We start from the raw sequence: 251,896 nt of genomic DNA, 5'->3' as shown, positions 1-251,896 counted from the left end.
TGTTGAAACTGTTACTGACCTTTGGCTAATCAACCCAATTAGTTGTGAAATGCTCCTCCAGCCTTTGTTTTTGCCCATCCCTACTTTTCTAAGATGTGTTGCTGATGAGCTGAGCTTATTTTTTCATGAAATTTTGAAATGTTACTGTTTTAACACCTGATATGTTGTTTATATTCTGATGGGAATAAAAGATGGGTTATTTTAATTTTACTGAGCAACTGAGGCTGTATGTTTAAAGGATGTGGCATATTTTAATAATGGTGCAGACAGTGACTTGTTTCAAAAACATACAAAAATGTTTTTGACCTGATTTTAAACACTTTCAAACATGCACAAAGATGGTCATGAATCCAAGTTAAGAATGCCTTAAAGCTCATTCCGACCTTGTGGGGGCATGGAAGAAAAAGGCAGATTCAAGCTGCTCAGTCCGGATGTTTGTAACCACGACAAGAATTTCCTCTCATGATTTAGTATAATAACAAAAGGAATAAGTCCACAAACAAGATTGTGGCTCATAAATAAACGCATGCTCCTATCCATCCTATGCCCCACCTTCATGAACGTTAATGTACTAATGCATATTTCTAAAAGATCAAACTCTGTCAAGGTTTGTTTTATTTTCGTCATCATCATTTTCGATAAACTGGAGAGTTTTTCAGCAACAAATCTCACTTTACTGCAAATATATACCAAAGACTGGCCTCGATTTCCATTTTAAATCATTATGAACCGGTTCTGTTTAAGTTTTGATAGGATGCAATCAGCTGATTCCCGCATTATAAAGAATTGCAATGCCGCCCTCTAGTGTTAATTCTTGGGCATTGCACCTGTACTTCAGTCTTTCAATGCCTTGACTTTACAGTAACCTTGACTTTACAGTGAAGGTTTCATTCAATTGTATCGTTCTTATAATCAACTGACAGCACACATAAATGAATGAGGTAACAGTTAAGAGTTTTATTGCATTCATTAACAATAATTAATCAGTTAATGTGTCCAATAAATTGATTATTTTGCAGGGAAATCAAAAGAGGCTGCATAATGCATCAGGGCTTTTATTTTTTTGTCACTTTATCCATGGATTAATCATCATAATAAAATACATTACGAATTCTTGGCTGTACAGCATAGTTTGATGGTGTCAGTCAGTGCTATCCTCTGCGTGGCCTTTTTATATAATACACCAGAAAAATATACATTTGTCATGTCTGATCCACAAAAAGGCCTTTATAACTTTATAACTGATAATAGGTGCAATAATCAGCCAATGAAATCAGCTAAGTGTCACTAAATTAGATGTAAATGACATAAAATAAGTTTAAGAAACCTGATTTGTGGTATGATCTGATATAACATCCTATAGCAGTGGTTCTTAACCTGGGGGTCAGGACACTGTTGGGGGTCACGAAACACTAAGAAAGGGTCACCAGATGCCTTAAAAAAATGGAGGATACTTTAAAATAATTTTTTCTCATCCATATTCGTTACTATTATTTGCCACTTTTCATCAGTTTTTAAATTAGGACCCATTTTTGCATCTTTACTCCATTTTTGCCAAACTTCAACCCATTTTCATACCCTTTTACCAACTTTTTTTTTTTTTGCCAATTTTAACACATTTTGTCACTCTAAACCCACTTTTATCAATTTTTAACCCTTTACACTACTTTTTACTGCCTGTTTGGCCACTTCTAAACCAATTCTTGCCACTTTCCATATATTGTTGCCTCTGCTGACCCATTATTGTCACTATCAACCCCTTTTATCACATTTTACTCCTATTTCAATATTTGATATGCCCATTTTGACCAGTTCAACCAATTTCTGCCAATCCATCCTCCCCAGTTAACCCGTTTTTGCCAGTTTAAAGCATGCTTTCCAACTTTTAAATCCCATTTCACTAATTTTTGCCACTTTTTAATCCCCTTCTACAATTTTTTTGTGCCTGTTTTTGTCCCATTTTTGCCTCTTTTTGCTCTTTTTGCTACTGTTATCAAATTTATGCCACTTCTAACCCATTTCTGCTACTTCTAAAATCCCATCTAACCACCTTTCCCACCATCTTTTTTAGACATTTTTTTTAAAAACTATTTTAATTCTGTTTTTAAGAAAAGGGATTCACATTTCTAAGATGACTATATACTATGGCACAACTGACTTAAAAAAATATATCTGTTGCTATGTTAAGAGTGGTTATTATTCAGGTTAAATACTAAATATGGATATGGATATCTAGCTTTCCAGACCTCCATGGCCCCCAGTTTGACTGGGTCCAAGAAAGGCCTCCCATTTATCCCCCCTTAAGGGCAGCACTGTCTCCATATGACTGTTCTTGATTGTGCATGGCTGTGTTCAACCACCTTCAGGTACAGTGGGGGTCCAAGGTCTCTGGCACCTTTATTATGGAGGTCACAGGCTGAAAAGGTTGAGAACCCCTACCCTGTAGTGTGCATATTGTTGATTTGTATAAGTTACATTTTGTCTAAAGATATGTCAAAGCAGCAGTTTCACATCCTTTAGTCTATCACCCACTGAGATATCACTGCAGAGACAGGGGACCTATTGTCCCTGTAACCTGTCGACCCAGATAGACTGAGTCAAATCTAACTTGGCCACACACAACTGTCAGCATTAATGCATTAATTTGTGATTAAGATTTATGATTAGTGTGAAGTTTTTTAATCTCATGCTCTGTTGTCCTTTTAAGCACAGTTTGGTTAAGCCACTATAGTGTCTCCCTGCAGCTACAGTGATGTAAAATACTCTGCTTTCCACATTATTAAGCAAATGACATTTTTCTCTTATTTTCCTAAATATTAATGCAAATAACAGTCAGAGTATTTTTCAAATCATCAGCTGTTAGAGCATAATTCAAATGTTTTAGAACAGACTTCATAATGATAACCATTTTTTTTTTAAATAAAAACCTCAAAATGCACTGTTCCACATTACTAAGCAGGCCACAGGTTTCAAGCAATATGGGAAAGAAAAAGGATCTCTCTGCTGCTGAAAAGTGTCAAATGGTGTAATGCCTTTGCAAGGAATGAAAACATTAGATATTTCAGAAAAAATTAATCATGACTATCATACTGTGATAGATTAAGAGAACAGCTGCTAAAATGCCATTACAAAGCAGCAAACAGGTATTTGAAGCTGCAGGTGCCTCTGGAGTCCCACCAACCTCAAGGTGTAGGATCCTCCAGAGGCTTGCAGTCGTGCATAAACCTACTATTCAGTAGGTTTGTGTCGTTTATTAATGGTTGCAGTGCGCCCAGATATACATGAAGACTCATTTTCAAACCGTCTTGTTTACTGATGAGTGCTGTGCAACCCTGGATGAATGGAGCAGTTGATAGTTGGTGGATGGCCACCATGTCCCAACAAGGCTGGGACGTCAGCATGGAGGGGGTGGAGTCATGTTTTGGGCCGGATCATGAGGAGAGAGCTGGTAGGCCCCTTTAGGGTCCCTGAAGGTGTGAAAATGACCTCGACAAAGTATATAGATGGGACAAAAAGAAGAGCAGTTCCTTCCATAGCAAAATAATCTTCATGCATGACAATGCACCATCTCCTGCTGCAAAGAATACCTCTGTGTCATTGGCTGCTATGGGCATGAAAGGAGAGAAACTCATGGTGTGGCACCCATCCTCCCTTGACCTCAACCCTGTTGAGAACCTTTGGAGCATCCTCAAGCTAAAGATCTATGAGGGTGGGAGGCAGTTCACATCAAAACTGCAGCTCTGGGGGCATATTCTGATGTCTTGCAGAGAAATTCAAGCAGAAACTCTCCAAAAACTCACAAGTTCAATGGATGCAAGAATAGTGAAGGTGATATCAAAGAAGGGCTCCTATGTTAACATGGAACTTGTCCTGTTAAGATGTTTTTGATTGAAATAGCTTTAATTTCAGTAAATATGACCTCCTAATGCTGCAAATTCAACAAATGAACATTTTCAGTTCTTTGCAACCTATAAAATGTTCTGAAACTCTGTTTTGCATAATAATGTGGAACAATGCATTTTGAAGTTTTTATTAAAAAAAATAATGGTTGTCATTATAAAGTTTGTTCATAAACATTTGAATTATGCTCTAACAGCTGATGACTTGAAAAATACTCTGACTGTCATTTGCATTAATATTTAAGAAAATAAGAGAAAAAATGTCATTTGCTTAATAATGTAGAAAGTGGTGTAAGTCCATCACTGCACTGTAATGTCTCATTTCCCTTTAAAAATCACAGGCAGTTCAGTGTGCAAGTTAAAATTTATCTGCAACTCCAAACATGAACTTTTCTACGACCTCCTTATTTCCTTTATAATCATCAACTAGCTTCCTTTTCCATGGTTAGGTTCTTGTAATAATCTCTGATCTACCGAGGGTTCCTTGTTTTCTTTAAAAATAAAAGCAAACAGGAAGTCAGTTACACGTGGTCTAACTTAGTTTAATTTTTAAATTCAAAGTGGAATTTCAAAATAAAACAAAAAGGAGAGAGAAACAGAGATTCTGAGATTAATCACAAATGAATGTTTTAGTCATGGTAAAAATACCCTCTTATTTCTCTTATTTATGCTATCATTTGTCATATATCACAGGAATTATATTGTCTTATAATGCTGCTCTCAAGATTTAGAAATGTGTTGAATTTATAACTTAGACTTCATTTCAAGATCTGCTTTTTGAATCATTTTTATTTATTAAATTCCTGTTTTATTGTTGACTTTTGTATTAAGATTCTATTCTTGCCTCCTTGTGTGACTTTTAAAGACCTTCTTTGTTTGGTCTGGTTGTTGATGTTTATTGCATAATTCCCTAAAATTAAACTTTTTGAATCTTGAATCATTTTTTATTATTTTTGTTGTTTTTGAAAATTATTTATGTATATATTTTATTTTTATTGTATTTATTTATTTTATTTTATTTAATCTTTTATTTAATTTTTAATTTTATTTTTTCTAAATGTTATAATTATTTTATAAAACTTTGTTTTTATTTAAATTCATTTTTAAAATAATTTTTATTATTTAAAATATTTTTTTCTTTCTTGTTATTATCATTTTAGTTATAATTATTATTAATACTATTATTATTGTTGATATTATTATAATTATTGATATTATTATCATTATTATTGTTATCATTGTTATAGATTTTTTTTATCTGTAGGAGTAGTGAAAGTAAGATCATGCTGTGATTTTTGAAAATAATTATATCTTTCTTGTTTTGTCTTCTCAAACAGAAACATCAGTCTGAGAAACATTCCTGTCACCTTCATCAGCTGTGCACATGAGCAGGAGGCACTGTTAAGCTTAAACATGAGAGATTCACTGCAGTAGTAGCCGTATGTGTCCATGGAAAAAAAAAAAAAGTTTACTGCAGAAACCTTCGTTATAACAAGCCTGAGCTGCCTGAGATAGCAAAGCATTTTTGTGTTTATATGTGCATTGAAATTTTGCTGCCTCACTCAGAAATAAATCACAAGATTTAATGACTGTGAGAGTCGCTGCTATGAAAATGATGCTGCGGTGTAAACTCACAGGCTGTCAGAAAGTTTCAAAGTGGACAGTCACACATTCAACTCCTCTTGGTGCAAGATTAACTCTTTGTTTCAGGATATAAACACAAATAAAACATGCAATGCTTGAAAAAACTGCTGATGTTTGCATAAACATACAGTATCTTGATCATTACCTCCAGGAGGTAATTTTTTTTTATTTAGATATTTGTATCTTAATAATCAGAATGCTGTCTTCGATTTAACATATTCTCTCCAATTCATATTTGAATAGAAATATAAAATTTATTAAAATCTTTGTGGTAAATTCTTCAAATCCTTTGAGCAGCAACATCTGCCACTCAGCTCTCTTTAAAATCAGAACTTTATCCTGTGTCCTGTCATATTTAGGCCACGTTGTTACTGTCGGTGGAAGAAGTGAGCTCACCTGGGTCAGCCGTCTCATTGGCACGTGCAGGTGGTGTTCAGTGTCACAGACACATCCACTGCAACTCTAGAGCTGAAACCGGCCTCACAATCACTGTTTTCTACTACGTCAGCATGTTTGGAGACGCACACATCCAGATCTTAGACCTATAGCTGATTAAACTGGTGCTGTTACTTGATTTAAAAATGAATCAAGTTAATCACATCACTACGCTGTGATTAATCATGATTAATCACAGTGTTTTTAAATAGTCTTAGTATATTTTCATGTTTTTAGATTTTTAAAGGTTGTTATGGTCAAGTGTTTTATTTTTATTCTTTTATTCTATGTACAGCACCTTAAAGTGCTGATCTGAGTCCTTACTGATACCACTATCAATACTTTCTATAGTTTGGTGGAAAGACAAAATAAGGGCAAATATTTAAACTACAAGTGGTCTTAGCTGAGTAGTGCTGAGTTAAAAAGCTATGATTCAGTCTGTCACATTTATTGTATATCCCTCAAATATAAACACATATTCACACTGTATTTATTGAAGTTTTACCTTTAAAAATTACATTTTCCCATTTTTATGTGACATTTAAACAAATCATAACATAGAATACGGTCGTCTAATTTACTGAGGTTACCTGAATGCATCATATTTTCCGTCTTCAGCTCTAAAGTTCGCTAATTGACTTCAATTTTGCTGATTCCACCACAGATTTCTACACTGGATTAATATTGTTAACAAACAGGACTGTCTCAAAGTTTTGGAGCACTTTCCAGCATTTATCTGAGCAGCTGAAGAAGAAAACTGTCCTGAAGCAGCTGAACAGAGTGGTATGACCATGGCTTGATCCCATTTCTTGTTAGCGCCTTTGCTTACATTAGCAAAGATGTGATTTGCCTGAAGGTGGAACTTAAGACTCGTTGTGCTTCGGTGTAAAGACAGTTCATCACTGCAGCATGTACCCACAGTTTTGGTTTTATCTTCATTAACATTCTCCAGCTTTTTAACAAGAAAATTGTCATTAAGCAGACCTGGGTCTGTCTCCTCACTCATCACTGCTGGCTGTCTGACCCTCTCACCTCTTCACCCCCAGGCATGTAAACATCTGCGCTGGAGGACTACGGGAGCAAGTTGTGGTCAAACTCATTCATATGATTAAATGAATTATTTTTTTAACGCAGTAAGGTTTCAAGATTAATCACGAGTGTTAACGTGTTAATGTTAACAGCCCTACTTATTTCAAATACTTCTTAAATCCAAATCTAACAGTTATTGACTCTTTTAAAACTGCTGATGTCTGTATTCTGTTTAGAGTCTGTCTATTATAAGCTCCATTTCTATTCATCTCTGCTGTAAAGTTGCATTGACATCCACTGTGTAGCAGCGTCCAATCAGAGCGTGATATCCAATAAGGGGGCATGTCTTTCAGTAAAAAAAGATTTCCAGGAATCCTGCTCTCATGTGTCTTTGCTCATCAGTATTCAAATCTTAGTCCTTAGTCTTCAGACAGGCTAAGGGTTTTTTGGGACGGTCTTTAAGATGGCGGATCAGAAAGTACTTCCTGTTCGACAGAAGACCAAGGACTGATGAACTAAGCGACTTGGGATGCAGCTATTGGTCAGCAACAATACTCCAGTAGGCTGTGGTGTTTAAATGATGCTCAGTTGGTACTAAGGGGCCCGAGAAAATATCCCCCACATCTTTACACCATCACCACCAGCCCGAACCTTTCGTACAAGGTAGGATGGATCCATGCTTTCAGGTTGTTTCAAATTCTGACCCTACCATCTGAATGTTGCAACTGAAATTGAGACTCATCAGACCAGGGAACGTTTTCCAATCTTATTGGTTTGAAGGTTCAACGTGTTGCATTCAGAGATGGTATTCTGCTCATTCTCCTCTAACCTCTGACATCAACAAGGCATTTTTGTCCACACAACTGCTGCTCACTGGATTTTTTTCCATTTTCAGACCATTCTCTTTAAACCCTAGAGATGATTGTGTGTGAAAATCCCAGTAGATCAGAAGTTTCTGAAATACTCTGACCAGGCATGACAGGCTGACAGGCCATGAAAAAAAACTGTGTCTCATAGTATTAGTATTCTGTGGAAAAGTCCAGTTTTCAAAGGTTTCCTGAGCCTTCATTCTCTCACCCTGGCTCAGTACAAACAACCACAGTCATGGGGAAGACTGCTGACTTGACAGCTGCCCAGAAGACAATCCCTGACACCTTAACAAGGAGGGTAAGCCACAGAAGGTCGTTGCTGAAAGGGCAGGCTCTCACAGTGCTGTAATAAAGTACAATATATTGCCAAAAGTATTCACTCACCCATCCAAACAATTGCAATCAGGTGTTACAATCACTTCCATGTCCACAGGTGTATAAAATCAAGATCCTAGGCATGCAGACTGTTTCTACAAACATTTGTAAAAGAATGGGTCGCTCTCCGGAGCTCAGTGAATTCCAGCGTGGTACTGTGATAGGATGTCACCTGTGCAACAAGTCCAGTCATGAAATTTCCTCACTCCTAGTGCGCAGAGGTCGCCAACTTTCTTCAGAGTCAATTGCTACAGACCTCCAAACTTCATGTGGCCTTCAGATTAGGTCAAGAACAGTGCATAGAGAGCTTCATGGAATGAGTTTCTATGGCCGAGCAGCTGCATCCAAGCCATACATCACCAAGTGCAATGCAAAGCGTGGGATGCAGTAGTGTAAAGCACGCCACCACTGGACTCTAGAGCAGTGGAAACGCGTTCTCTGAAGTGACCAATCGCGCTTCTCCATCTGGCAATCTGATGGATGAGTCTGGGTTTGGTGGTTGCCAGGAGAACGGTACTTGTCTGACTGCATTGTGCCAAGTGTAAAGTTTGGTGGAGGGGGGATTATGGTGCGGGCTTGTTTTTCAGGAGCTGGGCTTGGCCCCTTAGTTCCAGCCGAAGGAACTCTGAATGCTTCAGCATACCAAGAGATTTTGGACAATTCCATGCTCCCAACTTTGTGGGAACAGTTTGGGGATGGCTCCTTCCTGTTCCAACATGACTGTGCACCAGTGCACAAAGCAAGGTCCATAAAGACATGGATGAGAGAGTTTGCTGTGGATGAACCGGACTGGCCTGCACAGAGTCCTGACCTCAACCTGACAGAACACCTTTGGGATGAATCAGAGCAGAGACTGAGAGCCAGGCCTTCTCGTCCAACATCAGTGTGTGACCTCACAAATGTGCCTCTGGAAGAATGGTCAAAAATTCCCATAAACACACTCCTAAACCTTGTGGAAAGCCTTCCCAGGAGAGTTGAAGCTGTTATAGCTGCAAAGGGTGGACCGACGTCATATTAAACCCTATGGATTAAGAATGGGATGTCACTTAAGTTCATATGCGAGTCAAGGCAGGTGAGCGAATACTTTTGGCAATATAGTGTTTAGTCATTAAAAATTCCCTGAGAAGGAAAGTGTAGTAAAAGGTGCACAAGCAACATGGATGAGCTCAACCTTCAAACGATTGTCAAACAAAGCAGAATCAAGGACTTAGAGGAACTTCATAAGGAGTGGACTGAGGCTGGAATCAGTGGATCAAGAGCCACCACACACAGATACCTCCAGGAAATGGGCTACAAGTGTGGTGTTCCTGTGTTTAGGAACAACAAAGTGATAAAGTATTTATGATAAGGATATCTCCTATAAGATGTATTTTCCAAAATAGATTTGGCTTCATGATTTTGTTCCTTCAGCCCCACCGTTCTCTGCAACAAGTGCAAAGTGTCTGTGACAGCTGCTAAACAATTCCCCCCTCCCTCTTCAATTTGAGCCGAGTTTTAATTAAATAACCAGGAAGTGGATTTAGAAGGAGTCACTGAGGAGCTCTTCAACAATGAACGTGACTTGAAACTGAAACCTCAGGTTTAGGTTTGCAGAACACACCAGTCATTTCCTGCTCTGACGATCTGCTCCCATTTATCCTGCACAGTGACAGATCAGATACCATCAGTGGTGAATATTTTACAGCAGGCTTATTTGTAAGACCCACGGTCAGGTCAGGTGAAGGAAATGAATCACACAGAAGAGAGCAGGGACAATGAATGACCTTCAGTAAACAGTTGGAAAAATACTTAATTAGCTTTTTTTTTCAAAGACTTAAAAAAAATCAAATCTCATTCCTACAACCATGATTCAAAAAAATTCCAACAATGAATACCCAGGACTGTTGAGCAGCTAGAATCCTACATCAGACAAGAATGGGACAACACTCTTCTCCCAAAACTCCAGCAACTGGTTTCCTCACTTAGCAGACATTTTCAGACTGTTGTTGAAAGAAGAATGGATGGTACATGATGGTAAACATGGCCCTGCAGAGTGAGCAAGGAGAGGAAAATATGCAAGGAAAGGCCTTGCATATTTCACAAGACAATGCTAAACCACATGCTGCATTCATCACAACAGCATGGCTTCACAATAAAAGAGTCTGGGTGCTGAACTGGTCTGTATGTAGTCCAGACATTTTACAGAAAACATTTGGTGCATCATAAAACAAAAATCTTCAAAGACAACCAAGGAATGTTGAGCTGCTAGAATCCTACATCAGACAGGAATGAGACAACATTCCTCTCCCAAAACTCCAGCAACTGGTCTTCCTACTTCCCATATGTTTACAGACTAGTTTACAGACTACTGCAAAGTCAAGATGTTGTGATCAATGTGGTATGTAGTTCAGCATTGTCTTTCTGAAGGACACAAGGCCTTCCCTGAGAGAGATGTCATTTGGATGAGAGACCATGTTGCACTAAATCCTCAACATACTATTCAGCATACAGTGCCGTGAAAAAAGCCATTTCCAAGGCTTTGGGACTCCAGTGAACCATGGTCAGAGCCATTATCCACAAATGGAGAAAACTGGGAACAGTGGTGAACCTTCCCAGGAGTGGTCGGCCAACCAAAATGACTCCAAGAGTGCAACTACGACTCATCCAGGAGGTCACAAAAGAACCCAGAACCACATCCAAAGAACTGCAGGCCTCAGTTAAGGTCAGAGTTCATGACTCAACCATGAGAAAGACACTGGGCAAAAATGCATCATGGGAGAGTTCCAAGGCCAAAACCACTGCTGACAAATAGAACACAAAGTCTCATCTCACATTTGCCAAGAAACATCTTGATGATCCCCAAGACTTTACGAGAAATATTCTGTGGACTCACGAGACAAAAGTTGAACTTTCTGGAAGGTGTGGGGCCCGTTACATCTGGAGTAAAAATAACACAGCATTTGATAAAAAGAACATCGTGCCACCAGTCAAACATGGTGGTGTCAGTGTGATGGTCTGGGGCTGCTTTGCTGCTTCAGGACCTGGACCACTTGCTGTGATTGATGGAACAAAGAATTCTACTGTCTACCAGAAAATCCTGAAGGCCAACGTCCAGCCATCAGTTCATGACCTCAAGCTCTAGTGCTTTTGGGTTATGCAGCAGGACAACAACCCGAAACATACCAGCAAGGGCTCAAAAAAACTGAATTATGGTTTTGGAGTGACCAAGTCAAAGTCTGGACTTGAATCTAATTTAGATGTTGTGATGTGACCTTAAACAGGCCAAAATTCCTCCACAGCAATGAGGAAGACTCATCACAAACGCTCGATTTCAATTATTGCTGCCAAGGGTGGAACAACCAGTTATTAGGTTCAGGGGGCAATTACTTTTTCACAAAGGGCCAGAGAGGTTTGGACCCCCCCCCCCAAAAAAAAATTGAATAATCATTCAGACACTGCATTTTGTATTTATTTGGGCTGTCTTTGTGAAATATAGAAAGTGGTTTGATGATCCAAAATATTTAAGTGTGATAATTATGCAAAAACTCAGGAATCATAAAGGGGGCAAATACTTTTTTACAGCACTGTAGATAGAGCCGTTCCAGATGTTATGGCACTAATGCAGCCCCACACCATCAGAGATGCAGGCTTTTAACTGTGGACAGATAACAAGCTGGATGGTCCCTCTCCTCTTTAGTCTGCAGGGTAAGGTGTCTGTGGTTTCCAAAAAGAAATTCAAGTTTTGATTCATCTGACCACAGAACAGTTTTTCATTTTGCCTCAGTCCATTTTACATGAGCTTTGGGCCAAAGAAGATGGCAGCATTTCTGAATTGTGTTCACTCTTTCTTTGAATGGTACAGGTTTAACTTACGTTTGTGGATGGTATGGCAAACTGTGTTGACAGAAAGTTATCTCAAGAAGTGTTCCTGACCCCATGCATTGATTTCCAGTATAGCAGTGTTACTCAACCCCGCTCAACCAAAGAGCCTAACTGTTGAAAAACACCTTTGCAGGAGCCACAATCAAACTGGTGAACAGTGGTGAAAAAATGTGTTAAAGTGGCAATAAAAATAAGTTAAAGCTGGTAAAAAAAAAAAAAAGGTCAAAAAGTGGCAAAAATGTGGCTAAAATGGGTGACTGGAGTAAAATAGGCATGAAATGGCAAAAACTGAGTGAAAAGTAACAAAAATGGAGTGAAAAGTGGCAGAAATTCAAATTCAAAAAACTTTATTTGTCCCCAGGGGGCAATTAAAGGCACATAGAGCAGCAAGTGAACAATAACACCGAAATTCTGTCAATAATTGCACATAGACACTAAGGCTAGTATTTAAAATGCTAAAATACTAATCCAGGAAAAGTAACACTACTACCAAAAAACAATAAAATAAAAAGGAATACATAAAAAAACTCTAACTGCTGTAATATTAAAACACTAAAAATTTCTGAGTACTGGGGACCAGCATCATGGGTGCAAATTGGCATGAGGTAAAGTGCATTACAGATTAGCAAGTGCAAGTAAGCATGAAGTAAGTATATAAAAAGAGGTGCAAATGGCATTCAGACATATGTAAAAAAGGCAGTGAGGAGTGCATTATGGATTTTTTGAGTTGAGGAGCAGCACAGCTTTGGGCACAAAGGTGGCCTTGTCTCCTCTGAGCTCTGCAGGCGGGGCAGCGAAGCCAGCAGCCTGATGGGAGCCTCTCAAACTTTGGGAACAGAGTGTCTGAGGGGTCTTGAACACTGTGGCCTGCTAGCCTGCGTGTGAGATGTTCATAGACAGTCAACAGAGATCTGAGGGGTGTCCCAATTATTTTAGAGCAGACAGTCACATGGGTCATGGGTGAGATGTGACAAAAAATGTGTTACAGGTGGCAGAAATGATCATAAAGCCGCAAATAAAGTGGCAAAAAAATGAGTGAAAAGTGTTTAAAATGGGCAAAAAGCAGCAATGGTGGGAAAAATTAGCAAAAATGGAAAAAAAGTGGCATTTAATGGCAAGAGGCAGCTTAAATGGGAAAGGGGGGGGCAAACTGCAAAAAGCACTTAAAAAGGGGTGACTGGTGGCTAAAAGCAGCAAGAAATGATTAAAAGTAGCAAAAATTGCAAATAAGACAATGGAAAATGACAAAAAAAAAATAAAGGCTGACAATTACAGCCTACTGTAGAAGTGTGGGAAACAAACACATTAATGCTACTTGCAATGGATAATGTCTAAGGTCAAAGTTTCTTTTTTAAAGGCTTCCTGAGGGAATAATATTTTAAATTAAGACATAAAAGACCCATAATTCATAATAAAAGAGCCACATGTGGCTCCTGAGCCACACGTTGAGTACCACTGCAGTATAGGGCCTGTTTTTAATGCAGTGCCACCTCAGGGCCCAAATATCACAAGCATCAAATATTGACCTTTGACTTGTCCCTTACACTCAGAGATTTCTCCAGATTCTCTAACTCTTTTGATGATATTACATACTCTAGATGTTGGGATATTTAAGTCTTAACAATTTTACATTGAGGAGCATTTTTCTGGGATTGTTCCACAATTTTTAGATGCAGTTTTTGGAGACTTGGGAACCTTTGCCCATCTTTGCCTCCCTAAAATGCTCCTTCTATACCCAGTCATGTCACTGACCTGTTGCTAGTTAACCTAATCAGTTACAAAATGCTCCTCCAGCTGTTTGCACTTACTTTTCCAGCCTTTTGTTGCCCCTTTCGTATGTTTTTTGAGATGTTCATGAAAAGGTCAAATGTCCCATTTACAAGATGTGATAAGTTGTAAATTATCTATTGTGAATAAAATCATTAAAATATAGAATTATCAGGAGACTTCATTTAAAAATTGCATCTGGTTGAACAAGAGAGGATCCTGGGAGATCATCAGCTCCAGTCAGTGGTGATATGCCTGTGTGTGCTTTGTGTTGTTTGATTTATGACTCTTCATCAGCTGTGAAAGAGTTTGGTTCCCTTCAGGTTACCAGCAAACGTGTAAAGTTACAGGTCGAGTGACTGCTGTGGGTGTGGAGTGGAGTGGGCTGGATCTTGATGGACAGGCTGTATAAAAGAAGTGAGGCTTTTTTTTTTCTTGTGCGTCAAAGATGGAGGTGTTTGCCTGACAGAGGATGCAACATGCTGAAGCTGGAGTCATGAAAAGTTTTCACACAGTTGTCCACAAAAAGGCGGACGGGTCGGATTTAAACAGGAGCAGAAAGTTTGGAAGGTGGGGATTGAATTTTACTGACAGAAAAAGTCGAGCTGTGGAGTTCAGCATCCAGCAGATTGAAAGACCAGTTATTGACATCAGAAAGAGATCATTTGTTTATCTTCAGGCTGCTGCAAAGTTAGTAGACACTGTGCACGTCTTTAGCAGGTCGAAATTTGTCACAGGACTCTCCAAAGCAAGACAGACGGCAATCTTCCCTCTTCCACCCATCAGGGCATCAAGGAGCATCTGTAGAAAAGGCACAGATGCTGCAGCAGCAAACAGAAGGAAGGTAGAAGAAAGGAAAGGAAATCCTTTGTTTCATGTGTTGGCAGAACAATGTGGGAAAGTTAATCAGAAGTCTAACAAACTGGATAAAATCAGTGTTACAGGAAACAAAGGAGCCATCAAAGATTCAGGGACTCGCAGCAGACGGATTCAACAGACCTCTGACAGTCAGCCAGCCACAATACCGTCTCCAACACCAGTGGAACCTACAGCACCACAAAAGAATGACGCCAGCGATCCCGGTGCCAAGGACGGGTGTACGATGAAGGCTAAACTTGATGCCAGTGTCTGCAAAGAGACCCAACAAAGACGTTTCTGCTCCGATGACTCAGCCATTGAAACAGAATCTGAGCTCTCTGTAGACAAAGGTCGTCTGCTGGAGGACGGTGATGATGATGATGAAGATGAGGAGTACTACACGGAGCAGAGGATCACAGAGTGGATCCTTAAAGTCAACTCAAGCCTCTTCTCAGCGGAAAAAGACGAGCCGGGACGTTCAAAACCTGCAGAGGAGCAGGACGTGGCCACCATAAAGATCATCTACAGTGGAGACTGAGCTGATGGAAGAAAAGTGTCGTCACCATTGCATCATATTTCTGCAAACTACAAAAGATGATTTTAAAAATTCAAAAAACATTGGAGACTACAGAAATGGGGACAGTTTCAACAAGTTTTTTTTTACATTATAATCCTCCTAAAGCACACACGAGAAACTGCACACCTGCTGACTGTAGAAACAATTTCCAAGCGGCGATTCCAGACACCCAAGAAGAAGGTTAAGTTTTCTCCACGTGTTTGAGCCATAAAACCATGTAATAACAGGTTAGTGCAATATCAAATATTTGCATCTGTTTCATAGTGCAGCTGAGTTAATGCTCTGAAACGTATTGTATTTCATATATTAGACTATTTGCACCAGTTTCCTGTTGAATAGACCTACTAATTTATTTTCAGTCTGCTAATGATTGTACTATTTCCCATAAAATGAACAAATGTAATGAATCAATCCTCACACTGTGTAAGTCAGTTGTCCTTACTTAAGGGTTCTTGTTGCATTGCTCCTTGGGAGGTTTTTGTCTTGCTCTGTTGAACTCAGGAAGTAAAAGCATGTTGTTGACTGAATAAGAATGAATGTTGTGCTTCTTTATCATATGTTGCTGCCATCTATGGGAATTCCCATGTAGACCAATCAGCCACTCGATCTAACAGATACTGTTTCAAATATCCATGTGTTAATTTTCATCCATCCATCCATTTTCTATACCGCTTATCCCGTTGGGGGTCGTGGGGGAGCTGGCGCCTATCTCAGCTGTCATTTGGCGAGAGGCGGGGTACACCCTGGACTGGTCGCCAGTCAACCACAGGGCTGACATATAGAGACAGACAACCAGGCACGCTCAAATTCACACCTACGGCCAATTTTAGAGTCACCACTTAGCCTAATGAGCATGTTTTTGGTGGTGGGAGGAAGCCGGTGTACCCAGAGAGAACCCACGCATGCACATGGAGAACATGCAAACTCCGCACAGAAAGGCCCGGACCAAACCAGGGACTTTCTTGCTGTGAGGCAACAGCACTAACCCCTGTGCCACTGTGAAGCCTATGTTAATTTCCTTTAATCACATTTTTTTTTACTACCATTTTGTTTCTGTTCAGAACTGGTGAACTCAATACTGGATATGATTGCTCAGCCACCCCTCCAGTGCCCATGATGTTTGAGTGAATAATGCAAAAGTGTTTTTTTGGGTACATTTATGGTAGACAAACATGATGAAGTGCCCTTGAGGTGGACACAAATTGACAGTGTCCTCTTTGATACCCTGTAAGTGGACACATTTGAAAGAGTCCCTACTTTAGCACACTGTTTACAGAAGAAATTTGACAAAGTCTGCTCTTTGGTGTCCTATAGGTAGTCAGATTTGACAAAGCCCTCTTTGAGGCCATGTTAGTGGATAAATGTGAAAAGTACCCTCATCAGTGCACCACTTTGGTGCCCTCTAAGCAAAATTTGAAAAAGAGCGCTCTTTGGTTAACTGTGGACAAATTTGACAAAAGCCCTTTCTGTACCGGGACAGTACCAACACATCCAATACCTACTGTACCGAATTACAGGACAGATTTCAGTGCTTAATTTTGGTACCTCTCTACCCCACCACTCCCAAGGAAGGTACGAAATATGTCATGTAAGGAGTTACTCCTGTTACCTTTTTTTTTTGTAATCTATTGGTGTCTTATTTACAAATCATTTAGGGTACAGAGACAGCTTTTATTCAGCCACTGACATCTTAAACACTTTATTTCACTCAAAAGTTTAGACTCGCACACATTGATGCACTGGCACTTTTTTTAAAGGAAAAAACCCGAATGATACCCAACCCTACATATAAGTGGACGCATCTGGTAAATTGCTGACTTTGGTGCCTTCTTTGTGAACAAAATTTGACTAATTGTAGGACATAGTGCCCTATAAATGTACAGAATTTGTAAAAGTACCCTCTAAAGCACACACCCAATAGTGGAGAAAAAGTGCATTAGGGCCATAGGTTCCTTGGTATAAAGTTAATTATCACTGACTTCTTCCCTTGTGTATCTTTGTGGAATAAATGGCTGAATTTTTCATAATTTCTTATCTATTTCATTACAGCAGTGGGATTGGGTTAGTTGGGGTTTCTTAGTATTTCACTATAAACTCAACTCCTGGCTTCTGCATTCAATAGTTGGAATTTTAATCATTTAAAGTGCCTACACAGGAAAATCTGGGGAGTAACTTTTCCAGGGTTAAAAATATTTTACTCAAAAGTCATATTTGATATTTTTTGGAGTGTATTTTGTTACCAGCCACAACCAGAGTTTGATTAAAAACACAGAAGAAATTTGGCTGGAGTAAAACTTAACTTGAAAGCACCTTGTGCTGAACCTTCAGATGCCAGAGTATACTACAGCTACCAGTGAGGTAACCCAGCTCTTCTTCAGCCTTTCAACCTAGTGATTTTTGCTTGTGTTTTTGTTAGTGAATTGTTGTTTTTTTTTTTGCCTTGTCTAACACCTTTTGTCATCCTTCATCTCTGCCAGTCTTCCAATTCAGATGCCATCACTTATAAGTAGTCATAGCTGCAGCTCGTTCGATGTCCAAGTTGCAGCCTTTCCTTGGAAATCAAGATCTCCTCCCCTTGTGTTGAACCTTCAGAGTACTATACTACAGCTTCCAGTCAAGTAACCTGACTCCTCTTAAACCTCTGAATCTGGAGATTTTTCAGTCAGTTACTGCCTTGTCTAACAGCTTTTTTGCAGTCCCTCTCTCTGCCAGTGCTTCTGACAACCACCAGCCAGTACACTCACCATCATTTGCACTATTGTTGTTGTGAAATAAACAAACTTTACAACCTTACAAACTCATCTCATGCTTTGCTCTTGGGTCCTTGTTATATGTTCGTCCATGGGCGTAGCACAGGGGGGAAAAGGGTACTGATTACCCGGGCCCACGGTAGGAAGGCGCCCTTGAGAAGCCTGCAATGAAAATTGTGTTTTTATTTATTTTCTTAGTAATTAGTGTCATTATTGAATCAAATTGACTAAATTAATCGGTCAACAGACTGAAATTTATATCAAATAAAATAAATACAATACTGGGGATCCCCTGCTCCTCCCTTATAAATGTTGAGCGCTGCAAAATAATGCAAGTAAATTTAATTTAAACATAGTGAAATTATTGCTCATAAATGGGGAAATTATGATTCAAAAATACATTGAAATGCAGAGACATTTGTGAAAATGTGGCAGCATTTGTTGCTTGGCTAGCTGGTTAAGGGGTGTAATATTCTTTCTGGGGGCCCAAAATCCCTAGCTATGCCCCTGTGTCCATCACAATTGTTTCTGTAATAGAACAGAAAGTTTACTACATATATTTAGGCAAAAAAACATTATCAAGCATGTTGTACCTCTATTTATAGATGGAATGGCAGCATTGTTACCTCCGCCAAGGAGGTTATGTGGTCGGGTGGGTTTTTTCGTTTGTTAGTTTGTTAGCAACATAACTCAAAAACTTGTGGATGGATTTTGATGAAATTTTCAGGAAATGTCAGAAATGGTATGAGGAAGAACTGATTAGATTTTGGGAGTGATCCGGATCACCATCTGGATTCAGGAATTTTTTTAAGGATTCTGTACTATTGGGAGATAGGGCTAATGGCGGAGCTCTGCGCTGTTACCACTTTACACCAGGAGATGGCGGACATAAGTAACTTCAATCCCCGCAGCATTTTGGGTGTGTTACTATTCAAAGTTTTGGAGTTTATAGAGTTTGAAGGACGCACGCCCGGTCGAGGAGACGAGTTGGAGCGTAACAGAGAGAAAGACAGTGAAATGTAGTGACAATACTCACAATGCTGGGAGGAATAGAGGAATATTCACTCCCTGCCATGACTTCCAGTCGTCCGGTGAGACTGTCAATGGGTCTGTTGGCACCAGCAGGCAACACTTCTACCTCGACAGTCCACCAGTAGTGAAGCCAGTGCTTAGCCTCACTGTGTTTCCACCCCACCGGGGCAGGAGTAATTGGTGAATGCCGTGGTGGGGGGCACTTGGGGGTGGATCCAGGAATCTTTAAAAGGATTCTTCACTATCGAGAGATAGGGCTAATGATGGTGGTCTGCAGTCTCTGAGTGCTTTTCTAGTTATCTATTTAAAGTACATTTAGCTTTATATAAAGAGGGATTTCAATCTATTTAGACTGAGATACAGCTCTACATAGCAAAAAGAAATTCTTCTATAATGAGTAGGAAACATTTCTATAAGGAATGAAAAACAGCCCTATGCAGTATGAGAAATAGCTCTGAAAGGGTTAAAAACACTGTACTGAGTAAAAAACAGCTCAGTAATAAGTAAACTATGTTCCATATAACTCTGCATCGATTGTTTTATACTGTTTATTTTGGAGTATGTAATCATAATTTAGGGTCAAGAAATAGTTGTTGTGGTAAAATTGATTCTGAAGACATAGCTCTGCAAGCAGAGTGAATTTTACCCCAAACAGACTGACACCAAATTACAGTTTTCTTCAACTTAAGTAAAATTTACTATGTAGTGCTGAGAAGCCTTCTCTGATTTCAGTCTAACAAAAATGTATGAGCTTAAAGTATGTACGCAAATCCTCGTAATCCAAATTGAATTAATATTTGAGTTTTAAAAGGTTTCAAACATTATTTTTCTCTACATATCACGGTCATTCCTCCCCCCTTCATCTGAAAATGCGATCAACATGCATTTCTTTTGACTTGACTTATTCCAAATCTTTACTTACTTGGAGGGCATTTACACCAAAGGACACGCACTCCCTCACATAGACACAGTACCGTCCTCCAGAGGTGCAGCACTATCACTCTGTTTCTATGTATGTGCCGGCTCGGTGCAGACAGAGGTTGTAAACATGGCGGCGGACGGGATGGTGCTCACCAACCACGACCATCAGACTCGAGTGGGGATCCTGACGGGTAAGGATACCGTTTGATAAAATAATGAAAAAAAAACCCTCTCTGTCGGCCACCTCTGTTGCATTTGCCGTCGGTTGGTCGCGCACGTCGCTGTCACGATACGAGCCGTCTTCGCTGCCGAGCTAAGCTAGCCACCAGTTAGCTTTGATGCTAAGCTAACCGGCGGTTCCATTGGCTGTCATTGCTCTAACGTTAGCTGCCTGACAGGTCGATCAGATGTGGGAAATGCTTTAAAACAACAATATTTGCAATCATTTTTATATTTATGTGTAACGTTTGTATTCATGTGTGGAAACTGGCTGTCATATTTTATGCTTTACTTGATTTAAATCGACAGTGTAACGAGATATTTTAATCAGCATAAAGTGCACAAAGATAAAAGCCAGTATCCGGTTAAACGTTTCAAAATAAGACAAGGCATACTGGGATAGTATGGGCTTCTTGACTTAAACACTTTAGATTGTCGCCTTTATTGTGAAAGCAATAACAGTCTTTTTCCGTTTGAGCTGCGCTTGTTCATGGTAACTTCATCTTACATTTTCTAGCAAAGTAGCGTTACCGAGCCTACATCAGCTGCATTATTCATGTCCCTTTGCAGATCAGATATGTTGGCTGCTTCTGAGGATGCTTTCCATTAACATTTCTTCCATGGATGCTATAGCAGTCCTTTGATTTGCACGAAATGTTTACACACATTGCAGATATATACAATTATAAATAATAAATCGTGCGTTTTGTAGCCAATTAAAGCTGGTTACATGGCAAAGCGCAGCGTCAAAGCGAAATTAATTCTGTACTGCAGGTTGGTTTTAGCAGCCTCCCTCATTAGCTTGGTTTAAATTCGGCTGTTGATCGTGCAGAAAGTGACTGGAACCAGTATACAGTCGTGTGACAGTCACCAGTAGCCCTGCTGCCTCCTTGTCAAGGCAGAGGAAGACGTGAGAATAATGCTAAGAGGATGCGAACCAGCTGCTGGCTGAGAAGTCTGTCGTGGTTTTGATGAGCTAGCACCTCAGCTAACAGCAGCTACCCTCTGTGATCATCCAGCTGACAACCACAACCTCCTGTCAGGTTTTATTACACGTTCATATCCCATTATATGCAGTGTGGTGCGTGGGAATGTGTGATTTATCCTGTGCTACACCACATTTTGGGAGGGGAGGACATTTTAACTGGAGAGCTAGGTCGTGTGTGGGGTCATGTGTGGGGTTTTGGAAACTGAATTAATATGTTCAAAAATATTTTGATTTTAATTGTTGAAGATGCAACTAAACAAATCTATGCTGGCGCTAATCTGATTTACAGTTCGGCCTTGAGCATCAAAGTTGCAACTAGGAATAGACCAATCCAGATTCATGCTCATGAGACCGAAGAAGACCGTTAGTGTTTTGTTGTAGCTGCTGGTTTAATAACTGATCAGTCTACTTAGCTTTGTAGTGTACTGTGACCTCCAACAGATGGCAGCGTAACCTGATAAAAGGAGCTCAGAAGTAATCCCTAGGCTTGCCACACACTAAGGCTGTGTCCGAAACCACTCACTCATTCCCTACTCCCTATCCACTCTATAGTGAGCTGCATATAGTGGACTATATAGTGGACTCAACTGTAAAACACAAAAATGATTTTGGACACTACTCCGGCCGCAGGAAATGATGTCATTGTCGTCTCACAATTAAAACGTTTAGCAGCAATGGCTCGTAGATTTCGATGACAATGGCTGAGGATCGAAATTAACAGTAGAATTTCACTGAAAACTCATACTAAATAGGATGTATTTTCCCCCCGAAATAAAAATACTAATAGATAAAAAGCTTGTGTCTTTAGTGGCAAAATAGTGTACAATTTTGTGTGTAATATAACTTAATTTTGCATAAAGATTGATGGTCTCATGTCTTGTAATCCTCAGAGTTACTCCGTTTTAAACCCTTAACATTTTATTACAGATTTGGTTAAAACCAACAAACAAAAAAGTGATAAAGTTTTTATATGTGTTCCTGTGCTCCTCTCAGTCGTCCGTCATGTTTGAGAGCAGCAACCGCTATGCATGGTGGTAAATATTGCTGGGCTAGTGAGCATCAGTTGTTCACTACTTTTCAAAATGCATTGTGGGATAGAATGAGTGCATATAGTGAATAACAATGCTCACTCAGAATTTGGACACCACCACAAAAGGGCGTATTCACTATAAAGTGCACTTTAAAGTGAATAGGGAGTTATTTCGGACACGGCCTAAGCAATTTTCAAATCTTAAATGATTCTAAAAACATGGGTGCCCACAGACATAAGGAAAAATTCAATTATTTTTTTCCTTGATACTCCTCAGTGTGCACATATTAGCTGACTCAGCCAGAGTATGAGACTGGTTGCGAAATATGAATGACAGTGAAGGAGATCAACTGACCCTTGTCCTGTTGCTGTGCAGCTGCAGCAAGACCATCATGTGTGACCGGGTTTAAAGGTTCAAGCAGCAACATACAGCCAACATATCTGTCCTACGAACTGGAAGTATTAAACCATATATTGACCTTAAATATTGGCAAAATATACAACTTAACCATCAGGTATAGATGCCGCTCTTAAAGATGCCCACCGTGAGCTCTAAACATAAAACAACAACCCAGCTGTCTACTTCCTGGCTCTCCTCTCAGCTTCTCTTGACTCAGCCTCTTTATGCTAGTAACATGTGGTGTTCTTTTCAATTAAAAAAAATGTGTAGTCATCATTATTGATAAAGGGTGTAACAGCTCACAGAGCTCAGGGTTCAGTTCGTACCCATAGACTGTAAAAAGAATCTGACAAACCCTGTGTGACATCAGTCGCCTGCTTGCAATAGGCGGACTCAAACAGCTCTTGAAGCCAGTCCGTGGAGGCTTCCATATTGAAATCGCGCTCTCAACTGGACTTTGGATCAACCCAACAGCCCGCCCACTAAGCACGACTTCCTGTCAGTTATCTAGCTAATATTCTGGTTGTGAGAAAGGTAGCTTCTGCCTGTCGAGCATACAAAAAAAAATTCACCCCCCTTACAATGAGAGGGCATGAAGACATTAGCTAATGAGACACATTTGGTTTTTTGTACCAGGCTGTAAACCAGTTTATTTCAGCTTTTTAACATGTGTTGTATACTTCCGGTGCTCCTGCAGCCAGCCTCAAGTGGACACTTGCGGTATTGCAATTTTTGCACTTCTGCATTGGCTTCATTTTTCAGGACCAAAGGTAGCTGCTTGTTCCTACCAAGATTTTGTGGTCACGGTTTGGTATGGGTTCAGTTCATCAATAAAGAAGAAAAGTCCCAGATTTGAAATTCTGCATGTCCCTCACTTATTATTTTTTTCTTTTATTTACATCAGGGCAGCTTATACTTAAAAAAAGATGTTTGAAATATGCATATATCAGTCAATCAATCAATCAGTCAGTACTATTCTTAGTGTTATTAAGAACCATCAGTGATAGTTGATAGAGCCTGTGAGATATTAAACGTAAGACAAAAAAGAGGAAAACAAGAAAATAAGCAAAATATAAAACAAACAGCCTAATATCATGACTTGAAAAATTAGAAATAAATACAAACATAAACAAAAATAATATGTGAATCGAAATATTTGTTTTTTAGAGCAATGTATCATATTTATGATTTAGAAAGAATGCTGTAACACTGCTTTCCATCAAAAGTCAGTGGAAAATCCTGACTCCTCTACATCAGTGAAGGACCATAGACTAGCTCGTGTATTCACAGGATAGGACATTAGAACAGAGTCAGAGCAGCGGGTTTCAAAACACGTTTGTTTTCGGTGTTTGTTTTACTTCTACTGGTCTGTGCGTAGTCTTTAAAATGTTTCAGCAGTGGTATTATCTTCGACAATCTCTGCTTTCACATCTGTCTTGCTGCTCTGCGTCTCTAGAAGCGGGAGCAGGGAGCCCACTTTCCTTCTTCGTGTGTTTTGCCGGCTACTTCCTCTTCTTCTTTGGTGGTTTAACAGCAGTTAGCAAACACTTAGCAGCATTGCTGCCACCAAGTTTGGTGGGTAAATACTGTCACATTTCTTTCTTTTCTTTTTCTTAATGGACATATTCGTCGTGTGACAACATGCAGTGAGCTGGGAACCCCGAACTGTGGTGGTCTGGGACAAATACAAAAACTGTTACACCCCTAGTATTGATATTGGTTAAAATCCAATATGGTGTGTCCTTACTATCTGTATGTACCAAAACAGAAGCCTTAGGCCACTAGAACTGTGTAATTTCTTGTTCAGTTATAAATAACCACTGTCAAAGGTGCTGATGTTTTTGTCTAGTTGGTATAGCCTTATACGAGTGCAAAAAGCAGAGAATAATCGTAGTTTTGGAGTGTGTGTTTCTCAACCTAAAACATACAAATATTAATACGCAGCATAAAATCATAGATAAACCTTATGTTTTTTGACACTACTCCTTTATAAATAATTTAATATTTTCCAAAAAGTAAAAGTTTTTCCCCTTTTTTCGTGAAAATAAAGGTACTTTTACAAAGTGTGGCACAACTGTACACTTAAAGGCCTCTGCACGCATTTTTTGTACCTTTCAGTACTTGATACAAAAAATCATTGCAGCCTTTAATGCGATTATGTAATTGCACAGCTTGACGTAACTATTGCAATCTTCTATGAAATAGATGTGTATTTTTCTGAGGTTCAGCAATTTTTGATACTATCAGCTATAAAAATATTAAGGATTGTATCGTTTGGAAACGTGATATTGAACATTTTGAAAACTTATTTGAAGCTTGCTTCAACATATTTGAAGCATTAGGGGTTAAATATTCTATATTGCTAAAAGTATTCACTTACCTGCCTTGACTCGCATATGAATTTAAGTGACATCCCATTCTTAATCCACAGGGTTTAATATGACGTCGGTCCACCCTTTGCAGCTATAACAGCTTCAACTCTTCTGGGAAGGCTTTCCACAAGGTTTAGGAGTGTGTTTATGGGAATTTTTGACCATTCTTCCAGAGGCACATTTGTGAGGTCACACACTGATGTTGGACGAGAAGGCCTGGCTCTCAGTCTCCGCTCTAATTCATCCCAAAGGTGTTCTGTCAGGTTGAGGTCAGGACTCTGTGCAGGCCAGTCAAGTTCATCCACAGCAAACTTTCTCATCCATGTCTTTATGGACCTTGCTTTGTGCACTGGTGCACAGTCATGTTGGAACAGGAAGGGGCCATCCCCAAACTGTTCCCACAACGTTGGGAGCATGGAATTGTCTAAAATCTTGGGCTGCTGAAGCATTCAATTCCTCTGCCTGGAACTAAGGGGCCAAGCCCAGCTCCTGAAAAACAAGCCCACACCATAATCCTCCCTCCACCAAACTTTACACTTGGCACAATGCAGTCAGACAAGTACCGTTCTCCTGGCAACCACCAAACCCAGACTCATCCATCAGATTGCCAGATGGAGAAGTGTGATTGGTCACTCCAGAGAACGTGTCTCCACTGCTCTAGATTCCAGTGGCAGTTCCAGTGGTTTACACCACTACATCTATGCTGACAGGGTGCGATTTGCAGGCTTGTAGGTTGCGATTTCACTCCTTCTGATTATACGTTTTCATCCAGGGATGGGGGCACGTTTTATTCCCATCTCTGAATATATCTTACTCTTTAACAGTGGTGATATAATCTCAGGATTCGCTATGCGACTTAGCTAAACCTTCATGACACATGACCAATACTCAAGATTTATGTGCTCATGCTGCAACCTGAGTTCTCACACTGGCGAGTGAAATCAGGATGGACATGCACAGCGCCCAGGTTACAACCTCTCTCTGGGCCTAATAATATCAAAAGTTTAGTCCTAAGCATACAGCTGTTATTGCCCAGTACAAAATATCATTGTGTTCATTTTCTGCTCTCTGTTAAAGACCCATATATCAATCATCAGAAGACTGTTCTTTAACTTCTATGTAGGACAATTATCTCATTTTTAGTGATAAGCTTGATTTAATGTTTGTTATTTATCATGGAAAGAGAGAGAGAGTCAAAAAAAGAAAAGAGCGACATGGGTCACTGCCAGTCTGAGCTTAGAAACAGTTTGATTTTTGCTTTAAGACGATGTAAAGAAATCAGTTCATACAGGGACATTCAGCACTAACTCGTGTTTTTTCCCAGTTTTGGTATTGTCGAAAAGTAACATGAATCCAGTAGTAAAACTGCACGCGACTCTCTGCATGTACAGTATTAGTGACTGTGGAAGAGATCGATGAGGCCTCAAAACGGCACATCATCACCTCTAGACGTGCCCTAAAACGGGTAGCTCGGATGTGGTGGCTTGGCCCATAGCAGCAGGGTCAATGTAATGGAAAAGCCCCAAATATTGGCGTACTCAGAGTCTTGCATCACAAGAAATGACAATAGTTTTAACAAAACTCACCTCTGTAACATTAGGCACTTCCAGTGAGTTTAGACTGGCAGCACTCCTTTGTCTGTTCAATAAAAGTGCATATGACATATTTACTAAATAGAAAAGTGTTCAGTTTTCATTCATAGATTTCTCATAGTGAAGCACACACGTGTGCAAACAGGGACAATAAAGCATGAGACTGATGTGATTGGCAGAAGCATTGATTAAGGAACATTATATAATTGCTGTTAATGCGGACAGTGCCATTATACATGTATATATTCAAGAATGACATTTGCTTATGTGCTGCTGTTGTTGTGTCTTTGCTCAGGAAGCTAAAAAACAAAACTTTCTATACCAGATGGAGACTTCTAAGCATTACTTACTGTACATGCTGTGTTACTCAGTAACTGTGTAAATTTATGGATCAATAGTCTTTACAAAATGCCAAATGAAAGTGAATTTTATCCATTTTAAAGTGTATATTGATTTCAAGCTTTATATGTTTTGTTTTCACCTGATTACAAGAAATTGTGGCTTAAAAGTACACATAAACTTTTACCTAAAGACCAGAGTGAACAGCCAGAATGATCTCTAAATGTTTGTGCCCTTGAACTTGGCGTACTGTGGTTTAAAGATAAGCTGTGCTTTTATTTTCATATTTAAGGAAACAAAGAAATCAGCTAAACTTTCTAAATTGCCTTTTAACACTGGCTTTAAGGAAAATCTGACATATTTGTAGCAATAGGCAGCCAAATAATGACAAGATACCACTCATTTTCATCCATTTAATCAAATCTCTGCGTATTTTAGCATTAAGGCTGAACAGACGTGTAGTTTCATGTTATCTCTACTGACATGAGTGGTTTCATTCTCATCCAATTCAGGGCAAGAGAGAAAAAAAGGATTATTCAGAAAGTGCCAAACTACTCCTTTAAACTTCGAGGCAGGGAAACATTCAAGCAGAGTCTGAGTTGTAACTGATTAAAGAAAGGTTAAACACACTCGGCAGGCTTTTATAATCACTGTCAGCGCATCCTTTTAGAAGTGGATCAAGACAGTCTCAATGTCTTTACTACAGCTATTCATATTTTTAAACTTAAACCATGAATGAGCAGAGATATTGCTGCTTTTCACAATAAAGTAATGCTTTTAAAACCTGATCCCTTATTGTAAAGGGTTTGAGGTCAAAACCAATAAAAAGTACAGAAAATGGAATTGCTCCAGTATATTGCCAGCAGCTGAAGTGGCTGAAAGGCTGAATGTTATATTTTGAGGAGGGTTGTAATAGGGATGCATGCAGTTAATCAGTAAAATGGTTTAAATCGCTGATCAAATTAGCCAGCACCGGACTAATTACCTATCATTTTTTGTAAACACAGGCTTGAAATCCTGGTCTGTAATGCTCTTTTAAAGGGGACATATTTTACTCTTTTAAGACAAGTTTATGTTGGTATCAGAGGTCCCCAAAACATGCCTATGAAGTCTGTTGCTTAAAAAAAAAAACTCTAGAATTGGATTTTTGCATGTCTAAAAACCCCTCTGTTTCAGCCCTGCTCAGTACGAGCTGTTTCTGTGTCTGTAGTTTTAAATGTTACTGAGCTGTCTGACCTCGCCCATCTCAGGAAATGGATGTGGCTTCACGGCTGTAGGAGGGCGGAACTTTCTTCCAAACTGTGAGGGCCAACCGAACCTCAGGGCGGGGCTAACTCCCCACATGACATCAGGGGGGAAAATCTGAGAACGGGTTGTTTTAGCACACATTTTCAGAAAGGTGGAGAAGGGGAGTGTGTTTGTCTGGTATTTGAGGGGATTGTGAACAGGCCAGGGGCACATATTTTTGTGAGAAAAGCCTTAAAATTTTTTTTTTTTTTTTTTTTTTTTTTTTTTTGCTTATGTCCCCTTTAAACTGTAATTAGCCTCCAACCACTTGAGGGCACAGTAGCTTCAGTTAATGGCTCTCTGGCACTTTACCAGATGTAAACATGAGAAGCTCAGCTGTGGCTTAGCAGTTAGTGTGTAGCAGGACGGCCGAAGTACGGCAGTTTTCTAAAGTAGTAAATGGAAATAAAGTGGTGTGTAGGCTGTCGAGGGTTGAGCTCACTTTTGTCATTTTCGAAAGGAAAACAATTCACTGCTGTTCTTTTTTCCTCTTTTAACGAAGAAATGTTGTCAAGTTCTGATAAAACTGGTGCTCTAGCAGCATCCACGCTAATGTCTTCTGCCATAATTGCACCGGCCTCTTGTTGCTGCTTGCTTATGTCACAACTCCACCGCGCCCAAAAGTACCGCCTCTTGTCAATGATTGGTCCTGTCACTTTCTAACTGGGCCCTACCTGCGAGATGAATTTGCCAGTAAGAAACATGGGAATTGGCAAATCCATCTGCTTTGCAAGGTTACAAACTGCAGGTATGAAGTAGCAACAGGAGAGCGTTTAAAGTGTCCCACTAGTTTTTGGCCAAATGAAACCACATACAAGTTGCAGCACACTGCAAAAGCAACAGCCAGCTTGAGGTGTTGCGCCAGGCATCTAAAACTTTCCAGACCATCGTCTTTCATTACTTTTGTCATATTTTAGCTAACCTTGCAAAGCAGATGGATACACCTGTTTCCTTGTTTCTCACTGGCAAATCCATCTCACAAAGCTCCCAGCTGAACCGTTTGGGCACGGTTAGAAAGTGACAGGACCAATCAGCGATGAGGGGCAGTAATTTCAGGCACAGCAGAGTCATGACGCAAACAATTGGCACAATTGGCGGAAGAGCTTAGCGTGGATGCTGCTTAAGCGCCAGTTTTATCAGAAGACATTTCTTTGTTAAAAGAGAAACAAAAAACAGTATTGAGTTGTTTTCTTTTCAAAAACGACAAAAGTCGAGTACTTACATGTCTTTAGTCGCCATGTTTTGAGTTATTCCTTGGCCTGTAGAGATGTGACGCACAGAACATTCATCCAATCACACTGAGTTTTTTTCAAAGCCTCTGCCTTTTTCCAAACATAACAGCATGCACTTTAGATCTGTTTCCCACATTTGCAACACATTGGCTACTGTCATTGTCAGGTTACAGATAACCATTAACAGGGAGAACCGTTGGCCGATGTTAGACTGATGCAGTGGTACATCATTAGTTAGGAGCATTATCACCATCTGGATTAGGGTGTGGATACCTTATAAAGGCTGTGTCTGTTTGCCTTTTTCCGTCATTCAGTTGTATTCTACATAAACAGCAGAAACTCTGAGACATTTTGATGGCAGTTCATTTATTTACAACTACTGTTACTAGTATTATTATTACACAGAATTTTAAATTGTGGTTTTATGAGGCAAGGTCTCGAATTCTCCCCACCCGAGGGTAGCGATCAACCATTATCCGGCAGAGCACCATGGCCTCAGACCTTGAGGTGCTTACGCTCATCCCAGTCGCTTTGCACTCAGCTCATTGTCTGATGGATGTCTTCAGCTGTAAAAGCTAACAGAACCACATCATTTGCAAAAACCCTCCTCTCCCTGAAGATCACAAACAGACTCGGGGACAAGGGGGACCCTGGGAGGGCAGGAACATGTCTGACTTTGAGCTGACGATGCAGACACAGCTCTTACTTTGGTTGCAGGGACCTGATGGTTCATAGTACTGGCCCTGGTACCAAATACCCCCACAACCCCCCCCCCCCATTACCCTTCTCAGGGACCTAGTCATAAGCCTACTCCAAATCTGAAAAACACATGTAGACTGAGTTAGCAAACTCCAACTTCCTAGTTTGCTTTCCTAAGTTTTCTTCTTGGTGTGTAATGACTTCATTGTCATATTGATTACTATCTAAGCTGTTTTTTTCCTCTCTCTCCTCAGTCAGTGACAGCTGCTACAGGAACTTGGCAGAGGACAGGAGTGGAGTCAACCTCAAGGACCTGGTCCATGACCCCTCACTGTGAGTCTACGCACATCTACAGTTTTCAGGGGAGGGAGAAAATACCAGCTTGGCAGTGTATCATCCTGACTTGTGTGATACAGTTAATAAAGCACTGATGCTAAATATCAACATTTTAATGAAAGAATATACAGCTTTCTTGATGGTTTTCCTTGTCGGTTGGATTCTGTGTCCCAACTTGGTCTCTTTGTGGTGGCATCAAGGCCTATGTTAATGAAAGGGCTGATTAATATTGGTTAATATCGGTACCAGTTTTAAGTAGTTCATGAGACCATAAGTAATATTTGGAACTGATCATGTGTCATTGCTCTGTTACGATTGGTTATCGCACATGTGATGCCGAGCTAATCAGACAGGAAATTAGGTAAGACTAGGGAGAGTGAAAACAAAGCCAGAGGGTGCACCCCTAATTTAAAATATGTTGGGGCATAATATAAAAACATACAAACATATGCAAATCTCATAAACCCATATTTTTTTCATGGTACAACATAAACTACATATCAGATGTTGAAACGGAGACATCGTTCTATTTCATGAAAAATAAAAGCTCATATTTGATTTGATGGAAAAACGCTGGTTTGCCTTGTATGCACCACAGATGTGATTTAGATGGTCTAATTCTTTGGAACAGTTCTACAGGAAGCCTTACTTCTCACTTCCTGTTTGTTTGTTGCCTCCTGCAGCCTGGGAGGAGTCATCTCAGCCTACAAGATCGTTCCAGATGAGATCGATGAAATCAAGGTACGTGGCTTTCATTTGAGATCACTTGCTGTCAATATGATACAGTTGCCAATAAATAGTTAAGTAGCAGGATTTTCAACTACACAATAATTATTGAAGAAAAAAATAGAGAATAAATTTATTGTGACTAATAACTGGGGTTTCAGTATTTATAGAAATAATCAGAATATCATGCTTGTCAAAGTCGGGTAGTCCTACGTTAGGGCAGAGCTCAGTTATTATAGTTCACTTAAACTAAGTTGTGAAAATTGTTTTAGTTAACTGAAATTAAAATAAAGATCAGGCTTTTACAAAAAATAAAAACTATCTAAAACTGTATGGCTGGCTCACAAAATTAAAAATTTAAAAAACTTAGAAACAAAACACCTCAATTTTGATATTTCATGCAAGAATATTGAATTATCTGTTATTTGTCCCAGGTATGGTGATTCCCTGATTTGGATTTTGCACTTAAGTGCATATATAAGTGAACACATGTTTGTATCCTTTCTATAAGTTACATATCTCCAATACATTATCTACTTAAACCTCTAACATTAAGTAAATGTGGTGGACCAACTCAACCAGTTCCGTAGCGACTCAAGCCTTTTGAGTCTGACTGAGTCCAGCTGGGCATACACTACCATTTTCAGCTTTTAGACACAAATTTTGAGTTACACTTTTAAGTAAGGCCGGCTTTCAGCATGACTATGGATGCAGTGTACAGAGGGACATGACTGCTGACGACTAGATAAAATTCTGACATGGATGATTGTGTCCTGGTCGTTCTGGTCGTATAACTGAACATACTCCCACAATGTTTGCAGAACTGCAAGCAGATTCTTTAACTTTAGGGAGTTTTTTACTTCGTAAACCTTCAGACAGCATCATAACTAGGCAACTACGCAAATTAGATAAAATCACAATATGGCCTGCTGCAATTTACAAATCTCACAAGTTGCAATATTTATTTGACTTAAAATGTGTCAAAATAGAAGTTAAATAAATCCTTTTCTTTGCAGCTGCAGAGATGTTTTGCACATTATGCAAACATTCAAGTGTCAAATTTGTTATAAGGGTTTACAAAAATGCTCTTTTTCTTGTTTTATGTATGTTTTTCTTGATCAAAACGAGTGACATAAAAAATGATTATGCCCGTCAATAAAGCAAATGACATCAAATTTGCAATATGAAATAAAAAATATTAGTTAATTCTATCTAAAATTGATGAAGCTTAGCGTTTGTCCATGAAAGTCATACCCCCAGCTGCGATCAGCTGGTGGACGGCTTCACCTCCCCCACCCCAGCCACCTCCTTTATAGCTTAAAGCTAGTTGCACCTTCATATTCAGATTCATGCTAGGGCTGGGCAATTAATCGAAAATAAGATTAAATCGCAATATGGCCTGCTGCAGTTTTCAGTTGCAATATTTTTTCAACCTCAAATTTGAGTCAAAATACCAGTTTAAAACTTTTTTAGACTCATTTTTTTAGAATAGTCTACAAAAAAATACTAGTTTATTTATTTTTGTACATTTTTCTGATTTAATATGAGAATGACAGAAATTATCATTCCCTTCAATACAATAATTCATATCCAATTTGCAATAAGAGTGAAAATCATTACAGTATGACTTTTTCAAAATTGTTCAGCCCTAGTTTTGTCTAATATAGTGTTTGTTTATAATATAGAATGATTTATTGCTTGTGCTTGTTGAAAAATACATAAGATGAGGAATAATTGCATATCAAATCGCAATCACAACATTTGGGATAAAATTGCAATAAGGTTATTTTTGCAAATCGTCCAGCCCCAATTCATGCTACTATGGATCAGTTGCTTCTGAAATAATTTCATTGTTTTCAATACACATTTTAATAAATGCATATATCAATATAGGGGTTTCTATCTCTGCACTCCCTGAAAAGTCAAATCCAGCTGACTAACCCAGGGAGCATCTTTTGAGCAGAGCCTTCTCTGCTCAGTGAAACCACAGATCCATTCTGCAATAAAAAGGTAAATATATTATGAGAGTGTTCCTGACTCGATGTAGGTTATAATATCAAATGAATGAGGAACCTAATAATAATAGCATATTAAATCGCAATATTGGGGGGAAATATCGCAATTAGATATTTTTGCAAATCGTTCAGCCCTAATCACAGCAGCAGCAAAAATGTCTTTTTGATGTACCTTCCCTGACTATAATAAAGTAAATAAATTAGCAGGAAATCAGCCTACCTGCAGACCTCCAGCTGACACAGAATATTTGTTATTTAGCTGCTAGTTGTGTTTGCAGGCGATGCTGTTTGTACCTATTTAAAACATAAAAATGAGACAGTATATATATGACTTCAACCTCTGTGTGTGAGACTTTTCAAAGTCACAGGCTTGTCACAGTCTGTCCTGAATTCCCTCAAACAGTGTGAGCACTGAGGTCACAACCATCAGACTGTGCTATGTGAGCACATAAGTGCACGATGGTCATGTGTTCCGTGTGAGCCAACATATCATCACGGCTTGCAGTCCAGCTTAAATTGGCCTGATTTTATTAGTCAAGACTTTAAACAGTGGTAATTTTATTTCATAATATGGATCAAAATATCAGATTTAAATAAATCAAATGAGTTGTGAAGAGTAGCCTATTTTAATATATATTTTAAAATGTTATGATCCTTACTTTTTCTGTCCCTTTTGGGCCATATGTAAATTAACAGACCAGCAGTCAAAACTAAAATAATGTTGATGAAAACACTGAAGTTAAAAGAAAATAGTATGTTTAAGTGTTAGTTGGTGTGAGCCAGCAGCTCCAACATGCAGACTGCAGTGAAGCACAAGAAAAAACATGCAATTGCCTGATAAAAACTTTTTTAGCTTTTTTTATATACAAACTTCAACCTGAAATGTGATAGCTCTCTGAAATCTACTCTGCAAATGGAAAATCTGCCCAGATTTGGTACTTGAAGGGGGCATTAATTCTGAACCCTGATTTTTACCTTTACGAAAATGTCCAAATTCACTGTATTGACCATCATACTGGATAGTAATATTTCAGTTTAGAAAGTCCCATATCAGCCATGCTCTATTCACAAAGCTAACTAGTGGAAACCATCACTTTAGCCTCCAGCTAATGTGTTTGTTTGTGTGTTTGTTTGTGTGCAGGATACTCTGTTGGAGTGGTGTGATGATCTGGAGCTGAATCTCATTCTCACAACTGGAGGAACTGGCTTTGCACCACGAGATGTTACGCCTGAGGTACAAACTAGTTAAAGTGAATGAGTTAAAAAGGAAGCACCTTAAAACACATATGACATAACTAACTGAGGCTGGTGTTCCTGTGGTAGGCCACCCGAGAGGTGATCGAGCGGGAGGCTCCAGGTATGGCTTTGGCCATGCTGATGGGATCACTCAACGTTACACCTCTGGGCATGCTGTCCAGGTGAGGATTAAACATTTTCACAACTCTGATCACAGTCAGTCACACATGCTGTCTACAGCAGGTGGTGCAGCGCTACAATAATCTCTTAATCAGGTTTGTTCTAACCAGATTAACGACAGAGGTATCCTCTCCTGCTCTAATCTCCTTTATCCTGCTTATTCATCTCCAGGCCAGTGTGCGGGATCCGTGGAAAAACTCTGATCATCAACCTGCCTGGGAGCAAGAAGGGTTCTCAGGTAACTTTTATGACTTTGCTCTCTGTTGAATTGTATTTATTGTCATTTATGACTTTATGTCTTTATTTTATGTTTACATTTGTGTGCTAACATCACTTTAACTGTTGGTTTAATTGCTAAAGTGTTTTAAAGTGTTGTGTGGTGTTGTTTCTCCAGGAGTGTTTCCAGTTCATCCTGCCTGCTCTGCCTCATGCCATCGACCTGCTCCGTGAGGCCACAGTTAGGGTTAAATCCACGCACGCCGCCCTGGAGCAACTGCCCTCTCCTTCCTCTCTCATTGGTAACACTCACGGCAACGCGCACTCCAACACGCACACCATGGAGCGCGGCACCCAGTGCGAGGAAGAGGAGGAGGAGGAGGAGGACCGGAGGAGAGGCCGCCACGGGCACAACCACCACCATCACCAGCATGGCTCCTCCCACATCACCGCAGCCGCTATCGCTGCCAAGGTAACCAGAAGGGACCAGGGCTGCTTCTGGAAACTTGATAGATAAAAGTTTAATGATCCGTGTGACCCCTGTAGCCTCACACATCAATAGGATTTTTCTTTTTCACCTTTTTGATCAGTCAGTAACAGCAGCTGATGGTAAATTACACTAGGAACACATGTACCATCTCTATCAACAGATGTATTTTAAAAAATAAAGCAAAATGTCCTTATCAGCTCAGAAGGTCCAAACATGCTTTAAGCCCAGATTGGTGGAGGGCTGCGAGGATGGTTGTCCTTCTGGAACTTTGTCCCATCTCCACACAGGATCTCTGCAGCTCAGTCAGAGTGGCTATCAGGTTTTTTTGGTCATTATTCTAACTAAGGCCCATCTCCCCCTGATTGCTCAGTTTGGCTGAAGGACCAGCTCTTGGAAGAGTCCTGGTTGTGCCAAACTTCTTCCATTGGAGGATTATGGAGGCCACTGGGAATTTTCCAGTGCCTCGCAACAATCCTGTCCCTGAGCTCTGAAGGCAGTTCCTTTGACCTCATGGTTTTTGCTCTGATATGCATTGTCAGCTTTGAGGCCTTCTGTAGAGAGGTGTGTACCTTTCCAAATCATGTCCAATCAATTTAGTTTTCAACAGGTGGACTCAATCAAGGTGTAGAAACATCCCAGCAATGATTTGGACAAACGGGAGGCAACTAAGCCACATTTAAGTGTTTTGCAAAGGGTCTCAATACTTATAACAGTGTGGTATTTCTATTTTTATTTTTCATAAATTTGCAAAAATATCTAAGATGATGTATTCATTTTGTCATGATGGGGTTCTGAGTGTAGATTGATGAAAATAAAAATGTTTTTTTTCAACTGTAGGATCAGGCTGAATATAACAAAATTGAAAAAGTGAAGGGGGTCTGAATACTTTCTGAATACACTGTATGCCCATATCTTTAAAACAAACATGAGATAGGAGGTTGTATTTATAAAACAGAGAGTCATGATTTTGGGAAATAATGTCGTTTGTGATCCAAAAAGTTTAAATTTCAGATAGAAAATTGTATATTTATAAGATCACAAAGTCATAGTGACTTACTTACTACTGAGATTTAAAAAATGTATATATATTTTGAAACAGAAACAATTCAAGCCATTTAGAGAGGGTAGCACTCAAATTCTACATACTCTGCATTGTTCCGTTCCTTCCATAGTTTTTACTCTGAATGACTGTGTTTACATGGATGTGAGTATCCCGGTTATGAGTCATATCCCGGTTTTTATTATATTCAGGATACTGTGTTTACATGCGCACAGAGAAACCTGGTTATTCAAATCCAACATACATGAGAAAAACTAGTGGTTAGCTAGGTTTCTGATCACTGACTCATATCTGTGCAGGAATCTGTGATGTTATTTTACAACACAAAGTTTGCAATTTGAAAAAAATTAGATCACTGTCCATTATTTTTGTGTTTAACACTATTAAATTCCAACATCACGTTGCAGAAATGGTATCCTGCTCGTTCCAACAGTGGGAGAAAACAAAATTTACCTCGTTCATATTAAGAATGTGTGCTGACAGGTAATAAAGCAAGTGCAGAAAAGAGACTGAGAGGATGGCAAGCAAATGAATAAGCTTAATGTAACTTGATATTTCAAATTATTATGACTATAAGGTGATTAGAATTATTATTACTAAACACTTTGAAAGTTTGGCAGAGATGCCAAGAAAGAGTGAAGCATCTTGCCGTCGACTTACTTCACTAAATAACTGTCCTGGAAACAACTTCAAAATAAAAGCATGTGTAACAGGGGCAGCTCAAAGTAGGCCTTGAAAAAGATTACACTTTTACCTTGAAAATTACACTTGAAAAGTCATTGCTTCTAAATTTCAGGTCTGTGAGGCATTGACGGACCATGCGGGATGCTGACCGAGTGCCGTGTTTCCATCTTCAGCTCACAGAGCTCTTATTCCCAGTAACTCGTGGCGTGAGCAGTCATTCTCTGTCTCCACAGTAAACTACACTCATTCATGGCAGAAAAATTGAACTGCTTTGTCCATGTTTTACCTAAATATGAGTGCATTTTGACACAAAACTGCCTCAGTTCACAGACTGATCCGCTGCAGACACAGCCACTCAGCTGTCACTCTCTCTGGGCAGTGAATCAGCTGTTCCTCTGCCACACAGACACAGTATTTCTAAGTATCTAAAGTTAAATGAGGTTAAATCAAAGTTGCGCCTGCACAGGTCGTCTATACAGCTTTCAGAGAACGGGATACGGTGTACACATGGCACAGTATCCAGTTTTCTTCTGGAGTTCTCCAGATAGCAACACCGGGTTTCTCAAAACCGGGATACTGTTATATCCCGGTTTTACATGTACAAAGAGAAACCGGGATACTCAAGTCCATGTAAACACAGCCATTGACTGTTTGTGTCCTTGCCCACTTAAACGATTGAAGACAAGAGATCACAGCATCACAGAGAACTGTGAGTGCACACAGTAATTATAAGTTGTATTAGTTATAACAACAGAATCCATCCTTAGTGTTGTATTTAAATGGCGGTGGATTTGCTGTCCAACTCTTTATTTTTCCCTGATTTTTTTGCTCCTGCCATGGGTGAGTACATAAGAGAGTTGAAAGGTTTATGTTTCCTTGAAAAAATGTGTGGTTTAGTCCGATTTGAATGTATTTTGAAGCTGACCAGATCCTCTGTGCATTCTTGTTCCTGTTTGAGTCAGTCTGCTCATGCGGAAAGTGACCTGCACTGAAAATAGACTTAGCTTGTATCTCAAGTGGAGCAGAGGGGAGTGGCACTGCTTGCACGCATTGGAGGCGGATATTTGTGCGTTCTGTTGAAACCAAAATTTTGATGAGAAAGGGAACGTTTTGAACATGAGGTGCACAATGTGCAGATGGAGTATGTGGAATTTGAGGGTTGTCTGATGGACCCAAATTTAAGATTGAAAGGGTTTTTTCTACTTTCAATTTTTTTAATCTTGTCTTTTAAGTAAAACATTACCTGTTGTGTTTTATCATTCATTGTCCATTATGAAGCTCTCCATTTCATGTCATTCACCTGTTTGTCACTGTGAAATGTGTCTCTGTGTGTTTGTGTGCACCTGCATGCCTGAACATATGTCATCAGACGAGCCATGCTGTGGTCATGGCTAAGGGCGGTCCCTACCTGCCTGGAGACACACCTGCCCCTCCCACTCATTTCACATGCTCCTGTACCCATGAACCACAGGTGAGACACTCCACACAGCCTCCCCTCCTCTCACTAGTCACTTTATCCCTGTCATCCTTCTGTAAACATGGATGGTAGTTTTCTTAATTTGCTCTGCTCTGAAACTTTGTATTAGCGAGCTTGAAAAGACTTTTTAAGGTTGAACACAAACTGGAACTTTATTTTTACATGTACACAACCATCTTATTTGCTTCAAGTCTGGGAGGAAACTTACAACAGTAGCATGCAAACAGTAAAATAATTTTCAGACTATCTTTCTCTGTCGTTTCATGCGTGAATAGTTGGCAAGCTTTATCTTGTATTTGGCTACATGAATGAGAGGTTGGTGGGTTTGAATGTAGAGAAGCAGGCTAGCCAAAACCAACAGAGCCTCATTCACCAATATCTTCCTAAGATTTTTCTCAGATTTGTTCTTAAGAAAGTTTCTTAGAGAAACGTCCATGACATTCATGAGACGTTCTTAAACTGCTGAATTACTGGCACCTGTATTCTTAAGTTGATGAATGCAAGGTGCTCGTAAACTGGAAGCACTTGCTCGTTTCTCCTAATTAGTATAGGGAAACACCCCTTATATGCCCATATAAGGGCATGAGACAGCAGGACAGTGTGCAAACACAGAAAGCATATGGGATTGAGAGGAGAAAGAAGCATTTATCAGTAACAAATAAATTGAAATGAACTGTAAAACAATTACAGTACTCTGAAATACTTTAGTAGTTCTAAAGTGGATTCAGTGTTCAAATGTTTTATTGTTTGTTTTTTATTGTTTTAAATAAATGTCTAATGATAAAACTCCTCACGTGCTAAATTCAGATTCACATTCTAACATTATGCAGTCAAGATCAAACACTGCATGTTAAAAATGTTAAATCGATAAAAAAAAATACAGTTAAACAGAATTAAGAAATGTTTTTATAGTGTCATTCTTAATCTTGCTTATGTGAGTGCTGATATGTGCCAAATTAAAAATTTTATTCTGTCATATCAACACTAAAACATGGGCTCCAATGCTCTGTTCGTAGATTTTATTCTTAAAGAAAAACAAATCGGAGACAAGAAAACTGTTGAATATCAGAATCTTCGCAAAACGTGCACAAAGGCTGACTCAGAATTCATGCAGATTTTGGCCTGACTCTAACGTTGGAGCTCATCCTCAAATGTCGGGCTGGATTATGTACGTTGAGGATGACTCATGGTCTTATAGTGTGACGTAATTAATAGCGCATCCACAACCAAGACCCAAGTCCATTTTTTGAGTTTTGTGTAAAATTATGTCGATTTTGGCTTCTTTTCTTCTGCTTTTTTGTGCTGTTCCAATGAACATAAAGGAAATAAACATGTGTATACCAAAATCATTTGTAATTGCAACAATTTGGGAGAAATGGTGTATTTTCTGAAAAACATTCCAGTGGTGCCAATACTTCGTCCATGACTGTAGCCATGATTCACTGTCTTCAACCCACTGACTGGTGAACTCGCACACAGTAGCCTGAGCCGGCATTAAGAAGGTCTTAAGAACAAATTTCCTCTTTAAAACTGTTGGTGAATGAGGCCCAGTGTCTTTTGGTCTGCATGAAATGACAATACATCATCAACATGAAACATCTTTTCTAAACGGATCATCTAAGAAGCAATGTTGATCATGTAAAATCTTTAAGAGGTTTAAATCATAGTAAGGGTCATGGATACAATAACGATCACTAGTTGTAATGATATTTTTATATTTATCTAAAGTGGCTGGGGAAGAGTCAGAGTATATAGCCTAGGCTGACTATTGCCATGCAAATGAGCTGTGTGGTCACCCGACAGCCATTAGCAGAGTCATTTCCTCTGGGGGTGTGGCTAAGAGGGCATTTCCTGGGTTGTTAGGATCACATGTTCTTCGGAAGTTTTTGGTCTATTTTTCTCAGTTTTTGTTCCTTTCTTCTACTTCAGAACAACTTCTTTTGGTACAGGCCCCCTGCATCAACAATGAGATGTGCAGCCCAGGTCCGCTGGTCACGTTTCTTGAATTAAGAAGTCTTATAACAAGTTTGCTCACGCTCCCAAGTGGTTTATCTGTTTAACATTACATAATATCACTGTTTTCTTTAAATGTATGTTTTTGAAATAAAGAAGGAGAAAAGCTGTTAAAAAGTGGCACTGCCAGCCTGCTGTACTCTGCAAAAACAGTGACCTAGTGCTCAGGAGCACAAGTGAGGGAGAGGGAGTAGGGAACAGTTACACACAAGTGGAGGGAAATAAAGCCCATACTTCAACTGATGACCTGCAACTCAGTTTACAGACGCATGTTCTCCAAGAAGTTCAAACTTGAGTATCTTTTATTTTTTGTATTATTTTACCAGTGAAGATTAATCTGTAATGACAGATTTTTCTTATTGGGTAGGATAAAAAGTTATTTTTACAAATGCATGACAGACAAATGCAGCAGTCGAGAGCATCAGTTATCGATAATGGTAGCAAATAAAATTTGCTCGCCATTCATGTGTGACTAGATTGCTAGCTCAAGCAAGTCATTGTATCCTGTCAGAATAAACTGAATTGGCTTATTGGCCTGCAACATGCAGCAATAGCGATTGTTTTTCTTCTCTACGTTTCTTGTAGAGAATTTATTTAGAGATATACGATGTTAAAAGATTTTCGAGAGCTATAACACAATATATAACTTTAACTCTAATTCTCTGTTTAGCATTAAGTGTGTGTGTATTTGTCTGTGTGTGCGTGTGTGTGTGTGTAGATCCCGGACTCTATCATTTCCCGAGGCGTTCAGGTGCTTCCTCGAGATTCGGCCTCTTTAAGCTCCACCCCCTCCGAGTCACCGCGGGCAACACAGGCGACTTCCCGCCTTTCCACCGCCTCATGCCCGACACCCAAGGTACACACAAGCTTTCACACATTCACACACACTCTACTGAAGTAGAAGCTACTGTCATCTAGGAAAACCATTAAAAATCAAAATTCCGCTTTTGCATGAAGTCTGTTTTTTTGTTTGCTTTGCCAGATTTAGAGGGATTAAAAGAATGAATATAAAAACTACCAGTCAAGGCAGTTCCTGCATGTTTTGAGTTTTTCTCCTTTTCTGGATTTCACAGTGTTTTTGTCGCTCTGATTTCACATTTCAGTTTGAAACAGCTTGACAGGGTTTCCAGTTAGAGCTGCGTTGTTGAGAAGTTTCATTTTCAATAATTCTGAGATTTATTAGGTCCCAGCGTTTCAACGGGATCTCTCACTTGAGAGGAAAACATGGTAGCCATTTAAGAAGTCCTGATTTAACTTCCCAGGACTCCACTGTCGGCCTCTCACTCACACGTTTCATCCCGATTTCTCTTTAGCCAAAAGTCTCGGGACATGTGTGGTGTTGGGAATTGAATGGGAGCGAATGAGACTTTGAGAATAATCTTCAGTTGTGGTACATACATGTAAAAGGAGTCATAAAGAAACAAAACAAATTGCAAAAGCTCAAATAATGCAGGAATTGTTCACTTTAAATAATTTCTGGCCTTTTACTTTCCTTGTTGAAAAGAAAGATAGTAATCTTTTCTGTCATAAAACAGTTATCTTTTTTGACAAGTTCTGTTTTATACTTTTTAATGACTTTTAAAGGAGATTTCTGGTATTTTCAGCCCTGAGCCTGGAGATCTCAATGACATGGTTTGCTTCAACAAGCAGCAGTGTAACAGGTCATTATAGCTATGACTTAAATCTTGAGGGCAAATGGGCCAGATGAAAATATGTAAAAGTATCTGATAACCTTATAGAAATGATCCCCAATGAGAAGGACCGTTTTAAAGCCAAAAACAGCTGTCACATCTCTCTCCTTAGAGTTTTCTCTAAATAGACAATAGGTGGGTTTCCATTACACTTGGAAATGCGCAAAATCTAAATAGCGCAATAAAAAACTGGAATTTCAAAAAAAAAACATTAAAATATCACTAAAAAGTTTTAACGCTTTCATGAGGAGGTTTTTCAGGCGTTTTGATATAGAAATATATCACAAAAGTGTAATGGAAACATTGTTTCTGCATTTACAAGTCACGGGACGTGACGTACGGTGTCACATGACAAGCCACTCTGATACAACATTGTGCAGTACGTGTGGGCAGAAGAAGAGACGGGACTTTTCTTAACATCTTACTTATACCTTTATGCATGGCTTTTGCCATACATACGGGCTTTACCTCTGAACTATCATCTGTTGCCTTCGTCTTTTGTCCAAAATGATCAAGACAACCACCATAGATGTAACCAAAACCGTACCAACACGCAACAGGTTTTTAGCGTCAAGCTTCCCTGCAGCAGATTCACGCGAGATGAAATTTTAGGAGAATTGCAAGACCTATGCCCAAAACTCCCTTCAATGGAAATGCATTCAAAGTGCAATTGTACTTAATGGAAATGTAAGAAATATCGCTTTTATTTTGTGAAAAACTGTAATGGAAACCCAACTATTGTTAATAAAAGCAGTTGTTTTAGTTTGCAGAAGATAGGAGTTGCTGGTCTACTGCTGCATTTTTCGATGAGTGTCTCTGTCCACAGTTGCTGATTTTTGTACTGACATTGCCACAGAGCACTTCTCACCACTGTTTATTAAAGCAGAAGTTAACTTCTGCCTTCCTCAGTAGACATTTCTGTTTTCAGTTAGTGCTGTACAGTTTATCTAATCATATTCACAATTGGGATGTCAGGCTGTGCAGAAACATAATTGCATAAAAGGCTGCAGTAGAGAAATACAGACTTCATAGCTATCATTATTCTCAGCACTTTCCTTGATAACCGAGCAAGAAGACTCATAATATAATTTATATATTATATCATAATCCCAGTTGCAAATTGCCATATTGTCCAGTATACGCGTACATTATTACTAAATTCTGCTCTGTATGTTTAATACTGTAAGATCCAGTGTATAACCTGCACTTTTACTACTTATTTTTTAATTTAGAAAGCTGGCAGCACCTTATATACTAGGGCAGCTTTTATACTAATATTCTGTAAAGTGCTAAGACACTTGATGTCATTATCTCAAGTGCATCTGCCACCATCACACGCTGTATTGGACCTGACATGATTGAAAATTCACCACATTAGTTGTACATAACGACACAGACAAGATCAGCAGGAGTTGGCACAACTTTTTAACTGCTTTTCTTCATTAGGTCATAATTCTGCATTTGAAGAAAATGGGAAGCATACCTTTGGTGCTAGCATCACTGTTGAGTGCTGGTTTGACTGGAAGGACTCCTCAGTTAGGACAGACGGGGGAGAGCAGAGCAACTCGCAGACTGAGTCGCATAACAATCGCCACAGGCCAAGAGCTCAACTACCATACTGTAGCTAGTAGATGAGCAAACAAGGGATGCAAGATATTATCAGCATCTGTATCTAGAGGTATTAGCGTGACACTAATTAATAAGAAAAAAATAAATTAAAACGCATTTCATTGCAGACTTTTCAAGGGCCCCTCTCTACTGTGGGCCTGGGTAATAAGCAACTTTTTCCCCCCTGTGCTACGCCCATGGTTGGGATTATTATGGTTGATCTTGACAGCCCTTATTTGTGCCAATATCCAATATGATTTTAGTTGATGCTGATATCAGTAATGATTTGCAAGAGTAGTTCAGAACCAAAACTTCAGTCCTGAAAACAATCAATTCTGGATTGAGATCATTAGAAAGTTTTTCACCTCTTTCCTGGCTTGGTTAAATTTGGGCGGGGCCAATATGTGAGCTCATGATGTCATGAGCCCACAGTATAGAATAACCCCGCCCCTCTAACACTACAATATAATATCATAGAGCAGTTCATCTCAGTACAGTCTGTTGATAACTGATGTCACTGCCTTTATTGAAAGTTAACAGTTAGTTAAATGCTGTTTTTTTGTTCATAGTGAGGTAAATTTGCCAAATTTATCAGCCACAGTGGTCTATGGATCATTTAAAGCATCATAACAAAGATCTGAGCCAGAGAACTGACTGTCTCTTCTCGGGCAGCTGCACTCTGACCATAAAGTCAACATTCAGATTGTAACATTTTTAAATCTGAGAGGATCGTATTTTCCTGAGTGGGCGTGGCTTCAGCTCATTCAACAGACATGCACACACCAGCCTGGAGCAGATTTTACTGGCTCATTTTTCATGATTTGGAAGCTTAATTTTATAAAATTAGGGTTGTTTTATCCAACTGAAATTTGACCTGGAGGTCACACAGTGACCTGTCATACAACAAACCTTAATACTTAATTTCACTTTACGCAGAGCTAGTTCAACAGGCCAGTTGCCTTTACAGTACAATACAATACAATAACTGTATTGAAGTGATTATTATTTAACTTTAAGTAAACTTCAAACCTGTGTCAAACTCGATTGAAAAAGTTATGTACAAGCAGTGAGGGCTTGCAAGTTTCATTTTGTGAGCTTATGCTCCCTTTTACTAAAGGGTTTTCCATAAAACACAGATCAGGGATTAAAACAAAAAGTAGAGAGTTTGATTTAATAAGAATACTACTAGAATTTGCCTTATGTTCATTTTTGCCTGCTGACATCTCTTTTGTAATTAGTAAACAGAATATAAACCACAAGCTGCTTCTTGTTTTTATTTTCTAATCTATTTTTGTGTAATCAGAGTAAGACACAGAGCTGCTGCTGAGCTGGTTTTCAGTGTCACAGCTAGAACTCATGTTAATGATGTTAAGATAAGATAATATATTGATAGATCAGCATGAAAGTCTGTAATCTGCTGTCCTGTTATAAATGAGCTGCATTTGAATCATTCTTCCACCACATTTACATCAAACAAGTAAATATAGAAAATGTGTGTGTCTCTCTGCAGGTTCAGTCACGATGTGGCAGTAATGAGAACATCCTGAGAGCCAGTAAGTTGAACTTCACTTCTGATTAACATACCTACATTAACTTGTACCACGGTTGAAAATGTACAGTCTCTACATTATCGTTACCAGAGATGCCCCAGTTACAGCGACCATTTTAGGATATCCACAGGTCTCATAGTCCGGTGTCAGGTCTTAGATGGAAAAGTATCAGATCTAAGACTTAAGTCGAAAGATTTCAGGGAAAAAGACTTCAGGTCTCAGAAATAAATGTGTCCCAACTTCAGAAGAAAAAGGTCTCAGGGAAAATGGCATCAGACTTCCGATAAAAAGGTCTCAGTAATAAAGTTATCAGACCTCAGATGAAGAGGTCTCATGAAGAAAGGTGCCAGACTGGATACTAAGGTGTTTGGGAAAAAAGGTGTGGGACTTCAGATGAAATGCTCTCAGGAAAAAAAAGCAACAGTTCTCAGCTGATTGGTAAAATATTTGGTAAAATATTGTTTTAAAGCTTGAAAACTATACTTAACACCAAATAACATGACTTGCAATGGATTGTGGGATAAATATGTACACAGTCTTGTAGCTTTGTCTTTTTCACGACCGTTTCAAATTATGTTTTTGCACCAAATTAGATGTTCTAAGGTCATGAGGATTCAGGTGGCTGGTTAACTTTGCTAATGCATCAAAAGTGTTGTAATAAGGATTTTGTGAAATGATTATGGGGGATTTGAATGGGGAACTTTACTTTTGAAACCAGAGCATAAGACAAAGCAGGTGGGCACTGTTGAGCTCTGTTTGCAGATTGTTTGCCAATGAACCGATGTTTGTCAACACTGATACTGGTGTTGGATGGATGCTTCAGTGCATCCCTAATTCTGTCTCTTCCTGTGTGTACAGGCCACAGTGCCGTGGACATCAGGAAAGTGGCTCGTCGTCATCGTATGTCTCCGTTCCCTTTGACATCTATGGACAAAGCCTTCATCACTGTTCTAGAGATGACGCCTATTCTGGGAATCGAAGTCATTAACTACAGAGGTGAGGCTTCAGGAGGCTTCTGTTACTTTCCTGCAGAAGTGTGTATTCACTTGTTTTGTGCTATTTTGAAGACATGAAGAAGGGGATGTGTTTGACTTAAATGATGCAAGAAACATAAAAAATAGAACCAAAAGTAAAATATTTATCATCTTTAAACTCACCAAAGAGAAGATTTTAGTAACAAAATCAGGGCTTTTCCTACATTTACAAGATAAACTAATTTAGGAGCAGAATGATATCAAACAGAATACTATGATTCATAAGTATAAAGTTAAAAGGCTTCTTGGATATTTTTAATGCTTTGTATTAATCCAAAACATGACTCAACACTCTGGCAGTTATGTTTCCATATTAATTATTGTTATGCAGTAATCACTATACTGTTGTTATTCTTGTTTTTGGTCTAAATCGACCTGCTTTGCCTCATTTCTCCAGACGGTTTGGGTCGAGTTCTTGCTCAGGACATCTATGCCAAAGACAACCTTCCTCCGTTCCCTGCCTCTGTTAAAGATGGCTACGCTGTACGAGGTGAGACCACACTTATTAACTGTTTGTTTGCCAAATCGTTTTATCAAAACTCCATGGGCTTCACCATTTCTGAACACATCATTGGCCATGTCACAATTCAAGTGCCGGTTTAGTACTGTTGGTAGAGCAGACAGCCATACGCAGAGGCTACAGTCTTCAATGCACTGGTTGCAGGATTGAATCCTGATCCTGATCCTGGTACTGTTCTACTATGTGTTCCACTGTGTATCGTTATCTCCTGGTCAGCTGTTTGGGTGTGAAGGCAACAGCAAAGAGCAATGCATACTGAAATCTATGAAGGTTAATGCCACTGCAATTGCCAAGTATCTTATACAACCTAAATTACAAAATACTGAAATATCCCTTTATGGGGGCCAACGACATCCATATCCATTTTCCTGTCATGGGAAGGTTCAAATGGGGCTTTTCCATTGCATTGACTGGCTTGGCTCTACTTGCTTTGGCACGGCAGGGGATCTGCTTTTCCACCATGACCAAGCTACCTGTTTGAAGGCGTGTCTAGAGCTGATGACACTGTTTTAAGCCCTAATTAATCTCAGTTACTAATACTGCACCTACTGAGGATCACATGTCATTTCACCACTGGATAAACATTTCTTTATTACAAGACAGAAACTGACTAACAAAGAAGGAAAGACAGGAGTTAGAGCTTAATGTTCCTGTCTGATCTGATTGTCTTAAAGCAAACATTAAAACTGTTTCTAAACTCAGACTGAGAGTTGCATACACTGACTCTCTCTTTCTTTCCATGATCAATAAACAAACAGTAATTCATGCTTATTAATAAAACGAGAATTTTCCTCCATAGAGTTAAAGACCAGTATTCTGATGATTGATTTATGGGTCTTTAAGATAGCAGGAAATGAATACAATCATATTTTTGGATTGGGCAATAAGATCTGTTTGCTTTCTTTGTGCCAACTGATAAATTAACACTCAGCATTATTTTAAAGCAAGTCCAAACTTGTTTGTCCATAAGGAAGGAAAAGGATTTAACTTTTGATATTAATAAGCTCAGATAAAGTTGCAATTTTGGTGCTGCACCTGGTCCGTTCTGATTTCATATGCCACTGTGTAACCAATTGACTGCGGCATGGGCATACACCTCTAGTTTTGGTTGTGTGTCATGAACGCTTCACTTGCACGGTGAATGCTATGATTACACAACCACTGTTAAAGAGTAGGATGCAGTCATTCTGAGCAGAGATAGGGATAAAACATACCCTCCCAGGCTGAAAATGTATCAGAGGGGGGGATAGCAGAAGCAAATCGTACCCTGAAAAATGCTTTAACATCATTGCTGCGCTTGGAGACAGAACGGATGCATTTAGGCCCTGCTCCAGAGCAGGATACTCAAGGCATGGAGTGGCATAGTCCAGGGTGGTCAACCTGGTGATGGAAGAGAAAATCAGCATGGCTGGATCGGTGTGGCCTAAAGTCATAGTGGGGAAAGATTAAGAAATTCAACCCAGACATCTTTCTATCCCTCCTGGGTGATTCCAAAGCTTTCCCTGGTTAGATGGGATGTACAATCCTTCCAGGGTATTCTGGGTCTTTCCAGAGGTCTCATCCCAGTTGGGCATGCCCCAAAGACCTCCACAGGGAGGTGGCCACTTCCAACTGAGAGGACACCTCCAGGCTTAATTAGGCACAATCAAGCAGAATCATCTAAGTCTATTACCATATTACTGCATTAGTATTTTTTTTATAAAATACATGTAATTTTATGTCAATAGCAGTGAAATAATTTCCTACCCCCCATAGGGCTGATTGAAATGTTCTGGCTTTACATTTCTAGGGCTGTCATGTTGTCCATCACAGGGTTTGAAGCTAACTTGTTGTGTTGTGATTGGTGGAAAACACACACAGAAAACAAGTCCTTTGTTTATGTTTGACTTTTGACACACAAAACTGCAGATTGAATCAGATTCAGATTCAGACGACCTTATTAATCCCCGAAGGGCAATTCATATCATGACTGAACTGAAGAGTATTTGTTTATCATGCATCACATTTACCAATAACAGCTGTCAGGTGGATTTTTGTAAAGAGGAGCAAATGTTGAGTCATTCTTGATTACACCATCAGGAATATTAATCATCTTTGGGACTGATTTAATAGCTGTTGAAATTTAGACAAAAGATACACTAAAACAGTGTATCTCAATGGGTGGCTCTTGAGCCACATGTGGCTCTTTTGTGATGATTTGTGGCTCTTTAGTGTCTTAATTTGAAATATTATTCCCTCAGAAAACCTTAAAAAGGGTAAACTTTGACCTCAGTAGGCTTTAATTTAAAACTTAATTTTCAACATTTCTTTTTTGTCAGTGTATTTTCATTGCCCTTATTTACATTTTTTGCTACTTTTAATCAATATCTGCCACTATAATTTCATTTCTTGCTTCTTTTTGCCCACCTTTTTATGTGAATTTTTTTTCATTTTTTCCATTTTCTGCCACTTTCCAACCATTTAAGCAGTCCTTTGCCATTAAATGCCACTTTTTGCTGCTTTTTGACCATTTTAGTTACTTTTCACTGATTTTATTGCTACGTTTTTGCTGGTTTCTGACAATTTTTGCCACCTGTAACTCACTTATATTGTCACTTCTCACACATTTTGCCACTTTATACCCAGTTTTTTCCCTTTTTGATCATTTTTTGCCACCTTTAACTTATTTTTATTGCCACTTCAACCCTTTTTTGCCACTCTTCCCCGCCTAGATTGTGGCTCTTGCAAAGGTAATTTCCAACAATTTGGCTCTTTGGTTGAGCAGGGTTCAGTAACACTGCTCTAAAACCACATGATCTTCTTTTATCCTTTGCACATTTTCTGTATTTAATCATTTTGGGGGCCAGATGGGAAGCTGTGGGGGGTCTGATATGGCCCCCAGACCACTCATTGATGATCACTGCTGTGATCACCACCTGCAGGTATAGGGGTCAGGTTCAGGGTTCAGCGCGTACCAGATGGCAGGCAAAGGTGGAAGCCTTGGCACGCTGATCCTCGGTGGGCCAGGTTACCAATTTGGGAATTTTCCTTTACGTTAATTTTTATTAAGCTTGTACTACATTAATTTTAAGAGGTACTTTTTATGCAGGGTTGTGCTTTAAATTTTTCTCTTGATTCAACTTGAATCTTAAAAATCAACATTTCTCATTTTCATACTAAACCTGATTAACCTCATTATCATTGACCTGTAGCTGCTGACGGCCCAGGAGATCGCTTCATCATGGGAGAATCACAGGCTGGACAACAGGTCAGCTCTAATACACTAACACTAGTGTAATGTTAGAGGCTAGATTAACAAGACCTTAATGCACTCATCTTAGTTCAGCTACAGGACCAGCATCGCCATCCATACTATTAGTACTTTGACTAATACACACTAGTTGATACACATTGAGCCTTTTCCTTCACTAGTGTAATCATTTATTTGAAAACAGCTTGTGTTACGTGTTACTTTAGGTGTTAATACTCCAAAAATACACTGCCCCAGAAGCACCCGGGAGCACTCACACTGAATGACGTGTTTTTGTGTGTAGCCCACCCATACAGTGATGCCGGGTCAGGTGATGAGGGTGACGACCGGGGCCCCAATTCCCTGTGGAGCCGACGCTGTGGTCCAAGTAGAAGACACAGAGCTCCTGAGGGAGTCTGAAGATGTAAGCGCACTATGAAGGATGCCACATTGAACTCTGAAATGCTTAAATCTCTTTTTAAAGAACAAGAGCATTAACAACAGTCTGGCTTGTTTGAAGGGCACAGAGGAGCTGGAGGTGAGGATTATGGTCCAAGCTCGACCCGGACAGGACATTAGGTAAAAAAACAACTACATATGTATGCCTTATTGAGCCTCATTGTAACTGTAGCAGATTTGGAGTGTTTACACTGGTTATAACATGTTTGAAGAGTTTAGTTTTGTTTGTGTGTCATCACAGGCCTATAGGTCACGACATCAGGCGAGGGGAGTGTGTGCTAGCTAAAGGAACACACATGGGCCCCTCGGAGATCGGCCTGTTGGCTACAGTGGGAGTGACCGAGGTCAGCGTGCACAAGTTCCCTGTGGTGGCTGTCATGTCCACTGGAAACGAGGTAGATATGAATAAACACAATTAAATGCTGTTTATTTGATTTACAGTAAGTATAAGCTAGGTGTGGGTATTTCCTAAGCCTTTGAAAGCTCTCTGTCGAAGCTACACTGGGGCTGGAAAGGACTAGAAGGAAGGGTAGTTTGAAGAAAAGCAAGAAGAGGAGACAAGAGAAACAGCAAAACACCAAATGAAAGCCAAATTTATGGCAGTTGGGACCATAAACTTAACTCCCATTTTGTAGAAAATTGCTTTAACTTTACTGATGATGGCAGCATCATGTGAAAAAAATAAGAGGAATGGTTGTGATTGATAGAAAACAGAAAAGTGAAGTATTAGCAGTAGCAGCTAGGATGGTAATGGACTTGGATATTATCTTTTCTTGAATACTTTTAGCTATTGTTGTCTCTGCTGCTTTGACCATCACACCTTTTCTTCTGCACCATCTCTACCAGTCATGCATTGCTTGAATTTTTGAGGACATGCACAGCCATTGCGTCAAACTGACACAAACCGACTCGTACTAAACAGCCAACATATCCCCAGCCTAGGGACACTAAATCTGTGCAACTGACAGAGAAAGAGACCATCTACTTTTAAAAAGAAACACCTGGAAAGGGTTAAAAGCACTATCCTGCACATTAGGGCTGTTTTTTGCTCATTAAAATCAGGCATTTTTCATATAATTGGGTCAAAAGGTCTCAATTTCCTGCAAATTAGTCTGCCTTGCAAAAAGCATCCAATTTAAAATGACTAAATTTGACGGCTACAAAAAGAGATGAGACATTTAAAAAATCTCAGAAGTTTCACCTTAATTTTCTTTTAAATGCTGTTGAATTGATTCCCTCCTATGGCACAAAAGAAAGCTTGTATATCAAAACATAGACCTTAGATCAGGGGTCATCAACTACATTTGCACCAGGGCCAGCTTTTTCCTAAACACACACTTTGAGGGCAGAACTTTCAAATAACCAAAGAAGTTTCTTAAAAGGTCAAATGGTCAAAATGAACATATTTTTGTTTTTTTATCGTATTTATCTTCTTCCAAATTTACGCAATTTTAAGGCTCTAACAGTAAGATCAGTGCTAAAATGCCATATATTGATAAGGGAAAAATCCAAGTAGGATTATTGCTCACCTAAAATGCCTGAAGCTGAAGGTTCCCAAAGAAAATAGCATTATTTTAAATCAAAAATGGACAGATAAATATGTGTTTTACATGCATTATGTTTGCTGATCATGGCTGACGGAGGATTTCTGATAAATGGATGAGATTTAAAGTCACTTTTGATTAAATTGTTCAACCTCAATTGTTTTTGAGATTCGTTTTAATAGCTCTAGGAAGTTTATAACTAATGTGGCCTCCGGGCCGCCATTTGGTGATCACTGCCTTAAAATATCAGTGCTATTCTTTAACCTTATCAGTAAATTGAGTAATTGTCTGGCAATAAAAGGTCGCCATATATACCAACCAAACAAAGCTAATATGAAATAAAGACTTGCCTCTAAAACAAGCCTGATTCAAAGAAAGTCCTGTTACCTTTGCAGTTTAGGTTGATTAAAGGCCTTCATTAATATTTAAGGAAACACACTTTTATTTTGAAGTTTTGCTTTTCTATTTGAAACACTAAGAAATCCTCTGTGTTTTTTCCTATGGCTGTAGTTGCTGAATCCAGAGGATGACCTCCACCCGGGGAAAATCAGAGACTCCAACCGTTCCACTCTGCTGTCCACCATCCAGGAACACGGATATCCCACTATCAACCTGGGCATAGTGGGAGACAAGTAAGAGCACTGAAGCTTTATACAAAACACTGTCCTTAGATATCTTTTGGAGCTGGGCAATTAATCACAAATTAGATTAAATCACAATAAGGCCTGCTGCAATTTTCAAATCACAGGAGTTGCAATATTTGTTTAACTTGAAATGTGTCAAATACCAGTTTAATAAATCAATTTTTTGCTGCTGCAGAGATTTTATGCACATTATGCAAATATTCAAGCACCAATTTTTTATAAGCATTTACAAAAATCCTCCTTCTTGTGTTTTATGTATGTTTTTCTTAATCAAGCTGAGTGACATCAAAGTGATAATGGCCTTAAACAAAGAAAATGACATCACATTTGCAATAAGAGCAAAAATAGTTATAGTTATTAGTTATATTAGTTATAGTTATTCTATCTAAAACTGATATAGCCTAGCGTTACTTCAGGAAAGTCATCTGCTATCAGCTGGTAGACAGTCTCACCTCCCCCACCCCAGCTACCTCCTTTATAGCTTAAAGCTTGTTGCACCCCCATATTTAGATTTCATCCTACTATGGATTAATTGCTTCGGATATAATTTCATTGTTTTCAATACACTTGGTCTTGTTTATGGAATTATTTATTGCTTGAATTTGTCGAAAAATACATCGGAAATCGTTCAGCCCTAATATCTTTTCTTTGTAGATTTAGTCAGACCTTGAATAATCCAGGGCATTTTACTTGTGCAAATGAGACTTTAAAAGACGGTTTGATTCTCAAAGTACATGCAAAGGACGAAATGCCTCCCAAACTACTACCAAGAGCAAAGAAAAGAACATCCTTTTGCTGTCTCCATTATTTAACTCTTTTTTTTTCATACATCTGCAGTAGAATCAGCATCTATCCACGCACACAAACATCATTTAAAAAAAAATCTCTAATTCATGGATACTAGCGCTAGCAGCAATGTGTATTCAGTGCAATGTTATTTCAGTGTTGGTGGATACTGAAGCTTGTATTTTGTCCTGTTTAACCCTCAAACTTTTAATTGATGATGAGAAAAAATTCCACCTTTGTTGGACCTAAAAAACAAATCGCTAGGAAATTAATCCATTCATGTTTCTTCAACAAAAGCATGATTATTACAATCAGGGGTTACATTTTTTCAGGGCATCTGCAGCCTGCTCCATTGTACCTAAAAGAGTTTGCAGAAGGTGAGCTGGCTGCCTTTATTGACTCAAAAGCTTCACCCATGCTGGAAGCTCAAAGACAGGGGGAGTTTTCAGCCCCAGAGCCGAGATCTGGCACTAAAAAAGTCTATCTCATCTCCATCAGAGTATGCCCAAATTACCGCTGAACCTGGCCAAGCCTGTCACTGGTTTTAAACCAGAGCCAGTCTGGCCAACCTGGCCCTATCTGACTGGACTCCAGGCTGTGGGCCAAGTCGGGCTGGTCTCAAACTCAGGCAGTGAATCGAACTTCTAACCTGGACAGATGACCACATCAGTAGTGAAAGAGATCAGCTGCAGAACGACAAATTAGGCTTATGCTTGCCTGAGATAACTACTTTAAATAATATCAAATAACAGGACTTATTTTTAAAGAGCTCTTCAACCTTTTAATGCCACATTTAATTAAGAATTAGCAGAGGCAAAGGAAAAATTCAGTTTATTGTAGCAGAGTCCAACATATCCAAGCTTTGAAGTCTCTACCTTTGAACAGCTGGGTCCTCCACTTGTTATGATGATTTGTGTCTTTAAACGTTAACCTTCCTGTCTGATAAGCACCCTTGTCTTACAACTGCACATCATAATAAAATAATTTCCATAAAAACTAAAAATATTTATAGAAAGTCGGGTCTAATTACTTTGATGACACTGACAGGATTATTTCCTCTGACTTGTCAAAGCTCCTCCAAAGCCACAGACTCAGTGATGAGCTGTTGTAGTGAATTGTTGTGTAATTCTTGTGTTTGCAGCCCTGATGACCTGCTGTCTGCTCTCCATGAGGGAATCAGCCGTGCTGATGTCATCATCACCTCAGGGGGTGTGTCCATGGGAGAGAAGGTAACCTCCCGCCTTCTTATTACATCAATTGATCTTTATCAAAATAAATCAGTTGTATTTGTTTGTTTTTTATTTTTGTATAGCTTTCTCATTTTCTTTTTTTTGTTCTCTATCAAAATAAATCAGTTGTATTTGTTTGTTTTTCATTTTTGTATAGCTTTCTCATTTTCTTTTTTTTTGTTCTCTATCTGCCTCTGTGTGTTTACTAGGACTACCTGAAGCAGGTGCTGGATATCGATCTTCATGCTCAGATTCACTTTGGGCGAGTCTTCATGAAGCCAGGGTGGGAAAAGTTTTGCTTCTTGTGCCCATTTTACTCAGACTGCTCCCTCAAACCTTGTTTTATACTGGGGGTTGTATCTGTGGAAGCGACAGAAGCGACAGGCAAGCGTTTGGTAGTGTTAGCTGCGTGTTAGCAACATCTCCCTGCTGACGCTCCCTGTCTATCTTCATAAGTTTTACCTCAATAAATCTTTCTACAGGTGACTTGATTGATTGTATAACTGGGTCAGAATTTAGTAAAAGCATTCTGAGCAAACATGGTGAGTTTCCGATATAAGTGCTATACTTGGCTTTTACTTTGAAAGTCAAAAAATGGAGATGTGGCCATACTGTGTTGGATTTGCTTGTGACGTATTCTACCAATGTGGGCACACAAATCTACAACAAAATAAATATGACATTCTATTTATAATTTTACCATTTTTGACTAAGAGAATGGGCTTACGAAAAATTAGGTGAGAATATTTTGTGTCAAACTTCCCCTCTCCTCCCCTCTATTCTCCTTTTAACTTTATGGTGAAAGTGTCTTTATATCTGTATCTAAAATTGATTAAATTATCTGTTGACTTACATTTGGTGCATGAAGTTCACATTTGGAAAACACTAAACAACTGTACTGTCTGTTTAATATTAGAAACATAAAAAAAATCACTGTTTAGTTGAATTTTCTCTGACTCCTAAGTTATAAGTTACAGACATTTATCCCTCTGCCTCTGTTTCTTACTGCCTCAGTGAACTTATTTAAAGTTTCAGAGTTCCTCTCTTCCTTTATATGCATTTATTATCGATATACAACAAATTTCTAAATCTACAAACATTTAAAAGGTTTTAATAACATTTAAATTATGTGCGTATTTGCAGAGGTTTTATCATTTAAGTCTCCCTCAACAAACAAATAACATAGAGGGAGTATTTATCAATCCATTATTCTGAAAAATTTACCCTAGAAGCCGTCAGTCTACTTTGCCAACACGTCAATGCACATGTTTTTGAATGAATGAATGAATAAATTAGCTTTTATTGTCATTATAAACAAGTACAATGGAATTCTGTCTCTAACAGTATAATGAAATGAAAAATAACCTTTGTGCTTTTTGTCCCTCAGTCTTCCTACTACCTTCGCCACTGTCGACATTGACGGATCACGGAAACTCATCTTTGCCCTGCCAGGTACAATGCTCACGTCTGAGCTAACTGTCCGTGTGAGTTGTTGAAGCGTCAGTGTGTGAATCCTTGGACTCTCTCTGACAGCCCGCTGCTCAGCCCTAAGGGTTTCATTTAGAGATTATTCATCTGAGGCCGTGTCAGATTTGATGTGTGTAACCTCCATCTGTGGCACCAGAATAGCACGCACACTTCACAGGTAAACAGTGCAAGGTAGCTAGCACACCACAGGATGCAGTTTGTTTTTGCTTTTAAAGATGTCCATGTGCATAGCTTCATGTGTGATTAGAAGGGATCCCTGCAGAGAAAGGTATTCTCTTTAACTTTAAAATATGTCAATTTGATCAAGAAACAGACATTTTTACTTCTCTCTAAAGACAAAAACAGTCACAAAATCACTTCCAGTCAACACATTGGATAGTTCAGAAGCATGCATTGTATTAATGATCCTGTTATCATCAGGAATTTTGTTGTTTTCTCTAGGTAACCCCGTATCTGCAGTGGTGACGTGTAACCTGTTTGTTATTCCTGCTCTGAGAAAAATGCAAGGCATACTGGACCCGAGACCAACAATCATTAAAGCTAGGGTAAAAGAAAACAAAAAACACACAAGATGACATCTAAGAACTTTTAAAGTGCTATTTATATTTGGGGAAACAGCTGGCCTTGCTTCATCCTAAGGTCATTAAAGTATGGAGTAGTAATTCTGAATAACAATGTTAGATTCTAGACAATCTAAAATCCTGTATCAGTGTTTTATTGTCACTGTTGTGTTTTTCAGCTTTCCTGTGATGTGAAGCTGGATCCAAGGCCAGAGTACCATCGCTGTATTCTCACCTGGCATCACCAGGAGCCACTGCCCTGGGCACAAAGCACAGGTGAGGACACGTACACATTTACTGCACACAAAGATGATTTTGATGCAAGAATCCAGGAGTGTGATGGCTATCAGGATTAGGACTGTCAGTGTTAAAGCATTAATCATGAAAATTTTTTTTTTTATCACATTAATCATGGGTACTTTGTGCACCATAGTTTTTTCTGCTGTAGTGGGGCAGCAGCTGATTGCTACTCAACATAACCCATCGCAAAGCCCAAGGACTCACTGATCCAAGTATGACCCCCTGCGATGGAGAAAAATATCCCAATTTTGGCAAATTTGCTCAAAATAACATACTGTATTTCCTGTTGGACACACACCTTCCAAAATGTTCAGCCTTTGTCTTGTCAGTCCACAGAATATTTTCCTAAAAATCTTGGGGATCATCAGGATTTTCAAATTACAGGCAAGTCTTGGAGCTCTCCCATGGACGCCTTTTCTGCCCAGTCTCTTTGTTATTGTTGAATCATGAACGCCGGTCTTAAGTGAGTCAAGTGAGGCTGGCATGATTTAGATGTTTTCCTGGGTTCTTTTGTGACCTCCTGGATGAGTCATCGATGCACTCTTTGAGTCATTTTGGTAGGGTGGGCACTCCTGGGAAGGTTCACCACTGTTCCCAGTTTTTCCATTTGTGGGTAATGGCTCTCACCATGGTTCGCTGGAGTCCCAAAGCCTTGGAAATGACTTTGTAACCCTTTCCAGACTGATAGATGACGGTGACTTTGTTGATTCAGCAGGTCTGACAGTAATCAGGCCTGGATGTGAAGAGTGAAATTGAGCTTAGCTTTCCAAAAAATGCAGATAGTCCCTGTATAACATGTTGTCTGACCTTGGCTTAAACCAGCTCAGTGAATGGATAGCCTCTAATATGTAGGCTGTGTCAGGTCCAAGCACTCAACGTGGGTGATGAGTAACCAGCAATGGCATGTGGATGTTTACGAGCAAGGAGGTCTGAAGACTGGCTGTGGCTGGCAGACCAATTAGACATAATTTAACTGCAGAGTAATGCAAGTCACACAAGTGTCACACATTTAAACAGCATTTTAGATAGTTGTTGATTTTATTTTTAAAGAATATGATGAACTCTGGAACATAAAAAGCATCCAGCAGCCAGTGTCATTTTAACTAGCCTAAGAGTGTGGCATAATACTTAAAAAAAGGTTAAAGGAGACATATTTTAAGACACCTTTATATTTGTCTCAGAGGTCCTCAAAGCATGCCTGTGAAGTTTGTTTCTGAAAAAAACCTCCAGTATTGGATTTTTGCATGTCTGAAAACCCCTCTGCTTCAGCCCTGCTCAGAACGAGCCGTTTCTGTCTGTAGCTTTAAATCTTACTGAGCTGTTTGTCTCCGCCCCTGACTCCACCCCTCTCAGGAATTGGATGTGGCACTCCTGATCCTCATCTTAGCTGGCAGCTTGGAGGAAGGTCAGGAGAGGAGGGCGGAACTTTCTTCCTAGACGGGAGGGCCAACCTAACCTGGGGGCGGTACTAACTTCCCACATGACATCATGAGGGGAGAATCTGAGAACAGCTTGTTTTAGCACACATTTTCTGAAAAGTAGAGAAAAAGAGGGAGGGAGGGAATGGATTTTTCTTGTACTTGAGGGAATTGCGGACAGGCCATGGGCACAACTTTTTTGTTACAAAAGACTGAAAAGTGATTTTTGCATAATATGTCCCCTTTGAGCACTGCAGGCTGACACGTCTCTAATCCTCTTGTCTCTGTTTGTGCAGGTAACCAGGTCTCCAGCAGGTTAATGTCGATGCGTAGCGCCAACGGTCTGCTGATGTTGCCTCCTAAAACGGAGCAGTATGTGGAGCTGCACAAAGGAGAGGTCGTGGACGTCATGGTCATCGGACGGCTATGATGCAGGTACGTTACTCTCCTGTCTCCTCACTGGATGCCTGAATGTGTTAGAGAAAGTTTAACGACAACACAACGGAATCATTTTCTCCACAGACTTCAACGTCACTCGCTACCGATTACCATGGCAGTGCCAGGACTTCCTGTCTGGACAGGAAACGGGCGGGGGCAGGAAGTGATGCATGTCTACCTGGTCGCCATTAGCTGTGATGTCATATGCAACAGCCAATCGGAGCCAGCGAAGGCTGAGTCCTCATTGGTCTGCTCTGAGGAGATCACTGTATTTCAATGGAGAAAAAAATGTGAAAAAATATATGAAATATGAGATTTATTCTGTAATATTATTATTATTATCCTGATGATAATGATTATTAATATTCTTAATTAATATTCTATTTATTATTATTATCATGGTTCTGATTGAATATTATCATCTTAGTAGTTATCATGCCCTCTTCTCCCAGTTCATTTGCTTTGTGCGTTTGACATTTTTCCCTGGTAGATATAGAGATATAGAAACTTTCTCCTCCGTCCTCCACTCCGCCTCGCCTTTTTTCCTTCTCTGCCCCTTCTTTCTCTCTTCTTCTTCTACTTCTACTCTTTCTTCTTCTTCTTCTTCTTTTCGATATAGAAACTCCTTGATTACCTCTCCTTGCACTACCACTACATCTGCTCCTCAAACACTGACCCTTACATCAGTATTGACAGATATGTATGAACTAAAGACTTTTAAAGATATCTTTTGATCAAAGCTGCTGATATAGTTTGTGCCAGTGCAGAAAATATTACCCTTTTTGGGGGAAAAAAGGAGAAAATACAAAGACAAGTTTTTTTTTTTTTTTTAAGATATTACACTTTTTAACCATCCTAAGACACTAAAACTCATCTATGAAAGCCATGAAGCTCTTAACGGTGGGTCAGTGGCCATACTGGAATGATTCCTCTGATCCTTACATCAAATATTATTGCTTCTATAAAAAAACATAGTCATTTTATATCACAGATGGGACGCTGATAGATTAATACAACAGTAACCCTGCATTCAAGTGCTGTTTATTCATAATTTAAAGGCATAAAACACAAACATGTCATACTGAGTTAGTCTTTTATAAAAGTGCCAAGTCAAAAGTTTAACTACTATAAAAGGATAAAGCTTGTGATATTTTCCTTTCTTTTTATACAGATCCCACTGAATGACTTGAAACCACAGTTTTTACTCCTACACTTTAGTTTCTGAACCGATCCTGGACACAGTATAAAACTTTTTACTAAGGCTTGCTGTTTTAAGGCTGATATGTAGCTTAATATTTATAATTTAAAAGAAGGATTCAAGAGAATATAGACAAAGCTATATGTTTATCAATCTTCAAATGTTACTGTCTCAAAAAATAAATACCTGTGTGTACAACTGCTAACCTTGCAAAGCTGTGAATTGCCCAGATTCCATGTCTGTCTTCAGGTAAACCTGTCTCCCAAGCAAACCGAAATGTTTGCGCCTGTGCTAAGGAACGAACAAGTCTGCATCATTTGAGAAAATGAGGTAGCAACTATAGGCCGGGTTTAGTATTACTCCAAGCTGGTGAACAATGGCAGCTAGTGAAGCAGATAGCTGAAATACAACTATAGCAGCTGTTTTATCAGAACTGGATGATGTTGATTAATAAAAAGAAGTGCAACTGTAAGCTTTTCTTGTAGGAAAAGATGTTTATTGCCCTTTTCCTTACCAGCTTCAGTAAGAGTTTAATTTACCAACTGGTTCCACTGATAGGGGTAAACAGTAACAGCTGCCTGTTGAGTTCATGTTATGTAGTTTACTTTCATGGCTGCTCATGATTACTGCATCATACTGCATGTTTTTCACTCTGAAATGCCTGTCATAAAATTGACCAACAGAATATGCGTCTAATCACCCTTTATGATATGTTTTTTAAGTTTTGGCTCTTCCCAGATATGGGACCTCCATGGGACCCAGCCAAACTGGGGGCCTATGGAGGTGAGCAAAACCATGGTCCATTGTGAAGTTAAGCTGTGAAAACCATATTTTATATTTGACCTGAGTAATAATCACTCTTATCCAAGAAACAAATATCTTTATTGATTCATTTGTGTAGTCAATAGCCTTCTTTAAATGAATTAAAACATAATTAAAATGGGTTAAAATGGCTGAAATTGGTTAATAATGACAAAAAAATGGTGGAAAAGGTGGTGAAATTAGATTCCTAAAGAATATATTTGGGTTAAAGTGGCAAAAACGGGCACAAAAAGTGGTAAGAAGGGATTAAAAAGTGGCTGAAGTGGCTTTTAAGTGCAAAAAATGGTGGAAATTATGTGGAATGGGATGAAAATTTGATGTAAACTCACAAAAATGGGTCAAGTGTGGTTAAAATGGACAAAAAAGGTTGTAAAAAGTGATTGATAGAGGCAATAATGGGTCAACAGAGGCAACAATAGGCAGAAAGTGGCAGGAATTGTGTTACAATTGGCAAAAACAGGCAGAAAAAAGTGATGGAAAGGGTTTAAAATGTACAAAAATGGGTTTTAGGTGGCATAAATGTTCTAAAATTGGCAAAATTGGTGTTAAAAGATTATGAGAAAGGGTTGACATTTGGTAAAATTGGTGTAAAGTGGCAACAGTGTCCAGAGCAGAACCACTGCTCTATGGCGCATTGCTCTGATGGATGTGAAATATATCCCTTGCCCCGGATATGTGAAACAGACTATCTGACATGTCAGGTCGCATAATTACAGTGTTCCTTCAAAATGGGTCATACTTCAAATAAATCAGTGGATCACTACTGGTCTAGCCCCAGGACCCACCACTACCTCCTTTATGACAAATCACTACCCCAAATATCCAGAAATGTTCATCTGCATACAGCCATAAATCGAAACATTTTCATTTTGGACCTTAGATGAAAAAACAAGAGACAGGACAAAGCAAACTTTTAAAAAGATATCATTTCAGAGGATATGCATAAATATATTTTTATTTACCTCTGTTTTCTGTCATAATGTCTACATTTTTCTTGTTTTCTGAGATATTAACACATTATCATAGAAAAACAGAGAAAGTTAAAATTATCAAGTCAAAAAATTAACAGGAAACCCAGTTTAGAATTTTTGAGTGCAGAAAGTTGTAAACTTAACGTGAAAAAACATCTGATTTTCCAGTGGAAAAAAGTGGAAAAAATTAACAAGCAACAGAACTTAAAATTTTCGAGTCTGCAAAAAGCCTATTGCTTAGAAGAAATTCATACAAGATGAGGCTGTTTGTCTTGACTGCAGATGAGAACCTGATCAAATTAAACATTTTTCTGGGACTGAGCAATAAGGAAATACTTGTAGCCAAGAATCATCACATTATTATTAGCCTCCGGGATTCACAGAGACATCGTTGTGAAGTGGGGCTATCCAGAAATAAACGACTGATAGCATCAGGGAGACGACCCAACCAGTTCTCTGAGTTTCGTTTATCATAAATTTATGACTTTATTTCATAAAAGTAAGACTTAAAAACAAGAAACTTTTAAGTTTTAAAGATAAAGTTCAACTTTAACATCAAAATTTGAGAATTAACTGTTAAACTCAGATGTTTACTTTTTTTTTTCTTGCAGTATAACCACTTTCAAACTTACAAATTTTTAAGTGTTTCTTCTCCTTAAATTTGCAAATTTAAAAGTAAAGAAATAGATTAGTTTTTGCCTGGTAAATTGACAACATTTTTTAACTTTAAGATTTAGAGGGGTTTTTTCCTCATAAATTGAAAACTTTTAAACTTGAAAATCTGAGTTTTTTCCCCTGTTATTTAGCAATGTTTAAACTAAAAAATGTGTTTGGTTTTAGATTAGTTTAAGGTCTATTAAACTCCAAAGGTTTGAGTTTTTGTCTCCTACAAAGATGGATTTTTTTCCCCCCATTTTCACAGTGGCCGTGTTAGGCCTTTGTACAATATACAAGGTTATTACAATAGATATTATTTGGGAAACACAATGAATGCAAATAGATAGAATCCCTTGGTTTGTGTCATTTGATGGGATTTGTTGTTAAAAAGAAAATCACTGAATATTATCAGCCTTATACTTTTATTAGCCAAAGATTAAAGACTCTCCAAGATGGCCAATCCCATGTTTTTTTTAAATATATATATTTTTTTCAAATCATGAATGAACGAGCTGTGAAAAATCTTCCAACTCAACATCACTTGAAGGCAGGGTGTTGTGTTCAGGTGCTCGTAAACTACACAACTGGTGTGTTCCTACCAAGACGGTGTAAAGGTGCTTGTTAAAAAAAAATCTAAATCATTTGACTGCTTCTCTCTCAATGTGCTGTTTGTAGTCAGAGCTACACTGAGAAATGTAGACACCTTAGGCTGAGTTTACTGTTAGCATTAACAAGCTTATAGGCTGATTAGTTTCCTGCTGATTAAACACCAAAATTAAATTGTTTACCGATTAACAAGGACCATTTAATGCATCAAATGCAACCTGTGATTACCAAGCATTCACCAATGCACCACACCTTAACTCCTCATGCTCCTCTGATTCTTCCTGTCAGTACGATCAGTGCCAACAAACCCCAAAAGTCTAATGCTGCATTCAGGTCAAATTAGAAAATCCAGTTCCTTTTTGAAGTTATTGTTATGTAAAGACGCCAAGTTGACATAATAGTTTTTTCATAGCTGTAGACTGCTCCTGATCATCCTCGATTACCCTCAGAGTTGACTTCTTGTGTCTCCTACCTTTTCTTTGTGATTTGAATGCAGCACTAGTCAGAACTTCTGAGCTTTGACCCCTCTCCTAATGGCTGATACAGTCTTCCTCCACACCTTCCCTCACCTCTCTCCCCCCCACTTACCCCCCCCCCCCCCCCCCTTCTCCTCTATTGCATGCCCATAAAAGGGGGCGTGTCATTCTCTTTGGGCAGGTTTCACTTCCAGGCATTAGACCAGAGGTGCAGCACCTGGGCTTAATGAGACACTTATAAACAGACGTTTAAACGATTATCTTTGTGAAGCGAGAGCGTTGAGAGTCCAGTTGTTCAAAAGTAATCCATCAGGATCAGAACTAACAGACTGGATAACAAAGAATTATTGTGTTTAGCTAAATTCATGTAATCCAATTTAAAAAACTGTGTAACAATCTCCAGTTTTTCTTGTTTAATACTCTGAGTAAGGTTGGGATTACAGTGATTATCATTTTTCCAGCAGAGAACCGGATTCAACAACATTGTTTAAATAAATTCTACAATATCAACGTTGTAAATTTATAATAACACAGTTTATATATGTATTTTGGAAGTAGGTTGTATGAGTTACTTGTAAATCGTAAGTTTGTAAGCTACAGGAGATACTGGTCAATGTGGTGCCTGTAAGGAGGGACCAGCCAGCACCAAATTTAGGTTATTCAGTTAAGCGCACAGGGTGGTTAGTATCACATAATTGGCCTAATTTTAAGAAAATCAAGCCTTAAAACATGATATATGGGTAAATGTGTGCAGTATGGAGTAAATTCTCAGCACTATACTGTGGCCATACTCAAGTACCTCATACAACCCCACTTTAATAATGCTGAACTACTCCTCTACACCACTGCCAGTGTGGATTTGGTAGTCTGTGTTGGGATTGGCTGATGCCATCCAGTTTCCCCTTGAAAAAAAAGAACAAGTGGATCATCTATCTAGATCATTTTTATCTTGATAAACTTTAAAGCTCTGGCTTTATGTACCAAAACAGTCTTCTTATTTATTCCACTGGCTCAGAGGTTTGAAACTTCCCAGTTACCTCAGATGCACCATAAATCAATCTGTCAGTGACTTGTGCTGCGTTCAAGTCACGTAGGAGAAATGGAAAGTTTTGTAGAAGATTAAACACCGAAGACCAATTTGTATTGAAAAATACCTTTACTTTGTTTTTGAAGCTCCTGTGTTCATTATATGACATGAACACAGCATCGGAACACGTCCTGGCACCTGCCCAAGGAGAACCAATCAAACCCAGATCGATCCATTTGAGTAAGAAGAAGCAGGTTGTTGTTAAACTGCCTTTGTACTGAGTGATTCGTAACACTGGACTGAACTCAGTGTCACACTGCACACACTATAAACTATGACCAGCACTTGTAATGAAGCAATGACACAGCATTCTACTACTACTGTATAAATATAATGAAGAGGATGTTTTTTTCTGTAATGATATTATTGAAACTGAAGATGAATTAATAAAAATAATCCTGATTATTCTGTACCTGCTGTTTGCGCATGTCATTTTAGTAGTATCAAAGCTCTGATAGCATGTGTAACAACACCAATTAAAGTATTTCAGAATCATTTAATTCCTATGAAAAATTCAAGGTAAGTAGGCACAACTTTCTTTAGTTTAAAATGCCTAAAAACTCACCGTATAAAAGTGATTGGGAAATAACTGGAGGGTAAGCTTTGCCTTTAATTTGGAACTGATGAGACTCAACTGAATCTATTTCCCAATCTACATATGTGTTAGGACAGTGGTAGCTCAGAGGCCACAATATGAAACATGAAGAAAACATGATCCAATACATGCCACATACATAATAAAGTAATAAACAAAATATTTCTATCATCTTTGATTACTAAAAGATTTCATGTTCTTTGCAATAAAATTTGAAATATATTTTGCTTTAATTTTGGTCTTTATATTGTGTTCTGGGTTCTTTTCTGACCTCCTGGATGAGTTGTTAAAGCTCTCTTTAAATCATGTTGGTAGGCTGGCCACTCCTGGAAAGGTTCACCACTGTTCCAAGTTTTCCCCATTGGTGGATAATGGCTCTTGCTGTGGTTCACTGGAGTCCCAAAGCTTTATAAATGGCTTTGTAAGATTCAACTGTTGTTGAATTTCTTCAGAGGGCGGCATAATGTGTTGCTTTCTTTTAGCCTACTTCACTTTTTCAGTCAGGCTTATTGAAGTTAATTTTTGATTCAGCAGGTCTGGCAGTAATTGGGCTTGGGTGTGGCTAGTGAAATTAAGTCAGCTTTCCAAAAAGTGTTGTTAATCACAGTTAATTCATAATTTGGGGAGGGACTTGTTCCCAGATGGCCAGGTGGCTTTTCCCCCCTAAACAGATAAAATCAACATTTAAAACCTTAATTTGCATTTACTTTGGTTATCTTTGTCTAAAAGCTCTGTTTGGTAATTTGAATGGCACATCAGAGAAGATTGTTGTTTAAAATTTGCCATAAAATGAAAAAGATTTCATACAAAATCTCCATTCCCCATTTTACCTGGACATTGTGTTTTAGCTCCAAAGTGAGCATCCTAATACCCTAGCACTGAAAATTTAAATATCTTATTTCCCCCCTAATTTTTTAACATGTTACTTAACAAGAAGCCTGTGTACATTTAATTACATATCCTTAAATCTTTTGTACGACATCAAGTAGACCACAGGACCCTTTTACCTAAATTTACCATGTATTAACAGATTTTTCAATCATTACTCAATCATAAAGTGTAGCGTTCGCTGACCACATTCCATAGACGTAGCAGCAATTCTGATTGGTTCGAGCGAGATTCCTGTCATCGCCTCAACCAATCAGCTTCTTTGTTTCATCCAGCCGTTGGCATGTTGTCCCCGCCCCCTGTGTGGGGCTGAGATGACAGTCTGAGAGGAGGAGAGGGAACTCTGCCCTGCTGCGACGAGCAACAAGTCTGTCTGAGTCAAACTGTGAATTAGGATAGTACTAAACGAACGAGTATTGTTTCACTTTAAAGAAACACCTCAGGACGAGTTCCCGGTTGGATTTATCAGCCGAGGGGGTACGGGAACGCCTCAGAATCGGAGTGAGTACTTCACTGTTTCGGTCTGAAGCGGCTTTGTTATCAACAGGTGCCGCAGGAAGGAGCAGACTAGCTAGTTAGCTGCTAAAATTCGCCTGATAACGCTGGGTAATTGACCAATAGTTGTTAAATAAAATACTTTTGGTTTTAGTGTGGGTTTAGTTCGAAGGTTGAAGCCAGCTTCATTAACTCTTATTGTACTGAAAGCCAAGCTAATTAGAGCCTAGCTACTCAAGGGGTACTTTGATAGTATAGCGGGCTAACCAAAACAGCTAATGCTACTCACTTTGCGCTAGCTGTCACTCCACGCTGTCAAAAGAAAGAAATAAACCCATCCATGTCTTTATAAACCCACATGCTAGTGTTATATATGGTATTTGACAGTCACAACAGAGTCGTGTGTTTAGTTTTGATGAATCAGCTTTTCATTACTTGGCAGTTTCATCTTGTAGTATTGGGTTACTCAGTAGTGAGACCATTTCATTAATATTGGTCTTTGCTCTGTATAATGACTGATAAATCAAAATTGCTAATTCATTGCTGACAAGTAAAGAGGTTGTACTGACCAAGGTGAAAATATAAAGTTGTTTTGTTGTTTTTAGAAGTAACCTTAGACTGTCTATGAACTTATATCCGGATATTCTGATCAATTAAAAACGCAGTTGGAAGGATTTTGGACCCTCATACTGAATGAATTCTAACAGGCTGATTATTTAAAGTGCTGCAAAAGAACAAAACATTTACCAGCTGTGTTTTTACAGTTTAGTAGCCTTTCATGCTACCACTACTAGAGAATGGTATGTCTGTTTTCTGCTGTGTAAACGTAAGATAACCATGCAACTGGGTGTAGTTTCAATGTCAAGAGTGTGACTTATCACTGTTTTCTATGCTCGTATTATCTGAAGATATTATTAACTTTTAACGTGAATAAATTTGAATCAGTAGCTGTTAATGTTTACCAGCAATATGCCACAGTATCACACTACTCAGTTCTTCAGGAAGGACACACCCTCTTTGTATTTTAAGTGTTAAACCAGTTTCATATCATCCTGCGAAATGACACTTTGAAACTTTTCTTGTGTTAAAACAACAGTCTGTGTAGGAGAGGTATACATCCATTAAAGGTTGCAGGAAAAATCTAACATTACTTGTTTTTTTTTTGTTTGTTGTTTGTTTGTTTGTTGTTGTTGTCAGAAGCACAATATTTAATTTTAGCTGATATCCTGATATTACCAAAATCATTTAGCTGATACAAATATGTACACCATTTTTTAAAATTGTAAAAATTATATCTTTCCCATAATAGAAGTGACCTGTTATTGAAGTTGATTCTCCTGATTAAACTAGGGATGCACGATATTATTGGTTTGGTATCGTATCGGCAGATATTAGCTAAAAAACGGCAGATATCTAAATTTCTGTCGATATTTAGCACGTGTATTTCAGGGTACATTGACTGTAAACTTTGTCTATGTGGAGATTTAGGCTGAACCAACAGATCTATGTCCGTTGAGGTCTTTTTCTTTATTTAATCCTCATTCTTTAAGCTTTGAAGTGTTTTTCAACGACTGAAGTTTGTTCCCTTGGCTGTCCTCAAACCTTAAAGCAGTGGTTCTCAACTGGTGGGTCTGGACCCAAAAGTGGATCATGGGGCTATTTTCAGTGGGTCATGAACTGGTTTCAGGAAAAAAAAGGTAAAGTATCTCTGATACTGAAGCCCTATATACTTTTTTTGCAGGAAAAATGGTAAATTCTAATGTTTTCCTGATATCTTCACTTATTTCTGTTATCTTGGATGAAAATATTTTCAGGAAAGTTAGTTTTCATATGATAATTTGTAAATGTCTTGTCACCTTTAAAAAAAACCAACCAAAATGGGTTATAATGTTGAAATGAATTGTTTGCATGCAAGTCCTCCTAAAGTGTTAGCCAGTCTCTTTGTTAAGCCTTTTGTTGTGTTCCTTCCAAGGTCCAAATTTCAGCATTTTTTGTTGAATTCATTAAATAAAAATTAGAAATTTGGGTCTCTACTTCACATTACAGTCAGTGGTGGGTCCTCTGGCTTGACCAGTTGAGAATCATTGCCTTAAAGTGTGTCCAAAAGGACAGAAATGTCTTGTCTAAAAAGCATTTTTAAATATCAGTAATGATATCGGTATTGGCTAAAATGAATCTGTAAATATCAGATATCGGCAAAAATCCAATATTGTGCATCCCTAAATTAAACAGCAAGTTTGCATGGTGGTTCCCTGAGACAACAATTCTAGTGCTTGAAATAACACAATAAGAGCACATTCTTCTCAAGTGCAAATAATAGGGATGCACGATATTGGATTTTTGCTGATATCCACAAAATAATTTTGGCTACCAGTATTGATACTGACACTGAAATGTAGTTCTGACCTAAAACTTCAGTCCTAGAGCACATAATTCAAAGTTTAAGAATGAACAAATTAGGGCAGGGCAATAAATCAAAAATTTGATTAAATCGCAATATGGCCTGCTGCAATTTTCAAATCACAGAAGTTGCAATATTTCTTTAACCTGGAATCTATGTCAAAATAACAGTTTAAAACTTTTTTCTTGCAGCAGAGATGTTATGTATTACATAATTATGCAATCATTCAAGAGCCTCTTCCTAGAATAGTCTAAAAATAATCCTACTTTCTTCATTTTTATAATTTTGTCTTATTAAATATGAGAATGACAATACAACAATTCATCTCCAGTTTACAATACAAGTCAAAATCATTACAATGATGTATTTTTTCAAAATTGTTGAGGCCTTATTTAGTCTAATATTAGGTTCATTGTGATATAGAACGAGTTATTGCTTGTTTGTTAGAAAATACATAAGATGAGGAACTTAAGGAATAATCGCATTTCAAATTGCAATTGCAATACTGGGTAGAAAAATTGCAATAAGATTTTTTCCCAAATTGTTCAGCTTTAGAACAAATTAACAAATGTCAGTCCTTAAAATACACTTTAAACTTTAAGGAAGCTGTAGTAGAGACCTAAATCCAGACCTTAGAGCACACTTAAAGGAATGAGGATGAAAAAACACTTCAGCAGAGGTAGGTCAATTGATTCTGTTTAAGCCTGTAAAAACATGTATATTAGGGCTGGGAGAAAAAATCGATACAGCATAGTATCGCGATATTGTGTCTGGTGATATATATCGTATCGTCTCTTGAACCAAGTATCTATTTTTTTTTTCAAATTAATTGCTAATATGAACTGAAGTTTATGGTAATAGAAAAATAAAATCAATTGTTTGGACGATTGTTTGTTGCCATATCGGTAGAGGTGACGGTCATAGAGCAGGATTAAAGTTAGTACAAAAAAACATGGCAGAACCAGGGGAAGGACATTAGGAATGCAAGCAGGTCACGAATGAGATGGACATGACACATGAGATTTGCCAGAAATGCTACTGGAAATAAAATACTGCAGAAATACGACAAACATGAGAACAAGACTAATGCTTAATAAGCTAAACAGTTGAAAAAAGCTTATAGATCGCAATATATGGTATTGCAATACTCACTGTATAGCAAAATGTTTAAAATCGCAATAATATCGAATTGTGACCCAAGTATCATGATAATATATTATGATGCCACTGGTGATTCCCACCCCTAGTATATATGCTGACCTGCAGATATCCACAGCTGATATTTCAGCTGTAAACATACTAATGTACAAATACGGAGAGTTTAATTTTTAGTTAATTTCTGTTGATACTGATAATGCTGATAAAGTTGTGCAGCCCTAGTTTTTTTTGTTTTTTTGTTTTTTTGTTTTTTTGCAAATCAGAGCAGAGGCAATAGTTTGCCTGCAGGTTTTTATAACAAAAAACAATATTTAACCCAATATTAGATGTTGAGCGTCTCTATTTTTGTTGCCTAGTTATCCAATGACCATTGATATTGTTTGAAATTTCACTAGTGTAATATCAAAGTTAAAAATTCTGGGATCATTACAGTCTTTTTATTCCTAGATGTGTAGAACAAAGTTGAATTTTCTGAATTTCTCAAATTTCTGGTCATGTCTTACAAAACACAGACATTAAGCCAAGGATGTCCTAATAATTATCACATGGCTGACATATTAAGTTACTTTTGCATGTCAGGAATAACGATGAGAAATTTAAATTTTTTTACCTGCTTTGGACCCTTAAGATTTTATCTCATAGATTTTTGTGTGTGCTACCCTTCATGCGTTTTCCTGTAAGTAACTGAGTGTTTAAGGCCTTTGCTTTGTTTATAAGATACTGGCTTGTCATGGGAATATAAATTTGGCAGATATATTTTAATAAGCACAGCAGCTTAACATTGTTGCAGTTGATCTAAATTTGTTGGGCATTTAAAATGAATTCCAGATAGTGTGTGTGTACAGTACAGACACAGATGGAGAAAACGAAAGACTGACTGAATGATCCAACTCATGCTCTTGAAAGACACCAACACTGAAGTCATCTAATGTCAGTGACTGATTGTTGTATCTTTGCAATGTCATGCTGTGTGCCTGCAGCATGAAGATAACACTTTAGCACCTTTGATGTGTGGTGTCTTTTTGGCAAGCTTGCATTCTCGTCCCCTTAAACAAACACGGTTGGAGTTCCCTTGGGCAAAAAACTAAGAGGAATTTCTCAAAAGAATCTTTGGCATCTCATTGTTGCTGACTGACAGTCCTGGCCTGTTTGATGAAGGCAAAGGGAAATGGAGAAGAGAAGCTATCACATGTCATAATGCTGTGGTCAGCGGAGCTATTACCTGCAGATGGGATGGAAATATAAATAGAAGAGTCTTCATAAGAGGGTTTATGATACCTTTTTTCCATTAAAAAAGTGATTTCAAAACTAGAATAAGTAATAGCTGAGACGGATCACCTGTTTTAATGTGATTTAACAAGGAAAAGCAGTATTTGTCATGCAAGGAGTAACTTCTGGTTTTGAAAAATGACTCAGAGAAGTCAAAAAAGACTACAGTGCCCTGATTTTCCTCTCGAGGCTGCCTCCAAAACCTGAAGAATTCCCTTTAGTCCCAGGAAGAAATAAGCATGAATACTGGTGGTTTTAGTGTCATTACCAGGGCTGTGTTATTAATCTTAATTTCATCATCACCTCTTTATAAGCATTCCCAATAAAGACATCACAAAAGGGCTGCCTGTCTGATTTTGGTATAGGCATTATGAACATTTCCAATACACCAGCAGTGTTTATCAGCCTTATGTACAGATAAGTGTATGGAGTTTTGGGCAGAATCAACTTACCTGCAACAGCTGAAGTATTTTTCTTTATTTATCTTAATTTCTCAAACTTTAAAGTGACTTGAAAGGATTGAAGTTTGTTTCATTGTTCATCCTAAACTTTAAATTGTGTGTTCTAAGGACTGAGGTTAAAGGTCTGAATTATATTTATGTCAGTATTGATATTGGTATCGGCTAGGAATGGGCAGTAACACTGTATACTGTGTACACGTGCACATTCATACAAAACATTTAAAGGCAAACTGTTAAACATGCACCACTGGCTGTACTGTGATGCACAACAACATGAGTTTAAAAGCTGGCCGCAGCTGGGGGTACTAACTAATGGCAAGCTTCATCAGTATTAGACAGAATAAGCTAGTTATATCTGCTCACATTGCAAATTTGATACCCATTTCTTAATGGGTATCACTCATTTTGACTAAAACAAAACATACATAAAACACAGAAAGGAGGATTCTTGTATACCATTTTTAAAAAATTGACACTTAAATTGTTGCATAATGTGAATAATCACTGCTATTTTGACACATTTCAACTTAAAGAAATATTGCAACTTCTATGATTTGTAAATTGCAGCAGGCCATATTGCGATTTAATCTAATTTGTGATTAATTGACCAGCCCTACCGTTAAGTAACTTTCCAAGCTAGTATCTGCTGACACCTTTATCAGTATTGTGTGTCCCTAGTGCATCCTTAGTGTCTTGATGAGCTTGTCTCATCCGTGAAATAAAGATCATCATACATCTACGATACGTTTTCTGACTGTAACCTGAGTGAAAGTTGAGTCCCTGTGAGCCAGAGTAACATAACGTAGCTGCAAGCACAGGGGTGGATTCAGACCTTTTACTGGGGTACCCAAACTTAAGCAAGGGTTGCACCAAGCTTCTGTGTGCACACAAATGGTCTTCATGTATTTATCCTTACTGTTCCCTCTAACAGTATCTACTTTTAAAATAAAAACCCTTGGGGCATCAAGGGTTAGCTGAATGTTGGCTTCATTCAGCTCACTGCCAGCAAAGGCTTGTCAATACTGGGACTAAGACTTGTGCATCAGAATGAAATAGTTTCAGACAATCAGTCGCAATACCCAGCCCTAGTCATACAGAGTACTGCACCTCTGTTTCTCTTCCTTTAAAATTACAGCACCAGTTATGGGGTACAGATGGTGAAGTGGTTGGGTTGTGCCCCTGGTGGAAACTGACTTTTCAAGTTAGCAGCGCTGGTTTGAACCCAACCTATGGCCTCTTTCCCAAGTCTCTCCTCCTGATTTCCTATGCTATCCACTGTCTTATCTTCTTCAAATAAAGCCAAAAGCCTCCCAAAAATAAATCTTTAAAGCACTTGCTGTTATAGTTACTAAGGGAGACTGAGTTAAGTATGAATGCCGTGTGGATAGCGACTCATCTGTTGTTTTGCGATGTTAAGTGATATCAGATGCTGGTGAGCTGTGACAGCACAAGCTGTCTGACAAATCAAGATTCAGAGTTATGTTTGCATGATGTCAGCATGACTTTGAAGACTTGTAGTCTTCTGGAAAGTATTTAAGGTCTGCAGGTGTGAGAGATTAAATGCTGTAGCTGATGCAGGGGTTTGGTTTTGCACCAAGCCAAATGAATCTGAATGTCTGTACTGTACATCGACTAGCAGAACTCTGAGTCAGGTGCAGCCATGTGGTTTATAGTATAAGACAGTGTGTAAATAGCCCAGTACTCTCACACTAAACTGACCTTTAGATTGGCTCTGCTGCCAGGTAAGAGGTCGCATCGCTATGGTGACGGGGTCACAGCTGACTTTTAAGAACACATACTGTGCTAGTGAGGCAGAGAGGTGAGGACGGGCAGATCGGGCGACCGGCCAGAAAAATACAGAAGTCCTCTGTTCTCAGGAATGCTCTCTCTCTCTCTCTCTCCCTCTCTCTCTCTCTCTCTCTCTCTCTCCCTGATAGAGACTCAAAGCTGGACTGTTGACAATCATTTTGTGCCACCAAATTAGGATCAGACTAATACCAAGGCTAAAATTATCGCCTGGTGGTGATTGTAATCCACCACAGGTAAAATTCAGGTTTACTCCTGACTGTGCCACATCAGTGAGCTTAAATCTAGTGTTTTCTGTTTGACTGATGGCCTGAAACCACTCAGAAAATGCTCAGTGAAACTGCTTCAGCCTACAGAAACAATGGGCATGAGGTCACGTCTTCTTGAGCAGCTATTGTTAAAGCTTACCCATATGTATGAGGCTGTTTCACCTTAAAAACAGATGCGTGATCTTAGATGGGTGTTATTTTAAACAGACTGAGCATACATACCTTGATGTCTCTGAGGGGTGTGGTACACAGATGATAATTCTATTGATATTTCCTTTTATTATAACACCATGACTTCAGAGCTGATAACGGTCCCATTGAATGTCATAGTTTTTGTACACTGTGGAAACTTTGTCGGAATCTATGAATTCAATTCATCTTTTGAAACATTGAGTAGAAGACCAGCTTATGTCTGTATTTCTCCCTTCCTCTCTCCTTCATTTTGGCTCTTTAACTCTGTGTCTGGTACAGGGTAGTACAGCCCTTTTTAAGTGTGTGTGCCCATGTGTGTATTTCAGTGTGTTCTGTTTAAGTCGAGATAAGAGGCGGCTCTGCTTCTGCTCTGTGACATTCAAAACATACACTCACCGCTTGAATTTTGCTGTCACAAAATTCTGGTTTGTTTAAAGGACTGCAAAAACACTACACATTCTTTTCAGTTACAACATTTTACTAAATCACTTAGTAAAATGACTTAACCACTTGACAGCAGGAGAAAATGAAACTATTAATTAATCGTTGCTACCGCCGAACTTTGCCAAGAAATAGAATTATGTAAAGCACCTGCTGTTGAGGATGGATATATTAGGTTGTTTTTCTTGCCCAAAGGAAGTTTGAGCTTTCATTGTTACACAACATGATGAAACAAATTCCACACTAAGATAATCCTGTACAGTAAACATTCACACTTCATGCACACTTCATTCCTGATTTACGTCATGTTTCGCTTCTCACAGCTGACAACTGCAGGAGGAAATGGAAATAATGGGCTATCAAGACAGCAATCACCACACCCCTGTTAAACCTTTATCTACCTTCATAAGAACTTTATTTAAACAAAATTTGGATGTGAATCTGCTTCAGTCTGTGTTTTTACCTGTTTATATCACTGCATTTGATTTTAAATGGAGGGGACTTCTGGGAGTAATCAGTGTCATATCCTTAACTGCTGAACATTATGGAAAGACAGAAAATGTCATATTTTCCTCAATTTATACTGCATTTTTTGTTTTAAAAATTGTAATCAAATCAAGTAAATACAAACTTGTTGCTTGTTTTTATGTTACTTAAATGTTATCAACCGTATCCAATGACCTTCAACAATTATGTTTACATGATCAGCCCTCTGAGTGTAATCAGATCAAATTAAACAAAAGTGTGCTGTGTTGTGACTCCTTTGACTCTCCCACACTGCGGCGTACATATACAGCTGTAATGTAAACAATCAGCTGCAGACTTGAAGACTAAACATTAAGGGTGTTATCGGTTCGGTACGTACCTCAGTTTTTTGAAAACTGAAAACATTTGGTTTTGACATCAAAAGATCAATATGAGAGAAGAGATCAACATTTCAGCTTTTATTTCCAGGTGTTAACATCTGGATGGGATAAACAACTTAGGAGATATCTTTATTTGTAACAGTGAGCAAAAGTATTGGAACAGACAGACTTAAATTAGATTAAAGTGAATAAGACTTAATATTTAGTTGCAAATCCTTTTCTTGCAGTAACTGCATCAAGTCTGTGATTCACTGACATCACCAAACTTTAGCATTCTTCTTTTATGACGCTTTTCCAGGCTTTCACAGCAGCCTCTTTCAGTTGTTGTTTGTTTTTGGGGGATACTCCTATCAGTCTCCTCTTTAGCAGATAAAATGCTCTATAGGGTTTAGGTCTTGAGATTGACTCGGCCAGTCTAAAACCTCCAGCCTCTTGCCCCTGATGAACCCCTTTGTACTTTTGGCGGTGTGTTTTTGGGCATTATATTTCTGCATGATGAAGGATCTACCAATCAGTTTGGTTGCACCTTTGTTTAAATTGGCAGATAAAATGTTTATGTAGACTTCTAAGTTCATTTCTGCTTCCATCATGTGTTCCATCATCAATGAAGATTAATGAGCCGTCCCAGAAGAAGCCATGCAAGCCCAAGCCATGACATTACCTCCACTGTGTTTCACAGATGAGCTTGTTCCTTTCTTTCTCCAAATGTTAGTCTTCCCACCACTTTAGTAAAGGTTCATCATTGTCTCATCAGTCCATAAAACTTTGTCCCAGAAAGTTTGAGGCTTGTCTCTGTACATTTTTGGCAAATTCCAGCCTGACCTTCCTGTTATTCTTGCTAATGAGTGGTTAGCATCTTCTGGTGTGTCCTCTGTACTTTTGTTCATGTAGTCTTCTGTGAACAGTAGATGGTGATACCTTCACTCGTGCCCTCTGGAGGTTGTTGCTGATGTCACTAACAGTTGTTTTAGGGTCTTTCTCTACAGCTCTCACAATGTTTCTGTTGTCAACTGATGCTGTTTTTCTGGGTCTCTCCACTCACATCTATTACCAAGTACACTAGTGGTTTCTTTCTTCCTCAGGTCTTTCCTAATGGTTGTTCTGGCTATGGCCATATGTTTCTGCAGTGGCACTAATTGATTTTACACCTTCTCTCAGCTTCACAATCACTCTTTTTTACCCATAGACAGCGCTCTGGTTTTCATGTTGGTTCCACCTCTAACTATAAATACAGTCTGCAAAGGCAAAACCCAAATCTGAAACTGAGTGTAGGCGTTCAGCACTATTTATTGTGTGAATAATCAGTGTAATAGGACACACCTGGGCAACAAAACACACATCTCAGCCACACGTACCAATATTTTTGCTCACATGAAAAATGGGTGGGTTCAAACAAATAGTGATGTCTTCAAAGTGGTGTGTCAGATCCAGATGCAAACAACTGGAAATGAAGGCTGAAATGTTGATTTCTTGTGTCATATTCATATTTTGATGTCCAACCAAAATGTTTTCAGTCTACAGCAAAAATAAAGTAATTGGGCCCACTGTTCTGATACATTTGGAGGGAAATGTAGATGATAGCCAACAGGCTGGAGATTGCTCTGTTTATTAAGTTTACACCAGGATTCTGCTCCTTTTTTAATTGATGATAACATACAACCAAGTCCTAGTCAAAGTCCAGTTGTACTGTAATTTACTGCCAAATTTAGCCCCAAACTTTAATTTTGTCATCAGTTTTCCAAAACTATCATATCACCGTAAACCAAATATGAAACAGAAATTTGCATTTGGAGGTTGAAGTTATTTATGCAGAAAATTAATGTAAAAGAAACAGAAAAACTAACCAGGAGGTAAACACACTCAGATGAACAGCTCTTTGATTTTGGAGGAGTAAAGCTGCATCACTGCAGATTTTTCCCTTCATTCAAAGAGCTTTTTGTTTCCATAGCTTTTCCTGGAACTGTTGCCTCAACAAGACACACATGAGTTCTCACACATTGATACATGCACAGCGGGGGGTAAGCTTTAGCAGCAGATGGTGTTTAAGTGTGTGTGTGAGGGGGAGTTTGGGTCATAGCTTATCATCTGTGTGTGTTTCTTCTTCAGATAAAATCTTATTTAGCCAAGTACCTGGTCTAAAGGATCCAGTTGGAAACAGCTGCAGACAGAAAACAGGCTTTTCCAGCCAAACAGGGTGCGAAAAAACAAATCAGCATTTTCCCCACAACCACTGATCTGATAGCTCTCAGTCGTGTTGTGTTAGATATGTGTCTGTCCTGCAGAATCAGAGTTCTTTACAAGCATAATGGAGAAAAAAGTAAACCATACATGGTAATTCCACAGGTGGTGGTAATCCTGGTAACTGTGTGCCAACTGTTATTACACAACAAAGAAGTAAGCACAGCAAAAGACACTGACAAAATTACAGATGGCATAGTTAGACTATTAGACCTGCTGGCTTGTTATCTCCCTCCATAACTTCTTGCTGTTTTTACAAAGCCTTCTGTATGTGAGAGCAGAGAGGGTCAAAACATGAACAAATCTACTATATTTTAAAGGCTATATGAGGATATAAAAGACTATATGGTAGGCTTGTTCTGGTTCTGATACCAGTATCGGAAATACATCCGAAGCAAAGGACCCACTGCAGCAGAAAAGAATGGTCTGTGTGACAGTTTTTCTCTGAATGTGATCGTTAAAATGCCTTCCAGACCAGTGCTGTCGTACACGACAAGAAGTGACACAATTTATCAGAAGTAAAATAAACCATAAATCATTGCCTCTTACTTGTTTTTCCTCTTGAAGCTAGCCATTGTGCTTTCCCATTGATGCTACTGATGCCTTTGAATCCTTTGTAACAGCATTTTCAGCGAGCCTGGAGCTCGTGTGACTTTTGGGGACTTTGATTATTAGATCCACACCAGTAAATACAACATTGAACGTCCTTTTTATCCACTTAATTGAATTACGATTGTTTACTACTGCTCAAATGCTAACGCATTGCTAACTGCCATATTGTGTAGTCTTTGTGAGGATCTGTCAGCCAGTTGCAGGCTGTTCTATAATCACGTCATGCTGCCCGGATAGAGCAAAATATGTAGTGAGATAGAGAGAGCCTGTGATGCAGCCCCCTGTATTATTGTTATTTTAATATTTAGGAGTAAAACTCAATAATCAGCAGGAAAACAACAGTGGGATGACAGAGACGCTGTACATCATGATTCTATTTGCTGAGTCAAATATTGGTCTAAAATAATTTGCTAGTCTGCACAGTCAGTCCAGAAAGTTCACACTGGTATCAGATTAGTACTCTGTATTGGCCGATACCCAATACCTTGGTATCAGAATTTTATCGGGAAGGAAAAAATGGTATCAGAACATCCATAGTACATGGCCGTGGCTTTAGTTGTGTTTTAAAAGTGCTAGGGCCTCATCTCAATTTTCAGTCATGTTAGGTTTGTTCAGTGTGTGACACACACTTGCAGTAATTATGTCTCAGCACTTTATCTGGTATACTAGTTGCACCAGTAAATAATCCACAGTCAACTTTTTAGATTGAGAAATAGGCATAACAGTGCAGCGAACACACTAGACTTTGTGGTGATTGTGGCTGAATCTTTTACCTAAAGAAGTTGTTTTCTTTTCCTAGACCATATACTGTTGACTTCTTTTATAGATATTTCTCTGAAACATTTACATCAACAAACTGCTTTTTTTCACTCGCCACCATTAAATATTTAAATTGACATACATAAGTCAACAGTGTAACAGTACCGCAGACCTTCAAATGAGTTGAAAAACCCTAATATGTGTGGAAAAGATCACAGACATTTTGCTCACTTTTTGACTGATATTGCATCCTGCTGGCTCAGGTCTGTTGTTCTACACAAAGGTCACAAATAATGATGTTTTTTGATGATTTTTTTTTTTCTTGGTGTGGGGTGTTTTTGTGGTATCAGATGTGGGCATTGACTGTAAAACTTGCTGGCACTATTATTGAAATTTTTTGATACATTGAGAGCTAATTGTGATGGTTTTGGCATTCAAACAACTCTACTACAAATAGAAGTTGCAGTTTTACGACCAATCTGTGTATCCTGCTGATATATAAGTATTTTTGTTTATTGAATAAGTTTAACCACCACACAGCATTTATATGTCCATGCTTCTTGCTGAGTGGTATTAAGTTTGTTTATATCTCATTTTAGGAGCTAGTACTCCTTCAGGATGGTTTCCGGTTGGTTGTTTTCCTTGCTTTAGGCCTCTGAATGAGCTTCTTCCCTTGTTGTTATGTCTCTCTCTTTCTCTCATAGAGTGTGTAAGCAACCTGATGTTTGTTGTTGTAGGAGGGAGGTTAACCCTCCAGACGAGCTGCTTAAATCCTCCTGCACTTAACTCAGACACTGACTCCTCAGTTGAAGGGTCTTTATCTCTGTTTTATGGCTTGTCTGGCTGTTAGAAACTCAATCACATACTAGTTTCTCTCTATTCACCTGCTGATCTTCCCAGGTTTTGCATGTTATTTTTGATCATCTGGCTGTGATAAAATTTCCCCAGAGAAGACTGGAAAATGTGCTGTGGCATAACATAATCACAAACATACATTCTGGGTCAGTTTCAATGTCTCAATCCAAGCATTAAATGTAGATTGTGTTTTAGAATTCATGCACAAGATTGAAAAGGTTTGATCTTTCCCTTATGTTGCCTTGTAAATGATAAAGGTAGTTAGAAGAAAAGCATGTTTACCATATGAGAAATTAATGCCTCTGAACCAAATCAAATTTTATGAAAAGACAGAACGGATAACAGCTGTTTTAGTAAAAGCAATAATACTGTATGTCCAGCAAGAGTTTCCAGTAGATTTCTCAGAGATTATGCTGCTCTCCTGGTGGGAAACATTTCTCTGTTGGACCTGAGGCATCTAAAGAACAATTTGACGAAAAAAAAAAACAAAACAAAAAAACAGGGATCTGGTTAAGGTTGTTCTTTATTGCAGACAATATGAACATAAAGTAGAGGATGGTACTGTCAAACAGCAGGGATATAACATTTTATCAAACTCAACTTTGACACATGTATATTTTTCTTTTCTTTTTTAAGACACTTTGAATCTTTCAGACTTGGTCAACTTCTTAAAGACTTGTAGAGAAAATATCAAATGCCAGAGAGGTTGTCTAATAAAATCCTAGTGACACTTTACACTGTTAGTACAAGAAGTAGAAGAAAATATATTTTGCCATGTTTTCAAATCTAAAAATATGCAAATAATGTGCCAAAAACAAGCTTTAGCTTAAGAGTATAATATGCAGAACTTTTATCACTGAAAAATGTAAGTAAAGGAATTACTATTCCTGTGTTAGATGTATTTAAGTTTAGTTTCTATTAGGGCTGGGCAGCTAATTGAAAATTAGATTAAATTGCAATATGGCCTGCCACAATTTTCAAATCGCAGAAGGTGCAGTATTGCTTTGACCGGATATTTGTGTCAAAATAGCAGTTTAAAACTTTTTTTATCAGCAGAGATGCATGACATATCATGCAATCATTTAAGTGCCAATGCTTTTAGAAAAGTCTATAAAAAAATCCTACCTTCAGTTTTGTTCTGTTTTCTTATTAAATATGAGAATGAGAAAAACTCCCTCAGTGCAGCAATTATATCCAATTTGTAATACAAGTCCAAATCATCAGAATTAGATATTTTTAAAGAATTTTTCAGCCCTTGTTCAGGAATAAAAGAGAGTTAAGGAATAACTGCATATCAAATTGCAATCACATTATTAGAAAAATATTGCAATTAGATTATTTTCCAAAATAGTTTTGCCCTAGTTTCTACATTACCTGAAATATTTCTTACAGTTTTTAAGGCTAGAGAAATCCTTGGTTTTTCTAATTGTAACTGGATGTGTCTTGTCATGATGGCATATGACTGCCATGGAAACACTGGATGTTAAGTGAAAGACTGCCACATAAGACCTAATAACCCTTACTGGAGTCTGCTGTTTTGTTGCTGTATCTCATTCATGTTTTGTGTTGCTTTCTTGTAATTGACCCCAATTATTCTTTCCATTTGTTGTGAGCACAGTTGGCCATGCTCATCCCCCTAACACAGCTGTTGAGGGTCTCTTAGGCATTTCCAGGTTGAGTAGAGACCAAGCCCTCTGCTCAGCTCCGCCCAGCTTTTCTGTTTACTTGCTTTGAATTGAGGACTCAGTTTATCTATGGACAATTTGAAGTTGGCTTTCATTGGAAGATGGGGGTGGGGCTTCAGTTCCCTGTAGTTTTCCACACCAGCCTTTGTTATTGTGTTAGTTAAAACTCCCCTGACAGCAGAATTTACATACTTGGGTTGTTTCACATGAGCAACCTGGACCTGGATTTAAATACAATTGACCCCAAAGTCTATATCTTTTTGGTAAAAAGGAACTCAAGTGTACTATACTTGGACTCTGTGCCTGAGTCTACTGAAAGAGGTGGTCTTTGCCATGATTCATATGAACACAGGCATGTAAAGTGGTCTAACGTAGGGGTGAGTATCAAAGTCTGGTACCATTATGGTACAAATGCCAGCACATCCAATAAATGCTGGACCAAATTGCAATGCAGATATTGATACCCCTTCAATAACCCGCCACCCCAAATGAAAGACAAGAAAGTCATTGTGGAATTTGTGTGATTTATGTGTTAAGTGACACTGGTTTTCTTTTCTTATCCTATATTCATCTGGCCTCTTATCTCTGTGAATCATTTACTATACTAAGACGCTCTCAACACACTGTTTTCCTCTCAGAAGTATTGATTCAGGCACTGTATAAAAAGTTTTGACATAGCGCCAGTATCAGAAAAAAAAAACAAATGATACCCATCCCTATTGTGGAGGCAATCCAGAGCGTCTCCTATCTTTTCAAGAACTGTCAGCATTAAGGTTGCATGCTGTTATTGGCAGATATAAGATGAAAAAGTAAACCACTAGTAGTGGCTGATATTATCCAGATATATCCGTCTTTTTACAACCAAAATATCAGATGTAAATATCTGCTGAAAGTATCAGCCTATGTATGAATAAGTTAGTGGATTCTTTCGCAGGACTAAATGACCCATGTCTGCTGAAGTCTTTCCTTTTTTCATCCTCATTCCTTAAAGTTTTATGGTTGTTTTAAGGACTGGAGTTTGTCTCCTTGTTCTTTCATAAACTTCAAAGTTACACTGAAAGAGCATAATAAAATCAACTATAACTTGTAACAACAGGATTAGATCTACCTCTGTCGCACTCACCTCCCCTGACCACTTTGTGGCTGATCTCACCTGTTTCAGTCTTAGCAGAGTGTTTTCGAGGCTTTCTCTCGGCAACAACATAAAAGTTTGCAAACTTTGTGCAGATTGTGCAAATTGATGGTTATTGCACTTCAGTTGGTTTAGAAAAGCACGAAGCATTTCTGCATAGGTCTGTTAGAATTCTTAAATATCAAGTTTCATTTTCACTATCAGCCATGAATCTTCTCTCTGTCCAGGTAAGGGAAGGGTTGAGCAAACATAAAGCTGCAAAGTTAGAACAGGTGAAAAGTGGATTCTTGTGCTTTAGCTGATCATCAATACATTTTAGCCTATCTCTTCACAAGATCACAGACCATTTTATTGCACACTCTGGAACCATTAAATGTTTTAATGGATGTTTTCAGAAAAAATACAAAATCTCACCCCAAACAGAAGAGAAACAGTGGCATATTGTACCTTAAAGAAAGACTTTCTGTGTGGTTACACAGATGACACGTCTGTGTTGTTCTATAGGAAGTAAGGTCAAATACTCTGAGATGTGAATGTGTGTTTTATCACTCTCGCAGATATATAGACACCCACACACTCATACGCTCACACACTCCCTTCCCCCATCAGAGGAATTTTGTTCCCAGGGCCGCCTGGCATTCCTCACTGCTGCATCATGGGACCTCTGCTGTGTGTGTCTGTTTGTGTGTGTGTGTGTTCAGTGTGTGTGTTCAGTCCTGCTGGTAGTAGATAACATATCAAACACTGGGCTGTTGTTGTTGTGACACCAAAAGATAAGGCATCCGTCTCTCACCTGTTTATTTTTACCTTCTCTCTCTCCCTTTGTATTCATTTCTACCTCACTCGCCCTCTCTTGTCCCTCCCTCTGTTTTCTCATCCATGTATTTTCCCTCCCACCACCTCTCTACGTATATGTGCGCGTTAGGGGGACCACCCGGCTGCTGACAAAGCCGTTGTCATGGTTATGTATGCTGAGTGGGGGGCTGCGATGACGTTTTTGTCTCTGAACTACTAAAAACAGACATAGAGGAGACATTACTAAGATTTTAGAGAAAGTTTTAAAAATTATTAATTTTATGAAGTAGTCAGTCACCTGAAAAAGTGCTAATATGTCATAACCCACTGCTTATGGTTATTATCAGCCTGTAAACCAGTTACTAATTTAGCGCTCTAACTAGGTCACACTGGGAGTGAACAGGATAACAGCAAAGTCAGTCAACCTGTAAGCTTATAAACAAACAAGTGAACCATTTTGGACATGTGGTGCATTTTGTATAATCTCTTATCTTTGTTTAAATTCTGTGTAGTTTGGGGAGGCTGACATTTTCTGCATGTTTACATTCATGTCAAACAGCCAGTGTTTGTACAGTTTTGATCTAGAGCTGTCACGATTAGGGATGTATGATTTGATGGTTAAATGGTTAAATTCAGACGCTTTAGTCCTCAGCACCTAATTAATGCTTAAGTTCAAGCCCACACTTAAAACACTTCATCTAATCTGTTAGCTGTTCTTAATGAGTTCTGCCTTGCAGTCACGGTGCTCTATAACCTCATGTAAACAATGTCAAACTGATAGCATTCATAGCATCTTGCAGACAAAGAACAGTTTAGCACTATTTTAATCTAGAAAATGGGAATAAAATTGTCCAGACGCTTTGTCAGGTTATTCTTCATACAACCAAAGCAATGGGTGATGACATGCAGCACAAGGATAGGGAGGTCTATGGTACAGAGAAGCCTTTTTTCACCTGCTGTCTGTAATATTTTTATTCAATTGAGCATGCTACAGCATGCCACTATTAGAGTGCAAAAATAGTATTGATGGTGTCCATCATTTTGATTCTGTTGCAGAAACTCACCACTTTTTGATGATCTGGATGGACTATTATTGGTTTATATTCATAGCAGAGGGAGGGAGGGGGAGATCATCGATGTACTGAGGCTGTTAATGAATGAGTGAACAGTGCACTGCATGGTCTGTCGGTGAGCTTGTCTCAACAGAAAAGATCATTTATAAATGATCAGACCATGCAGGGACTTTAAGCTCTACCGTTGTCTTTCTATATTTGTCTTTCTGATTTATCAGTCTCAGTATGAAATGTTTTAAAGAAATGAAAGCAGCAGGACTTTAGTCAACCAAAGAAAGTCTTGTTTGACTGAAATTACACCCACACAAAAACCAGTGGCTTAATCCGTAACAGGCTCCTCATTGCACCCTGTGGTAGTCTGGATGACCTTAAAAATCAACATAACAAGCTTTTTGAGGCACTATTGATTATTTTTATCCTCTTTCTGTTGTACTAAAATAACAGCTGACTCAGAGACAATCTGTGCACTAGGGCGGGGCAATGAATCGCAAATAAGATTTAATAGCAATATGGCCTAAGAATCACAGAAGTTACAGTATTTCTTTAACGTGAAATGTGTCAAAATAGCAGTTTAATACATTATTTTTTTACGCAGCAGCAGAGTTTTTATGCACATTATGCAAACATGCAAGTGTCAATTTTTAGAATAATGGCTTAAAATATCCTCCTTTTTGTGTTTCATGTATGTATGTTTTGTTTTAGTCAAAATGAGTGACATAAAAATGCTCATCCCCCTTCAATAAAGCAACTGGTATCAAATTTGCAATATGAGCAAAAATAACTAGCTCATTCTATTTTAACAGTGGGCAAGCCAGCTTCACCTCCTCCACCCCAGCCACCTCCATTATAGATTAAAGCTTGTTGCACCCTCACATTCAGATTCATGCTACTATGATTAATTGCTTCTGAAATTTATTAATTGTTTACAATACACATCGTCATTTATGTATGCATCCATATTGGGGTTTTTAGCCATGTGGAAAGTCAAAGCATGCTGCTTGACTAACCCAGGGAGCTTCTTTAGAGCAGAGCCTTCTCTGCCAAGTAAAACTGCAAAGCCATTTTGCTGTAATATAGTTAAATGTGTGATGAGTGTTCCTGACAGAATGTAGATTATAATATAGAAGGATTTATTGCTTGAATATGTTAAAAATTGCACAAGTTGAGGAACCTAATAATAATTGCATTTGTATTAAATAGCATATATATTGGGAAAAATCACAATTAGATTATTTTTGCTAATTGTTCGGCCTTAGCGTGCACCTGCCTTTAATCATATAATTTCTGTGTACTGAGGTGAAGAAGGAGAAGTCAGCTGGTTGTGACTTAATGACAAAGAGACATCATCTTTTCTTTCTTTGCTCTCTGTCTGCCTGTAACAGACACCAACGCTGACGTGAACATTTTAATCTAATGATAAACGGGTAATATTACACCCCGTATTTACTAACCGATGAATCAAACAGGTCACAGGAGTTGGGGCTCTGACGGAGGACAGAGCAGAGACACTCAGCAGTGCCACTTCAGTAGCCTACAAAAAGCCTGCATCTTCGTGTCGAGTTTAAGACCTGTTGTTTTCAAGTTATTCACAGCCTAACCACTATGAAACAATTCGAAAAGAACATGTTCTACATCACTTTGTGTGTCTCTCTGCCTTCATTGCTCTTCTCTCTCTCCTGCTGCATCTGTCAGTCAGCTGCACACTTCAATGTTTCATTCTAGCATGCGTGTGCGAACAGGAATCTTGGTCAGATGGTTGGTCAAAAGGTGTCAGCCCTAGAAAGAAGGCAGTGATGCTCTAAGCAGAGCAGTGTAAAAGTTGTCTGACTTTTACCTGGGTGAAAGTTTAGTCAATTTCCTTCTCTGCTATTGTTGTTGATGTTGCCTTCTCTGTCCCATCAACAGAACTCTCTGTCCTGTTGCTGGCTGTTAATCTAACTCATCTAATGCGTCTTCATTAGTTCAGGAGGAGGGCAGAATCTAAACATTTTGTTTGGGGGCCCAGGCTCTGATTTGTGCAAGGAAAAAATGAAGTTTGTGTGCACACAGGCAGAAGATCATTATGTATTGTTATTATAGTATTTCATTTAAATGTACTTCAAAAACAAAAAGAAGTAGTAACAAACAAGTAGTCCAAAATTTTATGTGAAATTAGCACACTCTAGTTGGATGAATGCATGTAGGAGACTAAAAACAAAAAGGTCATTCAAAAATTCTGTTAAGAGTCAAGGGTTGAGTTTATAGGAAAGCAATTTATCAGGCAGCATGCAGTGTTTATTTGCTATCAGTCTGTAACTGACACTAATGCTAACGTGAACATTTTAATAAGATGGTAAGGGGCTTAATACAACGTATTTGCAACCCAGTGAATTAAACAAACTGCAAGACAGAGGGCAGAGCAGAGACACTGAGCATTGCCACTTCATTAAAAACATCCTGCATCTTTGTGTCAAGTTGGAGATGGTTTGTTTCTATGTGATTTAGACTGTAACTGATGTGAAATAGTCCGAAAATAAAATTCACTTTGTGTGCCTCTCTCTACCTGGACTCTGTCTGCAACACTCCACTGTCCGACCAAGATGATCTTGGTCAGATTAAGGTTTATTGACCAACCAGTCAACCAACTGAAAACGTCATCCCTTTTAATGAATTATGTGAATCTGTTCGTAGTGTCTTTTTAGATATATATTTATGCCATTATTTAGAGAGGGGCACAGCGGATAGAGTCAGAATCAGGGATGAGAGAGTAGAGGGGAGACATGCAGGAAAGTGGGCACAGGTCAGCATGCCTTTAACACAATAGTGTTTTTAATTCTAAGATTTATTCTATTGTTCACTGTGAAGTTTAGAGCTACCTTTACCATAATAAAGGTATTTTTAATGTTTGTTTTTTTTACTGTTTTTGCACTGGAACCATTTTAAAGTATCAAAGTGGCAGTGGTATTGTAATAATCCCAAACAATACCCAACCCTACTCTTGGAGTACTCTAATTATTTGTAGTTGTAGTAACATAACACATTGGTTTTACTGGTCTGATTCGAGTAATCTATCATTTAGTTACTTTTTCATAAAGATAATACATTTCTGGAAAAAAAAAACACTTTGTCAGCTGTGACTGTACCTGGATAGTGTAGCTTATATGTGTGGGAAGCACTGCTTTCCTGTCTTTCTGCCATCTTTTTTTATTTTTATCAATCCTCACTGAGATGAAAAACTGTTATTATGTCATTAATGGGATTGAAGATCGCTGTAATATTGCTTTACAGTCCCTTAGCATTATAATGTAGAAGACTCATCTGTCAGTTTTGTTTTGTTGGAAGACAGCATAATATCGTTTAGAGCATCCAAACATTGTACAGTTTTGATGTAAAGTGGAAATAGTCCCATCAACCCCATAAATAACCAATGTGTAGACATTAGCACAATAATGACACTCAGTGCAGCACATAAGTAATAAACAGTAAACAATAACAGTCTTACTTTATTTCTGCTCTCTCCAAAGGTGAAGGTATCATGGCCGCCCAGTTTACTGAGCTTCCCTCATAAACCTACCTGAGATAACAAAATACACCCCTCAACATCCCAGGAATCCTCATAATCACACACTCTATAGACTTCTAGTGTGTGTGTGTGTGTGAGGGATGACAACCTCCCATCTGAACGGCCATGTTGCTGGGGAGGGAGGAGGAGGAGGAGGCGGCGGCGGCGGAGGAGATGAAGATCTGAGAGGAGGACAACAGCACAGGGAAATGGCCGTCGATTGTCCGGGAGAGCTTGGGAGTCGAACGCTACCGGTCCGAAGGTCCGCACAGTTGGAGCGGATACGGCAACATCAGGTAAGAACCCAAGAATATTTACATATTTTGATTAAAGTTAGAGATGCAGCAAATATACATGAACAGCTTAATTATTCAGTCAAAGAAACCTATTGTATTAAAGTTAGCGTACAACACAAATAAAAACAGACAAATAGAGATAAAACAAAGACCAGAGTGCTTTGTTACACAAATGGACAGTGTCAGCAGTCTGTCTTTGCACTAATAGATGTTATGAACCGTAATAAAACTGAAATCAAATAAAATCGATGCTTGTACTTCACTAAAGTTCAGTTGTCTTACATTGTTTTGCACATGTACCTTATAAACTTATATGTTTCGTCCAGGATTCTTTCTATAGTTATTACATTTAAAAGATATTATGCACTATTAGAGATAGCAGTCGTCAAATTTCTCATAGTGAAACTTTGACAAACTTTGACAATTGTACTGTGATGCTTATCAGTGAGGGCACTGCAACAAAATGTAGAAATGACCAAGGCACTATTTCACACATGCACTCCCAAAAATTTTCCCAAAATATTAAGACTGTATGTCCCTGAAATATTGACTTTACAGTTAAGTTCCCATGACTTGTATAAAAAGGTTGTCCCTGTTGGATGGGGGGAAGGGGCAATACGTGGCAGAAAAAAAAGAACCACATGTTGACAACATATCACAGATGGTGGACGAAGCTTCAGAGCCCTGAGATGTGATTGAACATTATAAGTGTATAAAGGGAAGAGCAAACACAGAGTCTGCAGCAGCTGTATTAAGTGCACAAAGATTAAACCAGTTGCAAGGTATGAATCTCTTCGCCCCCAGTGTTCACACATTGAGTCATCCTTACTTGTGCAGAAATAGCATGCATGCTTACGTGAAAAAAGCTACTAAAAGCTGTTACTGTCCTCTGTGGTGTTCTAAAACAGTCTCAATGCATCTAGAAGCTTCAGTCTGAACTGGGCATAAGATGTCATGATTTTTGATCCCATGCATAGGTCAAGCTCCAAAACACTGTATCCTACAGTTCCCATAATGCAACAAACACCATGGCTTTATTATATGCTGCAGTCCAATCTAAAAAGTTGGCTGTGGCTTATATACCAGGGCAACATGTATACATGTATTTACCTCACAATAAACCAAAAAATAACACCATTTAACTGACTGTTAACTTTCAATAAAGGTAGTGTCATCAGCTAACAACAGACTGTACTGAGATGAATTGCTCTGTGATTTTATATTGTAGTGTTAGAGGGGCGGGGTCATTCCCTTCTGTGGGCTCATGACATCATGAGCCCAGACATTTGCCGCACCCAAATTAAACCCAGCCAGGTTAGAGGTGAAAAAATGTTTAATGGTCTGAATCCAGAATTCAGTCACATGTAGATTTCAGTGTTTTCACATGTTTACAGCAACCATATTCCAACATATCTAGTGTGTTAAGACACAAATTTTGGATTTCACTTTACAGGGTCTTTAATCAATTGTAAATTCATCCCCATGTACTGTGTTTTACGGATAGCTCTACTCAGAACTTGCTGGAATACATAATAACAAACCCCTCCAGTGGGGGTCGGCACCACTTTTAACCACTTCCCCCCTCATTTTGTAATAAACTTGCATTTACAAAAATGGGGAATATATTGTAAAGTAAATAAACCTTCTGTAGTGCTGGTTTGGCTGAGAACACTCCTCGGTAAGGACAAGTAACAGCAGCCTGAGAGTTCAGCTACCATATTATAGCTAGTAGATGTGCAAACTCTGCACACAAGAAAACCAATAGTACTAAAAGATGAAAAAAGCATCACAGAAACTGTGGACTTTGCCAAATAAATTAGGGATGCACGCTACTGGATTTGTACTGATATCCGATATAATTATAGGGTCTGAATCAAGCTGAGCTCAGAGACAAGAGGGGAAGTAGAGAGTCTGGTGGTTGTTTTATGTTCTGGGCTTCATTCATAATGTTCAGGGTACACAGTGGGCCTCCATGTGTGTGGCATGCTAGGCAGTCACATACCTGATGGTGCAGTTGTGCATTTTCTGATTTTTAAGAGAGATGTATGATGTATACTGCCCGTATGTGCAGCTGATATATCAGCTGTAGATATCAGTCTCTTCTTACTCTTTTTAAACTATTATTATTTGAATTATTTTAAGTGTTCTTTGTCTCAAGAGATGGAATTTGCAAAGAAAAAAGCCACATATTATAAAAATGCATTTGTAAAGGAAGCTTGATTGAGAAAAACTTTTTGGCACTTACAAATTTGAGTCCATTCTTGTGCAAGTTATCTGTGTATTTTATAACATATGGTGTGCTTATGTGCCTGTCTGTGTTTCAGGAGGATCTTCGTCGTCGTAGGGAGGAGGAGGGTCGGCAGCTGGACCTGAACGCCTCGCTCCGGCTCAGGAAGCTCTCCCAGAATCCTCACATCGGCATCGACAACCCCACATTCCTCCAAGACACACCGCAGCAAGCACTCAGCAGCCAGCACACACACGCACTGCTCGGTAAAAGACAAACCCACATTCACAAACGTGTAGATTAGATTGTAACTGCTGATTATTGGTGTAGAGAAGCTCTCAGGAGAAAAGTGATGATAAAGAGGTAGCTGTGAGAGGGATGTTGGAGTTGAAAGATGATCTGAAGTAGAGAGAAAGGAGAAAAAGCAGCAGCCAGAGTGAAATGTCTGCAAGGAGGAATGCAAGTAAGACGTGTCGGCCATCAGGGAGGGAATTCCTCAGAGAGGGAGAGAAGGACACAAGAGGCTCTTCAGGGCGACTTAATTAAAACTTAGTGAGGGGTGGTCACAAACACAAACAGAAACACACAAAGTAGAACAAAAGGCTTGACGAGGAAATGAGACTGAGTCATTGCACACGAATTAAAGGCATATGCAGCTGGAATTCAAACTGCCATCTTTGTTTTTCACATTCTTTTGGTTTTAAATGACAAATAGGTCTAAAAATGCTTCAGTTAGCTGATGTCAATGTGTACAATGACTGCTATGAATTTTATTGGACTAGTGCTGTGCAGGTACAATGTTTCTGAAAGAGCCAAGAGACGTTTAGAATTACCTTTTTTGCTCTACTTGCTGACTAATCTCCCAAAGACTGTGCTAAGGTACATGAGTTGTGTCTGAGTGGAGTCCACTTGAAGACAACCTCTTTAGCTGGACTAGAGCACAATGTATGAGTCTGGTGCACCAGTATTCAAATTGACCAACTTTGGGGTCAGTTGTACTCAGATCCAGCCCAGCCTTAGTCTGTCAGTGGCAAAAACAAGGATACCTAATGTGACATATTTCCTCTTTGAACCAATGAAGCCTTGTAATTTGAAGCTTTCTGTACCTCACTGACAATAGGTACCAAATATGTAAATAGGGCCCAAGTTTGCTTTAAATATGTAATAGTAAAATACAAACCCCAGTTCTGAAAAAGACTGTAAATGTAAATATTCACAGAAAACAGCAATTTGCAAATAATTTTCAACCCACATTTAACTGAATACAGCACAAAGATGAGGTATTCAATATTCAGACTTATTAATTTTGTTGTTTTGGGTAAATATACACAAATTCTGATGTTGAGGCCTGTAACACATTCCAGAAAAGTTAGAACAGGAGCATAGCTTTTCTTCTAACAACTCGCATCTGAGGACTGAAGACTCTAAGTGTTGAAGTATTGAGAGTGGAATTCTTACATGTTGATATCTCAAGAAAATAGTGATTTTATTGTTGGATTTTAAGCTTTACATTTTTAGTGGACAACAGGTCTAGGCCCTGCCCTCCTTACTTGTGAAACCATGCTGTTGTAAACAAAAATGTGTCTTAGCATTGTCTTGCTGAAATAAGGAGGGACATCCTTGAAAAAGTCTTTTGGATGGAACCTATATGTACCTCTCAGTGTTAATGGTGCCCTTACAGATGTGCAAGTGACCCATGCCATGGGCACCAATAAACCCCACATCATCAATGATGTCGGCTTTTGAACTTTGCATTAATAATAATCTGGAAGGTCCTTTTCCTCTGAAGCTTGGAGGACTTGACAGCCTCTATTCCCAAAAACAGTTGGACTCATCAGACTACAGCACACTTTTCTACTTTAGGTCAGTACATCTCAGAAGGCCTGGAGAAGTGGGCAGGGCTTCTGGAGGTGGTCAATATTTGGCTTTGGCTTTTAGTAGTGGAGTCTTATCTAGGGCTGAACGATTTGGGAAAATAATCTATCGGTGATTGTTTTTCCGCAGATATTGCAATTATGGTTTAATATGCAATTATTTTTTAAGCTTTTCAACAAACAAGCAATATATAATTATGTGTTATAACATACACAATATCTGGTAGACTAAGCCAAGGCTGAAAAATTTTGAAAAATATCTGTGATCATTTTGACTTCTTCAATTCAATATGAATTGTTATATTGAAAGGAATAATAGTTTGATATCCGTCTCATTTTTAATTAGAAAAAAATATACAAAAAAGAAGGAAAGTTTGCAAATTATTGTACAAAAATTGAAACTTGAATGTTTGAATGATATGTAGAGCCAGGACCTGACATTCACACCTGCCAACCTGCCGTATGTGGGGGGATTTCAGCCGTGGCAGCTACCACAGTTATTCCAACCACTTTGGCAGGTTAAATATATCAGTCACAACCTATGCTTCACTCTACCTGTGCACTGCACCAGTGGTTGTGAATTACCTTATCGGCTATGTGTCAGATTTGCAAATAATTTCCCAATATAACTGCAAAGTGGCTAATCCAGGGCACAGATGCAAGGGCTTTCATCACATATCTGTGAGTCAGTTGTGTTTTTTTTTAATTGGACAAGGGAAAATGTTTGAAATTTGGAAGTAGAGTGTTCATTTACATTTCAAAAGACTGTAAATCTGCTAAACTTTAGCGTGCCATAGCCAGCCTTAGTAATATAACGTGTTATTTTACAACAATATAATTGTGGCTAGGGAAAGTTAGTGTGGCTAGTAACTCTGGAAAACATCTAACTACAGCTAGCCAGCTAATCGGGCTCCGTGTAGAGCTCTGCATCAGAAAAGGTATTGTACAGGTATTATTAAACAGGTTTCAGGTAAATTAAATATTGCACCCTCTGCAATTTTAAAATTGTACCAGGACATATTGCGACTAAATCTAGATTTTGATTAATTGCCCAGCCCTAGTCTTAACTTATATTTGTAGATGCAGAGATGCACTGTGTTAATGGAAAGTTGTTTTCTATACTGTAATATCCATCACTGAATAACGACAATTTTTAAATCAGCACTTCCTGAGGGGGTCAAAGGTTACAGCCATTAAGTGTTGAGTTTTTGCTTCTAAATTCCTTTTAAATTTAGATTGTTATATATTTCCAAGAAACAGCAAAGTTTATCGGTTTCAGCATTAAATATCTTTTGTTTGTGTTGTGTTGTGTTCAGTTGAAAATAGTTCAAGAAGGATGTGCACATTACTGTGTTCTTCTTGTATTCACGTTATACACAATGTCCCACCTTTTTTGAAATTTGGGTTTGTACATTAAATAAGATTACTATTGAATTGACATTGTCATGTGTATTTTCTTGCAGAGTTGGAGGAGTTGCTGCTGTCACTGAAGCAGGTCCGTGGCTGCTTATCCGACCAGCAGAGTCAGAATGACATTGAGCTTGTTCTTGCACTATTAAACAAGGTAATATAAAAGGAATTAGATAGTATAAAGTCCCTACATCAACATGTAGTTGTGGTATTTTTAAAGACTCTCTGGCTCATAAAGTAGAAGGGATTTACAAACCTGGAGGCGTGTGTCTGAGCAGATGAAAAAGTAAAATATTTCTGAAATTGAATCAGCTGATGGGCAGTCTTTTGTGTTAGTGTTAGATATTCTTATAGATATTTTTTTCCCAAAGCTTACAAATAAATCAGGATTTCTCCTGGAATGATATTCCCTTTGTCTGGTGACAGAAAGCCCCCAAAACAAGAACCTTTTTAAAAAATCAGAACTGTTATCTGCATTTCAGTGGAGGTAGCTTTGATTTCTTACCCCCTTCCCTCTTTTATAAAGCAGGAACTTACATAAGGGACTAGTCAGAAACACATTAATAATTGAAGTTTCTGCTTTAGGACCATTTTTCTGATAGTTTTTAGGACATTTTTGGAATATATTGTTCCACAAATGTTCCTGTCTTTTGCATAAGTTGTACTTCAGACTTTGAGAGGGAATTGATAACTCTACAAATGCACCACCAGTTGAGAACCACGGATCTCAAGCGTGAAGAGCAAGCCCCCTCCTTGCTACCTCTCACAGCCAACCATGCCAACTCACAGACAATTTCTACCTTACCTACCCTACCACCATCACAGCCCAAACAGCATCATCACCTTCATCAGACCCTGGCTCTGTACATGTGATGATGCTGGCCTCACAACCTCTATTATGCTTTTTGTCGTCTCTCAGTATTAAAGTAAAGGGGGAAATATTTTTGTGTAGTCACCCTGATAAATGTCCCTGGATTGTTTCTGCTCCCTGTATATGGCTGCTGTCATGAACATGTATTTAGATTATTTTGTCAAGTACAAAAACAACATCCAAGCATTGTGGTGTATGAATTACTGTTGGTATCCAGGTAGCATTTATGAGCTCAGATATAATCTCTTTATATTATGTTTGTCCAAATGTCTCACAGCAGTAACAACTTAATTTTCTGTTGTGAAGATCTAAAACATGGTTTGAATGATCATGACAAGCATGTGGCAGAGAAACTAATGTTTAAGAAGCTTATATTGATCAGAAAAATAATGTGTGCACAGACATGTGACTGTAGCCATACAGCAAGGCAGCTCCAAACTGATCCAGGATCACTTTTATTGCAACACAATGCAGCATCATTCAGTAAACCACAGCTTTGTCCGATCATAGGTATGTTTGTGATAGAATGTTGTTTTTATGAAGTCATCTTAGGCAGCAAATCCCACCAAGCATCATGGATCTTTTAATAAATTAATTAACTCTTTTTTGCTTGTATTTTTTCTACTCTTAAGCACTTTCACTGTCTTATAAGATGAGGATAGTTCAGTTCGCCTAAGAAAGAAGAAGAAATTATGTTATTTTGGTTTTATTAGTCAGCACAGTCAGCTATACTGAATTAAAAACAGTTGTTTGGAGACTTTTATTTAAGAAACATTGAACATTTAAATAACATACAGCTGTCCTTCATATTAGAAGCCAAATTTGTTTTTAGCAACAAATATTTGACTGTCAGTTTCTGTTGTTTCCTGTTAGAATAGATAATAACAGATGTAACTTGAAGATTCAGCTCCAGTTCAATCATCAGTGAGGTGCCAACATGGTTTCTTTTCTGCAGGGTTGGTTAGTTATCAATGGTCATCATAACCGCCACTTTCTTTTGTTCTTTTCAAGGGAGCTGCAAATATTCAAAACAAAAAAAGGTTTTCTTAAAAAACTCAGTCAACAAATTAAAAACAAATTAAAAGTTCTTATAAAAGAGAAACAAAACCCTTTGATCCCATTATTCAAAGCTGTTTATTTGCAAGTGTTTGCATGTTCTAAATGTGTCAGCAACATTTGAATGCTATCTTACAGACCATATTGGTGTCTTTTTGCTTTTCAGTCTGATTTCCAGTCAGCGCTGAAGATCCATAATGCAGTGGCCAGCAGCATGCACCGACCGTCTCCTCCGTACCCACACACACAGCAGGCACTTCAGCTGGCCATGGAGGTAGTGTTTGACTTTTATTCAAACTCTTTTTATAATTTTGGGTTTGTTTTTGTGCTCTTGAGATACATCCATTCCTCTAGACCAGGGGTTTACAAACTTTACCATACAAAGGGTCCCCCCTGTAGCAGAGATCATCAGCTCCATTTTTATAAAGGCCAGCTTTTTCTTGACCAATGCTGTAGGGGCATTGAAATAAACTGAAATAGAATCAATATTTTTGTCTAATTAACATATTCTTGTAAAAATATTACTTCCTTCCAAAATTATTAAGCATTTAACAGTGAGATCAGTCCCTATTACCTATACAGCAGCCAGTTACAAGGGGGCAATTTAGATATTTTAGCGACACATTTCTGGAGCCATTTGGATTTCTATCACCGAGTTTATTGCTGATATGCTGTGTCGTGATTGGCCAAAAACATATGAAGGACACAGATAATCTGTGAAGTTTCTTAGAGGGGGAAATTGAACTCTGAAAGAGCCTTATGTGGAAAATTAATGCAAAAAACTGCAACTTTAATCAAGAAAACAATGGTAAGTGTTTACCATGCTAAAATACAGAAATACTAGTGTGCTTCTTGTCTGATGAGCTGCTAGGTTGACAGTTTATATGAACTGTAAGAAAAAAGTTTAACAAAAGCATGCCATGTTTTTGCACGCTTAAATTTTCTGGATTTGATAATCCTCTGGGGGCTGGATGGAGAGCTGTGGGAGGCCTGATGTGGCACACAGGCCTCCAGGGGATTATCACTGCACTATGGCATTGGCCTCTGGAAGAGACTCTCTTCTCCCCCCAAAAAATTCTCTAAAACTCCTCTTATATTACAATCAAATCACGGTTTTTGGGCCATGATTTTCAGACCTGCTCAGAACGAGCCGTTTTTGTGTCTGTAGCTTTAAATGTTACTGAGCTGTCTGACTCCACCCCTGACCACACCCCTCTCAGGAAATGGATGTGGCACTCCTGACGTTACAGTGTTACTCAGCAGACTTTTTCTTTCTTTTTTTTTTTTTTTTTAAGATTTTCAAGATTTTTGGGCCTTTTCGTGCCTTTATTGGATAGAGCAGGACAGTGCATAGACTCAGAAACAGTGGAGAGACATGCAGCAAAGGGCCGCAGGCTGGATTTGAACCTGGGCTGCCCGTGTACATGGTGTGTGCCTTAACCACTTGACTACCGGCGACCTGGCAGCAGACTTTTAACCTTAAAAGTTAAGGACCATGCCCAAAGGTCTGAACTGTTCTTGGATTATGCACTCACTGGGATTTGAACCGTCAATCTCCCAGACCAAAGTTAGCAGGGTCACCTACTGAGCTATCCAGCATCTCAGCTGGCAGCTGAGAAGAAGATCAGGAGAGAAGGGCAGAGCTTTCATCCAAGCGGGGAGGGCCAACCAAACCTGGGGGCGGTGCTAACTCCCCACATGAGGTCATGAGGAGAAAATCTGAGAACGGCTTGTTTCAGCACACAAAAATGCTCATGTAGTTGCAGCTTATTTCCTCTGCAGTTGAATAAACTCTGACAATTGAGACAGAGGTGGCTGGTATAGAGACATGCTTTTGTTCGAGGAGGAAACGGTGTTGAATAGCTTGTGTAGGGGCAATCCCAGTAGTGTCTGTTTGGACGCGAATACAGTGGTGCCAGCTGAGCTCTGTTGGAAGAAGGTGCAAGTTTCCAATCTCATCCCCATAAATGACTGATGCAAGGTTTGGGTGGCCAACTTAAGCTTTGAAGCAACGCACTTGATGTGCTAGCTCAGCTTCTTCCCTTGTAACTGATCATATATCAGTATTAGATAGCTGTATGTATTATAAATTACACAATTTTTGAGTAAAATGTGTCCCCAAATATTAAGTGATTAGGTATCAACAGCTGATCAGCAGCAGGAGGGTAGTTGATCCTGAATTAATAAAATGCAAATAAAATCAACATGATCATCAATATGGCCTGTCATGGAAGAAACCTACAGATTTTTATCACTTTACAGGGACTTTAAACTGCATTTTTTATTCACTGGGGTTATATTTGTCTAATATTAAAATTAGTTTGATGATCTGAAATATTTAAGTGTGACAAATATGGAAAAAGAAGAAATCAGAATTTGGGCAAATGCTTTCTCCCAGCACTCTTATGCAGCCTCAGCTGAGGTCAGCGGGTGTCATAATGAGGTTGGAGACAGAGCAGCTCTGTTTCATGTCATTAACGATAAAGAACGGCAATAAACTTTCACCATTATTGGGTTAAGGAGGCATTTGTTGTTGTTTTTTATTTCAACAGCGGATATAATTCTACCTCTGTAGAGTGCAATGATAAAATGTTGACCCCGACCCGTTCAGTTGAAGCCGACATCCAAGAATCCTGGACAATCAGAGCTTTAATCATTTGTCTGGCTTTGTGTTGTTGGCAAGCTGTCAGATCTATTCATGGCTCATTTTAGAGGAATCTCATTAAAGAGAGGCACATCATTTCTGCTCTCTGTTGGCCTCTCCACCCCCTGCCCTGCATTTGGCTTCAGAGAGTGAAACACTCGGGTTCATATCCAATTCAACAAATGTTTTCTTTGTTGTCCTAATGAGGTGGGGAAAGCTGATTGAAATATCAACATAACAAAGAAGAAGACTATTTTTATGGATATAAACTAATTCACCATTGATACCATGTTTCTGTATTTTCAATTTCTCTTTTATTGGCTAAGATTTAATGAAGCATAGTCAAGTTTAAAGGAGTCAGATATTCATGCATTTCCACACTGTTTCCATGAGTGTTCAGGTTGATGTAAGGATCTTCTGAAATGTCAATGGAGGATTTAAATGGGGGAATTGATATATATATAATTGATATCTATAGTGATAAATGTCATAATGATGTTGATGATGCTCATGTTGCCATGGTTACAGGTCAGAAACCTCATCCAGCCGGCTCAGAACAAAGAGGGACTCGAACTTCAAAGCCTGCTGTCAGACACACACATCCAGGTAGAAAAACACACACACGTTAAAGTGTTGGAGCAAATAAACAAAGAACTCCTGTGGTGACTGGTGTGTGTGTGTTTTTTTAGTCCTTGCTCCTGGCTCATGACAGCATAGCAGAGAGGGAGATGCAGCCTGAGCCACTGCCCGCCCAAGGAGAGACTCTGACCCAGTGGGGAGGAGAGACTGTCAAGATCGTTCGCATAGAGAAGGCCCAGGACATACCACTGGTAACACACATTCACACAACATCACACACTTCCACACACTCTCAGGTGCTCCAGTTTCCTCCAGCAGTCAGGTTCGATTACATTAAAACTTTAAACACTCAGATATTTGGAGATTTTGAGTAGATGAAGTTCACACAGAGAAGACTCTTTAAAATATTATGTAGTTTGTTTTAATATCTCTTTACTAACTGGATACGTGTTCAGATCATAGGCAAATTAATTTTTTTCTCCAGTGATGATTAGAAATGTGAAGAACACAAATGTCAGTGTTGGTATGTAGCTTAGTTTTGGCATCACTATTTCAGAACAGCAGGAAAACACAAACTTAAAAAATTCAACTGTTGTGCAAAAAGCCAAATGCACTGAAGGATTGTTCATATGCTCTCCCTGTATGAGTGAGTTGTTTAAAATGCACAATTGCACAAATGCACAATTTACAACAAAGTTGTAAATTATGTGCTCACACTTTTAGAGCTGTTCTTTGTTTTCTGGGTATTTAAATTCTCTCCCATCTTGGCTGCTGAGGGAGGCATTGGTTGGCTTCCTGGTTCGATAAGAAGGAGATGTGACATTATTTATATGTCTGATAACAGGGTCACTATTCCTTTTGGAATGTCATCCTTTTGAGTAAAGCCAGATTTCTCCATGGGCTGCAGAGCTTCAAACTGTTTTTGCAATTTTTGTAATAGAGGGTATGCTCTGACGACACTTAAAGCGTGACTGCTCAGTCGGGCTGAGTGGCAAAAGGGAATGAAACACTGCTGGCTGCTTAATGGGAAGCGGTTGAAAACGGAGGAAAAGAGACTAGTATCCACTTAAATTGGGGATATTTGGACTCAATGGAGATTCATAACATTTCCTAAAGATATGGTGGACTGTGGACAAATACATGGCTCATAAATATACAACCGTTTCTGCTTGTGAGCATTGGTTAGGGGTGGCTGAATAGTAGGTTTATGCATGCCTGCAAGCCTCTGGAGGATCCTACACCTTGAGGTTGGTAGGACTCCAGTGACACCAGCAGCTTCAAATACCTGTTTGCTGCTTTGTAATGGCATTTTAGCAGCTGCTCTCTTAATCTCATGAATTTGTCTGGCAGAAACCTTCCTCATTATGTCTTAATCTGCACGAGCCCGTCTGTGATCTGAATCAGCCACAAATTTCTTCACAGTATGATGACCATGCTTAAGTTTTCGTGAAATATCTAACATTTTCATACCTTTTCCAAGGCATTGCACTATTTGAGGCTTTTCAGCAGTAAATATATCCTTTTTCTTTCGATATTGGTGAAACCTGTGGCCTGCCTAATAATGTGGAACGCCCTTCTTAAGTAGTTTTCCTTTAATTGGGCTCACCTCGCAAATTAATGATCACAGGTGGAGATTGATTTCCATGATCCAAAGAGCCCTGAGACACAATAGCATCCATGAGTTTGATTGAAAAACAAAAAAATTGAATGTTTATGGCACTAAAATCAAATTTGCATAATAATTTGGAATGCGATGTATTTTTAATACTCACAATAGCAGAAAAATTGCCCTGAAGTTGGAGAATCAACTCCTGGCTCTGATCTTATGTGCCTGATGTTATTGTTTATTTTACACAATAAAATATAATTATACTTGGAGTTCATCTGAATGGTAGTAAGCTGCTTGCAGACTGTGATCAGGCCTTGTGTCCCCCTTTACACTGCAGGACAAAAGATGTACGACTGAGCTGAAATAAACTGCTGGTGTCTTAATGTTAATTGAAAGCAAATAAAGCAGTCCTTAATAACGTTAAAAAATTTATGGCTTTTCAAGTTTATGCCTTTCTTTGCCTTTCTGTGTGTGTCCTGCAGGGGGCGACTGTTCGTAATGAGATGGACAGTGTGGTGATAAGTCGCATCGTTAGAGGAGGAGCAGCAGAGCGGAGTGGACTTTTATCAGAAGGAGATGAAATATTGGAGATCAATGGGATTGAAATCAGAGGGAAAGATGTCAACCAGGTCTTTGACATTCTTGTAAGTAAATCCACTGACAAATTGGGGTTTTCATGACACCAGGATTTTAGACATCATACTAGTATGAACGGGAATAATGTCCATGCCTATTTTTAGATCACAGAAACACAGAAAGCCATTTAACTCCCAGAAATTTGCAGACAAAATCCTGCAAAGTTACAAGGAAGTGACTTGAACAGCATAACAATTTTAGAAAAATGTTAGTATTTCATCAGTAGTGTTTTAGTTCTATTACAGTTTTTGTGCACCTTAAAGCCATTCTTATATTTAAAATGAGCCAAACCATTTCATATCTACTTGGTATCTTCTTTCACTGATTTTTGTTTGGATTTACTATTTATTTATTGCATTCTTCTTAGTCACTTCCAGTCTGATAATGAGTGTCTTTCTCTCTTTTTGTATTTTTGTAAATATGTTTTTTGTGTCTGTCTGTGTTCGTGTGCTTAGGCGGACATGCACGGCCTCCTGACCTTTGTGCTTATTCCCAGCACCCAGACCAAACCTCCACCTGTGAAAGAGAACGTGGTGAGTTCTGAGATGTAAACATTTTGCAATTTAAAGTACGTGAATAGTCTGAAAATGTATTTGCATGTTTATTTACTCGTGTTTTACTCTTTCTTTCCCCCTTTAGGTTCATGTAAAGGCACATTTTGACTATGACCCATCAGATGACCCCTACGTGCCATGTAGAGAGCTTGGTTTATCTTTCCAGAAAGGAGATATCCTTCACATCATTAGCCAGTCAGACCCCAACTGGTGGCAGGCGTATAGAGACGGAGACGAGGACAACCAGCCGCTTGCTGGACTTGTACCAGGTACCTCTTAGGCTCAGTCCCATCTTAAGTTTTACCCCTACCTCTCAATTTCAAGTGCCCTCTTGTCTCTTGAAACAGTTACAAGGGATAGTGGTGAAAATCTTCCCCTTATGTAAACAGATTTGACAACAGTGTCAGATATTTCTAATACCAGCGATTATTTACAATACTTGTTTTAAATCAAAATGACCACAGTGAATTTAAACATTAAATTATGATATCAGACTTGACGATATTTTTAAATCTTGCAGGTGATTTGCAAGGCATTCTGGGTGTTTCCCCATAACACTGACTCACCCTATTACTAGACGTGAACGTGCGAAAATTTAGAGTTAGAGCAAAATGGTAGGGGCAAGGGGTGAATTGGGATTGAATAGGGAATAGGGACTTTTACTAATATCATACTATATGGTGTATATTTACAAATTAATAGCAGCCAATGCTGGTGTCAGTACTGATGTATAAATGTAGAGGAAAACTTAAACTTGAGTTCTGACAACACACTTCAAAGTTTAAGGCATGAGAATGAACAAAAGAAAAAGACTTCAGCTAACAGAGGCTCTAAAACTACTCAAACTTATGGCTGAGATTTACAGCAAATATGGACCAATATTTACACACGATTGATTAGTTCTAAAAAAAAAAAAAACAGCAGAGATTTTTTTATCTGACAGTACCGATCTCATGCTGATAGTCATGCATCCCATTTTTTTATTATATGTGTCTGTTAGTGGTGTTTTGTACAAGTATTTGTTGACTGTTGAGTAAATATATTTGTTTTATGTTTTTTTTTACAGGGAAAAGTTTCCAGCAGCAAAGAGAAGCCATGAAACAAACGATAGAAGAAGACAAGGAGCCTGAAAAGTCTGGTAAGTTCCTCTGCTGTCCTTAGTATAACTTCAGGTTGCGCTGGACATTTTGTTTCTGTCATTCCATTTTACAATCCATCGTTATAATTTTCTTTTCAACATCTGTAATAAAATATAATTTAATGTGACTTTATTAGTAGTGTTCAATTAATCAAGCACCCTTTCCCAACTAATATTTAAAGAACAATCTTTAAAGTTATGCATTTTAAATGGCACTGAGAGAAAGATGAACACAGCAGCACAACATTTACTCCTTGTCATTTTTTACGCAGTGAGAGTTGAGCATGATCCCTGTCTTCAAGCAAGCAACTATGAATTACACCATTTAAGATATCACTTGCAGTTTGAAGAATATTTTTAATGTCAGGATGTTGTAGTTTCACAACCATAGCCTATAGCAAGTTGTTAAAAGGTAGCACTGTGGAGCCCATGTGCATTTTTGTCTGCTCCACAGGATTACTTATCATTACCGCACACTGAATTATAATAATGAAACAAGAAAGGACAACATTATGTGACAATCACATCCACCTCCACCAGCACAGGCTCCATCTGCAAACATGCATGCAACAATGTTGGACTGATTTAACTCCTATATTAATGGTAATATAACAGATTTATTAAGGTTAATCATAATTTTTTAACTCCTATGTTAATAATAGTTCTAAAAAACAAATGAAATGAACTTTATTTATGTTAAGCATTATGAATTAAGCCAGACTTCTGATCTAAAGTTTACTGTATGATCTCATAAATACTTTAGAGTGCTCACCAGCTGCTCTCATCATCATGTTTACTCTGCAGGAGGCTGCCATTCTTTATCTGATTAGGTGAATAGTATATAAACAGAATGCTATTTCCTATAAATCGCTGTGTAACTGCTCAGCCTTGTGTGCTGATGATTCTTTTCAGTGGTCGCACACATGTTCGGAAAATTTATCATGAGAAAAAGTATTTCTTCTATCTAAAATTAGAGCTACTGTTTATGAGACCATGTCTTCAGTTTGTGCTACATACTCATCACTTAACAATCTGCACCCCACCTGTATCTCTCTGTGACGTACTAAAACACCTCCAGCAGCGTCTCAGTGCTGTCAGCACGGAGACCGACACGCTTTTACTTATCTATGGTGTCGAAGTCTGTGATAGAGATTTTTTAATGGATTAAATAACCTCCTTTATAGTCCATGTGTGCAAAATGGTAACGGTTCTGCGTGCGCTGAAACGCAGGTTCATCCTCATCATTCCAGTCCCTCAAAATGACAGACAGCCTTCAAAATTCTCCATCATCTCTCTAAATAATCTGTCAATAACGGAGAATATTCAATTAACAGGACCTCTGCTCATGACTGAGAATAGCTATTGTTAGTTTTATTTAAACATAAAATGTATGTCACTCATATTAAAAATAATTACTCTTTGGGTGGTGTTATAACATTATTACGAACAATTTATCAGTTGGTAGTTTGCCGGATCAGTTGCTGTAGATTGTAAACTATCAGACGATAACAATAAAAAAGGCTGCTCCAGGCTCATGAACTGCAAGCTCATGCCATTTTTCTGTCTTTATTGAACGTCAGTTGTTCTTCATGGTGTGATATAAAAATTAATAAAAAACAGATGATTCTGTATCAGCTGAGGACACAGCTATTTTTTAATATTTTTTTATTAGTTTTAAAATCAACTGATCAATAATTAGACTAACCATTGCAGCACTTTCTGGTTTATTTAATAATTGAATGAATGTCCAGTAGGACTAAAGTGATGTTTTAATAGGGCAGGCAGTTTATTTTGTGTTTTATTTTCACATAAGATGACTTTCAGAACATTTTAAACCATCAAAAGTCCAAATTTACAAGCTTTTCTTCCATGAAATAAATCATTTGATTTATTCTTTGTGCTTTATTTCTTATAAGGTTGAGTGTGCCATTGGATGTATATTACTAAGTAGTAAATGGACATAAAGTTTTTACAGTGATGGATTAAGCCCAGTGATAGTTGTTTGGGAGACGGAGCTGCTTGTATTAGTGGCATAAATCTGTCACACATCTCTTTTATACTTTTGGAGTTATTGTTTAAGTAATGCTGTATGTCCATCTAGTTTACATGCTCATTTTAGGTGCAGTATTAGTATGTTTTGGTCATGGAAGACAAGCCGTCATTTTGTGTGTCTGCATCAATGTATATTCACATGTGAGAAAAATGTGTTTTTCTATTTGACATAGATTTGTTCATTGTGTTTAAACTGGTCTGTTTATTTACAGGGAAGCTGTGGTGTGCAAAGAAGAACAAGAGGAAGAGGAAGAAACTGCTCTATAATGCTCACAGAAATGATGGTATGATCCCTTAGACTTTCTGTTCAAACTAAAAAAAAAACTTCAGTATGCAAATAAATAAATCATGCTTTATCATCTTTATAGTTTTTATTTTAGTGTCATTCACATTTTTATTTGCTGAAGCCTTTTAACTAAATTCACTTTTGCATAAGCAACAATAATAATCATTTGGAGAGTTTCAAAGTAGGAGAGACATCTAATATTCCTACAATTTTAAAGCTTTAAAATTAACACAGAATAATGCTTAGTGTGTAATGAAAAATAAATAACAATCATCATTTAATTTGAAGTCTGATTGAAAAATGTATTTGTAGAAGACAAGACTAAGTGGTTTTGAACTGAATTTATGTTTTATCTTGTTTAATTGATCTTCCAAATGTCTGTTGGTTGTAATATTTTGTTTCTGTAAATTCCAACTTTTCATTTCCTCATCTCTTCCAGTCCTCTTTTCCTCGCAGTTTCCTCTACACCAGTGGTTCCCAACCTTTTCCAACTCAGGGCCCACTTTTAAGTCTCAAAAGTTTTCGCGGCCCACCTCCAACCCCATAAATATGGAGGCCATATAATGCGTTCTCAGAACACTTTTTTTATTGAAGATTGAACATAAAGGACTGAACTGAATAAAGGAAAAACATGTTGGAAGCTCCACAGTCGCTAACACAGCATCTGTAACATGTTGCAACACCTTCACTATTACAGTTTTCAAGGAGCTGTCCACACAATAACCTCTACATAACAACATAAGTTCCTATCTCTCATTTGCTTGTCACATGTGTAATACTTGAAGGAAAACCAAACAAAATAATGAAAAGAATATTTGAACATTTTTAATCTCCTTTTAAACGTAACTGAGCTTGAGCTTTAACATTTAAAACACTCTTCTTATATTTTTATTTTTATATAATTACACACCTCCCCCTTAGAAAAAAAATCATACTACTTTGGAAGTGATTTGGCGGCCCACTTGGAATGCCTTCGCGGCCCACCAGGGGGCCACGGCCCACAGGTTGGGAATCACTGCTCTACACCATCCTTGTTTTATCCTTTAATAAAAGTTTTAATGGGTTTCTTTCAGATGTTGATAACGAGGAGATTCTCACGTATGAAGAGATGGCGTTGTACCACCAGCCAGCCAATAGAAAACGACCAATCGCTCTGATTGGTCCAACCAGCTGCGGACAGGCAGATCTCAGACAGAGACTCCTCAACAACCAACCAGAGCGCTTCGCTGGAGCCGTGCCTCGTGAGACTTCACCTCACAAGCATCATAAATGGATTTAGAAGTGCTTTTACATGCTAATTTAAACATTTAACTTTGTATGTGTGTATGTGTTTGTGTCATAGACACCACGCGGAATCGCAGAGATGGTGAGTTGAGTGGTCGAGATTACCACTTTGTTTCTCGTCAGACGTTTGAGGCAGAACTGGCTGCAGGTAAAGACCTTACAGATTAAAATGATGATTTTTTGTGGGATCTCTTTGCGAATCTGAGGGGAGGGGGATAAGGTGGATGTGTCAATATGTAGGCTCAAGTCTGGGGCAGATTTGGTGAGGGATTTGGGGACAATGACTATGATTTCAGATGTACTGTAGTTAAGTGAGAGAAAGTTGTTGTTTAATGGCACTGAGGCAGTTGTGTCTATGGTGATGGAGGTGGTGGAGATGTAAAGTTGAATGTCATCTGCATAACAATTAAAACTGAGACCGTGGTGATGTATGAAATGGCCGAGGGATAATAGGTGATGAAAAGGAGAAGACCAGACACCAAACCTTGGGGGACGCCTTGCGACAGACCTCGTACTTAAACTTGATCACTAGTGGAATTCTAGAATTTGAATTCCACTCATGATGAAAAAATAAAAATATGAAAAATAAATCTGATAGTGACAATCTTGTAATTGTTTTTGACCCCCAACTCTCATTTCAATAGCATGTTAAACCAAAACTGCCTTCTTCCACTTAAAAAACATAGCTCGCATCCGTCCTCTACTCTTCTTTCCTGCAGCAGAAACTTAAATCCATACATTTATCACATCCCAACTAGACTACTGCAACACCACTCTATATGGTACATCTTCCAAAGTCCTCTTTAAACTCCAGTACATTCAGAACTCCACAGCACCCAAACCTGTGACCACATCACCCCTGTCCTAGAAGAACTCCACTGGCTCCCCATCCCCTTTCGTATTCAATTTGAGATCCTCCTCTTCACCTATAAAGGCCTAAACCAGGGGTGTCCAAACTATGGCCTGGGGCAAAATGTTGCCCGCAGTCCAATTTGATTGGCCAACAGAAAATTCTTAGTACAGACAGGCCATGGAGTTGAGCTCTGCCCCATGAGCTGATCCGATACAAGCCCTTTATCAGCTGATGGCCAGCTTATTTGCTCTGAGCATGCTACTCCCCAGCTGTGCTCATGCTGCTCTTGCCTGGCCACGCTCTGCCACTCTCTCTGCAAGCTGCTCTTGCAACCTTCCTCCACCCCAGCTCCTCCTTTATCCTGCTTCTAACTCAATCAATGACATATACCTCGCCTTGTGGCTATTAAAGCGGCCCAGGAATCTTTAGATATTTCTGGACATGGCCCTCAGAGGAAAAAGTTTGGACACCTGTGTCCTAAATCAAAAGCCCTCACCCATCTTACTGACCTCCTCCACCTTCACATTCCTACCCGTACCCTTCGCTCTCCCCGCCATCAAGAACCAAGCACTAAACCTGGGGGGACAGAGCCTTCTCCATAGCTGCCCACTCCCTCTGGAACTCACTTCCTACAAATGTTCAAAACTGCACAGACTTACCAACATTTAAATCACTGCTGAAAACTCACCTTTTAGACAGGCTTTTAATTTGTGGTTCTGATGTTGCTCTGTCATTTGTGTCTGTCTGTTTTTGTTGGCTTTATCTAATTTTGATGTTCAGTGTCTGTATCGTTTTTCTGCATTGTACAGTGTCTTTAAATTTTATGAAAAGCACTTTATTAATAAAATGTGTTATTTTTTTAAAACAATTAACCTTAGCAGCATTAAGATTAAACACAATAAAGACAGTAGATTGCCGCTTTCAACCAGTATTTGTCAGTAAATGGTAAGGATGTGTGCTCACATGAAATACTTTTTTAAATGTTTAAGTCTTGAAGATCTGCTACTTGGTAGCAACAGCATTGGTGCTCACAGACTTCCTGGAAAATAATGTGACAGAAAACAGAGCTGCATCTTGCAAATCATCCATTAGTTAATTTCCTTAGATAATGATTCTATATAAATAAAAAGCTGCATCAATAACCATTATCTTAAAACTGGCATTATAACTCAGTTATCAGATAACCTGACCTTCTGTACTTCTGATCCACTGCTCTGTAGGGCAGCTGTGAGTGACAGCTCACCTAAATCATGAGTGCTCCTCTTCCTGTACAGAGAAGCAGCTCCCTCTGCTGTTGGGAGCAGTAACTTGCATTTAAAGTCAAGACTTATAAAAACAAGAAAATGCCCCCACTTTTTCAGCCAAATTTCAATACAGACATTTATCACCTGCAGTCACAACACGTATTTTCTGGCACTTTCGCTTTCCTGGAGATTTATTAAAGTCATAAATAGACGTTGTTTTTACTCTTTTCCTTGTATGAACATTTATATCTAGAACTAAAAGTGAAACACGACCTTCTCATGTGGTCCGCAGGAAAGTTGATTGAGTCTGGTGAGTTTGAGAAGAACCTTTATGGGACGAGTACAGACTCAGTGAGACAAGTCATCAACACTGGAAAAATCTGTGTGCTCTGTCTGCACACCCAGGTATGTAAACACTCACTCAGTCTGTTTACATGAGTAATAATTCTTCAGTCTGATTAGAATTATTCTGATTGGGGATTCACACTTCACTGTTTATGTGGACGTCAAATATAGTGGTCTAATGGGAGTGTAGTAACATATATCAGCAAAAAAAATGGAGGTTTGCCTGTGTACTTGCTACATGCCACAAAAAACTTGATGATTTAATTAACATTTTGTGGCATTTAACAAGCATACAGTAGGTGTCACCAAACAGCTCTTTATTTGGAACCATTCTGCCTTTTTTATGTCTTCAGAACAAGAATAGAATTGGAAAAGAAGTCTCTGTAACAGGAAGCAGCTTTCAACATTCACAAAAATGACCCCGCTCTAAAATTCAGCTAACCAAGTACAACACATCTTGACTCCCTTGTCTTGCTGTCTTGACTTTTTGCTTGAGTTAAGTTGTTATTCCAATTCAAGCAGTTTTGCTGTCTTGACTTTTTGCTTGAGTTAAGTTGTTATTTCAATTCAAGCAGTACCCAGCACGACTTATTGCCAAATATGTATCACTGTGTCCCTTTAAGCATGTTTATGACAACATTAGAAAGAGAAGCTGTTGAAGAGGCACCGCTAGCCTTTTAGCTTGTGGTTTATTTGCCCTGGTTCATTCTCCTCGCTGGCTTTGCAGCACACAGCATGAAGGATACCAACAGAAGTGAGGTATGGGCTGTTGGTTGTGTAAGTTCTGATATCGGGTTGTCACAGATGTCTTGTTGTTAATGCAGAGTATAGACACAGTACTGAAGTGCACTCACCTGGTATCTAAGCCCATAACATATTGTAAGTCTAAAATGATGTGTTGTCTAAACCAGTGGTTCTAAACTGGTCAGGCATCAGGACCCACCACCACGGCCTTATGAGAAATCACAACCCGAATTCTCCCAAATTTTCTTTTTTTTTTTTAAATTTGGAATCACATATAATAGACAATGATACAATGACTAGCAAAAAGACTTCCAGCATGATCCCTCTTTTAATTTTTTCTTTAACATGGAGAAGAAAAAAGCGGGAAATATTAGCAAGAAAAGGAAAAAACCCCAAAACAAATTAAAACAAAAAATAAGTAAAAAAGAAGAAAAAATGATAATAATTACACTTTATAGCATTAGAACATGGGGTGTCTCTTATCTAATAAAATCTCTTCATACAGGTGTCTGTAAAGCAAATATGAGTTGAGGATATGTATGAGGATTTAGATTTTCCATTTTTCCCACAACTCTTGAAATGTATTCTTCTGAAGCCGCAATGAAAAGGTGATACGTACCATAACATATATTTCATGAATTATTTTGTACCAGTCTTCTATAGTTGGATCTTCTGGCTTAAGCCTTTTTTTTGATATTGCCTTCTGGGCAGCAATACTCAATACTGCAAACAAGTACTTAGTTTTCTTATTTGTAGATGACAGTAAGATTCCAATAAAGAGTTGCTCCCACTCAAAAGTTAAGTTTGTCCTGAATATATTTGCCAATTCTTTATAGATATCATGCCAAACCTAATGACTTTGGGGCATCTTCCAAATTTTCAACCACTCAAATTTGTTTAATAAAAGAAAGGACCAGCTTTGTTATCAGACTCAAAGAAGAAAATTTGAGTTAAAATCTTGAGAAAAAGACTAACATTTACTCTGTATTGACCTTAATACAAAGATTTACTTAATTGATATGACTTTGTAGAAATTTGTTTTCTCTTGAACATTAAAGAGTTTCATTTGTCAAAAACGCCAAATTATATTCACAATGATTGATTAATAAAATCAGTAAAAGGGTAAAACAGCCAAGGGGATGAATGCTATTTTACGGCACTGTTCATGTTTTTTGTTAAAACAAATATAACTGGAAGTAAAATAAAGTTACCAATTATGTTCATTGCATGAAAATAGCAGCTTAAATTGGCTTGAATCCTGTGTTTAGTTAATTAATTAAGAATTTATGCTTGTATTTTAGTTTTAAAAACATACATCAGGGTGTTTTAAGCTCCTGATTTCCTCCTTATGTTAAGCTTAAAGTCATTATGGTTGTTAAATTGAGATTGTACGAAGATTTGTTTTAATTTGGCCCTCAAAACATCATGTGGCTTTGGGGTCCAGAGTTGCCCATCCCTGATTTAGGGCTTTTGTACATCGTAGACTCATTGCCATCTTCTTTCCTCGCACGCATTCGCGACCCACTGGAAACGGCTTTGCGACCCGCTTTTGGGTCTGGACCCACCAGTTGAGAATCAGCCGTCTAAACAACCCTTGTGTTCACAGGCTCTGAAGGTACTGAGGAGTTCAGACCTGAAGCCGTACATCATCTTCATTGCTCCGCCCTCCCAGGAGAGACTCCGAGCGCTTTTAGCTAAAGACAACAAGAACCCTAAGGTCTGTTTACCCTCCTCTATAAATAAATATGATGGTGTTTACGTCTCTTAAATGTTTGTCTCTATAAAATGTTTGTGTTTGTTGTGTGCAGCCCGAGGAGCTGCGTGACATCATTGAGAAAGCCCGAGAGATGGAGCAGAGCTGTGGTCACCTGTTTGACGCCGTCATTGTGAACACAGACCTGGACAAAGCCTACAACGAGCTGCTACGACTCATCAACAAACTGGACACTGAGCCGCAGTGGGTGCCCTGCTCCTGGCTGCGCTGAATAAGACACCATTACACACACTTACAAACACAGACCAAACTTAGAGTAGACTTTAAAGTTCACACTTCTAGAGATTTTAACAAACTGGAAACAGAAATGCTTTGAGAGAAGTCTGACAGAGTATTAGGGCCACTGCAGGATGAAAAAACATCAGATATAAGAGTCAAAAATACAAAAATAGTTACAAGATCATCAATTTTATCAGACAGAATGAGATCATATTATTATAATAAAAGCTTTTAAATCAATTTAAAGACACGTTTGCTTAAAAATGTTTAAAAGTTGGCTTTAAAGTTGCCATTTTCTCTTAGTACTATTAAAAATAACTTCATAATTCTACAGAAAACTACAAGGTCATATGACACCACGCATCCTTGGCCTTATAAGTCAATCTTTGTATTTCCACAGAGCACACCCCTCATCTCCGGCACATGCCAGAAGCTGATGGAAATATTCTAGTCTGTTCATAGTTGGTTTTCAGTGGAGCCCCTTCAGCATGTGTCAGTCAAAAAATAGCAAATTAACCTTAACAGGAATACACAGTGAATCTGGTCAGTTCATACGAGCAGTAAAACATAATTTCTTGCTCTCCATAGTGACCACATCCCTATTTGAGTGAAAAAAAAACATCAAATCCAAACACTGCTGTGTGTGGGTGGACCATTGCAGATGTTAGCCATGTGGAAATAGCAGATTATTCTGAGCTCCCTAACTGTTAATTTTTTACAAAATTATACTGTGAAATTTGATGAAAGCTGCCTTCATAAAATGTCTAAACTGGATTCTGTTTTTATTTAATGTCCTGAACTTTAGTTCTGTGCACTCCATCCGCTGCCTCAAACATCCAGTTTTGTGAATATGCTTTATTTTTATACTTTATTTAGTGTGAATGCCATATAACCTGATGTCTAGAATCATTAAAACATGAACTCCCTTGTACCCACATTTTGGAGAAAGCTAGAACGTGTTATTCAAGTTTATCTTTATATCTGACTGCTGAATTACATTGAAATTTTACAACTTATCCCAAACATATTCAAGTGTTCCAACATTAACTCTTCTGTGAAAGGAAGCCTGCATTTTGTTGTCAAATTTATCTCTGTCTAGTAAGATACTATTTTCAAATATACCCTTTTCCTTAAAAAAGGATTGATTTAAGATATCTTAAACTTTTTCCAAAATCAGTCTAGTGTAATACTTAACAACTGTCAAACATGATGAATTATGCTTACTCAATGCCTTTTTTTAAAACATAACTTTCCTGTAAATAAATGGCCTTTTTACTTGTTAACTCCCCATGGAAGAGGATTAGTGCTACTGACCAAAAAAAAAAATTGATTCACAGTTGTTTTTTTTCCAGAATTCTGATATTAAAGTCAGAATTCTGACTTTTTTCTCACAAAGAAAAAACGGTGTCTTAAATTGTTTTTTTTTTAGTGGTCCTCATCCTCTTCTGTTTCTTCTTCCACAAACTTTATTCTGTTTTATTTATCCAACATTCTGTTATAACACTAGAACTTTTATGTAAAAACAGATTTGTAATCCCTGAAATAATCTCATGGTTAGGTTATACAAATATTCAACACTTTGAAATTTTACAACACCACAAGCTCTATAACAATACAATCACTTATTTATCACTTATTTTAATGATAAATAGAAAGGAAAACTATTACAGAAAAATCTTTTTCATAACAGGCTTTGAGTAAAGGAATGAATCCTTCAAAAGTTGCAGGCAAAGTCCTGCACATCGTCTGAATTCTACAAAACTGCAGTAACATTTCAAACCTTGCCAATATGAAATTAAGAAAGTGAGCAGGAGTTTGCCTCTAGTTTTGACAACTGACATCAAGAAATAACCTGAGATTGGGCGCCTAATTCTTCTGTCTTTGCTGCTTTGGTATCAAAGCTGGAAGCTCAAAGCTACACCATTATCGCTCATTAAGATATTTAAAATACACGTATGATACAAGCAGTAAGACTTGAGATAAAACACTCTGCAGCAGGCGAATTAGATGTCCCTGTCTGTTATTTCATAGTGCATTACGTTGTAGAAGAGCAAGAGAGCACAGCATAGCTGTGGCTCCACATTCACGCAGGTCAGACATGCACACGCAAACAGCGCTGTGCTCCCTCGCTGGCTCTGCCGATCCCATATCAACTCTGTAACTCCCACTGGTTTATTTATAATCAAAAACATTGTATAAATACTGTGACATTGTTCTGATAAATATGATTATAAAACTAACTCTGAGGACTTTTTCCTCCCAAAATGAGCCTTGGTTTTGTTTAAATGAATACCTTTCCTGCATAGATTTTACAGTCTTACCGATAAATAAAACATCATTCTCATCACATTTTACAAATCTCACAGAAGTATTTTCAAACATTGGCCCTAATACTCTGCTCTACTTCAGGAATTAAACATTCAGCAAACATCTGAATTGTCCAGAAAGTATCTACCTGGAGGCACTGACATGAACAAACAGATGTTACCTCTCTGATCCTTCATGGTTTTATTCAAACGTTTCTCTCTCTCTTTCTTTCTTTCTTCTCATCATATCTCGAAGTGTGACCAAAACATGGACCTGGAATTTTTTATCTTTATGTTTTTACTCTTTTTCTTCTTCTTCTCAGAAATGTTGGGCCTCATTCATGGCACATCCTGCGATCATTTCAACAATAATGATACGAATACTTAAATTATTTTTAACTTTTGCAGTGCTGAGAATCAGTGTAAACATTTGATTTTGTATTCTTAATTTTTTATGAAATAACTTGGGCTGTCACTGGTCCTAAGCACAATGTAGATTAAATATGAGACCCCCAGATGAGGAGTAAATGTGAAAAACAAACACTAAAATCAACACTAAGGCTGGCTACACACAAGAAGATTTTAAGCTGGGTTACTGCAAACAACTAGGGACACACAATATTGGATTTTTGCCCACATCTGATATGCTGTTGTACATTGGGCCAACGTCTATAGGCCATATAGGTCGATCCAAGCCGATATTTACAGCTAAAATAGAACAATGTAAGCAGCATATTTAGGCTGATATAGGCTGATATCTACAGCTGATACTTGCAGCCTGTAAAGGCCAATATATTAAGTGGATATCTGCTGATATTTACAGCTGATATGGCCAATATCAACAGCTGGCTGGTCAATATTAACAGCCGATATAGGCCAATATTTACAGCTGATATAGACTGATATTTAATGTTGGTTTAGGCCGCTACCTACTGCCAAATTTTTGCAGCCTATGTATTGTTTTTTCATATTAGCAGAAATTTTCTCATGTAAATAATTTAGTTTTCTAGCTAATATTTGCTCATACTGATTTCATGCCAATAACGTGCATCCCTACAAACAGCAGGTGTGCGGTCTCAAGGTCTGGCTGAATTGTAAACATATGAAAGTCATCTGGTGTGTAGCCAGCCTAAGCTGACATGTTCACAGCTCTAAAGAACACATACAGCCACTTACCATACATGCAGTAATTGTGCTTTTAATGCTGACTATCCTCTGGACAGAGGAATTTGTTGATTTATGGCGTGAAGCCACTGCCTTCTGAACGCTTGACTCACTGACTGACTCTTCTGTTTAATAAATACTGCTCATCATACTCACAAGGCAGCCATGTTTTATCTGATCACGCTCAGGGAGGAGTCTCAGAGGCTCATGTCTGCTTTGTTTAAAGTTGCAAGATGTATAAACAAAACATTAAAAAAAGCAAGCAGCATTATGAAGGGATGAGGAATGAAGCTCATCCAAAAGGTGCAAGTCTTTAAACAGCCACTAGAGGCTGGCTCCAAAAGTGAGTCAATCCCTATGAGCTCTATATGAAAACACCAAACTTTGCATTTTGCTTGGACAATAAGTTAATTTTATTGATTAAATCTAAATTTTGAGTGATGCATGGGTGTTTACAGTGAGTGTGCAGAGTTGTGTAGTTTACTTCCTAGACCAGGGATGTCCAAACTATGGCCCGGAGGCCAAATGTGGCCCATGGCCCATTTATAATTGCCCAAATTTATAATTTCCCCAATCATCTGGTGGCCCGAGGGCCACATCAGGCCCCCCACAACTTGTCATCAGGCCCCCAGAACATTATCAACTTCAGAAATATGCAGAGGGAAAAATATGTTTATGTACATCCAGTATATCTGGTTGTTAAATTCCCCATGGTTGATAATGAATATGAATAATTTTATCCAGAATGGTTTAATGTTAAATCCATTTTGTAGAAATCCAACTGCCAGCCATTATCAACAAATACAATGCATAATAAACACAGACTTATCAGCTCATTGTTGATTTAAACTGTGGTTTTCTCTGTTAGGTGGTTTCCAGACTAAGAAACAATCCTAAAAAACCTGTTTCTTGCAGGGTTTTTCACCAATCATGACACAGCATGAAAGTCAGTAACAGATAACTAAACAGCCCCAGAATTATTCAGCTAAAATACCTCAATCGCCCCCTTGTGGCTGGCTAAGGTACTGGGACTGAACTCACTTTTGACAATTTAATTGCAGAATGGTTAATGGGAAAAACAGTCTTTTGAACAAACAGAACAAGGGCCTGTGTTTGACTGTATACTGTCTTCTTTTTAAGCAGAAAATGTTTTTTTATTCTTTTTATTAAGGGCCCCTAATTACCTTTAAATTAGGAATATAACTATAGACATTTGTGCTAAACATATTAACTTTAAAGCAGCAAATGTTTTATTCATGTCCAGTTTCACCCTCTTGTCCAAACATCGATTCTTCTGGTTTCAAAATCACAATAACCACAGCTGAGATGACAAACTTGTGCCTTCAGAGTTATCTTCTCTGTTGACATCAGGATTACTGCATTTTAGAGCAACATATCTGATTAGCCTATTAGCCAATGAAAACTAATGTTAGCGCCTTTTCACTTTGTTGTTTAAACTAGCGTTGCTTATACGTTTTTTATTCACTTTTTTATATTAAAGGCAGAAGTTTGTGATTAACTTCTGTGTGAAAGCAATGCCCTCATCTTTTGCAAAGAATTTGAATCTTAGCTACCTAAAAGTTTGTGACTATTGTTGGCTGTTCCTTTAAATATGGCCAGATGTTCCTGCAGATGTTCTCTTTTTCAATGTCCCTAAGCTTATGACAAATTTGGAAGCTGTGCAGTGACATTTAATACCTCAAACAAAGCAGTAAGACACCAACTTGTTTCTCTAACCCTGAGCGTGACTTTAGAGGAAGCTGGACTGCATGTGAGTGTGATGAATTTGAATAAACACTAAAATAAAAGGACACAGCACTTGATATTTTCTGACTGACACTCGACAGACGATGGTATCTGCTGACTCTTCCTGTCCCGTCTGATCACAGTGGAGGAGAATCGACTCCTGGGGGTGAAAACGTGAGAGTTGTAGTTTTTAGAGAGCAAGTGTTGCTGAATTATTATATATTTAGTGTGTTTGTGTGAACAGATGTTTGTATGTGTGCATCTGTCTTTAAAGACAGTGAAGTATTATTATTGTGAGCTGATGTAGACCTGACACCGTATCACTGTTATTATCACTGGGTAGAGCATTTATATATTTTTAATTAATGAAATAGATTTATCAACCCAGAATGCACCGCTAGGATGGCTGGTTTCACCTCCCTCGTCTCCCTGCCATTGGCCCAGGAGGATGGGGGGGGGGGCTAAGTGGAATTAACTGTATTATTGAATGTAAAGAAAATTTACATCACTCTGTGTTTATGAGACATCACCTGAGAAAATCTGCTTTTTGTATGAATATTCACAATGAAGAAATAAATAGATGATTCATAAAAAACACTGGCTGTCTTTTTGTAAGCACATTTGTTGAATTTTTCCAAGGCCAAAACCACTGCTGACAAAAAAGAACACAAAGGCTCGTCTCACATTTGCCAAAAAACATCTTGATGATCCCCAAGACTTTTGGAGAAATATTCTGTGGACTTACGAGACAAAAGTTGAACTTTTTGGAAGGTGTGCGGCAGTGTTTATTTTGTTGACTAATTATTTTCATTATAGTTTTTGTTAATAGCCTTTATTCCCCTAACAAAAACTAGACAGTAAGTAATAAAGACAAGTGCACATAGACAAAAACTAAAACTAAATTAATTGACACTTTAGTCAATAAATAAAAACAAGACAAAAATGTTTGACAGAGATTTTATCCAATCAGACCTAATTTCGTCATGTAGAAAGTAGGGGCAAGTTAGGCATATATCCAATCACAGCTACTTTGGCTGCGTGGAAAAGTGGGATGAGATATGGGGGGAGATCTAATCACAACTGCTTTTGCTGCATGGTGGCGGGGTAAGTTGGGGAGAGAACCAATCAGTCGACTAAATTTACTGTAAATTTCTTGACTAAAATGTTGGGAAGTTTCATCAACTAAAACTAGACTAAAACTAAAACAATTTAGATGACTAAATTATGACTAAAACTAAAAGATATTTTTGGCAAAAGACTAAAACTAAAACTAAATTAAAAAGTGCTGTCAAAAATAACACTGGTGTGCGACCCGTTACATCTGGAGTGAAAATAACACAGCATTTGATAAAAAGGACATCATGCCAACAGTCAAACACGGTGGGGGCAGTGTGATGGTCTGGGGCTTCTTTGCTGCTTCAGGACCTGGACCACTTGATTGATGGAACCATGAATTCTACCAGAAAATCCTGAAGGTCAACGTCCAGCCATCAGTTCGTGCCCTCACGCTCAAGCCCTCTTGGGTTATGTAGCAGGATAATGACCCAAAACATACCAGCAAGTCCACCTCTGAATGGCTCAAGAATAAACAAAATTAAGGTTTTAGAGTGGCTAAGTCAAAGTCTGGACTTAAATCCAATTGAGATGCTGTGGTGTGACCTTTAACGGGCAGTTCCTGCTGGAAAACCTTCCAATATGGCTGAGTTAAAAACAATTCTGCAAAGAAGAGTGGGCCAAAATTCCTCCACAGGGATGAGAAAGACTCATCACCAGTTATCATAAATGCTTGATTTCAGTTATTGCTGCCGAGGGTGGCACAGCCAGTTATTAGGTTCAGGGAGCAATTACTTTTTCATACAGGGCCAGATAGGTTTGGATTCTTTTCCCCTCTTAAAAAATGAAATAATCATTCAGACACTGCCTTTTGTATTTACTTGGGTTGTCTATATAAAAATGTGTTTAATGATCCAAAACATTTAAGTGTGATAAATATGCAAAAACTCAGGAATCAGAAAGGGGGGAAATTTTTTTTTCACAGCACTGTACTAGGGCTGTTAACATTAACGCGTTAAAGCTTGTGATTAATCTTGAAACCTTAGTCTTAAAACAGTGGATAGAGTCGGAAACAGGGACGAGAGCGGGGGAGAGACATGCAGTAAAGGGCCTCAGGCCAGATTTGAACCCGGGCTGTCCGCGTAAATGGGGGCACGCCTTAACCCACTAGGCCACCTGCACCCCATAATAATAATGCAATTTAATCATATGACTAAGTTTCACCACAACTTTCTCCCGTAGTCCTCCAGCGTGGATGTTTACGTGCCTGGGGGTGAAGGGGTGAGAGGGTTGGACACAGCCAGCAGTGATGAGGGAGGAGACAGACCCAGGTCTGCTTAATGGCAATTTTCTTTTTAAAAAGCTGTAGAATGTTAGTGAAGATGAAACCGCATTATTTTAATGCAAAACTTCAATAAATACAGTGTGAATATGTGTTTATATTTGAGGGATTTACAATAGATGTGACAGACTGAATCATAGCTTTTTAACTCAAGCACTACTCAGCTCAATGACAATAACTATAATAATGATTTTTATTTTTTAATTAATAATTTTTAACTTTTAATATATATATATTTGCACTGTGTTTATGTATCTTGGTATTGTATCTGCACTGCTTTGATCTGTACAGCACTTTGATCAACCCCGGTTGTTTTAAACGTGCTTTATAAATAAAGTTTGAGTTGAGTTGAGTTGAGTAATAATAATAATAATTATTATTATTATTGTTATTATTATTATTATTATTATTATTATTATTGGCCAATGGCATAACTTGAAGCCAGTATTGGAATTTAAGGATGCTGCTTCGAGCCCTGTGAAGATCAGGGAGGAAATTGATACCTACATAGATGAGCGATACCTTTTGGTGGCCATTGTAAAATTTTCCCAGTTGGATAAAATTCTTAGTACAAAAGGATGTCAGAGGGAGGGCCCCTGACAGCAAGATTTTTCAAGCTTTGGTGGAATTGAGCATGATATTTGAATGTTAAGTTAAATTTAGCTCCATTTCTTTTCAAGTTAAATGTAATTGAGCATGATTTTTGTAAGTTCAGGTGGAATTCAGCATATTTTTCAACTGCAGCAACATCTGCAGTAGTGGTTTTCAAACTGTTTTAACCCAAGAACCCCAAAGATCACATAAAGATGTCAAGGCACACCCAAATTCTTATTATAATTCATATTCATGCAAAATAGCTTATTTAAATTGTGTTAAAATATCTTCAGATATTGTTTTACTTTAGAAAAAAAAATACATTTGCACAAATTCAAACTGGATTTACCTTAAAGCACACCAGTGTTCACAAGTATTTATATATTAAGAAAAAGTTCATTCCATGGCAACAATAAAAAGTCCAAAACACCCAAAATTGATCCAACTTTCATTTCCAGATACGGAAAATTGCAGGCACATACTAAATTGCATTTATGTTGACAACATTTGGAATAGTGGACAGAACTGGACAGAAGCAAGGTTTTCTCTTTCAAAAACACAAATCTACCCCCCATTCGGTGTCTAGGACTTCTGTTTCTGTAGCCGTTGTTTTAAAGAGCATCATTTAATTTTACTAATAATATAAATGCTTCTAAATAATAATCAGTATTACACTCATCAATTACCAGATGAACATCTTCATTTTAGTAAGAGATGTACTAACAGAAGAAAGCCACGAGATGGCGCTGATATCCAGTGAATTGATGCCACGTGAGCTCTTTTTAAGTGGAATAAAAATCTATTGCAATGATGTTTTCTCTTACTCTTACTTTTTACCCAAATGCTCAATGCTTTTACAGAAACTCAGTTTCCATTTAATAAATAAATATAAACTTTATCTGGGTTCTTTAGTCAACAACTTTTTGGCTGACTGCACGTGTGGACTGTTTAGAGAGCTGGTTTCCTGTTTGATCATACTGAATATAAAGTGCAGTCTGGATGTAAGCAGTCTTCATTAGAAAATAAACAAATTTACAGATGCAAATCACTCTAATATTTATTCCTCAGCATGACTGCTATCAAAGTTCACTGAGATCAGCTTAAAAACTCCTGAAACATTTATTCTAATCAGAACTTGAGCATTTAATCAGTGAATATTTGAAGGAAGTTGTTCAGCCGTTGGTTGCTGTTTTGCATTTAGCCTTTTGTGCTCTTTGATCTGATCTTTGGTTTCCTTTTCAACCTGTTTGAAGAGCGACCAGAGAGTATAAAAGCAGAACAAGAGGATGACCCATAACACATGTCAGTGATGGTTTAAAGGACAATTCCCCTGAAAGATTAAAACATTTGAGGAGTAGAAATAGAAACAAGCCGGACAGACGATGGAGAACTGAAAACACTCTCAGCATCTCGGATATCAAGCATCACTGACCTTTGACCTCGTCCTTTGTGCACTGTGATTTCTTCAGATTCTCTGCATCTTTTGGTGGTATTAAGTAGTGCAGATGGTGGGATTTTTAGTCTTCACAATTTATATGAAAGAAGATTTTTTGATATTGTTCCAAAATTTTAGATGCAGATTTTTGAAGATTGATGTACCTCTGCCCATCTTTACTTCTGATGGACCCTGCCTTTCTAAAATGCTCCTTTTATACCCAGTTAAGTTACTGACCTGTTGCTAGTTAACCTTGTTAATTGCAATATGCTCCTCCAGTTTATTTTTTATCATTACCACTTAATTTTCCAGCTTTTTGATGCTATGTCCCTACTTTTTTGAGATGTGTTGCTGCAATCAAATTCAAAATGAGTTAATATTTTTCATGAAATTAAAAATTATAATATCTGATATGTTTTAGTTCTACCGTGAATAAAATATGGGTTTATGAAAATTGCAAATCATTACATTCTGCCTTGAACAACATTGATCGCATACCTCAACTGTTCTGGAAATGGGGTTGTAAATGAAAAATAAAAGTCCAAATGTGCAATTCTGTTAAAATCTCTTGATTTAAAGGTCTGAGACATTTAAGAATGATGAAAAGTGGATGTGCATATCCTTAGACGTTTGCAAACTTACACTTTCTGCATAACATAAAAGTTAATTTAACCTCTGTTTGTGTTTGTATAAATAATTTGTTTAAATAAACACTGATAAACATTATTTACTAGCCAACACATTTTCCCCAAAATCTGTAACATTTGTGCAAGTTTTTACTTAGTAATGTCTATTTGTTTCTTCGTTGTCTATTTATTTCTAGCCCCTCATATAAAAAAGATTTGTCCCACAACGTCTTGATTTTCTGCTAAATATAGTTGGTTAAGACACTCAAAGACAATCCTAGAGAAAGTAAGGGCAAGAAAAAGTCATCTCTGACCTTGTTTTTATCTTTTAAATTAAGATGACCCGTTCTGAATCACATAAATGATCATATTCTACCATTATAAAGTATATAAAGTTCGTTTTCGACGTTAACTTTCCCCTCGGAGGTTCATATCTTGTCCTGTTTAAACTCTTTGGCCGGTTGACTCATTTAGTGGTGACGTCAGACTCAGAGAAACGTTACTGAAGTTCTATTCTGTAATTGGCTGATTTCTCGTCAGGAGGCGGGAACTGTCCTTGTAGCTCACGCTGGTTGGTCAGTCCTCCTGTGTGTCAATGCTCCCTGGCTGTGATGGTTTCACCGACAGGTTGATGGAGAGAGGGAGAGCTGAAAGGTACAGAGGCGTGCTGGGATGTCGCAAACAGCGGAAACAACTATTTTACTCTTTCTCCTCCCATCTTTGGTGCTATTTTCTGTTGTTTTGCTTGGATTACTTTTGAAATTCTAATTTTACGGCGGCTTCAGCGCTTTACGCTCCGAGTCGTGTATCCTTGGCAACGCGAACAACTGTCCTGCGAAGTTTGGATCAAGTGTTTCGCCCTCGGCTGGATAAAAAAACTGGATATTTACCTACTGAATTAACGGAACTGACTTCTGGGTGCACGTGAGCGTTCATGGAAGTATTTCGATAAGTTTTTATTAGTTTAAACGTGTTTTAAGCCTGAATTCAGTGTTTAGGGAAACGGGACAGCGCGAGACAATAGTGGTGTGGGAGAGAGCTCGTGCAGGGGGGGATCGATGCCTCGCGGGGGCTTTGTTCTGCCCTGTGTGGAGACCCAGCGCGAGCCTGCTGTGGATATCGATTGACCGGTGGATCGATGATTTGTTGGTGATCGGTAAGCGTTGTCTATCGGAACAAGCATGGACGTGACTCTGTCCGAGTTGTTGGCCACTTTCATGGAGTCTCCGCTGGTGGTGTGGGTGAGTGGGAGCAGCACGCGCACACACACAGTCAGTGTGAGAGGATGATGCACGCGAGCGGCTGACCTCTGGCTCTGTTTTACTTTCTCTGTCTCAGCTGGGAGGGGAGAACTAGCTGAGTAACGAGCTCTAAACAGTAAAAAAACAAAAGTTTACGCCCTAATTTAAGACGTTTTTTTTCTCTTTTTTTAAAATAACATTTTAAAAGCCTAAATTTATGTGGCATAGGAATATATATTCACATATTTACCAGGAAACGCCTCAGATAAATTAAAACAGTGTGTTTTAGGGACTTTCCAGACTTAGACTTGTTTAACATCAGCAGTTCACTTTCACATTTGCGCTTTGGTTGCTGTTTTCTTCATTCTTTTTTCCCCATTAACAATATGCAATTAGAAAATTACAATTAAAGCTTCTAGTCACCACCTGGTCTCCTGTAGTGAATAGCTCGGAAAAGTTGCTGTCAGCTCGTCTGCTGCTGCTGCAGGTCAGTCATCCTCCTCAGTCAAAGCAGCCATGGTAAAATTCCCCAAACTTTCAAAACTTGGTTGTAAGTCTAGTTTGAACATTAATATAGTGTAGAGATTGTTGTTTAAACCAGAAAGAAAAAAAGGAGTAAATGTTAAATCATGAGGCATTTAGAGTCTGGGTGGTAAAATGCTAATAATACTAAGCAGAATAAAACTTCATCATAGCAATGTGTTCATATTTAACTTAAGGGAAAGTGGGGTTGGGCAAATCTCAAATTAGATTAAATTGCAATATGTCCTGCTGCAATTTACAAATCTCAAAAGTTGCAATATTTCTTAAATTTGAAATATGTTAAAGTACCAGTTTAATATATTTTGCAGCAGCAGATATTTTCTGCACATTATGCAAACGTTCAAGATTTTTTTTAGCATTACAATTTCTGCTTTTCTAATGTATGTTTTTCTCATTTTAAACAAGATGACATAAAAGTTATCATCCTTCAATTATATCAAATTTGCAATATGAGCCAAAAAAAATCACAATTAGGTATTTGTTGTAAATTGTTTTCCCTAGTATATTCTATCTAATATAGTGTGTGTTATAATATAGAATGATTAATTGCTTGTATTTATAGAAAGATATATGAGATGAGAAAGCTAAAAATTATGGTATATAAAATCACAATAAAGGCACAAAATGCACAAAAATAGATCTTAGAAAAAAAAACATTAAATTATTTTCACAAGGTAATTTTGGTGAGAAAAATATATGCAGCTATTTGGAGGTGATTTTTTTTTCATTTTAATATAAAATAAATGCATAATTTGCAAACAAGGTCCCTGCAGGTTCATTAAAAGTCTCAGATTATTATTATTATTTTACTTCAATGTCTTTCAGTATTAGAAAAATCAGTTGTAAATATCAAACTTTTCAGCTTGGGACCCCAAAAAATAAACATCACTTTTATTTGAGCATAATTCTCACCAAATGACCTAATTTCATGCATATATTTTTATTAAATGGGTCAAATATGACATTTAAAATTAGGGCTGAAGGATTTGCAGAAATAATCTGAGTTTTTTCCCCCCAATATTGCAATTACCATTTAATATGTGATTATTATTAGATTCCTCAACTTATGCATTTTTCAACATATTAAAGCAATAAATCATTCTATATTAAAGCCTACATTTAGTCAAGAACACTCATTGCAAAATGGATATGTAGTTTTATTTGGCAGAGATGGCTCTGCTCTAAAGAAGCTCCCTGGGTTAGTCATACAGGTGGCTTTGACTTTGCAGGGAGCGCATGGCTAGAAAGCCCCATATGGATGGATGCATAAATGACGATGTGTATTGTAAACAATGAATTGATTTCAGAAGCAATTAAATAGTAGCGTGAACCTGAATGTGAGGGTGCAACACACTTTAAGCTATAATAGAGGTGGCTGGGGTGGAGGAGGTGAAGCTGGCTCGAGCTAGTTATTTTTGCTCATATTTCAAATTTGATACCAGCTGCTCTATTGAAGGGGATTTTCATTTTTATGTCACTCATTTTGACTAAAACAAAACATACATATATGAAACACAAAAAGGAGGATTTTTTAAGCCATTGTTTTAAAAATTGACACTTGCATGATTTCATTATGTGCATAAAATCTCGCTGCTCCAAAAAATGAATGTATTACACTATTAGTTTGACACATTTCAAGTTAAAGATATTTTGCAACTTTGCTATATGTAAATTGCAGTTGCCAACTTGTCCTATTTTATTTATTGCATGTTTTTGGAAGTGTTCAGAATATTAAAGTGTCAAAAGTTTCCAGTCTGATTAATTTGATGCAGATGTTGTAAAATCAGTGACTAATCGTCTTTAATAATAGTGATCACACTATTATCCAAATGAACTAGAAAAGCACTTGGAGAGCGCAGACCTCCGCCATTAGCCCTATCTGCCAGTAGTACAGAATCCTTTAAAAAATATCTGGATCCAGATGGTGATCCAGATCACTCCTAAAATCTAATCAGTTATTCCTTATGCCATTTCTGATATTTCCTGAAAATTTCATCGAAATCTGTCAACAACTTTTTGAGTTGTGTTGCTAACAAACAAACTAACTAACAAACTAACTAACAAACCCTGCCGATCACATAGCCTTCTTGGCAGAGGTAATAATGAAGGATTTTATCCAAAGTCAAGCAGCTTTACTTTTGGTAAACTTTACAGGCAGAAGTGACTTAGGAGTTTTGTTATGATTGCATTGTAATCCTGTAGGCCAATGAAACTCAGCTCAAACTGACAAACAGCAGAGCTAAGTCAAATATATCTCAGCAAAGTCCTTCAAATACACGGGCAAAGATGGGACTATATAGTTGTGATAATAGAATAAAAACTGTGTACAAAGATGTGAAGAGGCAGCAACACTGAACAATGTAACAAATGATGTCATATGAATGTCAGGTTTCATGATTTCAAAGTGTGCTTTGTGGTATTATTTGAATAAATAAAATCTGCACATCTGATTTGGGGAGGCAGTCGTTCTACTGAGCAGCAGAGCAGTCAACAGCTTATTAATGCTGCTTCCTGCTGCCCTCTAACCTCACATCCTTTTGACCTGAGCAGGCGACAACATTTTTTTCCTGCCCTTGTTAGACGCACAAACATAATTACCACAGAGGAGAAAGGCCACAACTTTCACCTGACTAGTTCTTCTCATTGTTTTTCCTCTTTAAAGGGTTAAATGGGTGACTTTTGTGAGCAGAAAGTTGGCTACTTCTGGTCTGAACCCGACTTTAGGATATGTTAGGGGAAAGAAAATCAAAGAGTAGTGCTCCCTTTAGCAAGGCCTTTAATCCCCATTTGCTTCGGTGAGTTGCTCCAGTGGGCAGCAGATTGGTCTGTGGCTTTACTGGGCTGCTTCCAGCTGGGCCTCTCTCTATATATATTGTAGTCACTGTGAGTGTGTGCAGGGCGTTCACCAGAACCCAAAACATTACTGTCTACAAACCCTGCTGAAAAAAAAAAAGTTAAAAAGGATTGAATACAAAGTTCATGTTATTCTTATACCGGTCTGACTTTCACACGAAAGGTCACATTTGTCTATTTTGACACATTCTAAGTTAAAGAAACATTGCAACTTCTGTGATTTGTAAATTTCAGCAGGCCATATTGCGATTTAATCTTGTTTGCGATTAATTTCCCAGTCCTAATGATTAGTCACTATAATGGTTTATGCTTCCCTAAACAGGCCCTTTGAAAGGTAATTTGAATGTAATAGATGGTGGAGAAAACCTGCATTTCTTATTCTTAGCACAAATAAACATGTAAGCTGTAAGTTGATCAAAATTTTCCTCTTTTTATAGCAGCAAATTTTCTCTTTGTTTTACCTTTTCACTGCAACAACACTGTCTGTGAGAAAAGACCAAACTTTAGGAGATAACAAGTAGGTCAAACTTGACTTTGGTAGGCATTTTGATGGCATAAACTGTTATATTAAGTCAAAAAGAAAAACATCCAGGGTTTTCAGTACTTGCAGAAATGTAAATGCAGTTGACTTGTCTCTCTTCTGCAGGTGCGGACGTTGGGTCCCCTGGGCTCGTGTGACAACGTGGGCTCAGACGAGAGGGTCAACATGTTCATGGAGCTGGTGGACGGTGTCTTCCTGCACAAGATCATGACACACATGTAGGTATCAGCCTGCAGGAGGCAGCGAGAGTTTAATAAGCATGAGTCAGAGTAAAAAGAGGTCTTTTGCTGTGTTTTAATGTGTCTGGGCTGAGTATAAGAGTGGTAAGTAGTTAATCTCTTGTTTCCCGTGTGTGTGATCTTGAAACCACATCCTGACTCGCTGGTTTCAGGTTGTAAACGTCACAGCCAGATGTGCTGCTCAAGTCTGCATAAAGCAACGCAGAAGAGTAGAAAGAGTGGCTATGGAGGGTGTTTATTAGCCAAAACAAGAAATCAGAAGCTTGTATTAAATATAGAAAATCATCATTTGAGAGGAGAGCAGGATATATACTTAAGACGTCAAAATATATTGGATCAGATAGTTATTGCTAAAAAAATATGGTACTGAAACGAGACTAGTGTCTGTTTTAGACTTTTAGACATCAGTTTGGTGTAATTTTAAATAAATTATTCAGACTGGCAGTCACCTGCTATCCAGTGGACCATGCAAGGCGTTCAGTCTGCTCCTGTTATTTTTTATATTTTTGAGGAAGAGTGTACATCGGCTACATGCATAGGCCTCTGCATGGGTCAGGGGTGTCCAAACAGAAATATATTAGGATGGTGGGGCTACTTTCGTATTCCTAGCCATGAGGATTTAAAAGTTGGTAAGACTAATCCAATGTAAGTTAATACATGCTTAGAGATTGAGTATGCCTAAATGGCTCATTAATGGCTGACAGGGCAAATAGGCAGTCATTTTCAGGATATTGGGGAGCCAATCAGATGTCAGGGGGCACTGTTGAGCCCTGGCTACCACTGGCTCTGCCCAGGAAAAGTTATTGGTGCTGCTGTTTGCTGTGATAATCCATCAAGCTGTTTCTAATCAAGATATATTCTTGTCAAAATGTTTGTTAACAGATTTAACATGGCAGCACTGCCTTGTGCTGAAAGCAAGTACTGTACAGTTAACTAAAAGCTTCATGTTTTAATACGGGCCATGTTCCAGTTTATCTCTGGAATGTGCTGCGGGACAATCAAAAATGGGCCGCAGGCCGCATTCGGCCCCCAGGCCACAGTTTGGACACCCCTTGCATAGGTCAAGCACTATGCAAACCTTTGGTATATGCTATGGCGTTGATTCGACACCAGAGTAAAAACTTTAAATTGAAGGGTATCAAAGAGCATCATGGTGTTAAGTTGTAAAAATTAAGAAATCAAATTTTGTGATGTCTTCGAGAGGGGAAGAAAACAATTTTATCATGTTTTTTTTTGTGAACTAGGGTCTGTTTAGGAAGTTAGGAAATCCAAACATCCAACTTTTATGACACATCATCAAGGAGACAGCAATGAAGCTGGAGTGTCTTGTGCTTCAGCCCCTCCACAGGTGGAGGTCAGTGCTGTCAGAAAAGATCAGTAAGGTGCAAAAGAGGTTTCAGTGGATTCTTTCTCATAGTATATACTGAAGAAGACACTGGAGCACACAGGTCACTTTTTGCAATTCAATCAGGTGCAGACGACTATACTTCCGGTTCCCCTCTGCATTCTCATCAGAGTTTTGGCTGATAAAGACACAGTGTGCATGTCCTCTGCACCCGATTACATAACAAAAAAATGACTAGTGTGCTCCAGTTTCTTCTATGGGTTTGCCATTGAAACATGTTTTGTACATCATCACAGAGATTTGTCTCTAAAAATGTTTTTTCTTTTATGTAAAACAGATTATTACAGTCTGTGCTGTTTGATGCAGATATCTGTATATAGAGTTAAGAAGTTGTTGTAAGATTACCACTAATAGGAGCTGGGATGTCATTACTGTATACTGCGTTGCATCATTACCATGGTGGCTCGTCAAACTTTGATGTCTCAAAATGGCACAGAGAATTCACTTTTTCTAAAACATTACATAGACAGTTCCAGTAAATTCCATCAAAACTGTCTTGAAACATCTTAAAAGTTTCTCCATGCTGTTGTTCAAACTCTTATCTTTGTGAAAAAAAAGCTGTTGCCATAGGGACCATTTATTCATCGTGAAACATTTAGGTTTCATTCAGGGGCGTCGCTAATTGACTTAGTGGTGCCCCCTAAAATATTTGAAAAGAATTAGCTCCCGAGGCACATTCAACGTAGCGACGATTTTTGAATTTGGTAAATTGATTCATCATGCCCCGACATTCAAAAAAGCATCTTAGACCCTTATTGCCAAGTTGACAGGAAGTTGGCCATTTTTAATTTTGGTTTTGAAAATGACACAAAGTGGATTAACTCCTCTAAGTGGGTTCATCAGATCTACCTGAAATGTTGTCTTCTGCTAAAAGACCCCTTAACAAAAAAACCCCCCAACAAAACCAAAAAGAATGACTTTGCTTAAGTACAGATTTCTAAGGGTATGACCGTGGCAGCTTGTCAAACTTTGATTTCTCAAATAGTATAAAAATGGACTTTTTCTTAGGGACAGGTCCTACAAAGTTGATCATGTCTTCAGTCAAAATTGGACTGAAAATCCTAAAAATGTCCCTTGCGCTAACTTTTTAAGCTCAAGGGCCGTGGTTCTGGTGGCTCCTCAAAGTTTGATGTAACGCCATGTAACAGGAAGTCACTGTTATTCAAACACACAGGATGAAAATTTCCCCAAACTGTCCTTGTTTCACTGAGATTATAGAAAACCTCCTAACATAGATGTATGCCAACACTAAATATCAGTCTTAGTACCACCTATTGATAAAACACATTACCTACATACCTCACCTGTATAATATGATTCAGTTGGTTAATTTGACATTTACACTGTGAGCTCTCACTTTATGTTCAGTTCATAGTTTTTTAACTTTTCAGTGTTTGACTTTTGTTTGACTTCCTGCTTGTTCACTCTTAATTTTTTCTTCTTAGTTTATTCCGTCAACACCCTCCTCTGTCTCTTAGTGTATAGAACATCACTGAGACAGGATAACTGGCTTCTTTTTAGCTGTAGGCAGGTCTGTGGACCAGTACCATAAAGCTGTATGCACTGGAGAACCATGGGCTGCTGCCAAAGTTACATAGTATTGAAAGCAGGTGACTGTGGCACTCTGTGGAGAGGAATAGACTCTTTTTTCTCTATTGAAAGTTATGTGTTGTTAGATGGACTTTTAAACTACTATTTTCAAGTGGAAACTTTACATTTTGTTGCTTTAAGGCTGGACAGCATATCTGCATCACTTTTGCTCTAAAGAAAGCTTTATTCTTTTTTGCCCAAGACTCTGTAATTTAATAAACAGCATTTCATTAAAGATGTCAGCTGATTTTACTCACAGAATAATCTGTTGAGACTATCTTTAGAAGCAGAGAGTATGCAGCATTAAGAAGTAACTGTTTTAAGCAATTACACATTCATAGTCTTTTCCTTTTTATTTTAACATTGCAAAATTTACAGTATTGTCAAACCCATCCATGCAGAATTGATGCCACAGTACGGTGAAGCTGTCCACAGTGATAATAATGACACATACCTACTAATGTGGAATGTAACCTCGTCCCACCCAGACGACCCTCTGTCCCCAATCACACCACATGTTCATATCTGTTATTGTCTCCAGAAACAATGACGATCAGCCTATTGTTCCTCTCTCTCTGAATGTAGGCTGGGCTGACGGGGGGGTGATTAGGACCTGGTAGGGTTTATGGGAAAGTGGGTTATAGAGGAGGGGGCCAGAAGGAGAGCCATGAGGAGACAGTTGGTTAATCAGTCAGTATGTACACCTATTATGCTCCTTGACCTTACAAAAAGAAATCTGAAAAGAGGAAATATTGTAAGAATGACGGTATCAGTACTTGAGGTGTGAAATCAGAATGAAGTGTAATCTGCTTGGTGTTATAAATCATATTTAGCATTAAACAGGAAAGCAGCCAGGGTTCATGATGCACTAAAGCTAAGTTAATTTAGTTTATCTGCAAGAAATACGTTTCCATGTTTTGATGCTGGGTCTCTGAGGATTGTGCAGGCAAACATGAGAGTTATGGTATCAGATTGGCCGGTGTTGGATAGAGCTTAGTGACATGGTCTAAATATAAATTCGGAGACATTTTTCACGCCACACCCAATTTCAGATTTTAATCAATTTATGCTTCTTAATTTGGATCCTTTGAGCAGGTGTTTTCAGGCTGCAGCTGTCGATGGCTGCTCTCAGTGTCTAACACTCCCGGCACTCAGCCATGCGTCTGTTTGAGATACTTCATAAGTAAGGGCCAATCCCATTTCTACCCCTTAACCCTTCCCCTTGCCCCTTGAAGCAGAGTGGTAAGGGGAAGCTTCAACCATCTCGTTCATACTATGGATCTCTGTGTTGATCTTCTCCATTTGTTTTTATAGTTAATAACCCTGGTTTACATTTTTACATACCGAAAATACAATAAACTCCATCCCAAGTGGCTAAACATTGAATATATGAGAAAACACAACTGTTGGGTTTTCTATAATCATCATGCTGAAAATATTTTTACATTTATGCGCCTCCTTTGTAGTCCGTTGTGCCATTTCGCAAGTGAATGCAGTGCCTTGTAGGAAATTCATCATACCCCTTGGTTTCAAGTGTGGTCCTGGAAAATCTTCGTTTCAAGGGCTATGTAGCCCTAAGCCCTACCCCTCAATTCAAGAGAATGTTTTTAAAAGCAAACTCAAGACCTACTTTTTTTGTCTGGCCTTTAACTAAATTTTAGATCATTAACTTAATTAATTAATCTCAGGATTGTCTTTTAGTATTTTATCCTCTTATCATAATCTGCCCTGTTCTCTTTATGTGTATTGAACTTATTTTGTACAATTTTGTTGAACTATTTTAGTGCTTTTATTCTCATTTTAGTATCTTTTTGTTCTGTTTTCATTTCAATTTATTATTTCTTTAATTTCATTTTATGTTACTTTGTTGTAACTTTGTTTTGACATTTTAACCTAACCTCCAGCGTTTCCTCATTCTGAATTTTTAAGATGGCGTTTCCTCAGCGCGCACCTTCCTGCTTTTACTGAATCCATTGCTTATGATATAAAATAGACTTGGTAAATGGATCTGAGCTTGTATAGCGCTTTTCTAGTCGTCTGACTTCTCAATACGCTTTGTGATATACTTGCCAATATTGTGTTTGGATTACGGGGTGGGGATGAGGGGAAAGGGCTGGGGAGGGAGGGATGGGGTGGGGTGGACTCATGTATTCTTTCTTTTTCATTCTGCTTGGATGTATAGCACTTTTTTCTACATCATTTTATATGAAAAGTGCTATACAAATGAAGATTGATTGATTGAAAAAAGAATTGGTACACCCCTTCACCTGACATGAATGCACAAAACCAAGGGAAAGGGGTAAGATAAGGGCTAAGGGGTAGAAATGGGATTCACCCTAAGCTTACTAGTAGTTTTAGAAGCTTCAGACTTCAGAAACACTCCAAAGTGGACTTTGCAAATGATCTTTGCATCTTTTATTTTGTCTGCCACTGCTGTTTTCTTTGAGAGATTTTCCTTCATATAAACTAAAGAGATCAAGGAATTGACGGCAGACCTTAACAATAATGATGCATGGTGAAGCTATTTCTAGGAACTTCGACTTATGCTCATAAAGACATGCTTGCTAGGTTAATTGTTGACTCTAAATTGCCTGTAGTTTTAAATGTTAGCGTGTCTGGTTGTTTATATGTCAGCACTGGGATTGACTGTTGACGAGTCCAGGGTGTACCCAGTCTCACGCCCGGTGGCAACTGGGATAAGCTCCAGCTCCCTGCAACCTTGAATGAGACAGAGGATGTAATGGATTTATTTCTTTTATATTTACAGTCATGGGTGAAGGTATTGGCACCCCTGGAATTTTTCCAGAGAATACACCATTTCTCCCAGAAATTGTTGCAATTACAAATATTTTTGGTATACACGTTTATTTTCTTTATGTGCATTGGAACAACACAAAAACAGAAGTAAAAGCCAAAATTGACATAATTTAACATAAAACTCAAAAAATGGGCCAGACAAAATTGTTGGCACCCTCAACTTAATATTTGGTTCCACATCCTTGGGAACCTTTCCTATAACAATCAACAAGCTTCTCACACCTCTCAACTGGAATTTTCGACCACTCTTCTTTTGCAAACTGCTCCAGGTCTCTCAGATTTGAAGGGTACCTTCTCGCAACAGCAATTTTGAGATCTCTCCATAGATGTTCAATGGGATTTAGTTTACTGGCCACTTCAGAACCCTCCAGCACTTTGTCTCCAACCATTTCTTGGTGCTTTTTGAGGTATATTTGGGGTCATTGTCCTGCTGGAACACCCATGACCTCTGACGCAGACCCAGCTTTCTGACACTAGGCCCTACATTGTGGCCCAAAAGCTTTTGATAGTCTCCAGGTTTCATGATTCCTTGCACACAGTCAAGGCACACAGTGCCAGAGGCAGCAAAACAACTCCAAAACATCTTTGAACATCCACCATGTTTGACTGTTGTGTTGTTCCAATGCACATAAAGAAAATAAACATGTGTATACCAAAAACATTTGTAATTGCAACAATTTCTGGGAGAAATGGTGTATTTTCTAGAAAAATTCCAGGGGTGCCGATACTTTCATCCATGACTGTAGGTGTAGGAAGTTAAAAAAACAACAACACCTCTGCAATCTGCAAGTTTTAAATAATTTGTCTGCTATTGACCCGGTAGTGTCAGTGTCACTTTTTAGAAGTAATAAGTCCTATTCCTCATGCTCTGGCTTCTGTGGGTTGTTCAGATAGGTTATCAGTAATGCTATCAATCCTCTTAATCACTTGTTAAAGCTTCTTACAGAAAGATTAAAGTTAAAATGTGATGTTATTGTCAATCATCAACCTAAAACAAAATTTAAATTTAAGTGATGAAATCCATTTAACTCTTGGGACTTAGCAATACCACTTTTTTAGACCAAATATATTTGGTTGAACAACTATAAATCACTTTCAGTGTTGTTATTGTTTTTTATGTTTAGTAAACGAAGTAAGATTGAATAAAACACAGGTAGAAGTGTACTATGCACACTGCTGTGCCTTGAGCAAGTCTTGGAGTGTAGTGGGAATAGGTAGAACTGTCCTTCACTACTACAACTTAACAACAACTTAACTCACCTTTACATGCTTTATAGAGACATTTTTGCATGTATTTGGATATAGTAAGATTTTGATATTAGTACACTTTGGGCAAAAAGTTTGAAAACCACTGGTCTAGGTCTATCCCACTGAAAAAAACAGCAATGCTGTTATCAAGCCTGAGCTCTGACATCAGCCTGATGTCATGGTGTCATAATAGGTCAGCCAGACATAGTTACAGCCCCCCCCCCCCCCGACTCCTCCACTGTTCATATGTAAATCAGTCTGGCACAGGCGTGTGTATGTGTACATAAATCCTCCTGCAGCACAATAGTCATCCTCAAACTGTGCGTCTGCGTAGTGATCTTTGTCTAAAAAAGCCACAATTAATGTCAATCCTGATCTTGTTGTTTGTGTTTGTGTCTCCATAGTGACTCCAACCCAACCAATCAGAGGCTGAACAAGAATGTGAACAATGACGTGTCACTGCGCCTTCACAACCTCACCGTTCTCACCAGACACATCAGGACGTACTACCAGGTAAACCCATCAACAGAATGGTCCAATGCAGACAAGTGAAGTTTCTCACTATCCTTTTATTTCCCCTCAAACATGAATGTCCTTTCATGGTAAAACAGTTTTATAAAATGCAAATAAACACCTCTATATCCAGGAGCCTGGTTGTAGTAGTTAAATCAATACTGCTGCTGTCTACATGTTGTCATTTTTAGTTGGGAGATGCTGCATTTTTCCATATCCTCAGCTGATTTGTGCTGTCCTGCAGCATGCATGTGTGTTTTTATCATACCATCATCCTCATCATGTGTGTGTCTTCTGACAAGTCTATTTCAGCTCAGTGTGTCACAAACATTTAAACCCCAAAGGCGAGCAACACACAGGATCACATTCATAGACATTCCTCTATCAAATCCATATGTGTGTCAGTCACGGTCTGTAGTGTTGATTGTTTACATCAGGATACATCGACTTGAACCTCCTGGTCAGTCCTTGATTTTGTTTGCATGCCTTGGAACCAGTAATCTGCAGTAATAAATACTAGCACAGGTCAACATAGTGTAATAAGATATCACATATGATGCCAAACCAATTACTTTGGCTTAACATATTCATCTTGATTCATTGATAGATTTTTTTTTTTGCTTTTCTGTGGATTAGGAATGGACAGATTCTGATTTTTCAGGAGCATTATCTATAGGTGGTTTGCAGATGATGTTCACTCTTTTGAGCTTTAAAGGCTCACAGACGCTGGGTTTCCATTACAGTTTTTCAGCAAAGTAAGAGCGATATTTCTTAAATTTCAACTAAGTACAATTGCACTTTGAATGCGTTTCCTTGAAGGGAGCTTTGGGCATAAGCCTCGCAATTCTCGTAAGTTCTCATCTCGTGAGACTTGCAAGGAAGCTGGATGCTCAAAACCTGTTGCGTGTTGGTACGGTTATGGTTGCATCTACAGCGGTTGCCTTGATCATTTTGGACAAAAGAAGAAGGTGAAGGCAAAGTCTGTATGTATGGCAAGTATGATGCTAAGAAAAGTCTTATCTCGTCATGTGACACCACACATTACACCCTGTGACGTGTAAAAGTGGAAAAAGAGTGTCTGTTGCACTTTTGCGATATATTTCTATATCGAAACGTCTGAAAACCTCCTCATGAGAGCTTAAAAACTTTTTTGCGATATTTTAGAGGTTTTTTGAAATTCAGTTGTTTCCATTACCAGTTTTTTATTGCGCTATTTAGATTTTGGGCATTTCTAAGGGTAATGGAAATGCAGCTATTGATATGGTGAAAGACATGGATTTAAAGCTTCCATCTAAAGTCGGGAGGGGTGGAATCAGACAACGCTGGATGATTCGTATCCACCAAGATGTCAGGTTTGATCACAGTTTTGCACAGTAAATCCTGATCTCGTTGTTCCCACAGCTGATGTCTGTCCAGTCTCGCTCGATACTGATCATTTGGCTTAGCTAAGTATTAAGAGCGGGTCTGTTGGCTCCCAAACAGGTCTTCATTAGGCACCAGTTTGGCTTTTTAAACATGGATTAAATAGCGACAAAAAATAGAAGGAAAGAAACTGGTTCTCAAACAGGAGCAAGCTCCTGTCGACCATAAAAAATCCTAGTCACTTGCAAACAACTCATCATTACTCAGGTCCACACGGAGACAAAATCAATATATTTCTCTTTCATTTTGAAAACATTTTCAGTAAACACGGGATCATTTCAGGAAATGTCCGAGTAAGCTCGCCTCCATGCCAGGCAAATTGGTGTGGGAAAAATCACTTTTTTGTAAAGTGTATGGATCACATGACTGCAAAAAAGTGACACTAATAATTCGTTTTTCATCAGACAGATAACCAGTGTTTGGAACTCATATGCATTTACCTTAAAGGGGACATGTTTTACCCTTTTAAGACAAGTTTATATTGGTGTCAGAGGTCCCCAAAACATGTCTGGGAAGTTTGTTGCTGAAAAAACACTCTAGTATTGGGTTTTTGTATGTCTTTAAGGGTGCTTTATGAACTCTCCATGTCTCCATAGTGATGTATCGCAAAAACGATTCATTTCAACACCTTAAGTGTAAAAATTGGCACTCTCCTGCAGTGTCCTCAATGTGCAGAAGTTCTTTTTCCAACAAGAAGTGACCCAACAATGGTTGCAGATTTCTTATTTTATTGCAATTGTTTTAAACAGAAATATTGAGGTTCCAAATGTTGGTAATGTGACAACACTACTTTCTTTAAAGCTTGTCAAAAAATAAAGTAATACATGATTGCAGAGTAAGACAGACCACAGCTAAGTATTATTGGTACCTTTATAAACTTGACCTTTAACATGTTCTTATCTTAAAAACTCACTCATCCTCTCTTCTGTTTGGGCTCACTGAAGCAGTTAAACTCAACTGTGTTTGTCTGGTTCAAAGGTGGGTGGTTTGATGAGGAAAATAGGTTATAGCTGAGAAGTTTGTTTTCTTTATCGCACAAGAAAAGTTGTTTTCAGTCTGGACTCACAGCAGTTATGGTACAATGGATCTGAACAGTGGTTTGTTTTTACTAGAAACTTCCTGCAGCATAATCCAACATCTTGGTGAAAGACTTCCTGCATGAAAGGCATTGAAGAATGTGTGTAGTATTATAACTATTTAAAGCTATGGGATAAAAATTAAACCATGTACTCTATGTCTACATGCTGGATTACTTGGTTCTTAACTAGGGGTGGGACAAATATATCGTCACCTCGACTTGTGTGATTCAGTTGTTGACAAACCAATGCCAAATCCATGCTCTTTACGCTGATTTTCCTACCAATTTGAATCACTGTGTCACTTCTTCATGAATATTCAGTGAAGACAATTATGCCATTATTGAGAGGAATTGCTGTAAATGAGCCCAAGAGGTTTATGAAAGGGATAAAAGAAGACTCCACAGTCTTGTGGAGTGTTTGTCTATTCTAGTCTGTCAGTAGTATTGATGGCCCTAGTTATGCCTCTGAGCAACTATATACAGTCATGTGCATGAGTTTTAGAGATGCAGGGCGCCAAGGATATATCATAGGACCTTATGTTCCACAACCCAGGGCTCGAGAGGATGGGCTGGGCATCCTAAGTCAAGCTTGACAAATGTCGACACACACGTGTGTCGCTCAGCAGCCAAGGTCAAGCTCGATGGCGTCTCTCTTGTTGGGGCCATTTCACCCCTGGTGATTTGCCCGGAGACTGCCAGTGGTTTTTGAGCTCTTGGGACATCCACGGCACGACCAGGGGCTCACGGCAACCCTACTACCTGCCTGGATGTTACTCCAGGCCAGGCCTATTCAATTAGCGGCCCGGGGGCCACATGCGGCCCAGAACCAACCCCCAAGTGGCCCAGCCTGTGGTCATGCCAGAGCTGAAGAGGGCAATGTGGTTTGCAAGTCTCATAAATTCCCACAGTATTTCAGACCATGAATACAACACTCCACGTAGCCTAGCAACAGTCTACTGACAATGCACAGCATTGTTTTGAAGCGTGGCTAGTGATGCTGACAGAAGTAGCCCCAAAATACTGAGTATAAAACATCCTTTTCAACTGTAGCTACAACTTTAGTTTTTATGCACCTTAAGATATACCTGGGTAAGATGTTATCAAATTTATTTGATTTTTTCATTCTATTTATTTTATTTTTATTCAACTGATGTTCAAATACAGCTCTTTTGTTGTGTTTTTTGTGCTTTTTCATGTGCTTTTGTCATGTTGCCATCTTTAAAGAGAGACTATGAATAAAAAGTGCATATTTTTCATCAGATTGATCTCTTTTGGTTTGAAATTTGACATTACCAGCTGCTTACTGGGCACAGAACATGGGCACAGAACCTAGCTACTGTAAAGACATCCAGAGCATGACCGGGGATGTGTCAATTCTCTTTCCCACCCGATGGTGCCTGCAGACGGCTGGCTCACTGGCCACATCTGTGCCTTACTTCAGTGCTGTAATTGGTGGTACAGTTTTAGTTTGTTTGCAAATCGTCCAAGAAGGAGTAAGAAGATGCAACTTATGTCAACAGTTTTTTATTTTCGTGCCATGTAGTCCATCTTATATGGACGTATGTATTATTTTTAAGACCCTCTTCCTACTTCCACGTTTACTGCACAATTCAGAGGATGAAATGGGCCTGCGCTGCACAGATACAGCAGTATTTGAAGAGTAATGTTGGCCACTGCAATGACAGTGGGTAGACACTGCACTCGGGCACAGTTGTGTTCACATTCTCAGGCATGGTACACTTGTATTAACATTAATCAAATGAACTATACTACGGGGTCAAGAATGCTCTAATCCAGGCCTGGGTCCCTAATAGGAAACCATGCTGGGATGGTCCTATCATCTGTTGTTCGCATCACTACTTTTGGAAAATGTGATCAACTTACTGCAGACAGAAAACTCTGGTTTCTGTTAGGAGAAATGATTATATGGTGATCAGTTCCAGGAGCACACTCAGCTTTTTTATAGTGCTTTAACTGAGGAACACCATTTAGTCTGGTTTAAGTTCATAGTCCCTGGAGAGTAAGGTTAAGTAGGTGATTTATGGGAAGGGAAAATGGGATCTTAGGTTAAGGTTAAAGGAGACAACCACTGAAGCTGTTGTGGAGTGAAACCTCCTAAACAAAGCTGGTCTGTTTTCAGCTCATATCATCACAAACAAAATGTGCCTCAATTACACATAAAACACAACAACAGTCATTATGTGCGGCTCATGCAGGTCAGGCACAATCAAGATCACATCTGCTGCTGACTGTTTGTGTATACGCTGAATGAAGTGGGTCACTCTGGGAAGTACAGGGTTAATCTGTCCACCATAGTTAATCTCTAACCACCACGGCCTTGAACCACACTCATTCACAAACACACACATAAACACACAGCTCTTAGTATGACCTTAAGTCAGTGAGTTATGAGCTTCAGAGTGTGACTGAGTTTAGGATCAGCTGCAGGAAACGCGCTCAGACAGCTGTTCATATAGGACTAGGTGTTGTCTTTCTTCTCATTAGACGATGTCTCAGCAGACACCAGCCGGCCCACTGACTCTTTCCAGTCTCCCCAGTGAGCACTAACTGTGTGTGTGTGTCTGTGTGAGAGGAGGGGTGTCAGTCACCTCCCTTCTGTTCCCTCTTGGCTGCACAAAGCACAGTAACCCAATCTCACAGGCTCTGAATACTAAACTATTCACTGTTTCACACTCCTGCTGGTTTCAACATCTAACTGCTCGATCTGGAGGCAGCAGGAAGAAATGGATTAATTGATTCATAGAAAATTCAATTAAGTCAGAATTTGCATCTTTTCATACATGTAAACCGTCCTTGATAAACATCCTTTAATCAACAAAGATTTTAGAACAGACCAGCAGATAATTTCAGTTGTTAAAGACAGCTTTTTCCATCTTTGGTTATGTTTTTATATCATGTAATAATTTTCAGCAGGTTATGCACACTTTTATTACTACACGTCTTGATTATAGTAATGCACTTTATTTTAGTGCTTGCCAAGCCTACCTAAATGATTAACAGCTTGTTCAGAGTGCCACGGCTCCTCTTTAATCTGGTATATGTAAATATGACCACATTACTCCAATTTTAGCCTCTTTGCACTGGTTCCATGTGCATTTCAGGATTGATTTTATAAGTTACAGTTGATTTTTAAATCCTTAATTGGGCTGATTCTTTCCTATCTGTCTAACCTTACAAATCCAATATATTAGTAATGCCCAGAAACCGATATCAGTGTTGGGAATCGTTGTCGATACCAGTTCTAAGTGCTCATACTCATAAAACGTTGCAGATGCTGTACTTTAGGGTTGTTTTGATTCTGGTACCAGTATTTGAAACGTGTCCAATACTGCTTAAAAGTTATTGGTATCGGTGAGTAGACGAGTTTGTGCACCAACCTGATACCGTTTGGTTTACCTTTATAATTAGCTTAGTTTAGCCATGCTAACTCTTAGCGCCATAAACTAGAAATCAATTCTTCTTTGCTTCCGGAAAGCACGCCATGCATGGGCTACCGTTTTAGAGCAGCGAAGAAGAAGCAAAGGACCCACTGCAGCAGCAGAGAATGGTGACTTCATGACAGTTTATCTCTGAATGTGATCGTTAAAATACATCCAGACCAGCACTGTCGTACACGGCAAGAAGTCACACAGTTAAATAATTTTAAACCATAAATCGTTGCCTCTTACTTGTTTTTCCTCTTGAAGCTAGCTGTTGTGAAGCTAGCTTTCCCATGGACGCTATTGATGCCTTTGAATCCTTTGCGGCAGCATTTTCAGCGAGCCTGGAGCTCGTGTGACTTTTGGGGACTCTAGTTATTAGATCCACGCCAGTAAACCCAATATTGAACATCTTTTTTTTTTTTCATTTTATCAAATAACGATCATTTATTACCGCTAGCTTGAATGCTAACACGAATGCTAACCACCATACCACCAGTTGTAGGCTGTCCTATTATCATGTCATGCTGCCCAGATAGAGGACAATTTTTTTTTTTTTTTTTTTAAGATTTATTTTTGGGCCTTTTCATGCCTTTATTAGATAGAGGTGGAGGACACTGGATAGACTCGGAAACAGGGAAGAGAGTGGGGAGAGACATGCAGTAAAGGGCCACAGGCCGGATTTGAACCCAGGACGCCTGCGTTCATCGTGCGTGCCTTTAACCACTTGACCATCTGCGCGCCCAACAAAAACAACAGTAGGGTCACAGAGATGCTTTACATTATGATTCTATTTGTTGAGTCAAATGTAGGTCTAAGATAATTTGCTAGTCTGAACTGTCAGTCCAGAAAGTTCACATTGGTATCGGAATTGTATTGGGAAGGAAAAAACGGTATCAGAACAGCCCCAATTTTAACACAAATGAGGATGGAAAAAGTAGAGAATAATTATGCATTAAAAACTGTCAAGAGATGGAGTGAAGACATCTAATGAAAATAAGACAAACTTTTAAAGTTACAGTTACAATATTATGAAGTACTCTTATTTGCTCTCAGTGCCATTCAGTTGTATGAAAATGTTGTATTGGTGCATCCCTATCGTATATTATCATGGACACTCAGATCCACTGTTCAGTTGCTTCTGACTGTCCAAGGTCAAAACTGAAGGTCAGAGATGACAGAACCTTTCTGATCGCTGCCCCAAAGCTCTTAATGCTGTGCTTCTACAATGCTGTTCCCCACACACTTCCTGTCTCTAAATAAACTTAAAAATGTAATTTCATTTCCTGGCTTTTGGATCTGCATGAGAATTGGCTTTTTATATTCTCCTTTTTATATATGTCTTAAAAAATGTTAGGGATGCACAATATCTTATTTTTGCCAATTTCCAATATGCCGAGATATAAAACTGTCTTTAGCCGTTAACGATATCATTACTGATATTTCAATGTAGTTCAGAGCTAAAACTTCAGTCCTTAAAACACACAATTTAAAGTTTAAGGATGAACAAATTAACAAATTTCAGTCCTTAAAACACACAATTTAAAGTTTCAGGATGAACAAATTAACAAATTTCAGTCCTTAAAACACACTTTAAAGTGTAAGGAACAATGATGATTAAAAATAAAGACTTCAACAGTCATAGGTCTGTTGGTCCAGCTTAAAACTCCAGTAACTTATTTGTTCGTACAGCTAATATTTACAACAGATATAGGCAGATTTTTAAAGACAAAATATTGGTTGTAAATATAGCAATAATATCATGCATGTTACTTTCAAATTGACACTGCGTGTCATTGTGTTTTTGTAATTTTTAGCTTTCATTGTACAGCACTTTGGTCAACTTTTAGTTGTTTTTAAATGTGTTTTAGAAATAAATTTTGATTAAATTAATCTGGAAAGTGTTTTTTTTTTTGCGACTGTAATGGCACATTTCCATGTGTTGTACTGGCTCAACTTACGGGTACCAGGAACCTTGTTTTCCATTACAGAGAGCTGGGCCTAACATTTCTGTTGTAGTATTTCTTTTGCTCTTTGTGGTAACAGTATTTTATGACTTTGTTCCAAAAAACAAATAGGTAACGCATTTAAATGCACATTTACGTGCAGCAACCCCCTTTCTCCCCCTAAAACAAACCTGCGATGATATACTGAACTTGTGACTGAGCATAAGATCACAAAAAAATGACTAGAAGTCTGTCTGTGTTCACTTCTTTGTTATGTCACCTGCAGTTTTAGGTTTAATTTCTCTCCTACTGAGGTGTGTCAAGGTACTCCTGAGGTCAGCTCAGCCTTTCCCTGTGTCAAGCTCGGCCCTGTGCTGTGCCAGGCCCATGTCCCATCTTCACAGATGACTGCAAGTAAGCAAGAGTCACATTGATCCAAAACCGCTGAGAACCTGCCGTCGACCCCAATACGCCACCAGTGATGCTCAGCCAGTGTTTGTTCACTTATATGTCAGACAGTGAAAAATCGTCACTTTTCAATCCCAAACAGTCCCGTATTTTCATCTTGGGTGGACAGCACAGGAAGTTTATCAACAGTCCTTAAACCAAGAGACAAAATGTGAATTGTTCGAAAAAAGGCAAGCTGTCGCCAGTTTGTAAATGACAAATGATTTGAGCAAACTCTTTTATCGTCTCACAATGAAACATACATGAGAAGAGCCAGGAATTTCTGAACACAAGCAGCTCGATTGTTGGTGTAAAGCCGACGACACAGACATCACTGTGTCAGACTGTAAGAAGTGGCTAAGAGAAACCAGGAAGGACGTCATCATGTAATAACCTCATCCTTTGTGATCACAGAGCGTCTGTAATACTTTCACACTTTTGTGTCAGTGTGTTTTATTGTTGCGAGTAACTTAAGCAGTAGTCTCCCTCTTCCTTTTTTTCCTGCAGTCCCTTTCTCTCTCTCTTTACCCTCCTTGGTTACTGTGGGAACTGAGGGACAAAGGCCCGAGCCTTCATGGGATGTTTTGAACTTCATATCCTCTGGCCTACTTTGTTCACACACTCACAGTTAAACACACAGCCTGAATGGGTGGAAATCCGACAATGTGGACAGTGTGTTTTTGTGTGTTGTGTTGTGTGCTGGAAGGGTGAGGCTTGCTGTGAGGTTATCAGAGTGTAGGACCAGCTTTTTTATTCAAAGATTTGAGTATGTGGTGATTCTGAAGTCTTTTATCGGTGAAAGAGAACAACTGCTGTCTCAGAGAGAGTGTTAATGTTTCTTGTATCAGCAGGAGAAAAGAAAAGAAAGAGAGTGTGGACCAGTCCAATAAGAGATTCAAGAGAAAATCCATTGACTAGTATTTAAGCAACAGAAATGTACTGATAAGAAAACGAGAAAGGAGGTTCAATGCCTAAAAGCTTCTCTCATTTGTTGGTCCAGATGTGTCCCAATCGACTGACAACCAATCATTATCATCCAATTTTCATTGAAAAAGTGTGATCAGTAGATCAGTATTTATGCTTTATTTAGCCACTGAGAGAGACATGAATGAGGATATGCATGCCTGATATTTTTTGATTCTGGCAAGTAAATCTGGCCGGTTTTATTGCCATCTGCAGCCATGCATCATACTCTAGAATATGCAGAATGTGTCTGCAGACATTTCTCAGACACTGGCAGTCACCCAGTGCTAACCAGCTGACCAATCACAGGGCATGCATTCTGTTTTGGCATGTAGTGTTATTTTTAACAATTTGGATGTCAGCTCAGCTATGTGTGTAGGTTTCTGCGTAGGCTATAGCTTAGCTTCAATGCAGAAACATAAATCAGGCTTTAATCTCTCAGACTTATTGCCTTTTTTTGCTAGACTATTTAGCCTGTTGAGCAGGCTTAATAATGTTTTTGGTCTGTTAATAATTGTGTGTCAATTCCCAGAAATTAACTCAAATTGTGTAATTCAGTTGTCCTTGCTGCAGAATAATTGCTGCAGAATAATTGGCAGCACAATGGAGAGATACATAAAAATAATGACAATAACTTTACCAGGGATGCGCGCGGTTAATTACTAAAATGGTTCAATTTGTCTATCAAAACAGGATTTACAAGTCAGTTAAACAAATTACCCATCATTTTTATAAACAAAGGCTTGAACATAGGCAGCCTATAATGCTCTTTTAATCTGTATTGAACCTCCCGCCACTAGAGGCTGCTGTAGCTTCAGTTAATGGCCACTGCCTTCCTGTCTGGCACTTCACGGATGTAAATATGAGAAGCTCAGCGGTGGCTTGAGGGTAAACAGTTTGTAGGAACAGCGTGGTACCACCGTTTTTTAAAGTAGTAAATGGAAACAAAGTGATATGTAGGCTGTCAAGGGTTGAACTCACGTATAACTTCCCCCGAAGTGAAAAGAGGCCACACCTCCAAGCACAACATTAATGTGCAAAGAGGAACTAAGGCTGGCGGCGCTAGCTTGTAATGTTAGCCTTGCCATAGAGTATATCAGGCTAACATCACACCTGCTCACACTATGATCCTGGGAAGAATTTGACTGTTTTCCAAGGATTTTCTCCTCTTTAGGCTAGTCGGTTAAACGAAATTCAAATGAGTGTTTAGCCCATTATCGAAATAGAGGCTTTGGAACATCCTTCACTCACTTTGTGGCTTAGTTTGGGCAGTTTTTGGTCAGATACGGCTCTAACAACATGTTACATACATGTTGAGCAACGGTGTTTGTGCTCATGCATGAACTGTACCAAAGCACACCTCTTCCATCCATGCCAGAGCCAAGGAAGTACACCATGCTTAAACATTGAATGGAGTGCTCTTACTTATCAGACAAACTGGACTTCTGGGATCAGAAACTTTTGTATTTTATTATTCCTGCCAATTTCAGCAAGCATTGACCAGCTGTAGATTAACTCACTTGTAAATGGAACTTCTCTCTTTTTAATTTCTTTCAAGCACCATAAAATCTAGTGAATAAGGCACTCTTTTAATACCGTACATATTAAATTAAATATGTAAATATACGACAAACGGGAACACCCAGCCCCTTAAATAGCGTTTCAAAGACGCAAGACAAACAGTTCCCTGACAGTAAACTTAGTGTGAATCCCATTTCTACCCCTTAGCCCTTATCTGAGCCCTTCCCCTTGGTTTTGTGCATTCACGTTAGGTGAAGGGGTGTCCCAATTCTCTTTTGAATCGAGGGCTAGGGCTAAGGGCCGAGGGCTACATAGCCCTCAAAATGAAGATTGTCCAGGGCCACACTTGAAACCAATGGATGATGCATTCACTTGCGAATGGTATGCAAACATGTAAACCAGGGCTATTAACCATATAAATTCATGGAGAAGATTAACACGGTGATCCATAGTATAAATGAGATGTTCAAAGCTTTATCGTCACCTCTAATGACGCAACTGTTTATCGGCAACGAGTGATCATGAACAATAATCAACAGTAATCAAGTGGCGTCTCGGGAAGGTTTACACCCCTACCCCTTACCACTCTGTTTCAAGGGGCAAGAGGAATGGTTAAGGGGTTGAAATGGGATTGGCTCTTATACTCTCAGTCCTAAATAATTTCAGTGAAAATTGTGGGCTCATTTGGTGCTGCAGATCGTCTTTGGTGCAGCTGTGACTCTCAGTTACATTTCAATGCCCAGCTTTAATTTCTTTTTGTTTTGATTGAGGCAACATCAGAAAAACCTATCTCATACAGGCAGAGTGTTGTCAGGGCTCTCCTGCCTAGCAGTGAGTTCTCCTTATCCACCCCAATCCAAAATGTAGACAACATCTTGGACTTGATCTGCCACTCCATTGTTGATTCTGAGGTTGTGTTGCTTAGCTGTACCACACTGTGCCCCCTGTCATTATGCCGCACCCCCCTGGGGGGCCCACGGCCCACTTTAGGAACCACTGATCAGTATAAAGTGCCACCATCAGAAACTGCATGAGGCCTGTTATTGAATATTTGCTCCTTTTCACTGTGTATTGCTTCAGCTGCTTCACAGCTCTCATTGTGCTAGATATGCAGCTGCACAGAGAAGACTTTTCTCCATCATTAGGCCATAATCCTGCATTTTACTATTCCCAACAATTTTAGCAAGTATTGCAAGCTTAATTGTAGAATAATAGCCAGTCATTGTTGTAAGTATTTTACATAAGTTGGCTTTGTATTCAATATTCAACTGTAACCCAATTAAAAGGCAAGTTATCTTGTAAAATATGGGAATACCTCAAGGAAAATAATGCATATTGCAAAATGATGGATGGCCAACATGATGTTTGGTCAGTTTCATCCTTCAGTGTTCAAAGAAAAATCAACATTTGCAATGTCTGTGCAGAAAATGGATCTAGTTCCAGGTTTAAACCTGCAGTATTTGTTCTATTTTTGATGATTTCATTGCACTTTTTTGTCAGAGTTTGTCTTTGGTCATTGCTCAATTCCAATATTGATTTCTCTGATGTTTTTATTGATTTTTTTCAAATGCACATGTGCAACACTTCATTCTTTCAGCATAGTTGAAATTGATCAGAAATCTTTTATCTTTTCATTTCCATTGCATATCTTCCTCCACAATCCTGCTAAAACTTTCTTTAAAATACAAATACAGTTTTATCAAGTCTTTTTGGGCAGATAACTTTAATAGACCAGAATTTGTCTCTGATGTCTCCCTGTAAAGCCCTCTTTGTATATATTTTTTGGCTTTATAAACAAATGATCTTGACTTTCTTAAAAGCAATAAGCTTTAGGTTTAGTTTTTTTTTAAAGCATCAAAAGTGATGATAAAGTTCTGCAGCATCATTGTCACAGTCAGATCTCTGGTTAGCTGCCACCATTTCATTGATCAGGGATTAGAAATGTGAGCCCACTGTGTTAGTGGGGCATGGATTTAGGCCTTGTGCCTGTGTGTGAGTGTAAATGGGTCATATGGCCAGCTGTATTGATCCCTTGTCAGTTGAAAGTGTTGGATCCTGCTGGTGATGTTGCTGCAGGAGAATATCTATAGATCTGATCTATCACTACTTCACAGATTAACACACACTCATGGGGGAATTCAACGAGTGCGTTTGTTCTAGACATTGTTATTTAACGTAGTTCTACACTGTCTCTCTGACTAATACTGGTAGTACAGCATAAATGAAGCAGACGGCGCACATACATTATGATGTTTAATACAGTGAAGGTGTAGATGGTTTTAGCTGGACAGTGGGCGTAACTCGATCCGTCTCATCTATAATAAACAACCAGCTAGTTAGCACTGACCTTAGTCCTTCATCTTATTTTCAGAATGGAAAAACACCTGAGCACACCTCTGTGTTTTAAAGCAATTTATATTTTTATGGAGCTTTTCTCTCTTTATTTATTTGTAGTATGTATGTTAGTTTTAATGTAATAACTTTTAGTTTGTGTCGACAAGCCTTTCTATCCCCCAGTTAAAATACGACTTAAGATCATAAGATTTCTGTTCTTTTTTATACCACCAAACAGATGGCATTCAAGAGTGAAGAACGTTTTTGACATCCTCACTAAATGGAAATATGAGGATGAGTAGAAATAACTACTGAAGTCCAATTGTATGTGAATGTGTGCAAGGAAAATTCTGAAACAGGAAAAATAGGCCTAAAGACTTGATCACTAGGGGTGGGACAAAAAAATGACACACTGAAATATCGCAATATTTCAAGGCGCGATATTGTATTGGTATTTTAAAAAGATTTGACTTCCAAAACTTTAAAGACAGCACAAACTTAGACAGGAGTCAAGTCATTCGCAAGATATGCCACGCCAGAGTGAAACGCTCAGACAACACAACGAATCTGAGGGTAGGACATCATAGCGATAGCATTACAGCTAACGGCTAATGTCAACAAACATGCCTGTTGAAGCTGCCGGTGGTCTCTACTCGTGCAACCATCATCACAGTCAATACTTAGTTTTATTTCAAAGGACCTGTGCCGTCTTTGTGTTGTTAAGAATGGAGGCTTCTCTAATACGTTTAAAAAATAAACACTGGCCTGTCACGTCATGGCCGTCCATCAGTCCTTAAAGCTGGACGTGATGATCAGCTCATCTCCCTTAGTCTCCCTCCACAAACACCTGGTCGTTACGTGGTGACATGAAAACTGATATAACGAGAAATATAAGAGATTGAAGTACATTTACTCTATATTGACCTATTCCCCTTTAAACAAAAAGGATCCCGACAGCATTTTAATCCAGTGTAGCAAATGGAGAAAATCCTCATCTTCAGATTGCACAAAGATAGTTAAAATGCAAGATGATGCAGGACTACATATATTTTTAAATAGCTTAATTCTATTTTTTTATATTCCATATTGACTTAAAATTACATACTCTCTCTCTCTCTCTCTCTCTCTCTCTCTCTCTATATATATATATATATACATAATACACTTTATAGACTTTATGTACTATGTTCAGTGCTTCACCTCAGTCTGTGTCAAATTCTGTGAAACACTAAATTGCAGTGAATAAATAGAAGAATCCTGCACTTGACCTTTTAAAAACTATTTTGTATTCTCTAGTTAGACATATTTTGTGATGTATCCTTATACAGTTTTCTTGCAATATATAGATTGTCACAGTATCGCTGTATTGTGAAAATATTGATATCATGGACCACGTATTGCGTATCGTATCATATTGTGAGGTACCCTATGATTCCCGACCCTTTTGATCACGATTATGAAATGTACGTATTTCTTAAGAGTGATCAGAATACATGAAAGGAAATGTGTGGAACTGAAAATGTTAGCAGCTCTAAAATCAAACAGAAATTTCCATAGTTCTGTCCCTAATTTAAAGAGAATCAGGACCTTCAGTTTTTAGTTCTTAGGAACAATGTTTGCAAAATAAGAAGGTACCAAAATGAATCACAGGTCTTTGTTCTTTTTATTATAATGATTGTTTTTATTAAATATAGAAACTTCTTAGTAATTAAATTGCCAAAACCATATTTTTTCTGTAACTGTCTGTTTGCACATTTGTGCATAAAATAGTTTAATATTGATCAAAGTTTTCTGCAACAAATCAAGTTGAAATCATATCATGGCAGATTTTGTGATATCAGAAAATATTGCACTGTTGTCCAAAGAATCGTTATTATATCATATGGATCTTATCAGAATGTATCAAATTATGAAACAGTTTATTTACACCCCTAATATATATCATGTAATACCATTCATCTAAAATAGTGATGTGGTTTTTGGCCCATGTAACAGTCCTAGCTCGACTGTTTTGAGCTATGGGAAGTGAGCTGTCTGGAATATCACATACACACATGCGCACACTCTCACACACACCATGACAAAAAAAGGAGACTTTAACCATTTCCATGTGAAGTGTTTGTGGTGTTAAGCTCTAAAAACCCCTTCTACATCTCTTTAATTTGTTTGTAAGTGCTTATTTCTGCTGTCTATGGTGTCATCTGCCAACCACACATATAAAAGCACTATCAGCTTACACCACAGCTACAACTGGGCTGCACAGACAGCTTCAAGGCAGTGGAATACCTGCAGATAGTGTTACAGCGACTAATACACCAGGAGGTAATGAGAGACTCCAGCAGTCCCCCTCACACACACATTTACACACACACTGTGGTGAATAAAACATGTGAACAGGCTACCAGATGTCTTTAAGGCACAGCATGAATTCAGCTGGAGCACACCATCAGTCTCAGATCTGTGCTGGGAAGTTTCTGTAGATTAAACTAACAGTGCTGTAATCCCTAAGAGCTCTGTTAAATAAACTTCAGCTAATAGAAATCTGGAGTTTACACAAAGATAAGTGAGAGTATGATCCATGACTTAAAGCCTGGACATTTCAGGTATCCTTAGGAGTTATAAACTTGGTGTTGAGCGGATATTCTTGGGGAAAAATCTCAGAATAGAAAGCTTTTTTAAAGTTCAAACAGACATAAAGGGTCAGAAACAAGCTCCTTTTTCAGCCTCTGGACATACTTGAACTTGTTGGATGTTATCATCAACCTACAGTACAGACTTCAAGAGTAACAGTCTTTTTGTGGTTTCTGGTGTAGCTAGTGGTCAGTGATAACGGCCTTCTGCCCAAGCCTTCTATCCTCATGGTTTGCCGTTAACAGAAACTTCAGAAGTTCCCTGACTGTCTTAAGTGTGTTTTTCACACATTTTCCTGAATATTTAAAAAAGAAATTAATGTCAGCTACCCCTGAAATCACAGAAGGCAACAGAGTCTGAGGCTAAAATGATGAAATAAATATAAAATGATTCCACTTGATATTTGTTCCTGTAGTTCAACACATTCATGAGAAAATCAGAAGAGTGGAGAGGGACATTCAGTGAACAAACAATATATTGAAGCATTTTATCACAGCAAACTAACACATCAGCTACTGATATCATGTCTGATGTTTGTCAGAAGGGCTGATATCGTCCCATACTGATGTTAAACTGATGCATTGTTGCATCCATACTTAAGGCAATCATAATTATGAAAAACAAAAGTGCTGTAGCAACCTATTTTGGCCCTTTGAAAAGTAGAGTCCTTAAGTTGGAGATTAGAAAAAGCTGCAGTACATCAGCTATGTCTACATGCTCAGAAATAATTGGTAAAAAAGTGAACACTTGCTTTGTAGAGCTTTGTAAGCTTTACCATGCTCTGCATTGGATCGTCTGGGTTTGTCTTGAGCCCAGCACTGCAGCGATGCGTCTGATCACATCATAAACGACTGTTGTAACTCATGACTGGCCATGATGAACACGCCTATGCTGCTGCTTAAGCTAAGTTTAATTGATCATAAACATGCTTCTTCAACCAGGTTCTTCAGAATAAAAGTCAATAGTTACTAGTTATCTCCAGTGCTTATTTTGAAGGTCCAAATTAGGAAATATGCTTTAGTCTCTAGCAGGTTAACACACCTCAGCAAAGCAGAGATGAAACTTGTATCTTTGGGTACACAGAGATGCTTAAAATGATTTTTTGTGATCTTATGCTCAGACATGAGTCCAGCATGCCATCCCAGGCTTGTTCTAAAGGGAAATTAAATATGTATTTAAATGCAATACCCTTACTGTATAGGACAAGAAAAGTACAATGGTATGATGTTCAAGCCATATTGCTCAGGCTTATTCCAAAATAAAAACATTTCTAAAAGAGTCAAGGATTTCTACTTTGTTTTGCTGTAGTATCAAACAGGTTTCAATTAGGTTTGTACTTAAAAAATAAATGCTTTGAAATTAAAAGAATTTCCAATTTAGACCAAACATTGCAAATAGTTTATCTTATGGCTAATAAGCCTATTAGTGGTTCTTACCACAAAGAACTGAACGTTAATCCTGGACTCAATTTTCTTTTTAAATCAACGTAAAAATATATCCATATAAACAATCTTACCTGAAGTCTTGTTTGAAAATATTATGATATGGGACCAGGGCGGCCCTTTGCCGCTTGTCTCTCTCCCACTCTCATCCCTTTTTCTGAGAGTATCCACTGTCCTCCTCTATCCAATAAAGGCATGAAAAGGCCCCAAAAAATATTATGATACATCCTAAAAACTTGATATATCCTGCAGGCCTAGTGCAGACACACATATTCTCCCATCAGTATGTTTCCCTTCACCTTAGCCTGGGGTCATCATCACACCTCCTGTAACGGGTCCTTTCCCTCACTCTAGAGTCTCTCTTTTTGACCTTACTCTGTCATCATGTTTCCTTATTTCCAAACAGCTTCCTTTGGGAGACAAATGTCACGTTTTGAAAAAAGACCAGCACCTCTGCCCTTCCTTTTTTAGTCTGGCTGAAGTTACTTTAACTTTGCTAGTAAGCAGATATTGACTGTGTTGCATTTTCTCTGCTTGCTGGACAGTCAGGTGTGTTTCAGGAGACAGGAGAGGATATTCTGGTATGGAAAGTATTCCCTCCCAGCACGCTGTTTCTTTCCTGACTCAGACACACGCTCTCTTTGTGTTTCCTGTTGGCTGTTGGCCTAAACACACATGCACACATACACACATGTCTGGGTCAGCTGGTGGCTGGACTTTGATTCATTTATGTGTTTTGGTCTAAGCTGAGAAGAGCTTGTGAAAACAAGACGAGCAGCAGGCGGTGCAGATATTCTCAGCTCTGCTTCCACACGCTGTTTGTGTCGTTAAACTGCAAAGTACAAAAGCTGGTGTTAGAGGAGAGAGTAATACTTAAAATACTCTGCATATTTTTGTCTGCTTATGTGCTTATTTTTGTGTCAGGGATCACGTTTATGAAGTCACTTGTTAGGCAAAAAAACAGGGAAAGTCCTGCAGTGCTTTATTTGATTATCTGTTGATAGATGGAGTGCATTTTTTTTGTATCTCACAGTGCCATTCTCTTTAAGACTGACCATAGAGGTGGATGCAAACCTTTCATTCCTTGTAGAAAGGTCTGTGGTAGGAAATATCCAAAGGGAAAAGAAGAGTGGAGCTCTGCATACCGTCTTAATACTTATGCTACACTTAAGTTTATTACAAATTAGGGCTGTCAAAGCAAATGCATTTATCAATCCATAGTTAGTGTATTATTTTTTAAACATGCATTTTACTTCAAAAAGCCCAGACAACTAATTAGAAGAGTAAAAACATATTGCATTAAAATTACAATAGTGTTGCTACACTGTTAATCTGAAGTTGAAAATCCTCAAAATATTTGTCGTAACTAGTTATATCAAAGTTTTTAATGAATGGAAATACATTTTTTGAGTTAAATTGACTCAAGTTAAAATATATAATTTACATGTTTCTCATCTACTGCAATTTCCCCGTATGTCTTTCACATCCTTAGGTTATGAACGCTCATGCCAGCCGAAGTACGCTAATTTGATTGTCTACAAGCAACAAGGACTGAAAGGTTCACTTTGACAAAGAAAGTGTTCTTCCACAGAGTTCAGTCCACCACCCTTGCTGTGTTGAATTTGGTTCCCACAGTCAGGGCTTCTCTAACTAATTTGATAACTTCACTCATGGTGCAAAGCGTCCTGCCCAAAAGCAATCTGCAAAAAATGTATGGATTAACAGATGATTGTCAGATAGTTTGAGTGCAATGACAAAAAAAAAAAAAAAATAGAGTGATTGAGTTATGTTTTCTTAAAACTAGGGCTGTTAACATTAATACGTTAACACTTGTGATTAATTTTGAAATCTTAATGCATTAAAAAAACAACAACGCAATTTAATCATATGACTAAGTTTGACCACAACTTGTTCCTGTAGTCCTCCAGTGCGGATGTTTACATGCCTGGGAATGACGAGGTGAGAGGGTCAGAAACAGCCAGCAGTGATGAGTGAGGAGACAGACCCAGGTCTGCTTAATGGACATTTTCTTTTTAAAAAGCTGGAGAATGTTAGTGAAGATAAAACCAAAATTGTGGGTACATGCTGCAGTGATGAACTGTCACCGAAGCACAACAAGTCTGAAGTTCCAGACAAGTTCAGGCAAAGCACATCTTTGCTAATGTAAGCAAAGACGCTAACAACAACACGGGATCAAGCCATGGTCATACCACTCTGTTCAGCTGCTTCAGGACAGTTTTCTTCTTCAGCTGCTCAGATAAATGCTGAAAAGTGCTCAAAAACTTTGAGACAGTCCTGTTTGTTAACAATATTAATCCAGTGTAGAAATCTGTGATGGAATTGGCAAAATTGAAGTCAGTTAACAAACTTTACGAGCTGAAGACGGAAAATATGATGCGTTCAGGTGACCTCAGTAAATTAGACAGCTGTATTCTACATGTTATGATGTGTTTAAAACATTTGGTTTTTGATGAGAAACTTCAATAAATACAGTGTGAATCTGTGTTTATATTTTGTCTTTCCACCAAACTATAGAAACAGTTGGCAATAACAACCTTAAAAAATCTAAAAAATATACTTAAACTCTAAAAAAACTTGTGATTAATCATGATTAGTCACAGTGTAGTGGTGTGATTAACTTGATTAATTTTTTTAATTGAGTAACAGCACTAATTTTAATTTATTTTAGCTTTTTTGTGATTAATGCAAAGTTTGTCAAATGAAATGGTGCATCACCAGCTTATTATAAGCTAATTTTTGGTTATCAATACAGATGTTTGGACATGTTTATTGACCAAAAAGAAAAAATCACAAGACAGAAAGGCTTTAGAAATCATCACAGGACAGAAGAGAAACAAAAGTGCATTATGTGTTTTCTGGAAGGAGTCTGCCTTAAATATTTTTGTTGTTTTTAGGTGAGGTTTAAGAACACAACTACATGGCAGTATGTACAGTTATAAGATAACCATTCCCCTTCAGGTGGAGCATTCCTCTTTCCTGAACATTTCAAGTTTTGGAGTCGGATTCTTAAAATTGAGAAGAACTTGATTTTTGTATTATTTCAAGCATTTTGTCAGAATTCTCTTAGTGAAGAATCTCTCTCTCCCAACTCTTTTTCTCTACAGGAGACGTTACAACAGCTGATAGTCATGCCTCTACCCAACCTCCTGTGCATCGCCAAGGACCCGTTATCAGGTAAACACGCCCATGCATTATTCATCCTCTATCAGGTTTCCTTTATGAATCACTGCTGTAAAACTGACCTATAACCATCTGAACTTCCTCCTTCACCTCCTGTTTACATGACTGTTTCATTTAATATTGCATTCATCCGAAATGGAATTTTATTGCCCTAAACTGGGTTGAATAGATAACACAAAGTCTGCTTCTTTATCTTTGATGCGCTCAGTGTTATAACTCAAACATTTGTGAATTTAGATGATTGCTGCAGGAACAAAAGAAAGTGTATTTTGATGATTTATATCAGGCAAACAAAGGTTGAATTGTTGGGGCTGACACATGAGGTGCAGGATCTGACAGAGTACAAAACTACAAAATAAAACAGAAATTAATTAAAGAAAAAAAAACAGGACATTGATTAAACAGAGTTGACCGTGTCAGTGACTCTTACGACATCCTGTGCTGAAACCAAGCATCTAAGCTGAAAATATAAATGTTAATGCTAACGTGTTTGGACTGCCACTTCCAATCTTTATTTTGGCAAATCCTCATTGTTTCCAGATTAACTTCAAAATGTCACGAAGCAAAAAAAGCTGTTCCTTCAAAAGCCATTGTAGCCACATGTGGAGGTGTTTTGAAATGCAAATCCAATCAGATTTCTATAGATCTGTCTCGGTCTGTCTGCTTTGACCGCTCTAATGGGATTTCAAAGGGCCTTTTGCATTTCTTACAACTCAGCACACAATGCTGATGTCGAATTCAGAGTGATGGATGGGATCCCGAGACGCGGCAGTGGCATGGAGAACATTTTTGCTGAGTTTGTCTGGGGCAAAAGACGAGTTCAGCACTGAATCTAGATAGAAGATTGCTTAATTTCTAGTGCTCCTGGTGCAAGGCTGCTCCAAAGTAAAGAGATTCCTTATACCAGTGGTTATTAGCTGGTGGGTTGGGACCCAAAAGAGCGTCACGGACATGTGCCAGTGGGTCGTGGACATGGACCTGGTGAAAAAGGTTGTGTCCAAAAGTCTGTGATACTCTTTAAAAACATGTTTATTTTCCTTTGTCTATCTGTTTTGCTACATTTGCTGTTGTCTGAGGTCCAGTTGGGTCTTTTTCATTTAGATTAATCAGTTAAAAATATCTAAACTTTGGGTAGTGTGATTAGGGCTGGTCAAATAATTGAAAATGTGATTAAATCGCAATACAGCCTGCTGCAATTTTCAAATTGCAGCAGGTGCAATATTTTTTTGACCTGAAATTTGTGTCAAAATAGAAGTTTTAAACTTTTTTGTGCAGCAGAGATATAATGCATGACATATCATGCAATCATTCAAGTACCATATTTTTTAGAAAATATTATAAAAAATCCTGCCTTCATTTTTGTACTTTTTTTCTTTTTAAATATGAGAATGGCAAAACCCCTTCAATGCAACAATCATATCCAATTTGCAATACGAGTCCAATTCATCATAATGAGATATTGTTTTAAAGAATTTCTCAGCCCTTGTTTAGGAATAAAAGAAAGTTAAAGAATAAGTGCATATCAAATTGCAATATTGGAGAAAAAAATTGCAATTCGATTATTGTCCAAAATTGTTCAGCCCTGGTTGCAATCCCTTATTGAGGAGTAGTTGATGGATCCTGAGTCTTGACCAGTTAAGAAACCCTGCTTACTAACCTTATGGTTGTTGTGTTTTATTCATGTGGTCAAAACTATAGAGTGGTGCAGGAATGAGTCCTAAGACATGAAAGTGAAGGTTTGTTACCCCTGAAATCTTCCTCAATTGGTTGTTCACACATGCACTTTACAGCAGGACTGGAGGGAGGTCTCAGGAGACAAGACGGCATAATGATGCCTTTAGCGTATATTAATGTTATTTGTAATTTGGCAAGGTATAAACAACAGGGTGATTTATTATTTCCACCAGATGTTTGCTGTACTTTCTTTGGTTTTGCACCAGCAGCAGGATATGAACTTCATTACCCTTCTTTCTCGCTTTCAGTGAATTTTCCAAGGTATTTTTGCTGCTTTTTCACATGCTGTCTAATGTTTTTAATCCCATAATCTCTGCCGCTGTCACAGTCAGTGGGCGACAGTAGACACCACAGTTACCACCACAGTCATGGGGGCCAGCCAAGATGTCACACCCACAAACTGGCTGAAGGATTTGTCCATACGTTGCTTCCCACGCCCATGCTGTCACCACATTAAGACCTGCAGAAAGTTTGAAGAAATCTGGACTCACAAATCTAATCATATAGCTTTGAAATAATAATGCAAATAATCTGCCTTAAAGCTGAGATTTGAAAACCAAACAAAATTTTAACATAGCTCAAGTCTACAGCTCCTGTCATCATGGTGAAGGGTGCTGTGGTTCACATATAAAGGTGTTAATGTTGCCTGTGTCAGTTTGCACAAATCAAGATTGTGCATGCTTTGACTTGCTTGTAAGACTGATTAAACTGAATGATAATAAATGATAGTAGTGCTTGCTCTCAGGAGTAGAAGTCTGATGTGTGACAGAGCCTCAGTCACCAGCAGACAAACAATGCTGCTCCAAGCAGAGCTGTCTTTCATTAAACTTGATTTTAACGTGTTTTGTTGCAGGCATTTAAAGTCCTCAGGAATCTCTTCTCCAATAAAATGGAAATGTTTTCCTTTGTTTTATTTCAGCTAAGAGCATGGAGGAGCTGAAGAGACTTCTGTTGCTGTTACTCGGCTGTGCTGTCCAGGTAACACTCACACGCCCAAACACATAATATTTCATTACATTACCTGTCTCTCCCAGGAAGTGTCTGTTTGGTTTTGCATGTCTGAGCAGAGCTGCTCACTGAACACGTGGGTGTGGCTGCAGGATCTAAACCCACATGGAGAAACATCAATGGCTCATGTACTATTATGACCTATTTTAGAGTTATGGTTTATATTCTTGGGGGGTCTTCGACTTTATAAGGTGTGCTCGAGGGCACTTTAAATATTTATTGAAGATAATTACTTTAAAAACAAGTCTGAGAACAAATTTTGAAATGTATTGTTACATTTACTTTAGTTTTCTGCCAAGTAAACAATGTGAGAGTAAATTGGGCTACCTGTGATTAAAGAGGAGGGGCTGGTCATATGGGAGGTCGGGGCTCAGGTGTTTTCCCCATCTGTGTGTTCAGCTCTTTGTTATTTCTCATTTCCATCCCTCCCAAAGCTCTGAACACACCGCCTTTTTCTTATCTTTCTTTTCCCTCTGGCTGTTTCCTATTTCCTCATTTCACTCTCTTTTCTCTTTAGTCTTCCCTCCTTTTGTCTCCATTTTGACCTGTACTGGTTCTACTGGTTCTAGGAAAGTGGAAAGCCACAAGGGAGGGATGAATAAAAACACATACAAAGGGAGAGAAGGGGGGCATACAGTCACATTTAAATGGAAATACTACAACAAAATAGTATAACTCAAATCGCTCAAGCAACCCCAAAAAATGTGTGCAAAAAAATCTTGCAATCTACAACAAACTGCACAGAGACTCATGCATAAATGCTATAATCTAAATGCATTCTCTTTGTTTTTGTCTGTCTCTGTGTTTGCATGTTTTGTGCATTTCAGTGTGAGCGTAAAGAGGAGATGATCGAGAAGATCAAGCTGCTAGACATCGAGACACAAGCTGCCATTGTCTCTCACATCCAGGAGGTCAGTACAGCAAAGTGCAAGAAATAGTCTCCTGCTGGACGTATGTGGGTGATCTTAGTTACAAGAACAAGCTTAAAATATACACAAGATCTTAGGTTTAAGTCCACCTAGGCCCCAGATCCCAAAGTCTTCATGGAGGGTGTTTGCTAGAGAAATTCACTTTCAGTCATGTAGATTACAGAAAGTGTGGCTGATGCTGATGATTGATTAAATAATCATGCTTCATTGTCCCTTTCATTGCATTTTGGTTAAGCCATATCAGCGTCTCCCTGCAGCCACCTCGATGTAGAATAAGTCCACCACTGCTCCTTAATGTCTCATTTCACTTAAAAAAAACTCACAGACAGCTCAGTGGACAATTTTAAAAAGTCATTTGCACATTGCATTATCAAACAATTATCTCTTTCCTGTCCTTTTTTCCCTTTTAATCCATAACAAGTTCCTTTTTCTGTGGCTAAATTCATGTTAAATCTTTGATCTACCTATAAAAGCAGGTCTGTATCCAACATCTAAAATGACACACAAAAAAATTTTGAATGCCACATAGTGGAATTTTAGGATGCAGTAAATAGAATGCGACTAATCACAGTTAACTACAAAAATTCTGAGGTTAATCAGGATTGAAAATTTTAGCAGATTAGGTCATTGTAGTACTGTATTTATCCTACATTGTGATTAAGTTCAGTGGAGAGGCTGTGGTCCAGTGGTTGAGTCAGGTGGTGGGCTCAATCCCCCAGTCCTGCAGTCACATGTTAAAGTGTCCTTGAGGAGGAAACTGAACCCCTAATTGCTTTCAGCCAGTGTCTTTGGTATGTAAATGGGCATAAATTAGGGCTGGGTATAATTGGGTTTTAATTTCAATCCTGATTTCAATCCTTTCCTCACGATAGTAAAACAAGCTAATCATGGTTAAACGATAACTGTGCTGAATGCTGTGCTCTTGTTTGAATGATAAAGTATTGTTTTTGTTTGTTTATGACTCAAAAATATTCTTTTATACTAAATATTTTAATGTAAGTTATTAGTTAAATAACCTACTAACAATAACATCATATATTGAAATTTTCATATCTGCTGGTACAGGTAATTGACTTTAATTTGCCAATACCAAAAATCTGCCTATAAGTGAAATATATAACTCCCATGGATTTCATTATGATAGATAGCCAGTGGTCTTCCAGTCAGGCAGCATGGGTTCAAGCCCAGTCAAGCCCAAGTCCATGGCTGCATCTCACTTTGACTTTTAAATAGCTTGGCTTTCTGGCTTGAGTCTTTTCCTTAAGTCTTAGTCTGTCCCAAAAGAGACTCATGGAGAGACTGGAGGAATCAAAGCGGAGGACTGAAGCCAAAAGACAGATGTTTAACGGTCCATGGGACGTCCTTCCCTCGGCAGCGCCACATGAAGCAACGTCAGTTTATGATGACAGTGCAGGCTGTCATCAATTTCATCAATCAGCTGTCAGGAGGCATAAACAGCTGATTGAGTCTGCATAAATTTGTACTTATTTATTCTAATCAAATATCTACATTTACAGTGCTGGTCTCAGTGTGGGATCACAAACACCTATGAAGAGAAACCTGCAGTATATCAAAAAAACATGCAGACTGTCTCTACCAGCAAATGTTTTATTATAAAATCATTTATTATCCTAATTATTCCATGGGAAGGGTAATGATCCAACCTGATGCTCACTAATGACCGAACTGATAGAAACTTTATTGGCCCCACCATGATTTAAAACATGTTTCTTCCGACGGACAGACTGCTGCTCTGTCTGACTTTAATTCTCTTCATAATCTAATAAACTGAAATCACTGACCACTAACCCACCCAGCAAAAATTAGTTGAAAAGACATTAAAAAACATCTCCACTATGTCTAAACATTGTCTAAATTTAACTAAAAAGTGAAAGGTGGAAAGCCGTAATTTTCAGGTGATTAAAAAGATGTCTTTATACAGATTTAGCTCTAATGTGTTCATATTTTAAATGACTATTATTGGACTGAATTTGGACCAAATCAGATAGAAAAAACATAGCCCAATTTTGTATGACAATCTTTTGACTAAATCTGTAGCCTGAAAAAAAAAAGTCTAAATGATGTCGGGTGTTTGGTGGGAAAGGGAAGATTTATGTCTGAATCTTTAGATTTTATGAGCTTTAAACACGTTTTATGTTTGAAGGTGAATCAGAAAACAAATCAAATATTAAACTCCATACTGATTCCCTATTTAATGTTGATCTTATTAAATGAATTTTCAATATTTCACCATAAATGCTTTTTTTCAAACACTTTTTTAAAATCCCAGCCCATCAGTTGTTGAGCTTTTTAAAACTTCTGATGTTTATATTCTCTGAAGAGTCTGTTGAGTCCGTTTATTGTCTGTTATAAACTCCGTTTCTCCTCCATTATTTATCTCTGCTGGTGCTGTGAAGTTTCCCTGACATCCAATGTGTAGCAGTGTCCAATCAGAGAGTGATATCCAATAAGGAGGCATGTCTTTGAGTAAAATGAGTTGCAGGAAGCCTGCTCTTATGTGTCTCTGCTCATCGGTCTTCAAATCTCAGTCCTCGGTCTTATGGCTTCGGTCTTAAAACCTCTTAAGGGTCTTTTGGACGGTCTTTAAGATGTCGAATCAGAAACTACTTCCTGTTCGAGTGAAGACCGAGGACTGACAAAAAAAGAGACATGGGATCCGCCTCAGGTGTAAAGATTTGTGTTTGTCTTTGCTGCAGGTGACTCACAATCAGCTGAATGTTCTCGACCTGTCCTGGCTGGAGGAAGGATCAGAGCTTACATTTGAGGAGCTCACACCTGTGTCCAAAAACATGGCTGCGTCACTACGGCAACTAATTGATCAGAGAGACAAAGCCAGTGAGGTACAGAGACTTAAAACCACACTACTTACAGTCAGGAAGTTAAAGGCAGTTATAATGTAATAAAGTTTAAAAACTCACCAGTGCTTTTGTTTTGTAGGTGATTGTGGATTTGACCCAGGAGAGGGACTACCTGTTCAGCCAGCAGCCCCAGGAAGGCTGCAGAAACCTGGGCATGAACAGTCCAGGGCGTGGGCAGAGCTCTGGAGGTGTAGGAGTGATGAACGGCGGTTCATCTGTGATCATGTCTGAGCTGACCAAAGAGGAGAAGCAGCATCTGTCTGTGGAGCTTGCTGACACCAAGGCTAAGCTCCGCAGATACAGACAAGAACTGTGAGTATTTCAGAACACAATATCAAAAGAAATGTGATATCTACATGTTCATAGCCCACAGAAACAAATCTTCCACAGAGTGGCCTAGAATACTTGTGTGTTTCACTGGTTTAAGGCTGAGCTGTGGTGATCAGAGCAGCAGCTGGTAGTCATTATACTTCAGACACAGCTTATTAAGCTGTCTAGTTTTGATCTACAGTATAATCACACTGGAGATATCTTTTTGGAAAGAAAATATACACTCCTCTGTACACCCTGCAACTGATTTTTTAACCAGGATGTCCCTCACACACGCTCTAGAGACATTTCAGCTGTCTTAGCCTTTAAGCGTCCAGGTATTTGATAATGACAAACCTGTGTCCACGTTACCAGGGTGGAGCTAATCAGACAACATTAGGGTGGATTGGAAATGTTGGTATAAAACTGTTTGTGTTTGCAGAGAGGAGAAAACAGAACAGCTGATGGATTCAAAACATGAAGTGGAACGTTTGGATCAGGAGCTGCAGAGACTAAAGCAAGAGGTCAGGAACTGCTCATAACTACTGTTTTCGTATCTGCGTGTAAAAAAAAAAACAGCATGGAAAACTGCTGGGGATAAACTACACCAAAGAACAACTTCATTTTATGCAGATTCTGCACAAATATGGGACTACTGGTAATGATTTGTGGCAGCTTTCCTATAAATTATATTTGTGATGGTCAGTTTTTCAATGCATTAAGAAAATACATTCATCCATCATCTATAGTAGTATTTTTTTTGCCCAAGGCACACCTAAGATCAGTCCAAAATCTCAACACACACCGTATCTCTACAAAATAGTCTCTTTCAAACAGTAACCTAATTTGTGTTTAGTTATAGTAAGAACACATGAGTTTACAAATTCCCACAGCACACCTAAACTTGCCTCAAGGCACACCATCTGAGAACTACTGATCAATATAGCCTATCCAGTTCTGGGTCATTCAGGGCGGGAGCAGATCCCAGCTGTCACTTGGCAAGAGGTGGGGTTATATTCTTGATTGGTCACCAGTCAGTAGCAGGACTGACATACAGAGACAAACAATTAGTCACACTCACACCTATGGGCAATTCAGAGTAACCAGTTAACCATCTAAGAGCATCTCTTTGGTTTGTGGGAGGAAGCCTGATTATTACTGTTTAGACTGCATCAAAAGGAATTTATATTCATTTTGGGAACCCAGACACTTTATATTTTGTGTAAAAACACCTCAGAGTGTACCGAAACAGTTTGATGTCCGATAGCTCAGATTGCATGTGTCAAAGACTGCCCTTTCAACTGATGTTATCCGATTCCCCCACACCTTGTTGTTTGAATTGAGAATTGGGATAACTCCCCACATGAGGTCATGAGGGGTAAATCTGAGAACGGCTTGTTCCAGCACACATTGGGGGGGAGGGGTTCTGATTCCATTGGGGATTGTGGACAGGCCAGGGGCACATATTTTTGTTAGAAAGGCCTAAAAAAGTGATTTAACATAATATATGACCTTTAAGAATCCACCGTTGTTAATTCAGTTGATGCTGATTGTCAATCCTGCTAGGTGGGTTTGATTACATTTTTTCAAATGATACAGGCAAAGGCAATACAGTGAAACAGAGAAAATAAAACTATTATTACCTCCACCAAGTAGGTTATGTGATCGGCAGGGTTTGTTTGTTAGTTTGTTTGTTAGCAACATAACTCAAAAGGTTATGGACAAATTGTGATGAAATTTTCAGGAAATGGCAGAAATGGCATAAGGAAGAACTGATTAGATTTTGGGAGTGATCCGCATCACCGTCTGGGTTCAGGAATTTTTTGAAGGATTCTGTACTATTGGGAAATAGGGCTAATGGCGGAGGTCTGCACTCTCCAAGTGCTTTTCTAATTTTAATTAGATTTAGTTTTTTGCATCAAAGCACTTTAATATCTGTTTGACATGAAAGGATTAATTGATCAACAGGCAGATTAAACAAAACAAAGCACATACCAGTAGATTGATTTAATTTATCTAAATTTCAACAAAGATTTGAAATGAATGAATCAAGTTTACAGTATTTATTTTGGTGCCTTTGTAGATGATCACTGGAGTATCTTCAGTATTTTTGTTGTGGTTTGTGAATTTTAATGATTTTTTTATTCATGTTTGTGTGTTTAGAATCAGTCTTTGTCGTGTGAGGCTCGTTCAGTCAGAGTTTACCGAGACGAGGTGGACGCTCTGAGGGAGAAAGCGTCCCGAGTCGACCGACTGGAGAATGAACTGACCCGATGTAAAGAGAAACTCAACGATGTTCACTTCTATAAGACCAGAGTGGAGGTAAGAAAACACAGCTTCACAATGATGTGCACTTTGTAGGAATATAACTCTACTCAACTAACAATTCAGTATAGTTTACTCTGGATACAGTTTCCTAAAAGTTAAATATGAGCGAGATCAAAGTCAATTTATGAACAGAAATGAGTCTTTTATTGAAATTGTATGATAATTAAAAAGGAAAATACTTTCTTTCTTCTTATAAGTTATCCTTTTCAATTTGGGGTTGTATAGTAAATGAAAAAAGCCAGTTTACTGCATTAAAAGTGACACTGATACCTTACAAAAAACCTTTTTTGAAATTTTATTAAGATAGTTAAAGCATGCAGGGATTCTTAGTCATAAGGTTATTGGGTGTAAACAAAAGGGACTGTAAGCCCCACAAATGATGCATGGGCTGTTGTTTTTATAAGTCGAGGACAGGTAAATAAAGTCAAATAGAATAAATAAAGCAAGTTCCAATCACAGGTCACTCAAAACACACTATTAATGTGTTATTATTATTATAAGTTATTACATTATATTATAGTATACTATAGTAAATTGTCTTATATTATATTATAGTATATTATACACTGCCTGGCCAAAAAAAAGTCGCCACCTGGATTTAACTAAGCAAATAGGTACGAGCCTCCTATTGGATAATTACTGCATGGGGGATTATCTTTCAGCTGGCAACAAGTTATTTAACCCCAGCTGATGCAATGAGTAACTTCTCATTTCTTAAACGACCTTGTCAAAAGACACATCCTGTGGTCGTGGAAAAGATGTAAGTCTGCTTAAGAAGGGTCAAATCATTGGCATGCATCAAGCAGAGAAAACATCTAAGGAGATTGCAGAAACTACTAAAATTGGGTTAAGAACTGTCTAACGCATTATTAAAAACTGGAAGGATAATGGGGAACCATCGTCTTCCAGGAAGAAATGTGGTTGGAAAACAATCCTGAATAATCATGATCGGCGATCACTTAAACGTTTGGCCAAATCAAATCGAAGAAAAACAACAGTAGAGCTCAGGGGTATGTTTAATAGTGAAAGTAAGAGCATTTCCACACGCATAATGCGAAGGGAACTCAAGGGATTGGGACTGCACTGCTGTGTAACCTTAAGAAAACCACTAATCAGTAAGGCTAACTGGAAAAAAAGGCTTCAGTTTGCTAGGGAGCATAAAGATTGAACTCTGGAGGAATGGAAGAAGGTCATGTGGTCTGCTGAGTCCAGATTTACCCTGTACCCTGTGATGGGCGCATCAGGGTAAGAAGAGAGGTAGGTGAAGTGATGCACCCATCATGCCTAGTGCCTACTGTACAAGCCTGTGGGGGCAGTGCTATGATCTGGGGTTGCTGCAGTTGGTCAGGTCTAGGTTCAGCAACATTATGTGCCCAAAGAATGAGGTCAGCTGACTACCTGAATATACTGAATGACCAGGTTATTCCATCAATGGATTTTTTCTTCCCTAATGGCACGGGCATATTCCAAGATGACAATGCCAGGATTCATCGGGCTCAAATTGTGAAAGAGTGGTTCAGGGAGCATGAGACATCATTTTCACACATGGATTGGCCACCACAGAGTCCAGACCTTAACCCCATTGAGAATCTTTGGGATGTGCTGGAGAAGGCTTTGCGCAGTCGTCAGACTCTCCCATCATCAATACAAGATCTTGGTGAAAAATTAATGCAACACTGGATGGAAATAAATCTTGTGACATTGCAGAAGCTTTATCGAAACAATGCCACAGCGAATGCTTGCTGTAATCAAAGCTAAAGGCGGTCCGAAGAAATGTTAGAGTGTGACCTTTTTTTGGTGATGACTTTTTTTTTTTGGCCAGGCAGTGTATTATATTATATTATATTATAATCTTTTATGGTATATTATAGTATATTATATTATATTATATTATTAATTAATGCATAGCATGGATGCATGCTTTGAGTGTGGTCAACTAGGCGTTCATATACCCCAAATGGATGTTAATGCAAGATATTAATGACCACAGTAAGATGCCATAAGCAGATAGCACACTCTACTGGTTAAAAAATAAGCTTAGCATTATTGTTTTCTCTTTTATTTAAATAGTCCTATATTTGTATACATTTTTATTTATAAAATAAAATATTGTTACACCCCTTTCACTTAATCTTTCTGTTTAGGACATTATGAGAGACTATGAAACTATATGACATGTATTTTTCTTCATCTTTCACTGCTTTTATTATATTTTTTTGCCATAATTGAGTTTTAACATAAAAATAGTAATTTGTGGCCATAGTTGAAAACCAGCACTGGCAATAAACTCTGATTTGCTTGTTTATTAAAGTGCTTTAACCTTTCAGTTAACAGAAGAGACACGCACACACAATATGAAGAACAGCACACTCAACAGCTGGCACTGGCAGTCCACTTAATGTGTTTGTTTGTGTGTGACCATGCAGGAGCTCCGTGAGGACAACGTGACTCTGATGGAGACGAAGGTGCTGCTGGAGGAGCAGCTGTCCGCTTCTAGGGGCCGCTGTGATAAACTGCACACGCTGGAGAAAGACAACCTGTTACTAAGAGCCAAAATACACGACCTGGAAATGGTACTAAAAATGTCTTCTTTTCAGGATAGGGTGCTTTAAATCCTCTCAATGGATATTCATTAGTTAAGAAGCAGTTTTCCACATGATTGGACCCAAATATATGATTAAAACATTTTTATGAAATATTGTTCTGACACATTTGATTTCATGGTGTCAGTTCTGAGATGTCAGCACAAAATGATGCCTTTTAGCACCCTTTGTTTAAAGTTTTGGTTCACTAAAAACACTCACACGATATCCTTCGGTTTTATTCTGTTTTCCAGGAGAGAGACAATGAACGCCGAAGGTTGGAGGAGCTGGTGGAGGAGAACATGCTGCTGGAGATCGGTCAGAAACAGAGCATGAATGAATCTGCTCACCTTGGCTGGGAGCTGGAGCAGCTGTCTAAGAACCACGACAACACTAACACGGAGAGTAAGAACCACATTTGTTCATTTTTCATTTTTGTATTTTTTAATCCTGTTGTATTTCTGTGTCCAGAGTCTTGATGTTTTACATATTTCATTTTTGCTACAGCTCGTAAGTCATTGGTCCACGAGCTGAACGAGTGTGTTTCCAGTCGGGTGTTGAAGCTGGAGAAGGAGAACCGGGAGCTTCAGGCGTCGATAGAGAGGCTTAAAGAGGACAACCACCAACTACAGGAAAAGCAGCTTCACACCCAGGAGCTAGACAGAGAGAACCAGAGCCTCAGCAAGAAGGTATGAGGCAGCAGAATTTTCTTGTGTGATCACAAACAACCAAATGTTCCTCTGACTTTTCAGTGTACCCTTGTATTGTGATAATGAAGTTAATTCTGATGCTTTGGTTTCTTATTAGTTGGAGCGTCTCCAGGGTTTATTGGACCAGGAGAGGCTGACCAATCAGGACATGGAGTCCCTGGGAGAGGAAATCTTAAAGGAAAAGCAGATGCTTGAAAGAGACCTGCACACACTGAAGGCAGAGAAGGACAGACAGGTGATTAACACAAACATGTTATTAATGCTCACTGTCTGACACCTGAATGCATCCTTCAATGACCACCTTTCCACTTGTAAAATCCAATCAGATCTCAGAGTTGGAGAGTGAGAAGCAGCATCTCTCCGACGCCGTGGCTTCACTTCAGGAGCGTGCTCAGTCCAACAATGAAGCCAGGGTCAGAGAGGTGGAGACTGAGAACCGCCTCCTGCACCAAAACATCACTGATACCAGCTCTCGATTGGCCAGCTTAGAGACCCAGCTCAAACTGGCCAATGAGGAGTCAAAGAGGCTACAGGAGAGAGCAGAGAGATGCGAAGAAGTGGAGAGAGAGGCAGCCAGGCTGGAGAGGAGCAGGGACGCTCTAAACAGAGAGGTAAAAAGAAAACTATCCCTCAGGCAAGCCATGAAGGGCCCACTTCCTGTGAACACTTGGGGGTGCTTTGAATACTTGAATGTATTGTTGAAGAACACAGAATAATGCACATAAAATGTACAAGTTACAAGAGGTTGAAGTCAATCAGCACCATCAAAAAAGCATTATTTTGAAATTGATGAACGTGTGGGGAATTTGGTGTGGGTCGAATAGGCTATTTGTAGGTGTAATGATAACAGTATGCAGACCAAAAATCATCACCCTGAGTTGAATGGTCTACAAGGGCTGATTGTTACAAAGGGGACATATTTTACCCTTTTAAGACAAGTTTATATTAGTCTCAGAGGTCCCCAAAACATACCTGTGAAGTTTGTTGCTGAAAAACACTCCAGTATTGGAATTTTTGCATGTCTAAAAACCCCTCTGTTTCAGCCCTGCTCAGAACGAGCTGTTTCTGTGTCTGTGGCTTTAAATGTTACTGAGCTGTCTGACTCCGCCCCTGACCACACCCCTCTCAGGAAATGGATGTGGTACTCCATATGTTACTATGTTACAGATGCTTTTATCCAAAGTTAAGGACCTGGCTGGGATTTGAACCATCAATCTCCCAGACCAAAGTCAGCAGGGTAACCCACTGAGCTTTCCAGCATCTCAGCTGGCTGTTGAGAGGAAGATCAGGAGGGGAGGGTGGAACTTTCTGCCAGGCAGGGAGGGCCTGGGGTCAGTGCTAACTCCCCACATGAGTCATGAGGATAAAATCTGAGAATGGCTCGTTTCAGTACACATTTTCTGAAAGGTGGGTGGGTTGGGGGGGGGGCCTTTTCTGATTCTTGAGGGGATTGTGGACAGGCCAAACTTTTGTAAGAAAAACCTGAAAAAGTATATGCTGATTGGTCCTGTTACTTTCTAACCGGGCCCAAACAGTCCAGATGGGACCTTTGCAAGATGGATTTGCCATTGATAAACACTGAAAGGGGCAAATCCATCTGCTTTGCAAGGTTACAAAAAAAACACCAAAATGTGTAAGTTTTTCGGCCCCTCAATCAGCAATTGTTTTGAAAGAAGAAAAATAATAATTCTCTCAGTTTCCTCACTTTGATGTCAGTGCTAGGGCCCAAACAAATTATCACTCGTCACACTGATGGATCAAGTATTTATATTTACAAAAACTGAGACATGTTTCTTCATTCTGTCTTTTAGGTAGACTCCCTACGTACATGCAGCGAGCGGTCAGAGGCCCTAGAGAAGCAGGTCTCCTCCCTGGAGCAGGAGGTTCACAGGCTAAAGAGGGAGGCAGAAGAGAGCCAGAGGGAGCTGCAGCGGCTAGAGAGACATGAAGCAGAGAGCGGCCTTCTGTCGAAAGAGAACCTGGACCTCCGATGCTCCCTAGAAAACTTGCGCTCCTCATCTGCCCGCCTGGCTACGTTACAGGAGGAGCATAAAGAGTCACAAAAAGAGAATCAGGATCTGCAGAGAAGGCTAGAGGAAGTCAAAGAGGAGGCTCACGGAGAGAAGAAGAGGGCAGAGAGGCTGGAGCTGAACATGGCAGCTCTGAATCAGGAAAAGCATCGCTTAGAGGAGGAAATGCAGAGGAGCAAAGAGGAGAGGGAGGAGGCAGAGAGAGAGAGGAGGGAGACGCAGGCCAGAGAAGAGGAAGTCAGACGGGAAGTGGAGGAACTGAAGGAAGAGCGGAGAAGGAGAGAGGAAGGTGACAATGAGAGGAGAAAGATCCAGCTGGACCTGGAGCAGTCAGAGAAGGGCAGGAAGCACCTTGAAAAGGAAACATGGAGGATAAGGACGCTGCTGGAGGGTAAAGAGACGGAGCTGGAGGAGAAGAGCAGGCGGCTGGCTACAGTGGAGAAGGAGGGCAGAGCTATGAGTAAGGAGGTGGAGCGGCTAAAGGAGGCGGCTGTGAAGGCAAAGGAACTGGAGAGGGAGAACAAGGAGCTACAGAAACAGGCGACTATTGACAAGAGGACTCTGGCTACTCTGAGAGAGGTGGGAGAAAAAAGTCAAGATTCTTGGTATAAAAAGTCTGCAGAAATAAAGCATCATGAACATAAAATAAGGATCAGGCTTTAAATAGCTCCCTTTTATATTTTGTTAAAGTACACAAACATAATATCATTTGCCTTGCATGATATTCCTTTTTTAATGTCAGAATTGAAGCGTTGAAATAATTTAGATCCAGCTGGACTGAGAGCAAGATTACCTCTTGTAGACTTTAGCTGCAGAGATGCTACGCTCTACACAACATGCAAACATTCAAGTGTCAATAGTTTGAAAAAATCCTTCTTTCTTTGTTTTTTTCTTGTTAAGAATGGAAAATGGCATAAATTGCACTTCCTATTAGATTAATTTCCCATATCATTAAGTGCTAATGTTATATGTGTCATGTGTCTGTGTGTGTGTGTATAGGAATTGGTGTCAGAGAAGCTGAGTGTTCAGCAGCAGAGCGTGGAGTTAGAGAGACTCAATGAAGAGCTGGAGAAGATCGGCCTGAACAGAGAAAAACTGCTACAGCAGGAGCACACTCTGGAGGACAGGTAGATATTTTCTCTCATGGTGATAAAATGTCCCTATGCGAGGCTTACTAGTTGGATTTAAATGTGTGAAATTGAATCTGTTTTATTTGTACTTCAGCAGGTACAGGCTACTGGAGTCTCGTCTGGAGGAAACGGTCCAACAGACGATGAAGATTAAAGAGGAGAAAATCTCCTATCTGGAAAAGAAAGTAGAGGAGAGCAACACACTCAATGCAACACTACGATCTGAACTAGCCACTGTAAGAAAACCTCTACCGTATCTTTTATAAAATCTGTCTGAATCCCTTTTTTACTCTTTATTCTTGCAGCTGTAGAGGAAAGCATCCTAAATGTCTATTAAATGAAATTGCATTTAGAAAATGAACAAACCCTGTATTTTTAAACCCACATTTTAATGTGACCTGATTGGATGGGACTTAGGGTGTTTTCTCTTTTTGCATGATTGTTTTGTACTAGAGCGGTAAGAGCTCACAGTAGGAAGGTTCCTGCAGTGTTCATTTCAGCAACTAAAACTGACTAAAAATATTCATTGACTACCTTTTTCACATGAGGAAGACTAGACTAAGATTAGCTTTAAATAGATCTTTGGAGATAAAAACTATGAGGTTTAGTTTACATCAAGGAAACTAAAACAACTATATTGTTGGTGCTGGACTGTTGGACATTTGAAATCCATGCAAATAAGATATGTCAGTATTTTTTCATCAGTACATTTTAAATCAATTTAAGTGTTGATAGTGTACTAATACAGTGTTAATTTTTGCAGCTATTTTCAATTTTAGTCTGTCTTTAGACGAAATGTCTTTTAGTTTTAGTCCTATTTTACTTGTTTCTACTCTTTTTAGTTTTAGACTAGTTGTAGTTGATGAAAACTCAATACATTTTAGTCTAGTTTTTTGACAGATTTTCCACCAGTAGAGAAAAATCAGGGATTTTGAATGTCCGACAAAAACTACATTTTAGTCTAGTTTTAGTCATCTTGACTAAAATTAAACTTACTTTTTGCCAGTTTTAGTCATAAAAGATCTGTTTTTGTTAGTCTTAGTCTAGTTTTTGTCATGGAAAAAAGGATGTCGACAAACATTTTTAGTCATAGTTTTAGTCAACAAAATTAACACTGCATCAACATGGGTGCTTTTACATTTTTACTGAGAAAATTTGATGATGATGATTAGATAAGTTCAAATCATAAAATGCCTTGACTAAAAGTAAAGACTTAAATGTTTTGGGATTGTTGTGGACTGAGACTAGACAATAACTCTTAAGATTAAAAATGTGACTTAAACTAAAAGGCATTGTGATTTAAAGCAGTGATACTCAACCAACAGCCTTTGAGCCACATGCAGCTCTTTAGCAACCCGTTATGGCTTCATCAGAAAATATAATCCCTCTGAAAAACTTTAAGCAAGGGAATGTAATTGGCAAATTTACATGTAAACCTTCATTGTGGCAGAGGAATGTGCATGAGAGAGAAAGAGAGAACAGTGGTGCATCTCCAGTAAGAATATATCAAATAGGGCCGTGCCCTAGGGCTGCACAGCAGTGCAGGGGTTGGTGCTGTTGCCTCACAGCAGGAAGGTCCCTGGTTCTCCCCATGCATGCTTGGGTTCTCTCCACATACTCCGGCTTCCTCCCGCCACCAAAAACATGCTCATTAGGTTAACTGGTGACTTTTAATTGGCCGTGGGTGTGAATGTGAGCGTGCCTGGTTGTCTGTCTCTATATGTAAGCCCTGTGATTAACTGGCGACCAGTCCAGGGTGTACCCTGCCTCTCGCCCAGTGACAGCTGGGATAGGCTCCAGCCCCCCTGCGACCCCCAACGGGATAAGCAGTGTAGAAGGCCGTGCCCTACTCACTGATAATTACCCCACACTTTGGCATGGTTGCTTTCACATCTTCTGCGTACCATGTTCAAGTACTCAAGAATTGTGGTCAAGACTGCTGCTTCAATTGAACTCTGGATGGCTTGTGTTGACACTGATCAGATGAGCCAGGCTTTGGGCACAGTTGTACCCAGATCCATGGCCAGGTCCCTGATGTGAAAGCACTCCTAAAGAATGCTTAACTCAGAGTTTTTCAAAGGATGATTTATTCATCACATAAACAGGGTGAAAAGCATCAATGAAATCTAGATCATCATGCTTTATAGAAAGAGAAAATGTAGTTATGCTATCTCCTTCTGCACAACTTTAAGCCTCAAAACCACAAATTGAGTTGATATGATTGTTTTGAGTTATGTTGATATTCCTAGGATGTGAACTGTAGTGGTCTGGGGGGTCTCCATGGGTCAGGGGAGTTGAAAACATGATTTAAAAACAGCGAGTTACTGTCACACTGCATGTTTAATATTTTCAGGGAAGCTTAGACGTTCTTCACGAGTCGCATTAGAACGCTTTTGTGGAGGTAAAACAAACAAAAAGTTTTAGAGTCCCAACTTATAATCAAAAGCAGCGTAGTGGTGTACAGGTTCTTCGTGCCTGTGTGCGTCATCATGGTAACCAAAAGCATTTAAAGAAACCGTACACAGAGAGGCGACCATTACAGAACTCCTATCAGCTGTAGTGTATTTTAAGCTGCTGTATTGTACTGTGTGTAATGATGTGATTTTCATCGTCAGACTCGTCAGACAGTGTCCGCTCTGCGTCAGCGACAAGAAGAAGAAGAAAATCACAACTTCCAGCAGCATTCAGGAGGTGACCGGGATCCAGGATCAGCAACTGCTGAGCTGCTGCGGATAAAAGATCATCTCATTGAAGTGGAAAAGAATGTAAGGCTGTCCCTTTAAAAGTCCCAAATGAAATACCTCCCTGCAATTGTATTATTTATCCTCTGACAGTTTTTACCATCTCATTCTTTATGTTTTTTTTCTGTAATTACATGGCATGTTTATAGAGCTCAAGAGTGCCTCTGGACTTTTTCAGTAGCTCTGATTCCTAAGTAAAATTCATCACTCAAAAGTCCTGAAGACATTATGCAAAATCCTTATTACCTGAAAATGCTCTGAGAAGTCTTTTTCATACTGCAATAAGAATAATTTTCTGTAAAAACCCTGATTAAGGTAGCTCCTGGTAAGTCTAAATAAAAAGATACTTCTGAGATTATAGAAAAATAGAGATTTTACTTCCAAAACCACAATTGAGCTCTATTTTTATTCACTTTTTATGATTTATACAAACATAGATGAGATTATGTATGTAACAAACTCGGTATATCAATAAATCGATCGTTCCTGTTAAGCGTTAGGCCCTTGTTTTCACAAAAGTAATTTTATTTGCATCTTTTTTTTTTAGCTTTTATCTTTGTTCTTTTTCTATTTTTCAACTATTTTGGTTTCATTTTTTCCCAGAATGCCTCTCTGCAGACAGAGAGCAGTCTGTTAAAGGAGCAGCTCAAACAGCTGGAAAACCAGAACACATCTCAAAACAACCAGATGGGGGCGCTGCAGCGACACATCACCACCCTGCAGGAGCAGAATTCATCCTTACACACACAGACTGCAAAAGTTCAGGTAAACATCAACAAATCCGTCAAATAGGGTTGTTTGAAAAAAAAAAAGAAAAGATTTATAAAATATTTATTCTACTGTGTCGTAGGTGGAGAACTCCACGCTCTCCTCCCAGAGTGCATCACTCATGGCCCAGAATGCTGTGCTTCAGGGCCAGGTCAGCGCCCTGGAGACGGAGGTAGAGTCTTGGCAGCGTCAACGTGAGGAAGCATGGCGAGCCAGAGAGAGTGTGCTGAGTGACCATGAACGGCTGCTGAGCGTTCACGAGAGGCAGGCGCACGAGTACGAGCAGCTCATCAGTCAGCACACGGCACTGAAGGGCAAACAGAGGGCGCTAGAGAGTGACCACAGGACACTGCACAGCAAGTAAGTGAATATCAAAACCTTTAAGTTTGGGTAGAAAGATGCAAGGTCTCTGGTGAGACTCTTCTGAGATTGAGTAAAACATTAGGATCATTTCTGAGGTTTCATTTAAGTAGAGATGGGTATTTTATACAAGTTTGTATTTATTATAAGCTTTAGTCTAAAACAAACAGACTGCAGAGATGTGCAGAGACCCCTTTAGAGAAAAAACAGTCACAGCTGCTTAAAAATCTTTGTCATCATCATTTATTTCTGTAAAACCTGTTGTGTGAAAACCTTCATTTTCAATGGGGCTAATACAGGCATCAGTTAAAAAGACATCATCATAAAGAACTTGGAGTCGAATAAAACAGGAAAACGAAGTAGACTTAAAGGTAGGAGGGTAGAATTAAAAATAGAATAAACAAACAGTGAAACAGTCGGAGCATTAAAAATAGTAAAGAATCATAAACTATGACCTTGATGCTTGCTTATCGACTAAATAACCCTTTGAATAACAATTCTGCTTTGCTCTGTGATTTCAGGTATTGTATTTTACTGCAGCAAAAGGACAAATGGGAGGAGCAAGAGGGACGTGGACAGAAAGAAAAGGAGGAACTGAACGAGGAGGTCCAGAAGAATCGACTTCTACAACAAGAGAATCTGCAGCTAAAATCAGAAGTGGACAGGTAGTTCAGTTTTACACATCAAATTTAAGTGAATAGATGATATTTATGCTTGAATGAAACGATAAGTGCTCAGTGAAGACATCCCTGAACCTAGTTTTGTCCTTGATATTGGCTGCAACAAATCAACTATGCACAGTTGTGCAGCCATGCTTAAATTAACCAAAAAATATTTAATTGTAGAAATTTGGCAAACTTTTAACTTGCAGGTTAGGTTTAATGAGAATTTCAGAAAACCTGACTGGAAATATGGCAACAAACAAAGAAAATGAAGTTTTTACACTTGGAGGAGGCGGAAACATTGGTGCATTGGTAACTTGTGAATGAATCTGAGAGTAGCAGTCTTAAATAAGTGAACATACACATGTGACTTCACACAGCTGAGGTCCATCAGTATCTAATTAGGTATCTCCACATGACAATTTTAAATTCAAATATACAAAATTACATACACATGGAGGGATCCTGAGTGGAGTAGGGCGTACCCCCAAAAATTGTGTGTGTATACGTCTAGATAAAATACACTAGGGCTGGGCAATTAATCACAAATATGGCATGCTGTCATTTATAAATCGCAGGCATTGCAATATTGCTTTGACTTGGAATATGTCAAAATACTAGTTTAATCCATAAATTTTTGGCAGCTGCATAGATTTTGTGCACATTTTGCAAACATTTAAGTGACATTTTTTATAAAATGGTTAACAAAAAATGTCCATTTCGTGTTTTATGTACGTTTTTCTTAATTAAAACGAGTGACGAGTGAAAAATGATAATCCCCATTCAATAAAGTAATTGATATAAAATTTGCAATATGAGCAACAATAATTGCAATTAGATATATTTTCTAATCATTCTGCCCTAGTTCATTTAATCTTATATTGATAAAGCTTAGCATTAGTTCATGTAAGTCATACCCCTAGCTGCGATTGGCTGATAGCCAGCTTACACAAATTATTGCCTTTCAGCTCCCACAGCCAATTATAGCTCTTTCTCTTAACACAGCTGTCCATTTAAAGATGACGTACTGCACACTAATCCCAGCTTGCAGTAATGCTGATGCACCATGCTGCTGCTGGCAAAGCTTTACCTCCTCCACCCCAGCCTTCTCCTTTATAGCTTAAAGCTTGTTGCTCCCTTCTAATTAGATTCTGCTACGGTGAATTAATTTCGTCTGAATAATTTTGTTGTATTCAATGCACATTGTCATGAATGCAACTATCCATATGGGGGGTTCTAGCCATGCATTCTCTGGAAAGTCAAAGCATGCTCCTTGACTGTCTGTTATAATATAGAAAGATTTATTTCTTGAAATTTGTAGAAAAACTGTAATTAGATTATTTTTGCAAATTGTTCAGCCCTAAAATATACACAAAATAAACACATCAGAACAATAAGAGTGTATATCCAGATATAGCTAGAATTAGTGCATATTCCCCAGAATGTAGAAATGTTTACATATACACAAAAATTTATACAATACAGGCAGACCCTATCCACTGATGAGCGTGTTCTACCTCTGATTTTTCTAAGTAAGCACCCAGGGCCTTTAGTAGAACTCTCACAATAGCACATAAATATAGAAAGTTGTTGAACACTCCCGATTTACACCTATAAATCCTCCCTTCATAAGCTTCGATATAGGCTAGATATACAGGTGCATATCAAAAAATTAAAAAATCATATAAAAGCTATTTTTTCACCATGATTTACTTCTGAAAGATACATTTCTGTATCTTCTGGATTCATCTCATACAAAGTAAAACATTTCAGGACTTTTTTTGTTTTAATCTTGATGTTCAGTACACACAACCACAATCATGAGGAATACTGCTGACTTGAAAAATGTCCAAAAGATGATCATTGACTCTCCTCACAGGGAGGGTAAGCCACACTAGGTCACTGCTGAAAAGGCAGACTGTGGAAGGAAAAAGTGTGTTTTTTCATGAGCACCATGTTCAACTTCTTGACTCTTAAAACTTGAACAACAGTAGTACATTTAAAAAGAAACCCGCATAAATTAGTATTTGATTTTGTCATGTTTAAAATTATATTTGGATTTTGTGACATGTTTGGATTTAAACCCTGCTAGTGACACCTTGAGAGAAATCACAACGCAGAGGTTGGTCTTTCTTCTCATTATAATTTTTTTCATTCCTTTCTGACTTTTTCTGTTTCGCCTGTTAGACTGACAGGGAGCCAGTCACAGAAATCGGAGCAGTATGAGAGCCTCCAGCAGCGTGTGAACGAACTGAAGAGCTCTTTAAGCACCTCCCAGCTGGAAGTGAGTCGATGGATGGCACGATACGATTCATTGATGGAGCAACACCAAGGCCTGGATCTGACCATGACCAAACTTGACAACCACTGTGAGGTAAAGGCAGGCTTTTTATTAAAGTAATAAAAAAATACAGGTACTTGTTGGAGTAGAGTGATATTTGAGCCTTAAAACTCTGTAAACTTCCTGATGTGACTCCTCCTCTTGTGTGTTTAGCTGTTGAGCCGGTTGAAAGGAAACTTGGAGGAGGAGAACCACCACCTGCTGAGTCAGATCAATCTGCTGAGTCAGCAAAACCACACTCTGCTGGAGAGAAGCATGGAGAGCAAAGAGCTGTACCACCAGGAGCAGAAACTATACATGTAACATCAAACAGTAACATATTTATACAAACTACACCATGTTTCAAATTGTTTTGCAAATTTGATTTTAGTGTCATAAACATTCAGTTTTTAGTTTTTGAGTCAAACCCCTGTATGGTATTGTGTCTCAGGGCTCCTTGGATCACTGAAAGCTAGTTTTCCAGGTGAGCCCAATTAAAGGAAAACAACTTAAGAAGGATGTTCCACATTATTAAGCAGGCCACAGGTTTCAAGCAATATGGGAAAGAAAAAGGATCTCTGCTCCTGAAAAGTGTGAAATAGTTCAATGCCTTGGACAAGGTATGAAAACATTAGATATTTCAGGGAAACTTAATCGTGATCATCGTACTGTGAAGAAATTTGTGGCTGATTCAGAGCACAGACGGGCTCGTGCAGATAAAGACATAATGAGGAAGGTTTCTGCCAGACAAATTCATGAGATTAAGAGAGCAGCTGCTAAAATGCCATTACAAAGCAGCAAATGGGTATTTGAAGCTGCTGGTGTCTGTGGAGTCCCACAAACCTCAAGGTGTAGGATCCTCCAGAGGTTTGCAGTCCTGCATAAACCTACTGTTCAGTCCCCCCCTAACCAATGCTCACAACAGAAACGGTTGCAGTGGGCCCAGAAATACATGTAGACCTATTTTCAAACGATCTTGTTTACTGATGAGTGCTGTGCAACCCTGGATGGTCCAGATGGATGGAGTAGTGGATGGTTGGTAGACACCCAGCATGTCCCAACAAGGCAGCGACGTCAGCAAGGAGGGGGTGGAGTCATGTTTTTGGCCAGAATCATAGGGAGAGAGGTGGTGGGCCCCTTTAGGGTTCCTGAAGGTGTGAAAATGACCTCGGCAAGTATATAGAGTTTCTGATTGACTACTTTCTTCCATGGTACAAAAAGAAGAACCGGCCTTCCGTAGCAAAATGATCTTCATGCATGACAATGCTCCATCTCATGCTGCAAAGAATACCTCTGTGTCATTGGCTGCTATGGGCATAAAAGGAGAGAAACTCATGGAGTGGCCCCCATCCTCCCCTGACCTCAACCCTATTGAGAATCTTTGGAGCATCCTCAAGCTAAAGATCTATGACGGTGGGAGGCAGTTCACATAAGAACAGCAGCTCAGGATATTCTGACATCCTGCAAAGAAATTCAAGCAGAAACTCTCCAAAAACTTACAAGTTCAATGAATGCAAGAATTGTGAAGGTGATATCAAAGAAAGGGTCCTATGTTAACACGTAACTTGGCCTGTTAAGATGTTTTTGATTGAAATAGCTTTGATATCAGTAAATATGACCTCCTAATGCTGCAAATTCAGCAAATGACCATTTTCGGTTCTTTACAACCTATAAAATATTTTAAACTCTATTGTGCATAATAATTTGGAACAGTGCATTTAGAGTTTTTATTTTTTTTTTTTAAAAATTATCATTGGGAGGTTTGTAAAATAAAAATTGAATTATGCTCTAACGGTTGATAACTTGAAAATTATACTGGCTGTCACTTGCATAGACTATTTAGGAAAATCGGAGAAAAATCAATTGCATAATAATGTGGAACGTGGTGTAAACATAACATTGCATAGCAAAACAACGATTTCGCTTCAAGGGAACCTTTCTGTAATGTTGTCAAGAACTAAAAATGACAAATTGAAGCTTTTGGTGCTAAAACAAGCAGATTAGTGGTATTGACAAGGTGAATTTTCCCCAATATTTCCTGTTTCTCTTTGTGTCTAATAATAAAAGTACTATTCAAAAGGGGGACCTCAGGGAAAGAAAAGACTGCATTGAAAAAATTTTTGTCTCTCTTCCTGCAGAGATAAACTGAACGCTCTTCGACGTCAGAAAGAGAAGCTGGAGGAGAAAATAATGGATCAGTACAAATTCTACGATCCCACACCTAAAAAGTAATGTTTAGTCAGCACCTTAACTTCTTGAAAATTATGCCTCATCAATATGCAGTGTATTATCTGCTGATGATATATATAAATGTTGTTGTCAGGAGGAGCCAGTGGTCCGGAGCCAAAGCTTTAGCCAAACTCATCAAACCTCGTAAGGAGAGCAGCAGGGAGCGAGGAGGAGACCGAGACAAAGAAGGAGTCAAAGACAAAGATCGAGCAAAGACCGCCCCAGACATCCCTCTACCTGCCCCGCCTCCCCTCCTCCCCCCTGAAACTCCTCCCCCAGTCCCCCAGAGGAAGGCCAGCGACTCACAGGATGGCGGTCATGCCCACAGTAACCATAACAACCACATCACCAGCCCTAGCCTGGGACCCCAGAGTCCAGCTCTGACGCCGATCAACAGAGGTAAAACCACACTCACAAACACTGTAAATAACACGATCCTTCCTTAAACTGCATCAGGAAATGTTTGTGGTAGATTTTACCTTTAAAAGGGGTTTTCATAAATAAGTAGAATATGTTTGAGAAAAGGATCAGATCTTGTCTTTTTATTGGTGAAGCAAATAAAATGTTTTGTAAATGTAGTTACCTCCCAGTGCCTCTAGAGGGTGATGTAGACTAAAACACTTTCTCTCATGTGTCTTCTTAGCTTTATATCACCACTGTATCTGCACTCCATTGTCTCTTTGAGGGAGCTTTACTTCTACAGAAGAAAAGCAAAAGCTTATGTCAGTCAAAGGAAGGTTTCTCTCATGTTTTATCCAAATATGAGTATTTGTAAGGAAATGTTTTACGTGTTGAAGTGTTTTTGACACTTCTATCAGAGTAAATTCTGAATTTCTGCAGCCTCTTTTTATTTTCAGCTGCTTTCGGCTTTGTAAAATGTGCTTTAAATAGAGATAAGAAATCTGAAATTACCCACCACTCACAATGTAGAGCACCTCAGGATTCCTGCAGATCCTCAGTCTTTAGTTTCAGTTTTAAAATCAATGGTCTTAAAAATTCTTATCATATTCTGGCTTGGGGGAGGTCTTAAATTAAATATAATATTTTAAACAAAACATGTCTGAAGATTTGAACAAATCTACACTGTAGTTGGATTTTTTAACTCTTTTTTCTTTGGGTATTTTCTTGTTAAGATTGCATTCATGTCATATTACATATGCATTTATGCATCCTTTTTCAGACTTCAGTATGCCACTGCCCTTTTAGAAATCTGAAATGTTGTTTGGGCTTCAAATTTTCTGTCAGAAACAGGATTTCAAAGCAAACAATTTGTTTTCAGAGATATTATTTAACCAGGAACGCATTACAAAGGAAAATAAATCAGCCACTTCCCTTTATTTGGTTTCTATCGGACATCTACACGGTCATCTTTATTTTCCTTTCTGATATTCAGTTCTTGTTACATAATGTACCAGAAGGCACTGATAACTTTTCTGTCAGATGATGTTTAATAAAGTGTAGAAAGTTAATCCAGTGCCAAAAGTGACTTAAAGTTAAATGTTCTGGCTGATTTTTTATGTTAGTTCTGGGGCATTTTAAAGACATTAAACAACTTCTAAAGTGTTTTTTCGTAATTCAAAGTGGTTTAATTGTTTTAAAAATTATGTATGATTTTGATAGTGTATTCTAAATGACCTCTTGCCAATAGTCCCTATCTGCAGGCTTGCAGGTAGCAGTTTCAGGGCCGTAGAACTAGAACCCGTGTTTTGTCACAACAGCTCCGCCAGTGAAGTGGAGGAGCATTGCAATTAAACAAGTTACAGCAGGTTAGGATGGACCACAGATTCAGGACCGTAGAACCAGGACCCATGTTTCTCACAACAGCACCACCCAGCGAAATCATTGAGCATTGCAATTAACTCATGGAGTGCCAGCCCTTGTATGAAATGGGAAATGCCTTGTGCCAGCTTTTTTGGCCATTTTGAGTCATCTTTCAAGACCCACAGAATATTTTGTACTATGATTCTGAAAACACCAAATAGCTCAAATGAAAGAAGAAACTGTCTATTTCATCATGGAAAACACCGTTTGTTTGTAGCTTGTTCCGTTCTTGATTTATCTGAAGTGTAATAGAGGCTAGTTTCACCAAAAAGACTGCATTTGTATGAAAGAGAGTCTGTCAAGCAGAACAGTGATTTGAATGTTATAATTTTGCCTTCAATGACATAAAAGACATCTGAAAATTGTATTACAAATGTTATTTTATTGTAAAATAAATCACAATGCTTCCTTACCCCGCTATGCCATTCACACTCTAGAACTGGACGACCTCCACAGGACCTCCCTATACGCCCACGTCCTCTCCCGCTTGACGCTGTATGCATCCAGCTGGTGAGAGGCTGCCTTATTTCTCCGACGCATGGGGGGGATTCTTTAGCCTCTTTGCCGGCCAAGGCAGATCATTAAAAGCGCCGATCCCTGGATTCGCTGTCGTTAAGTTCAGTGTCGGTTTCAGTGAGTAAGCGATTTCTCAGGTGAAAGTTCAAAGTTTCTTCCAACGTCTAAGTTAGAACTTTTAGCTAAGATTAGCTCCGTAACGATCGCTCTGCTCTTTGACCCCAGGGTGTCCACCTCTGACGTTTGATCTACCATCACTTCCGACTGTAGTGTTCCGACTACGTATCCCAGAAGCCCCAAAATTACTCACAGGGAGCGTGAGAGCGCCCCCTTGTGCCAGCCGCCAAAAAAACACTTTGACGTATACGTCAATGGCACTCAAGCGTTGGTTTTTAAATGACGTATATATACATCAATGGCACTCAATGAGTTAAGTTGCTTAAGTTAACACGACTTTGATAGGCAGTAATTTAAAGTTAACTTGACCCACTTATTTGTGACAGATGTTTTTTTTTTTTTTTCCATTTTACAGAACTGTTTTATACACCATAAGCCATAGTTTCCCCAAAGTCTTTGATCCCCCATTAAATTCACAAACTTTTTTTTCAAACTTTTATTTATTATCATCTAAATACAACAAGAAAACAAGTGAACAAACAGAACATTTAGAACAGAACCAGATGATAAGTGGGGTACAGGGCTTGCCGAAAGCTTAAGGAACACCTGAGGGAGAAATATAAATATAATATTTAGGGTAGTAGCTAGTTTCTAATGACTTGTGTAACATTACTGATAAGACAACATTAGTTCCCTCACTATCAGTAATGTTGTCTTGTCAATAGTGTTACACAATCCCATGCTGCAACATGCTGTTTATTTTGCTTGGATGAAATTCATATCTTATTTTGAACAGATCAAACCTAGCTCATCAAATGCTTAAGTTCGGTCTACCGCCCATCGCTGTTGTTATTTGTAGTAGTAGCTAGCAATCTGTAGTCAAACAAATGCTCATTAACAACGGCCATGTGTGCAAGCAGGGTCCTATTTTTATGGTCCTGAATCTGTAGTTCTCATTCAACATAAAAATGACAGAAAGTTGTTGACCGGGCAAACAACAATAATTGATAGATATCTAAAAACTGCCAATACTTTTATACTAATAAAAGAATTATATTAATTTCTCTTTGATTGGGTTGTACGGTCTTCCTCCGCTGAGGAAGCCTGCATGCTGAAATGTGTTCATTGTGGTTTTTGCCCCTACCATGTGATAAAATAACCCCCCTAAAACATATCTGAGTGCCGACTCTTCAGTTTTTAAAATTTTTTTTGGTCGAGCACCTTAAAAAGATATACTCAGGAGTTTGCTCTTTTCTTTGTCTTTCATGTTTGCCTCACAACAACATAAAGGACAAGAGGAAGCCATCTGAAAAAGCTGTGTTATGATTTTCATTAACCATGTTGTTACAATGCTAGGTTTAAATTATACTAAAATATGTGACGTTCCTTAATGCTTGACATCCTGCAACAAAACAAAACAACACTGAGAATCCAGTTCGGGTTTTTCTTGGCCCGTCCTGATGAACGGGATGTCACTAAATGACATGTTTTTTGTTTGGGACAATCAGTCACAGAGGAACGAAACACTGGCAGGCTTCTAGAATTACTGAGCAATCTGAAGTGGCAACAGGAATTCTTCCCAGAGTGCTTTGCAGCGAAAGAGTGCAAGCCAGTGTACTGGAATCAAAACATAAACATATTTAGTTCAGAGGAATAGATACCTTATGTAAAATATTGTCAACAGGGAATTTTTAAAGAAATGAAGTCAGCTTACTCCATGCTTTCTTTTTTAGCCCTACCAGTGATTCATAACTTTGGTACTGAAGGCAGACAACAAGATCAAATTGACTTGTGCTTCATTTAACAGATTTTTTTTCTTGCATTTTTGGCACATGGAAAAGTTTTGCCAAAGTTTTTGAGACTTTTCAACATCATATGTTTTAAATTGATACAATTTTCATTATTTTAATGACAGAAAGTACTGAAAATACCAAAGTTTAAAAGAAAACTTAGCTCTTTAGTCATATTATCAGCTGAAAACTGCTGTACGAGTGTTGTAAGTGATACTTGAGACAGCATATTTTAAAAAGTGTCTTTATAACAATTTTTGGGATACTACTGAAGACTCTGTTTCTGTATTAAAATGTTGCATTTGCTTTTTCTTGGGAGTTAAAAACAGAAGCCCAGCACTTCTAGTTTTGCTGCTGGGGTGTTGATATTGTTTGATGTTTAAGTATTGCATTCACATTCAATTCTGATTTCACATCCTTCTCATATAAAGAAAGTTGGAAATAATTGAAAATATAGCGAGGCGATGCATACTTTTCTTCTTTGGATCTTAACGTATTTAAGGCTGGGTTCTGATGCATGGCTGTTTAATTTAGTATGATTTCTCTTTAATTGCTCTACTTTGAAATTTTATTCTACACATGGCTGAGCTCAACTCACGTTTAGTTCAAGAAGCGACATCTTTGTATTTTAACTTCTTGTTCAGTTGTTTTGCTGTAATAAATTGTAACAACCATAAGATTTTTGGAAAAGTTCAAGTTTATAAGAAAATCTCCCATGTTGCACAAACAGTACCGCTCAAAAGTTTGGGATCACTTTTAAATTTCTTTGTTTTCCAAAGAAAAACGTTTTCATGCAGTTCACAAACAGTTATCATCAACTGTCAGTCCTCTGCATCAATCGCATAGTATGGCTGCTAATCCAAGTTAATTATGTTACACAGCTAAAAACATTTTACTAATAAGGGAACAAAAGACTGGACACTGGAAGACCAGAAGAAGGTGTTGTGCACAGATGAGTCCAAGTTTGAGGTCTTTGGATCAACAGATGAACAACATTTGTGAGATGCAGAACAAATGAAAAGATGCAAGAACAGTGCTTAAAACCATCAGTCAGAGAGGTGGAGGCAGCATGATAGTCATTTTTCATAAAAATCATTATTTCTAACCCTGACAATGTCAGCATAACCAGTTCATTTGCTGTATTTCCTATTCAGACTAATTTCATGATTTTTTCCATGGAAAACAAGAAAAAATCCAAGTGATCCCAAACTTTTGAGCGGTAGAGTATGAATTTAAAACATTTCAATACATTTTAATCTGCAACAAGAATCTAACATTGTCCCAAATTCCCATTGACTTTTTCATATCAACGTTAAAAGCCACATTTTAATTTCATGGTCTGTCATCTCTTCTACTTTTCTTGTCTCCTTGTCCTCCTTTCTCTTTTTCTCTTCCTTTACTTTTCCGTTATTTTCTTGACTTTTTCTTCTTATCTGTTTTCCTTTTCTGTTTCCTTTTTCTACATCCTCATTTTCTTTGTCTCCTCATCCCCTTTTTATATCCTGAACTTCATTCACTCTTCTACTCTTCCACCTCCTTTGTTTTCTTTTTTATTTTTGTCTTATTATTAATTTTCTTCTTTCATATCTCTTTGTTGTTGTTTTTTTTCATTTATTTTTATTGTCCAGTGATACAGTCCTTACATTTACAGGTAAGAAAATGGAATGGTACATTATCACAAGATTATACACAAACATTCCAACAAACCTTTGTGTACCTTAATACAAATTCTAGGTCTTTGTTGACATGCATCTTTTGGAAACTTTTTGGCTACTCAGAGGAGACAGGAAGAGGTAACCATAGACATCCACAGAGAAAGTGATACAGAAAAAGAATAATAACAACAACAATGAAAAGAAAAAGGAATAAATAATAATAATAATCTATCAAAACAAAAGTGGCAGTTTTCATCTTCCAATCTGCAAATGACAACAAAAAAGAGACGATAATTGAAAAATTGATGAAACCAGTGCTCCCTCACTGAGCAGTGTTCACAAAATCAGGTCTCAGAGGCTTAACATATTGCACCCACTTTGCCCAATGCAGTTTAAATTTTTCCAGTTTTAAATCAACAGAAAAAGTGATCTTTACCATCTTGGAAGTCTCCATTATCACCAGTGTTAATTAAGTCTACTAAAACCATGACTAAAAATGTTTGTTGACAGTCTTTTTTCTATGACAAAAACTAGACTAAGACTAACAAAAATAGATCTGTGATGACTAAAATTGACAAAAAATAAGTTTAGTTTTCATCAAGATGACTAAAACTAGACTAAAATGTAATTTTGTTCTCGTAGGACATTCAAAATCTGTGATATTTCTCCACTGTAGGTAAATCTGTCAAAAATAACACATTTATAGCTATTCTGCCTCTAAGCTGTAGAAAGCAGGGACCCCAGGTCTGGCAGAATGCATAGAACACACTATAGTGACTTGGTACCAGATTTCTAACAAGAGAACAGATGTTTGGACTAAAAGAAAAGATTAAAATGTGAGGACTTTTTATGAACTAAAACTACACTAAAATGTATTGCGTTATGACTAAAATGACTAAAATGTGACTAAAACTAAAAGAAGTTTCATCTAAAGACTAAGACTAAAATTAAAAATAGCTGCCAAAATTAACACTGGTTGTCACATCTATTCAGTTATTAATTGTAGGTTCAATAGGTGTAATCCATCTTTTGGTAAGAGCCTTCTTACCTGCTGTCAACAAAACAGCTATCAAATAATTATCAATACCTTTTATTTCTCTTGTCATCTTCTAATCTCTTCCTCTACTCCTCTTCCTCCCTTTCATTGATTTTTTCATTGTCTTTTTCTCATCATTCTTCTTATCGTTGTCTTCTTCTTTGTCTTCCTCCTCATCTTGTTCTTGTGCACTTTCTTCTTCTTCTTCTCTTCCTCTCTTTCCCCTGTCATCTAGTTCTGTCTGGTTTTGCTCCCTTTCCCCTTGTCCTCTTTTTCTTTTACCTAATTTTCCTGTTTGTCTTCATCTCCTTTTTCTCATCTCCTTCATTCTCTTCTTTGTTTTCCTCCTTCGCCTTCTTATTTGTAGTAAACAGCAGATGTTCCTATTTGTCTTCATATTAGTTGTCTTCTCTATCACTGTGCTTTGCGGTAAGCCTCGTTTACTTCCTCTGACTAAATCAACACCATTTTTTTTTTCTTTTGGCACAAAGAAGTCTAAAAGAAACTGAATAATCCCCAGCCAGTTTTACCTTCATCTTTTATGTCTTCTTATCTTTGTGCTGAATTTCACACCAGTAACCACATTTCATTTAAAGCCTGAGTGAGTTGAGCTCAGTCTTGAGTAAATGCATGGAATTAAACTGGTCTCTACTGTTTTGTAGTTTGTTTTTTTCTTGCATGGTATCTATAATTTCTCTAAATCATGTTCTTTAACAAACTTTGATTAATTTACTTGGTCATTGTTGCATTTTCTTCACATTTCTCCATCTCTCCCTCCTTCTCTCTCCATCTCAGCTCCTCCCAACCCAAAACGCTTCCGTTTCCTCCGCAGTAAAAGTCAAGAAAAGCTCCTCCCCACCTCACCTTCCTCCTCCTCCTCCTCCCGTCCCCCCCTCACTCTCACCAGACGTCTGCGATTCTGGTCATCCAATGACATCACAGCTGACGTCCTGAATTGCCATCCCGTGTCAGCCAACGGAGTTTTCTAAAATCCTCCTCTTCATCATCTTCTTTAACCCTACATATCATCATCATCATCATCCTCACTGCCAACTTAACATCAAGCTAAACAACAACAGACATTCATGCACTTTAACAGTAACACAGACAAAAGCTACACACACCCTTCTCCAGCAGACAGACATTCAAACTCACAGACGGGTGCATGCTGTGGCTGTGACCCAGCCAGTAAATCTAGTAAGTAGTGTGTGCAGAGTTGGTCAGTGTGTGAGTGTGAGCGCACATGCACGCTTCCAAGCACGCCAGGCTTTCCCGCTCATGTGCACGTCATGTAAGGGTATCTACGTATGAAAATGTTGTGTTTTTGTGCTCTCACTTCCCTATTGTTTCCAATCTGCTGAGTGTATTTCTTTGAATTTATTGTGAGTTGCTTGAAAAAAGATCTTCATAAAGCTTTGCTGCAGAGATTTGTCTTTACCTTTAACAAACAAACAAACAGTATAACTGCATCCAGCACTGCTCTTTTATTGTCTTCTTTTAGGGGAACCTGTTTCAGCCCTTTTTCTGTCCACACTCTCTCTTCAATTTAAACTTAAAGATATGATTCTTTATAAGCTTTGGAGAACTTTTCTGTTTTTTTTTTTTTTTTTTACTAGAGATGTCCCAGTCATGTTTTCTGCTGGAGATACCAAGCATCTTTGTGTGAGTTTAGCTGATATTGACACAATCATACCAAGGGGTGGAAAGAAACTGTTGTAATTACATTTACTCATCACTCAAATTGATGAGTATATTTTTCATTTTTACTTGAGCATTCTTCTAGGGATGTATTGTACTTTATTACATTTTAAAGGGGACATTTCAGGACATTCAGGCTTTTCTGACAAAAACATGTGCCCCTGGCCTGTCCACAACCCCCTCAGGAATCAGAAAAATCTATCTCCCCCCCCCCTTCACCTTTCAGAAAATGTGTGCTGAAACAAGTCGCTCTCAGATTTTCCCCTCATGATGTCATGTGGGGATTTAGCCCCGCCCCCAGGTTGGGTTGGCCCTCCCCACTTGGAAGAAGGTTCCGCCCTCCTCTCCTGATCCTCCTTTTAGCTGCCAGCTGAGAAGAGGATCAGGACAGCCACATCCATTATGCCACATCCATTTCCTGAGAGGGGCGGAGTCAGACGCCTCAGTAACATTTAAAGCCACAGACACAGAAACAGCTCATTCTGAGCAGGGCTGAGAGAGAAGGGTTTTTAGACATTCAAAAATCCAATACTGAAGTGTTTTTTTTTTTTAGCAACAGACTTCACAGGCATGTTTTGGGGACCTCTGAGACCAATATAAACTTGTCTTTAAAGAGTAAGATATATCCCCTTTAAATACAATCACAGTTTTAAAAAGTTGGGACACTGTGTAAAATGTAATTAAAAACAGAATGCAATGATTTTCAAATCTCAAAAAACATATTTTATTCACAGTAGAACATGAACAACATATCAGATGTTGAAATTGAGACATTTTACCCTTTAATTAAAAATATTAGCTCATTTTGAATTTGATGGCAGTAAGAAAAGTAGAGACAGGGCGATGTTTAACATTGTGTAGCATCCCCTCTTCCCTAAACAACAGTCTGTATACCAGTTGTAGACCAGTTGCTGGAGTTTTGGGAGAGGAATGTTGTCCCATTCTTGTCTGGTGTAGGATTTTAGCAGCACAACAGTCCTGGGTTTTCTTTTTAAGATGCCCCAAATGTTGTCTGTTTTTGAAAGGTCTGGACTGCAGGCAGGCCAGTGCAGCACCGGGATTCTTCTACTGTGAAGCATTGAAAGTGCCTTTCCAGACGTGAAAGCTGCCCATGCCATAGTGCAACCCCATACCATCAGAGATGCAGGCTTTTGAGCTGTGAGCTTGTAACAAGCTGGATGGTCCCTCTCCTCTACAGTGCGCAGGACATGGCGTCCATAATTTTCAAAAAGAATTCTATCTTTTGATTCATCTGACCACAGAACAGTTTGGCCTGGAGAAGAGGTGGAGGTGTTTCTGGATCCTGTTCACATATGGCTACTTTTTTACATGAAAAAGTAAGAAAAAAAGTCTAAAGGCACATCCAGACCTAGGTGGGCAGGGGCTGAGCCGAAAAAGAGACTGACAAAGAAAAGAAAGAGCAGAGTTGCTCTGATGAAGAGCAGCTCTACTCGAAACGTCACATTGGTGCAATAAATAATAGTATTTTTGGAGCCCTGCAGTGTGCGAGATGTCTTTCTTTTATTTTTTTCATGATACAGCTTTAACTTGCATTCGTGTTGACAGTTATTTCTGGAAGTGTTCCTGAGCCCATGCAGTGATTTCCAGTCCAGAATCATGCCTATTTTTAATGTGGTGCCGCCTGAGGGTCTGAAGATCACAAGCAACCAATATTGGCCTTTGGCCTTGACCCTTTCACACAGAGATTTCTCCAGATTCTCTGAATCCTTTGATGATATTATGTTCTGTAGATGGTGGGATATTTAAAGTCTTGACAATTTTACGTTGAGGAGCATTTTCTGAAATTGAATTGATATGTCAGCCCTGCGACTGGTGACCAGTCCAGGGTGTAACCCGCCTCTTGCCAGTGACAGCTGGGATAGGCTCCAGCCCCCCCGCAACCCAAACGGGATAAGCGGTATAGAAAATGGATGAAATGAATCAGAATCTAGGTCTTATAGCGTTTAGAAAAGCTTCAAAAGATTTAGCCTTTAACCTTGATTATGAATTTTGGTTGTCAGTTTAAAAGCTGCATTTTTACAATAATACACAGCAAAGTGTTGCTTTAGTTGAGCTATGTTTTATTGTTGTATCAGTTTTTTAGATCTCCCTTCCCTTGGTTGTTGAATTATAGCATAGACCCCTAATGTCTTATTAGATTTAGGTGCGTTCACTGCTGATCCACTGATTCACAGCATCAATGAACACACTCCTTATGTCTTGCTTTGCTTGAATGCTCCTCTGTGTTGCACAAACTACGCCTTCCAATCATTATGTTGCGTCCAGGACCAGAGTGGTTTCTAACAAGTCTCTGATTGGTCCGTAGGTTTGACTGACAGGAGCCGAGGTGTTTATCGGAGCAGCACACCAGGAGGGAGCAATGAGAGCATCAACGGAGACGATTCACATGGACTAGGTGATAAAAATAAAAAGAATGCTCTAACTGTGAAACCTGCTTTGTTTTAAAAAGAAAAACTGTCATTTTTAAAGACCCTGTAAAGTGAAAATAGATCCATATTTAGGTTTGTTGTATGACAGGTCACTGTGTTAGGAACTTCCAGGTCAAATTTCAGTCAAATAAAACATCTCTAAGTTTATAAAATTAAGCTTCAACATCATGAAAAAGAGGCAGAAAAATCTGCTCCACGGAGGTGTGGGCGTGTCTGTTGAATGAGCTGAAGCCCCGCCCACTCAGGAAAAATAAGATCCTCCCAGATTTAAAAAATCTTACAATCTGAACTGAGTAAAGCACTCGCGCCATTAGCCTGTCTCTTGACCTTATGTTGACCTTAGAAGAAGAGACAAAGTCTGTCATTTGGCACAAATCTCTGTTATGATGCTTTAAATGATCCATAGACCACTGTGGCTGATAGATTTGACAAATGTACCTCACAATGAACAGAAAAAATAGCATTTACAGTGTCATGAAAAAGTATTTGCCCCCTTTCTGATGCCTGAGTTTTTTGCATACTTATCACACTTAAATGTTTAGGATCATCAAACCAATTTTAATATCTCATAAAGACAACCCAAGTAAATACAAAATGCTGATTTTAAATGATGATTTTATTTAATAAGGATAAAAAAAAATCCAAACCTATCTGGCCCTCTGTGAAAAAGTAATTAATTCCTCTATGTAACTTTTAACACATTAAAGATTACATTAAAAGTGGTAAAAGTTCTGAACTGAGCCTCTGCAGTAATAAAGCTGTACAAATTGTAAATATAAAATTGATTTAGAGTAACTCTTTAAATTTTGTGTCTTCAGGTCGTAAAGCTCTCAGCTCCACTCCAAGCCACCAACCCTCCTCAATGGGTCCAAACAGCAATTCCAGACTGGGACCAGTTCAAACCCACAGATCTCGAGGTAAACAGAGTCTCTGTTATAACATAATTTATTCTGTATTCAGTGAGAGGATGAGTGTTTATATGACAGTGTTTTCATATTCCAGGTCTGCTGTTTGATGAAGACTCTCACCACAGCAACCCTGGAGGTCGCCCAGGATCAGCTGACTTCAGCCACAATACGTCAAGCTCCAACTCTCCAGTCAACTGCAGAGGTTCGCACAAATATAACCATGTATTTAAAGGATATTCGTGTTGCTGGTTTCCTCTTCAGTCAGTAAATCTTATTTCTCCCTTTCTCGTAGACACAACCGATCGCCAGCCTCGCTCAGCCAGCCTCTCTAGTGATGATGCCATGGGTCTCAGCCAATCACAGCAGACTCTGTCACGTAGCTCCACCCTTCCTTATGACCACACACCGCAGAGGGCTCAACCGCAGCGGGGAGGAGGGGCCAGGACAAAGCCCCGCCCATCTTCACCTGGAAGTGAGATGGTGACCCTGGAACAGTTTCTACAGGAGAGTAACCTGCAGTCACCTCCGATGGTAATAAATGAAATATACTCACAGCTTTTACATGTAAACATACACCTAGAAAATGAAGATGTGTTATAGATGTGTGGTAACTGATCTAAAAAGAATAAGGGGTTAATCTGGCCACACTCAAGATCATTTTTAGATCTTGATTGTAAAACATGGGAGACATAAGAATAATCTCCTCTTGTTCTCCCCTCTCCTTGTTATGAGGAAAAGCAGAAGCACTGTGCACGAGAGCAGTGGTGCATGCAAGAGTTTACCTTAATAAGTCAAAAACCTTGTTTACAGTGTCCTACACAAGCGCTATTATTTTATTTCAATCAGAAAAAGCCACAGGGACCTTTAAAAAACACGAGTACCACCCTCAATTTCAGAGATGCCCATTAGCACAGGATTAGAATTTCCTGCAGACCTCTGTTTGTGCTGAAATATGATAGGTTATTTGCCCTAGAATTCTTACTGTAAAAATTACAGACATGGCTGATTGGCATGGGATTAAAAACACAGATGCCCTGTGTAATACTCATCCCATGCGAGTTGGGCTCTAGAATCATAAATGTCAAACATGTTCTATATATCAGGTTCTTGGTCAGGAAAGCGCTGATGTTATAAGGAGCAGTACAAAATAATTTTGATGCAACAGACTTGTTTTACAGTAAGAAGGGTGTTTATCCATCTCAAGCCTATTAAAGGCTGCTTACGCACAGAGAAATACAAGTATGAACAAAGAAGAAAGTATTCAACCCACTGCATGTAAATTCACCACCAGGGGGTTCACAATCAAAACAATAACAAAAGATGAATACAGTAGAACACGCTATTCACCCCTGTGATTTATTTCATGAGGACTCTGTTCAACAAGAACTGACTCAATGAGGTGTATTTATTAAAAAATAAACATTATTTTTTCATTGATAATAATCCAATATTAAGGAATAAAATCTGTGAAAATTGTCCTTCCTTGCTCCTTAATGCTGTTCTAACACTTGGATATTTTTGAAATCAAGAGTGATGTGACTAACCTTGCAAAGCAGATGGATTTGCCGTTTCCTTGTTTCTCACTGGTGAATCCATCTTGCAAAGCTCCCATCTGAACTGTTTGGGCCCGGTTAGAAAGTGACAGGACCAATCAGTGACAAGGGACAGTACTTTCAGGTGCAGCAGAGTCGTGATGTAAACAAGCAGCAGCAAGAGCTGGTGCAGTTATGGAGGAAGAGATTAGTGTGGATGCTGCTTAAGCGCAAGTTTTATCAGAACTTCACAACATTTCTTCGTTAAAAGAAGAACGAAGAACAGCAGTGAGTTGTTTTCTTTTCAAAAACGACAAAAGTCAAGTACTTACACGTCTGCAGTTGCCATGTTTCATGTTATTCCTCAGTAGCTGCACACGCGCAGCTTGACAGCGGCTACGTCACGTGTTTTGTTGCTCTGATTGGCCTGTAGAGACGTGACGGACAGAACATTCACCCAATCACACTCTGAGTTTTTTTCAAAGCCTCTGCCTTTTCTCAGACTTTTCCTATTGAAGCTTTCCCAGATGGATGTGTGAAACACATCCATCTGGTATGTCAGGTTATGATGTGACTGCTCAGACAAAAAACACAGCTGACACCGCTGGGCATTGAACGCTGGACTCGTTTGGTGCCAGCACAAAAAACTAAATCTGTGGACACAGGTCCTTAAATGCAATAGTCTAAAACATTCATAATTGTTCAGGCTAAAGCTCCTTCCCTTCAAATGTTTGTGGGAAAAAAAACTTATTGATGGCTGACAGATGACGGATGATAATGCCAGTTGCTGCTCACAGTTCTGAAACTCTTTAGAAGAATGACTTTTTTGATGGATTATTTTGCTTGCAGGTCAAACTGAGAAACTTTATAACTGTTATAATGAATATAGATACTTGATTCCTTGTCTTTAAAGCCTCAAGCCCCTGATGTCTGTGCTTTAAAAGAGAGATTTGTGAAATATGTAAAGAAAAGTCACAGACAAAAAGGTCATGCCATGAACTTTTGTTCTATGATGTCAAAATCTACAGACGTGGGGAAAATTAGTGAAAGAGGAAGATTTAAATGTGATTAGGGTGATATTTTTGTCCTACATTATGTTGTCAGATGATTAAAACATACATTTTCATTGATTACACACTATTATTAATTTTTTTTGTAATGTGAAAAGAATTGCGTTACAGATAGACTTTCTGCATTACCGTGTATAATTAAGTGTTTCTAATCATAGATAGCGCCATAGTAAGGCTTTGCAAACATTAAACCTTGAGACTGATATGCAGTGGCTTTCTCTCTTCCTGTCTGTTAACTGCTGTTGCATTTTGGCATTGCCTGAAAGAGCATTCACAGTGTTAGCTCCACATAACACACACGGTCAGACATGCACACACAGCTCTGCACTCTGTTGGTAACTCTGTTTGTCCTGTTATCACCTCTTAACACCTCTGTTACTACCCCCGAAGATGGAACATAAGGTCTCATGCCCACTTCACACTTCCACAGTGAAGATGAAATGCCACATGGGTGTAAATATCACAGCTTTAAATGGCACCATTAACTGTTGTTTTATTCCATTCCATCTTATTCAGAGATGACTCTGAAAATTCGTCACATTTTAATCAATCAGATGGCGTTGATGGTGCTATGATGGTATTTTCATGGAGTTTTGAAATCACTTTGCATTCATATTTTCAAACATTTTTTTTCTGCAGTTATTTAGAATTAATGAGTTACTTCGACAGCACTTTTTAAAGGAACTCTGCATGATCAGACGAGTTCATCTTGTAGATATTTGTATTTCTCATATGTATACTGAACTAAAAATTTAACTAGATATCTGCATTTTGAGTCATTTAAGTTATAAATTTACCAGGAGGCCGCCATGTTTTGGTCTGCGCTGGTAGTGGGACATCACTTGGGGTGAGCGCTCCTCACTGTTGCTATAGTAACTGCTGTTTCAGACTGGCAGCAAGTGTTAGGGCTGCATCTCAGAGACGCTGACAGAGAATTATTAGATTTGAGGTCTCTTCTATTTTTTCTTGCACCACAAGTGGTTAGCAGTCAAACTAGACAAGAAAATGATAAATAAAGAGACATATTTACCTTGTAGCAAATATGTACATCTACATTGGTAGAATATGTTTGAAATCAGTTTTTCTTGCACCAGATGAAGGCCACAGGCTAAATAATGTGTTTAATAAAGTTTTTCCCCAAACTTCTACTATTTATGAAGCTTTTTATTTCCACACACTTCAAACTGTTGCAGGTAAAGATAAACACAGTACAAAACACTTCTGGTTTGCACTTTTCAAAGTAAAAGTCCACTTTAGTCACTTGGAGACTCCCTTCCTATGTACATAATTCTTTTATTTTGAAAAGCTACAGGCATGCTTCCACTATACACTGAATCCAGTCACTTGACAGACAGAGCTTTGACAGCAGGGAGACAAAGCCAACATGCAGCAAACTTGTGCCTGGTATGAAAGCTGTTATGGCAGCAACAGCTGCAAGCAGCAAAACATACTGCCAGTCTGAAGCAGCAGTTACTATAGCAACGGCGAGGAGCACTAATGACGTCACAGCACCAGCACAGACCAAAACATGGTGGCCTCCTGGTGAATACATTAGCTCAAACTTATTGAAAATGCAGAAATCTAGGATATCAGTGAGTTTTTTAGTTCAATATACACATGAGAGATACAGATATCTATCCAACAAGATGAACTTAAGGTAGGGAAAGTTCCTGCTTTACATATAATTGAGTTTAAATAGGAGTAAGTTTTACTTTTTTTTAAAAGGCTGTAGGTTTTTTGGACCCAGTACTTAGCGTATATATTTGATTTTGGTTTGGCATCAGGGACCATCCAAGGAGAGAGTGCTGGCTTTTATTAGTATGGATAAGAATAGAAACGACAGAGTTTATGTTTATACAAGGCTGGCACTGTCTGGGAAAACATAAAGATCTAATGGAAAATCTAAAGTTATGCATTAAATCCACAAACAATCTGTCAGAAGCATAGCTTATCGTGCATTTGAGTTATATCAGTGGCTTCTCCAGATCTCTGACCTGACACAGCTTGACAAAATTCACTGTTATCAGCCAGATTCTTCTGTCTGTCTCTGAAACACACCAGAGCAAACATAAACAGGCTAGAAGCAGAAAGCTAGTACCTCATGACAGGGAAATATAGTTTAACATTTTATAAAACAGAAGTATGCTACACTGTCCAGGGACTCCTGCTGTACCCCCAACCAGGTGGTACTCATTCATCTGTTTGGTCAGTGAGGCTTAAGCCTTTCTTTACAGACACTTCATGGTTAGTTCACTTTCATTTCTTCATCTAATGTTGACTGCCATGGCTTAAACACTAAATCCTGACTATGTCTGCTGATGTGTCTGGAGGTTTCAAGTAGTACAGCTGCAGTGCTTGCAGTTTTCCTACTGTGTGTGTGAGGACATAGAGGAAGCAAGGAACTTTAATGAGCCCAAGCAATTCCACAGAACTTTACATAAACCTTTAAACTTCATAAAGTATGCACCCATGGCTGAAGTAACAAAAAATGGAATTAGGTCGAAATGAACTACATCAGAAAGGTCAATTCTGAGGTCAGGGCTGCGCTGTGCTCTGGGAGTGCTTCCAGTGGGCAACATTGCTCACAAAGTGCAACAAACCTGGTCCCCAGTGCCGGTGGAGTATGTGGAATATAGGGGAAACACCAAAATAAAAAAGAAAAATGCATCAGTAAAAAGCTAAATCATAATTTTAACCATCTGTATTGCATTGGCCCGAATTTTTACAAGCAGTGAACCTCTTAAATGAACAGCTTAGAGTGCAGTTTTTTATTTAAAAGACTTCCTAATCAAAATAAAAGGGGATCAGAGCTGGGCAGAGCATCTTTAGTCAAAATTTGTGCTGTGGGTTTGCACCGAGGGAAGTTTTTTGTAAACTAGGGTTGTTCCGATTCCGATACCAGTATCGGAAATACGTATGATACTGCTTAAGATGCAGGTATTGGTATCGGCAAGTACATGAGTTTATGGTTTGTTTAGCTTTTTGTTTTGCTTCGTGTAGCCATGCTAACTGTTAGTGCTATAAACTGAAAGTCAGTTCTTCTTTGCTGCTGGGCTACTGTTTTCAGAGCAGCATAGAAGAACCAAAGGACCCACTGCAGCAGAACAGAATGGTGACTGTGTGACAGTTTTCTTTGAATGTGGTCATTAAAATGCCTTCTAGACCGGCGCTGTCATACACAAGTAGTGACACAGTTTATCAAAAGTTAAATAACTTTTGAACCATAAATCTTTGCCTCTTACTTGTTTTTCCTCTTGAAGCTAGCCGTTGTGCTTTCCCATTGATGCTGTTGATGTCTTTGAATCTTTGCAGCAGCATTTTCAGCGAGCCTGGAACTCGTGTGACTTTTGGGGACTTTAATGATTAAATCCACACCAGTAAACCTGACATTACACGTCTTTTTATCCACTTTAATCGAATTATGATTATTTAATACCGCTAGCTTGAATGCTAAGTCGAATGCTAACCGCCATATTTGTTTGGGTCTGTCAGCCAGTTGCAGGCTGTTCCGTAATCATGTCGTGCTGCATGACTAGAGCATAAAGGAGAGAGAGAGCCTGTCATGCAGCCCCCTGTATTATTGTTATTTTAATATTTAGGAGTAAAACTCAATAACCAGCAGAAAAACAAAATTAGAGTGACAGAGTTGCTGCACATTATGATTCTATTTGTTTAGGCATGTCCTGTATCAAATATAGGTCTAAAATCATTTGCTAGTCTGAACAGTCAGTCCAGGAAGTTCACACTGGTATTTGATCAGTACTCTGTATCGGCTGATACCCAACACCTTGGTATCGGTATCAGGAAGGAAAAAATGGTATCAGAACATCCCTCAAAGTTACTACAGATAATGCTGTTATATCTGACAGGAAATATTTGACTCCCCTTGGGGGCTCTAGGGTCACTGGCAATGTCTGGCTGGTCTCTGGCTCCCTGGCAATAGATCTAACCTGTAGGTGTAATCAATACAAGGGTTTGTCTCAGCAATAATTTTAAAAACTGGGTCAGTTTTAAAAAGCTTATGTGACCAAATGACTCAAAATCAGCCACAAAGTGAGTAAAGATACTGTTATTGTCCATGCATTTCTCCATTGTGTCAACTCAGCTTGTGAACACACTTCTTGTAAACTGCATATGTCATATTATGACTTGATTACGTTTTCTTGCTTAGACACTGCTGGACTGGAAGCAATGTTACTGCAGACCAGCAAGGGACTGAGGGGTGAAGCCTCAGCATTACACGGGACAGCTGGCCCTAGAGCATTTGCTGTTGTGCTCTCTCCAGTTGGCCCAAATTAACATAATACCCTCTACTATGGCCCTTATGAGGTTCAATATAATCCGCCAGGGACACTTAACACGCCAGAACAGATCATAGCAGCCACATTATGAAATGATGAGCAACAGAAACTCGTTTTTGTTTCATTGTCCAAATATGAAGGTACTTTTTCTCAACTCTAACTAAAACTGTTAAATCTCTCTACAAATCAGATATTTCATTCCAGCCCGCCAGAGTCCAGACATGATGTCACCGTGGGAATATTACTCCAAGTGACTAAATATTGCACTTTTTATCAATCTGTTTGGTTCAAACAACATTAAAGAACATCAACACCCATAATAATTTTCATCAATGATCCTGCAGAGAGGGAGGCTTTCATACTTTCTTTAAAATACCATAATAAAGTATTGAACACAGGATGATTCAGATAAGTATGCAGAGTTTAAGTCAGTGTAATTAATCAATGTGACTAAAACGGATTCCCACCCTTGTATAAAAGGGTTTTGTTTCACAACGGCAGTAGACTCTGCACTCACATGTGCGTTCATTATTCATTCTGTCAGGGTTAATGAATTTTACTAATCTTGCTCACAAAGTGAATAATAGGAAGTGGTTAGAGATAGGAAATGAACTAAATTAAAAGTCATGTAAAATAGTGGTATGTGCCAAATAGAATCTCTTCTGCCACCTGGAACTGGTTTGCTTTTTTACAGCCTTCCACATCAAGCAAACAACCACCTAAAATGTCAAAAGTCTGACGCTATTAAAATCAGAAGCAGCACGAGTTTATTCCAGCATCTCAAACAGAGATAAAGCTGAGTAGAATAAATGAAAGAGTACAACATTTAGTGATTATGTACAAGGTTTTCTCGTGATATCAGTTGCCTGTCGAGGCTGCGCATGTGTCTCATTTCTTGTCGCTCTGGTGAGCTCGTAATAATTATGACAGACAAAGACTTTTCCAATCACATCCCTTAGTTTGCCCTTCCCAAACACTGTCTATGGGGGGTTTCTGAGATGATTGTGAGAGAAATCCCATACAACTTAGACCAGGGGTGTCCAAACTTTTCTAATTTGATGTCAATTAAGATATTCTTGGTGTTTGAGTGTGCTCATGTGGCTAATTAGTGGTTGACAAGGCAAATCACCAATCAATTTAAGGATTTTTGGGGAAGGGGGAGTCAGATTTCAGGAGGATCTGGTTGGCCCTGGCTACTACTGGCTACGCACCTGAAACTCTGTTGGTGCTGCTGTTTAGTGTAGTAATTACTTAGGGCATTATAACTCAAGATAACATTATTACTTTGGTTGCCAATATGTTTACCATTTATATTGTCTTCTTAGTGTAGTCACAAATTAATGAAACCATCACTTACTTCTTCTTGTCAAAATGTTTGTTTACAGAGTTAGCATGGTAGCACTGCCTTGTGCTGAAATGAAGAAGTACAATACAGTCAAGCAAAAGCTTCATGTTCTAATTTCATTTTATGTTCAAAAGTTGCTGCGGGCCAATTAAGAGTGGGCTGCGGTGCCACTTTTGGACCCCGGGGCATAGTTTGGACACCCCTGACTCAGACTGATGCAATATTACACAGTCTATCTGGGGTGTTAAGTTAGATCATTCTGTCTAAAATTATTTTTCTCATTTCCAGGTGTCAACAGGAAGTCGGGAGGACTTGATGACTGACTATTTCACCAGAAGTCCTGCCCCCTCTGGGCCAGCCAGTAGGGATCAGGTGACTCCGACCAACTATGTCACACCCACCGTACAGTCATCCAACCAGAGACCTGGCCAGAGCGTCAAACCCTCCCCTCGCCAGCCTGTGGGCCAATCCCCCGCCTCCAGCCAGTCTGTCACTCAAAGAACCGGTCAGTCACTGAGCAGAGCTTACAGCCTAGCTACAGCTGATTTACTGCGTTCAAATGGACCCGACAGTTTCCGTGGAAACGATGCTCAAACAGATGGGGTTGTTCGCAGACAAGGAGGAGGGGCTAATGGGAGGGAAAGACCTCTCTCTGCCCGTCTGGCTGGTCCGACCCATCAGCACGGAGATAGCAGCTTCCTGAACCCACCCATTCACCACTCGTCATCACTGAACCTTCAAACGGAGAGATACGCAGAGAGGGAGCGAGGGAGGGCTCGAGTCCCAGGAAACGGCCCGCACCATCACAGAGGAGAAGTCGCAATGGTGAGCCCTGTCAGAGCGGTGCCTGCCACGAGACAGGATGACGAGCACAATGAAGTGTCCAGGGACGGGCGAGCAGGTGACTCGTCCCAGCTGAAAAAGGAGAGTGAGAGAGTGAGATGCGGGTCTGTGGAGCGCCCAAAAAGCACACCGGCTTCTCCTGACCCGAACAATGACCCACAGACTGTGTGGTATGAGTACGGCTGTGTTTAAACACTGGAACTCTGGGTGTGGATGTGTCTAAAAACTAGATTCAGACTGGAGATTTACGGCACTGTGCTCTTGTTTTATGAACAAATACTCCAGAAATCTGTGGCTAAGCTTTGATCAGATACATCAACTGGAAATCGGTCTAATTCCTGGAAGACAAGGCCACATTTAATAACATCTCTGAGATCTGTTTGTGTTTGTTGGAAGAAACTTCTATACATTAACAAGCAGACTTTATTCCATAAACCACCTGCCTTTAAAGCGGATTAATAACAATCTCTAGCTACTTTAGCCTACATTTTTCTAAAGCTAAAGAGCAGAAAGGGATTTTACCTACAAACAAACAATACTTCCTCTGAATCCAAGGAACTTGTTTCATGTCACCGGTATTTCCCAAAACACCCATCTCTTGGAGGGTGATGCAATATGGATGTGAGCTCAATCACTGATGGTGTTTGTAAGGATTCAAACTTGAGCACCGTAACACTATGGATGGTCTCTGAGGACGCTGGAAATCATTGGCCTCTGCTAATTTATTTTCAACACTGTGATCCAGCTAGTAGCCTTAGCCCAAAGGAGGGTTGGATATGGTGTTGCAGCCACTGGAGATGTTTATTTCTTGTGAAGATTGCAGAAATGAGATAGAAGTTAAAATGTTAAATATCCTCTGGGAATCCAAAACATCCTAAATAAAGGCCGAGTCTATGAGCTGGAACTCTTTGGCTGCTGACCGACATGATGTTTATCCCTTGCTAATGTTTCCCCAAATGGCACCAATTTTGCAGAACTGTATGCCAAGAATTAGCCATCACCGAGAGAGGTGGTTGAACTGAAAGCGAAGGCGACCACAAGCGACTGAATGTATCAGATTTCTCCCCTGACATTAAAAACAAACACTGGAAAAGACAAAAGAGGAGGAAATGAAATGAAGCAAAGTGATAGAGGAAGAGAAGAAAAGGGTGCATGGATGTAGCAAGAGACAGATATAGTGACGGGACGACGATGAGATAAACATTACTCCTCCCGGTTAAATTACAGTCTTTCTCCCTCCATCTTTAGATCCTCTCCCAGCATGCAACACTCTGACACTTTACTGGAAACGTTGTGTATCCCAAGCCAACACTAGTTTCACAAACACTCATATATTTGATGTTATATACGGACACAGAGGCTTTGTCCTTGAGGAGGCTGGTTGTGGCTTTCATTCACACACACATGAAAACACACATCTTTGGGTGAACCACTTGGTTTTGGAGGAGTGTTTTGTGCACGCGAAGTTGGACGGTCAAAACATTGTAGAGAAAGAGAGATTTAGGCTGAATTCAGAGTCACTGTGATCTGCACCAGCTATGCTTAAGTTCATCCACAGCCTTGTTGATCACTGGAGGTGTTTAAACCAGCTGAGATAGTTCCAGTGTAGGCAGAAGGTGCTTTGACTGGAGTGAAAATTATGTTCCAGGGACAAATTTTGTTAGTTTGGACAAGAATTTGGCAGTGTTCATTTTTTAATATCATTGATCCTTCCTCAGATTTTACAGAGGTATGGTATTGTTCAAAAACCACATTGTAAAAGCACTTGCAGGTGTGCATGCGCAAGCTTGCCTCTACAGGCGTTTCATTCATTCCTTTAACGAATGCTTTCAGTCAAAATAAACCCAATGTGTTTTACAGATGCACTGGATTTATAGTTGAATCATTGTTTTAACACTTAACAAGTAAACGGCATCACATCAGGACAAGATTCTCTTTATTTTTCTTTTCTATCTATGGAACATATGTGATCTCCCCCAGCCCGGTGTCCCAAAGGTAAAATGAGAAATAAGAAGGCAAAATCTAACAGGTTTAAGAAATGTAACATAACATTTTGTACAACACCCAGACACGACATCCAGACACTTAATGTGAAGCTCGTAAAAAGTTTCAGACCACTTAAGCACCTAAACGGTCAGTGTATTTTCTGGTAGATCCATTTCCTGGTTGAAACCAGACCCAAAAACGGTAGAAATTGTTGTTCCATTTTTTTAGTTTTTGTTTTAGTTTTTGACCAAATATGTAAAAATATGTTTGTTTGTCTGACTGAGGGAAAACAAACTGCAACTGATATTTACTGTTCAATTGATATACTTTCATTTTACCTGCACTTATGAATGAAGCACATAGTCATATAATTGCATTTTAATCCAACTCTTACATAAGTTGGTTCAAATTTAAGAATTGCTACTAGACTTAAATTCACTGAAACTTTTTTAAAAATGCTGAAGGGAAGATGGAGAAAGCAAAAAGAATGACTTGTGCATCAATAATACCGATAGCCGTATTTGAAATGCAGAACTATTAGGCTCAAAGCTGTCAAACACGCGCCTTTAAAAAGCGCCACTTCTGTTTTCCTGCATCCAAAGAAAAAGTGCTAGGTGTCAGACTATTTACAAGTGCAGATGCATTGTGGAAACCCAGCATGCAATGCAATGCTGCACGATGCAATAATGACTGACACTCCTGTGCTGATAGGACACAATGATAAAAATGGACTTATGCATAGCTGGTGGATTTTCTCCTCTTGTAAAGTTTATGACTGAAAAGCAGTCACCAATTGTTCATTAGGTATCTTTTCTTATGCAAAGAACCAAATCATCCAAGTGGCCCTGGGTAATATCAGACTTTGGTGCTGACAAAGATATGTGGTAAAATGAGTCATATTTCCAACAAACTCAGAAGAACTTTAATTTGATTCCTTTTGCACTACAGGTCAAATAACAAAAAGCTTCTTTTGTCAGTCTGTATTTCATAAACATGGGCGTCGTCTCAATGATGTCACCCTCGGTTTCTGAAGAGGCGTTTTAAAGCCAAACAATGATGGTTACCATCTTGGAAAAGTTGTTTAAAACCACCTTCTGACTAACAATGCAGGCAAAGAGGTTGGCTTATAGCAGCTTTAGGCCTCCTGGCCAACAGCGAGATGAGAAACAGATGAATTATTAAAAATCCTTTTACATGCTGCATAAAGAAATGAGCAGAGGGAAAAAAGCTTTAATTGAACCAGGATGTAAACATGTTTATTTTTGCTGTAAAATGGGCTTCTAATATGGGACCTAATGGGAATTTCTTGGCTTTTGCACTGCCACATCAGCTTCATGTGTGACTGTACCTCTGGAAATTAGGGTAGAATTATATCACCAGTATAGAAAGGAAGTTTAGGGGTGTTTTAAGTGGGGTTATGAGAGGTACCTATCATTAAAAAGTGTGCTATGTTCAGCAGATAGTCTTCAGAGTTTCTGTTGTAACCAGACGGTATTCTGACAGAGAAAGTAAGTAGCATAAAAGTACAAAATCTGCAGTTTTAACAGTATCTCTTTCAAAATAACTTGATATTTCCCCCCCAAAAAATGTTCCCCCTTATTTAAAATAAAAGTATAAGTCAGGGGTGTCCAAACTTTTTCCAACGAGGGCATACGAAAATATATAAGGATGGTGGAGCCACTTTCATATGCCTCACCTTGAGGATACTAAAATTAGTAAAAACCAATCTTATGATGGTAAAAATATGCTTAGTGATTGGGTATGCTTAAAAAGATAGTTACTGGCTGACAAGGCAAATAGCCAACCATTTTAAGGATTTTAGGGAGGCCAATCAGATTTCAGGGGGCCCTGGTTGGCCCTGGCTACTACTGGCTGTGCCTCTGAAACACCATTGGTACTGCAATTAGCCTTTCCTTATCCATTAGGGCATTACAAGTTAAAATACTGTTATTATTTTGCTTGCCAGTATGTTTTCCATTTACAGTGCTGTCTTCATTTAGTCACAAAAAACCCAGATCAGTAAATTCTTCTTGTCAAAATGTTTGTTTACAGAATTAGCATGGAAGCACTGCCTTGTGCTGAAACCAAAAAGTACAGTACAACCAAGCACAGGCTTCATGTTCAAATGCAATATTTGACTTAACATTTACAGTTTGCTGCAGGCCAACCAAAAATGGATCGAGGGCCGCATTTGGTCCCCAGGCTATAGTTTGGACACTCCTGGTATAAGTTCAAATGCAGTGGCACTGTTCTTGTTATCAATTATAAAAGATGAAGCAGAGGGGCTCTACCACGAAAATAAAACATCATTATAAAAATTAATGAAACAAGTTAAATCATGCTTGTTTCACTGACTCATAGCTGTTACTTATTTCAGTAAAGGCGGGGCTTATTTTGACACTTAAATGTTTAAATTGGAAGTTTACCTGGACTTGCCAGGTGAATGTGACTTAAGCAGTTGTAACTAGTAGTTGCATTACATATTTTAATAGAATTTGCACGTTTAAATATGTTTTTTGTTTGCAGTATGCAGCAGCTTCGTCTGCAGCAGTACCCCAAACAGCAGCAGTTTGAGCAGCAGTGACTGTAATAGTGCACTCAAAATCGATGAGTACCTCATACGACCCCACTTTAAAAAACTGAACTATCCCTTTAAATTAATCTGCGGTTCATCCAAAGGTTTTTGACCCTCTAGGGAAATTTCTGCAGTGGAAACTTGGCTTAAGCACTCAGACTGTTGTCAGTCATGCACTTCATAAGTGCTACTATTATAATCAATAAATATTATAACTACACAGTCAGATGTACACCAAGTGATGGATTATTCCAGAGGCCCAAGGATGATTTAGGTGTTGATGTTTGGAGAGATTACCAACACTTGGTGTCCTGTTTAAAGCCGTCTCATTGGAGAGAGGAGGAGAAAGAGGAGCAGATGTATTGTATGTATCGACTGGAACTCAAAAGATGATGATGATGAGGAGGCAGAAGAAACACTGGAGTTGAGAAAATGAAGATTGATTGGAGTGTAATTCATCACCAACCTTTCAAACAACGAGCACATGTCAATATGCAAAGAGCTAAATTATTCTGTAACATTTGTACATGAGGTTAGATTTTATAAACTGGTCATAATATCAGAAAACTTTTGATGCTTTTTATAAAAATGGTCTGAAAATGTTCCTGTTGATACCAAAAAAGAAATCTAGATAATTTTGTTTAAACTGTTAAAAAAAAAAAAAACTCTGTGATTCCACTGTAAAAAGTAGATTTTTTTTTTTTTTAACACTTGGTAGCATTATCATGTTAGATGAAATGAGATGATGCATAACACTGTTAGACAAAGCTGTCTGCACTGCTTCACTTAAAAGCCCCATTTATGCTTCTGCATTGAAGCTATGCTGTAGGGTTGTGTTACCCTGAACCCTAATCCAGTACTGTGCAGCTATAATTTCTAATGCTTTACTATAGATGTCTTCAGCATGGATGTCCAGCGCATTCTGTGGCTGTGAGAGGGGCAGGGCACAGCTGTAGGCTAACTCTTCTGTTATTGCAGAGATCACCAGATTGTTGTTTGCAAGAACACCAAAATCATCAGTGGAACTCCAGTTTCCTTCATTCTCAGTGGACTAACAGGCTCTTTCCTTAAAACTTGATTTCCTCCTTTTCCTGTAGACTGAAGCATCATAATGCCCCCGACACAGATGAGTCTAAGAAACTGCAGATGGGCAGCACAGCGTCATTGGTGAGAAGTGAAAGCAGAAGTAGTGTGATGTCTTAGATGTTTCCTGCTGTAACTGGAACAACTGCTGCTGAGTTTCACTGACAGCTCTGCGTGGTGTGACTACTGTTAAAGACTTCCTGTTTAAAGGCTTGTAGTGTGATTCAGTAGAGGTTGATGTTATTAAACTTAAAAGATTTTTGATAATAAAGATTTATGAATTAAATTTTGCCAGCTGTGATTATGTTCTTTAAAGGGAAAGGTGTGTAGCACCACATTATGTAATAACGCCGCATTATGTAATAATTTAATAAATTTTTCATTAATTATGTAATAATGCCGCATTTTGAAAGCCACTAAGCGGTAAGGGTTAGGGCAAGGTAGTAGGGTATACCCTGGAGCCCACCTTAATCTCTAGGGTTAAGGTTAGGTGTTTAGTCTAGAGCCCTGAAGGTTAGGTTTAGGCATAAGTCACTAAACGGTTAGAGTTAAGGCAAGGTAGCTGAGTAGGGCATACCTTGGGGCCCACACTAAGTCCTATGGTTAGGGTTATTACATAATGTGGCGTTATGACATAATGTGGCGCTACAAGGTGCCATCTGAGAACTTAAATACACACTTTAAGATCAGGTGTTCTTTTTCAGTAACATGCCAGATAGAATGTTTCATTTGATATCACCTTCACAATTCTTGCATCCATTGAACTTGTGAGTTTTTGGAGAGTTTCTGCTTGAATTTCTTTGCAAGATGTCAGAATAGCATCCCAGAACTGCAGTTTTGATGTGAACTGCCTCCCACCCTCATAGATCTTTAGCTTGAAGATGCTCCGAAGGTTCTCAATAGGGTTGAGGTCAGGGGAGGATGGGGGCCACACCATGAGTTTCTCTCCTTTTATGCCCATAGCAGCCAATGACACAGAGGTATTCTTTACAGCATGAGATGGGGCATTATCATGCATGAAGATCATTTTGCTACAGAAGGCATAGTTCTTCTTTTTGTACCATGGAAGAAAGTGGTCAGTCAGAAACTCTATATACTTTGCCGAGGTCATTTTCACACCTTTAGGACCCTAAAGGGGCCTACCAGTTCTCTTCTCATGATTCCGGCCCAAAACATGACTCCGCCCCCTCCTTGCTGACATCACAGCCTTGTTGGGACATGGTGGCCGTCTACCAACCATCCACTGCTCCATCCATCTGGACCATCCAGGGTTGCACGGCACTCATCAGTAAACAAGACTGTTTGAAAATGAGTCTTCAAGTATTTCTGGGCCCACTGCAACCGTTTCTGCTAGTGAGCACTGGTTAGGGGTGGCTGAATAGTAGGTAATTATCACAGGTGTCTGAGATTGATTTCAGTGATCCAAAGAGCCCTGAGACACAATACCATCCATGAGTTTGATTGACAACAAAAAATTGAATGTTTATGAAACTAAAATCCAATTTGCATAATAATATGGAAAGTGGTGCAGTATATCCATTGCATCAGATATATTCCATATTCATCTGAGATGTTTTAGGTCTTTTCCTGAACAGCCTCAGCATGAGTTTCATCCATCAACAAGCTCCACCATTCTTCAGCTACGCCTGAGAGAGATTTTTTATTGAAAACAGATCACTGGCAATACTTGCTGCTGGTTACAGATGTGGTCATGATAGCTCACTTTTACATCATTCATGCTAGTATGTTTTATTTACAGTATGAATATAAACTCAGAATTAAATTTATGTTGTTATGTCTTTTCCCTCAAGTATTAAAACTCAGTTTGAGGTTAATGTAGAATATTTCCTCAATTGTGTAAAAGTATGTTCACATGCTGACATGCTCATAATGACAGACTGTGTGGCACAGTCATTTTCAAAGGAAGAAGGAAATTGCAACCAAAGCCTGAAAAACTTTTTTTTTTTTTTGGTCTAGTGCTGAAGTGTCTTTAACGTCACATCAACAGGGGAACCAGATCATAAGATCACTAAATGAGCAATGAAATGCCATCCTGCTGGTCTCTTCCTTAAATTGAAGCTTTTATTCAGAAATGTCATACAATACTTAAAATAAATCTTCTTTTATTTCCTAGTACACATGAAGGCATCATAAGCATCTGTACTTTACACAGAGAAGAGAGGAATATTACATGACCACATGCTGCCGACACTAGAACTATTACTATGTATGTGATGAAATAAATTAGTTTGACGTAAGTGAAAGTTGGAAAATCACCTTCAGACCGCAGAGAAATAACTGTTGAAACAGGAAATAGAGCTGGGAAATCTGAACCTCCCTCATTAACGTAACCCTGATACTGAGCAACCAATATGAAGACACTGACTTTCCCTCCTTTCTTGAATGGCGGTTGTTCTTCGCCCACAGCTTCAAGTCAGCTTCAGTCAAGTTAAATTTAGGAGTTTTAAAGTCTAAATAAGATTTAAAGCCAAATGTATCTGTTTAAAAGTTTTGATTATGAGATAAAAAAAAGTCACAATTATCAGATGAGTAGTAAAAAAAATGTGAGATTTCAATTCAAAATGATGAGAAAAAAAATCAGGAATTATGAAATTATGAAACAAAAAGTCAAATTTCTAAAATCACAGGTCAAAATTGAAGATTAATGATTTAAATACAGGGTTTAAAGTCATAATCATGTAAGGAAAAGGCCCAAAATGTCAGATTAAAGGCAAAATTATGTTAGAAAATGATGAAATTATAAGATTAAAAAATTGAACTGATGAGATTACAAGTAAGAAAAATATTGATAAGATTGAAAGTTCGTAAAAAGTCACAATTATCAGATATAAAGTTAAAACTAAAAGACAAAATGATGTGGAAAAAGTCACATTTATTAACGTCAAAAGTCCTCATTTAAGATAAATATTCCAGTTAAAGGATTACAGGTCATAACTATGCAAGAAAACATACAAAAAAATATTAAAATAAATGACCAATTATGGGAGAAAAGGTCAAATTCTAATATTGAAAATTTTGTTTTACGAGGCTAAAATTAAAATTTATAAGATAAAAATTCAATTATTAGACTAAAGTTAAATTTATGAGTTTAAAAGTTCTTACTATGAGAGAAAAAATCAGAAATACCAGAAAAAAAGTTTAAATTACAGCATTAAAGTGAAAATAAGGAAAGAAAAAGCTGAATTGCGAGATTAAGTCAAATTGGTAATATCAGAAGTCCAAATTTGAAATTAGTTAGTCAATAATGGGATTAAAAGTGATAATTATGTATGAAAAAGTAAAAAAAAATATGAGATAAAAAGTCTGTTTGGGGAAAATAATCGAGATAATGTGATGAAAAAAGGTAAAAATGGAACAATGAGAAACTAAGTTATAATGATGAGATTAAAAGTTACTTTTATGAGATTTTTCTGTTGCTTTAATTTGGTAATTTCGATTCAAGATTTCAGTATTAACTGATTTAGTTACGTTTATATATTTGCTTTTTGCTTTCCAACTTTTTACCGAAATGGGCTTCCGTATTTTTAAAACGTCAAAATTGACGTTTGAAATTGACGTTTGTTTTAAATAAGATAATGTTTCAGTCAGTCTTTCTTTGTGTGGGCTGTGGATATTCTCGGATGTCAGGCTTTCCATTCACACACACACACACACACACACACGTGGAGACTGTGGAGTTTGAGGAAGAGGAGAAACCACGCGCGTGTTTGTGTGAAAACAGAGACAGAGAGCGCGCGAGAAACAGAGAGAGAAGAAACAGAGTCAGTTTGCTGCAGAGCTTCAGAGCGGACAGACTCGGTAAGACACAATCCTCTCTTTACTTCTGTAAATGTTTGAAAAGCTGCAGGTTGAACTTGAGAGCTCGTGTTTATTTCGACCAATCAGGTGCAGTTTTATTGGCGCTTTATGAGTAAAACATGCATGGATAGCTGGTTTAAAGCAGCAGTGAAACCATGTTAGGACCCTTCCTGTTGAATGTGGGGGTTTATCAAAGGGAACAGTGTTTATTATTTTCATAGATGAAATCTTGTGTACAAGCTCTCCATAAACACTCACTGATTATTGACCTTAAAGTCGTGTCAGCTGCTGTGAGGTGAAACATTTTCCATCACTGAGTTTTAGAAGCTGCAGGGGGAAACATCTGCTGAGTCAGTGAATTTAAAATGACACTTGTATTTATTTGGTTCATGGACTCATATTGTTTTATAGCTTCATGTTATATTCATACACAGAAACAGAGGCTGGGTATGAGCTGTGAGCTACAGCAGAGAGCTCAGTTTACCTGCTGGTGAATCTAAAATGAACACATTAAGAAAATGTCTTAAAACATTGTTTTTTTTTTTTTTTTTAAATTTTCCTCCTGCTTCAATCACCGGCTGAATGAGCTGTATGAGTCACTGATTCTATGAATAGGTGACCAGACCGCTCACTATTTTACAAAACAAGCTCACATCCTCTCTGTCAGACCATGCTGCCTGCAGGCTGTAGTGTTGACAGTTGACACTGTAAGTCCATGCAGTGTTCAGTTCTGGACTGATTTTAGAAACTTACTTAAAGACAGTTCAAACAGATTTTTACAGACACTGGATTCATCCAGACTGTGAGGCCACACACCTGCTGTTTGAAATAACAACGTCAGTGGAGGTAAGTAAGGAGATAGCTGCTGGGAGAGGAATGTTTTCCCATTCTTGTCTGGTGTATGGATTCTAGCAGGCCAGTTCAGTGCCCAGACTCTTCAGTTGTGAAGCCATGCTGTTGTGTATGTGGTGTAGCAGGGTCTCTGAAATATGCAAGGCCATCCCTGAAAGAGATGTCTTGATAGGAGCATAATGTTGCTCTACAATCTCTATTTACTTTTCAGCATTGATAGAGCTTTCCAGATGTGTAAGCTGCCCACGCCATAGTCACTAATGTGACCCCGTACCATCAGAGATGCAGGCATTTGAACCACTCTGATAACAAGCTGGACGGTCCCTCTCTTTAGTTTGCAGGACAGAGTGGATTCTAGGGCTGGGAAATTAATCGGGAAATAGGGCTGAAGTAAATCGAGTACTCTAATGAGAACTATTCCTTTTTTTAATTGGTCACTTTTGCGTTTTTAAGAGAAGTTGTACTAGACAAATGAGGAAAAAGATTTGTCCCTTAAATGAACAACTTCTATATCAAAAATTGGTATTAACAAGTTCTCTAAAGAGAATATATTTGACAAAGTGCAGTGAAGTTCTGATGACAGTTTACATTTCTTAAAGTTACAAGGAAAGGATCTGAGGTTATATGGATACTCTCCCAGGAAGTTTTAGGTGCCAACACTTTATTTCTTTCATTGTAGTTCATATTTCTTTTCCAATTTGCCATTAGAGGAATGCTTAAATCATTTTAATATCCTCTACTTTACACATGAATGTAATATTTTACACTATAGCAAGAACAGAGTTTCATCATTCACACAGTGGTCTGTTGATGTCCATTTTTCGAAGGGTGTTCACTTTTAATTTTTGCACATTTTTGTTTTTGAGTTCATCCACCATAAAAATCTGACCTTTAAGACCATCCACTGACATGGAGAACACATTTTAAGGGATAAAGCTGCTTCTATGACTTGTTGAATCCTGACTATATGATGATGAACTTTGACCTATTTAATCTCAGTCATTGTCTGTGGCAAAGGCATGTTTCTATTTAATTGGTGTCAATTTATTATCAATGTAAGTCTTATAAAAACATTTGGATGCTAAAACTTTTTTAAAAACTCACTGTAATCAAGACATCAGTGCGCTGAATTTAAATAATTTATTATTAAATGTATAATGTGTGCAGGCAGAAGAGAGGGAGAGAGAAAGGAAGAGCATCAAAACAGGACTTGAATCATGACAACTGACGGTTTTCTGTGAAACCGTTGGGGCAATCAGATAAGATTTTGAAATTCCCTGCAGTCTGCAGACACAAACTGAGCGCTGTCTCACACCAGCAAGTCGTGCAGGCAGCGCGTAAACTTGGAGATCTGTGTAGGTTCCCTAATCGAAAATTAGATTAAATCGCAATATGGCCTGCTGCAATTTTCAAATCGCAGAAATTGCAATATTCCTTTAACCAGAAATTTGTGTTACAGATCATGCAATCATCCATAGGCATTTTTTTTTTAGAATAGTCTAAAAAAAATCCTACTTTTTTGTACATTTTTCTTATTAAATATGAGAATGACATAAAAATGATAACTCCCTTCAATACATCAATTCCTATTCAATTTGCAATTCGAGTCAAAATCATCACAATTAGATATTTTTGAATTGTTCGGCTTTAGATTGATCTAATATTGTGTTGGTTACAAAACAAAATGATTTATTGCTTGTGTTTGTTGAAAAAAAAAACATAATATAAAGGAGCTTAAGAAATAATTGCACATCAAATTGCAATACTGGGGAAAAAAAATCAAAATTAGATTATTCCTGAATCGTTCAGCCCTAGTAGATTCCAAAAAGAATTTCATATCGTGATTGGTGTGACCACAGAACAGTTTTCCATTTTTTTCTCAGTGCATTTTAACGGCTGGGAGAAGATGGTGCCGTTTCTGGACCCTGTTCATACGGCTTCATCTTTGCATGATACAGCTTTAACTCGCATTTGTTGATCACAAGCATCTAATATTGACCTTTGGCCTGCCCCTTGTGCGTAACATGCCCATGTTAGAGCATGTTGGCATTCTTTATGCTTTTGCACACTTTGCTACACTTCTAATAAGGGCTGAACAAATTGCAAAAATAATCTGATTGCGATTTTTTTGCCCGATTACTGCAATTTTATGTGTAATTATTCTTTGGTTGATCACCTGTATTTTTTGACAAATTCAAGCAATAAATAATTCCATAATTAAGACCATGTGTATTGAAGGCAATGGGATTATTTCTGAAGCAATTAATCCATAGTAGTGTCAAACTTTAAGCTATAAAGGAGGCGGCTGGGGTGGGGGAGGTGAGGCTGGCTACCAGCTGATCCCAGCTGGGGTATGATTTTCGTGAAATAACGCTAGGTTTCATCCATTTTAGATTGAATGAGCTAACCGTTCTTGCTCGTATTGCCAGTGTTATGTCATTTGCTTTGTTTGAAGGCATCAGCATTTTTATGTACCTCATTTTTATTAAGAAAAACATACATAAAACACAAAAAGGAGTTTTTTTGTGAACCATTATAAAAAATGACACTTTAATGTTTGCATAGTGTGCATAAAATCTCTACCGCTACAAAAAAACATTAATATATCAAACTGGTAATTTGACTCATTTCAAGTAAAGAAATATCGCAACTTCTGTGATTTGAAAATTGCAATAGGCCATATTGAGATTTAATCCTATTTGCGATTGATTTCCCAGCCCTACTTCTAATGTGTAGTTCTGTGCAATTACTGCAAAAACCCTTTGCAGAAATCCATCATTGCATTTTTTGTGTTGTCATGTAATGAGTAATATTCGATCGGCTCCCCAGCAGAAGAAACAGTCTTAAATCTCCTTATAAGTTTGGGCTATGGCTGCATGGCATATCATGGTTTATCCTGTCACAGTGACTGCAGTCTGTTTTGTTTTCCAGTGGGCTGGAAAATTATCCTGTTATCATGAGCAAACCAGTTTTATTATGCCAAGATAACAGGATAGATAAGTTAAGATGTTGAGAAAACTAATGAAACGATCCCATTACCACCAGATTTTAAACTCAATATGAAACTTTGGTGGTCAAAGGAAGTCAAAGGAACCCAATATTTGATGAATTTTTACTTTCAGTTACCAAGAGCTGCATGCAAACTACTGCACAGTCTAAAATTCACAGAACTATAACTAAAGGTAATTTCTAAAACTGCTCTCTCTCTCTTTCATGGCAGTTTTTGGTAAAAAACAAACAAAACAAAAGATGGCTCAGAAATCAGATATGAAATAAGGTTCTGAGTGTCTGACCAAGGTCTGACTGTCGCGTTGGAGTGTCTGACTGGCATTGATTAACAGGCTAGCTTCAGTTTTTCCAGGAAGTCGTCTTTTAGCTCCCAGGTTCAGATTCCTTGGCCACAAAAACAAAGGCTCAGCCCGGCAGCTCTTTTAATTCAGCCTTTACTTAGACTTCCCATCCATCACTTATGGACACATTCTTTAGGGCCATCTTTCTCTGAATGACTCAGTTCTTGTAAGCAGAGCAGACGTGTGCTGCACTGCCACAGCACTTTGGTGCACCACCACACATTAGTCCTCACCATTTAGATCAACAATAAAGCATGAGAGCTTGCCACTTACATCGGCACATTAGTACTCACTGTTTACATCAACAGCATGAGCCACAGTAAGAGGAAGTCCCTGGAGGATAACAGGCCTGGGGCTGCAGCGCCACACAGTGGTCAGTGGTAGCTGCCACTGTTCAGCACTTTTTTGACTTCCGTGTCTTAGTCACATGACTGAAAATGATAAATATACTCCAAATTTGGGTAATCTTCTTTACACTCATGCACACACAGTCTAAATCAGGGGTGTCAAACTCAAGGCCTGGGGGCCAAATCCGTCCTGTGAGACAGTTCTATCCGGCCCACAAGATCCTATCATATTTGTATTCAAACTGGCCCACCAGTATGAGGTCTGCAGAGTTCCTCCAGTATAAAAATGTAGCCTAAATGTAACCTTGATAATTTAAAATTTCCTTGTCAAGCCATAAAAATCTGAAAAAGTAAGGATTAAGGAAAAATAGATAAAAAAGTGTAGAATGTGGAGAAAGAAATTAATTTGTTTTTATTTCATATTTTCAATTTTGCATCTCAAGATTACAACTCAAACTTATGATTTTGACTTTTTGTTCCATACTTTGACTTCAACTCATATTTTGGACTTTGTGTGTCATATTTTATCTCTTAGATTCTCAATTTTAAAATTTAAGTTATATTTTCACCTTTTCAACACACTATTTTTGAATTTTAGCCCATATTTTGACATTTTCAACTCCTTCCTTTGGCCTTTTAATCCCATATTATGACTTTGAAACTAATGATTTCAAGATTTTTCTTACATTTTGACATTTAAAATTCATAATTTTTACTCTTTATATCATATTTTGACATTTTAGTCTCACAATTTCAAATTGAAGTCATATTCCTTTCTTTTTAAAGTCATTATTTTGATTTTTAGCTCATATTTTGACATTTTCAACCCATAACTTTGGCTTTTTAATCCCACATTTGGACCTATCAGACTCATAAATTAAAATTTTAAGTCATATTTTGACACTGCAGACTTATGATTTCAACTTTCTACTCATATATTTGCTTTTTAAAACATTATTTTCCTATTTTTAATATCATGTTCTGACCTTTAGACCTAATAAGTTTGACTTTTTAAACTCGGATTTTGAGCCTTTAAACTTATTTTTACTTTTTGAATTTCAGAATGATTTATCATCAGTGCTGGGTTTGTTTCTTATTCTATTACTGGTGAAAATGAGGTTGACAGTTTAAGGTTGTGTTGACCCTAGTTGGCTCTCAGGTTAGCTGTGTTAGCTGTGTTGCTGTGATTGAGTTTGACAGTCCTGGTCTAAATGCATTGCAAGACCAGAATGTTGCAGATGTTTTTGCCAATTAAAGCATTTTTAGAAGCTTTTTCCTAAAAATATGACTGAATATCTTTAGTTTTTGAAAGCTTGAGTACATTAAGATACTATCATCAATTAAGATAACATAACTGGTACTGTTTTCATATTCAAAGTGTCTATACAGTTGCAAGAAAAAGTATGTGAACCCTTTGAGATTTCTTGGATTTCTGCATTAATTGGTCATAAAATGTGTTCTGATCTTCATCTAAGTCACAACAATAGACAAACACAGTCTGCTTAAACTAATACTGCACAAAAAATGATATGTTTTCATGTTTTTATTGAACAAAACAAATCTGAGGCTAATAACTGGTTGACCCTCCTTTGGCGGCAATAACCTCAACCAAACATTTCCTGTAGTTGCAGATCAGACCTGCACAACGATCAGGAGGAATTTTGGACCATTCCTCTTTACAAAACTGTTTCAGTTCAGCAATGTTATTCGGGTGTCTGGTGTGCATCGCTCTCTTGAGGTCATGCCACAGCATCTCAAACGGGTTGAGATCAGGACTCTGACTGGGCCACTCCAGAAGGCGTATTTTCTTCTGTTGAAGCCATTCTGTTGTTGATTCACTTCTATGCTTTGGGTCGTCCTGTTGCATCACCCATCCTCTGTTGAGCTTCAGTTGGTGGACAGATGGTCTTACATTTTCCTGCAAAATGTCTTGATAAACTTGGGAATTCATTTTTCCGTCAATGATAGCAATCGTCCAGGCCCTGAGGCAGCAAAGCAGCCCCAAACCTTGATGGCCCCTCCACCATATTTCACAGTTGGGATGAGGTTTTCATGTTGGTGTGCTGTGCCTTTTTTTCTCCACACATAGCGTTGTGTCTTCCCTCCAAACAACTCAATTTTGGTTTCATCTGTCCACATTTTGCCAGTAATGCTGTGGAACATCCAGGTGCTCTTTTGCAAACTTCAAAAGTGCAGCAGTGTTTTTTTGGACGGCAGTGGCTTCCTCCATGGTGTCCTCCCATGAACTCCATTTTTGTTTAATGTTTTACTTATTGTAGATTTGTCAACACAAATGTTAGCATGTGCCAGAGATTTCTGTAAGTCTTTAGCTGACACTCTAGGATTCTTCTTCACCTCACTGAGCATTCTGCGCTGTGCTCTTGCAGTCATCTTTACAGGACGACCACGCCTAGGGAGAGTAGCAACAGTGCTGAACTTTCTCCATTTGTAGACAGTCTGTCTTACCGTGGACACGTGAACATCAAGGCTTTTAGAGATACTTTTGTAACCCTTTCCAGCTTCATGCAAGTCAACAATTCTTGATCGTAGGTCTTCTGAGAGCTCTTTTGTGCCAGGCAGGGTTCACATCAGGCAATCCTTCTTGAGAACAGCAAATTCAAAACTGGTGTGTGTTTTTTATAGAGCAGGGCAGCTTTAACCAACACATCCAATCTCATCACATTGATTGGACTCCAGGTTGGCTGACTCCTGGCTCCAATTAGCTCTTGGAGAAGTCATTAGCCTAGGGGTTCACATACTTTTTCCACCCTGCACTGTGAATGTTTATGTGTTTTGTTCAATAAAAACATGAAAACATATAATTTTTGTGCAGTATTAGTTTAAGCAGACAGTGTTTGTCCATTGTTGTGACTTAGATGAAGATCAGAACACATTTTATGACCAATTTATGCAGAAATCCAAGAAATCCCAAAGGGTTCACATACTTTTTCTTGCAACTGTATATGTGCACAATCTTGGCAACTTTAAATGTATGTGCAGTCAGTTCTTCCTCATATATTGTATTTTCTGATCAAGAGTCAGAGCAGATCTCCTTAAACTGCTCCAGTCGTTGATCACGGTGTAATTGCTTTTGACTTGTAGTCCCTCTGGATAATTCAGGCACCGTTTTTTAATCTCCTCACAGCCCTCCTTTGGGTCCAGGCCCAGACATTGGGCACCATTTGGACAGAGTGCAGTTGCCCTTTGTGTACACTAACCTCATTCATCCATGAAAGGGCCATCTCAGCAGACATAAGCAGAGAGGCAGAAAAAGTCTGTTTGTAAAGTTAGTGGCTTTACGTACAGCAATCAGCTGAGGCGGAAGTGCTAAATGTGGAGGCGCAGGACTGCCAGGGGCCTCAGTGAGAGTCCAGCTGGACGCTGAACCTGTCACAGTGGCTTTAAAGGGGGTGTGTGGGCTTGGCCTGGATCCTACAGTGATTTCAACCAGGATTTACAGTCTCAAGGGGTTCCCATGATGCTGGGAATGGCTCTTTGAAATTATGCTTGTAACCTAGATGTTTTCTAGTGGCTTCCACCCGGGCTGCTAGAAGTAAGTTCAGCATGTCCTGACAGTATGTATCATGGAGTATCAAAACCACGTTGAAAATGGAAAACTGTTCTGTGGTCAGATAAATCAAAATATGAAAGTATTTTAGGAGAGCTTTAAAAGAGAGATATATGCTCCCATCCAGACAACATCTCTTCCAGGGAAGGCCTTGCATATTTCAGCAAGACAGTGCTAAACCACACAGAGCATCCCTCACAACAGCATGGCTTCACAATACTGAACTGGCCTGTCTGCAGTCCAGACCTTTCACCAATAAAAAACATTTGGAGCATCATAAAATGAAAACTAGGAAGTGAAGAAGACTCAGGACTGTTGAGCTGTGAGACACCAGACAAGAATGGGACAACATTTCTCTCCTATAACTCAAGCACCACTCACTTACCAGATGTTTGCAGGCTGTTGTTAAAAGAGTTGATGGTTCACAATGGTAAACCACATGGCCCTGTCCCAACTTTCTTGAGATTGAGCAGCTGTCATCAAAATAAAAAATGACAGTATTTTTCATGAAAGAGCCCCAACTTTTTTGGAATTGGGATTGTATAAATATTGATTATGGGGCCTTACGATTGATTTCACTGTGTAATGATAAATATTTATGAGACTCTGACCTTCTCATAGTGACTGGTACAGTAAAGGCTTACTGTCTCTACCACCAGGTCTATAAGGAGCCCCTAAGGGATCCTGTCAAGGCTTGTATTGAAGGATGGAATAACGGAGTCCTTCGTTTATGTCAGACTGCCATCCTCCAAGGTGACTTGAGTCCCTTGAGGCCTTGTGAAGGACTCCGGAGACATTTGGATCCTGTAAAAGGACTCTTGACAGGATAGTTCAATTGTCCTCCTTGATGGGACACTAAAACAGCCCTGACCTTTATATGGAGCGGTGGTTCTTCAGCAGAGAGGTCTGAGAGTCTATGTAGGCCTCTTCTGCGTGATTTTACTTTACTGTGTTCAACTCAGTAACCTCGTTCCTCTCATTCACAGTGCAGTTTATTAGCAGAATTGTAATCTAATGGATGTTTCAGCCAGGCTATGGGGCATAAAGACTGTCAAGTTGGATTTCCATTTGCTAAACAGGTCAGGGTTTTCAGATTGAATGAGCAACAGGTCTACATCATCTCACATATCAGGATCTTGAGATTAGATGGCTGCTCTATTTTTAATCTCAGTCAAATTCGACTTGGAAATGATAAATAGAGAGTGATATTTACCTTGTTCCAGTCTGTGTATTACCACATGTCACAGGCAAGAAACACGCCATGGTTGCACTTCTGATTTGTGCTTTTCAAAGTAAACGCCCGGTTTGGCATTTATGTGGAGAAACTTACGTTGTTTGTCAAAAATGCTTTTATTCAGACATTTTCCTGGTTATACCATGAATCGTCATTTGTAGGAAGATTTAGTTGGGTGAAACTTGTAAAGACTAACAGGGCTGTGACAGTAGAGAGATACAGCCATCACGTTGTAGACACGCACTGCAGCCATCACGCAGCAAATGCACACTGCAGCCATCATGTAGCAGACACACACTGCAGCCATCATGTAGTAAACATGCACTGCAGCCATCATGTAGCAGACACACACTGCAGCCATCATGTAGTAAACATGCACTGCAGCCATCATGTAGTAAACATGCACTGCAGCCATCATGTAGTAAACATGCACTGCAGCCATCATGTAGTAAACATGCACTGCAGCCTTCATGTAGTAAACACGCACTGCAGCCATCATGTAGTAAACATGCACTGCAGCCTTCATGTAGTAAACATGCACTGCAGCCTTCATGTAGTAAACACGCACTGCAGCCATCATGTAGTAAACACGCACTGCAGCCACCATGTAGTAAACATGCACTGCAGCCTTCATGTAGCAGACACACACTGCAGCCATCATGTAGTAAACATGCACTGCAGCCTTCATGTAGCAGACACACACTGCAGCCATCATGTAGTAAACATGCACTGCAGTCATCATGTAGCAAACACGCACTGCAGCCATCATGTAATAAACATGCACTGCAGCCATCATGTAGTAAACACGCACTGTAGACAGTCTGAAACAATCTAGGAAGGTCTGGTGATGGTGTAAAGAAAGAGATTCAAATTCTGCTCCTCTGTGTTAATAACATGAGGCAGCAGGCCCATAGCTCTCTTACTAAATTCTCTGAGAATATCTTTCTTAATATTCTGTGGTTGTTGAGACGCTGACAGTGTTAGGAGTTTGATCAGTGGGCTGAAATGTAACTCTGTTCTAGTTCAGGTATCATTTCTCCCTTCTGTCACTCAGGTAGATCGACTATTATGAAGTGAAGTTGGCTTATGCGAAGCTCATTTCTTATTTAGGAGATGCTGGATAGGTTTTCATCCCTTTATAATGTTGGCATTTCAGTTCATATGTTGCATACCAGTATGTTTTTATTCATACAGGCTTTTGTAAATGAGGATATTGAAGCAGATCATCATTTTTTTCTTTTGCTTAGCTGACTTGAGGCCATACTCTGCTTTTTGTGTTGTGCTTTATCACCTTGAGCAGGGCTGAATTATCAGGCAGGCTGCAGCAATGACAAAGGGGTCTGGACAGGCAAAGCGACAGGGCAGCAACCTCTGTGGTTGAAAAATGAAGTCCAAGAAAGTCCAGTTTCTTGATAGTCCATTTAATGCTGTCTACAGAAGCAGCAGAAGTTATACCCCATGATATATTGTCCATTTTTACAGAACATCTAAAACATCTATACAGCGTAGTTTAAAACCATGTTGGTTGATCTGAAGTCAGTTTGAAGTAATTCCAATATGGCTACCACCACAGGTTTATTCTAAAGACAGCTTTAGCCAGGGATTTCACTCAGAGTTCGTTCAACTGAACTAAATCTGAGAAGAAAGGTACTAAAAACTAGTGAAACTATCTGTCAGTGCAGCAAGATAGTTTGACTAGATAAGATATGGAAATAAGATTGTTAGATCTAAATGAGTAAGTTGGCAGAACCCTTCAAAAGGCTTAAAATAAGCAGAGTATGCTGGTTTTAAGCTGAGATTGCTTAAAACTGAACTTCCTACAGCCTAAAAAAAAGTTAAATATACTCATTATAAGCAAATATATTTCTAAAATTTCAACCTAATGAGCATGTTTTTGGTGGTGGTAGGATCTTGGAGTACCCAGAAAGAACCCATGTATGTACAGGGAGAACATGCAAACTCCACACAGAAAGGCCCTGACTAGGAAGTGAACCTGGGACCTTCTTGCTGTGAGGCAACAGCACTAACCCCTGCACCAGCGTGCAGCCCCAGTCTAAATCCCTGTTAAAACTAAACCATAAAACTTAAAACCAGTCCATATTTTTAGACCATACATCTTAATTTTTCTACTGAAATCACAACCAGGATGGCAAGTATGGTAACTGTCACCATTTATTAAACTGTCAGCACAATCAACAATGTGTCAGGGTCGCTGCACATTCTCAAAATCAGTCTGACAACATTTAAGACTTTTTTATGGCTTAAAGACATTTAACAGAACTTTTGCACCACAGAGCAAATGGAAATCATCATACAAACATATGTTTGAAGAAGAGTGAAAATTAAAATAATGCTCTGTTTTCTCTCAACCATCTCAGTTCTACATCAACATTTTTCAATAGAAGTATATTTCGAAATTCAGGCCTCTGTAAAGTAAAAAAATAGACCGAAGATCAACCCGGTGAGTGATTTAAGCAAATAACACAGAAAAACGTGGAATAGCAAGCAATCATATTTTCTTCTGATGCTTTTTGTCCATTCATGCATTTTCTATACTGCTTATTCCATTGGCGGTCCCCGCTGGGGACTATCCCAGCTGGCAATGGGCGCGAGTTGGGTATACACCCTGGACTGGTTGATGCTTTTTGTGTGATTCATAAGCAACTTGAGTTTGTTACTGAACTTTGAAACAAGATCCGTTTTGATAAGACTGTGGGTGAGAGAACCAGTGTAGCTTATTTTAAAAGTTATGTACTTAGTTTAAGGACTTCCTGACTAATTGAGACAGAACAGATATGATCATGCTTGATTTAAGACTATACCAGTGTTACTCACGCATGCTCAACCAAAAAGCCAAATTGTTGAAAAATACCTTTGCAAGTGCCACAATCTAAGAGGTGAAAAGTGGCCAAAAGAGCTTGAAGTAGCAATAGAAATAAGTTAAAGGAGGAAAAAAGATCAAAAAGCAACAAAAATGGGGGAGAAATATGGAAAAATGGTCAGAGAGTAGCAAAAATGGGGGAGAACTGACAAAAAATGAGTTACATGTGGCAAAAATGGTCAAAAAGTGGCAAAAAAAATGAGTGAAAAGTGACTAAAAGGGGCAAAAAGCCATCGAGAGTGGCAGAAATGGGCAAAAAAAAGAGGAAACAAGTGGTATTTAACGGCAAAACGTAGCTTATATGGGCAAGAAGTGGCAAAAAAATGGTGAAAGGGGGCAAAAATGGGATAAAGGTGGCAAAAAATGGGTAAAAAGTTGCAAAAAGTGAAAAAAATGGGCATCAAAGTATGAAAAAGTGGTATTCAATGGCAAAAGGTGGCTTAAATGGATGAAAAGTGGCAAAAAAACGGTCATAAAGGGCTTTTTTTTCCCTTTTTTAAATTTTCTGGGGGAACATTATTTAAAATTGAGACATAAAAGAGCCGCAGATAATCACAAAAGAGCCACATGTGGCTCCAGAGCCAAATGTTAAGTATCACTTGATTCTCCTGTGAAGTTACACACTTAAATTAAGAAATTAACCTTTAAAACAAGATAAATGATGTAACACTTCTTAATCTAAGTTTTTGAATGTTGGTAAGCACCCAATAATGTGCAGTGCAGGAGCTGCACTTTGACTTGCCTTTATTTGTTTACTTAACCTTAGACTGGGTTGTTATTGTGCAAGTCTCCGTGTTTATTCATAGCAGTCACATAACCGCCACAGAGACCTGAAAGTAAAACGATTTTTGGACAATAGCAGCTACCATTGACTGCTACATGGAGCTGCAACACCGGGGCTTCTTGTTCTCTCTCTCTTTAAAATGCTGCATACAACATCTGAAAACCTCAGAAGAACAGAGATTTTAACTCAAACTGTACATTTGTGTCTCTTTGGACCATAACACAGCACAAGGACACTAATTAAATCAGTGTAAAACTATGGATGAACCGGTTATTGGCCTGGCCGATAATTGATGCCAATATTAGGCATATGGCCAGTTGTTAGTATCTGCAAGGGGTGTAAGTTCGATTAAAAAAAAAAAAAGTCCCGTATTTTTAATTCTAGATGTCCCTCACTTATTATTATAAGCTCTGGGAAGTGTCCTGAGTGTGCCAAACTTCTTCTATTTGAGAACCATGAAGGCCACTGAGCTCTTGGGAACCGTCAGTGCAGCAGACATTTTTTTGTGTAGCCTTCCCCAGATCCGTGCCTGACAACAATCCAGTCTCTGAACTCTGCTGCCAGTTCCTTTGGCCTCATGGCTTGGTTTATTCTCTGTGAGGCCTTCTGTAGAGAGGTGTGTGCCTTTCCAAATCATGTCCAATCATTTTAATTTACCAGGTGGACTCCAATCAATATGTAGAAACATCTCAGCTACAATCCAGTAAAATGGGAGGAGTCTGAGCTACATTTCAAGTGTTTTTGCAAAGGATCTGAGTATTTATGTCAATGTGATACTTCACTTTTCCTTTTCGATAAATTCTGTTTTCGTGTTTTTTCATGATGGGGCACTGAGTGTAGGTAAATGATATATTTTTACTGAGACATCAGGCTGTAAGATAATAAAACTGAAAACGTGAAGGTGTCTGAATGCTCTGTCCTCTAGAAAGTCCCGGGGAAAGCTCCCCTCTCTGGATGGAGGTTTTTAGTCCCAATGTTCAGAACAAAGTGGAACAGAAATAGCCTTGTTGCTGCTGCTATTATTGAGCTAAACCAGCTGTAGCAATATTTTCACAAGCATATTTATTTTCTCCTGTATTTGCTTTTAGCCTGGCATAACTCAACAAGTTATCTCTAAGAGATTTTTACTCATTGATTTTTCTCTTTTTCAAAACCCTCAAACACCTTTATCATCGTTATTACGACGTTTTTTTATTTCATGTTTTAGTGTCTTTGAAATAGCCCTCTCTGATCGTGTCTTCATGATAATACTATTTTAAAACTGCCTGTCATGATGGATGCCATCACTTCAGTGGCTGCAAGTCAAATCAAATCAAGTCAATCTTTATTTATATCACACATTTTAGACACAAGGCAGTTCAATGTGCTTCACATTCAATCAGTTAATCACCTTTTCCTTCTATGGTGCCAACTCTTTACAAAGTTATCTTAAAACGCTTTCTACAAACGTCAGGCCCAGACTGTACGCGTGTATTATCCAAGTATTAAGATGAGCCAATTCTTACTTAAATTGCGTTCCACATTATTATGCAAATGATATCTTCTCAGATTTTCCTAAATAGTCGATGCAAATGACAGTCAGTATAATTTTCAAGTCATCAACCGTTAGAGCATAATTCAAATTTTATTGAACAAACCTCCCAATGATAACTATTTTTTTCTAAAATGAAAAAAAATTTAAAATGCACTGTTCTAAATTATTATGCACTACAGAGTTTCAAAACATTTTATAGGCTGTAAAGAACTGAAAATGGTCATTTTTTGAATTTGCAGCATTAGGAGGTCATATTCATTGAAATCAAAGCTATTTCAATCAAAAACATCTTAACAGGCCAAGTTCCATGTTAACATAGGAGCCCTTCTTTGATATCACCTTCACTAGTCTTGCATCCATTGAACTTGTGAGTTTTTGGAGAGTTTGTGCTTGAATTTCTTTGCAAGATGTCAGAATATCCTCCCAGAGCTGCAGTTTTGATGTGAACTGCCTCCCACCCTCATAGATCTTTAGCTTGAGGATGCTCCAAAGGTTCTCAATAGGGTTGAGGTCAGGGGAGGATGGGGGCCACACCATGACTTTCTCTCCTTTTATGCCCATAGCAGCCAATGACACAGAGGTATTCTTTGCAGCATGAGATGGAGCATTGTCATGCATGAAGATAATTTTGCTACAGAAGGCCTTTTTTTGTACCACGGAAGAAAGTGGTCAGTCAGAAACTCTTCACCAAGGTCATTTTCATACCTTCAGGGACCCTAAAGGGGTCTCTCCCCATGATTCCGGCCCAAAACATGACTCCGCCACTTCTTTGCTGATGTCACAGCCTTGTTGTGACATGGTGGCCATCTACCAACCATCCACTACTCCATCCATCTGGACCATCCAGGGTTGGACGGCACTCATCAGTAAACAAGACTGTTTGTAAATGAGTCTACATGTATTTCTGGGCCCACTGCAGCCATTTCTGCTTGTGAGCATTGGTTAGGGGTGGCTGAATAGTAGGTTTATACACGACTGCAAGCCTCTGGAGGATCCTACACCTTGAGGTTGGTGGGACTCCAGAGGCACCAGCAGCTTCAAATACCTGTTTGTTGCTTTGCAATGGCATTTTAGCAGCTGCTCTCTTAATCCCATGAATTTGTCTGGTAGAAAACTTGCTCATGCCTTTATCTGCATGAGCCCGTCTGTGCTCTGAATCTACCACAAATTTTTTCACAGTACGATGATCATGCTTAAGGTTTCCTGAAATATCTAATGGTTTCATTCCTTGTCCAAGGCATTGCACTATTTGAGGCTTTTCAGCAGCAGAGATCCTTTTTCTTTCCCATATTGCTGAAACCTGTGGCCTGCTTAATAATGTGGAACGTCCTTCTTAAGTAGTTTTCCTTTAATTGGGCTCACCTGGAAAACTAATGATCACAGGTGTCTGAGATTGATTTCAGTGATCCAAAGAGCCCTGAGACACAATACCATCCATGAGTTTGACTGAAAACAAGAAATCAAATGTTTATGACACTAAAATCCAGTTTGCATCATGATTTGGAACGTGGCATACATACGGTTTTGTCCTCCATAACTTGAATTTCTAGACGTGCTGCCTTTTTTGAAACTTTTGAATAACTTTCAGTTGTTTGTGATTTCTGCATGTATTTAAACTGCCAACAAATTAGATCAACACACTTTTTCCAGAGCCTGATTTCATGCTTTAGAGTCACGTCTTTGTCCAACTAATCATCCAAAACACAAAGAATTGATCATTATTACAGGAAAGTGACAAAATCTTCATGTTAAAGAAGCTGCAGCTAGAAAAAGTGCAACAGAATGTATCAAATAATAAAATAGTTACTTGTCAGTCTTCTTCTCACTGACTAACTGACTTCTAGTTTGCAGCTTTTATTGAATTAAGAGTAAATGATAATCTAATGGGGACTGTTTGGAAGCACTGAAGCATCATCTTATATGGATGGATCCAGCCAGACTGTCCAGCATTGTGCTCCTCCCTCCACACATGTTGTGTTCAAGAAGAACACGTGTTTCTCAGTCGATATGACACAGGTAGATAAACAGGACAGTGACAGATATGTACAGTAAGTCAGCGTGATTCATGGATGTACAGACGATGAATCAGATCTGTTGGAGAGCGCTCGCAGGAGCGGACTGTAAATCAAAACATGACCAGAGGTGAGGATGAGTTATGGCTGCTGGAACTAATGAAGATGATTTCCCCTGAGAGCAGAAAGAAAGAAAACATACAGGAGGGAAGTTATTTTCTTTATCATGACTTTTTATCACTTGGAAAGTTATTATAATTTGGTCATGAAGGATCAGGAGGTGATTATAGAGAAAATACCTTAAAGCAACAGTTGTTCATCATTAGGGATATTTAATCAGTAATGTAGGAATTCTGTTTCCTTTATAGTTTTAATGCTCTGCGCTGAGAGCAGGGGGCCGGAGACAATATGTCTATAGGTGGTCTGTCTGCCTGGGCTGATTATGGGAACATACAGTTACAGTTGTGTATTGTTTTAAGAAAAACAGTGGGAGCGTGAGATTGACGACTGGAATGATGCAGCATCAGCAGTAGCGTCGGCCCATTGTTGTGAAGAAGGAGGTGAGCTTTACTGGTCCACCAACCTCCAAACCCTCACCTTTGGTCAGGAACTCTGGGTAATGACTGTAAGAATGAGATTGCTCATTTTGGTACAAGCAAACAAAATGAGTTTTCTCTGGAGGGCGGCTGGGTGGGGTAGTGGTTACCCGGGCCCTTAGGGAGGGGCCCTTGAGAAGCCTGCAATGAAAAGTGTGTTTTAATTTTTTTCTTATTAATTTTGTGTCATTATTGAATGAAAAGCAACTAAATGAATCGGTCAACAGACTGAAATTTGTATCAAATAGAGCAGTGGTTTTCAACTGGTGGGTTGGGACCCAAAAGTGGGTCGCGGAGCAGTTTTCAGTGGATCGTGACTAGATGTCTGGAAAAAAGTGGTGGCAAAAGTCTTGAAGCCTTTATTGGACATGCATCGATACCTTTTATTTTACCCTGTCTACTGTAAAATCGGGTAAATTCAAACGTTTGATCCATATTTCAACTAATTTATCTCCTCTCCTTGCAATAAATGGCTACTTTTCCCATGATAAAGAAGTAATTTCACAAGTTCTTGGGAAAATTGGCAATAATAGACAAATAATGATGGGGAAAGAGGGTATAACATTTGCAAGTTTTGTCTTTTTTCTTTTTATATGAGGTGTTTTGGTCCAATCATGCTCCAAACTACAACATATTCAACTAACTAAACGTGTTGTTGAAAATTGTTTGGAAACTTGGGTCACGATCTGTTGCAAGACAGACTGGTGGGTCCTGAGGCCGGACCATTTGAGAACCACTGAAATAGAGTAAAATACAATATTATATAATAATAATAATAATAATAATAATAATAATAATAATGATAATAATAATAATATATATGATATCTACTCACCCAATGGTGGAAGCAATAATATCATTGACTTACACCAGAAATGATGATTAATTAACCCCAAAAGGTAAGATAGTCCACTGTTGACATATTATTTCTGTGAGAACTCACATTCTCCCGTCATCTCTGCCTGCTGATTATGTGGAAATTGTGGGTAAAGATAGGGTCAGGAGTTTAGACATCCCAAGAGAACTAGGAATAGAGCTTCTGCTCCCTGAGGAGGAGCCAGTTGACGTGGTTCCATTATCTGATCAGGACGGCCTCCTGGACGCCTTCCTTTGGAGGTCTTCCAGGCACATCCAGTTGGGAGTAGACCTTGAGGAAGACCCAGAATATGTTGTGGGGCTGGGCAAATAATTGAAAATTAGATTAAATCACGATATAGCCTGCCGCAATTTTTAAATCTCAGAAGGTGCAATATTCCTTTGACCTGAAATTTGTGTCAAAATATCAGTTTTAAACTTTTTTTTTGCAGCAGAGATGCTAAGCATGACATATACAATCATTCAAGTGCCAATTATTTTTTTTTTGGAATAGTCTATAAAAAATCCTTCCTTCATTTTTGTTCTGTTTTCTTATTAAATATGAGAATAACAAAACCCCTTCAATGCAGCAATTATATCCAATTTTTAATACGAGTCCAAATCATCAGAAGTAGATATTTTTAAAGAATTTTCAGCCCTTGTTTAGGATTGAAAGAGAGTTAAGGAAAAACTGCATATCAAATCACATTCGCATTATTAGAAGAAAAATTGCAATCAGATTATTTTCCAAAATCATTCAGCCCTAATATTTTAGACACCAGGGTCCACCTAGAATCAAATATTTTCACTAAATTATTATTTATCATATCATTGTCATTTATTATCAGCAGTGATTCTGCTGTCTGTAATTTCTAATATTTTCATAGTTTGGAATTTTTTTTTTAGGTTTCGGTGTTTGTGCAGATCTGTGAGGCTGTCACGGAGGAATCTTTTAAGGCCCAGGAGACATGGCTGTTTCTCTCCTCTGCTCTCTGTCTGTAAATGACCCTTATGTTAACATGTGCATCTTTTTGAGATGCTAAAGAGACGTGTTAAAATGTATTATAAGCAGATAATTCAGCAGTGAGTGAGGATAGAGGAACAGAGAAGAATGAAGTGGGCAGAGAGAGGCACAACTTAAGCATAAGTCTGATAAAATCCTGAATCTTTCGTCATGTTTGTGCAGAGGTGTTGGTGTGATAACATCTTTAACCGCTGTGCAAATAACAGGAAATAACATCCTCTCTTTCTCTGTATCATTGCTCTGTTTTAGAACACAATACTTTAAGAATGCTTTGAGAGATTTTCCTGTGATTGTTTTGATAATTCATAATTTAGCTGTAAATGATGAAGTATTAAGGTTTCTTTGCTCCACATGTTTATAAGGACTTTGGGAAATGTTGAAGAGCTGTGTGCTCAATTGAATTATGATTGATGCATGTACAAACATTTAATCACCCGTCATTTTACTGGCTGTTTACCTGTGCAGAGTTTTAGTTATTATACAGGTCACAGAAAACCAGTCTTATAAACACTGATAAATTGTGCTTTAGAAATTTGCAGGTGCAAAAGAACTGCATGCATAGAACGGTCATATAGGAGTGATTATCTTTTAGTTAGTGTGATTAAAGGTCACATATTTTACCCCTTTAAGACAAGTTTATACTATTCTCAGAGGTCCCCAAAACATGACTGTGAAGTTTGTTTCTGAGAAAACAATCCAGTATTGGATTTTTGCACATCTAAAAACCTCTCTATTTCAGCCCTGCTAAGAAGGAGCCGTTTCTGTGTCTGTGGCTTTAAATGTTAATGAGTTTCTGACTCCACCCCTCTTAGGAAATGGATGTGGCTTAATGTAATGTGGCTCTCCTGACTGAGAGGAGGATCAGGAGAGGAGGGGGAAACTTTGTTTCAAGTGGGGAGGGCCAACTGAACCTGGGGGTGGGGCTAATTCCCCACATGACATCATGAGGGGAAAACTGAGGGCAGGCCAGGGGCACATATTTTGAAAAGGTAACCTTGCAAAGCAGATGGATTCACCCGTTTCCGTGTTTCTTGCTGGCGAATCCATCTCGCAAAGCTCCCGTCTGAACTGTTTGGTTAGAAAGTGACAGGACCAATCAGTGTCGAGGGGCAGCACTTTCAGGTGCAGCGGAGTCGTGACGTAAGCAAGCAGCAACAAGAGGCCGGTGCAATAATGGTGGAAGACATCAACGTGGATGCTGCTAAAGCGCCAGTTTTATCAGAACTTGACGTCATTTCTTCATTAAAAGAAGAACAGAGAACAGCAGTGGGTTGTTTTCTTTTCAAAAATGAAAGTCATGTACTGACATGTCTACAGTCGCCATGGTTCGCGTTATGCAGCTCTCTATGGAGTTTACTTCTCGGTGGCGACTACGACATAACATGTTTTGTTGATTGGCCCAAAAAGATGTGACAGACAGAATGTACATCCAATCACCCTCCAAGTTCTTTTTCAAAGGCTCTGCCCCTTCCCAAACATCGGCTGGTTCCAAAACCGGTCACTCACTCCCTACTCCCTACCCACTCTATAGTGAGCAGCATATAGTGGACTATATAGTGGACTCAAGTGCAAAACACAAAAATGATTTCAGACACTACTCCGGCCGCGGGCGATGACGTCATTGCTGTCTCAAAACGTGTAGCAGCAACAGCTCATATATTTCCTTGACAACAGCTGAGGATCGAAATTAACAGTAGAATTTCAATGAAAACTGATACAAAATGTAACGTCTTTTCACAAAAAATAAATATACTAAAAGATAAAGTTGTCTCTATAATGACAAAATACATTTTTTGTGTGTATTATCACTTATTTTTGCATAAAGATGATGTCTCATGTCTTGTAATCATCATGGGGAAAAAAGTTATTCCATTTTGAATCCTTAGTATTTTCATACAGATTTGGCAAAACCAACAACCAAAAAAGCATTTTATAAAGTTTTTATCTGTGTTCCTGCACTTCTCTCATTCGTCCATCATGTTTGAGAGCAGCAACCGTGATGCATTATGGTAAATATTGCTGGGCTAGTGAGCATCGGTTGTTCACTACTTTTCACAATGCATTGTGGGATAGAATGAGTGCGCTATATAGTGAATAACAATGCTCACTCAGAATTTGGACACCACTACACAATGGCGTATTCACTTTATAGTGTATAGTGAATGGGGAGTTATTTCGGACACAGCCACCGTCTATGGAAGTATTTCACATCCATCTGGTGTGTCAGCTCACTGAAAAGGTGTATTTTGCATAATATGTGACCTTTAAGGATGCAGTAGATTTGTGTAACTTTTTTTAGATTTAAGCTGATTTTCTAACAATGTAATATCACTCATTTATCATTTGATATCTTTACTGAACATCTTCTGCTTCCAGGAAGTTATGCATAATTGTTGCTTTGTGGTGAAACTGAAACACACCATGTGGTTTGTTTGAAGTTCTCAGGATCTTAACAAAGAGTCATGCTTTGGCGCCATACCAGCTTAATTTTAAAGTAATGTACTTTACTCTGTATCACTTGATAGTTTTAAAGTAATCTACATTATCAGACTTGATTAAGTTAAAGATCACCAGGATATATTTTTTCATATTCAGTTTTTGTTAGAAAGCCTTGGAGACCCCGCTAGTGGAATTTCCCTGGCTCTTGTTTTTCAGTAACAATCTCTGGATGCAGCATTGGTGATGGTGATGAGGATGATGAAGGTGAAGGCCATGACTGCATTCCCTCCAGGGATGATGTGTCAGTTGGATAAATGTCTGTTAAACTTCAGCGTAGCTCGTAGTGATGAGGACACTCACTGGTGTCTGATTTACAGCCTGCTGCTGATCACGGAGCGGCTGCTGCTTCAGGGAGATAGTTAACAGTATTGATCTCAGGTAATTTGTTTAATTATTGATCCTTGCTTCTGGGGTTGAATTTAAGTTATAAATGACCTGAGCCTTGCTGTTTGTTCTTGTTGTGTTGGTACTCTTGCAGACAGTAGGTTTGGAGACTGGGACCTTCATTTTGTATAAAATATTTTAAAGCATTCTGCTAAGGCCAACCACACACTAGACGATTTTTTAAATCTGAAACTATTTTAAAGCCGTGGGAGACCACAGACTTCAGGACAATGTCCAAAGATTTTTTATCCTTAATCCTCTGAACGCACACACTAGATGACTCAGCCAGACTGTCAAATCACTGGAGATCACACACCTGCCGACCTGCCTACGACCTCCCGTGATCACGTGAGAAAAAACACGGATGTCTGTTGATAGCGTCTTGCTGTCTCTCCACAACAGGTGGTCCTGGCATGGGTTACAGGTGCAGCAAAAATCATAAAACAAAGGAAAGACAGGAGGAAATCCTGGCTGGAATTACGGTACAGTTGTGTTTATGGTTGTGAGCGGTGAAAGTACGTATGATCCCCGATAGTTACCCCATCAGCGGCACTACGACCTAGAATCTTAAATAACAAACATGTTTGATATTTGAGATTCAGGGTCTGGGAGGCTACAACGCGATTTGGAGCAGTAAATTAATCATGTTGACACCACACACATGCAGACTACTCAGACAAATAATCATTTGTGACGAGTCAGTATACGCCCCTACAATCGTCGGGGGGGTCAAATCTTGACTAAAATCGGGCTTAAAATCCTGTAGTGTGTGGCCAGCCTAAGTTGACTACACTTCAGTACCAGCATTCACTCTGCATAACAAGACTGCAAGGACCTGCTCCTTCCTCTGTCACCTCCAGCACGAGTAAGAAAATCAGAGACATTCTCAATCATGATTTTTATTTATTCCAATAAAATGTATTGAAAATTAAATAAAATTGAGAGTTTGTCTGATGCAGAGTGCACTAAAATGTTATATTTACTGCTCAGCAAAAACAGGAACGTCTAAGACACAGTGCTGTTAGCTCTTGCTATGCTTCAAATGGAGGACACATATGCTCCATTTACCAGTTATTACAAAAGCAAAAATTTGAGTAAAACCTGCAAAAAGCAAAATTGAACTTTTTGGCCTAAACACAAGGCACTGTGTGTGGTGGAAAACCAACACTGCACATCACCCTGACGCACCATCCCCACAGTGAAACATGGGGGTGGCAGCATCATGCTGTGGGGATGATGGATGCAAGATGGATAGAGCCAAATGCAGGGCAGTCTTGGAGGAAAATCTGTTAGAATCAGCAGAAGACTTAAGACTGGGGTGGAGGTTCACCTTCCAGCAGGACAATGACCCTAAACATACAGCCAGAGCTACAATGGAATGGATTAGATTGAAGCATATTAATGTTAGAATGGCCCAGTCAAAGTCCAGACCTAAATCCCATTGAGAATCTGTGGCCAGACTTGAAAACTGCTTTTCACAGACGCTCTCCATCGAATCTGACAGAGCTTGAGCTATTTTGCAAAGAGGAATGGGCAAAAATGTCAGTCTCTAGATGTGCAAAGTTGGTAGAGACATTCCCCAAAAGACTTGCAGCTGTAATTGCAGAGAAAGGTGGTTCTACAAAGTACTGACTCAAGAAATTAAATTTTCTTGTGCCATTGTGTAATGGTTATGTGCCAGAGATCATTCTAGCATGTATCAGCCACACAGGAAAGGGTGAGAGAAGGTGGGTCTGGATTGAATGATGCGATAATGAACCACAGCAACAGGAAACTACAGAGTTCACTCCTCTGTGCTACTCACGAGGTGGAGCAAATATCGACTTTACAAACTGAAATTAGGCACCTGGTTAAGATTTTAAAAATGCACCTAAGGGTTAAATTCATGGTTTAGTTTGACCCTAAAGGAATGCACAGTTTATCCAGCTGTGCCTTAATCTGACTGTGGTTTATTTAGGAAGAAAAAAGACGGACAGAATCCTCCAGAGGAGCAGTCTGTGTGAGGGGAAGACAGACGATGCTTGTGGTTTCGGTGTGTGGCGTAAAAGTGGCTCTAAATGTTTTTAAAGTGTGTCATTATGGAGCCATTCTGAAGATGCTCGGACGCCAAAACAAAGAAATGCAGAGCCGTCTATACTGAGAGGCTTCACTTTAAATCTGATCCCATTTGACTGGAGCACGAGGTCACCAAAAAGGAAACTACATTGCACTTAAAAGATGGCCATAGATCCAGCCCACGCTCACTTACTGCTTTATACAAACAACATAAATAAAAAGGACATAAAAAAAACTCTTACAGTGAACATTCATGTACATGAAAGCCTCTTTCTGTTCCTGAAACTGTACAGACTTTGATTATTATGCTTGTGTTCATGTTTAAATGTGTATTCTTGTCTTTGTGTGTTCACTAATCTAAAAATGCAACCAAAAATACTGAGGGCCAAATATTATATTATTACAACATTTCTCATTTAAAGTAACAAGCTGATATTGCCTCCTGTTGCTGCAGTACCAGAATTTTAATCTTTAATCAAAGGACATCAGTACCAGTAAGTCATAGGAACATTTTGGGTATTTTTGTTTCAGATTATCAAAAACTGTTAGAAAACTCATGCAAACTGTCTAAACTGTACAACCCAAATATCAATAAAAAAGACTGCAGTGATTTGAAAATCACATAAACCCATGATTTATTTGCAAAATGACATAAACAACATATCAAATGTTGAAACTGAGACATTTTTACCATTTTAGGAAAATATTGGCACATTTTGGATTTGATGGCAGCAACACTTCACAGAAAAGTAGAGACAGGGTAACAAAAGCCTGGAAATGTAAGTGGCACTTTGCAACCAATCAGGTTAATTGGCAACATGTCTGGGTGTAAAAGGAACATTGAAGAGAGGTGTAGTCTCGCAGAAGTGAAGATGTGCAGAGGTTAACGAGTCAGTGAAAAACTGAAAAAATTGTAAAACAATTTTCAGAAAAATGTTCCCCAATGTAAAATTGTGAAGATTAATATTCCACACAGTAAATTATACCACCAAAAGATTCAGATCCTCCAGAGGCTTGCAGGCGTGCATAAACCTACTATTCAGCCAGCCCTAACCAATGCAGGAACTCTGTCTGTCAACACAGTTTGCTGTGTCATCCACAAATGCAAGTTAAAGCTAGATTATGCAAAGAAGGCGCCATATGTAAACATGATCCAGAAACACTGCCGTCTTCTCTGGGCCAAAGCTCATTTAGAATCAGCTGAGGCAAACTGGAAAACTGTTCTGTGGTCAGGTGAATCAAAATATGAAACTCTTTTTGGAACCACTGACATGTCAGGTGGACTAGAGAGGAGAGGGACCATCCAGCTTGTTATCAGCTCACTTTAAAGCCTGCATTTCTGCTGGTGTGGGGTTACATTAGTGACAGCTTACACTTCTGAGTATACAGAGGTTTTAGAGCAACATAAGCTCCCACCCAGACAAAGTCTCTGATATTTTGTTTATATTCTATTGTGAATGAAATATGGGTTTTTGAGATTTGTAAGTCATTGCATTCTGTTTTTATCTACTTTTTACACACCAACCCACCTTTTTGAATGGGTTTGTACACTTAAGCCATAGTTTTTGTTTACTAGCAGTAAATGCTGCATGACAGTAAGCTTTGCATCTACACAGACCAGCCTTGATGAAGGCATCCCACCTATTCGATATCAAACCATTTTCAGTACACATTAAAGTGTGCCCACAGAAACTGTTAAGGATTACGGAAATGCAAATAATGGGTAAAGGGGAATATGAGCAGAGGGATAACTTGGGTGAATGGATTTGACAGAGGAAACAGCCTCCGGTCTGTATACCTGATGTACAGAGGCTGTTGTCGTTGAAATGTGCAGCCTTGGTTTAATCCATTCCTTTCACTGCATGTCAGACCTCACTCTCTCTCTCTTCCGATGTGTCTGACTGTCCACTGTCTGGTCTGACTAAAGGCATAAACACTCAAATTTTTCAGATTCTAATCACTCAAACAGTGAGTGAAACTTTAACTGACGTGATGTAAATTCTCATTAGAACAGGATGAACTTGTGGTTTAAACAGGAAGTTTGTTTCTTCACCTTCACCAATAAAAGTGGTTAAATTATGCTGCGCTGAATAAATGCAGCTACATTTTGGTTTAAAGAGGAATCTGACACTTTCAGTGACCCATATTTTCCTCCAGCATCACTGGCAGTTTGATTTGAAGTTCTCTCACAAGCTGTTGGTTATCGTATCTGATGATGACATTCATATTCTCCATAAGGTAATCTCAATTAATATGCTCCAGTTTACTAAATAAATGACTTCTTCTCTTCCTCAGGAACAATTACAAGATTCAACCAGAGAGGAGAAATGAAGTCCTAGCTGAAGCCTCCTACAACCATGAAGACCAGTGCTGTGGTAACAGTGGTAGCGTGAAGATGTCTGAAAATATGAACGCAAAGGTGTGCTTGTTAAAGGTGAAGTAGAGCGTGTGGCGTGATGGTGACCACGATGTCAGAGAAGGACGTGATGAACTGCACCATCAGCCACGAGATCCACCAGTACCTCTTCTCCTGTGTCTACATCATCGTACTCCTGGTGAGTGTTTTAACAAACCTGAACTTCACACTTCAGTTGTGTGGAACCTGAGATAAAGCCCACCATAAAGGTTGGGTCCAAATTTAGATCGATGTGAAAGGAAATTGTCAGATCTCAAGATGTAGAGAGATCGTGTCCTTCCTGAGAAGATGCAGCCATTAGAGTTTGCAAACTGCAGCATGTTATTGTATCAGTGTTTAGAATATGACGGTGTGGTCAGTGTCTGAGGACTTCATTATATTACGCCAATGTTACGGCTTTTTTAGATATAGTCTTAGGAGTAAAATGCTCATTAGTTTTAGTCTCATTTTACTCATTTCTAACCTTTATAGATTTAGTTTTACTCAACAAAAACAAAAAAAAAAACATGTAAGTTCTAGGGCTGTTAACATTAACACATTAACGCTTGTGATTAATCTTTAAACGTGTTCTTCTTCAGCTGCTCAGATAAATGCTGAAAAGTGCTCCAAAACTTTGAGACAGTCCTGTTTGTTAACAATATTAATCCAGTGTAGAAATCCGTGGCAGACTTGGCAAAATAGAGGTTAAATAGCAAACTTCACGAGCTGAAGACAGAAAATATGATGCATTCAGGTGACCTCAGTAAATTAGATTACTCTATTCTATGTTGTGATATGTTCAAATGTGACATAAAAATGGGAAATTGTAGTTTTTGATGAGAAATGTCAATGAATACAGTGTGAACATGTGTTTACATTAGGGCTGTCAAAATTAACACGTTAATTTGGATTAATCCATCATCATGATAAATCTGATTAAAAATTTGAATGCAATTAACCCATCTACAGTGCAGATTGACTCAAAATCCCTGAAATGTCTCTGGCAACACATTTTGGGCAGTTTGTCTAAGTAGGGTTACTTGGAAAGGAAATTCACAAAGGTTTTTGGTCATACTTTAAGTTAACATTGCATAATAACAGAAATCTAAATCTGCCAAAATTGCAGATACACCCCCACCAAATTGATTGGCTGAATCAATATTTCTGGTTTTAGCAAAGTTTAATATTTTGCACCTACCAAGCAGCCAAAGCTCAATTTTCAACAACAGCAGCAGGTAAACACAAAAGCTGAGATAAATTGGCTTTTGGCAGCAGATATGTCAGAGGAAATATTACCTACTGTGGCATGGTTCTTGACATATTTTGTTGTGAGGTGCCATTTTAATCTGATTTTCAGAACTTGGTGTCATTTTTTATATTAAAAAGCAGAAGTGAGAGTTCTTGTTTATCTTCCAAAGTAGAATAGGTATTTGTGGTTATCGTAGCATTATGTAGACTTATCAGGAGGCAGTGACTCTCTTTTGTAGACTGTATTAACACGACTTGACTTGAATCTTATGAATAAAAGGTAGTTGACAAACATTTTTAGTCATAGTTTTAGTCCATCATATTAACATTGGTTTTTAGTCCCCGTCCTATCCTGTGTCAAAGTAATAATGGGCATAAACTGGTTTTGAAAGTGCGACGTAAGGGCTACGTTCACAGTGCACGCCTTAATGCTCAATTCTGATCTTTCCTCAGGTCAAATTTTTTTGTTTGCCTGTTCACCTGCAGTCAACTTCCAAAAGATTAGATACGTATCTGATTTAGAACCACATATGCGAGTGGCCTGAATCTGATACGAAGAGGTCAGATTCAATGTGGCTTGCGCTGTTCAAACTGTCAAAAAAAAATCAGATGAGTCACTTGTGAGCAAAAAAACTTAGATTTAGGTCCCGTTTAACTGCAGTGTGAACATAGCCAAAGCTTAAATGTATGCTTTCAAACATCATTGTCAAAACAACAATCAGAATTTGAAACCAGTTTCAAATACTGTAGTCCTTTTCTTTATTTGCCCCAATTTCTGCTACTCCTGTGTTCCCCCCTCTTTGTTGGACAAGGGTTTCCTCTTCTGGTCCTTTTTGGGCATCAGGTTATTTAGAGACTTGTCTGTAGGGAATGTCTTGGCAATCCCATTTTTCCCAACCTGCCAGAGTCCATTCCCATTGACACACTTCTAAAACCTGCTCCTACTATAAAGGGTACTATCTCTGTTTTACATGGTTTCATCCTCTCATTGCACCCCTCCACTTTACAAAATAGGAATTATAGCCCACCAATGGGAGATGATCTTACATCGAGTTCACTTGTCTTCAGTATGCTCTAAGCACGGCCTAATACAATGTAAATTAAGTCATGGCACACATCTTACTAAAGTTAAATTGACCAAGATTTAAGGCAATTTTGATCCCACCTGTGACAGGTGTCGTCAGGCTCCAGCAACATACAGCCACATGTTGTGGTCCTGCTCTTCCTTACATGAACTTCGGTCAGGAATCTATTAACAATTTCTAACAGTATGGATGTCCCAGTCAGACCCACTGCTATAACAGCTTGCTTGGGGGTTCCAACCTTTGACCTACAGTTACCTAAATATAAAGCAGATCTGGTGGCCTTTGTTACGCTTCTGGCTAGATGGTGAACTTTGTTACACTGGAAATCACCTACTCCTCCCTCTCACTGCGTATGGCTCAAAGATGTTTGCACTTTATTAAAATTTGATGTTTCATGAAAAGGTCCACAAAAACCTTTCAAAAACCATGAAACACTTTCTTAAACTTTGTTAAGACTGCTTTTACCACATGTTGACATATCACTAATTCTTCTGGATGGGATTTTGCTATAGTGATGATGAATATTCTTATTTAACACTTAATGAATGGATGGATAGATATTTGTAAAGGGACGAGAGTAAAAAGATGTCTGAAATCAAAGATAATATTTGATCTTCTTTCTTTCAGATCGGCGTCCCCTCCAACCTGTACTCTCTGTACCATGCTGCTGTGCAGCTGAAGCAGAAGAACGAGCTGGGAGTTTATTTACTGAACCTCACCGTGTCTGATCTGTTGTACCTGGCTTCATTACCGCTGTGGCTGCAGTACATATTTCAGGTAAAATTAAACCACTCTTTTACTCTTCAGTCCTTATTAGAGATGTGAAGGGTTTCTGTCTTTACTGTAATGTTTAAGTTCCACCTTCAGGCAAAGCACATCTTTGCTAATGTTAACAAAGACGCTAACAGCAACACGGGATCAAGCCATGGTCATACCACTCTGTTCAGCTACTTCAGGACAGTTTTCTTCTTCAGCTGCTCAGATAAATGCTGATAAGAGCTCCAAAACTTTGAGCAAGTCCTGTTTGTTAACAATATTAATCCAGTGTAGAAATCCACGGTGGAATTGGCAAAATTGAAGATAATAGACTGGTGCAGTCGTGATGTAGCCCAATTTTGCAGGCAGACCTGGAAGTTAGTGTCGCATGGGTTCCCTCGGCGTCAAGCCTATGGGATTTTTCAATGGGTTTTTGGATTATTGCTGAAAATTAGATCTGTGCTCAGTAAAAGTTTATGAAACATACACGTTTTGTTCATAAAGATAATCTTTGTAAATTTATACTATAAGCATCATATCTGGTTTGTTAATCTAACTGACAAAAGTAAAAAGCTAACGTCATGCTATACCGAACTACAACATGGTCAACTGAATTTTACGTCATCACCCGCGGATACAAGTGAGCATCAGGCTCAGTTGCCACGTTTTGGATGATGATTTTGATGATCGATAGTCTTCCCCATAAACGTTGTAGTCCTTGTTAGCTTTCCTTTCCTTCCAACTTTATTAAGTTGGAAAAGATACACAATTCAAAGGTGGGGCATATTTGTGATTAATCATGATTAATCACAAATATTGATGTTTTGATTCAGGATGATGACTGGCGTCACAGGGAGTGGTTGTGTCAGCTGTGTGGCGTCCTGCTCTACGAGAACATCTACATCAGCATCGGTTTCCTCTGCTGCATCAGCCTGGATCGCTACCTGGCGGTTGTTCATCCTTTAAGGTAACTTTACACTGACATCACGAACTCTACCTTAATTTAGATCTTGCTCCCACAGTTCAATATGGTCTTTCCATTTTTACCCTCCAGATTCACGTCTCTGCGCTCTATGCGTGCTGCGTGGCTCGTCAGCGCCATCATCTGGCTGAAAGAAATTGCTGTGGGTGTGGTTTTCTTCAAACATAAAGAGCTGAGCCAAAGCCCCAACAACCAATCAGTGTGCTTTGAGCATTACCCCATGAAGCCGTGGGAGTATCCTATCAACTATTACCGCTTCACAGTTGGATTCATGTTCCCGCTCTGCATCCTATCGGTGTGTTTTAAAACATTTCTATTTATTATTCATTTAAAGGCAGATTCAGTTTCAGTTCATGGTCTGTTACACTGGAAATGTTTTTTATCATTAGTTCCCATGGGTCTTTTTTTACCTAGTAGCATTGCTGTAGGACTCTCTTATACCTCCATGCTGGTGATAGCCCAGGTCAGAGGTTATACGATAATCATCTTGGCCATTCTTTTGGCACAACATGTCAAGAATACTCTGGAATTTTTTCAAACTTCACTTAGATGTCCACTCTGACTCAAGGATAGCCCAATAAGACTTTGTGTAAGATTTTGGGATTTGGGGCGCAAACCTACACTTTGACTTAAGAGAGGGCTGATTTAATTCTGGATGTCAAAGGTCACAGTGTCCTTATGTACGGTGAAGTCATAGTGACCTTGTCCTCTTAGGAGATATACCATCTTTCTGCCTGTGGGCAGCTTTGGTCTGTTTTTTATTGCTCTAGTGTATTTTAGACAGAAAAAGACATACAACAGTACAATAACAACAGAGAGCAAGGCCATGGGTGCGTAACCTGCTGGGCAGTTGTTCTAGTTTGTCACTCAGATTTGTTGGATTTCTGTTTTTTGTTTTACTCCTTCACTTTGAGCCTTTTCATAATGGTAATTATAATTTTCTTGCCCATTTCCAAAGATTGTTTCCTTTTCACCTCCTCTGTTCATCAAATGAACTTCCTCTTTGGTGTAAAATAGGAAGAGCTTTTAAGGATAAAAAGTTATCAAAATGTCATACAAACTCAAAGGGCGTTGTTGGGCGTGGCTCATTGGTTCAGTATAAAATGAATAGGGAGTTGGGAACGAATTGGTGATTTTGGACATAGCCAAATTTTGAACACAGCAGGAAATATTCAGAACTATTCCCCACTGCCAGGAGTGGAGGATGGCATGTATGCCTTTCAACCTACAGTATGCATGACCATACACAGCATTTACATGAGTGCTGGGATCGCTAACTTTAGAGACTAGTCAGATTTTGGCCCAGCTGTGGCCGCAATGTATGCAGGGATGGCCAAATGTATGTGAACACACATACAAGAATGACAGAGGTTTATTCACCATTTGTGATTTCACTCAACAGATCTAATGACACCTTAGAGCAGGGGTAATCAAGTACATTTGCAAGAGGGCCAGATTTAGTCTCAGTAGAAACTTTGGGGGCCGGACTTTCAAATACATTAAAATGAAACAAATACTATGGTCTGATTGAAATAATACTGTAGTATAATTGGTATTTTTCTATCAAAATGCATGACATTTTTAGTCATTACCAGTGAGATCTGTCCCTATTATCTAATGCAGCACCACAAGGATACAGGCCTGATAACAAAATTGGCTGAGCCCCTGACAATCCCAGAGACAGTAGTAATTTAGTGCTAGTATTAACTAATTTTAGACACTTTTAACCCCTTTTCTCCTCTTTAACTCAATTTTGCAAGATTTGAACCCCTTTTGAACTACTTTTATTGCATGTTTTATCCTTTTATCCATTTTTGCCACTTTTCTTTTATTTTTGCGACTTTGAACCCATTTTCGTTACTTTATGTCACTATTTTTTGTCATTTGTAACCAATTTTTTATACTTTTGCTCCCGCTTTCCTCTTTTACCAATTTTTGCCACAATTTAACCTCTTTTTACATCTTTTTCTGCCAATTTTTTGACCTTTTTTGCTGCTTATCACCCATTTTTGCTTCTCTTTAACCCTTTTTCACCACTTTATCTGGTCATTTTTGCAGCACTTCTGCCAACCGTAACCCTTTTTAAAATATCTACTAATTATGACAGTAATTTTTTGTAAAAACAGATCAAATGTCATTCTATAATTATTTTAATGTTAATTGTTTGTCGGATGGATTTAACAGCTGCTCACATTTAAAGCCAAAGGATACTTTTAAAACTACAACGTCTAATTTTCCTCCTTTTCTGAATTTAATGATCTTTCGGGGGCCGGACAGGAAACTTTGGGGGGCCTGATATGGCCCCCGGGCCGCCAGTTGATGATCAGTGCCTTAGAGTGTTCTACAGATGTTTGAGACAGTGTGAGATTTTTTCAAGGTGGTTTCTACCACGTTAGCCCTTTAAATCCCAGTAACCAAATGGCCAATGCTCAACATCTGTATTTTTTTAGTTTGTCACTTTTTTTTGGTTTTTCACCATTAAATTATGTTGTTTAAACATACACCTCATATTTTCTTTTATTTAATGTATTGCAGATTTTATTCCCTTTATTTTTGATCCACAAGATCAACACTGCATGCATATGGGCCTCTCATAGAGACCTTCCTTTATTTGTTTTCCTTGGTCTTTGTCTTAAATTTTGATGAGCTTTTATTTGAAGTTTTATGGTATTTATCTTTAAATAATCTTGATCCATTTTCTTCCTCCTCAGATCAGCTACCTGTGTGTCCTTCGAGCTGTGGGTCGAAGTGCTGGGACTCAGCCGGATCAGAAGTCCAGGGTCAGGCAGTTAGTCAGCAGCACCATCTTCATCTTCCTCATCTGCTTCTCCCCATACCACATCTTCCTGTTAGTGCGCACCCTGCTGGAGAGCGACTGTCACTTCATTGAAGGTAAATATTCTTTTCTAGAGTATAATTAAGTGGAAAAGCGTATTTGTCCTAATCATTCCACTGATATTTCTACCTTCCAGGAATATTTAACTACTACCACCTGTCGTTGTTGCTGACCACCTTGAACTGCGTCGCTGACCCTGCTCTTTACTGCTTTGTAAGCGAGAGCGCCCGCCTCGGCTTCTACAGAGCGATATTCAGGCCCATCGGCAAAATTCTGTGCTGCTGCTTGCGCCGCGGCAACGCCAGCCCAAGCAACCCGACCACCGACTCCCACGAGGTCGCCACCGATGAAAACAATGGACATCCAACAGTGATGCTGCTAACACATACCACCACGTTAAACAACTCAAAAACAGACACTTCAAAAAGTACGGTTTTAATCACACAGACTGAGGAGAAAACTTTAAAACCTTTAATTTTACAAACTGACAAAGACTTTGAAAAATGTGTAGGCAGTGACGGGAAGCCAAGCTGTGTGATCGCAATGGAGACGCAGAGAGAAAACAAAGAGATGGCTGAAGAAAGCAACAAGATGAGCAGCTAAAAGTTAAAGGATCAACTACAAGTGACCTGCCTGAGCCAGAAGGATCCCAGAGAATCTGCTGATCATCACATGTTGTTTACTTTATCATACCCGTGTTATTAAATCAGACTGAAAATACTGTCTTAATTTTATCAATCATCTGTATTTCCCCTCTGAAACTGCAGCCATGGCAACCAGGCATGGTGCAGATTGAGACGTTTGCAGGCTAACTCAGAAACTTTCCATCATTATGTTTTAACAGAACAGCCCTAAAGTCATTACAAGAGTTGACTGACTATCCAGAGCAGTTTAAAAAGCATTGCATGCACACATGCAGGTCTGTTTATCCACTAAAGAAGAATAAATATAAAGGGAATTTAATGTTTACATACAGCATGTATATGAAGTATATTACCATGGTCAGTATTTTATATTTTGAAGAATCCAATAGCCCATCAGTTACTGAACAAAAACATTACGCTACAAGTGTTGTTACAGGTCTATGAAATCTGTATAACAGTTTTGCTTTTAAGACTTGAGCTGAATGTAAGATGAACTTGTTTCCTTGAATCATGACTGGTACGAAATTATTCTTAGAAGTTTAACTGTTGTAGAAATTTAACTTCAAAATGTTAACAGACTTCAACATTAAGTATTTATCTGTTACAAGGACATAGAAATATTATCACAGATGAAGCAGCTTGTCCTAATGTTATACAGTATGTTCTTATTATATATTTACACAGAGATAACTGTGATAAAGCATATTTTTATAAAACCTTGAAATTAAAAAAAAAAAATTCTTGTTTTTAAAATGGTGTTTTAGTTTTTCTTCAGATGTGTGAATCTTGGGTCTGTCAGTTGGACTACTCTCCACATTATGTTTTTTTTGTTTTGTTTTTAATTTAAAATTTGAAAAAGTGTTTAAGGTCTGACGTTTTAGTTCTGAACTTCATAAACTAATGTCATGTATTTAGATGATAAAGCTGTGCATTCAGACAGCATTTAGACCCCATTCATTTTTTTCAGTTTTCTTATGTTGTGGCCAGGGGCGGAGCCAGATATGTTTAAAGTCCGGAGCTAAGCCCAAACAAAAGATAGCCGAGGGGTGGGCACTTCTTTGGAAATTTTTGGCTGATCAGACAGTTTAATGCATTTTTTTGTGCACTTTTAAATAAAAAATTGAATTAAAAATGCCAACAAATCTATGCAACATTTAGGCAAAAATAATGTTGTTCAACCTAAAAAAAAAACTTAATTGATAACATCATTTTTTCTTAAAAGTGTCATTATCGTTCTAAAATCATGATACACCATGCTGGAGTCCAATAATTTTCATTTCTGCATCCTAAAAATGTCTGAAGTTTATATTTTAAGTAACATTGCAAAGGTAGGGTAGAATTTGGTGAAAAAAATTTACAATTGAAGCCCATATTTCCAAACAAAGCAATGTAAAGCAACAGTTCAGGTTAGATCAATTTATTTATTCACAAAAATGCTGAATATGTATTTTTAGAACAATGTTAAAAGTATTTTTTACACTTCAGTGAGTGTATAGATACTTAAGAGTATTAGGGCTATTAAAAAATTGACATGCATTTTTTTGTTTATTCAAAGAAGATGTCAGAATTGTTATTTTTCTTAGAATTAAAAAAATTCATACCAACATTTACATAACGTACATACGTTCTTAAAAGTAAAAGAAAGATCTGATTTTTAAAATTACTTAAAAAAAATGCATTTCCATGTTGTGATCAACAAGGCTCAATTGTTTTTGTTTATTTCTTTTTGCATTTATCTGAAATAACACTCCTAAACAACATACTGACAACCAACCTGAAAGATTCAGGCTTTAAAGAAAGCATTCGGGGCTGAAGCCCCATAAGCCACCCGCTCGCTCCGCCCATGGTTGTGGCCTGATGCTACAGTAGAAAAAAATATAACTTCTATTCTCATTCACCAACACTCAGAGCCTCATAATGACAAAGTGACACATTTTTTTAAAAATGTAGATATTTAAAAGTACAAAACTTCAACAACATAAGTATGAAGTCAATATTTATTCAATAGAAATATTCAGACCCTTTGAAAAAAACACTTTTATTTTAGCTCAGCTTCCTCCCATTTCCCTTGATCATTAAAGGGATGTTTCTACACCTTGAATGGAGTCCATCTGTGGTAAGTTAAATTTCTGATTTGATTTGGAAAGGCACACACACCTCTCTATAGAAGGCCTCACAGCTGGCAATGCAAATCAGGACAAAAACCAAGTCCCTTGATTCAAACTAGGAACCTTTTTACTGTGAGTCAACAGCTCTCACCCCTGCACCACCATGCAGCTCATGAATTTTCACTTCAAATTTAATTGCTGGGAGAGGTGCATTTTATGCAAATATTTGCTTTTTTGCAGATTTAGTTAGAAAAATGTGACATACTTTAAAGGTAAAATGTAAAGAGAAGTAAAGCAGTTCTAGTGTAAATAAAGTTTAGCGGGTAAAGAAGGAGGGCGTTGGCCTATTTAGAGGTGTTGCAGCCAGGGGTGGTCCTTAAGGTCCTCTAGGGTTCCACAGTCTTGAGAGAAAACTGCCAGGCAAAGGTGCAGGAAGTCTGGGGGGAGAAAGGGAGGATGACATATTTATAACATAATTTGGGATTTAAGAGTTCTCACTGTTGTCTGAACTAGTGGTCTCAAACATGGTTAAACTTTTTTGACATGTAGGCCTTGTGTGATAGCTAAAATATGCTCTTCTCTTCAAGATCTTGATGTGCAATGCTCAGCTATTGAAATGCAAGAATGATTTTTTTTGGATTTGTTTGACCATTTCTGATGCAACTACAGGAAGTAAAGAGAATAAAGATTGACAGACACAGAGTCCCACAAATTTTTATCTTGAAAAATTCATCTTCGAGAAAATCCTGATTGTTCTCAGTTATGCAATATGTGCCGTATTATTAGCAGGTAATTTTGTATGAAGGTGCGTCGCATTGATTTTAAAGCATCTTCAAGTTATATTTTTCCCATTTAGAAATTTGATGTCATACCTGCTGACAGGTGGTTGCTTAGTCGCAGTCCCCCCCCCACCTCATATACTCCATGCTGTCAAACTTTGTCTTGCTCAGCATGCTGAAGTCCAAGGCTCCAAACTGTGGTTGGACCGGTCTTATAAAATCCAAATGAATGCCACTCAGGTGGCACTAGTGAGCAGGTTTCTAGAGGACAGAGAGAAACAGAATGAAGTCAGAGCTGTGTCCAAACATGAGAGTAAAGAGAACAGAAACTGGTCAGTGCTTAACATTGTTGTAATCTGGGATCTCCCACAGCCAAAGTCAGTTATACTGAGTTGAGGTTTCCCAGAGTGGAAGTCCACCAAGATATTTTCTTGTTTTAAATCTTGGTGGAATACACTATTTTGGTCCAGTTCTATGGCTGCTTTTACCAGCTGAGCCATGAGGGTCTGACATGAGAAGAGGAGAGAGACGCTTCCTTTTATATTCAGATTCAATTAGTAAAAAATAGAAATAAAAAACTGTTTTCTTACATGTTTGAGATATGCAACACCTGAGCAATGGAATACAATTCTACTGATAAACCACAATGTCCATGAAGAAGAATGACTTCAACGTAGTGTCCAATCTTAGTACTTTCACATCGTCGTCCTGTTAGACACCAGAGTGGCTTGAGGTAAGTCAGGAGGTCAGTGCACAGCGTTGGTCGTTCCATTACCATGACTGCCTCTGTACCCAGGAGGTACCACTCCAAAAGCCTTATGACAGCAGACTCTTCAGGTCCCCTCGGCTCTCTGATAAAGGGTGATCTCTTTGGGAATTCTGAATGGCCGAGAAACACAAAGCAAAGATAAAAGAAGCGGTTAGTGTGGTCTATAAGAGAGAAACTTGGATGTATCAGATAAGTGCAATCAACAGACAGCAGTGCGGGTTATGAAGCAAGGATCAGTTTACTCAGTTTTCCATCTTCTGCCAAGATTTATGTAAGACACCATTTAACATATTAATAAATGGCAATAATTCAATTATTTTTACATTTTGATTAGAATAAATCTTTATATAATCTAACAATAATCTTATAATCTATAATCTAATAATCTTTGTAAATAATTATTTACAATAAAAACTCCTCATACTGTTTTGGTGATGTATCCAAGTGCATAAACACACGTATATCAACGTCAAAGATGAGTCATGGTAGTGATGCTGTGAATCAGTAGGTTTTTCAGACCAAAGATTTGCTCCATGGCCATTTTAAAGCTTTATGGCGGACTGTTAACCTGGCACACCAGATGGATGTGTGAAACCTTCCATAAACAGTGTTTGGGAAAGGGTAGATCCTTTAGAAAAACACTGGGAGGGTGACTTGATGAACGTTCTGTCTGTCACATCTTTACGGGCCAATCAAAGCAACAAACATGTGACGTACCATGTTTCGCCACTACGGAGGAGTAAACTCCATAGAGAGCTGCATAATGCAAACCATGGTGACTATAACCATGTCAGTACACGACTAACTCACTGCTGTTCTTTGTTCTCCTTATAATGAAGAAATGTTGTTAAGCTCTGATTAAACTTACGCTTTAGCAGCATCCATGCTAATGTCTTCCGCCATAATTGCACCGGCCTCTTGTGGCTGCTAGCTGATTGGTCCTTTCACTTTCTAACTGGGCCCAAACGGTTCAGACAGGAGCTTTGCAGGATGGATTCACCAGTAAGAAACACAAAAACAGGCAAATCCATCTGCTTTACAAGGTTAACGGACTGCGGCAACAATGTGACATGAGTGCTTGCAGGTCAGGCCGGCTGATAGTGCTACCTGCAGGTGTTAATTTTGCTGACTTAATATTTGCTAAGAATGCTCATCGCTTTTGCACACCAGGTCTGAATTTTTCACATGTTGAAGAAAATCGATATCATGCTCTGATCATGTTTGCACACTGACACCAAAACTTTTGTCCATCATTATTTTTTTTGATACGACTTTATGCAAATTTTCTCATGAGTTATGGGTGACTGATGATTCAAAGCAGTGCCTGGAGCTTACTTCTCACTCCCGTTCCTGCACCAAAACCTCACTTTAAACACTGTGATTTGCTTGTGTATTATGAGAATGCCAACCATGGAAGTATAGCAGATAAAGGCATACGTTTTTATTCTCACAGCCACCTAACCGACTGAACTTAGAGTAGCTCTCCATCTCTCCATCTTCTCATAACTGTGACGTCTGAGCTGGTGCTGCATGAAGATCTGTCAGGATGGATGGATCAAACATGATTATTTTAGGAGTGACAGAGCCACAGGCTCATCCTCACTATTTATTTTCATTGTGGTACAAAACAATTCGCCTCTTTCAACTCAGTGTGCAAGGCTCATGTGCTTTACTTTTTTTTAGAGTTATGTTTAAAGTTAAGATAGCTGCTAATATTTACTCTGCTGCTTAAGGCTTCTGTATATTAGACTATTTGCACAAAAACAGTAAAGAAAGCTCTGCATGATGCAAAAAATGAAGCAAACTTTAATGAACTCAAACAGTATGTCCAAGGTTGTGTAAATAATTTTGTGTTTGGCTAAATAGAAGTGTTTATTGGTCTTAGGAGATTAAAAATTACAATTCTCAGGTGATTCAAGAGATGAAAATGAAGATTATTAAAAGTTTTTAGTGTGTCATTGTGTTTGTTTTTGTAACTGAATCCTTCCTCTGGAGGCACTTATGATCTCAGAATGATATTTGTGTGTGTCAGTCTTGGCAGTATCAGATGCTGGCTGCTGCTGTCGTCCTGCAGGAAGTCCCATTAACCCCTGGTGTTGGAGGAGTCAGAGGTCACAGTTGAAGAGGAGATGGAGTGAGATGAGGACAGCATGACAAAGCAGAAGTAGAAAGGGGAAATTGTGTCAAAGCTGGCCACTTCTTACCAGCATTTCATCATAAAATATTCTCTAGATACAGCTTTCTAGTTTTCACAGATAAAAAGGATGCATGCTGAATGCAATGGAGTGATACCTAAGCAATCAAGGCTACAGCATGTGCAATAAAAGAATTAGAATAAATGCAAATGATGGATGGTTGTTTTTTGCAGGTTTTTTTCAACCTCACATGGATTTATAGCTGCCGAGACCTGAGCTTTTAGTTTCAGTGCAATTTTTATTTCCCCCACTTATTTAGGATAAGTAAAATTTTAAATTTTCTTGGATAGTTTCCTTTCAAATTTTGCCTAGAATTTCACAAAAATTGTCTAAAGTGTCTGTGAAAAATCTTTAAAATATTTTTAAAGTACCTCAGAATATGAGACCCAAAATGTGTCAGTGAAGTTTGTCAAAAAGCCTGAATATTCCATATTAAAAAATTGCCCCAAAAATCTATGTAAATCCCTGGAAATTTTAAAGAAAATGTTTCAAAATATTAAAGCGCACCCCCCCCCCAAATTTCTTATAAAATTATCCCAAAATTTACAAAAACACTCCCCAAAATTCCATGAAAATTCTTGAAAATAAAAGGAACTTCCCACCCAAATTCCTTAAATAAATTCCAAAAAAATTCAAATGAACAAAAAATTTCAAAATAACAAAAATTCCCCTCAAAAATGTTAAAACATAGCTTTTCTGAAATGTACAAATATATCCCAAAAATGTTCATGGAAATAGTTGAAAATTTCCAAGTTCATTCCCCAAAATATCCAAACAAATTCCCTTAAATTTTACTAAAAAATCCTGAAAATGTCATAGCAAAATTTCAAGCAAATTACTTGATTTTTAATTGACATTCTGTTCAATTATCTCAAAAATTTTAGCAGCAGGAACTATAATGGTGATGTAGAACAGCCAAAATGTAATGTCCTCATATTTGCATGCAGGGTCGTAGAAGGATAGACAAAGAATGAACTGAAGATGTTTGAATGAAACATCTATCACTGATTTAGAGCCTCAGTGACAATAA

The 251,896-nt window shown here is 38.6% G+C and overlaps 4 protein-coding genes across 7 annotated transcripts; all 4 read left to right on the top strand.

Moving 5' to 3' along the window:
* Positions 1-20,111: 20,111 nt before the first annotated feature.
* gphna (gephyrin a) lies at positions 20,112-61,164 on the top strand. 3 transcript variants are annotated; one of them, XM_041813373.1, is made up of 24 exons: positions 20,112-20,208; positions 30,430-30,508; positions 31,195-31,252; positions 34,394-34,486; positions 34,576-34,670; positions 34,840-34,906; positions 35,063-35,356; positions 38,488-38,589; positions 41,327-41,464; positions 45,418-45,460; positions 46,316-46,453; positions 46,889-46,981; positions 50,203-50,258; positions 50,545-50,664; positions 50,761-50,819; positions 50,941-51,094; positions 52,754-52,875; positions 54,815-54,902; positions 55,112-55,185; positions 56,290-56,354; positions 56,832-56,935; positions 57,130-57,226; positions 58,965-59,103; positions 59,191-61,164. In XM_041813373.1, the coding sequence occupies exons 1-23, from the start codon at positions 20,145-20,147 to the stop codon at positions 59,096-59,098; spliced, it is 2,337 nt and encodes a 778-aa protein (XP_041669307.1). In that variant the 5' UTR covers positions 20,112-20,144; the 3' UTR covers positions 59,099-59,103; positions 59,191-61,164. The 3 variants fall into 3 exon arrangements, with proteins under 3 accessions (XP_041669307.1, XP_041669305.1, XP_041669306.1); XM_041813371.1 differs by lacking the exon at positions 38,488-38,589 and having other exon boundaries at positions 20,137-20,208; XM_041813372.1 differs by lacking the exons at positions 20,112-20,208; positions 30,430-30,508; positions 31,195-31,252 and adding an exon at positions 33,141-33,247.
* Positions 61,165-66,738: 5,574 nt separating this feature from the next.
* Positions 66,739-117,937, top strand: pals1a (protein associated with LIN7 1, MAGUK family member a). Its single transcript, XM_041812259.1, has 17 exons — positions 66,739-66,907; positions 88,417-88,750; positions 91,075-91,243; positions 94,315-94,415; positions 96,355-96,462; positions 99,361-99,438; positions 99,522-99,662; positions 101,503-101,664; positions 102,112-102,189; positions 102,296-102,479; positions 103,277-103,348; positions 105,613-105,684; positions 106,760-106,927; positions 107,029-107,118; positions 109,360-109,472; positions 111,763-111,873; positions 111,965-117,937. Exons 2-17 carry the CDS (start codon positions 88,556-88,558, stop codon positions 112,139-112,141), a joined length of 2,019 nt encoding a protein of 672 aa, XP_041668193.1. The 5' UTR covers positions 66,739-66,907; positions 88,417-88,555; the 3' UTR covers positions 112,142-117,937.
* A 5,133-nt stretch (positions 117,938-123,070) lies between these two features.
* Positions 123,071-207,503, top strand: ccdc88c (coiled-coil domain containing 88C). Of its 2 annotated transcripts, XM_041812474.1 has the most exons (31): positions 123,071-123,656; positions 127,699-127,811; positions 135,297-135,405; positions 155,755-155,824; positions 158,484-158,542; positions 159,400-159,483; positions 162,219-162,362; positions 162,460-162,692; positions 163,132-163,213; positions 164,853-165,011; positions 167,444-167,590; positions 167,854-168,004; positions 168,107-168,288; positions 168,407-168,544; positions 168,636-168,920; positions 170,121-170,918; positions 171,339-171,466; positions 171,564-171,705; positions 174,085-174,234; positions 174,814-174,975; positions 175,061-175,338; positions 175,860-176,003; positions 178,188-178,374; positions 178,495-178,640; positions 180,459-180,548; positions 180,644-180,948; positions 191,509-191,598; positions 192,451-192,549; positions 192,635-192,742; positions 192,833-193,071; positions 201,077-207,503. In XM_041812474.1, the coding sequence occupies exons 1-31, from the start codon at positions 123,597-123,599 to the stop codon at positions 201,821-201,823; spliced, it is 5,829 nt and encodes a 1,942-aa protein (XP_041668408.1). In that variant the 5' UTR covers positions 123,071-123,596; the 3' UTR covers positions 201,824-207,503. The 2 variants fall into 2 exon arrangements, with proteins under 2 accessions (XP_041668408.1, XP_041668409.1); XM_041812475.1 differs by lacking the exons at positions 191,509-191,598; positions 192,451-192,549; positions 192,635-192,742; positions 192,833-193,071; positions 201,077-207,503 and adding an exon at positions 188,280-188,607.
* A 3,376-nt stretch (positions 207,504-210,879) lies between these two features.
* LOC121525923 (ovarian cancer G-protein coupled receptor 1) lies at positions 210,880-245,762 on the top strand. Its single transcript, XM_041812142.1, has 7 exons — positions 210,880-211,094; positions 237,365-237,624; positions 240,425-240,574; positions 241,387-241,520; positions 241,608-241,830; positions 244,247-244,427; positions 244,508-245,762. Exons 2-7 carry the CDS (start codon positions 237,526-237,528, stop codon positions 244,972-244,974), a joined length of 1,254 nt encoding a protein of 417 aa, XP_041668076.1. The 5' UTR covers positions 210,880-211,094; positions 237,365-237,525; the 3' UTR covers positions 244,975-245,762.
* The last annotated feature ends 6,134 nt before the right edge of the window (positions 245,763-251,896 follow it).

This window comes from Cheilinus undulatus, linkage group 18 (genome assembly GCF_018320785.1).
Source record: "Cheilinus undulatus linkage group 18, ASM1832078v1, whole genome shotgun sequence".
In the NCBI taxonomy this organism is placed as follows: Eukaryota; Metazoa; Chordata; class Actinopteri; order Labriformes; family Labridae; genus Cheilinus; species Cheilinus undulatus.
This window is presented reverse-complemented; position numbering and strand designations above follow the sequence as displayed.

Excerpts from the sequence above, each read along its gene's own strand:
- gphna (XM_041813373.1), top strand. The coding sequence starts at position 20,145 with ATGGCGGCGGACGGGATGGTGCTCACCAACCACGACCATCAGACTCGA. Across the intron at positions 31,253-34,393 it reads ATGAGATCGATGAAATCAAG|GATACTCTGTTGGAGTGGTG; the intron begins GTACGTGGCTTT and ends GTTTGTGTGCAG. Across the intron at positions 50,820-50,940 it reads CGACCCGGACAGGACATTAG|GCCTATAGGTCACGACATCA; the intron begins GTAAAAAAACAA and ends GTGTCATCACAG.
- pals1a (XM_041812259.1), top strand. The coding sequence starts at position 88,556 with ATGACAACCTCCCATCTGAACGGCCATGTTGCTGGGGAGGGAGGAGGA. Across the intron at positions 106,928-107,028 it reads CTTCGCTGGAGCCGTGCCTC|ACACCACGCGGAATCGCAGA; the intron begins GTGAGACTTCAC and ends TTTGTGTCATAG. Across the intron at positions 107,119-109,359 it reads TGAGGCAGAACTGGCTGCAG|GAAAGTTGATTGAGTCTGGT; the intron begins GTAAAGACCTTA and ends TGTGGTCCGCAG.
- ccdc88c (XM_041812474.1), top strand. The coding sequence starts at position 123,597 with ATGGACGTGACTCTGTCCGAGTTGTTGGCCACTTTCATGGAGTCTCCG. Across the intron at positions 159,484-162,218 it reads TTGTCTCTCACATCCAGGAG|GTGACTCACAATCAGCTGAA; the intron begins GTCAGTACAGCA and ends TCTTTGCTGCAG. Across the intron at positions 165,012-167,443 it reads TCTATAAGACCAGAGTGGAG|GAGCTCCGTGAGGACAACGT; the intron begins GTAAGAAAACAC and ends GTGACCATGCAG.
- LOC121525923 (XM_041812142.1), top strand. The coding sequence starts at position 237,526 with ATGGTGACCACGATGTCAGAGAAGGACGTGATGAACTGCACCATCAGC. Across the intron at positions 237,625-240,424 it reads TCTACATCATCGTACTCCTG|ATCGGCGTCCCCTCCAACCT; the intron begins GTGAGTGTTTTA and ends TCTTTCTTTCAG. Across the intron at positions 241,831-244,246 it reads TCCCGCTCTGCATCCTATCG|ATCAGCTACCTGTGTGTCCT; the intron begins GTGTGTTTTAAA and ends CTTCCTCCTCAG.